The sequence below is a fragment of the Dermacentor albipictus genome, chromosome 9 (genome assembly GCF_038994185.2).
Source record: "Dermacentor albipictus isolate Rhodes 1998 colony chromosome 9, USDA_Dalb.pri_finalv2, whole genome shotgun sequence".
Classification (NCBI taxonomy): Eukaryota; Metazoa; Arthropoda; class Arachnida; order Ixodida; family Ixodidae; genus Dermacentor; species Dermacentor albipictus.
Genome location: NC_091829.1, coordinates 61,880,414 through 62,158,753, shown reverse-complemented (window position 1 = coordinate 62,158,753; position 278,340 = coordinate 61,880,414). Strand labels below are relative to the sequence as shown.

The 278,340-nt window shown below is 44.8% G+C and overlaps 3 protein-coding genes and 3 long non-coding RNA genes across 26 annotated transcripts; all 6 read left to right on the top strand.

The window, feature by feature from the left end:
- Positions 1-5,093: 5,093 nt before the first annotated feature.
- Positions 5,094-35,645, top strand: LOC139046754 (uncharacterized). 6 transcript variants are annotated; one of them, XR_011508727.1, is made up of 8 exons: positions 5,094-5,185; positions 6,864-7,132; positions 8,522-8,652; positions 12,608-12,802; positions 23,127-23,392; positions 24,722-24,852; positions 32,647-32,785; positions 35,305-35,645. XR_011508727.1 is itself a non-coding variant. In XM_070526178.1 (8 exons), exons 5-8 carry the CDS (start codon positions 23,274-23,276, stop codon positions 35,402-35,404), a joined length of 489 nt encoding a protein of 162 aa, XP_070382279.1. In that variant the 5' UTR covers positions 5,108-5,185; positions 6,864-7,132; positions 8,522-8,652; positions 12,694-12,787; positions 23,127-23,273; the 3' UTR covers positions 35,405-35,645. The 6 variants fall into 6 exon arrangements, 3 of the variants coding, with proteins under 3 accessions (XP_070382281.1, XP_070382279.1, XP_070382280.1); XR_011508725.1 differs by having other exon boundaries at positions 5,096-5,185; positions 12,608-12,787; XR_011508726.1 differs by having other exon boundaries at positions 5,097-5,185; positions 12,694-12,802.
- A 5,049-nt stretch (positions 35,646-40,694) lies between these two features.
- Positions 40,695-48,315, top strand: LOC139050031 (transcription factor che-1-like). The gene is made up of 4 exons (XM_070526165.1): positions 40,695-41,029; positions 41,443-41,519; positions 43,896-44,022; positions 46,892-48,315. The coding sequence occupies exons 1-4, from the start codon at positions 40,761-40,763 to the stop codon at positions 47,388-47,390; spliced, it is 972 nt and encodes a 323-aa protein (XP_070382266.1). The 5' UTR covers positions 40,695-40,760; the 3' UTR covers positions 47,391-48,315.
- Positions 48,316-64,318: 16,003 nt separating this feature from the next.
- LOC135921394 (sericin 1-like) lies at positions 64,319-254,312 on the top strand. 16 transcript variants are annotated; one of them, XM_070526095.1, is made up of 18 exons: positions 156,436-156,608; positions 158,461-158,519; positions 160,850-160,985; positions 196,930-197,196; positions 202,678-202,748; positions 205,804-205,930; positions 208,874-208,950; positions 213,968-214,094; positions 216,994-217,067; positions 218,555-218,696; positions 219,835-219,908; positions 227,862-227,997; positions 230,431-230,504; positions 233,546-233,672; positions 234,482-234,565; positions 238,081-238,163; positions 239,241-239,382; positions 241,834-243,912. In XM_070526095.1, the coding sequence occupies exons 4-18, from the start codon at positions 197,075-197,077 to the stop codon at positions 242,630-242,632; spliced, it is 2,259 nt and encodes a 752-aa protein (XP_070382196.1). In that variant the 5' UTR covers positions 156,436-156,608; positions 158,461-158,519; positions 160,850-160,985; positions 196,930-197,074; the 3' UTR covers positions 242,633-243,912. The 16 variants fall into 16 exon arrangements, with proteins under 16 accessions (XP_070382203.1, XP_070382193.1, XP_070382195.1 ...); XM_070526102.1 differs by lacking the exons at positions 156,436-156,608; positions 158,461-158,519; positions 160,850-160,985; ... (9 more) ...; positions 230,431-230,504; positions 241,834-243,912 and adding exons at positions 64,319-64,354; positions 68,588-68,714; positions 85,468-85,734; ... (8 more) ...; positions 120,537-120,610; positions 252,297-254,312; XM_070526092.1 differs by lacking the exons at positions 156,436-156,608; positions 158,461-158,519; positions 160,850-160,985; ... (8 more) ...; positions 227,862-227,997; positions 230,431-230,504 and adding exons at positions 64,319-64,354; positions 68,588-68,714; positions 85,468-85,734; ... (7 more) ...; positions 117,476-117,611; positions 120,537-120,610 and having other exon boundaries at positions 241,834-243,913.
- LOC139050040 (uncharacterized) lies at positions 139,187-149,073 on the top strand. The gene is made up of 4 exons (XR_011508739.1): positions 139,187-139,342; positions 141,252-141,328; positions 142,612-142,696; positions 149,038-149,073. It is a non-coding gene; the product is annotated as an uncharacterized lncRNA (long non-coding RNA).
- LOC139050046 (uncharacterized) lies at positions 170,288-179,642 on the top strand. The gene is made up of 3 exons (XR_011508746.1): positions 170,288-170,304; positions 177,112-177,170; positions 179,522-179,642. It is a non-coding gene; the product is annotated as an uncharacterized lncRNA (long non-coding RNA).
- Positions 254,313-260,325: 6,013 nt separating the features above from the next.
- Positions 260,326-267,931, top strand: LOC139050037 (uncharacterized). Its single transcript, XR_011508735.1, has 4 exons — positions 260,326-260,463; positions 260,886-260,962; positions 263,313-263,439; positions 266,311-267,931. It is a non-coding gene; the product is annotated as an uncharacterized lncRNA (long non-coding RNA).
- Positions 267,932-278,340: the final 10,409 nt, after the last annotated feature.

The window sequence follows — 278,340 nt, the reverse complement described above, 5'->3', positions numbered from 1 at the left end:
GCAAGATGTGAACTGAGATGGCGACCACGCAGCATAATCAGGATCATGTGCAAAATCTAGAAAGAAAGGAAAAAAAGCGTATCACCCTAAATGTCAAAGAGAATATCTCGCTTGAATAGGCACGTAAATGGTGCTCAGTTTTTCACTACACAGCCTTTGCTAATAAGAAGGGTCAAGGGGCAAGTCGCACAGGCCAGCGTTACTTGCCCGGTCTCTGCACAGCGAGCCATTGGCGGCAATGGTTAAATCATCTTCGCCCACTACCCGCCGCGGTTGCTCAGTGGCTATGGTGTTAGGCTGCTGAGCGCGAGGTCACGGGATCGAATCCCGGCCACGGCGGCCGCATTTCGATGGGGGCGAAATGCGAAAACACCCGTGTACTTAGATTTAGGTGCACGTTAAAGAACCCCAGGTGGTCGAAATTTCCGGAGTCCTCCACTACGGCGTGCCTCATAATCAGAAAGTGGTTTTGGCACGTAAAACCCCATTATTTTTTTTTAATCTTCACCCACTCTACGAGAGAGCTGGGTGACTCCAGAACCGTCGGGGTACGGCGCCTCCCATCACAAGGCGACGCCCGAAACACACAGAAACAGCCCGTAAGCGCAGGCATACAGCGCCTCCCAGACAGAAAGGGACACCACTTTCGAGCCACTGGTTCCTAAGAAATGGCATAGTTCACTTGATCGCGGCAAAAAAAAAATTGATCAAGACAAAGAGAAGGGAAAACAAACTTCATATCTACCCTGGCGCTTGGAACACTTTCCTTTTATTAGTACTATTACGGCGTTTCGGATAACATATTGCAATGCGAGACGACTAATTCGCAACCTTGATGACCTTACCAAACTATTATTTGAACATAAAAACACCTTGAAACACCTCGATGACGGCATTGCCTTGACAAACACATTGACGACGGCATTGCCTCATTGGGTGGTGTGGCAGTATTTGTGCAGACAAGTCTGTCACTTATCATCTACAATTCAAAACGCGCCTCGTGACAGCGTCCATACAAGTAATTCTAAATAATGGATCGGCTACAATTCCTTCTCTTTAGCTTCAATTTCAATGTGTAACAATCAAAATAGGATGCTATGGCTGGGGAGTTGACAGCTAAACAATTTGTAGGGAGACATTCGGTGCGAGGCGCTAGGTAAGCGCACAGAGCAAGGTCTCCTAACCTCTAGTGAGTGGTTAATAAATAAAGAGAAGACGACCCATTGCAAAGTATCACACAATTCAGATTCTCCTATTGATTCAGCGCTTAGTTCGAATGCACTTCTTCCCTACTGGCAAAGGAATGTTATGAATTCTTGTTCGGCAATAACCAATTCACAGTAGCGTCTACTCTAATGCAGCAACACCCCTCTTGTCCACATGTTATGATATTGAAGGTACCTAGGGTCAATTGGTCGTATTTCAAACAGTCAACACGCCTAATTTGTTATTACATAAGCGAACTTGGCATATATAATGCATTGGCATACCTCAGCGTTTTATTACTGACGTAGTAGAACAGTTCACTGTGCGAGCCAATGACAATGCATGCAGAAGTGAGGAAATGAGGAGTGCGAAGAGGCGCAAAAAACTAATCAAAGCATGGAGCACTTTTCGCGGATACCCAAACACGTAAAGCTTTATCGAATTGGAGGAGGTGTGTCAAAGGTAGGCCGACGCAAGGCCAAGCTGGAGAACAAGCTGACGCTGTTTCTCTCTGGCAAAAGGTCCTGCACACACGAGATACTAGTCTGCCATGGGTTAATAAGCTCACAATAGCAGGAAACTCATCCGTAGACCCTGCAGAACGTCTGAGGAGTGAGCCTAGGAGACCATGCATGTACTCTTGGTGAACACTTCGAGATTGTGTGTAGCTCCATGCCGACAATTCAACCATCTTCATCTTTTCCTTGAGATCTATTACAGCTTCTCTAATCTTCGAAGAACACTTGTGTTGTGTTTCGACGCGTTTTCAACTGGCTTACTTGTGCACTATCAACTAAGGCTTCTAATCAATCATTCGGGCACTCTGCAATGTAATCATGGTGATAGAGATAAATAAACCTTTATTCAAGGTCCTGGCTTCAGTCAAGAAGAGGTTGGGCCGGGAGGCTAGCCCAACAGGAACCTCCCTTCCTCAGCTTGGGTTTTGGAGGCGTCGTCGACCAGTTGGACTACCCAGATTTGATCCTTCGTGCATTAGCCGATCAACATGTCAGAGCTTGTTTGCTTATTTCATCATTTTATGTATCAGCTCGCTTCACTAGTGCTGAGTGTGAAACATAAGTTACGATTATGGCGTCATCACTCCCAAGGATAGCAACCTGGCTTCAGTGTCCGCGGTCTGGCATGCGTTCTTCATTGGTAGCGTAGGACATGGCTAAGCACAGAAACGCGTCTCACATGTCTAGGAGCAGTAGCATAACTCCAATCACAGGCCAAGTGGGTATTCACGAAGCCTAAACCACATCGAAAGACAGTTCAGGGTGAGCCAATGCAATTATGGTCTTTTTGTTTTTAAACTGAAGCTTTTTGGCGCACCATCCCGGGCTTTATTGCTAATTGAGGCTGCTGCTGTGTTACCGAATAGGCGCGTGCTTCACGTCACTTCTCATGAATGCGTAGGCCCGTTTCCATTACGCCACAAGCTCACGGATGAACCGAAAAAATAACAGTCAGCATTACACCAGTCAGTAGAGTTTTACACTTCGCCCTGTACACACCTGTTTTTACACAATGGTCAAATCTGTGCTGATTGGACATAATTTTCTTTTCCTTTAGTTGTCATTAACCGCGAGTAGGCACAACATTGTAGATTGCTTCCGAGAAATTTTCCTAACACAAAAAAAATTTAGCGAAGATCACTTTTATGGCCCTCGACGCGTACGCGTGTGCGCGGCGCCAACTACATCTTTGCAATTACAGCTGTTAGGAGGCCTTATGCTTAGATTTTCAACACCGTAAATGTATCGGCAAAACATGAATGTAAATAAGGCGCCCATATCTCAGACACACAGAATTGTAAAGAAAAGGAAAACTTAATTTGCCTTTATATTCATCAGAGAACGTATGCTTTGTCTAAAAGGCAAGCACTTCCTGGAAAGGCCCCTCATTTGACAAGGAGGTGTAAGGCGTCATTCAGGCAATAACAACGAAGCTTACTGGAGGACAACGTTTGCCACCGGTGTATTTTGCTGTTTTAGCTTTCTTACGATGAATCAATGTCAAATTTGAGCACCTTGCGATATGACCCGAGCAGACTCCTCCGCTGAGCGAACTTCAAAGCCATATCCCCGAAAAGGGCATTTACTAAGGCAATCGTTTGATTCTTCCACGAATGACCGCATTGAAGAATGCTCGCTCAATGTACCCATTGCTTCACTTCTTGTGGCTAATCTGCAGAATTGCCGCGTGTAGTGAACTTCAATGCACTATCAGCTCTAGTTGCTGAATGAACTTCCTTGTCTTGTCAGCGATAGCCCATGCACTTATTTTCAAATGTTACTTTCTGCGGCAGCGGCATTTGTGAAGCATTAAACTTGAAACACGTACAATATACCGTTCAGAAATGTGGTCCTCTCTGCATGGTTCTGACGTCAAGATTATGCAATCCCGTTCATGATTGTCCCTCTGATGACATGGAGATAAAATGATTGTCTCATAGAAAAATGCGGTGATGCAGACACGTGGGAAAGGACCACTCCTTGTGCAGGATTTTCGCAATTCTTGCAGCAGTGCATTGTGGATCACAATGCAAGTTGACGGCAGGTTTAAAACACGCTGGCGGGCTAGCTAGTTGATGGCAGGGCCTTTCTTACTAGAAAAAGGAACTTCTGGCAGCCACAACTCATATTACTTTTTGGAGCGAACACGGTGCCCGCTCCAACGTAGTGCCAGCTGGTCACGTGTGCAGCGGGAACTGTACGGTGATTGTTGCAGAGAAAATATTCTATTATAATGAAGTAACGTCGCTTGCACGCTTGGGCCATCTATTAATTAATTATTATTAATTTTCATTCCAGAAGTGCGACACGGGTTTGTTGTGTCTGAGCCACATGACGACTGCAGGCGGCCTCGGGGTGCTTACGCTTATGTTCCTCGAACACGGTTGGGTCGAAAAAATTTTTCGGGTGAGGCATTTTGGGCAAGAAACTGTTCTTTAGCATTGCGTGAAGGCTGTATACACAAACCAAAACACACTTAAGTGAGCAGGAGCGAGCCTGTGCTAACAGAAAGCACTGACGTCACTCATACGTCACTTAGTCAATCGTTACTTGGATAGCTACACACCCAGAGCTAACGGAAATGTCAACAATATGCCAACGTGCAGGAAAATCTTCAGTCGAGAGCGGATGTCTAGAGGAGGTCTTTCACGCATTAGGTGAATCCGCGATGTTTCACCTGCACCTCAGGCACTATCTGTGCACTTGACAACCCCAGCTCCTTGGCGGAAATGGTCCTTGAACTGGCAGAAAAACTCTGCTACACTGGGTAAAAAGGCACAGAAACCAACATTGCCTAGTTTCAGCTGCTTTATTCTGGCAACCCTATTGCTGCTTTATACCGCACAGGCATAAGAGTGATTATCCCGGCCACGGCGGCCGCATTTCGATGGAGGCGAAATGCGAAAACGCCCGGGTGCTTAGATTTTGGTGCACGTTAAAGAACCCCAGGTGGTCAAAATTTCCGGAGTCCTCCAATACGGTGTGCCTCATAATCAGAAAGTGGTTTTCAATTCAATTCATAAGAGAGATCAGAGCACAACAACGCGCAGTGCATTAAAAACAGGTGGAAGTCATCAAGCTATGACACTTACGCAACTCGTGCAACGCAAACGAGTTTCTCGCTTCGCCTTTACTGTCTACCAGGCTCGTGAGATGTATATGCGCACTCTGAACCACCTCCCGACACGGTGTAGACGACAGCAACAGCAGCACTAAGAAACAACATAAACTTCAATTTCAAATACACGAACCGCACATCACGGGCCTCCTAATTGCGATAAACGGTCGTGAAATGCCAACTCACTCGTTAAAGGATGGCTTTTACCCTTACAGAATATACAGTGGGACAATATACGCCTGGAAACTATGGCCACGGATTTCTATAACGCCCTACTTCCGGACAAACACACGCAATCAGCCCGGAATGAGGTCAGGGGATATCTTTACCCTTAGCTAAATGGGTGAGTTTTCTGGCCGCATAGGGATTTCTACCCCCTAACTCTGGCTTACGAGTTTCGTGCAGTGCTCCTCAATCATTTGGCATAGCTAAAGAGCTGTAAAGGAGAGAAAGTAGCAGCGCTTCCTATTTGTGATTGCCGTCTAATGCACTTTTGCGATAACTATCTCGGACGTTGAGAAATTAACACGAAACTGCGGCAGGCTTTATTGCGGGAGCTTTGGGGGCCATCTCAACCATCTGTATATTAGTGACATACTTGTACGTCTTCACAAGGAAGTCTTGCACAAACTACATGTCACACGTTTAACATGTGTTGCTGAGCAGTTTATCTGGGCGTGGAAGGCCTGTAGAGTAATGCCGTAGTCCCGATTTAGTTCACAGAATCCTAAAATGGCTATGCACATATGCTTTCAGGGCGCAGACACCCCTCAACACGCCGGGTCGTAGCTCGTTATTCATTGCCTCTAACCGATCATTCGAGAAACTGCCGATAGGATAACAGGACAGAAAAAGTGGTGCTTCTCTGGGTTGGTCTTTGAGCAGAAGGCAGGAACCTTGCGCGAAGAAAGCCGGCATCCTTCCACAAGAAAGATGGTTTGGTCCATAGACAAGCAGTGTGTGACAATCTTGATGCACTGAACCCTCAATGGTGGTCTCTTGTTCACCGAATCAACAAAAAATAAACTGGATGAAAAACATGCACATTTGCTGAAACACGAGGGAAAGGACGCGACAATATCGCCACCACGCGACCATGCTACCCTCACTGCAACGCCCCTTCGACAGACCTGTGACAAGTCGCTCCTAGTTTCAGACGACGAGGTGCGGTAACGAATATGTGTGTACGAGGGCTAATCAGAAACTTCTTGCCCCTATTTTTTATTAGCCAATATAAGGACATAAGGTAACTACAAGTATACGTAGCATGGTACGTACCTTACACTATTTTTTTACCTTACACTATTCCGACATTTGTCTCATCGCGGCACGACATTTCAGACGCCTCGGTAATCGGAAAGGGACGCACGTGGCCTCCCTGAACGCTCATTTGGAAGCAAGCCTTCACGGCCCTTTGGTGAACTCACAACACTGCCGCCTCACACTTCTCAAAGCGAGATACCTTCCCACATACGTGAGCTGCATTTCCGCGTGGATTTCTATGGGCGTTCCTCCTTTGCCTCATAGACAACGAATCACACTTTGTTCGTCGTACTCCGTGGACGTTTGAAGAACAACCGCCATCTTCACCAACCGACAGAAGCGCCGTGCCGCGGAGCTACCGGCAGATTTAGATTGGGCAGGTCCAAAAAAGGTTTACCATTGGGAATGGATATGTTGACTTTATATATATAACCGCAATTTGGCAAAAATATAGAGGGAAAGACTTCCTGATTCACCCTCGTATAAACATTAGTCGGGTTCTGTTCATTCTATGTGTTCACTAACTGCGCCATCATTGCCAACATCTCGCGGGGAACCCTTGCATCTTCTGAATGAAAGAACCAATATTAAACACATGTTTGTGTCTACGGTTCATGTATGGACGAGTGCTTTACTTTAATTTGTTTTTATGCTTCGGTGTCCGTACAGCACAGGTCACTGCGACGCCTCTTCAAGTGCTCGAATATTAGCACTTTAGCGTGGACATAGTGGCGCACTCTGTCATCTGTGTTTTTCAGATGGACTTTACGGTTTCATTCGAGTTGCCCAGATGCCCAACGTCTTATTGGTTCCCTTTCATCCTTGGCACAAAGTGCGCACGCGCGATCATAAAGCAACGTTCAGTCTCAGAAAGATGCTAGTACTCCGGAGCGTCAGCATCAGCCATGACTGAAGAACGAAACGGTGGACATGCGCCTCCCGCGTTTAACAGCATCGACGAAGCAATCCCGGGTACAAGCCGGGAAGGCGGCGAGGGTGCTTCAGCAACTTCCGACGATTGCACTACGTGAGTATTCCCACTTGTGAAATTTTCGTTAAGTATTGTCAGCCGCAGAAACAATCCGGAATACAGACTTCAAAAGCTATACATATGTTCCCACACCGAAGGGGGTGTTTTCGAGGACAACTTAAAAGCAGCGTAGCTGTGGCTGTTTATGGTCATGGTAAAAAGAAGTGCCGCCATAGGAGGAAAATGTTAATAACATGGTGAATACGTATATATTGAGATTGCGTTGGATCACCGCATCGCACACTTGTATCAGTAGCCCATTGTCTGGGATGTTACGCTGCTTAGCTCGACAACACCGGTAATGTTCCAGGCGCAATGGTCGTTCACCTGTGATTGTGAAATGCAAGAGTGCACTTATACTTTCATTTACGTGACCATTAGAGAAACCCAGGCGGTTAACATTAATTTCTAGATACTTCTAAGACGCTGTCATAGCAAGATCAGGCTTCAGAAATGTGAGACACAAGGATATAAAGAAACATAACAGTACGTCACACTTCCTTTGGCGGTCGAGTGAGCATACTTCAGAAGGCTGACGAAATAGCACAGAAATCGTACAATTTGCTCTAAAGGGAAAACAAAATAGGTGACCAAGTGAGTACATTTGGATTGAAATTTTTACTGTTGCGTGTTCTTCAAGAAATACAAAGGTGAGATTGAAGAAAAACGCCACACGGCTTTGAAATGAACGCTGTCTTTATTTTTACGGCATGTTCACACGAATCGGAAAGTATCACTTTTGCGCCGCGATGCCCACGTCATTATAGCGCAACTACGAACAGCCGCGTTCACAAAGTGTGCGAACGTAATCTTGAAATGGCGAGAACAGTTGCAGACCGCAAATATAAAGAAGCGCGATCGCAATCTAGCAGAGCTCTTGCGGACGTGTTGGGTGACTGATTCGGCCGACTGTCGCGGCCTCTGTACGAGAGTTAGGCTGACGTGGCCCAACTAACCCCAACTTAACCTTGCCTTACCTAAAGCGTAATTTCAAGCTCTCCTGCGCTGTTCAAGCACGCTGCTTATGGCGCGGCCGTCCTATCATAATGTGTATCACTAGCGCTTTCCATTTTATTCGCTTGACGTCGTAGAGCTACACGCCCGTAGTCTAAAATGAGCGCCTCGGAATGGATGGCAGTGCATAATTATCTCCTAATCTTGCAACTTGGCATTTTCTTACCCTGGGTATAGCATCACTTGTTGCTTTCACATATTTCTTGCTTGATGTCGGGATTTAAGAAATCGCGCAGTTTATTAGTGTGTCCTTCACCATATGCCAGCCAGCAATTGATTATTTTGGTGAAACGATTCCTTACAGGTGTTACCTTCGTTAACGAAAGAGCAGTTTCCTTGTTCCAAATTCTGTTTCCCAACTATATTCTTCAGATGTCTTCTGCTCCACCTGGAAGCACAGAGTCACATGCCGATACCTATGCCTGATCCTAGGATTGCTGACGAATGCATAAATGATGTGTGGAAGGCGTTGCACTGCCGGACCGATGCTAGTGACGACAATGGTACGTACGGCATGGTCTTTAATCATCGATACCACCCCCAAGACGCCTAACAACCCACAGAAGAGGCAGCATTTCAATCGATCATGACGGCGGTACATTTATTGGTCATACCGAAACCTTACTAGCATTTCCATGTCGGTTGCAGTTTATGCAGTCAGCGTGAAATTCATGCAGATGAATTGAGTGGTTATAGAGACAATACTACGCATATTCTACATCAGTGAAGCTTCAAATGAATTTATTGTGAGGGCAATAAATTCATTCGTATAGGCAATTGACGCTTCAGGATTTGTCTTGGATTTCGTGTTGGCATTGGGTCAGAGTAACAAGCTATGCAATGCGTAACAAGCCAACCGCATGTTTTATTCTTTACGTTAAATGCTTGCTAGAGGATCCTGCCGTCGAAGGGCCTCTTGGCAGGCGCCATTGCAAATTTCATCTATACACTGGGAATTGCCAAGGCGCCGTCAAAGGAGCGTTTTTGTAATACAATTTTTCAAGTGCATTCGTTATGGGAGAGGATAGATGACATCGAGCAGTCTTGCAACGGTGCCATATGCAGACGAGGGTCAGTTTCTACAGACACTCTCCCCCTCTGCCTCCAATGGCGTCCTCAAGCGCTCAAGCAGCGTTCCTTGCTTGCCTTCTCCCCTACAGGAGCAAAGGCCCTACGTCATGTGAACGTGACGAGCTCCGCCCCCCTTTTTTTATTTTCATATATTTTTGTCGTACGGCACATTTGTTTGTGCGCATTACGTCATAGGATGATGAACCAAATTCCCGTGCAGTGGTCGGTGCCATTGCAAGCAGTTGGCATTGCACAGATGTATTTGTTCGTGTCCTTGACCGGTTCTCTCAAAGCTCGGCTCCTTCCAGAGAAAGGGCACGTGGCCTACTGTTGCAAAGTGCCACTAAGTCCTGTCACGCAGCCGCTTATACTTTGGAGACGCGGTGGCCACTACTTCATCTACGAGCCGCGCTTGTATGTTTACGACAGCCAAACCTGGTGAGGGGACCTTGAAGACAGCTTTCTGTCTACATTACGGAAAAGCCTCCTCACCTTATTAGTATTCTAGAAGACACGTAGACATTATATTTAACGCAGCAGAGCTAGATTGCTGCTGTTGCATTTTCTAATGACACTGCCTTGTGCACTTGTTGTTATGCCCGTCTTGCCCATTTTCTGAGATGCCGGTAACACCACCCACACATTTGCGAATTGACCCACCGTGGTTGCTCAGTGGCTATGGTGTTGAGCTGCTGAGCAGGAGGTCGCGGGATCGAATCCCGGTCACGGCGGCCGCATTCCGATGGGGCCGAAGTGCGAAAACACCAGTGTACTTAGATTTAGGCACACGTTAAAAGTTGCAGAAGTCCTTCAGTGCGGTGTTCCTCACAATCAGGAAGTGGTTTTGGCGCGTAAAACCCCATAATTCAATTTAATCTTTTTCAACGTCTACGCATTGTGCGACCTATTTTAATCAGTATGACAGTTAACGAAGGCTTCCAGAGCATCGTAGCCATTTTTATGACGAGTTGTTAAACACGCACTGCTAACAGTAAATGCGTTCTTAGAACCTTCAGCTACAGATGTATGTAAATATGTGCATCCGATAGCCAGTCTCTAAGAGAACAGTGCACTATCCATTGTAGCTTGAATCCATCATATGAAGACAAGAACTATCGCGGTGTTCTTCAAGCTTGAATGCAGTTTTTCCCCATGTCCTGTCGCCTTTTCCTTTGTACACGACTCGATCAGTCTGTCTACATGAATGGAATCAGCGGTAACGCTCCTAAAGCCTTGCATTAGTATCAATGCTTGTTTTTGGAGCTCTTTATTAAAGTGCATAATTGCAAGATGAGTTGAATTCGGCTGCGCATTTAGTTGTGGATGGAAAAAAATCATGCAAAATAGCTGTAATAATTTGATGGAATGTGGAAACGGCAAAAGCGGACGACGACAGCTGTTCATAATTGCAGAACGCTATTATTTAACGAAGATTCCGTCAGAGTATGGGTTCCACTCGATAACGCCCATCGAGTGCCTCAGCAGAACCCAATATCTCCCTCGTAGAAATTAGTGTCAATTTGTTGCAGTATTCATGCGGTTGCTACCATACGATCGGCTTTTATGTGGTAGTCATTCCGCTCTCGTCACACACTCAACTACTCGATTTACGCCAACACACAAGGTTTTGCGCAACCCCAAACACTGCTAGGTGGCCAGGGTACGTGAGTTCCTGCAGTGCGTGGTATTGAGGCAATTTCTTCTGCACATAAAAAAGGATGTAAAAACTGGAGGCAATCCTGGATTCATCCTCGACATGACCAGGTGTCCGAAGCGAAGCAGAATTTCTTCAAGGAAGAATTGTCCTGCACCCACCAATACCACAGATCTACGGGAAAAATGCTATGCGAGTTTCTGAGAACGAAAGCCTTGCAGTTAACAAAAAATTGTTTTTAACGCGATAGCGTTAAGGAGCTCGTGTCGCAGAAAAGCCGGTGTCGTCGGCGTCGGGTGTCGGCGTCGGCGGCGTTGACCGTGAGCGATAAATCACGGCAGGCGCTTCATAAATAAAAAGCAACTTCCAAGATTGGCCCGGTGGGAATCGAACCCGGGTCTCCGGAGTGTGAGACGGAGACGCTACCACTCAGCCACGAGTTCGATGCTTCCAAGCGGTGCAAACGCGCCTCTAGTGAATGCGGTGTTGCCTTCGAAACGAGCCGTGGAAAGTTATACTGCGGTGTATATCGGTAATTATGAACATGTAACGTACAGAAGTCACAATTACACGAGTTGCGAAGTGCGTTTCCGCTGCATTTCTTCTGCGCTTTCCGCACACGCAGAGCCATCTTGCGGCAAAGACAGAAGACCCCCTCCTCTCAATGTACGGCGCTGCCCCGACAGGAGGCGCGCCGCGCGCGCATTGGGACCGCTGCCAGGCGCGTCGCGGGACTCCCTCTCCCCTGACGACGCTTCGCCGTGCTCCCGGTTTAGATTACTATCTATCTCTCTGCCCGTGCCGATCACGACGTTTGGCTGGCGTAGATCGTTTCCCCTCCGAGACACCGAGTTCTTTGGTTCGTTTCGTTCGCTCAGGCGCACGTTTCGTTGCCGCGCCGAACGCTGCGTTGCTCGACGCTCACCGCGTGATAGGTGGGCGCTAAGTCCGATGCGGGGCGCATCGTAAGTGATTGCTGTGCCGTAGCGCATTGTCTTATACCCCTTGGCGGGTCGACGGGAACGCTGTCGCGTCCCACTCTTGAAGGCGAAGCTTAAGCGTCCTCCAATTTTTTGAAAGCATTTTGGATGAGGACAAGTTTTTCTTGGCCTAGCGGATGACAATTTTCTGTTTCATGAACCTTTCCCTGCATTTCAAGGTACAAAAAATGTTATAGGGCAGATCTTGTGCGAGTTCTTTGGAAGGCAAAAATGGAACGTTTACTTTAAGTTCGCGTCTGCCTATGCCGCAGCCTATGATCTTCCGAAAAGCTTTCCCATTTAGTGAGAGAAACTGAAAATATGCAGCCTATGCGAGTCCAATAAATTACTATAGAACCATGCGGTTTTGCCGTCGTTAAACTTCAGTAACAGCCGACAGTAGTATGTACCCATTGGTGCATACATGCATGTTCAATCTTGTGTGGCAAGCCAAAGCAATGGTCGTCGTGTAGTAGTCTATCTAGGAGATAATACTTTACCCAAACACCAGAAACAAGCACACCAAGGTCAGGCTTCGTAAGATCAGCCATGCTCTAGTCTAGGCCTCAGAGACTAAGGAATAAAACCTTTCACTCCCAATACGCGTAGTTGTCTTTTTTGCAGCGTCACGTTGTGCCTTCCGGGTTTTCTTGCTTGCATTTAAAGAAGCACTCCAGACGGAAGCAGTGCTGTTAGGATTTATTAGCAACAAGACTCTACGAAAGTTTATTGCTCCTCTCGTGTGCCTGACAGGCAATGTGACAGTGTGGACCCAGTACTTCTGATTTCAAGGTATACACGCAAGACGGAAACCCGAAGCACCGGTTTTACACTTCCAGTCTGCAGGAGTAGCGGCGGCGGCATCGATGCAATGGCCAGTACAAGCCACGCGGGCACGGAGGAAGCATCGGGCCTTCCTGAAAACGACCCTAGGTGAGCCAAACTTCTGTAAGAATTCAGTTCAATAGAGCAACTAATTGAGACGGCACGGAATGCCGTCTATGGCTCAGCTATGCTTGAACTGACCAACTTGTGTGAGGGACTGAAGCTTCAAGTATGAGCTATTGTTCTCACAATGCGGCGCTGGCTTTAACAGAAAGTTTTATCTGGGGATCTGCTACCTAGTTCATAAATGCGAGAGAAGAAACCATCTTGCTCAGCAACCACCGCAACAACATTCGTAAACCTTGTGGCGTTTTTTTTCATCGCATAATATTGAAACTAAAGGAATTCCACTTTCGATTTCTTAAGAAAAACTGACATTCAAGTAAGAAAATTACAACTTAATTGAGCTTTAAAAAAATGTCATGATTTTCTAAACTGCGCCTAATGTCACATTTAATGTGCCCAATATTGATACATTAAACAGCATACTAAAATAAACTATTTTATGAGTAGATACTTTGGAAATCCTCATATAAATGATTATTTTATGCGTATATTTTAGGATTGGTGGTTTAACAATTTTTGCAAGCTGAAAACCAAAACAAAATTTGGATTCATACAATTATTAGAATTTACCTGTGTCAATCACATGCAATAAATTTCAACTGAATTCATGCGGAAGACAATAAGGAGGTTAGTTCCTTAGCCTTGACGGGTTCCCTTAAAACGCCACTACGGTTGTTGTGGCCAGTTCTTCACTTTCCCAACATACTACTCATTACATTTATTTATTCATTTATATTATATTTTCATAATATTCCCATAAAGTTCTTGTTAAGGACATAATCGAGTCTAGATGCCGACCAAGATGGAATGACGGCACAAGACCTACAATATAAACCACATGAGCCGCACCATAATATTGCATTAGCCATGTGAACAACAATAAACATAGGTGTACAAATAATAGCACATTACCCACACAACAGCGACATAAGTTCACCTGGTGATTAGCACAGATATTTGAAAAGAGCAACAGGCAGTAAGTAATACATACACTGGGCACGCGTGTATCTGCCCAGAGCAAGCAGAATGCGTTGTTGGGCAAGTTGGTTCATTGTATTTAAGAAGATTGGTTGCGCTTTGTAGACGATCGTCTACAAAGTGATCGTCTTGTGATCGTCTTGTGATCGTCAACAAAGCGCAACCAATCTTTCTAAATGCTCTGAGCAACATGTCTATGCGCCTGAAAGATTCTCCATGCAAACGTATTTCTTTGAAAGGGGACTAATCCTCATGAGTTCCACCCACTTGTCGAAACGTTGGCCTCAGCTACAATGTTCAGCCACCTTTGTTTACCACTGCCGGCCGCCGTGTTCATGCGCATATCTTTCTTGCCATTTAGAATTCCAACCCGTTCGAATTCGGGTTGAATTTTAAATGACCGTTCAAACACTGCAGGAAATTTTGAGCCTGTAAGTTTTTCTTCGTGTTCGAGATGCAGGGCTCGAATTAAGACGTATGACGTACGGCAGGGGGTCAGTCCACATATAATTGTTAGACATCACGCGAATAGTTCGCCTTTGTACCATTTCCAATTAATAATTAATGTGGACGCCTTAAGTGGCTCGTTGCAATGGCTCATACCCGCGTAAAGTGGCAGTGAGAGAGAGAACTTTAATGAAAAGAATGGCTAAGTGCCCTATGCACCGGTGCGGGTCAATGGCAGAGATCACAAAACAAAGAAAAACAAGAAGCTAAGTAAGAACTCAGGGGAAAACAACAAAAAACAAACAAAGCAATATAATCAAGAATGACTCATACCCGTGTAAGCAAGCAAAGATGTAATCGCCGAATATGTACAAAGGAAAGAAAGAAACAAAGAACGAAATGACCTTTAGGTATTGCATTAGGTTCTCGCATATGATTCTGGCAAGGTCGATCTACAGGGCCAATCGTTTACTTCCTACTGCGGCTCATTAGGTCTTGCAAGAAGTCTGGCCTGTCTGATCGTGCAACTTTAGACATTGGCATGTGTGCAACAGGCTTTCGTTTTCCGGTGCTAGAAGACTGCAGCATGCTGCGGAACTTTTTTACTCTTCTAAGTATACAAAGCGTCCTAAAAAAATTTACCCACCAATACCATAGCCCATATCAATATTTACACGTGTACTCAGTTCGCGATATACTGAAGCAAGAATTTTGAGACATGTAGCTGAGGTCAAGCGCGATGGCTTTTAAAAATGACTGATTGAATGATCCAGTGCAATCGCTGTTCTTGCTTCTGTGTTCCGTGCAGCTTGAACGAAGATCCTTCCTGTTAAGCTTCGCAGACCACCAAAAGCACCAGTGTTCAACTCCTGCTAATCTAGAGCCCAAATCGAGCGCTAAATATCAATGAAGTAACTTAGCGCTCGAATTGAGCGAGTCGCCTTACCATTAACTCTCGATTTAGTTTCTCAACCTCCAAAATGACAAAACGTGTTTTTGTTGTCCTAAAACAAAAGTCGACTATTGTGAGCTGCTCTGGTCACATACTTGCAGGGATGCTACTGCCACCGGAGGAACGGAACAGCAAGAGGACTGTGGTGTCAGAGCATGTGATGAATTGTCTGTAAAGAAGTCGAACCACCAATGTGAAACATGTGGTAAATTTGTAAGCAGTGCTCGTAATCTACTTGAACATTATCGCACGCACACCGGCGAGAAACCATACAAATGTGAAATGTGTGATAAATCATTCGCGCACCACTCGGCTTTCCGTAATCATGAACAGATTCACACAGGCGTGAAACCCCATTTCTGCCACATATGTACAAAAGCATTCAAAAACAAACCGGAACTTAACAGACATCTCAAGTCACACAGTGACGACAGACCTTATGTTTGCGACATATGTAGTCTCCCCTATAAGCACATTGGAGATCTCCGAAGACACCGCAAAAGAATTCACGACTGTAAAATGCCGTATAAGTGCTAGCAGTGTGGATTTCGGCTTGCAAAGAAAGAATACCTCGATGCACATCTCTGCCAGGGTAATACGTGCCAATTGTGTGGAGATTGGTTTAGGTGTGAACTTGAACTGATTGCACATTTCGCGACGCATTCGGGTGGGCAGTCATAACAGCGTGACTAGTGCCCAATGAAGTAAATCGCCCATGGGTTTTGCATAGGAACATTACCATGAAGCCGTGCAGGAAAAAATAGCCGCTGACATTCTTCCGCAGGGGTGACAAACTGAGTGAACGCATCGTGTGGAGAGACAGGCTTCTCTTGGCGCTTAAAACTGCTGAGTGAAATGCAAGACGTAAAAGATGCCGCTTGAGGTTTACAAATTAGGAGACAAAACCTCGTCTGAAACAGAATTTGAGATGCTTGAATGTCGCAATATACTGCAGGTCCTGACTAGAGCTCATTGTTTGCAGAACCATGTTGTTCGCCACTGTAGCAATAGCAAACTCATTTCTAGACAAACCCTAATGCCCTCTAGGTTCATGTTTTGGGTCACTAGAAAGTTGGAATGTACGCACAAGATCATTGCCACCTCGTATATTTGTGCAAGCGGTCTGACAGTGTACCAGTAAACAAGCTTTACCTAACCATCCTTTTAATTATTCTGCAGTGTGAATAGAAGGGAACACCCCTCATTAGGGACCATTTAAAAAGAAGGCACTGTTTTTTTGTCAAATAAACAAAATATCTGTCCATAATTGAGGTCCTTAGGCCTTGCAGCCTTCCAGAGACAGGTTTTAAAATATATAGACATAAACATGGGGAAATTTATTTCCCTTACAAATTTTTCAATGCCACGTAATCTTTTAGGTCTCCGGGGCTCTTCCTTTCTTTATCATTTTTGTTCTTTATCATGCTGTTGACAACAATGAGACTCTATTAGCCTACCGAATATTTTAGTAATACAAATGTTTTAGTTGTTTTATTGAGGAGGAAGCTATCAGTTCTAAAGTGCAGTTTTTATTCACTCGGAAGTCGTCTCCATTGACTTGCACACCACTGTAGAATTTTTAGCCTGATGTGACAAATGTATTTCTGCGTGTGAGATACAGTTTTTACTTATGGTATTGACACGCGTAGTTCCATGTCTTCTTGCTGTGAGCGCGTTTCACCGGCTAACAAATCTTAAGTTACTGCTCACCGCAAGACGCGGCTGCATGCATCAGAACATTCTCCAAAATTCTCGACGATTCTCTCTATTTTTTTATTATTGTTGTCCAACTCATTGTTATCAATTTGCACGCGCAACGCGAATACATCTTTGCATTCTGAAAGACGCGCGAGCACCAACAATTCCGCAGGAATCTTCTGCGAAGCATGTGTTAATAACCGACGCTACTTAAAGGCAAATCATTTGTTCGACGATCGACTCATGTGCCCAGCACTGTCTTTCTGCCCGAATGTAACGTGTTTTGTGGGTGCCAGTTCTTCGATTAAAGAATATTTCTTGACTCACAGCTCTTGTCACTGCGTCGTTCACCGTTGCTACAACATGACATTTCGTAGAGGTCCTTCGTGGTGACCGAATAAACCCTACCAGCCATGAAAATAACGTGAACGCCCTAACGCACGAGCGATCTCGCCGCAGGCTACGACTACCACAAGAGTACGGACCTCTGTCCGAGAAGACTAGGACAATCATGGCCGAGACAACTGTCACAGTGAAAGTACCCGTGTCACCCGCAGCGATGTGCGCTGCAAAGGCCAAGGAAGCCGCCGATCCTTAGCGGATCGCAGTTTGGAAGTCTGGAAAGCTGGCCGGAAACTTGCCCCAGAATCGCTATGTTCAACAGTTCAGTCTGTGTGAAACTGCAATATCGCTGTTTAACAGTGGATTTCTGGAAACGATCACGAGTGTCATGCCCAAGGAGCGGGCCGAAGTTGAATCAGAACACCCAATGAGAACATCGCGATCTTCAAGGCAGAAATTCAGCCACGTCGACACGCACATGTCTGAGAGTAAAGCGTTCTTCCTCATCCACGGTTTGAAGCATGTGGTTTAAACCGGATTGATACGTAGACCAGCCAAGACCATTTCCAAATTCGTAACGGAAGCCATGGGCATTCAAAAGACATTTCAAAATCGCCCTCAGCAACATTGTTGCCTGGTGTTTTCGGGGAAGAGAAAAATTCAAGCACTCTAGGCTCCGACGAACTCCAAAGGAGCACCAATACAGTTTCACGTGAAGAATTACTTAAGATGTTCCCTTCGATGCAGCCTCGAGTAGCCTTAATTGCAGACGTCGTCTGAGAGAAGATGCAGCAGGCATTCGCACTCCCTGAATTGCAACATCCGAAGCCTGGAGTGGTGGCCTACGTCACGGTATTCAGCCGTTGGCGTCCCCATTCGCGCCCGCACCTGACGACTGCTCGTTCTGCTGCCACTAAAGAGAAGCCGGACACGTCTATTGCTTATACCCTTACCGTGAGATGATATGACGTTCTGCCGTCAACTGTTTACGTTCACAGATAGGTGACCGACCCCGTGAAATCGCTTCGATTATTCTATGAAATCGTTTCATCTATTACAGCTTCTCTAATCTTCGAACAACCCTTGTTTTGTGTCCGGCACGTTCGCTTCATCGCGTTTTCAACTGGCTTATTGCGCACTATAAACTAAGGATTTTAATCAATCTCTCAGGCGCCCTGCAATGTAATCATGGTGATAGAGAGAAATAAAATTTTATTCAAGGTTCCGGCTTGAGCCAAGAAGAGGGGGGACCGCGAGGCTAGCCCAAGGGGAACCTCCCTTCCTCAGCTTGGGTCTTGAAGGTGTCGTCGGCCAGCCGAACTAGCCACATTTGATCCTTCGTGCATTCGCCGGGCAACATGTCAGGGCTTGTTTGCTTATTTCATCATTTTATGTATCAGCTCAATTCACTAGTGCTGAATGTGAAACATAATTTACGATTATGCCATCATCACTCCCAAGGATAGCAACCTGGCTTCAGTGTCCGGTGTCTGGCATGTGTTCTTCATTCGTAGCGTAGGACGTGGCTAAACACAGAAACGGGACAAACGCGTTTCACATGTGTAGGAGCAGCAGCATAATTCCAATCACAGGCCAAGTGGGAATTCACAAAGCCTAAACCTCATCGAAAGACAGTTCAGGGTGAGCCAATGCAATTATGGGCTTTTTTGTTTTTAAACTGAAGCTTTTTGGGGCACCATCCCGGACTTGGTTGTAATTGAGGTTGCTGCTGTGTAACCGAATAGGTGCGTGCTTCACGTCGCTTCTGACGCAGGCGTAGGACCGTTTTCATTACGGGACAAGCTCACGGATGAAACGAAAAAAGAAACAGTCAGCCTTACACGAAAGAAAAGTCAAAGAAAAGTCAGCCTTACACAAAGAAAACCTAATTTGCCTTTATATACATCAGAGAACGCATGCTTTGTCTGAAAGGTAAGCACTTCCTGGAAAGGCCCCTCATTTGACACGGAGGTGAAAGGCGTCCTTCAGGCAGTAACCACGAAGTTTACTGGAGGACAACGTTTGCCACCGGTGTATTTTGTTGTTTTAGCTTTCTTACGATGAATCAATGTCAATATAGAGCACCTTGCGATATGACCCGAGAGGCTCCTCCTCTGAGCGAACTTCAAAAGTCCGGAAGAGGGCATTTACTAAGGCAATCGTTCGATCCTTCCATGAACGGCCGCATTAAAAAAATGCTCGCTAAATGTACCCGTTGATTCACTTCTTGAGGGTAATCTGGAGAACTCCCGCATGTAGTGAACTTCAATGCTCTATCAGCTCTAGTTGATGAAAGAAATTCCTTGTCTTGTCGACGATAGAGCATGCACTTATTTTCAACTTTTCTTTCTACGGCAGCTGCGTCTGTCATGCATTAAATTGTGCCACAACATACCATTCAGAAATGTGATCCTGTCTGCATGGTTCTGACGTTAAGATTATGCAATTCCGTTCATGATTGTCCCTCTGATGATATGGAGAGATAATGATTGTCTCATAGAATAATGCGGTGATGCAGACACGTGGGAAACGACAATTCCTTGAGCAGGATTTTTGCAGTTCTTGCAGAAGTGCCTACCGGATCACGACGCAATTTGACGGCAGGGCCATTCTTACTAGAATAAGGAAATTCTCGTAGCCACAACCCATATTATTTTCAGGAACGATAACGGTGACCGCTGCAACGTCATGCCAGCTGGTCACGTGTGCAGCGGGAACTGTACAGTGGTTGTTGTAGATGAAATATTTTACTATATTCAAGTACCATCGCTTGCACGTTCGGGCTAACTATTATTATTTATTATTAATTTTCATTCCAGAAGTGCAACACACCCGCCGTGGTTGCTCAGTGGCTATGGTGTTGGGCTGCTGAGCACGAGGTCGCGGGATCGAATCCCGTACACGGCGGCCGCATTTCGATGGGGGCGAAATGCGAAAACACCCCTGTGCTTAGATTTAGGTGCACGTTAAAGAAACCCAGGTGGTCAAAATTTCCGGAGTCCTCCACTACGGCGTGACTCATAATCAGAAAGTGGTTTTGGCACGTAAAACCCTAAATATTATTATTATATTAGAAGTGCAACACAGGTCTCTGGTGTCTCAGCCACATGACGAGTGCAGGTGGCCTCGGGGTGCTTACGCTCATGTTCCTCGAACTCGATTGGCTCGGAAAAATGTTTGGGGTGAGGTATTTTGGCAAGAAACACCTCTTTAGCACTGCGTGAAGGCTCTATACACAAACCAATCCACACTGAAGCGAGAAGGAGCGATCCTGTGCTAACAGAAACACTAACGTCACTCATACGTCACTTAGTCGATCGTCACTTGGATAGCTACACATCCATAGCTAACGGAAATGTCAACAATATGCTCACGTGCAAGAAAATGTTCCGTCGAGAGCGCATGTCTAGAGGAGGTCTTTCAAGCATTAAGTGAATCCGCGATGTTTCACCGGCACTTCGGGCACTGTCTGTGCGCTTGACAACCCCAAATCTTTGGCCGAAATGGTCCTTGAGCTGGCAGGAAAACTGTGCTAAACTGGGCAAGAAGGCACAGAAGCCAACAATGCCTAGTTTCAGCTGTTTATTTCGGCAACGCTATTGCTGCTTTATACTGCATACATAAGAGTGATTATCCCGGCCACGGCGGCTGGATTTCGATGCGGGCGAAATGCAAAAACACCTGTGTGCTTAAATTTAGGTGCCCGTTAAGGAACCCCACTTGGTCGAAATTTCCGGAGTCTTTGACTACGGTGTGCTTCATAATGAGAAAGTGGTTTTGGCACGCAAAACCCCATAATTCAGTTTATAAGGGTGATCAGAGCACAACATCCTGCAGTGCAATAAAACCAGGCGGAAGTGATCAAGCTATGACACTTGCGGAACTCGCGCAACGCAAACGAGTTTCTCGCTTCGCCTTTACTGTCTACCACGCTCCTGCCATGTATACGAGCACTCTGAACCACCTCCAGACGCGGTGTACAAGACAGCAACAGCAGCGCCACTAAGAAACAAAATAAACTTCAATTTTATATACACGGACCGCACATAACGGGCCTCCTAATTAAGAAAAACGTTCGTCAAATGCCAACTAACTCGTTAAAGAATGGCTTCTACCCTTACGGAATATACAGTGGGACAATATACGCCTGGAAAGTACGGCCACAGATTTCTATTACGCCCCACTTTCAGACACACACACACAATCAGCCCAGAATCATGTGAGGGGATTTCCTAGCCCCTTAGCTAAATGGGCGGGTTTTTGGCCTCATAGGCATTTCTACCGCCTAACTCTGGCTTACCAGTTGCGTTTAGTGCTTCCCAATCATTTGTTATAGCTAAAGAGCTGTAAAGGGGAGAAATTAGCAGCCCTTCCTATTCCGGATTGCTGTCTAATGCACGTTTGCGATAACTAGCTCGGACATTAAGAAATTAACACGAAACGGCGGTAGGCTTTTTTGCGGAGCCTTTAGGGGTCGTCTCAACCATCGGAACATCAGTGACATGCGTATACGTCTTCACAAGGAATTCTTGCACAATCTACACGTCACACATATTTACATGTGTTGCTGAGCAGTTTATCTGGGGGTGGAATGCCTGGAGAGTAATGCCGTATTCCCGGATGGCTATGCACATATTGTTTCAGGGCGCAGACACCCCGCACACGCCGGGTCGTAGCTCACAATTCATTGCTCGAGCCGATCATTCGAGACGATGCCGATAGGATAATAGCGCAGAAAAAGTGGTGCTGCTCAGGTTTGGTTTTTGAGCAGAAGGCAAGAACCTTGCGCGAAGGAAGCCGGCATCCTTCCGCAAGAAAGATGGTTTGGTCCATAGACAATTAGTGTGCGATGATCTTGATGCACTGAACGATCAATGGTGGTCGCTTGTTCACCAAATCAACAAAAAATAAACAGGATGAAAAACATGCACATTTGCTAAGACACGAGGGAATGGACGCAACAACATCGCCACCACGTGACCATGCTACCCTCACTGCAACGCCCCTCCGGGAGACCTGTAACAAGTCGCTCCTGGTTTCAGATGACAAGGTCCGGAAACCAATATGTGTGTACGAGGGTTAATCAGATAGTGCTTGCCCCCTATTTCTTTATTAGCCAAATAAGGTAGATAAGGTAACTACAAGTGTACGTAGTATTGCACGTACCTTGCACTATTTTTCCATGTAGTGCCGGCATTTGTCTCATCGAAGCACTAAATTTAAGAGGCCTCGGTGGTCAGAAAGGGACGCACGTGGCCCCACCGAACGCTTACTTTTAGGCAAGCCTTCAAGGCCCTTTGCGAGCTCACAGCACTGCCACCTCACACACCTCAAAGCCAGATACCTTCCCACATGCGTGAACTACATTTCCTTGTGGATTTCCATGGGCGTTCCTCCTTTACCTCATAGAAAACGAATCACACTTTGTTCGTCGTACTCCGTGGACGTTTGAAGAACAACCGCCATCTTCACCAACTGACAGAAGCGCCGTGCCGCGGAGCTACCGGCAGATCAAGATTGGGCCGGTCCAAAAAAGGTTTACCGTTGGGAATTGATATGTTGACTTCATATATACAGCCGCAATTTGGCTAAAAAATAGAGGAAAAGACTTCCTGATTCGCCCTCGTATAAACATTGAGTCGGCTTCTGTTCATTCTATGTGTTTACTAACTGCGCCACCATTGCTAACATCTCCCGGGGAAGCCTTAGAACTTCTGAACGAAAGAACCAATATTAAACACATGTTTGTGTCTACGGTTCATGGATGGGCGAGTGCTTTACATTAATTTGTTTTTATGCTTCTGTGTCCGTGCAGCATAGGTCACTGCGACGCCTCTTTAAGTGCTCGAATATTAGCACTTTAGCGTTGACATAGTGGCGCACTCTGTCGTCTGTTTTTTCCAGATGGACTTTACAATTTCATTCGAGTTGCCCAGATGCCCAACGTCTTATTGGTTCCGTTTCATCCTTGGCACAAAGTGCGCGCGCGCGATCATAAAGCAACGTTCTGTCTCAGAAAGACGCTAGTACTCCGGAGCGTCAGCATCAGCCATGACTCAAGAACGAAACGGTGGACATGCGCCTCCCGCGTTTAACAGCATCGACGAAGCAACCCCGGGTACAAGCCGGGGGGGCGAGGGTGCTTCAGGAACTTCCGACGATTACACTACGTGAGTATTCCCGCTTGTCAAATTTTCGTTAAGTATTGTCAGCCGCAGAAAGGACCCGGAATACAGACTTTAAAAGCTATACATTTGTTCCCACACAAAAGGGGGTGTTTTCGAGGACAACTTAAAAGCAGCGTAGCTGCGGCTGTTTATGGTCATGGTAAAAAGAAGTGCCGCCATAGGAGGAAAATGTTAATAACATGGTGAATACGTATATATTGAGATTGCGTTGGATCACCGCATCGCACGCTTGTATCAGTAGCCCATTGTCTGGGATGTTACGCTGCTTAGCTCGACAACACCGGTAATGTTCCAGGCGCGGTGGTCTTTCACCTGTGATTGTGAAATGCGAGAGCGCATTTACACTTTCATTTACGTGACCATTAGAGAAACCCAGGTGGCTAACTTTAATTCCCAGATCCTTCTAAGGCGCTGTCGTAGCAAGATCAGGCTTCAGAAATGTGAAGCACAAGGATATAAATAAATAGAACTATACGTCACACTTCGTTTGGCGGTCGAGTGAGCATACTTCAGGAGGCTGACGAAATAGCACAGAAGTCGTACAATTTGCTCAAAAGGGAAAAAATGTGTGACGATATAAATACATTTCCTTCGAAATTTTTAGTGTTGCGTGTTCTTCAGGAAGTACAAAATGTGCGGTTGAAGGAAAACGCCATACAGCTTTGAAATGAACGCTGTGTTTATTTTTACGGCATGTTCGCACCAATCGGAAAGTATCACCTGGCGCCGCGATACCCACGTCATTTTACCGCAACTACGAACAGCCGCTTTGACAGAGTGTGCGAACGTAATCTTGAAAAGGCGAGAACAGTTGCCAACCACAAACATTAAGAAGCATGGTCGCAGTCTAGCAGAGCTTATGCAGACTTGGTTGGGCGACCGATTCGGCCGACTGTCGCGGCCTCTGTACGAGAGTGAAGCTGACGTGGCCCAGCTAACCCTAACTTAACCTTGCCTTACCTAAAGCGTCATAATGTGTATCACTAGCACTTTCCATTTTATTCGCATGACGTCGTAGAGCTACACGCCCGTGGTCTAAAATGAGCGCCTCGATGGGAATGGCAGTACATAATTATCTCGTAATCTTGCAACTTGGCATTTTCTTACCCTGGTTCTAGCATCACTTGTTGCTGTCACATATTTCTTGCTTGATGTCAGGATTTGAGAAATTTCGCAATTTTAGTGTGCCCTTTACCATATGTCAGCCAGCAAGTGGTTATTTTGATAAAACGACTCCTTACAGGTATTACCTTCATTAACGAAAGAGCAGTTCCTTTGTTCCAAATTCTATTTTCCAAAAATGTTCTTCAGATGTCTTCTGCTCCACCTGGAAGCACAGAGTCAAAGGCCAATACCTATGCCTGATCCTAGGATTCCTGACCAATGCATAAATGATGTGTGGAAGGTGTTGCACAGCCGGACCGATGCTAATGACGACAATGGTATGTACGGCATGGTCTTTAACCATCGATACCACTCGCGAAGATGGTTCACAACCCACAGAGGAGGCAGCATTTCAATCGATCATGACGGCGGTGCATTTATTGGTCATACGGAGACCTTACTAGCGTCTCCATGTCGGTTGCAGTTTATGCAGTCGGCGTGAAATTCATGCGGATGAATTGAGTGCTTATAGAGACAATACTACGCATAGTCTACATGACTCAAGTTTCAAATGAATTTATTTTGAAGGCAACAAATTCATTCGTAATGTAAATCGACGCTTCTCGATTTGTCTTGCATTTCGTGTTGAAATTGCGTCAGTGTAACAAGCTTTGCAATGCGTGACAAGCCAACTGCATGTTTTATTCTTTAGGTTAAATGCTTGCTAGAGGATGCTGCCGTTGTAAGGCCTCTTGGCGGGCGCCATTGAAAATTTCATTTATACACTGGGAATTGCCAAGGCGCCGTCAAAGGAGCGTTTTTCTAATACAATTTTCAAGTGCATTCGTTATGGGAGAGGTTAGATGACATCGAGCAGTCTTGCAACGGCGCCATATGCAGGCGCGTGTCTGTTTCTACAGACACTCTCCCCCTCTGCCTCGAATGGCGTCCTCAAGCAGCGTTCGTTGCTTGCCTTCTCCCCTACAGGAGCAAAGGCCCTACGTCATGTGAACGTGTCGAGCCCCACCCCCCTTTATATTTTGATACGTTTTTGTCGCACGGCACATCTGTTTGTGCGCATTCCGTCATAGGATGATGAACCAAATTCCCGTACAGTGGTCGGTGCCGTTGCAAGCAGTTAGCATTGCACAGATGTATTTATTCGTGTCCTTGACCGGCTCTCCCAAAGCGCGACACCTTCCAGAAGGACACGTGGCCTACTGTTGCAAAGTGCAACTGCGTCCTGTCACGCAGCCGTTTATGCGTTGGGGACGTGGTAGTCACCACTTGATTTACGAACCGCGCTTGTGTGTTTACGACAGACAAACCTGGTGAGGGGACGTTGAAGACAGCTCTCTGACTACATTACGGAAAACCTCCTGAACTTATTAGTATTCTGGAAAACATGTAGTCATAATATTTAAAGTAGCGGTGCGAGATTGCTGCTGTTGCATTGTCTAATGACACTGCCTTGTGCACTTGTAATTCTGCCCGTCTTGCCCATTTTCTCAGATGCCGGTAACACCAGCCTCACATCTGCGCATTGACCCGCCGTGGTTGCTCACTGGCTGTGGTGTTGGGCTGCTGAGCCCGAGGTCGCGGTATCGAATCCCGCCCACAGCTGTAATAATTGGATGAAATGTAGAAACGGCAAACGCGGACGATGACACCTGTGCATATTTGCAGAACGCTATTATTTACCGGAGATTCCGTCAATGTCAATTCCGTCAATTCTGGCAGCAGCGGCGACGGCGTACGGACTGGACCTAACTAGCTTCCTGCAATTTTTCAGGTCTGAGGCTTGTGCTTCTGAAGTGAGCGGCAAGTACCAAGACCGTGTTGCTGCCTGCTCGAGGATCGGGCGTTTATCATCAACGCATCGCAGACTTGCCTTCTGCAAGATGACATCAACGTGACTGAATCGACGCGCCTGCATTCTACGCAAGTTTAAAGCAATCAGCGAACTGTTATCGCTTCCTCTGGGGGCGGTGTATTCGCCGGAGCATTTTGGTCATTCTGGCAGCAGCGGCGACGGCGTACGGACTGGACCTAACTAGCTTCCTGCAATTTTTCAGGTCTGAGGCTTGTGCTTCTGAAGTGAGCGGCAAGTACCAAGACCGTGTTGCTGCCTGCTCGAGGATCGGGCGTTTATCATCAACGCATCGCAGACTTGCCTTCTGCAAGATGACATCAACGTGACTGAATCGACGCGCCTGCATTCTACGCAAGTTTAAAGCAATCAGCGAACTGTTATCGCTTCCTCTGGGGGCGGTGTATTCGCCGGAGCATTTTGGTCATTCTGGCAGCAGCGGCGACGGCGTACGGACTGGACCTAACTAGCTTCCTGCAATTTTTCAGGTTGGTTGAAATCTTTCTTATAAAGCTTCCTAGATACAACACTGACAGTCTCGTCGCTGCTGCTGCCACAGCTGTCCACTTTGATGTCGTAGAATTTTCTTCAGTGTGCTCTTTTAGGTGTTGGTTTTCGCCATTTGGCAATGTCGGAAACTGAGCAGGGTGCCCTGGGGGATGTTGCAAAGGCTCTGGAAAAGCAACCTAGCACTATCAAAGAAGTTGTCAAGGTACTCACCGAGCTCGTAGTCAGGCTAGATGCATTCGCCACAGAAATAAAAAAAGATGTAGCGAAGGTTGATGCTTCAAGTACTGAAATCTACAATGAACTTGGTGGCATTCGTAGCTCTATTGGGTTTATGAATAATGGTTTTGAAGAATTTAAGAGGGATATTGAACGTTACAGGGAGGAACTTGCTGAAATGAAGGCTGAAGCTGCGGAATGCCGCGCGGCGAACGAAGAGCTGAGGGAGGAGCTTAAACAGGCAAGGAAGGAGATAATAGGGTTGAAACAATATAGTAGAAGCATGAACCTTGAAATTCAAGGACTTCCGGTTGCAGATAATGAGGACCTAGGCAAGGCTGTTGCGGACATTGCAAAATGTCTAGGGACAAGTGTTACTGACGGTGACATTGATGTAGTTCATCGTGTGCCTTCGAAAGATAAGAATAAACCTAATGTTGTGTTAAAGTTCGTCTCAAGAACTGCTCGTGAAAAGTTGCTGTCAGCTGCTCGGAAGAAAACTCTCAAAGCAGATAGACTGGGATTTGACACAAGTGACCTCGTGTACATAAATGAGCATTTGTGTGTCGAGAACAAGATGCTGCTGGGTAAAGCTCGAAAGCTCAAAAAGGAGAAAAATTGGAAATACGTGTGGGTATCGCAAGGAAAGATTTTAATGCGCAAAAGTGAGAATTCTTCAATCCTGCATGTTACCTGTGAGGATGACCTGGCGAAGGTCGCTTAAACGTTTTTCTTATCAGCCCATGGACCACCAATATAGAATGTTACTTGACAAGTATAACAACTGGAAACATATGAATATGACTTCTCTTGTTTGTGTACTTCGGTATCAATACTTTGACACTTTGCAATTTAAAACAGCTATTTACTGCTTCGTCATCTTAACCATTGTTTCTGCCAGCGATGCTAGACTAACCAATAATGAGGTTTGTAAATACCTGTGTGATGACTGTACTAAAATAGTCTGTAGTGCCTTCTTCCTCGATGTAGATTTCAAATTTACTAACTCTTATGCCGTGCCCTGTAAAGTGTACAACTTGTGCACAGACGCGGTGAAAAAGATTGTCTCTGTTACATGCTATAAGTATGCCCATTGCAGTTTACATTGGCATTTCTTTTTCAAAGCTTCGTTCTTTAAACTCTTTTGGCTTCTTTGTGTGGCCATCGTTAATAGACTGCAACATACCGCTTCTCCGAGATCATGGCTTCAGTGAACGCTTCAAGTTATGATCTCTTGACACCTTACGAGTTGAGCACACGTTATCAGACAAAAAGCGGTACCATTTCGTTTCTGCATCTGAATGCTCGATCAGCGCGAAACAAAAGCGATGATATATGTGCCCTTCTTTCCAGCTTTAGCTTTACGTTTGACGTTGTCATGATCTCTGAGACATGGTACGAAAGCCACTCTGCTGTCCTTAATCTGCCTGAATACTCCACATTTTTCCTTAACCGGAGCTCTAAGAGAGGTGGGGGGGTTGCGATACTGTCGAAAAAGTTTTTAAAATGCGAATTGCTTGACAATTTCTGTGTTGTTACCGACGACTACGAGGTACTTACCCTAAAATCTAATTCCTTGCTTTTTACTGTCACCTACCGCCCACCCAGGGGAAGCAGTAACACATTTCTTCATTTTTTGGACGAGTACTTCAGCTGGGTAAATGATAATAAATACACACTCATATTAGGTGGCGACTTGAACATAAACTTGCTTGAAAAGTCAACACTTCAACAAGAGTTCTATACTATACTAGAGACCAACGCATTTTTCAATATCATAAATCAACCAACACGCATTACGCCCGAAATATCAACGTTACTAGACACCTTCATTACTAATGCATGTGATGAATTGTCAATATCCGGTGCACTGGCAGCTGATCTTAGTGATCACTTACCAATTTATTTAATTACAAATCACACAGTTCCCCCTAACAAGGTTTGCTATGCGTGTTCAAGACATAAACCAGACTACTTTACAAACGTTCTATGATAAACTATCTCAAGTAAACTGGAGCAACGTCTATGAGGAAACCAATGTTGATGAAGCTTATGGTACTTTTATTTCCACCTACAAGCAGCTGTATTGTGAGACTTTTCCATACAAAACAAGAGTGCGAGCTTTGAAGGCGCGTAAGCCGTGGATAACCAAGGAATGCCTAAAGGCAGTACGAAATAAAAACATACTTTTTAAGCGCTTTCTAAAAACAAAAGATATTGACGATTTGAAGAAGTTTAAGGCTGCGAGAAATAAAGCTAACAGTATTAATCGGCAAGCCAAAAGGAACTATATGAGTAACCAATTTAACGACGAAGTAATAAAGCACTCCGATATTGTTTGGGGGAGGCTCAATAATTTGCTCAACTTAAAAAAGAAGACTGTAGTAGATGAAATAGTCACACATGGCACTCACTTATCCGGTTCTCAACTAGCAGATGCTTTCAATGATTTCTTCGTGTCCATCGCAGACGGCACGCAGCCCAACCTAAGCAGCAACCTAAGCAGCATGAGTCAAAAGGTTAGCGAAACCGCGTTTTTAACCCCTGTTACAACTAACGAAGTTCTGTCGGTCCTACAATCGCTGAAAAACAGTAAAAGTAAAGATATTGACGACCTCCAAATATTGCCAGCGAAGTACACATCGCACATACTTGCACCGATATTAGAATACATAATAAACTTGGCATTTTCCTCAGGAACATTCCCGAAAAAGCTTCAGGTAGCCAAGGTTACCATAATTTTTAAAGGAGGAGACGAAAATAATTTCTCCAACTACCGACCTATATCGATCTTACCAGTTTTTTCGAAATGTTTTGAAAAGCTTTTATTAGTGCGCATTACAAGCTTTATTAACAAGCACAAAGTCATATCAGCTTCCCAGTTTGGTTTTGTCGCAGGAAAATCAACAGAAACAGCATTATTAACCATGAAGGAAATTATATTAGAGTCATTTGAAAGAAAAGAACTAACTCTCGGGGTTTTCGTGGATTTTTCCAAAGCATTCGACTCCATAAATCACAACCTATTATTTCTTAAACTTGAACACTATGGATTTCGCGGCATATTCCTCCAGCTTTTAATAACATATTTAGAGCACCGCCAGCAACGGGTTGTAATTAACAATTCTTCATCGCACTTTAGATCCATTCATTCTGGGGTGCCGCAAGGCAGTATTCTCGGACCTACACTCTTTAACATCTATATCAACGACGTTGTGAATATTGACAACAGCGCTAAATGTATAATGTATGCAGATGATGTCAGCATATTTTTTAGGGCTAAAACACTGAATAACTTGACATTAAACGCTAATGAAACTCTGCGCAAATTGGTCGAATGGAGTACTAAATCTTTATTGAAAATTAACGCTACCAAAACCAAAGCTGTACTTTTTAGACCTAAGAACAAACCACCAGAACACTTACCTACACTAACGCTTGGTTTTCAAAGCATTGAAATAGCGGAGTCAGTAAAGTGTCTGGGTGTGACACTGCAGTGCAATCTTTCATGGGACATACACATCGACAATCTGGTTAAAAAACTTGCAAAATGCACAGGCATGTTATACAGAGTCCGCTCTCTACTACCTCTGAGTGTTAGACTTTTAGTTTATAATGGACTATTTTTATCTAACCTTTCATATTGTCATCTGGTGTGGGGTACAACAACATGGTCAAATATATATAGGTTACAGAAAATACAAAAAAAGGTCATTCGTATCATTGCGAATGCCCCGTTTACTGCTCACACTCAACCTCTTTTCGCATCATTAAAAGTAACACCAATTAATGACCTATATAATTTATTGCTAAGTAAACGATATGAAAGAAAACGGAAAAATCATGACACATTCTTTGATAACACAGCTAACTTACGGCCCAAAGCTAATTACTACACAACACGTAACAACGACGTCTGGCATGTGGCATCCTTTCGTACTAATTACGGTCGTCAAATGCTCCGACATATAATACCAACTCTTCTTAATCGGCGCAATGAGCACTGAAAACCTTACGATACGGGTGTTTCTTACTACGCACCTCCTTCCTCTTTTTTTCTTCTCTTATTGTTATTCTTCATTTTGCATTCTTAGTGTTCCTGAGCGTATCGTGTTAATTCTGCCGCCTTCATTTATTAATTTGTTATTTCAAGAAGATGTTCACTAATATTTATTGAATATGATGTTTACCTATGCACTGTAGTCTTTTTTTTATTACTATTGTTCTGTCCATGTTCTGTTGCTGCCGGTTTTTATGTACGGGGGTGCGCCCCTCTGTCAAGCCAGTCAGGCTTTTTGGGTGCACCCCTAACATCCCTGATGTTGAAATAAAGGTATTTGTATTTGTATTTGTATTTGTATTTGTATGGGTTCCACTCGTTAACGCTCATTGAGTGCCTCAGCAGAACCCAATAACTCCCTCGTAGAAATTCGTATCAATTCGTTGGAGTATTCATGCGGTTGCTACCATACGATCAGCTTTTATGTGGTAGTCTTGCCGCTTTCGTCACACACTCAAGTACTCGATTTACGCCAACACATACGGTTTCGCGCAACTCCAAACACTGCTAGGTGGCCAGGTTACGTGAGTTCGTGCAGTGCGTGCTATTGAGACAATTTCTGCTGCAGATAAAAAATATGTAAAAAAGATGTAAAAAAGAATGCGACAGTGTGGATCCAGCACCTCTGATTTCAGGGTATACACGCAACACAGAAGCCCGCAACAGTTCCTGTCACAGAATTGTCGTTTCTACTCGCCGGATCAAGTTCCACAACAATGATAAATGACACCAGGCTGCGTGTGTGTGAGCAAGTGTTCCAATGCTTACGCATACTTGGGTAACTCCCAGAGGAGTTCCTGCCCGACACTTTCCTTGTCCAGGCGCATAAGAGCTTCGTCTTTGGTCAACGTTTCACTGCTTCTCGGAGTTAGCAGATTTTTCTTAAACTGATCATTATCCGAGCGATTTGAAAAATAAACCATGCTCTCATTTCACCTCTGCCTTATACCGAGAAAATGATCTACCGAAAAGCTTCCGCATTAGGTGTGAAAATCTTTGAGAATGACTAGCCAAAACGAGTAAAATTTATTAGGTCAGAACCTTGCGGGCTCGCCATCATAAACTTCTTTAATAGGAGCATACTACTAGTATGTAGTGAATAATCCGTGCATGCATGTCATATTTGATTACGTCATGTAGCATCAACGTCTCACGCAGTGTGGCTTATTACAAAGCCATTCCATTATCAGTGCGCGAAAAGAAGCGAGTAAATGAAAATGAAGCATTGCAAGATCAACCAAGCGCCCGTTAATACAGAAAGCACCGAGAAATAAACAATTAAGTTTCGAAACACTAGTTCGTCTTCTTCGTTCACACTAGGTTGTGTTTTCTGGCTTTTGTTGCCTAAACGTTCAGGATCACTTATCAGGACAACAGTCCTTCACTGTTTATTCCTGCTTCCTGCGCGTTCATGCCAAGGAATGGTCCATCCTCGTGACTTGTGGCACAGTGAGGAATCTGCTTCTCTGCTTACAGGGCATGCAAACAGTACTGGAAGCGGAAGCACCGGTTTCACAGCGGTCTACAGCAGCGGCGGTGGCTGCGATGATTCAGTGGCAAGCACAAGCCACGCGGGCATGCAGGAAGCATCGGGCATGTCGGGAAACGAAACTAGGTGAGCCAAAGATTTGCAAGAACTCCTTTCGATAGAGCAACTCACTGAGACAACAGGGAATTCTGTCTATGGTTCAGTTATGCTTACACTGACAAACTTTTGCGTTAAAGTTCTGACTATTCAAATGCCAAATATCAGCTGTTGTTCACGCAGTTTGGCGCTGGAGTAAACTGTAGTCTTTAGGTCAGGATGTACTACCTAGGTACATGGGCTAGAATAAATCAGTCTTCTTGCCCACGAACATTGGGTAAGTTTGCGGCGTTTAAAAAAATCGTTCTATTACTATAGTTGGAAAAATTGCATTGTTGATTCACGTCATATACTATGGAATAAAATGAGACATTGAAGCATAAGAATTACAACTTCTTAAGGCGAAAATAAAAGCAATGTAACGGTTCTATCAAATATAAGAAATACCACATCTAAACTGCACAAAATATGCGCATAACACACCACTCTCAAATGGGGTCTTTTATAAGGAGACACCTTTGAAATCATTGCACATGGTTGAACCATTTCACGCATCTGCAAAAGGTTGAAAAAAAAAGTTGTCTCCTCAGGTTTCTCTAAGATATGCAGCAAATATAACAATGGTGAAGTTAACTTTTAGGGAAGGGAAAATTGTAAATTTCATGCTTGTGTACTTTTTCACTTTGTGATTTCAGAATTTTCACAAGAAAAAAAACAAATGAAGATTATGATTTATTATTGCCGTAATTAAAATATTTCAATCAGATGAAACAATTTCCTTAAATGTGCGCGGAAGACAATCACAAAATATGTTCTTAGACCTACACGTGTTCTATGAAAACAATACTGCCTCTGTCGTGGCCTGTTAATCACCTGCTCTATATTGTATTTATTTATTCATTGCTTGAATAATTATTTCTTTATTTATATAATCAATAACTAATTCTTTATTTGCTTATGTACATAGCTCTAATTTGTTTATTACATCCTCCAGCCCCGATACTAGCCAAGCTGGCATGATTTGAAAAGATTTACAAGTTAGCACGATAGGATAAACAGTACATTAGCAGAACAATAGCTAACAATGTTCATGTAGTGCTTAGCACAGAGATTTCAAAAAAGCATCTCTGCTCTACTCTCTTCCCTAAACGGTGCGAAAAATGTCGTCCCAACAGTGACTTGACTCAACGCTTGCAAATTTCATTAACTTAATGAGAAAAATAACTCTCCAATAAGGACAGAAGAGAGAAATACAGGTTATTTATATTACATCAACGTAGGTTGCACTAAACGCTGTAATGCATATTATCACAACGAGAAGAAGTAGGAAACAAACTTTCTCGGCAGCATATTTCATCCACTGTGCGTGAAAACGATGAACGATATGAAGCATTTGTGCTCGCTGCGTATGGCGGAATAGGTTGTCTGCACGTCGGCTGATCGATGCCTTCGGTTCGAATGCGAGTCGAATGTTAAATTACCAGTTAGAAAGACGGCAGAAAAATTTCAGTCTGCAATTTTGCTCTTTGTGTTCTACACGTAGACTGTGTTACGACATTAAATGTCCTTCAGGGAGGCAGCCCACCTGTATTTTTGTCAGAAACAACGCGAATAGCATGCCTTTGCGCGACTTTCAATTATGAAGGCGAAAGCCTTGGGTGGTTCTTTGCAACGGCTCCTACCAGGAAAACACGGCTCAAGCCCACAGACAAAAGATATCATCGTAAGGAATCGCTCATACCCCGTAAACAAGCATTGATGGAATGGCTGATAACGAATGAAGAAGCGAAAGAAAGGATGAAGGAAAGAAAGAACGAAAGTACCTTTAGATATTGCATTAGGTTCAAGCATGTGTGGTTGAGGGGGTGGACCTACTGCGTCATACGTTTACTTCACAGTGCGGCTCGTTACGTTTTGTAAGAATTCAGGCCTATCCCATCGTATAACTTAATGGAAGACCACGTGACCAGCAAGCTCTCGCCTTCACCTCTTACTGAAGTGTAACATGCTGCCGAACTTTTTTACTCTCCTTAATATACAGGGCGCCCTAAATACGTAGACGAATTTTAGTTGATGCGGAATGGGCTTTTTCAATGTCGAATGTCTCACTTCCGAGAAATATTTCAAGACTTTCCGCCTGAAAACTACATGTGAGCGTCGTAAATGCGCGCATGTATTGTAGTTTTATAAACATGCTATTTTTCCGTTAAAACTCGCTGCCAGACATTTCTGCTCACCTGCACTTGCTTTAGATAAGCTACACATGATGTATTAGGGCAAGCATTTTTCGTATTGCTTCAAACTCTAACGAAGATGGTTCCTTTCAAGTTTAGCAACAAAGACCATAAAAAACAGCAGCGTTTAATTACACAAAAAAAGAGCCAAATCGAGCGCCAAGATAATATGCAGCAAGTGAGCACTAAGGTTCAGCTAGTCGCCTTAGCAATCACGGCCGATTTATTTTGTCAACCTCTCAACTGACATATGTGTTTTTGTTTCCCCCAAGCAAGAGTCGGAAATTTTCAGCTCTTTGGTCCGTCTACTTACAGGAACGCTACTGGAGCCGGGGGAGGCGGACATCAAGAGCTGTCCGGTGTCTCTGGCAATGTTTGGAGCTGCCGGGATGCCTTACACGGCCACGACAACTAGTACACGGGCGACCCAGCCCACATTTGTAAAGCACGCGATCAATCATCTGTGAAGCAGCCGGAGTTTGTAGAGCGCTGCCGCAACCTTAATGCCAAAAAGCACAAGTGCGAAAGCTGTGGTAAACTGTTCCACCGGGCTAGTCACCTAGATATCCATAAGCGCACGCATACAGACAAGAGACCGTACAATTGCCAAATATGTCAGAAATCGTTCCGGTCCAATTGTAATCTAAATGGCCATATGCGCACACATACAGATGAGAAACTGTACACTTGCGAAACATGTGGTAAATCGTTTCGGCGTTCTCGTTACCTAGGTGTCCATAAACGCTTGCATACTGGCGAGAAACCCCACTCTTGCGAAACATGTGGTAAATCATTCGTCTGGATGACGGATCTGCATAGACACCAGCTCACTCAAACGGATGAGAGACCCCATGTCTGCCATAAATGTAGTAAATCATTCAAAGTGAAACGCTATCTCAAGCATCATCTCAAATCGTGTGGCAGAAAAGGAGCTTTCATTTGCGAAATATGTGATGAATCCTTCATAGACAACTCGCAGCTCAGTCATCACCGCCAAAGGGTGCACGGGGATAAAACCCTGTCTGAGTGATTTCGTTTCGCAGAGAAAGGAACACTTGACGGACACCTGTGCCAAAATTTCAGGTGTAACTTATCTTTAGATTGATTTGACGACGCAATTCAACTGAATGCATGCCTCGTGATGCCTAAGAGTGTGCATTCGTAATATTCTAACTAGTGCGCAAGACAAGTAAATTTCGCGCGGATTTACGTGAGAGTAAACCGTGCAGGGGAAACACACTGACATTCTTTGACAGGAGCTAGCAACTAACTGAAGGCATCGTATACAGAAACCGGCTTCTTTTAATATTTAAAACAGCTGATTTAAATGCTCGTTTCTTAAATTTAGTAGACGAGACATTGTCGCCACAAGTATCTATCGCGCTTCAGTGTCGAAGGCCCTGAACTACGCTATCTGCAGAACTATGTTCGCGAGCGTCGCTTTAACAAGCTGTTTACAAGACAAAACCTGATGGGCTGCAAGTATTTATTTTTTGTAAGTACAAGCTTGAAATATCCGCACAAGACCACTGACAACTTGCTTAGTGAGAGAAGCGCATTAAGCAACCGTTTTGGATTAACTATCCTTTTAGTGATTCTGTTGTGTGAATAGAAGAAAAAAACCTCTCATTAGGAAGCATTTAAAAATAAGGACTGTTTTCTTTGTCAACTGAAAAGTAATCTCTGATATTATTTTATGTTTTGGAGCCGAGTTGTTTGGGTTGTTTTGCAACCGACAATACTTGCAGGAGCCTTTACGAAAGTGTATGGCCACATTGTATAGATAGAAAAAAAGTATTTTCCTAACGTTCTTCTCAATGAAGTCAATGTTTTAATTTCCTCTTTGCCTCTTATAGTTTTACCGACGATCTTTGTAGTATCCCGTAAACTAAGCTGATGACAGCAGTGAGACTATAAAATTCAAATAGTTTGAAGCTTCACTATGTGATTTGTTCTCCTTCTATATAATTTTTAGTTATTCTTTTTTTCATTGTGGTAGAATCTCCGTCAGTTCTAAATTGAAGATTTTATCCCCAATAACGTTAAATTTTTTTACTAGGCGTGCTGTCTACTTAGAGCCATAAAATCTTAGTCTGATATGACAAACGCATCCGTGCGAGCAATGACATGACAAGTAAGATTCAGGTTTTGTGCAAAATGGCACGCGTACTTGTATATCTCTCTATCTCTTTACTTTGAACACGTTTGCACCTCTAGCAAATGTTGAGCTACTGCTCAGAACAGTCTCGAACTTTCTCGGCATTTCCCATATGTCTACGCTGTAGTCGAATCTTTTGTAATCAAGTTGTACGCACGACACGAATGACGATGTGCATTCTAAATGGTGTGCAAGCTCCAGCGATGACGGTGGAATCTTCAACGAATCACGTGAGAATAGCCGACGCTCATTAAACACTAACCACGTCTTGGATGATCGACGGATGAGTCCCACACCATCTTTCTGCCCGAGTATAACTTTTGTCGGCTCAGTCTCACCCAATAAAGAGTCTTTCGTCACCTAATGTTCTTGCTATAGTGTTGCCCGAGCAAAAATGATTTTAGAGTGCCTAGAGAAATTCCATAGAGTTCTTATAGACGACCTTGCCTTTCTAAAGATTTGGTCTCCTGGTTATTCGAAGTGTTCACACTGTCTATAGAAGAAAGTCGACAAGGTTTCTATTTCTTTTTGTCTACTCGCACTCTATCCCAATATATGTCATTGCATACTCGCATTCTACCCCATCCATTGCCCCTACACTCTTGGTCGCCACCTTAACATCTGCAAATTTACCCGATGCACTGCTGCTACCCCACTCAAGTCATTCGTTCAACTCGTTTCTTTTTTTTTGTTACTCGAGCACTGACCACTTGACCAGCTTTTTTAACACCAAAAACACATGCAGGCTACCACAGCCATGGCTTTTGTTCTTCTTCCCAGAAGGTTCTCCAACCTCCCCGTCCCCGAACACCCTCCGACGTGCTTTTCCTTTCCTTTTTTTTCTGCTGCCTTCCCAGTCTTCTACTCTCATTCCATCGTCACAGAAATCAAGCAACAGCGCTCATTTATTTTTCAGTCTCTCCCTTTGGAGCCAGCTACCACCGACCACGACCACCAGTGACATCACCCAACTAACCTGATGCGTGATGTAAGAATTGAAAAAGAATTGTCAGGTCAGGTGAAATGTCAGGGGAATAAGAATTGCAAACAAGAAGAAAACCACCTTTGTCGAAGATAGGCGCTCCTTTCGAAACGTTGGCCAGCCTTTCTGAGACATCTTATCCTTGTGTACCTTTATACCACACTCAGTATTTGTCAAATACCTTTAAGAAGTACAGTCTTCGCAGTAGCCATGCCTGTTAACACTGCTTCTTGAATAAAAAACTTTGCTTTCATGTTGAAAAACGGAAATACAGAATACCCTGAACCACTTCTTCCACACTTGAATATTCGGTTGCAGCACGTAAGCTTTAAAGCAACTTTTTATCGAGTATTCACATTACTTTGAGTGGTCCTTGGTTGTCCATATTGTGCTAGGAATTAGGTTTTAAGGACCCGCAACGCCTATACATCCCCACAAAATGCCTGGCGAGTTCTACGTAACAAGTAATGAATAAATAAGTATAGCGTCAACGGAAGCTGCAATGGGGGCACTTCAGCTAGCATGGGACTTATGGGAAGTGCATCGATTTGCCTTGACTTCGTCTTTCTAGCTTCAAATGGCTTCGTCACGGACGCACGCATCAACATGAATTTATTGCGGGCAACCTAGTGCCTTAAGACCCTTGTCGCGTTTCCATTTGGCCACATCGACAAGCTGAACCACTGCAATGAGTAGCAATTGTTCGCGTTCGCAGCGTTATCTCCACTTAGAAAAACAGATTTCTCTGAAATTTACGATAATAAATGCATACAAAGCGGAATCAAAAAATCCACAAGAATGTCTGCATCAAAAAGCACGAAGATCAGACAAGCCCGTGTGCTTCGCATCATTCCTATGATAGCTCAACGACTGCAGCGTCAGATTTCCCTGTAGTATATTGTAGGAAATACTATGGAATAAACCTAGCTTGATTCACTGTGTGTTCGAACGTACGTATGGCAATTTTGAAAACTTCTTGCATCTTTTTCCGAAGTCGAAGCTCATGAATCAACACGCATCTCACGGCAAAGCAATGCATCTTCTTTTGCAAAAAGCGAGATCTGCACCTGTATTTCTCTGGAGGTATACGAACCGACTTCTGTAGACAAAGAAATTTTAGTGACAAATAAACCGTAATTCTTTTTCAACCCGTTCGCGAGACTTTTCCCCTTTGCTTAAGCAACAAAAACGCATGTAATTTACTACAATAAATTGATGTTCTCTGAGCCACCAGCGGGTTAACATCGCCTGGTGATGCTCAGCATAATGTATTTTCAACTGGCACAGCCACAACAAATACAGATAGCAATTGAGGCCTGCGCGATGTAGTACAAACTCAAAAACCATCGGCGCCACATCATTCTGCGATTTGTTCTCAGTATTCAGTCGTGTTTGCAGCGGCGGAACCTTTCGTACCGCAACCATTTTCACGAAGAAATGAAAGCAGAAGGTAAACTGGCCCTCTTGTTATTCAAACAATGGCGAAAACAGGAGCGTGAATCCGCTCACAACGAGAGCACAGGGAAAACTGACTCCACTTACCTGTTGTGGCTAGATACTCCCAAATGTTATAAAGGTTTAGAAGTTGGTTCTTTTTCATCCATATTTGACTCAGGCTTGTAAAACACAAATCTACGAGGTGCGGAGTGGGAAACAACGCATTTTCTTTAATGACAGCAACCACTCGGCATGCTGGCCGTGAAACGTAATTTACGAATGTAGAGAAATCACAAGAAACTGTATCCAGTGACTCAGATACGAGTACTGAGTACGAGTACTGACTACTGAGATAAGACTATGCACGGCGCATGAGTGTTCGTTACCGAATATTCGCGTTAATTTCGAAGCAGTTGCAATTCTACATTGCTAGTGGTTAGTGAAGACACCACTGGAATTTGTGTGCAACAGAACAAAGCATGCGCCACTCGTCAGGTGAGAAGAACTACCTGCTTCATTTAAACCGAGCCAGAGAATGCCACATCAGTTTGCAGAATCGTTGCCTCTCGTTATAAAAAAATTGAAGGGTTTTACCTGCCAAGACTACTTTCTAATTTAGACAACCTGGACTTCCCTAACGTGCTCCTAAATCTATGTACGCGTGTGTTTCCGCATCTCGGACACATGTAAATGCAGCCGCCATGACACGGATTCGATGCCGCGACCCCGTATTCAGCAGCCCAACATCATAGATCTGGTAATCGTACGCTAGTTAGGGCTACCTTAGTTTCTATACCTCTTGCGCTTCCACGAGCGCTTCCACGAGCACTTTCTTCCCAGCAAAATTTCCACGTCACTTTGTGAGGAGCATTAAAGAAAAGTGGCGATATTATACGATAACCCTACTTTTTTTCGTAGTAAGTGAGCTTTATTAAATGATTTGGTGGGTAGATAGCATGGGTAATCAGGGCGCCTCTGCTGCCGTTTGAAAATTTGTGCATTAAGCTCAAGCTAGTGGCGGATTCAAACGTCTCGTTTTTTTCCAGATATGCAGTATCATTTTTCTCGAAACACCGAAGTGACAAAAGTTTTATTAGTTTCCGTTCTTTTTTTGGCATTGAGCGCGCATGTGGTGTGATTCAACAACGTGCAGTCGTCAATACACGCCAGTTACAGGACATCGAGACATCAGCCATGGCTGAAGAAAGCAGCAACGAATGCATGCCTCTTGACTTAAGCATGAAGGCCGAAGCAACACTAGCCGTACTAGCCGCATGCGCTGTGATTCAACAACGTGCAGTGGACAATACACGCCAGTTACAGGACATCGAGACATCAGCCATGGCTGAAGAAAGCAGCAACGAATGCATGCCTCTGGACTTAAGCATGAAGGCCGAAGCAACACAGCGTACTAGCCGTGACGGTACCCAGGGCGCTTCATCTACATTGGGCGCCTACAGAACGTGAGCTTTACCACTTCTCATTTTTTTCGTTGAATACTGTTACGCTTAGGCCCGACCCATATAATAGGCCTTAACATCTGTATATTGGTTCCCACCTAAAATGGCTCTTTTTTACAGCCAGCTTGAGCTTTGAAATCGAAAGCATTCTTAGATAAAGACGCGTCGACGTGAGGGCGGTGCGAAAATATTGCCACGTTTAGCGCAAAGTAAGCTACTTAGCGCTCAGGAAAAGATTTTTCAAAACATGAAGCGAACGTATACTTACAGAAGAAAATACTTCTCACTGACGTATAAGCATTGTACTCCACACACGCGATGGGGTGCTATAGCTTGAAGTCCCGGGTAGAAATTAAATACAATTTCACCTCTTTTTTTCTAGTCACAGCTAGTAACTGTCCAGTAATTATTCGTAGGATTTCTGACGATGCCTTGCGCTATCCGGGGAACACGCAGCACACGCCCACGACCAACGAGATTTGCAACGTCGACGGTACGTAGGCAATTGTCACTCGCCTTTTCCTCAAATATGGAAAATAGCCCCAATGGTTACAATGGCAGCGGTACATTTATTGCCTATAAAGATGCATTTGACTAGCATTGCCAAGACGGTTTCCGCATGAGCCGGCTTATGACTGTCCTAAGAAATTTGTGCTTATCAGATAATATCCGCATTCATACATAACCTATTCAGCAGAAGTTTTCAATGAATGTGTTCTTGTATCGGGGCGCCGATAAAGCATGCTCCTAGATGATGAGGGGAGAAGCCGAGACTGTACATTCCATGCAATGATAAATTCACTCGTAAATGAAATCATCGTATGACTCGTCGGTCTACAATTTTATTCGCCAAGCATACTCTTGGAGGGTTTGACTTACTAACATCGGGACAATGTTTTCCTTAAACCGATCACGCTGGATTACAAAGCAAGTGCCTTGATCCGAATTACGTGGGTAATGTGCAATTATTTGGACGTTTCAAATGTTTTAACAGTGCTGGTACCTTTTAGGCAGAGTGTGAAAATACCTCATCAATAGTATGTTACGAGCAGCAGACATATCTCGCTGCGGCCGAATGTAGACGTTACAGCGTACAATTTGGGGCATGCACCCAAAACAGCTTATATTGAAACTCTTCGTTATTTCTTACGAAGCAATCCACAGCCGCAGCATAAACAATACTAAATATATAATGAAAATGCAATGCAAGGAGATAGAAAATTGTTGGGTAGTTGTTTGCGCTCTGTTGCAACAAATCTTTACCAAATAGCTAAGCTATTGGCACCTCAAGCGTAAACACTATTCGTAGTGACACAGTAACAATCACTTTACCGAACGATTGACAATCAGTGGGCCACTACTTCAAGATCATAAAGCTTTGTTAAGAAGAAAATCTACGCCATACTAAAACACCGGTCTTCCAAATTAAATATACTTTTTTTTGTAAGGTGATTAGCTTTCCTTGGATACGTCATCCATTATTCGTACTGCCAGTGTCCGCACAACCTATTTCGCGGGCGACACGAATGGTGTGACCTTAATCGTGCGACTAATAAAGTTGAGAATTCCAGACAATAAAATTAAGTTCTTTAATTTACGCCTTTGCTACCACACTGTAGTTCATTCGATGTCAAAGATGCAACTAGAATCTTTAGTTCCGGTGGTTGGGAATCCGCGTTTAATGTTTTCTTAGGCGTACGAAGGCATAGGCACTAAGACATGTGGATGCAATGATGCCATACACTCTCTTAGCCAATTCAACCCTCCCCCCCTTAATATTGTAAAGAAAAGTGCATCCGAAAATTCGACCTGTCCATGGAGTTTCAATGCTAATTGCAGTAGCGTAGATGGTCATCATGACAGTTTTATGCCGTAATTTCCGCCTCTTAGGTCTCTCCCGTGTTCCTTTTATTACGCAATTGCTGCACCGTTATATAAGATACGTGCACCTAGCTACGATACTTGCAGCACTATCCACACAGTCAACACTTTTAATGTCCTTCGAGGCTTTCCATTGCACAGTTTAGTTACATATTGCCCCGTGAATAACCACATCCGCATTTCCTTCCAAGCTAATGCACTTTCTGCAATACGACTCTTATATATGCGCCGTGAGTTATCTTTTTGAAAACTGTTCTATAGTCTATTGATGAGCTACACAGGAACATTGTTAAGTACAGCCGTTTTAGCGCTCGTAATGAGCTGGGAAACGTGCAGTACTTACAACCGGTACTTACAACCGGTACTTATGTGTTTCTCTATACAAGACTCACCAAAAGGGGTTCAGATAACCACTTTCTGAAAGGCGAGAACGTATTTCGAGTACGTATTTCGAGTACGCACCTACGTCATAGAAAGCCAATAAATTAAGGGCATACGTCAAAGAACAATGTTAAATCCATCGGTAGAAATGAGTCCTCTAAATCTGCATTGTATTCGTCGGCGTCGGGCTATGCCTGTTGCTCCCAAAAAATGTATAATAAGTAATAACTTCGTGAGGCATCTAATGTGCTTAATACTGGATAGCCCAGCAAATATATTGGGTCAAGGGTTTCATGCACAAGGGACTGAGATGTTGTTTTCATATTTACCACACTCGTGTTCTGCCCGTGGTTTGAGATAAAGCGTGATAAGCGTCAGAAGAATCCAACACTACACATTCTTGATCGTGCACGGCTCACCCATCGCCACGAAGTTCTTGCATGCATTCAAGACACAGATAAAGCACTGCGTATGGAAGCACCGCAGTAAAGATTGTCGACCGCTAAAAGCTTCTTGCCTTCCACCATAAGTATGGAATATCCATTCCGAAGAATTGCCCTTGAACAACGGCGAATGAACACCTTTACTTTACTTTTGTGCCATAAAGGTGTCGCTGAAAATGGGAGCACAAGTCACCAGCGCCTGGGGTTCATCGGCAACATCGATCACGCAAGGCCCAGCACAAGCCGCGCTGGCATGGAGGAAGCATCAGCCAGTTTTGAAGACGGCGCTATGTAAGTTAACATTCAGAAAAGCTCCGTTGCAAAACAACTCGGAGACGACAGCGATGGCTACCCGTGTAACAATCATGCCTATACTCGGTAATTTCTCCTTGGGAGGGCTAGCTCTGATGGCTGAAACAGGTACTGCATCAGCAGTTTTGAGTATTCGGCAGAAGCGGCTGGCCTTGACTAACTTTACGGTTCCGACAGCGCGACCGTACATCACACGGAAATGTGCACACCCGATGCCTCAACCACAACGCTATACAGGCTCGCCCGATTTTCCATCCTGTTAACATGCCGCAATGTGCGGTAGAGTTGCAGGTTTGCTCCCCATTATGGAATATGTAAAGATTGTGAAGGCAATATGCTCATCCGAGTCGAGGCTCATAAAATGAAACAGGGTTTACCTGTTATCCTGTAAAATACTACAAGAGTTAAGCTTCCACTGACGCATTTGCACGAGGGCTAAAAGTCCAGATGACTTAAAGGCCAAATATTAACTGGTGTTTAGACAATATGCTGTCGGGGTAAACAAAAACCTTCACCTCAGGGTCTACTACCTAGGTACATTTGGAGAGAAATGCATGTGCTCGGCAACACCCTGTACGAGTATTCAAGCTTGTGGAATTTAAAGGAATGTCATAATATCGGAACCGAAGCTGTTACATATTAGATTAGTCATATACTGAAGAAGGCGATGAGAAATTCAAGGAACAAAGTTACATCTTTGTGAACGTATAATGGTTTCCAGCAAGTATGGAAGCGAGCGCAAGTAGAAACAGAGAGGACAACGCTGGACTTGCAACTGAAGTTTTTTGTGATAGCAATCCACAAATCACCGCCACGCATGTGTATACACCCAAGAACGATGACAAGGTTTGTAGTGAATTATCAAAAAAAGTTGTACACGTACACAAAAGCGAAATCACACCCCTTCCCGACAAAGGCAACAACACGTGGATTGACATGATAAATTTCGAAATTGCAGTTGTTTATCATTGATTTGAACCGAAGGATCACTCACACAAGTATGCGCGCCCAACCTTTTCATGTGGAACGCTTCGCTAATTTCTCTTTCCAGTTTGCAGTGCTCTCTACCCACTATCAATAAACTATGAATAAAAGGTCGGCATTCGTGCTTCTTGCAATGCAATGGCAAGTTCCCTCCTGTACCTGTACGTAGCAAATAGCGATGGTCACGCATGCGGTCAACTCAACAATAGATCATATTCACACTATCAATCAGGTGATAGAGAAATGTGCGGAATATAACCAACCCTTATATATAGCTTTCATTGATTACGAGAAAGCGTTTGATTCTGTCGAAACCTCAGCAGTCATGGAGGCATTACGGAATCAGGGTGCAGACGAGCCGTATGTAAAAATACTGAAAGATATCTATAGCGGCTCCACAGCCACCATAGTCCTCCATAAAGCAAGCAACAAAATCCCAATGAAGAAAGGCGTCAGGCAGGGAGAAACGATATCTCCAATGCTATTCACAGCGTGTTTACAGGAGATATTCAGAGAGCTGGATTGGGAAGAATTGGGGATAAAAGTTAATGGAGAATACCTTAGTAACTTGCGATTCGCTGATCATATTGCCTTGCTTAGTAACTCAGGGGACCAATTGCAATGCATGCTCACTGACCTGGAGAGGCAAAGCAGAAGAGTGGGTCTAAAAATTAATCGGCAGAAAACTAAAGTAATGCTTAACAGTCTCGGAAGAGAACAGCAATTTACAATAGGCAGCGAGGCACTGGAAGTCGTAAGGGAATACATCTACTTAGGGCAGGTAGTGACGGCGGATCCGGATCATGAGACGGAAATAATCAGAAGAATAAGAATGGGCTGGGGTGCATTTGGCAGGCATTCACAGATCATGAACAGCAGGTTGCCATTATCCCTTAAGAGAAATGTACATAATAGCTGTGTCTTACCAGTACTCACCTACGAGGCAGAAACCTGGAGGCTTACGAAAGGGGTTCTACTCAAATTGAGGACGACGCAACGAGCTATGGAAAGAAGAATGATAGGTGTAACGTTAAGGGATATGAAAAGAGCAGATTGGGTGAGGGAACAAACGCGAGTTATTGACATCTTAGTTGAAATCAAGAAAGAGAAATGGGCATGGGCAGGACATGTAATGAGGAGGGAAGATAACCGATGGTCATTAAGGGTTACGGATTGAATCCCAAGGGAAGGGAAGCGTAGCAGGGGGCGGCAGAAAGTTAGGTGGGCGGATGAGATTAACAATTTTGCAGGCAGGGCATGGCCACAATTAGTACATGACCGGGGTTGTTGGAGAAGTATGGGAGAGGCCTTTGCCCTGCAGTGGGCGTAACCAGGCTGATGATGATGATGATGACGCATGCGGTCATTATTGCAATGACCTGTCTGGCCGATATTTCACTGTCCGCATGAGAGAGGTATGCGATACAAAACCGAAGATGCAAAGTTTTTCTGAAAATAAGTGTTGTGCTTTTTTTCACAGCCACTAGTCTCATCTTTCTTCCTTACTGTCTTACTTAGCATCACTCACAGACATTTGTACTCTCCTTCGCCTGTTTCATGTAGAATATACATGATGCATGAGATAATGAAATGCTTCCGTTATGCTTGCATCTCGAAAGAGAAAAGTTTTTAATTTACTGTTCAGCATCACAGGCCACTGATAGCACCAGTGTTCAATTTCTGACAATAAACAGCCCAAATCGAGCGCTAAATACCAATGCAGGAACTTAGCGCTCATGTTGAGCGAGTCACCTTACCATTATGGTACGCTTTACTTTGCCAAACTATCATTGGGTCAAAACCTATTTTTGCCATCCCACAAGAAAGTCGGCCATCTTGAGTTAAATTGCCCATATCCTTGCAGGAATGCTACTGAAGCCGGAGGAAGAGAGCAGCAAGTGTCCTGCGACGCCAGTAGGAAGGTTTCCAGCAGACGGGATGCCTCACACGGAACACCCCACGAACGTACGGGAGGCACAGCGCCCATGTTCAGAGCACGCGATCGATCGCCTGTCGACAAGTCGAACCACAAATGCGAAACATGTGGTAAATTGCTAAGTAGCGCTGCTACTCTAACCGTGCATCACCGGACGCATACAGGAGAAAGACCCTACAAATGCGAAATATGTCATAAATTGTTCGCGCGCAGTGACAGTTTCCATAGCCATCAACTAATTCACACGGGATTGAAACCCCATATCTGCCAATATTTTACTAGACCATTCAAAAGGAAAGCGGACCTTAAAGCTCATCTTATGTCGCACAGTGACGACAGACCTTTTATTTGCGACATATGTAATCAGTCATTTAAGTATAACTCATCTTTGAGCAGACACCGCAAAAGAATTCAAGAGGGTAAATAGCCGTACGATTCCTAGCAGCGTGGATTTCGGTTTGCAATGAAAGAAAACCTCGACGCACATCTCTGCAAGAATATTTGGTGCGAATTGTGTGGAGTTTCGTTTAGACATGCAGCTCAACTGGTTGCAGATCACGTGACGCATACGGGTGGGCAGTGACTAGTGCAGTGTGACTAGGGAGGTGTGACTAGTGCACAAGGGAAGTAGATCACCTACGTGTTTTGCATAGGAACGGGACCATGAAGCAGAAAAATAACGCTGACATTCTCCCACACTGACCAGAAACTAACTGAACGTATCGTGTCTTTGCATGCTTAAAGGGCTGAGTGAAATGCGAGACGTAAAGGATGCCACTAGATTTTTCTAAATTACGTGACAAAACGTCGTCTCCGCCAGAATTTGGTATGCTTCAATGTCGAGGTATACTGCAGATCCTGTGTAGAGCTCACTGCTTGCAAAACTATGTTGTTCGCCAACGTAGCTTTAGCCAACTCATTTCTAGAAAAACCATATTGCGCTGCAGCTTTGTGTTGGCGTAACTAGAAGGTTCAATGTTCGCACAGGATCCTTGAAACCTCGTGTAGTTTTGTGCAAGCGTTTTTACAGTGTACTAGTAATCAAGGTTTAGCTAACCGTGCTTTGAGGATTCTGCAGTGCGAATGGAAGGGTGTACTTCACATGAGGAACCCATTAAAATAGGAGGCACTGCATTCTTGTCAACTAAAACTAATCTCTAAATATTGAGGTCCTTCGGCCTTGCTGCCTTTCTGGGACATATTTTACAATACATGGACACAGCCATGGGAAAATTTGCTTCACTTACAAATTATTCAATGTGCGTGATGTTTTGGTTCTCTCTGGCTCTTGTATTCTTAACGAAAATTTTTATTCTTTATCATACTGCTGACAAATGGGAGACTTTATTCGACTCAAATCATTTGGAACCTATCAATACATCTTCTTCCAGAGTGAATATTCAAAGTATTGTGGTGATGAGGTGTAACCTCCATCAGTTTCAATGTACAGTTTCTTATTCACTCGGAAGTCATCTCTTTTGACTTTCCCTGCGCTCTAACGACAGCAGTGGAATTTTTTAGCAAGATCTGACAAACGTGTCCCTGCGAGCAATGATAGGACAACTCAGATAGTTTTTAGTTAATTATTGACCCGCGTACTTCTTTCTTCAATATACGCGTCTCACCGAATAACAAATGTTAAGTTACAGCTCAGGGCATGAGACACCAGCATGTATCAGAACATTCTGCAATAGTGGAGCGTTTTGTAATCAAATTGCACGCGTAAGTCGAATACAGTTGTGCATTCTGGAAGACACGCGAGCGCCAATGATAAGGCTGGAATCTATTACGAAAAAAAAGTGAGAATAGCCGATACTTGTTAATGGCAAATAATTTGTTCAACGATCAAATCACGTGCCCGGGACTCAGTTAAGTTATTAGCAAACACTACGCTTGTTCGTTCAAAGGTAGAGTATGCATCCATTATTTGGAATCCGCATCCGACCTATCTGATTGTTCAACTCGAAGCATTACAAAATAAAGCAGCAAGGTATATCACAAAAAATACTCGCGAAACTACACTGTTACGGACATCAAGGAATCACTTTCATTGCCCTCTCTTCAAAACCGCCGACTAATAACTTTGTTATCACATTTTCACGCGCTTTTTCATAGTAGATGCGCGTTCCGCGAATCTTGCATCAATGCAGCTCATACTATTTTTCAGCGTTTTGATCACCCATTTAAAGTGCAACCCCTTTTTGCTCGCACTAATCTGTACCGTAATTCACCATTACTTTTGGCAATATATCATTGGAATAGACTACCGAGGGAGATTGTATCTGCCATTAACCATGATGTTTTTGTTAAAAAGTTGAAGGTTTTCCTAAATGTGTGATTATTTATGTATTGAGTGGCTACTTGCGTATGTTATTCTTTCTATATATAATTATGTCACTGTCACTCTATCTTACCAATGTGCTTTTTCTACACGTTTTGTAATTGTAACTGGCTCCCCCCCCCCCTTGTAATGCCCGAATGGGCCTTTAGGGTATATGAATGAATATCGTTCTGCCCCACTGTAACTTGTTTTCTTGGTTCAGAGGTACGCCCAATAAAGATTCTTTCATGACTCACGGTTCTTCTGACTGTGTTGTTCACCGTCACTACAGCGTGACATCTGGTAGAGGTGCTTCATGGAAACAGAATCAACCCTACCATAGAAATAACGTGAACGTCGTTAGGGGCGAGGGAGATAGCCGCAGGCTACGACTACCGCCCGAGTACTTGACCTCTGCTCGAGAAGACTAGGAACCTGGTGGCCCAGATAACTGGCATATTGAGAGTGCCCGTGTCACCTGCAGCAACGTGAGCTGCAGGTGACACGGGCACTCATTCACGGATCACTTTTCGGAAATCTGAGAAGCTGGCCAGAAACCTATTCAAGAACCGCTATGTTTAACAATTGAAAGCGTGAAAAGCAGCCCTTTCACAGCTTAAGTTTTTACACCATTTCACCAATTACATTTCTACAAACATTCGCGAGCGTCATGCTTAAGGAGTGGGCCTAAGTTTAATGAGAGCACCGTGATTTCGGAGCAGAAATCAACCCTTAATTCAGCCACGTCGACCCGCACATGGCAGAGATTAGAGTTTTTCCTCATCTGCGGTTTTGAAGCAAGTGATTTACGTCGGATATGTAAACCGCCCAAGACCATTGTGAAATTCCTAGCGGAAGCAACGGGCATTGAAAAGACGTTGGAAAAGCGCATTCGCAACATTGTTGACTAGTGCCCTCACCGAGGTGAAAAATTCAAGCATTAGGCTCCGACGAACTCCGAAAGACCACCAAAACATTTGCACGCGAAGGACTACTTTAAATGTTCTCTTCGACGCAGCCTGAAGTCGCCTTAATTGTTGACGTCGTCTGCGAGGAGTTCCAGCAGCCATGCGCGGTTACTGAATTGCCGCAGCTGAAGACTGGAGTGATGGCCTACGTCACCGTCTTCAGGCATCTCGGTACCCCTTCGCGCCCGCACCTTGGAACTGCTCGCTCTGCGGTAAAAGCCGGACACGTCAATTGCCTATACCCATACCATGAGATGCTACTGAAAGGTTGTGCAGTCAACTGTTTGCGTCCACAGGAAGACGAACAGCCACGTAAAATTTCTCACTGTTTTGCTTCAACTGAATGGAAACACCAACGACTTTCTCGATCGCTGTCGCCAAGGCACTGCCTCTCACTGGAGCACCGAGGATAAACTGCGGCTATACTTGGCCGATATGTGGATCCGTATCCGTTAAACCAAACACAGCAGCTTGCGGTGGTGCGGTTTCTGTTTACTGAAGTGTCGAAGGTCCTCCGCCGCCAACACAAAATCAGTCTTCACGACGAAGGAACGACGCGCTGCAATTTCTACGAAGCTTCGAAGAAAAAAACCACGCTCCTTAAAGGATGCCTGACGACGCCCCAAAGCAGTGGGAAAGTGTCACGGAGCCACAGTGAGACACCTCGAGATAACTAAGGTAAGACTATGAACCATCAACATCGACGGTGTCGCCAGGCAGTGGCGGCATTAGTGGACAGAGGACCTGACTACTCCGTCATTTATGAATCCTTAACCGCACAGTCAATGACAGTTATGTCTACATGGCAAGGAACCGCAGTCCTAGTATCTGGAGGCCACCTGACAAGGACGACTGCAATGAGCACGTACGTCGAACGCAAGAGGTGCTAGCCACCCTTGCGTCGCAGAATCACCCTTGTGTCGCAGGATCAGGACAACTCGCCCGCATGCGCATCAAGCACCAGCCAAGGATGGTCAGACAACGCTACAATCTTCGACCACGCTTCGTCGAATACCAGGCCGCGACTATGATTGGGTTTGCAGCCTTACAAGCCGACGTGGACTAAGTGAGAAGCAATGTTATTTCGGACTCTACACGAAAATAAAGGGAATGTGCCCATGGCCCGTAAGCCCGCAACATGCTAGTAAGCAGTCCAACTTTTACGACAGTAAGCGGTGTTACCGTAGATAACAAACCATGATTGCATTGCTTTGATTTTGCTTACTACGTGTTCTTTTGGTCTTCGCTATCGTTTGGTGCTCGTTGCCCGGGTACGATACTTTTTTAGGTAGGCGCATTGACACGTGTGCTTTTTATCTTTTTGCGGCGAACGCGTTTCGGCGCCTAAAGTGTTATCACTCCGCGCATGACGTCTTTGCATGTATCACAACCTTCTGAGTCATCCTCACTGATTTTTTCTGCTGTTTAATTTATAGTGGAACCTTCTGCAATCCGATTGCAAACGTGACAAAAATAGTGTTCCACATAGTGTAAGGCGCTTGAGCCCATGCAATTAGTCTGGAATCTTCGACCGTGGCCACACCCGTCACTGGCACGAAAAGCTAATCGTGCATTACTGAAATACTGGTGGTACACCGGTTTCAGCATCATCATCATCATCATCAGCCTGTTTACGCCCACTGCAGGGCAAAGGCCTCTCCCATACTTCTCCAACAACACCGGTTTAAGAGACCGTTTATAGTGTCCCTGTGCATAGTGTCCCTCCCACAAGTACTCTGTGCTTACTTTCTCCCTTTCTTCTTCTATCTATTCCCCTTTCCCCCACCTCCAGTGTAGGGTAGCAAACCGGGTACTCTTCTGGTTGACCTCCCTGCCTTTCCTGTCCTTGCTTTCTCTCTCTCTCTTCGACTACGCAGTTGTAAATACCAGACTCGCTTGAGCCGCAGATGAGTTTTCCGACGGTTTAGGCATGTGCTCGCTGCTATCATTCAGCCCGAGTGTAACTTGTTTTGTGGGCATAGTTTCGCTGAATAAACTGGTGGTTTAGTCGTGGTTCATGCTACTGCGTTTTTCGTGGTCGTTTCAACATGGAAATGTCGAAGGCTAGACCGCGCCCTAGTGAAACTTTCGTCGACAGTAAAAGAAAATTGTGCGTTGCTCTGTTATCGCAAACATCACGGACCAGCGAAGCTGAGCGAAGCTAAGGATACAGAAAAATTGATGCCGTGTTCTTCAGTGGGACGTTTCGGTTGGGACGGTGCGCCATTGCAGGCGCCTGGCGCTGCAGAAGCGATTTGTTGAGGCGCCATATGTATGGGTGTCGTCTGCCAGACGCTGCACCACCGACCCTTAACTCTGATGCATGCTAGCTCTGACGCCGTGTACCTGGTAGCTTTTTGAAGTACGCCGAAGCGAGGACAATAGTGATCTAAAGAAAGGGAGCACGCTTGATTCTGCAACCCGTGAGGGAGAACTGCGAAGCGTCGAACCAAACGAGCACGTGGTTTTTCGTTTTTGTTTTCTTTAAATCTGAGAGCAAAGACGTCACGCCACCTGTGTCCCCATCGCACCGCTCTTTCTCCCTCGCTAGACTCCGCCGGCCCTCGCCGCGTCGCTATGCTGCCCAAAGCTATTTCTTATACTCTGCTTTCCTTCTCTCTGAGCAAGCTCTCCCACAGCTTGGCGAAGCTGCGAACGTCAACAGAAAACCAGCGAGCCGGTAACAGCTGCACTGTAAAAACCTCTTATTCAGGTGGACTGTATCTGTCTTGATTCGCATTAATTTCCTTGCCGATGTACAATCTGTACCAAACGAAACACGAGCAGCGGATCACGTGACCGAAGCATAACAGAAGGTAATGTGCACGCCGTGGGATCAGTTATCACCATTGACAGGCTCGCGCATCGGGTTTTCCTGGATTATGCGACGGTGCTCACCCTATACCGCAGTATTTTTGCATCTGTTGTCTGCGATTTTCGTTTTCTCCTTTTGAAATAAGGAGAAAGAAAGCAGAAGACAAAATATCGCAGTATAAGGCAAGCATCATCGCCTGGTGAGATCAAACCAGATGTATCTGTCAATGCTAATAATTGGCAAGTTGTGCACACTAAACTTTGAGTTACGCTTTAGAAACGCACTCCGCTGTTCACGTCTCATTTGGCACGAATAGCAGAATACTTTAGCGCATTGTGACGAGAGACAATATGGGAGGAGGCAGACAAGAAAGGAAAGGAGGCGGTTACGTAGGCTTGTTACAATTTTTTGCACAATTCACGGAGATGTGGCAAGCATGTTTAATCTCAAGATAACGCACGAAACGGGGTTTTCCTTGGGTGTGTGAATCACGTCGCCACTTAGAGGCGTTGATATCAAGATTTTTTTTCTAATCAACGCATTACAAGTAACGAGAAATGAGCATTGCTTGCCAATTGGCCCTCACTGGGTAGTAGGCGTTCCTAGACATGTGCTTTCCAGTTGTGCGATACAAGATAAAGGGGCGAGTAGCAGGCCGTCAGTTCACAAAAACTAAAACTATGGCAATTGCACATGCTCACAAAATACCTCTAAGTGTAAATAAGAAGCGCCAGAAAATATGCATATTCCCTCGTCGCCAAATCATGTAAGGCAACCGCGAGGTGGCGCATACCCTCAGGACATCTTGAAAAGCTAGAATTATGAATAGTCAAAAGCCACCCAGTCGTCACATCTCGATAGTATTCAAGAAATAGAAAAAGTATTTTAATACATTATATATCAATATACATTCCACTCTGTTTACGTGACGCTGACATTCCAATGCAGTTGGGGGTCTTAGATTGAGGTCGGATCATTCGTTACCTTGCCGTGCGCGGCTTAGCCGTGTCCGAACGAAAGACGATTAGGACATTTAGGACGTTAAGGACAGTGCCAAGGCCTTTTATTGTTCTTCGGAGGATGCCCTCTACGTTATTGGCTTGGATTTTTCATACACCCCGAGTGACCAATCCGACAAAATTCGGCATTCGCCTTTTCCTCTCCGTTTCTTCGATAGCGTTTTTTTTTTTGTCACGTACTTCTTTTTAGTCGTAACAACTCCAAATTTTCAATTTGTTTGTACGGCTCACGTATGCATTGTTATATGTAAAGTCCTGCAACGTCTCATAGTCATTGCAATCCAAACCCCATCTTCTCCTTCTATTCAGTAAATCTCCAAATAACTTCACGCACCGATGGAGGCTTACCAATTCTTCCACTCGGTAGAAAAACTTTCCACCGTTTCTATGTAGCAAACTGCGATACAACTCAAAAACCAAGCAAGAATACTTTCTCCTTTTGTTGCTGGCAATTCTTTGACTTACACCTTAGGCGGGAGCTATAAGGTGCTAAATATGCTCAGCGAATACCTCCTGCTCTGGTTTCGTGACAAACAAGAGTACGAGATGCTGACCAGTCTTGTGAAACTTGGAGTTATTCCGATCACCAGCTTACAACACTGATGCATAAAAAGCGCGCGCGTATAAATATTGCTTCAGTCGCCAGCTGACTTGAGCAAAACGTGGTGTGCAAAACCACCCCTCGTACCAGTGTGCTGACACACCCCATTGCAAGAACTGATCTGCGACCGTGACTACGCACCATAACCAGGATCACGTGCAAACTGAGAAAAGAAGGAAAAGGCCGTCTCCGTCAATGTCAACGAGAGTACGTCACTTGAGTAAGCCCATAAAAGGCGCCCAGTTTTTCAATACGCGGCCTTTGCTGAAAGGAATCGTAAGCGAGGGGGTGGGGGGCGGATGCCGCACAGGCCAACTTCGCCTGCCTGGCCTCTGCGCAGCTAGCCATCTGTTCCGATAGTTAAATCTTCACTCACAACGATTGACCTGGGTGACTCCCGGACCGTCAGGCTACATGTCCTCCCATCACCAGGCGACGCCAGAGAAAAGCGCGAACAGCCTGCAAGTGCGGGCACTCAGCGCCTCCCAGAAGACAAGGGACACAAATTTGGAGCCGTTGGTGCCGAATAACCGGCATAATTCCCGTGACCGGCCAAATACAAAAAACAACAAAGGATTATCGGTGAAGGCAAAGGGTAGGGAACACAAATTTGAATTGTGCCTTGGCACGTTGACCACTTTCCTTTGATTAGTACTAATATGGTGTTGTGGATAATGCATTTCAATGGGAAGGATCTAATTAAAACTTTAATTACCTTGCAAAACTATTATTTGAACATAATCTTAAGGTATTTTTGAGTTCAGGAGAGGCTTTTAAAATCTGACCAATAAACCTTCCGTGATCGACCCTCTTCTGAAGACACCGTGACGACGCCATGGCCTCATTGGCTGATGTGGCAATAATTGTGCAGACAATTTTGTCACCTATATTCCACAACTTAACACTCCCTTCGAGCCAGTGCCTGTACAAGTAATCCTAAATGACGGATTCGTTACAATTCCTTCTATTCACATTCAATCTAACTGCGTATTAATAAAGATAAGATTTTATGGCCGGTGAGTGAATGCTGGTGGTGAATGTTCAACAATTTATAGCTAGACCTTCGGTGGAATGCGAAAGGTAAGTACATGGAAGAAGTTCTTTTAACCTTCAGTAAGTGGTTAATAAAGAGGAGGCTATCTATTGTACAGTATAATACATTTAGTATTGTTCTATTGATTCAGCGCTTGGCGCGTCTGGGCTTCTTCCCTACTTGGAAAGGAATGTTATGTAATATTTTAGGCAATATCCACTCCACGCTGACGTCAAATTTGATGCAGCAGCGCGCCTGTGCTCATCAAATTCCTATGTTGAAGCTGGCTTCAGCCAATTGGTCGTACTTTAAGAAATCAACATATCTAATTCGTTATTAGATAAGCAAAGTTAGCATAGACGACGCAATAGCATACTTTAGCACTTTTATTACTGACACCACAAAATACATCCGAAAGTGAGGAAACGAGGGCTGCGAAGAGACGTAAGAAAAGCAAATAAAACATTCTGCACACTTCGTCGTTACCAGAACACGTTACCAAAATTTTATCCAGTTGAAGGAGGTAAGTCAAAGGATAGACCGACGCAAGGGTGAGGTGCAGCACAAGCTGGGGCAGTTTCTTTCTGGCATAAGGTCCTGCACACAAGAGATGCAAGTCTGGTATGGTATAACAAGCTTACAATGGCAGGAAACTCATCCGTAGACCCTGGTGAATGACCGAGGCAGGAGCCTAGAAGACCACACATATACTCTTGGTGAAAACTTCGAGCATGTGTGTAGCTCAAAGCCGAAAATTCAACAATTGTTAGGTTTTCCTTAAGCTCTAATACAGCTTCTTTCATCTTCGAAGAACACTTCTGTTGTCTCCGGCACGTTTTTTTCGCCGCCTTTTAAATGGCTTACATGCGCATTAATCAATTAAAGCGTTTAATTAATCGTTCGTGCACCCTGCAATTGAATCAGGGTGCTATACAGAGGGAAAACATTATTCACGGTCCAGTTCGCTTGGGTCAAGGCAGACGGGTGACTGGAAGGCGAGCCCCACCGGAGCCTCCCAGGCGGCCGGAACTTGAGTCTTGGCGGCGTCGTCGGCCAGGTGAACTAGCCAGATTTGATCCTTCGGGCATTTTCTGAACAGCATGTCGGAGCTTGTTAACTTATTTCATCCCGTTATGTATCAACTCACTTCACTGGTGCTGAGTGTGAAACAATTTACGAATATGGCGTAATCACTCCCTAGGATAGCATCCTGGCTTCATCGTCCACGGCTTGGCACGTGTTCTTCATTCGTAACGTAGAACATGGATAAACACAGAAACAAGAAAAACGCGTCTCACATTTCCAGGAGCAGTAGTATAAGTCCAAGCACTGGCCAAGTAGGCATTCACGAAGACTAAACCACAACGAACGACAGTTCAGGGTGAGTCCATGCAATTGTGGTCTTCTTGTTTTTAAAGTGAAGCTTTTTAGGCGAACTATCCCGGACATTGTTGTTGATTGCAGCTGCTGCTGTGTTACCGCATGGGCGCGTGTTTCACGTCGCTTCGCACGCATGCGCAGTGCAGTTTCCATTACGCCATCAGCCCAAGCATGAACCGAGAAAAATACAGTCAACCTTACACCTGTAATTGGAGTCTTATACTTCTCCATGTACAAACCTGTGCTTACACAATGCCAGCTTGTGTACTGTATGAGCATAATTTTCTTTCCCTTAATTTTACTTATCTTTAACAGCGTGTAGGCACAACAACGTAGACTGCTTCCGATAAAGATTTGCTACCACCGTAAAAACAAATCTTTAGCGAAGATCGCTTTTGTCGCCCTCTACCCGTATGTGCGTTTGAGGCGCCAAATACTTTCAGGATTTAACTTACAACGGTGCGGAGGGCTTCAGCTTAAATTTTAAACATAGTAATTTTTGTGGCAGAACATGAATCTAAAGAAAGCGCCCCTATTTGAGGCACACACAGGTGAAAAAAGGAAAACTTAGTTTGCGTTTATATACTTCAAAGAACGCATGCTATGCCTAAAAGGTAACCTCTTCCTGGAAAGGTGCATCATTTGACAAGGAGGCGAAAGGCGTCATTGAGCCAGTAAGGACGAAGTTTACTAGAAGGACAACGTTTTCAAGAGGTGTATTTTGTTGTTTTAGCTATCCCAAAATGGATCAACATGAATATGCAGCACCTTGCTATACAACCCGAGCAAGCTCGTCCCGTGAGCGAACTCTGAAAACTGTCTCACCAAAGAGGTCATTTATTGAGGCAATGGTTTGGTCCTTACCGCAAAACGGCCTCATTGAGCAATGCTCGCTAAATGTGCCTGTAGATTCACTTCGCGAGTCTGATGTACAGATTTCCCGCACGTACTCAACTTCAATGCACTATCGGCTCTAATTGCCGCAAGAAATTCCTGCTCTTGTCCGTGATACGCGTGCACGTATTTTAAGTATTTTCTTCCTACGGCAGCTGTGTCTGTCAAGCATAAAACTTGTACCGCAACATACCGTTGAGAAATTAGGTCCTGTCTGCATGGTTCAGGTATCAAGATTTTGCCATTCCGTTCAGGATGTCCCTCTGATAATATGGAGAGATTATGATTGTCTAGTAGAATAATGTGGCTACGCAAACGCATGGGAAACTACCATTCTTTGCACAAGATTTTTGCAATTCACGCAGCAGTGCCGCGTGGATGACGATGCAAATTGACGGCAGGGCTTTTCGTACTAGAAGAAGGAAATTCTGGCAGCCACAACCCATATTACTTTCTGGAGCGATAACGGTGACCGCTCTAAGACGGTGCCAGCTGGTCACATCTGCAGCAGAAACTGCACAGTGCTTCTTTTAGATGAATTATTTTATTATGGTGAAGTAACGTCGCTTGCTCGTTCGGGGCATCTATCGTTTACGTTCGGTAAATAATTTTCGTTCCAGGGCGGCAAGACAGCTGAAGAAGTGGCCATCAACCTGACCACTCTAGATCCCACCTGTCACACCATCATGTGTGACCCTCGCTCAGCCCTCACTAACTTCTGAAAAGGCCGTATTTCCCCCCAAGCTCTTCGCATCCTTTGCCAGGCACCAAACTCTACATACTGCATGATCCCCCTTACATGCATCCCGGCCCATGCAGGCCTTGTCCACCAACACCTCCCCAATCTCCACCAGGTCACCCACTCCATTGCACGAGGCCTAGTCAACTACGCTGGAGTCACTTGAGACGATTTGGACACCAGAAACAATCTGACCACCTATAACTATCTTGTTAAGGTAATTTACTTTAGTCGCCAAACCTTCTCCCACGTTACCCCAAATTCAGCCGGACGAAAGACCTTGCCTCTGCTACAAATAAACACGTACCCTTCATCCGCCTGCCTTGGCCTTATATTCCCAGACGTTTACACTACCCTGAAATGCTGGTACTGTGGTATTCAGCCGCCTACACTTCCACATATGCTGTGGGAGTGCCTAGTACAGTACACACACATTAACACCATGACCCTCTCGTCGAGGTTGCGTGAGGCACTGCGGAGCTTCACCCTCAACGACCAAACTTAGGCGACCCAGCACGCCCATGAGACGGCGGCGAGGCAAGCTCTCGACGTCCCCTTATGGCAGGCTTAGGCCTGGCCATCGTAAAGTGCTGGTCCTACAGTCAAATTTCACCCTCATCCCTCCCCCCCCCCCCCCCGCAAGGAGGCATGAGGGGTCTGTGGTGTTGGAGCCGCAATCCTGCAAGCGGCCTAGGGATGCTTACGGTTATGTTCCTCGAACTCGGTTGGGTGGAAAAGATTTTTGCGATGAGGCATTTTGGCAAAAAACCATCCTGTTGCATTACGTGAAGGATCTCTGTACAGCAAAAAACACCCTGAAGCGAGCAGAAGTGAGCCTGTGCTAAAAGAGAGCACTGCCGTCACTTATACGTGCCTTAGATGTCTAAGGCCAATCGGCGCTCGAATAGCTACACACCCGGGGCTAACCCCAATGTTGACTTCACAGATGTTGTTTTCACATTTGGCGGTGTAATTTGGCATGAAATAAAGGGGAAAAGTCTTTCTGAGTCACCCTCCGACAAACATCGCGTTGTCTTTGGTGCATTCTATGTATCCACTACGTGCGCCACGACTGCCAAGATCTCCCGGGGAAGCCTTAGCACTACTCCTGAAAGAAAGAAACAGTAATAATCCCATGTTCCTGACTAAAGCTTTTGGCAGGACGATAGCTTTACTTAAATTTCCTTTGATGATTGAGTGTCAGTGCAGAACGGGTCACTGAAGCCCCTTTTCTAGTGTTAGAATATTAGCACTTTAGTGTCGACATAGTGGCGCACTCTATCGTCGCTATTTTACAGATGGGTTTTGCGATTTACTTCGAGTTGCCCAAATGCCCAACGTTTTATCGGTTCTCTTTCATCCCTGGTGCAGAATGCGCTTGCGCGATCATTCAACAACTTTCGGCCTATGAAAGACGCTAGTACTCCGGAGCATGAGCATCAGGCATGGCTGAACAATTAGTTATTTCACGGTATAGAACGCAATAGATCGAAACGCGATAGCATTCGAAGGTTCCTGACTTATTCTCACGCTTCGCAGCAACTGCAACTTATGCAACTGTAATATTTACCGGAAACCGCTGGCGGTGAATGCTATGCACGAAAAGGTGCCTTCTGGTAGAAACGCCGCCTCTTGCGTGAGCCGATTCCGGAAGTTGCGCACAGCCACGCTAAAAAAAAATATGGGGTTCTTGTTATATTTTGGCACGTTTACTATTTCAGTCTCAGAATATTCAACATGGCAGACATGCGCTGTCGTTTTTCACGACATTTGTTTGTGGGCTAACATTCTAAAAACTCCGAAGAATGACCTTGTTAAGAATGTAAGACAAGGTATGAGCAACTTTAGTGACAGAACGGTGTGGCACTATGAGCCACATATACAGTAAGTCATACAGCAAGGTGTGGTATGTACATGTACTTCAATATGTAAAGAACGAAAGGTGGTTAACCGAGGGGCGTGCTTTATATTAACCACAAGTAGGCAACAAACGACGATACCAAGGAGCACATAGGGGAAATTAGTTTTGCTTACTAACTGAATTTTAAAAAATAATTATTTCTTGGAATTGAAATTGGATAAAAAAGCAACTTGCCGCAGGTGGGGAACGACACTACGTCTTCGCATTACGCGTACGATGCTCTATACAGTACGAAAACGTTTGCTCATGGGGACGCCGGCGCAGGACGCCGACGCCAACAGCGCATTTTCTGCCATGCGGGAGGCCCTAAACGCTGTCGTGATAAAATTTCTCTTTCCACAAATGAAATACAATACACGCAAAAGACGGGTCACCTGGGCGAGTGAACATGGCGAAAAGACCGAAAAGAAACGAAACAATGCACGCTGCATACTTCGTCGGTACCCAAGCAAGTAAAATATTATCGAATGAGAAAGAAATGTCATACAGTAGCCGACACAAGGGCATGCTGAAAGGCAAGCTGGCGAAAGTTTCAAATAGGAAGGTTTATGGCAATAGATATTTCTGTTGATTCGCGGGCCGGTCATCGTAATGGGAACTTTGGGTGCGGTACGTTTTTCCTTGACAACCACTAATTTTCCCACCTAGGATTGTATAAACAATGTTGAACACGCTTACCAAGCATCAACATTGCGGCCGCCAAGAAGAAGTACCGTTATCATTCATTTTCCAAGTAAGATATTGCATAAATAAAAGTATTTGCTGGACAGTGTCACTCAGCGGCAAAAGTGTTGCGAAAGTTGACTTAAAAATTTACATACAAGCTTTACGTAATTAAGTGAACAATGTCCCGATATGCTTGCACTGAACCTCAATGTTTATTGACAGATTTACTTAAAAAGCATTGAATGTACTAAACACGGAAATAAATGCCCGTCCGTTTAGCATTTGGAGCATGAGATAAATTAGTTGGGGCAAAGCGAAAAGGGCACGTAGGACAATAGAAGTGAGCAAATGCATAACGCTTCACTCTTGTTATCCTACATGCCTTTTTGCTCTTCGCCAGAAGTTATGCAGCACCAACTAGCTCACCTGTCTGTTTTCTTGCGGAAATCAATTACCGGACTACACTTGTATCGCCTAATGAGCTTTTGTGGACTTCCTGTGTGACATGCATTGCAGATGTAGACTGCTAGCCTTCTGAGAGACTGTTTTTCTTCTTACGCTGCAATCACCCTGTTGACGAGACTTTTCACTCTTGCTTACGCAATAAAAAAAGATATAATTTACTTCATCAAGTTAACGTTGTCTGAGTCTCTAGCGTGTTAAAATCGCCTCGTGATGCTGTGTATAATGTATGTTCAACTGGCACAGCTACAGAAAATACAGATAGCAGACTGAGGCGCGAAGAATAACACGCTCAAAAGCCATAGGCGTCTTAACTTTCCTCGATTTGTTCTCAATATTGACTCGTGTTTGCAGCGGCGGGAACATTTGTACCGCAGCAATTTTCATGAAGCAATGGAAGCACCAGTAAATGGCAACTGTCCCCCTTGTTATTCAAACGCTGGAGAAAACAGGAGCGCGAGTCCACTCACGGCTAGAGCACAGGGAAAATTGACTCGACTGCTGACCCGACTTGTTTCTGCTCGTGAACCTTATTTGTTGTGGCTCCATATTTGCAATTGTTATAAAGGTTTGGAACATCGTTTGTTTTCATCCATATACAACTACGGCTTGTAAAACACAATTCTTTTAGGTGCGGAGTGGGCAGCAGCGTATATTTTTAACGACAGCACTAGTTTTAGTGCGGGGCGTGAAACGCAATTGATGACTGCGGAGAAATCACACAAAACTGTCGCAAATGTGTCGGGTCTGATTGAGATACGACTATGCATGGCGCATGAGCGTTTTTCTACCGAAAAACCGCGACATGTGCAAAGCAGTTGCAGTTGTGTATTGCTAAGGGTTAGCGAAGACAATACTGGAATTTGTGGGCAACACAACAAAGCAAGCACCACTCGTCAGGTGACAAAGAACTACATGCTTTATGTCAAATGAGCTAGAGAATGCCGCAGCAGTCAGCAGAATTGTAGCCTCTGGCAATAAAAAAATTACGGGGTTTTACGTGCCAGGATCACTTTCTCATTATGAGGCACGCCGCAGTGGAGGACTCCGGAAATCTAGACCACCTGGGCTTCCTTAACGTGTACTGAAATCTAAGTACACGGGTGTTTTCGCATTTCGCACCAATTCGGCCACCATGGCTCGGATTCGATTCCGCGACCTTGTGCTCAGCAGGCCAACACTATAGGTGTTGGAATCATACGCTAGTTAAGGCTAACTTAGTTTTAACGCGATAGCGTTAAGGAGCTCGTGTCGCAGAAAAGCCGGTGTCGTCGGCGGCGTTGACCGTGAGTGATAAATCACGGCAGGCGCTTCATAAGCAAAAAGCAACTTCCAAGATTGGCCCGGTGGGAATCGAACCCGGGTCTCCGGAGTGTGAGACGGAGACGCTACCACTCAGCCACGAGTTCTATGCTTCCAAGCGGTGCAAACGCGCCTCTAGTGAGTGCGGTGTTGCCTTCGAAACCAGCCGTGGAAAGTTATACTGCGGTGTATATCGGTAATTATGAACATGTAACGTACAGAAGTCACAATTACACGAGTTGCGAAGTGCGCTTCCGCTGCATTTCTTTTGCGCTTTCCGCACACGCAGAGCCATCTTGCGGCAAACACAGAAGACCCCCTCCTCTCAATGTACGGCGCTGCCCCGACAGGAGGCGCGCCGCGCGCGCATTGGGACCGCTGCCAGGCGCGTCGCGGGACTCCCTCTCTCCTGACGACGCTTCGCCGTGCTCCCGGTTTAGATTACTATCTATCTCTCTGCCCGTGCCGATCACGACGTTTGGCTGGCGTAGATCGTTTCCCCTCCGAGACACCGAGTTCTTTGGTTCGTTTCGTTCGCTCAGGCGCACGTTTCGTTGTCGCGCCGAACGCTGCGTTGCTCGACGTTCACCGGGTGATAGGTGGGCGCTAAGTCCGATGCGGGGCGCATTGTAAGTGATTGCTGTGCCGTAGCGCATTGTCTTATACCCCTTGGCGGGTCGACGGGAACGCTGTCGCGTCCCACTCTTGAAGGCGAAGCTTAAGCGTCCTCCAATTTTTTCGTACCTGCTGCGCTACGAGTAGCGCTTCCACGAGCAAAAATTTCTTCCCAGCAAGATGTGCTCTTCACTTTGAGGGAAGCACCAACGAAAATTAGCGATATCATCCAATAAATGCATTGTTTTCGTATTAGGTGAGGTTTATTTTGGGTAAATCATTTGGCGTAAATTGAGAATGGGTAATCGGAGCGCCTCTGCTGGAGTTTAAAAATTTGCACATTAGTGTCAAGCTAGTGGCGGACTCAAACATCTAGTTTTTGTCCAGATATGCGGTATCATTTTAATCGAAACACCAAAGTGACAAAGGTTTGATTAGTTTCCGTTCTTCTTTGGCATTGAGTACGCATGCGCGGTGATTCAACAACGTGCAGCCGACAATACACGCCAGTTACAGGACATCGAAAGAGCAGCCATGGCTGAACACAGCAGCAACGAATGCACGCCTCTTGACTTAAGCATGAAGGACAAAACAACACCAAGTACAAGCCATGACGGTACCCAGGAGGCTTCATCTACTTTGGGCGCATACACAACGTGAGCTTTACCACTTGTAAATCTTTTTCGTTGAATACTGTTACCCTTAGACACGGCCAACTCATTAGCCTTTAACATCTGTACATTTGTTCCCACTTAAAACGGGTCTTTTTTGCAGCCGGCTTGAGCTTTAAAATTGGTTGCTTTCTTAGATCAAGACGCGTCGACGCAAGGGCGATGAGAAAATATTGCCATGTTCAGCGCAAAGTGAGCGGTTTAGTGCTCAGGATAAGATTTTTCAGAACATGAAGCGAACGTATACGTGCAGACAAAAATATTTCCCTTGATGTATACTTGTTGCAATGCACACATGCGATGGACTGCTATAGGTTGAAGTCCCGGGAACAATTCCGGATGGCACCACCGTATTTAGATGAAAGCGCACTGTAAAAATGCTCTTGTTCACTTGCACTTAGGGGCTCCCCACAGAACCCCGATAGTGAAAACTTGTGCGCAGTCCGCCTAAATTTGGTATGCGTTTTATCAGGTCATGGCTCTTGCACGAAAACCTCGGAATTAGTTCTAACCGCGGTGAACAATTGGTATGCCGAACCAAAAGTCTTTTCTGGACAACTCGTCCAAGTGCGCAGTAATACTGTCATTTGCCAATTAACAAAAGAATGGGACAAAGTTGGTACTGACCGCTTAAAGAATTACTAAAAAGTAAGCCCCGTGCATGAAAAGCTGCTACTTGTTTTAAAACGATTGTTCTTCCCGTTGCATGTGTTCCTTAAAGGCAATAAATGCGAATTAGAGGAAAGCATACTTTTGCCGCTTGGAGTTGTGTGGCCAAAGAAGGTATGTGTTTCTGTTTTTATTGTTTTTTGACAACCTAAATTTAGATTACCTAGTTCAGATTTTTTTTCTATATAGCAAACTGGGGTGAGTTAGTGCCACAGCAATAAAGAAGTGGGAAGTCATGGTATTCTACGGTACCCTTTACCATTTGTGAACGAAAGCAGTTGCACGTCGCATTTCAGCTATATTCTTGGTATCAATTGCATCAGTCTTAGGATATTTTTCAAGCGTTCTCAGAAGAATCTTTGTCCTTCGAAGAATTCTTATATAGGCTCAACCGAGTGACACAGAAGCAAACTTTGCATCGCTTGAAAACAAGCATTGAAAAACTGCATTCTAGTTCATCATTATTCATTCGAACTCGTCATTTTGTTCGTAAGCATTCAAATTAATACTTGGCTAAGAGGCAGAAAGCTGCTTGTATTCCTCAGACCTAGTCAATTAAGCCTATAATTTCAAATATTACCTGAAATTTGATATATTCCTCATAGCTGCCTGATCCATGAGTTATGATTGTAATTGGCATGACAACGCCACATCCACCACGGCGTTGCCGAAACGCATCGGGGAGCCACAAATACTAATTATTCTAACATTAGCGCTTGTTTGCATCGTAATATGACACCATCTGCACAGTGTCATTGTAATACTTCAACCTGTTTCATTGACGCAGAAACCCTTTCAGAGATGTTATTCAGAAATTATTCTTAGGATTCTGACACTGCAGCAAATGCCACAAAAATTTTGCATTGCAAACTACATATGACACGCTGTAAGTACTTCAACAGGTAAACTGACAGTATTTGTGCAAGCCAAGGCGCCGTTTCGTCTAAGTTGAATGAGTGCTCTCCACCATGTATTCCTCCGAGTGTGCCGTTCATATTAGGCCAGCAAGCATAGTAGGTATTTATTGAGAACGAACCGTTGCGAGTAGTGCATTTACAAAACAGGACTTTGCTTTTTCTGAACCTTGGTTGTATAAAAGATAATTTCACCTTTATTTGTCACAGCTTGTAACTGTCTGTCCACTACTTCATTATTTGTAGGATTTCTGATGACACCTTGCAGCGCATGCCGATGACCGACGAGACTTGCAACGTCGTTGGTACGTAGGCGATTGTCACTCGCCTTTACCACAAATATGGCAGATGGCTCCTACGGTTACCGTGGATGCGGTACACTTATAGTGAACAAAGATGCACTTTACCAGCGCCACCAAAGTGGTTTCCGCATCAGCCAGTTGATAACTGTCCTTACTAAGAAATTTTTGTTTTATCTTATATACGCAAATCCATGCGTCGCCTATGCAGTAGAAGTTTTTAAAAGAATTTGTTCTTTAATAGGTGGGCTGGTAAAGCACGCTCCTAGATAAGGGCAGAAGCCGAGAATGTTCATTCCATAGTGATTAATTCACTCGTAAATTGAATCATCGCTTGACCATTGGTCCAAAATTTTATTTACCAAACAGAATCTCAGTGTGTTTGACCTGCTGGCAACTCGTTAATGTCTCCCTTATACCTATCAAGCTGGATGACAAAGCAAGTGCTTTGAGGCGAATGCCGAGTGCGATGTACAATTAGTCCGGCATTTCAGATGTCTATGCTGTGGGACGTTACGGTGCTCTACCGTTTTAGGCAGAGTTTCAGAAATGTTTACCAATAGCATGTTACGAGCAAAAGACATATCCCGCTGCTGCCGAATGCAGAAGTTACACCACAGAATTCGGGGCACCCGAAAACAGCCTATATTCGAGCTCTTCATTATTTATGCTAAGAAAGCCAACCTACAGCCGCAGCATAAACAACCTCAAAAAATTATTGAAAATATACCGCAAGGACAAAAAAAATTATTGGTGAGGTTGTGCTCTGTTGCCATAAATTTTTACCAAATGTGCCAACTAGGCGCTTCTGAAACTTAAACATTATTCGTATTGAATTAGCAACAATCACAGTAGCCAACGATTTCCAATGAGGGTGCCATTACTTCAAAATTGAAACGCTTTGTTAACTAGAAAACTTACGTCATGCTGAAACACCGGCTTTCTTCTGAATTCAATCTTTTGTAAGGTGATTAGCCTTCCTTGGATGCGTCAAGCATTATTCGTTCTGCCCGTATCTACGCAACCTCTTTCGCAGGCCCGGCGAACGTCGCGACTTTATCGGCAGTACTAAGTTGAGAATGCCACACAATAAAAGATGCGTTCCTTAAATTAGGTTTATGATATCGCAGTGTATTTCATTCGAAGTTTCGGTGGTTGGGAATCCGCGTGTAATGTTTTCTGTGGCATACCAAGGCATAAACACCAAGGCATGTGGGTGTAGCAGTGCAGTCCACGTTCTTAGCCTACTTCTCCCCGGCCTTCAGATTTTAAATAAAGGTGTAATTGACAAAGCGGCGTGTCCCTACAGTTCTTATGCTATTTGTAATGGCGGCGGTGGTCATCCTGGGGAGGTTTCTACCGTAAGCACTGCCTTTCAGCACGTCTCGCGTTTTCCTTTTCCTTTAATGTCACGCAATTTCTGCGTACTTAAGGAAAATGTGCCCCTGCGTACAATCCTTGCAGCGCTATTCACACAGTCAACACTTTTAACGTACTTTACGCTTTCCGTCGCACCTTTGAGTGGCATTTCCACGTGAAATTGTACTTCCGCATTTCTTTTTAGGCTAATGTACTCTCTGCAACACGAATCTTACATATGCGCATTGAGCAAATCTTTCTGAAAGTTGTCCTATAGTGTACTGATAGCCTACGCGGGAACACTGGCGAGGACAACCGTTTTCGCGCTCCTAAATAGATTCTAAACATGCATTGCTTACAGCCGTTGCATAAGTAATTCAGCTACAGGAGTAAATAAATGGGTATCGGAAAATCAGTATCTGAAAGGCGAGTAAGTCTTTGGATGGCGCACCTATCTTTAATAAAAGGACAATCAACTAAGGGCATACGTTGAAAAGCTAAAATACCTCGGTATAAATGCGTCCTCTCAGTATGTCGTTCCCTTCGTCGGGCTATGGTGCTGCTCGTAATAGTTTAACAATAAGCAAGAACTTCTTGAGGCATCTAATGTGCTTATTACTTGATAATACAGAATATAATACCGCAAGGGTATTACGCCCAAGAGAACGACGTCTTTTTTCAATTTGAGCACTGTCGTATTTTGCCCATTGTTTGAGATAAAACGTGATAAGCTTCAGAAGGATTCAACACGGCACAATCTTGATCGTGTTTGGCTTCCCCATCACCACGAAGCTCTGGCATGCCTTCAAGACATATTTGCAGAAAGAAAAACCACTGCGTATGGAAGCACAGCAGTAAAGTTGTCCTACCACTAAAAGCTTCTTGCCAAGTGCCTTAAGCACGAAATATTCATTTCCCATGAATGGCCCCTGCACTACGGCAAATGAACATGTTTAATATATTTTTATGCCATACAGATGCCACTGACAATGGCAGCACAAGTTGCCTGCCCCTGGGGCCCACCAGGAACATCGATAACGTAAGGCCCAGCAGAAGCCGCGCTGGCATGGAGGAAGCATCAGCCAGTTTTGAAGACGGTGCCACGTAAGTTCCCATTTAGAAACGTTCCATGACAAGGGAAGTCAGAGACGACAGGGATGGATACCAGTGTAACAGTCATGCCCCTACTCGGTAATTTCTCCTTGGGGTGGGGCTCGCTCTGATGGCTGAAACAGGCACTGCGTTGGCACTTTTGAACGTGCGGCCGGCGCGGTAGGCTTTGACAAACTTCGTGGTTCAACAGTGCGACCAGAGATCACACGGCTCTCTGCACGCCCCATGCCACCACCACGAAGCTATACAAGGTCACCCGATATTCCATGCTGTTAACACGCCGCACTTGGCGGTGGACTTCCTGGTTGGTAGCCTGCTGACTCACTCCCTGTTACGGAATATGTAAAGATTGTGAAGGAAAGATGGTCATCGCAGCCGAGGCTCACGAACTGAAACAGGGTTTTTGTTTTCCTGTAAAATTCCTGCAAGAATTACGCTGGAACTGACGCAGTTGCGCGAGGGATAAATCTTGCGATAACTTAAATGACAAATAACAGCTGCTGTTCAGACAATATTGTGTCGGCGTAAGAAAGAACCTTTGGCTCAGGATCTACGACCTTAGTACATTGGAAAAGAGGCATGAATGTGCTTGGCAACATACCATACGGGTATTGAAGCTGGTGGCATTTAAAGGAATGTGATATCATAACTGAAACAGTTGCATTTTAGATTCGTCAAATACTTGAGAAAACGTTGAGAAACTCAAATAAAAAAATTGCATCTTTAAAGCTCAGCAATGATAACACCGCCACGGTTCAATCAACTACATCAAATAGCACATTGAAAGCGCTCAACAATCACGTATTACACACCGCTATGAAATCGTCTGTGTTATGGCTAGATCATTCGCCAGTATTCGGACACATTATATCGATTTCAAGAAAGTTGCAAAAAAATATAAAGGAAGTTGCCCGCTTGGGATGCTCCACCATATGTAACTAGTTTAACTGCGATATATATTTTTTCCGCGCAGTTAACTTTGTAAACTCTACCCCGCAGGGGCGTATGCGCCAGCAGGCATTTGGTGTGTTGCGACACCACGTACTCGAGCACATGGGGGTCAGACCCTCCCGCGTCTAACCTTGAGCGGCTTTGCCGGGTCCGCAAAAAGGGGATCCTGGGGCTTGAGCCGATGGGTGTTTGGACCTTTACGGCCTCTTGGCGGAGGCACCATATCTCTTCAGCCTCGGCTTCACCTAGACGGCACCCCCGGATTTACCCACCCGGGGGAAATCGGTAGTTTTGGTTTCCTGTCCCCCTCTCCATTCTGCATCTTTCTCTCTTCCTTGTAATCTTTCCTATCTTCTGCTCTCTTCTATTTACTTCCGACTTTCCTGGCAGAGCGGGTTAACCTTGTGTGGGTGGCCAATCTTGGGTACTCCATATTGGGTTATAGTAGCACCGTACAGCTGGCGAGGGCTTGTCTTACTCGTAAGACTTGCTCCTGCCCCATGTTGGGCTCGGTGATGGGCGGGTGGCACTATTGCTGAACACAACCACTTTCCTGCTGCCGAACTCAACCACTTTCCTTTGATTGCGCTCTAAAAAGAGCGCGCAACGATGCAACGTTTCAATTTCTTTTGAAGAACAATAAAGTACAGTTCCCTTAGTAACAAGCAATCCACAGTGCAGGCAACAAGTGCGTGTCTAAATTCTCCCCCTTCTTGTTGGCGAAATGCCTCGCAAACACTATAGGACCTGGCTACAAAGCCACAAAGATGTCCAATGGAGACATCCTCCTTGAATTGAAGAATAAAATGTAACATTATAAAATTAATAATTTGGAATGCATTGGCGATGTAGCCGTCACTGTGTCGGTACAGCGAACCATGAACACGAGCCGTGAGGACGACTTCTTGGACCGTAGTAATGAAGAACTGCTTGAAGGTTTCCAGGAGCAAAATGTGATCAAGGTAGAAAGAATCCCAATCCACAGCAACAATGAACAACTTCCAACAAAGGACAGTGTACTAACCTTTGGTACTAGTGTGCTGCCTAGTACATTGGATGCAGGCTATATCAAAGTACGTGTTAGGCCGTACATCCCAAATCCTCCACGGTGCTTTAAGTGCCAGAGGTATGAGCACGGATCTCAGATATGCCAAGGAAGGCAGACTTGCGCGAAATGCAGCTCGAACGATCATCCATCAGGCACTCGCGACTTTTCTCCACATTGCGAGAACTGTGATGGAAGCCATCCAGGCTACTCCAGGACATGCCCTAAATAGAAGAAAAAAAATAAATAATTCCGCTAAAAGTCAAAGAAAATATAACATTTCACGAAGCAAGGAAATGTCTTTCATACTTAGATCAAACGAGCTATTCCGAGGAGGCGCGACGGGGGGAGCGTCACGAACGCCTCGGGAGTCTACCGCGGTCACTGACAGTGGTCCGGTGATCACTCCGCCTGCCCTCCTTGGTGGCAGCAGCAAGTGCTGCTCCATCATCATCGAAGGTGGGCCTGCAGACTTCAATTCCGCAGGTTCCAAAGCTTAACCAAACTCCACGGCCTGGGACGCAAGTCTCAGTGCCTAGTTCATGATCCTCCAGTGCCTCCGAGAAGGTTGTGGAGCTCGATCAAAAATCCCTGGCGTCATCGATGGCGAAAGATCAGCGCTTTCACAAGCACGCTAGAAGATATAAAATGCCTGTAACTGCTCAAAGAAATGGACCGCTAACTTAAACGGTTACCGTCTTAGTATACATACTATCCATGTTTAACACGAGCTCTTGAACACACACAACAAAAATCTTCCCCGACATGACTACACGAATAATTGGAATGCCAGGTGCCTATTTAAGTATCTAGATGATGTCAAAGGTCTAGTAGAGTAATATCAGCCATGAATGTTCTTTGTTCAAGAAAGAAATTTAAAGTCTACACACAAGAACTTTTTAAGACAGCGCATAAGTTTCCGCAAAGATAGAAATAATGGCAATTCTTCTTCAGGCGGTGTGGCAGTCATAGCCCAAAAGTCAGAAGCATGCCAGCATGTATAACGCCAGAGCTCAATTGAAGCAGTGGCTGTTCGGGCTATGTTGTTCAACCGATTTATAACTATTTGCTCCATATATATATATATATATATATATATATATATATATATATATATATATATATATATGTATATATATATATATCGCCTGATGAACGGTTGCACAAAGCCGAATTTGAAAAGCTGATTGACCAGCTTCCCGAACCCTATATAGTAATCGGAGACTTCAATGCTCACAGCACATTCTGCGGTGAGTCAAGATCTGATGTGAGAGGACGGGCAATTGAAGAGTTCCTTCTTTCATCTGGTGCCTGTCTATTTACCAAGACAGAGCCAACATTTCACAGTCCTGCACACAGCACGTATTCGTGCATAGACTTAGCCATAGGGTCAGCATCACTTCTTCCATACCTGGGATGGAGAATTAGTAATTTATAAGGCGATCGATCACGTCTCAACACTCCTAGAAACAACAAAGTGGCACGATGGACCAGCTTACCCCAAAAAGTGTGAACTTCATAGTGCCGACCGGTTGAAATTTAGAAACCTATGTAAATTGTCCCTTGAAGATGTGGACCACCTAGGTGTAGAGGAACTCACTTCGTAAATCACTGAAGATACCCTCTGTTCTGCTAAAAACTGCATACCTCAGTCCTGCACAGAATAAGTCAATCTAAAACAGTGGTGGAAGAAAGACTGAAACACCAAAGAAACGCCAGAAAAAAGCATGGAGTAGATTTTCAACTACCCAACAACAGAAAATCTAATAGAAATTACGCGGTGCAAAGCGAATGGCCCCCGTATCCTCCGAATATCCAAAAGCGAAAGCTGGACACGCTACGTATGTTCCATAAACTCATACACGGATGTTAGCAAAGTGTATAATAGGGATAACTAAACGGACAACGCGCAAATGCTTTTCCTGTCATTGTTGGCTCTGGCGATACAATAGAAGATAAAGCAAACACTCTTGGTGAGCACTTTCAGAGGGTATTAAACTCCGAAAATTATAGCGAAATTTCCAGCAGCATACAAAAATATATGAAAATATTCCTTTGCGTCCAAACAAGTTGTAATCAGAAGGATACAACAAACAACTAACATTCCATGAACTCAAGCTTGCCCTAGGCTCTTGTGGCAGCTCGGCTCCACGTTCTGACGTAATAACATGAAATAATCAACAATCTGCCTGGTGAAACCGTAAACTGCCTCTTATGTCTTTACAATAAGATTTTTGCAGCTGGTCATGTACCGTCATCTTCGAAGGAGGCAATGGTCCTGCCAATTGTGAAACACGACAAAGACCCTTCCTTAGTTAACAATTACAAACCAACTGCATTTCCTAGCTGTTCGCTTAAAGTATTTGGAAAAATTATTCCCCGTCACCTTGTGTTCTTTTTGGAATATAATAGTATCTTGGTCCCTCACCAATCTGGCTTCCGAGGAGCAAGGTCTACAACCGATAATCTTGGTCTCCATGAGTCATATATAGTGACGCATTTGTACACAGCCAAAACTGTCTATCTGTATTCTTTGAACTTGAGAAGGCCTATCGTACTGCCTGGCGATACGGTATTCTGCAACATCTATCGTCCTATGGAATTTGTGTTTATATGCTGAACATCTTGCAAAATTACCCATCTGAAATCTGCATTGGCAATGTACTATCGCGCACTTTTGTTCAAGAAAACTGCGTACCACAGGGAGGAGTGCTAAGTTGCACACTTTTCTTAATTAAAATGAGCTCTCTCCCCTCTGCTACACCATTCATGGTGTCTTATTCTGTCTATGTGGACGACATCCAAGTCAGCTTTAAATCCTGCAATCTGTCCATGTGTGAACGCCAGATACAGGTACAGGTAAGGTAAGAATGGGCAGAGGAGAACGGGTTTAGGTTCAGTGCAGAGAAGAGTACCTGCGTGCTGTTTTCCAGACGAAGAGGGGTATGTCCTGACCCATGCATTACGATGAATTGAAGAAGCCTGCTAATTAGAAAGGAACAAATATTTATAGGCGTAAATTTTGATAGTAAGCCAACCTTCATGCAACATATAAAATAAATGCTTAAGCTTAAAAGCTTAAATGTCTTAAAACTATGAATCTTTAAACATTTTGTTTCACCAGTCATGGGGAACAGATAGGTATTGTCTCCTATCTCTTTTTAAAAGCCTTGTGCTGTCGTGCATAGACTTTGGATATATTGTTTACCAGTCAGCTTCAAAGGCCGCACTTAAGCTACTCGATCCTATCTATTACTTAGCTATCCGCCTAGCACTTAGTACCTCCGTACAAGCCCTGTCCAAAGCGTCTATGCAGAGTCGGATCAGTGGCCACTGGATTATCTGCGCACATATCTCGGAGTCACCTATGCAATAAGAACGATGTCATTAAAACAACATCCATGCAAAGCACTCATATATGATCAGTCCTCAAACCAGCTGTACTTCAACCGGCCCACCACGCCCCGCCGTTCCCATTAGTAGTAATGTCTGTTGCTGAATAACTTGCAATACTTTTCACAGATCTGCAGGAAAGTACTATGGTGAATTCCTCCCACCATGGGAGCAATGTCCAGTCACCTATAACTTGTCCTTTACAGAGCTTAACAAAAAGAGTTGTCCAAGAATCCTTATTCAGCAACATTTCATGTCCCTCTAAGACAAGTACAGATCTAATGCATTTTTCACTGATGCTTCAAAGTGTGCAAATTCGGTATCATGTACCACCCATGGCCCAAACTTCTCAAACTTTAGAACTTTGCGCAACCATAGCATCATCTCTACAGTGGAAGCATACGGTATTCTGATCATTGTTGAGTATATAGTACACCACAAGATACAAAAGTCTATAATATACACACATTCTTTAAGCGTTGTCACCACCCCGCTGTCCTGTGGCAAAGCAAGCCGAAACCCCTTATTAAACAAGCTCCTTCTACTAATTCAAGTTGAATCCCAGAGTCGCTGGGTGCCAGGCCACTGTGATCGCAGGCAGTGAAACGTCGGACAAAAATGCTGGACAAGCGTGTCATCGGGATACAATTGATGTAAGCTGTATACCTGGTGCAGGCATGAAACCTGCGGTACGAAAGGCCCTCCGTAATCATTGGCAAGCTGATTGGGACAGGGTAGTCGAAAATGGGCTGCACCTTTCAAAACCGCAGTTTACCAAATGCTTCCCGCTGAAGCTTGATCGACTCACCCAAGTCAGGCTGGCACGACACAGAATAGGACAAATTTATGGCACATACAAGTACCTCTAGACTGCAATTGACCCAACGATGTGCACACGCTGCGGTGAGAACTTAACCGTCTTGCATGTCCTGAGTTAATGTACTCAACTTCACCGAGAGCCATTGGCTCATTTTATGGAACTTTACTTACACAATATACCCCCCCCCCCCCATCCCGGCATGGTCTGATCAGAGGATGCACTTTTTAACTTTAATAGAACGCTTATAATTATCTTGCACAAGTTAACTTTCTAGACATCATCTCGTATCATCCTATACATGAGATTGTGCCTCACAGGTGAGATATGGTCTGACGCACAAAATTAAGCCTGAGCTCTCGCTCCTCTTGCGTACGCAAGAATTGTAAAGCTAGGGACACGGACAATCCACAATAATTGATCATCTGTGCCTATAACCAATGAACGTAAGGCCTTATGCTCATTTTAGTAAATATTTTAAAATTGATGCACAGGTATATGTAGACATAGTTTATCTGAAAGCGTCTATACAGCTTTTATTTTAGGTCCTATTCCTAAACTCAAAATTTTACTAAACCAAGCCACATGTCCTGCCGCGTTTTGGCCTTAGATGCCCTAGCGCCAATAAACTTCAACCATGATCATCATTATCAACTTTGTAAATTCTAAGCTTCTGTTGTTTTTAAGCTTAGCTAGTTGATAATTTTTCCCAGTTGCAAGCCTGAATAAAAGTTATGATGGATAATTTGCCGCAGTTTAAGTGGTTCTATCGAACGAAATTTCGTTATTTGAAAGTTCTCATTCTAAACTAAATAATCTGGTCTGGATGCCGGCCAAACTGTAATGACTAGAAACGACGTACAAGGTAACACCACACGACTCGAACCAAACTATAACATTGCTTGAGCCATGTGAACAACCGTAACAAGAATAAATACATGTATACAAGTAAAAAGCATATTACCGCAAGAATGGCGACCAATGTTCATGTACTGCTTGGCGCAGACATTCCAAGCGAGCAGCAGGATGTACAAACGACACACTGTATGCCCCGTCACTATTCGACTGCCCGTTTCATTTTTCTTCACTAAACGGTAGAAACGCTGTAGCACCTGCATTGCCTTAACTCAACGCTTGCAGCGTTCATTACCTTATTGAGAAAGAAAGAAAATGCTTACTTCTTCGGTAGCATATTTCATCCATTATACATGAAATTACTGAAGTATTTGATGTTTCTGTGCTTGCTACGTACGGGGGGAAATGATTATGTGTGTGTCGTTCTCGTGATGCCTAAGGCACGAACGGCGTGCAGTTCGAATGCGACTCAAATATCAAATACCTTCGTAAAAACACTGCAGGAAAACTTGAACCCGGCAGTTTTTCTTCGTATACGATGTGTAGGGCTTTAGTTAAGGCATATGACGTACAACGGGGAGTCTTTCCACCTACACATGTCAGAAATGACGCAAGTAGTTTGCCTCTGCGCCATTTCCGTTTCTTAAATCGAGAGCCTCAATAGGCTAGTTTCAATGGCTTATACCCGCAAAAAATCGCCTCTAGTGAGAGCGAAATATCATCAGGAATGGCTCACACCCCATAAGCAAGCAAGCAAGTAATGGCTGAATATGAACCAAGGAAAGAAACGAGCGAACGAACGAGCGACGGAAAAAAAAGAGAGCCAATGACAACAAGAACGAAATCACCTTTAGGAATGCATTATGTTCCTGCATGTGACGTTGAGGAGGTCAACCTACAGTGCCAAAAGTTTACTTCGTACGGCAGCTCACTGTGTCTGACCCGTCAGATCGTACAATTTTAGGCATTACCACGTATGCAGGAGGCTTTCCTCTTCAGGTGTTAGTAGAGTGTAACATGCTGCTGAACCTTTCTACTCTTCCTAGCGACAATCTTTCCTGAAAAATTCACCGACCATTAGGATAGCCCATAAAGTGAAATTTTAGAGCAGCTGTGTACGTGTTTTCATTACGGGATATATTCAGGCAAATATTTTGAGATACAAATAGCAGAGGTCAAGCGCGATGGCTTTTGTAAATGACTGATCGAAGGATCTAGTGTAATAGCTGGTGCTGTGTGGCTTCCATAAAATACGCGCATAAACTGAGATTGGCAAACAATTGCAGACCAATACAATCGAAGCATGCAATTCATCATGCGAAAGTGAGAGCCCACACGAGCTCATCATAGCACGAAATGAGCGCTCTGGCTGAGATCCGATGGTACTACGAAACGAGCGGTAGCGCGAGTCTGCATGAAACCAATCTTCCGCGCTCATGTCACTGAAGGGGCAGCTATCATTGGTCTCGGCCTCTCGACCATTCAAGGCTCGCATCTTTTGCCACTCCGCATTCGCTCTTTCAACTTTCCCTCTTATCCTTCGCTCTGTTGCGCCACCGACGCTCGCCGCAAGAATGGGTCATTAAGAGCTGCGCAATAAAACGGAGACCTGTTTTACCCGACGCAAAACAGTCTTTCTCAATGCCGAATGTCTCACTACCGAAAGCACGCTTCTGGACTTTTGCCTGAATACTCCTTGTGAGCGTGTTGAAGACGGAGTCGTATTTTCGATACTCAGACTGGCTAGTTTTTTAACTTGCCGTCACTAAGAGATACTTCTAATCTCCTGCACCTGTTTCGTGTAGGAAATATGATGTATTAGATGATGCAAGGCTTCTGTGCTGCTTGCCACTCGAACGAGCAAAATTCATTTCCAGGTTAGCATCACAGGGTACCGAAAGAACCACCGTTCAAATTCTGCCAACCTGGAGCCCAAATCGAGCGCTAAATATCAATGCAGCTTCTTAGCGCTAAGATCGAGTCGCCTTACCATTCACGCGCGATTTTTTCCGTCAAACACTCTATTGGTCAAAATGTGTTTTGTCGTCACATAACAATAGTGAGCCATTTTGAGCTGATTTGCCCGTCTCCTTGCAGGAATGCTACTGGAACCGGAGGAATGGAGGAGCAAGGCTCCTGTGGTGTCGGAGCAAGTGTTCAATCGTCTGCCAAGAAGTTGAAACACAAATGTCAAACATGTGGTAAATTTTTCACAAGGGCTGTCCATCTATCTGCACATTACCGCACGCATACCGGTGAAAGACCACACAAATGTGAAATATGTGCGAAATCATTCGCGCGCAGGTCGAATTTGCGTGATCATGAACGGATTCACACAGGTTTGAAACCCCATATCTGTCAAATATGCACTAAACCGTTCAAAAGCAAAACGCAACTTAACCATCATCTCAAATCACACAGTAACGACAGACCTTTCGTTTGCGACATATGTAATCACTCTTTTAAGCACAAATATAGTCTCCAAAGGCACCGCGAAGCATGTCGCGGGGACGGAACACCGTAGGAGTGCAAGCAGTGTGGATATCGGTCCACAAAGAGAGAATACATCGACGCACATCTCTGCCAGAATACTGGGCGCTAATTGTGTGGAGATTCGTCTAGACATGCATTTTAACGAATTGCACATCCCTTGACGAATACGGTGGGCAGTCTTAACAGTGTGACTAGTGCGCAAGTGCAGTGAATTGCCCATGGGTATTGTATATGAACGTGACCATGCACCCGTGCAGGAAAAAATAAGCGCTGACATTCTCCCGCCGGGGTGATAAACTAACCGGACGCATCGTGTGGAGAGGCGGGCATCTTTTGACGTTTAAGACTGCTCAGTGAAATGCAAGACGTAAATGATGCCGCTTGATTTTCCGAAATTGCGAAAGGAAACGTCGTCTCCAGCAGAATTCGGGATGTTTGAATATCGAAGTATATTGCAGGTCCTGGCTAGAGCGTGCTGTTTGCACAACTATGTTGTTCGCCAAAGTAGTTTTACCGAACTCATTCCTAGACAAACCCTAATGAGCAGCAAGTTCGTGTTTTGTGTCACTAGAAGGTTGAAACGTTCGCACAGAATCCTTGACACCTGGATTTAGTTCTGTGCAAATGGTCTGACAGTGTACTAGTAAACAAGCTTTACCTTATCATCGTTTTAAATATTCTGCAGTGTAAATAGAAGAGAACACCTCGCATTAGGAAACATTTTCAAAAAAGGCAGTTTTCTTGTCAACTAAAAAAAAATGTCTACCAAAAATTGACATCCCTAGGCCTTGTTGCCTTCCAAAGACCACTTTTATGACAATATGTAGACATTAACATGCGGACATTTATGTCCCTTACAAATTGTTCAATGCACGTAATGCTTTGGTTCACTCTTTGGCTCTTGTAATCAGAGCGAATGTTTTTCTTCTTTATCATGCCGATGAGAAAACTGAAACTGAATTCGACTGAAATCATATGTAGCTTCACAATATTTGTTCTACCAAAACGAATATTTTAGCTGTTGTTGTATTAACGTGGAACCTCTGTCACATTTAATGTGCAGTTTCTCATTCATTCTGAAGCCGTCTCTTCTCCCTTGCACTGCACTCTATTGCAGCTGTAGAATTTTTAGCCTCATGTGACAATCGTGTCCCTGCGAGCAAGATAGTTTTTAGTTATAAAATTGACACGCGTAGTTCGTATGTCTTCTTGCTGTGGGCGCGTTTCACCGGATGCCCTTCTCATTGCATGACGCGCCTGCATGCATCAAAAGGTGCTACGAAGTTCGGTCTTATTTTTGGTATTGTTCAATTTTTATCACCGAATTTCACGCGCAACGCAAATACATTTGTGCATTCTGGAAGGCACGCGAGCACCAGTGATGCCGCTGGAATCTTCTACGAATAATGCGTGAACAGCCGACGCTTGTTAATCGTAAATCTCTTGTTCGACGATCGATTCATGTGCCCGGCACTATTTTTCTACCGAATGTAACTTGTTTTGTGGGTTCCGGTTCACCCAATAAAGCATGGTTCGTGAGTGATGGTTCTTGTTATTGTGTTATTTGTCGTATCTACAACGCGACATCTCATAGAGGACCTTCGTGGTGACTGATCAAACCCTACCAGTCATGAAAAATATTGGAGGACGCTTAAGCTTCACCTTCGACAGTGGAACGCGATAGCGATATCGCACCCCGTTCAATCTGCCCATTAATAAACGCAAGGGTATTGGGGCATCCTCGCACCTGTCCCCGCACGGCCCAAATGCGCTCAAACAAGACGAAGGGGAGAAGCGGGCGAGTGGTGCGCAGCTGTCGGGGCAGCGACGTACATTGCCAGGAGGGGGTCTTCTGAGTTTGCCGCAAGATGGCTTTGCGTGTGCGCCAAGCGCAGAAGAATTGTAGCGGTAACGTACTTCGCTAGTCGTTTAACTTCGACTTCTGTAATTTACATGCTCATAATAACCGATATGAACCGCCGTATGACTTTCTACGGAACGTTTATAAGGCAACGCAGCATTCACTAGAGGCGCTTTTGTCCCGCTTTGAGCCATCGAACTCGTCCCTGAGTGTTAGCGTCTCCTTCTCACTTTATGGAGACCCTGGTTCGATTGCCACCCAACCCATTTCGGAAGTTGTTATTTATGAATTGCCTTCCGGGATTTTTCGCTCATGGCCAACGCCGCCGACACAGACACCAACGACACCAGCTTTTCTGCGACACGAGCTCCTTAACGCTGTCGCGTTAACATTGTCAACATCGCCATGGAGGATCGAGCTAGCCGCAGACTACGCCTGCCGCTTTAGTACGGACCTCTGCCCGAGAAGACCAGGACGATCATGACCCCGACAAATGCCACAGTGAGTGTGCCCATGTCACCCGCAGTGACGTGTGCTGCAACGCCAAGGAAGCCACCGATAATTAGCGGATCACCATTTGGAGATCTGCAAAGCTGGCCGGAAACCTTTGGAAAACCACTATGTTTAACAATTGAATCTTTGATGAGCTGCAGTTTCACAGTGCATTTCTGCATACATTCACGAGCGTCATGTCCAAGGAGCCAGCCGAAGTTGAATAGGGATGCCGAAGGAGAACACCGTGACCCTCGGGGCAGAAATTCAGGCACTTCGACCCCAAATGTCCGAGAGGAAAGCGTTCTTCCTCGCTGCGGTTTTAAACAAATGGTTTACACAGGATGGATACGTGAACCAGCCAAAACCATTCCAATATTCCTAACGGATGTCACGGGTATTGAAAAGACGTTGGAATAGCGCACTCAGCAACATCGTCGCCTGGTGCTCCCGCCGAGGTGAAAATTTCAAACACAATAAGCTCCGACGAACTCCGAAACGCCCCTATAACAGTCTCACGTGAACTACTTAAGATGTTCTCTTCGATGCAGCTGAAGTAGCCTTAATTGCTGGCGTCATCTGGGGGGAGGTCCATAAAGGGGGGGGGGGGGGGTCCCAAAGGCCAATGTCACTTGCCCGGCCTCTGCATGGCAGTGTGATCTGTGGCACTGGTTAAATCATCTTCGCCCATTCTATAAGAGAGCTGGGCGACTCCGGGACCGTCGGGCTACATCACCTCCCATCTCCAGGTGAATCCAGAGACACGCGCGAAGAGCGTGCAAGCGCGGGCACTCAGCGGGCACTCAGCGTGCACAAAACTTTCGAGCCGTTGGTGCCGAATAGCCGGCATCGTTCACTTGATCGCCCCCCCCCCAAAAAAAAAGAATTGGTGAAGAGAAAAGGTAGGGAACACAAACTTGAATTCTACTGTGACGCGTGGAACTCTTTCCTTTTTTTTTCAGTACTACTATGACGTTGCGGATAATGTATTCCAATGCGTGAGGGCTAATTAACCCTTTGATGATCATACTAAACTGTTATTTGAATACAAGCTTAAGGTATATATGAGTCCAGGAGAGGCATTTAAACTCTGAACAATCAAACTTCCGGTGATAGGCATCTGAAGATACCGCGACTATGGCTTTGCCTCATTGGCTGTTACGGCAATAATTGTGCAGACAAGCCTGTCACTTATATTCCACAACTTAAAAGCCCCTCGAATCAGTGTCACTACAAGTAATTCTTAATGATAGATTGGTTATAATTCCTCATATTTACCTTCAAAACAAATGCGTATAATTGGCAATAATTTTTTATGCCCGGTGAGTGAATGCTGGTGGTGAATGTTCAACTATTTGTAGCGAGACTCTCGCTGCGATGCCAAAGGTAAGCACACGGATCAATTTCTCGTAACGTACGGTGAATGATTATTAAAGAGGAGGGCATGTATTCAATGTATCACTTAATTTATATTGTTCTGCTGATTAGGCACTTGGCCCGTCTGGGCTTCTTCCCTACTTGGAAAGGAATTTTATATCTTTTTAGGCCATGAACACATCAGACTAGCGTCAACTTTAATGCTGCAACACGCCTGTCCTCGGCATATTCCTATGTTGAAGCTAGCTCCGGATAACTGGTCGTACTTAAAAAAAAAATCATGTCTGATTCGTTATTAGATAAGCAAACAGCATAGACGACGCAATAGCATACTTTAGCACTTTTAATACTGATGCCATAAAACACATACAAGAATGAGGAAATGAGGTCTGAGAAGATACGCGACTAAAGCAAATCAAAGCATTGGGCACACTTGGTCGGTACCCAAACACGTAAAATTTTATCGAATTGAAGAAGGTAAGTCAAAGGATAGAACGACGCAAGGACAACCTAGAGAACAAGCTGAGGCAGCTTCTCTCTACCATAAGGTCCTGCACAGAATAGATGAAAGTCTGGTATGTGCTAACAAGTTCCCAATGGCAGGAAACTCATCCGTAGACCCTGATGAATGACTTAGGCAGGAGCCTAGAAGATCATGCATATAATGTTGGTAAACACTTCGAGCATGAGTGTAACTCTACGCCTTAAATTCCACAATTTTCAACTTTTCCTTAAGATCTATTACAGCTTCTCTACTCTTCAAAGAACACTTCTTTTGCCTCCAGCACACTAATTATGCAGCGTTTTCAACTGGCCTACTTGTGCAATAATCAACTAAGGCTTTTAAGCAATCATTCGTGCACCCTGGAATCGAATCATGGTGATAGAGAGAGAGAAATCTTTATTCGAAGTCCTGATTTGGTCAATGGAGACAGGTGGCCGGGATGCTAACCCCACCGGTGCCTCGCTTCCTCAGCTGGTGGCCTGGCCTCGAGTCTTGGCGGCGTCGCCGGTCGGCCTAACTAGCCAGATGTGACCCTTCGGGCACTCGCCGAGCAGCATGTCAGAGCTTGATTACTTATTTCATCATTTCTTGTATCACCTCACTTCACTAGTGCTGAGTGTGAAACATAATTTACGACTATGGCGTCATCACTCCCATTTGGCACATGTTCTTGATTCGTGGCGTGTGACACGGATAAACACAGAAACATGACAAACACGTCTCACATGTCCAGGAGCAGTAATATAGGTCGAAGCACAGGCCAAGTAGGCATTCACGAAGCCTAAACCACATCGAAAGACAGTTCAGGGTGAGCCCATGCAATTGTGGTCTTTTTGTTTTTGAACTGAAGATATTTAGGTGAACCATTCCGGAATTTGTTGTTAATTGTGGCTCCTGCAATGTGACCCAATAGGGACGTGCTTCAAGTTACCTCGCACGCATATGTTGTGCAGTTTCCATTACGCCACAAGCGCAAGGATGAACTGAGAAAAAAAGAAGTCAACTTTACACTGTCATTGCAGTCTTACACTTCATCCTTCACACACCTGTCCTTACACAATGCCAACATGTGCACTGGATGGGCGTAATTTCTTTTTCCTTAGCCTGTTTTTAACCATAAGCTGGCACATTACTGTAGACTGCTTCCGATGAAGATTTGCTACCACCGAAAAAACAAATGTTTAGCGAAGATAACTTTTATGGGCATCACCGGGTGCGCACGTGCGCGGCGCAAGATACTTTCAAGCTTTAAGTTACAGCTGCGCGGATGAATTATGCTTCGATTTTAACACCGTAAATGCATCGGCAAAACATGAATCTAAATAAAGCGCCCCTATTTGAGGCGCACAAAGTTGAAAAAAAGGGAAACTTAGCTTGCTTTTACATACTTCAGAGAAGGCATGCTTTGTCTGAAAGGGAAGCTCTTCCTGGGAAGGCCCATCATTTGACAAGCAGGTGAAAGGCGTCATTGAGCCAGTAACAACGAAGTTTTCTGGAAGGATAACGTTTACTGCAGGTGCATTTCGTTGTTTTAGCTTTTTTACGATCAATCAACGTGATTCACGCGAATCAATGACCCGAGCAAGCTCTTCCTCTGAGGGAACTCCGAAGGCTGTAACACCGAAGAAGGCAATTACTGATGCAATCGTTTGGTTCTTACCGCAAAACAACCTCATAGAACAACGCGCGTAGATTCACTTCATGAGGGTGACGTACAGAATTACCGCGTGTAGTCAACTTCAATGTCCTATCAACTCTGCTTGCCGCAAGAAATTCTTTCTCTTGTACGCGATAGGCACGCACGTATTTTGAAATTTTCCTTCCTACGGCAGCTGAGGATGTCGAGCATTAAACTTGTACCGCAAGATATCGTTGAGAAATGTGGTCCTGTCTGCACGGTTCAAACATCAAGATTTTGCAATTCCGTTCAGGAATGTTCCTCTGGTGATATGGAGGGATTAGGTTTGTCTAGTAAAATAATGAGGTGGCGAAAACACATGAGAAACGTCCATTCCTTGCGCAGGACCTTTGCAATTCACGCAGCAGTGCCTCGTGGATAACGAGGCAAATTGACAACAGGGCCTGTCATACTAGAAGGAGGAAATTCTGGCACACACAACCCATATTACTTTTTGGAGCGAAAACGGTGACCGCTGTAACGTGGTGCCAGCTGGTCACATGTGCAGCAGGAACTACACGTTGGTTGTTGTAGATGAAATATGTTATTATATTCGAGTACCGTCGCTTGTCGGTTCGGAGCACCTATCGTTTACGTCCGGTAAATATTTTTCCTTCCAGGGCAGCAAGAAGGGTCTGAGGTATCTGAGCCGTGTGAGTGGAAGCGGCCTCGGGGCGCTTACGCATATGTTCCTCGAACATGGTTGGGTGGAAAAGACTTTTGGGATGAGGCATTGTCGCAAGAAACTGTCCTGTAGCATTACGTGGAGGCTCTATGTAACCCCCAAAACACACTGAAGCGAGCAGGAGTGATACTGTGCTAATAGAGAGCACTGGCATCACTTATACGTGCCTTGGATGTCTAACGTCAATCGTCGCTCGAATAGCTACACAGCCAGGGATAAAGCCAATGTTGACTTCACATATGTTGTCTTCGCATTTACAGGTGTAATTTGGCCTAATTATATAGAGAAAAAGACTTTCTGATTCGCCATCGTATAAACGTTGGGTCACCTATTGTTCATTCTGTCTGTTCACTAATTTGGTCACGACTGCCAATATCTCCCGAGAAGAATTAGGACTACTCCTGAAAGAAACAAATATTAATAAACACATGTTCGTGTCTACGGTTTTTGGCTGGGCGTGGGCTTTGCTTAAATTTGTTTTGACGATTTGGTGTAAATTCAGCACCGGGTGCCGGGGCGCCTTGTTTAGTGTTCAAATATTATTACTTTAGCGTCAACATAGTGGCGCACTCTATCGTCTTTTTTTTTCCAGATGGGTTTTACGATTTCATTCGAGTTGCCCAAGTGCCCGCCGTTTTACTGGCTCTCTCATCCTTGGCACAGACTGCGCATGCGCGATCATTCAGCAAAGTTCTGTCTCAGAAAGACGCTAGTGCTCCGGAGCGTCGTCACCAGCCATGACTGATCAAAGAAGCGGTGGGCAAACGCCTCCCGCGTTTGCCTTCATCGAAGAAGTAACCCCGGGTACAAGCCGTGAAGGCGGCGAGGGAGCCTCAGGCACTTTCGACGATATCCCTGCGTGAGTATACCCGCTTGTGAAAGTTTCGTTGGATATTGTCAGCCGCAGGAACAACCTGGAGTACAGACTTTAACAGTTATTCATTTGTTTGCACAACGAATTGGGCGTTTTCGAGGACGACTTCGATTCAGTGTGGCTGCGGCTGTTTATGACCATGATAAAGAGAAGTGCCTCCCGTTTTTTGATCAAAGTATCTATCCATATGAATATATAGACGCAGGAAAGGGACGACGACCTTTTAGGAAGGCTTATTACTGAACATTTGGCTGGTGGACCAGCTTTCGTCAGAGTACTTTACTGTACTCTCTGTACTCTTTACTATACAGAGTACTTTACGTCAGAGTACCTTACTGTACTCTGAGGAAGGCTGGTCCACCAGCCGAAAACGTTTATTAAATAAGTCTTCCTAAAAGTTCGTCGTCTACTTCCTGCGTATGTTATGTCGGGTCCTGCGTGCTGAACTTTGAGGAAACCCCCATATATTTTGTTACGCCCACTTGGCGTTTGTTCTCTTTCAGTTACAATAGGGGACCAGACATTTAGAAGTGACTTTACTGTGCTTGCACGTACAACGCATGACATTATTTTAGGAATTAATATCTTGCGTGAGTGGGGGGAAACTTTGGATTGTGGAAGCGGGGCGATTTCTCTTCGCCGCGATGTGCAAACTTCAATGACAGATAACACCAGTGATGCCGCCGACGTTCTCGGCGTCTCGCAAGATGTGTGTTTGCCCCAGCAGGCGGGAATGTTTGAACCTGTCCATATTTCTGGCTGTCGGACAGGTTGTTTTTGTGGTTTAGCCGAGCCCGATTATGACAATGCGCTCAAGAAAAATGTTATAGTCCCTCGCACCCTCGTTGTCACCACTGATGGTTGTATTCGTTTGTGGACAGTGAGTGTTTCAACCCCATCCATAACATTGCCGCTAGGACTTAAACTGGGAAGTATTGACGAGCAAGCCATTGTCAGCGTCGGAACATTCGACGCTGACAGTGGTGAGGAAGACAATGCTGTCTTCTAGTGAGCAGTGTCTGCTTGAAGGAGTGCTCCCTCGCTACGCCACATTGTTTGATTTTGCTCAAGGTCAACGAGCGTCCCATACACCTCCAGCGTCTCGTATGCAACACCACTTCCATACAGGGCAAGCGACGCCAATTCGTCACAAGCCCTACCGCGTTTCACCTTCAGAGAGAAAAATCGTCGCCGAGCAGGTCAAAGAAATGTTACAGAAAGGATCCAGGAATTATATAGACCTTGGGCTGCTCCTGGGACCCTAGTAAAAAAAAACTCGTTGCGATTCTGTGTGGACTATCACCGCCTAAACGCCGTAACAAAGAATGACGTGTGCCCCCTGCCACGAATAGACGACGCCATTGACTGCCTCCAGTCCGCGTCGTATTTCTCTTCTTGATTTACGGTCAGGATATTGGCAAATTCCCATGCACCCCTCAGACAAGAAGACCGCCTTCGTCACAACTGACGGCCCCTTTGAGTTCAACGTTATTCCCTTTGGCATATGCAACGCTCCAGCGACATTCGAGCGATTTATGGATAACGTACTCCACGGACTGAAATGGGAAATTTGCATGTGCTATTTAGGCGACGTCATTACCTACGGCCGGACATTTCACGAGCACAGTCAGCGCCTGTCGCTGTTCTTGACTGTATCCAGCAAGCTGGCCTTATTTTAAACTCGAAGAAATGTCATCTCGGTGAGCGTGAAGCCCTCGTATTAGGCTTTCTGGTCGACAAAGACGGCATACCACCAGACCACGAAAAGATAGCAGTGGTTCGCGAATTCCAACAGCCACACATGGCGACAGATCTGCGAAGCTTTTGGGCTTTTGCTCATATTTCCGGCGCTTGATCAAGAATTTCGCACAGCTACCCTCTCCGCTCACGTCACTCCTTCTCACTCACTCCTTCACAAATACTTGCAATGAGGACTGCTAAGTGCGCGTCGGCGTTTCAACAGCTGGAATTTTTGTTGACTTCTGGACCGGTTCTACGGCATTTTGATCCGGAGGCGTCAACTGAGCTGCACACTGACGCCAGCGATGTGGGTGTTGGCACTGTAATTTTTCAGCTCTGCGGTGGCCTTGAGGATTTCATTGTCTACGCTAGTCGAGCACTTACAATAGCGGAGACAAACTACACCGTTACTAAACTCGAGTGTCTAGCAGTCGTCTTCGCCATTCAGAAGCTCCGCCCGTATCTACGTGGCCGCGCATTCATGATAGTGACTGACCATCATTCACTCATTCACCCGGCTGCGTGACCCGTCAGGCTGGTTGGCCCGCTGGGCTTTGCACCTTCAAAAGTAAAGCTTTTCCGTTAACAAAGAGAGCGGTTGCTGTCACACGGACGCTGACGCCCTATCCCGTCTCCCTTTGCCACACGCTAAAGCTGAGCATAATGACTTCGATGACTACCTAGTTTCCATCTCTTCGACTTTACAGACCAGGGTACCTTCGAGAGCGAGAAAGTTTGCGACCTTACCTTGAAACCCCTACGGGCAGCCGCATGTCAGTCAGCAGGAACAATGCTGTTTACTTTTCGTAATGGTTTGCTGTGCAAAAAGCATAACTTGGCTGACTCGCAGAGGTCGCAAACCAGGCAACTACAGGGACGATCTCACCCATAGAGAGGAGATACAGTTAAAAACGGCCGAAGGGAAACCCATACCCAAGGTCAATAGGATCGAGGTGTTGGGGCTCATCATTGAAGCCAAGGGCAACAACGGAGAAACCCTCAGAAGACTGGAGGGAACTGTAGCGCAAATCGTGAGGCTAATCTGAAGGATAACAAACATAGCAGGATGAAAGAGGAAAACACGATAAGGTTAATACAGGCCTTCGTAATAGGTAGAATAGTATACGTGGCACCGTACTTAAAATGGCAGGCCGTGGAAAAGATCAAACTAGAATGCCTCATTCGGAAAACATACAAACTAGCCATAGGACTACCGATCAGCACCAGCACGGACAAGTTGCTGCAATTAGGCCTACACAACACGATAGACAAGCTCATTGAAGCGCAATGTAGGGCACAATATGAACGCCGCTCTAAGACTAGAGCAGGCAGACACATCCTAGAGAGATTAGATATAGGTTACCACTTTCAGCACGATGTCAAGATGGACATCCCGAGAGAGACGAAGGAAAGATTGGTAATACCTCCCATACCAAAGAACATGCACCCGAAACACAATAAGTAAAAAAAAAATAAAATAAAAAAAAAATATATATATATATATATATATATATATATATATATATATATATATATATATATATATATATTGTGTGTGTGTGTAATTTAGCTTGCGTTTGATCAACGCACACTTGTAGCAGTAGCCCACTGGCATGGATGTTAAGCTGCTTAGCTCGACATCACGGGTAATATTCCAGGCGCAGTGGCATTTCACCAGACATTGTGAAACGTAAGAAAGCTCCGTAACTTGTATTTACGTGCGCATTACCGAAACCCAGGGGGTGAAATTAAATTCCGTGATCCATCCAAGAGTTCATTGCAAAATCAAGCTTTTGAAACGTGAAACACAATGATATAAATTAATGAAACAGTACGTCACACTTCCGTTGGTGGTCGAGTGAGCATACTCCAGGAACCCAACGAAACATCCCACAAATAGTGCCATTTGCTAAACACGCAAGAGATGTGTGAGTAAGTGAGAACACTACTGAACTTTTCGTTGTTACTTGTTTTTCAGGAAATATAAAAGATGTGCCTAAAGAAAAACGCCATATATCTTTGAAGTGAACGCCGTGTTCATTCGTAGGAAAGGTTAAGGCAAATTGGAAAGCACTACCGGGACGCCGCGACGGCCATGTCATTTTGGCACGACTGCGAACGGCCGCGTTGGCAGAGCGTGCGAAAGTTATCGTGAAATGGCGAGAACAGTTGCCAACTGCAAATCTTAAGATGCGTGATCGCACGCTGGCACAGCTGTTGCGGACGCGGCTGGGTGACTGATTCGGCCGACTGGCACGGCCCTTGTACGAGAGCTAATATATTGCAGCCAAACCTAACATAACCTTGCGTTACCCAAAGCATAACTTTAAGCTCTCACCCACCATTTCCGCATGCTACTCATGGTGTGGCCATCCTGTCACAATAGGTATGACTAGCGCTTTCCAGTTGACTCGCATGACGTCGTAGAGCTATACGCAGGTAGTCTAAAATGGTCACCTTGGAGGAGATGGCACTACATAATTATATCGTAATCTTGACACTTAGCATCTTCCTGTCTTGGTTCTAGCATCATTCGTTGTTTTCCTATATTTCACGCTTCATGTCATGATTTAAGAAATTACGCAATTTAAGAGTGCGCCGTTCAGCTATGCCATCCAGGAAGTTATGCTTTTCATAAAAAGATACATTACAGGTTTTACCTTCATTAACAAAGAAGCACTTCCCTTGTTCCAAATTCTGCTTGGCAAAAACAATGTCCGGGTATATTCTGCCGTAACTAGGAGCACCGGCCAAAGCCAATATGTATGTCTCATTTCAGGTATATTGAAGAGTACATCGATGACGCGTTGAAGGCATTGAAGCGCCAGGCCAATGCCACGGACGTCAATGGTACGTATGGCATGGCCTTTAACCATCGACACCACTCGCGAAGATGCTTAACATCTAACAGAGGAGGCATCGTTTCAATCGATACTGATGGCGGTGCATTTATAGGTCATACGGACGCCTTACTAGCGTCCCCAAGTCAGTTGCTGATGTGCAGTAGTAGTGTGAAATTCATACGGATGAGTTGAGTGCTAACAGTCAACACTACGCGTATTCTACGTGCCTCAAATTTCGAATCAATTCATTTTCAATGCGATGAATTCATTCGTAAAGGCAATGAACGCTTCTCGATATGTCTTGGATGTTGTGTTGGAATGGGGCCAGAGTAACGAACTTACCAATGCGTAGCAAGCCAACCGCATGTTTTATTCTTCACGTTAAATGCTTGCTTGAGGATCCTGTCGTTGAAGGGCCTCTTACCGGGCGCCATTGCAAATTTAAATTAAATGCAGTAAATTGCCAATGTGCCGTCAAGGGAGTGTTTTGGTAATACAATTATTTAAGTGCATTCGTTATGGGAGAGGATAGATGACATCGAGCTGTCGTGCTACTGTGCCGTGAGCAGGCTAGTGTTACTGCTTCCAGACAATCTCCCTCTCTGCCTCGAATGTTGTCCTCAAGTGGTGTTGCTTCTTTGCCTTCTCCGCAAAGGGCCTACGTCATGTTAACGTGACGAGCCCCTGCTCTATTATATATTCCGATAGATTTTTTTTTCGTACGACACATCTATTTGTTGGTATTCCGTCGTTAGACGATCAACCTAATTCTCGTGCAGTAGTCGGTGTTGTTGTAGGCAGTTAGCATTACACATATACATTTGTTAGCGGGATTTTGACCAGCTCTCTCAAACCGGCGCTCCTTCCAGATGAAACAAAAATTATGGCGTTTTACGTGGCAAGGCCACTTTGTGATTATGAGGCACTCCTTAGTGGAGGACTCCGGAAATTTTGACCACCTGGGGTTCTTTAACGTGAATCTAAATCTAAGTACACAGGTGTTTTCGCATTTCGCCCCCATCGGAATGGGACTGCCGTCGCCGGGACTCGAACCCGCGACCTCTTGCTCAGCAACCTCTTCCGCGACCTCTTCCGCGACCTCTTCCAGATGAAGGGCACGTGGCCAACTGTTTGCAACTGTTTCCTTCCAAGCAGCCGCTTATACGTTTCACACGTGGTAGACACCTTTTAATTTACGAGCCGTGCTTGTGTATCTACAACAGCCAAACCTTGTGAGAGGAACTTTAAGACAGCTCTCTGTCTACCTTACGAAAAACCAGCCACACCTCATTAGTATTCTGGAAAACACGCGGTCGTTATGTTTACCGGAGTGTGGCGAGATTGCAGCGGTTACTTTATCCAACGATACTGCCCTGTCAACTTGTAATTCTGCAAGTCATTCTCATCTTATCGTATGCCCGCAACACGACCCTCACATATGCGCATTGTGTGGCCTATTTTAATCATTGTGATAGATCTCGAAGGCGTGCAGTGGATAAGAGCCATATTTGTTTGTAATTAGTTGCTAAACATGCATGGCTAACTGTAGATGCATTCCTAGGAACTTCCGCTACAGACGTAGTTAAATATATGCAGAGGATGCCCAGGCTCTTGAAGAATTGTTCACTATTAGTTGAAGCTGGCGTTTATCTTATCACGACATAGTTTTCCTGGCTATGGAGTTTTTACACTTCTTCTGTCTTCTTTTCTTCGTCCACGCCCCGATCAGGTTGTCTACTGCTAACAATGAATTGGCGGTATGCAGAACCTGCAGCTGCACTTTTGCACACAACCCGTTCACCTATATGAGGTAGTGGATATCGGGGTACAATAGTAATCAAAGTGCCAACACCCGAGTTCATGACACCATTCGGCAGCCATCCTTTCACTGCAGCACCCATGCTTTCGAAAGCATTTTCTTTTTAATAGGAAGCTTCGGCTAGGAGAACATTTGAAATTTTCATGCTCAACATGTAAAATGCCAAATGCTTTTAGTAACAGCTCTTAGACTGACATGAACGATGTTCGTTCCATTAGAATGTTCTAGTGACTGCACCAAGGGAATTGCACATTTAGGGCCTGGATGGTATGGCAGAATTCCCGGAAATTGGCAAGTTCCGCGAAATTTGAAACACAACCTACGCAATTTAGTAACTCGCATCCTAAAACAAACATAGCAGTCCTGTGAACCGCTAGATATAGAATAGGTAAAGCGGCCGAGTTTGATCTATGAATTTACAATTTACAGAAATTACAAAGGTTTCCGGGCATTTTCCAAAAGTCATAGCTCATTGTGGGAAAGTTCAGACCACTGTGCATCATTTTTCTCAATTTACGGGTATTAGTCCATTTACATTCCAGAATTATCATATCGTTTTTATTGCTCACACAGTTGCAAGCTTCATATTCTTTTTTTTTACAAATTTTAGCGCGTTCAATACTTTTTATATAAACACTCACCGTCTCAATAATAGGTTAGTTTATGGCAGTTACAAGATTTCATCATTTGTTTTTCACATTCCATGGCCTGCATCAAATCTGGTACAAGCGTGACCGAGAAAAACAATATCCCTGCTCCCACGCACTTAGACACAAGCCTCCGAGCTGAAGTTTCCTTTTGTGCGTTGCTAACTAAGCAGCTTTGCAATAACGAGAGGTGTCCTTCTTGGTAAAAAGAAGTTTTGGCGTGTGCCAAAGCCTGCTTATTGAATTTAACGTAAGTTTCTTTGCAACCTTAATGATGCATCGAACACTACCTCTTGCTTGAAATTGGAAAAAGTAGGTTTCGCCTTTGTAGCGCACTGAAAGAATATGACCTGTCGTCTTTCGCATTGAAAATGATCGTGTTCTAATCTGCTGTATTGTTTGCAGCGTATTTATTTTTAGAAAAATTAACCTTCCATTAATTTCAGTGGTATTGTCTTTTACGTCAATGTGAATTTTTTTTGTGCACTGAGCTCCGAATTCCAGAATTCCAGATAGAAAAAGCGCACTGCACACGCGAACACAGCAGCCAGCCTTCCCTATCCCTAAAGCCCAACTAAAACGTTTTGCATGCCACCATTTATTTTTCATGCTCTTTGGATGACCTCTGCAAAGCGACGGGTAACCACCTCTGCTGTTTTCTCGGACGGTGCAGATGCCGCTGACAGTGGAAGCACCAACTACGCACCTGTTGTGTCCACCGCTAGTGCCGTTCACGCCTGGCCCAGAACGAGCCACGCTGGCATCGAGAAAATATCGTCTACTACGAAAGACACCGCGAGGTGAGCCACCATTTCAAAATATTTCTTGACATAAAGCAACCCAGCCAGTGGGCGAACTGCGACGGTGACCGGGACTCTCACTCCCGAATTTATGCCACATAGAAAATAGAAAAATAAATCACAACTGTAAAACCAAAAGAAAACGTCTACTTCTAAGACGTGTGAAAAGGTTTCAAAGACGCGTGAAGAGGTTTCAAAGACGCGTGAAGACATCTCAAAGACGCGTGAATACGCGTCAAGGACGCAAGAAGACGGCTCATTTCTCCATACCATATGGTATGCTGATGCAGTGCATAAAGGGACAGTGCCGCAGCAGCCTTGCCCACGAAGAATGTGCCTAATGTTGGGCAACAAGCCCCTTCGGCGGGTGCAGCCAGCGTTGCACCACCATCCAACAAAACCTCATCAAATTCTAGGTTTGTGGCATTTAAAGATACTGTCACTCCAGGTGAGGCGTTGCCAAACCACCGCTTTCAAGAAGGGCGCTGAACACGATTCCTAGACGAACGGCACCACCGTTTCACTTCGAACCGTATAACCCACAGTAACCCTGCGTCATATAGAACCAAAAGGACTCTGTAAGCTAAGTTAGCAGTCTTATATTAGACAGGCAGCACAAATGTATTCTGCAATACGAACACACTAACATTGCAAAGGAATGTAAAGACTTCTACACAATTTAGATGATGTCAAACAACATATTTAGAAACTTAGTGCATAAGTGCTGCGAACCGCTGTGTTTGCTTAGTGGCTATGGTGTTCGGCTGCTAAGCACGAGATCGCGGGATCAAGTTCTTAACACGGCGGCTGCATTTTCATAGGGGCGAAATGAGAAAACACCCCTGTGCTCAGATTTAGGTTCACGTTAAGGAGCCCCTGGTAGACCAAATTATTCCCGAGTTCCCTACTACAGCACGCCTCATAATCAAATCGTGTCTATGGCACGTAAGACCCCATAATTTATCAATACTTAAAAGCTCTGTCTGTTCAGGAAATACACGTAATATCTACACACACACTTTCCTAGGCAATGTCATTTTTCAGAGAGGCCGCGACGATGGTCTCACTTCGTCGGGTTGTGTGGCTATATTAGCAAATAAATTCCCAGCCATCAGTTACAACTCCGAACGACCTTTGAAACTGTTGCTGTCCAAAAACTGCTGCTCGACAGGCTGGTCAAAGTCACTTCCATTTGCATACCTCCTAACCACCAAATTCGCGAAACAGTTTCCGAGCCTTACAGATGAACTTCCCGAATTCCACATAGTATATTGAGACGAAAATGCACATAGCCCCCTTTGGCGTGATTCTCGCTGCAATTTTTTCTCCTGTGGCTGCCTCTTTATTGAGAACGAGCGGAAACTTTTCTGCTTGAGGTAAAGCATTCTCCACGAAAGACATCAACATAACGTTATATACACTCATGCCCTACCTAGAGTGGAACGTCCTAAATACCTCGTGAGATGTCTGCTCCGGGAAATGGTCAGACTATGTACGCAATAATTAAACACATTCAGGCTGATACGCAAGTTGTTCTGTCACCAGTTTTGAACACCATGTGGGCAACAATATAAATTGACATAGCACTGAATAAGGTTATTTATGTCTCCACCTTGAAACACGGCTAGGATACATCTTCTATGGCAAGTTAGTGGCTTATGGCGTCATGAAACTGCTCGTTTAATCTATTACAAAAGAGGATTAATCGTGGGCTATTACTTTCTTGAACGAAACGTACTACTTGACGTTTATGAACGATGCTTTAAAGACAGCCGACCTACAACTGACCACCTCATGCGGATTATGTCTTACATCAGTAAAGCTTTTGCTTAAAGACGGTTCTTTCAGTCATTGTTTCTTGATGTCACAAACGCTTGACGCCCCACCTGGCCCTACGGAAGTTTGCGACAGATCTCGGAAACGGGCATTTCGAGGCAACATGCTTAATGTGGTAGAAAGTTATTTATCAAACCTAACGTAGAATATTAGTGCTGGCAATATTCCGTACAGGTCTTTCATCGAGAATACTGGGTTACCAGGGTGTGGGCGACTTATTTGTATCATTGTTGTTGCGAAAAATGAATTTAGCACATTCATTTATTCCACAACGTATGCTTTATTCCATTTTTGTTGATGACTTGCCGATTCTATTTAACTCGTGTGGCCTTGCATTCTACGAAAGACAAGTTGAAATTGGCTTGGCCAAAGCGCCTACTTCAGCACAGAATCGATTTAGGCCACATTTATTGAGAAGCCCCTCCTTCCTTCTTGCAAGAAATAGAGGCGTCGTTCCAGTCTCGCATATTGAGGTGCATGAGCAACACTTACCTGTGAATAGTGCACTAAATTTTAAGGCAGCACTTTAGGCACGAAGTACACCTTTATTCTGCGCCTGAGAAAAAGATATGGTAAACGATAGGCATTGAGGTTACCCTACAATGAGCCCGTTTGGCTACCCTGAACTTGCGAAAGGTAAAAGGGGAGGGGGGGGGCAACATTAAGAGAAGAGAAAATCTACTGTGAATACCGCCGACGCATCAAGAATTCTCTGCTCTCTATCACAGTAAGTGACTCAGTCCTTAAGCACCTTGAACAGAAATGCCCCCCCCCCCCCAAAAAACAATGAATATTCCTAAAATTCTGTCGCAATCAACCTGGGGTATAGTGACAAGAGCTTCCTCAAACTTTTACAAATGCCCAATTGGAACACGCCTAGATCATGGGGCAAATAATTATCAATTGGCTACTTATAGTGCCTCGATGATGCGGATCCTGTGCATCACCTAGGCTCTGAGTGAGACCAAAACATTGGAACCAGCTCGATCACCAAACAGAGCTTTGGTTTCTCGGTACTTGCTTGTAATAAAAGATAATTTCAACTTTTTGTCACAGATGCAAGTATCTCATACCAATACTTTTTTTTAATTTGCAGCTCTTCTGACGACGCCTGGCGTTGCCAGCTGAACGCGCAGCACAGGCCGATAACCAACCAGACGTACAGCCTCGACGGTACGTAGGCGATGGTCATTCACCTTTGCAACAAATATAGGAGAGATGCCCTACGTCCACCGTGGCAGTGGTGCATTTATTGCGCATGAAGACGCGCTTCTCTGAAGCCGCCAAGTCGGTTTCCGCAGGAGGCGCCTTATCACTCTCCTTAGTAAGAAATTTGTGCCGATGCATGCAAATTCATACAGAACCTATGCTTGAATGCATTTATTCTCACATCAGTGAAGTGCAAAGGCACGCTCGCAGGAGATCGAGGCAGAAGCCGAGACTGTACATTCTATGCAGTCATCGATTCAGTAGCAATTGAAATCGGCGCTTCACCACTAATCTCAATTTTTATTTGTCAAGCAGACTCTGTGTGTCCGTCGCGCTGGCACCATAATTTTTCACTTAAACCTGTTGAATTTTGTTGACAAAGATATTGCTTAGATACCCACTGTGGTTGCTTAGTGGCTTTGCCATTGCGCGCCTAAGCACAGCGCCAATGGGTAAAGTGGTGGTTGCGGCGGCTGCATTTCGATCGCGGCAAAATACAAAAAAATCTGTAGAGTACATTGGGCGCACACTGATGAGCCCCAGGTGACCAGATTATTGCTAAGATTTCGGCCCATAATATCCCAGAATTGCAGTTTAATGATGTTTTGGCACAAAGGCAGAGTAAGGCGTGCACTTAGGGCAGTTTTTCAGATGGCTATACCACAGGAGCAGATCGGTACTACACGGAAGAATCGCTCAAGTTTAGCATGCTACAAACAACCGACACATCCCGCTACGGCTGACTGTGAAAATTACGGCATATGAATTGGGGCTACCCAAGAAAATTTATATTGAAGCTCTAGGTTCTAACAAGCCGAGGAACAACGAAATATGCAACTTTGAAAGTTTAATGGAAATGTCGCGAAATGGTATTCGAAATTGTGGGCAAGCTAATTAAGCTCAGAGACCATGAAAATACCTAAACTAACCCAACTATAGGCTTCTGAAACTTTAACAATCTCTAAGACTATGCCCATATTAACAAGAAGAGTACTCAGCGGCCTCTTATACCTGTACCACTACCTTGAAATTGCAGCGCTTTGGTATCAAGAAAGTCCACGACATGAAGACACCACTACTTCCCAAACTAAATACGTTCTCTTTTTTGTAAGATGATTAGCATTGTTTGCTTACTTCAAGCATTTTTCGTTCTCCCATTAGCTGTGCAACCTCCTTCACTGATCTGATACTAGTGGTGTTTTAATGGTGCTACTCATACAAGTACAAATATTCGAAAATGAATTTCCCTTAAATATTCCCGTATGCAACAACACTACAGTTCACTAAAATTCAGAGATGCTAAAACTGGAATTTTTAGTACCGGAGGTGGGTGAGCTGCATTTATTTAAATTTCCTTTATGGTAGGCAAAGACGCGATTAGCGTTCTTACTAGACTCTCCCTTCCCTTTCACATTGTAAATGAACGTGTATTCAGTTTTGCGGTCTGTCCCTATATTGGCTTAATGCTAACTGCCCTATCATCGTTGGTCGTTTTGAGGAAGCTTCCATCGCAGTTATTGCTACTAAATCTAGCGCTTTCCTTTCTTTTTAATTTCACTGTGATATTACAAAATGCTATCGAAACTCAAGGTGGTTTTATCCATCCCCTAACCCCAAACTCGACAGAGCCCAAGCGGTAGACTGGAGGCAGCTACAAACAAAGACGTTCCCCAACACCGTCCATCTCAGGAGGATATATCCGGACATCTAATCAGATGATAACTGCGAACTATCCAGCAGGGCTCACGCATCTCTTAGACACATTCTCTGGGAATGTGAGGTTATATGCAAAGAAAAAGCAGTTTCCCAGATACTGGGGAAACTGCGGAGTGAAAGCTGCGGCGTGATGGACAGCCGCTTGCGCAGCTCAAACCTCCAAAATCAACTATCGGCCATCCAGCAAGCCCGTGAAGCGGCGAGGAGACAGGATCTCCGGACCTCTTCGGGGGCGGCCTAGACCCAGGCCACGAATTTGCTAGATTGTAAGAAAGTTGTTAACACCACCACGCAATTTCTGGGAAGTTAAGAAATATGTATCCCAAGCTAGAACAGTTGCATACCTAACTATAGTGTCCCCACTTTAACGTATATTTATGCACTCTGTTGCACAGTTAGGTGTGTTTGCCTCGCAAATTATCTCTTCTTCGTTGCTTTCCAAGCTAATATAAGCACTGCAACACGACTCTTACATGTACGCATTCACTAATCTTTTAAATGCAAAGCATTTTTGGTAAAGCTTTGCGACTCTGACAGTGTCTATGTATCTATCTGTCTGTCTCTGTCTCTGTCTGTCTAAACGCCTTGAAGGTCTAATGATCATTTCGTCAACTAAAAATACGCATAGTATGAAAGCGTATATGCCGAACATAAATAATCGGTCGTGACATGAATATCATGGCATGCGTCTAACGTAAGTCATCACACAGCCGCCTACGTCTTAGTGCTCACATGGTCGTTTCGTTAACTTGGTAGGCACAAAAATTGGCATATGACTAGAACGTATCAGCAACATCGATGATAGGGCATAATTTGGATATCATGACACGAGTGTCATGTAGGTCATGAAGCAGCCTCATACATATTGGTGCTCTCATGGTCGTTTGGTTCATTTGGTATCTCCAATAATTGGTATAGTATGTCAATACTGTATCACGAACAGAAATGACAGGTCATAACAGGAGATTCGTGATTTGCGTAACATGTACGTTATTAACGTTATGGTACGTACCTAAATTGGTATAGTATAAGAGTGCATGACGAACATAAAAACTCGCTGCCTTTCCAATCTGTGAAGGATGACCAAGGCGGCTGTGTATGTGGGTCTCTTAATGGCGAACTGCACCGCTGCAGCGGGTTGACCCGGCATTGTACTATCTTCGAGATCGGCCCACGTGTGGAGAGTCCTTAACGCCTGCTTAAACTCCGCTGTGGGTCTCCGAGATTTTGTTTCCATGCAGACACGATCCTAGGGTAACTAGCGCTTAACAGCTCTCCTGTAGTTGATTGGTCATGTCATGAGTGAAATTCGCGACAGGTGTGTCATTTAGGTCATCAAGCATCTGCCTACATCTCAGTGCTCTCACAGTCGCTTCATCAACTTTATAGGCTACGCGCACACTGCTTCGCATACCATCGACTCCCACAAGGCGTGGGATCTGCCAGATTTTAATGTTGTCGTATAGTCTATCGATGGCCTACACACGGATGTATGGAATAAGAGCCGCTTGAAGCATGAGAGACACGTAGCCCCGCAGGGGCGTTTGCATCAACAGACGTTTGGTGTGTTGCGACACCGCGTACCCCAGCAACTAGGCTTGGCCCCTCCCGCCTTCTCCTATCCTCTGTTCATCTTTTTCTACACGCACACATGCGAAAACACACCCACACGCGCGCACATGCGCGCACACGCACACGCACACGCACACGCACACGCACACGCGCACACACACACACACACACACACACACACACACACACACACACACACACACACACACACACACACACACACACACACACACACACACACACACACACATGCATCTCCAGTTCTTGGAAACCTTCTGGAGACGTTGAGCAAAACTCCGGAGCCGTTATCCAGGAAATCAAGACGGGAATGGGAGGTGAATGGGGCGAGAACAAAACGAGAACAAATGGGCATTGTTGGGAGATCAAAACGAGATCATCGGAGGTACCAGTCAAAATTAAGAAAATGCAGTCTCCTGCCTTCAACTCCCTGACACAAGGCCCACAACACATAGGCCAGTTACTGGGCGAAGAAGTTAAGGATATTTTTCGTCCGATTCCAACCGTAGCGAGCAGAAAGGGTCCCAGGTGAAAGGAGTACAAATGTCAGTCTCGAGCCACTGGGGGCTATGGGAGGTCGCGCTTCTCAGCCACGACCACGCCGATCAACTTTTGGGCGTTCGGCAGGCCGTGGATGCCACCCGTGTCAAAGCTCCACTCCGCAAAATTCGCCAAACATCTTGAATGAAGTTTGCAATCACTCACTCCTATTTCTTATTCTTGCCTGCTTACAACATCACTCAAGCTGCAATTTCTTGTACGCTGAAGTTTACTTGGTCAGTTCGAATAGCGACGTTGAAAATAGAAACACAGCACCCCATACAATTAACTCACTTTTGGCGCTGAGATATGGTTACCAGACCTTGTACGGTCCAAACTCACTTGCTTAATAAAGTTTTCCATCCATCCAGTGTTTTCCAAGGCAGAGGCACGTGAGTTATGCGGCGCGGATTTGGCGCCGCCTCCAAAAGATGGCGCGCCGCTACGTGGCCAGGCCGGCAGCGTCAGGCGAGCCGCGCATGGTTATGGGGGCTAAAATGGTTGTGAGTAAACGTCATAATTACTTCAAGCAGCCTTCCTTTCGGTAAGCCATTTCATACTTGCATATACTCGAGATTCCAGTATCATGGGCATTTTTTTTCGTAATGAGCTCATAAAAATGCATCGCTTGTAGGCTGTATTTCCTTAAGGACTTCATCTAGAGGAGTCCTCAAATGTGATTCGGATACCGGCTTCTGATATGCAAGTACGTCGCTGACAGACGCATGTATGAATCATAGCAGGTCAACAAATTCAGCAGAGGTTGCACAGGTGTCGAAGAAACATTTGTAGTACCTCGTCTGAAATACAGCCTCTCATTTTTATGCGAAGCATATTACGAGAGCTCAACCCAGCTCCTCAGGCGCGGCGGTGTCGCCTTGAATACCACGTGACACCGTGACGTCACGACAGAGGAGAAGTGGCTTTGGCTCAACTCTTGCAAGATGGCCTGGGTGGGAATCAAACCAGGGTCTCCGGAGTGTCAGACGGAGACGCTACCACTGAGCCACGAGTACTATGCTTCAAAGCGGTACAAAAGCGCCTCTAGTGAATGCGGTGTTGCCTTAGAAACGAGCTGTTTCTAAGGCTCAGGCATGCGTCGTTTGCTCAGGCGCACATTTCGTTGCCGCGCCGAACGCTGCGTTGCTCGACGCTCACCGCGTCCAATGCGGGGCGTCCAAGGCGAAGCAGAGTAACGCATGAGTTGTTTCTTCGTCTAGCCGAACCAAATATAGCCAAGCAACAGCAGTTCACCAGGCTAAACAGTGGTTAAACAACTAAAATAAGGGCTAGTATGCTTCGCATCCTGGGCTTAACCTTACCTAAGCCACAGCCATTTTTTTTTTGTCTTCGTCAACAACGGGCTATGTCTGCTGCTCGTAATAGATGAAAAAGAGCAAGAACATTGTGAAGCATCTGATTCGCATATTATTTGATGATGCAGCAAATATATGGGGTCAAGGTTTGCGCGCTGAAGAAATGGAAATGTTCATTTTCACATCGAACAATATCTTGTTCTGCCCGAGGTATGTAATGGAGCGTAATAATCTTCCGAAGAGGCTAACATTGCAGAATCTTGCGTGGTCGGCTCTCTTATGGCCATGAAGTCTTGCATGCATTCAATACCGAGTTTCATAAAGAAAATTGCACCGCATATGCAAGCACTGCAATCGGATTCTTCTGTCACTAAATGATTTTGGCTCGACGATAAAAAAAGTCATTTCTTATGAATTGGCCTTGCAGAGATGGGAATTAAGACTTTTTATGTTCTGTGATAACATACAGGTGCCTATTTCAGCGGTAGCCCCAGTCACCTGCACCTGGGGCCCACAAGCAGCATCGATCACAAAAAACCCAGCACAAGCCGCGCTGGAATGGTGGAGACATCAGCAAGTTTACAATGCGGAGCCAGGTAAGGCAACATTAAGAAACGTTTCATTGCTAAACAACTTGGAGATTACAGGGAATGCTTACCGGAGGTCAGCTGTGCCTGCCCCCTCTAAATGTTCAAGGGGAGCGCAAGCTCTGATGTCTGCAACAAGAACTGCATCAGCAATTTTGAGCATTCGGCAGGCGGAGCTAGCGTTAACATACTTCCTTGTTGCAAGAGAACGACTCGACATGGACGCAGCAGAAAGCATAGGGTTTCCTACAGAATACTTGAGAGTACTTGGACACATAAATCGTTGAGCCATCATCGGAATGATGGGAAGTACATAGATTTGTCTGATTACTCACACGTTGTTGCAGAGCCGTTTATTAAGCTTTGTCTGCCTTCATTATCGTAAATCTCAGAGCAATCTATGCACTTCGAAGTGAGGAAGACGGTGCAAATACGTACAATCGGTACTAATGGAAACGACTGAGCTTGTCGAGGTGGCCAAGTCGAAATGCGCCAAGCGTCTCAAGGCACTGGCTTGCCCGCGATAACTATATATATAGGCGTTTCACATTTCTTGTCGATACATGCGTCCGTGGCGTAAAAGCTTCAATATTGGACCCATGTGCTTAGAGGTCCTGTGTTCGAATCCTGCCGTCGGACAACTTTAATATTTATTTATTACGCAGGACAATGTTGAAAGTAACTAGTTTACAAAGTCACTATGCCGTTTGAAGCCTGAAGGGGGAAGCTAAGGCAAATCCATGTACCTCTTATAATTCCCATGCCCCCATAGAAACAGCGCCAGAGTTACTGGTTATTGTATGAAACTATGTCATTAAGGAGGGGAACAGCAAGGGGCGCAATCATGAAGCGATAACAACTCGGCCGATGTTCCATGCTGATAACACGCTGCAATATGGGGCACAGTTGAAGGCTCATTGCCTGTTTACTTGCTTCAGCTTATGAAATTCATATTGATAGTGAGGAGCAAGATGTTATTTTAAATAAATTCTCATAAAATGAAACAGTGAATCTAAGTTTATCCCGCGAATGTAGCGTGTGCTCAAAAAAAAAGAAACTTGCGCTAGGGCGACAAAACCGGCGGTGGCAGGTTGGCCTGGACGCTTGAGAAATGGCTCTTCTTCGTTTCCCTGATAGTTAGATTTGTGTACGTGTGTCCACCATGAACAATCGCTAAATGACAGGCGTCACTGTTTTGTCGGGCGAGCTTTGAGTTCATAGGCCGAACATATACCACAATGTCTCGACAGTTTCAGGGCACCAATCATTGGTTTATGTTAGGTTCTGTGGTACTTGCTGCTTGCGTGGAGTATTACCTGGCTTCCCTTTTTGAAACGTCATTGTGTGCACATTGCGTCAGTTCTCTTATCGTATACAAAGTGTGTTGTTGTGAACTCTCAAAAAGGCACCTTAAGACGACTCCGGATATATACATAACTCAGTCTATACCCTCGGGCCTGCAGCCAAGTGTATTCGGTGTATTCATATGAGCGCCTGCTTAGGCCACCATTGGGACACCCATGAATTCGGTATATTCATTTTTTACCCGAAGACAAATCACAGTATGCGCTTAAGAAAGAGCGCGATCTTGCAAAACAGAAGCTATGTGGGTTCCGACTATATTACCTAGAAGATACATTGGCGCTGCACTTCTTGTTGCATGCATTGTAATGTGCGATGGGGTCACTTTGGGCGTCGTTCTCGCAGAGCCACTACAGTTTCAATGCACGCCTGGCAAGCGAAGGAAAATGACGGTTAAAATCTTTTCCTAAATCAGTACGTTATTAGCTGCTTTTTGTTTATTGCTACATACGCATAATTATTGCTCAGTTAGGAGGGCATGTGATTTTACGTCCAAATATATGAAAGCACAGAGTGTCAGCAGGTCGCTCACGTTTGAGAACAGATTTCCGTAAGCATTGCAACAGTTTGTCAGCGTATGCTATGTACTCTAGGTGAGAAAACTTTATCGAGACGTATACTGCCGGTGTATCAAAACATTTTACGAAAGTTTCATTTGAAGAAATCTATATCAAGGCAGCCATAAACATCTTTCAGGCTATGCAACGTTCTAGATAACGCCGTGGACCTCTATAATATCCCGACATTCCATAGGCATCACGACGTCCGACAGAAAACTCGCATACACGGTGTCGCCAGATGTCCTTCTAGGTAATGTTGCGAGAAAATGTGATATGGACTATCGAGGCCTGCTCGTAATAATCACCAAGACCCTTATGTCCTAAGTATGACGACACATGTGTAGCCCAGGCAGACTTCTGGAAGTCCCGTGAACATCTGCAAGTAGGAGGGTGACCAAGAGGCGGCGAACAGAGAAATGCTTGTTAGACACTGGTTCCCCGCTCATGCATTGTTGTAGGTGGCCTGATCAGTGCATCGGAAACCACTTGTAATATGGAGCGCCGTCAAGGAACGTTCACTTTGGGACAACCACCTGTAGCGTTCTTTCCAAGTTCTGCTCATAGAGGCATCGCTGTGATCGCCAGTATTTGTGGTCGTTAGGTAAGGCATTAGGCGTGTTTTCGCACAAATGTAACATTAAGTGTTCCATTAATGAGCAAGTCGTTATTCAAATATACAATGTCTGTAATACCATGATACTGACTTGGTTTATTGATCTTATACCTTGGTATATATGTAATAGCTTGGTCCTTTGTCTTGCCAAATAACTTTTTTGTTCAATTCGATCTCGTAGCTGGCAGTATATTGTATCAGATCAATGTATGTGTGTAGCTTATGGTCGCAGGGCGCAAACGTTTCAAGGAGGGGACTTGTGCTCATGAGTTGCATCAACTTGCCGAAATGTTGGCCTCGGAAACAACCTTTCTCACGCCACTGTTAATCACCTCAGGGCTTACTGTTCATTTGTTTTCTGTTTTAGAAATCCTCAGACCATGCGGGTTCACCAAAACAACGCGCAGTACTACACGACTGCATGCACATCCACCATCCAGGGTACGTGTGGCAAAGCTTTTACACGTTGGTCTACCACGCCCCGTCTTGCTGGCGATTGAGGAATCTGATGTCTGGTCTCGCACACGATGCATTCAAACAACATCCCCACTTTCTCTCAGGAGCACAGTTCTGCGCATGTAGATCTGAGCAGAATATTCTAAATTCAACTGCCATTGCATTAAATTAGGTTCCCCTGGGACAAGATCAAACAGACTATTCGCTGCGTTGATCAAGCTGCACGCACGTCTGCGATTCTGTTCTAATCGCTAGAATAGTTTGTAGATTACACTTGAGCAATTCCTGATGCCCATTTACCAGACTCATGGCAGCTATATGTGCATTTATAATGTTTAGCGTTGACAATTAAAGAGGCGGAATGCAACATGCACTATAAGACGCTACCTGGCCATGTAAGATATATTTCTCGCAACTACGAGACAGGTTGTCTCGGTTTGCTGTTCAACATATCATGTCTACGTCGCAACGTATGAAATCAGTGGTAACGCTCCTCAAGCCTTGCATTAGTAGCAGTGCTTGTTTTTGGAGCTCTTTATTAAAGTGCATAATCGCATGATGAGTTCAGCTCGGCTGCGCATCTAGTTGTTACCTTAGACTTGACAAAAAAAGTTCTACAAAATAGTGGTAATAATTGGATGGAATGTAGGAATGCCAGACGCAGACGAAGACAACTGTGCATTATTGTATCACAATTTTGACAATTTCTTACACAGATAAAAAAAGCTTTAAAAACCTAAGGCTACGCTGGATCCGTCCTCGACATGACCACGTGTCCGACGCTAAGCTCAATTTCTTGAAGGAACGAATTGTTGTGCGCACGCGTACACCATAGATGTACGGGAAAACTATGCGGATTTCCGAGAATGAAAGCTTTGCAGTTTACAAAAGAAATTTGTTTTTTTTAACAACATGTCGGATCAGGACAAATCTTTCTTGGCCTGGCGGATGACAATTTTCTCTTTCATGAACCTTTTCTTGCATTTCGAGATAAACACATAGGCAAAAGATAGAAAGCTTATGTTAGGGCTCGCCTAAGCCAAAGCCGTTGATCTGACAAAAAGCTTTCCCATTAAGTGAGATAAACTAAAGATAAGCAGCCGATACGAGTGCAATAAATTACTATAGAACCATGCGGTTTTCTTGTGGTTAAATTTTTGAATAACAGCAGAACACTAGTATGTAGCCATTGGTCTATACATGCACGTTCAATCTTATTGTGTGATAAGTCAAAGCGATGGTTAACGCCTAGTAGACTATCACGGAGATAATGCATTATACAAACACCAGAAGCTAGCAAACCAAAATCAGGCTTTGTAAGGTCAACCATGCTCTAGTCTAGGCATCAAAGGCCAAGGAATAAAACAATGAATAACTCCCAATGCGCATACTTGTCTTTTTCGTGGCGCCACTTTGTGCCTCCAGGCTTTTCTTGCTTGCATGTAGAGAAGCATTCTAGACGGAAGCACTGCTGTTGGGATTTATTAGCATCAATACTCTTACGAAAACTTATTGGTCCCCTCGCGTTCATAGCAGGGAATGTGATACAGTGTGGATCCAACACCTCTCATTTCAGGGTATGCACACAACAGAGACACTGGAAGCAGCAGTTTCACACTTCCAGTCTACAGCAGCAGCGGCGATGGCAAATACACAGTGGCCAGTACAAGCCACGCGGGCACGGAGGAAGCATCGGGCATTCTGGGAAATGATGCTAGGTGAGCCAAACTTCTGTAGGAATTCCTTTCAATAGAGCAACAAATTTAGACGTCATGGAACGCCGTGTATGGCCCAGTTATGCTTGAATTGACGAACTTGTGCGATGGATTGAAGTTATGATACCTGAAGCTACGAGTATCAGCTCTTCTTTTCACAATATGGTGCTGGCTTTAACAGGAGGCTTTATCTGGGGATCTGCTACCTAGGGCGTAAATGGGAGAGAATGAATCGTCTTGCTCCGCAAACACCGCAACAACATTGGTAAACCTTGTGTCGTATTAAAAAAAATATTGAAATTAAAGGAATTTCATTTTCGATTTGTTAAGAAAATTCAAACGCAAGTATGAAATTTAGAACTTAATTAAGTTTTAAAGAATGTTATGATGATTTAAACTTTCCTAATATCACATCTAAAGTGCCCAAAATTCATGTATTACACAGCACTCAGAAATAATCTATTTTATGAGTAGACGCTTTGGAAATGCTTGCAGAACTGCCAACGATCTTACGCGTCGATTTTAGGATTGGTGATTTCATTATTTTTTCAAGTTGGAAACCAAAACCAAAATTTTTATTCAGACAATTCTCGGAATTTAAGTGCGTCAATCAAATGCAATATATTTCAACGGAATTCACGCGGAAGATAATAAAGAACATTGTTCCTTTGCTTGACGGGTTTTCATTATTCATTTGCCCACAAAGTTCTAACCTAATCAGGACATAAACTAGTCTAGAGGCCAGCAAAGCTGACATAATTTACAACGTAAACAAGAAGAGTTGAGCAGCACCATAAAATCCCACTAGCCATGTGAACAACAATAGCAATAAATATAGGTATAGAAATAACCCATTACCCACACAATAGCAAATAATGTTCACCTAAAGCTTAGCGCAGATATTTCAAAAGAGCAAGAGACCGTAAACCATACATGCACAGGGCACGCGTGAATCTGCCCCCGAGCAACACGACTGTGCGCCTTAAGGATTCTGCAAGCAAACGTCTCCCGTTGAAAGGGTGCTGATCCTCACGATTTCCGCCCCCTTGTTGAAACATTGGCTTCCGCTAAAATCTTCAGCTACCTTTGTTTACCAACGCAGGCCACACTGTTCATGTCCGTATTTTTCATTCATTTTAGAATTCCTGACGCCACCGGGGCTGAGCCATGGACTACGCAGTACTACCAGGCTAGTGGCGCAACTACACTCTACGGTACATGTGGTAAGATTTTTCAGCCGCCGCTGTACCACGTCTCACCTTGCAGGTGACTTAGCAATCCGTCTGCAGTCGCATACGACACATTTCTAGAGCAGCGCCGCTGGCTCAAGGGTGCATGGTTCTGCACCTGTCAATCTGGGCTCTACATTCTGCATAGTTTCTAATACAAGAAATGTAACTGTTGCCTCGTGAACTTGGGCTCACGGTTGAGATGATCTGATGGGTGAATCGCTGCGGCGATAGCGCTACTCGCGTCTGTACGGTACTGTACTCCTGCTGAGGACAGTACTAGTAAGCCAGTAATTAGGAGAGTAAGCAGGGATTCCCAGTTTGCTATTGTATCGACGTCACTAAAAAACAGCAGCAAGGCTCCTTCAGCTTTGCCATTAGAAGAAACGTGTTTTTTCAAGGCGCCGCTTATGGTTGATTGAACTGTTTAACTGCATGGTGAATTTAACTGTGCTGCTCTTCTTGTCCTTACCTAGTACTTCCCAGCAGTGCTACAATATAGTCTCAAATATTACCGGAAGTGGACGTGTGGGAGCCCGAACAATCTTCTTTCCTGGTCGTCCTATGTTCCTTTATATGCTTTATGTTACTTTATTCGAACAAATGAATCAATGAACGAACTTGCATGCTCCCAAGCACTCTGAAATTTGTCTTCCGGGTCCTTAACAACAGCGGAGTGCTGCAACTCTAGCAATCCATGAAGAGTGCTTTGTACAATTGAAGACGGAACACATCGACGGTCTCCATGTTTTCCATCCATTGTTTTTAAATGGTGACATAGGTTTCATGGTGGTGTCCACAAGAGTTCGCGGTCAACGATGATTTCCAAACATTCATGCGTTCTCTTGTGCATGATAGGATGGGCATTAATAGCCACCGGTTATCCGCCCATTCATTTTCGCATTAGGGTGACTAATGCGCATTTTGCTGTTAAGATGCCGAGGAGCTGTCTCTTAACATATGCATACGTCAGCGTTGCAGCCTTTTGTAATCTTGTGTGAACCTGCGGAGCAGCTACTCCTGAAGCCCAGATGGAAATGTCATCTGCATAAATTGATAGTCTGACCGAGTATGGCAGGGATTCCGCGAGCCGAATCAGAGCTATTTTGTACAATACGTGGTGTAGTGACCGGTAATTTCACCATCCTCGGTGAATCCAAATAAAAAGCTCATTCGGGTCAGGTTGCTCCCAATTAAGCGAATAGCGTGACCTCCGATTTGAACAAACACGAGCGCGTCAACGATGGCTTCACGTGAAACGTTACAATAAGCGCCAGTCACGTCTTACGACAGCGCTAAGCAGAGGCGTTTGGGTGTATCCTGTTCTTGAATACGCAAAATTATTGACGTTGTCGACCGACGAAAGCCGGTCATCACGTCTGCATAAACATTGCAGTGCTCAAAAAACAACTCGAGGCGCGTTGGGATCATCCTCTCAATTACCTTGCCAACAAAGCTGGCGAGAGCAAGAGGCAGATATGAGTTGAGTTCAAGGGGACTCTTTCCGTCACTCCAAGAAACGTTGGGATGACACAGCAGGACCTCTCGCTCTTCATGTCCAAGAAGGCGTACAGCAGCGTGCGCTATATTATCTAATCAGGGACGAAGAGGAATGCCTGCAAATGGCTAGAGCAGCCTCCTATTCTTCCATGTAGAAAGGTTCGTCCGTTGCCGAAGCTTGCGTGAAGGGAACTTCGTGCAATTAAAGATCCTTTCGTAACAATCTGTCACCTGCAATTCTCTCACAAAGTTCTTCTCCAACATTGACTTCTCGACAGCCTTAGTGGAGAGCCTGTGCGTTAAAGTGGTTGCGTTGCCGAGCAGAAACGCGTACGCTCTGGAGATTAAGCCTTACGCGAGATAGTGCTTTGTAGGGGTCCAACTAGTTACAGAATTAGTTTCATTGTTCGTTGTATGCTTGGTCCATGTGGCAATGTATTTTCTTCTGCTTCCGCCTGGCCTCCCTCAGGTATAAAATTGACTTGGTGGGTCTATATCTGTTCTCAGCGTGTCGACGTACTGCACGAAACCTACGCTCGAAATAAGATCTAACGAATATATAACGGTGCCGAAAGGAAAATAAAGACTTAGGACGGAGAATAAGAAGCGACAGGTTGAGCACTGAGTTGTGATAGCGGTCGAGAGTAGTTTCTTACTCTCCCTCCAAAGTTTTTATGTTCCTTTTGGCGCAGCAATGTATTCGTTAGATCTCAACCAACTCCCCCAGCAACAAGTTCTGCTGGAAATAAGGCAAAGCGGGACCAAAGTCCAAATGGGCTGCAGGGTCCCGGACCTGTCATCTGTCCACCATTCGCATTTCATGACATGCCTGAACAAAGAATGGGTGCATCCACGTGTGAGGCAGCCAGCAGAAGCGATAGAACACCAAGGAAAGCCATGTAGGCTTCACGGCTATAGTCGTGCGCGAAGCATATTCCAATAGAAGGGTTAACTGCTGGGCTAGTTGGTGATCTTGCATACTGAAAAGATTTTGCGCCAAAAAACACAACACACACAAGAAAGACGACAACACCACGGGCGCTACTTCAACTGTTTAATGAGGGTGAAAGCACTCGACATATATAGCCTTCCAAGACACCGCGCATGCGTACAAGGCAACATGGAGTACATAGTTTTATCAAAGTAGGCGTGATAGAAACTTCAGCTCAGCCTCGTAAAGAAAAACCGAAGTATCGCTAACACAGTTAGGACCCGCTTTCTTGATGTAGAAGGCTTCCAATGTTTCACGCGATGTCTGATGTTTGCCTCTACCCAGAATCCTCGCTTCGCGGAACCGTGGAACGCAATCGGTGCAAGCCCTGCAGTGATCAACAAGTCGCTCACCTTCATTATTTTTTATACCTTTTGCATGTTCCCTAAGCCGGTCGTTGACACAACGCCGTCTGCCCAATGTAAGATTTTCCGCAGGACAGAGGAATTTCATACACGACGTTTGTGGCACACTTTACGAAACGCTGGCCATGCTTCTTCTGACAGCCAGGCCTTTGGCTTTCGCAAGTTATGCGACGGCTTAGCTGGGCAAGCTTTTGGGGAGCGGAGAACACCACCGGTACATTATACCGGTTCGCCACTTTTTTCAGGCTGTGCGTGGCTTTATAGATGTAGGGTACCACTACAGGCCACTCTTTCTTCTTCGGCTCTACCCTGCTTACCCCAGCCTTCACCTTCTTCAAAAGCGTTTCTGCCACAGGGAAATAAAATAATGAAGGTGAGCGACTTGTTGATCACTGCAGGGCTTGCACCGATTGCGTTCCACGGTTCCGCGAAGCGAGGATTCTGGGTAGAGGCAAACATCAGACATCGCGTGAAACATTGGAAGCCTTCTACATCAAGAAAGCGGGTCCTAACTGTGTTAGCGATACTTCGGTTTTTCTTTACGAGGCTGAGCTGAAGTTTCTATCACGCCTACTTTGATAAAACTATGTACTCCATGTTGCCTTGTACGCATGCGCGGTGTCTTGGAAGGCTATATATGTCGAGTGCTTTCACCCTCATTAAACAGTTGAAGTAGCGCCCGTGGTGTTGTCGTCTTTCTTTTGTGTGTTGTGTTTTTTGGCGCAAAATCTTTTCAGTATGCATATTCCAATATTTCCACACACAGACAAAAAAAATGCACTCAAGCTGTCGATGGTCACCACGTGTTCACAGAATCAAGAAACAAAAAAAAAACACGCCCGCTGCCCACGCAAGAAGGGTGGAAGAAGAGCTCGTCAATGCCAACATCGAAAAAAGCATGACCTCTCTAACCTCGACCGCAGAAGCGGCCCTTCATGGACCGGTGACAAACTGCGTACGCTTTACTAGATAGAGTTCTGGAAATGAAACTGTTTCCCATATATATATATATATATATATAAATATATATATATATATATATATATATATATATATATATATATATATATAATTTCAGAATTATGTAAAATGGACCAATTTTCCCCTGGAAGCCGTAGCATTTCACTTAGAGAAGTAAAAGTAAAAGATTAAAGTCCCTTTAGCCTACGTTAAAGAGGATGGAGGCGATAGTCTGCGCGCTCGCAAGAAATTCCTTAAATTACTTTGACATCGTCATCATAATGCGTTGTCACTTTCTATTATTACTATTTTCGCTTAACTCGTTTTTCTCTTGTGCTCTTGTTCGGTCGCCTATGCATCGCCACTGTTTCTGCGTAGTTAAAGGCCCGCTAGAACGGCCGTGGCAAGTCTATGAAGACCATTGGGAGGCACACGCTGGTTCCCTGAATGATTTTTAGCCCTTAATTCGACGAACGTAGCTGCATGGGTTTTTATATATTCTCTAGGACAGAATGAGAGGGACACGGAAATGCAAATTAGGCAAACAGACAGCGCCAACTTACAACACCAGATGCATTTTCAGTTCACGAAGGCGTACTGATACTCTTAAAAACGTCATAAGACACGTACGTGTAGACTGCTCGCCAGGCAGGAACAAAACCGGAGAAACCGCACGCACAGACTTTTTGGCGACACTGCTTATTTAGAAGGGCATCCACTCAACGCGAACAAAGGTGATCGAACTCTTTCCTTTTTTATTGGTGAAGAAATACTGGCGCTTGCACTTGAATTTTGATTCGATAATGCCAGACGGTCAAATTTAGTTTCGACCCATGACCCATGAAGCGCTTTCCCCTTAAAAAAACATTTCAAAACTTTTGAAGTGGGAGTGGAGTTTACACGGTTTTGATCATTTGGTAGCAAGACAGCGCGACTTATTAGAACGCCTCTTTTGCCATTAAAAGATTAGCATTTTAGCGTCGAGATAGTGGCGCCACTCTATCGAATTTCTTTTTTTTTTCACTTGAGCTCTCTCTATGGCTGCCTTATAGTTTCCAAAGCGCCAATCGTTTCGTTTGTTCTCTTTACTCATCGTCATTGTCTGCGCATGCACTATGATTCCACCTGCTTCTTTCCCGAAACAGACGCTAATGCTCCAGAGGCGCCAAAACAGCTATGGCTGAAGAAAGTAACAGTGGAAACACGCCTTCTGCGTTTACCTTCCGCGAGGAAGTAACTCCGAACACAATCCAAGAATTCTTCGAGGGCTCTTCGGGCACTCCCGACTGTAGCCCTACGGGAGTCTTGCCGCTTGTAAAAATTCTCGATGAATATTGTTCCCGTATAGGTATTTCCCAGAGCGGAGGCGTTGATAGTTATAGATTTGTTCTTACTTCAAAGCGGGCTTTTGACAGACAACTTCAGCCGACGTCCATTGGCGACATTCTTAGCTTTTTTAGCGCGTCGATGCACGGGTGATGCCAAAATATCTTCACGGGAAGCATAGTTGCGGCTGTTTATCTAAGGCCCAAAGTTATGTCACTGCGGGCAGCAAATGCTTTTATGGAACATGTTCGTCGCCCGTGTTTGGTCACCGCGTCGCACACCTCTTCCGGTGGCACAGTGGCAACGGCATTGGCCTGCCGAGTTCGAGGTCACCCCTGATGTTCCTGGAACAACGGCCTATCATCTCTGATGGTGAAATGCAAAAGCACTCACTGGTCTACGTGCCCGTTATAGAAACCCAGGCGGTGAAGCACCATTTCGTTCGTGTCGGGCTTTTCGAATGCTGCTCGCCGCAACTTTACAAAAGCATATTTTGCTAATGGTCCTCTTTGAGCTAAATAAACGTCTTTAAGAAAATAATGTGCGAATATCGGTAGGCGGGAGCCGCGGAGCCAGCGAAACCGAATCAAACCAGGCGCATCCGACGTGTCTTGAGATTCTTGGATTCGCGTACGTGCGATGTACCTTTAGAAACAGCGATCACCACATGGCCCGTCAGTGCCCACTGCTTCACCTGATTTACCACGCCGGCAGCTAGTGTCGGAGCATAAACAAGCTAGTGCATGGGCAGTTCCAGCCCGCGACCTCATTCCGCAATGCCAACACTACCGGGACAAACGCATACAAAACAGGCAAAGAAATTACTCCTTCGCACTACCTTGGCAAAGTCAGAAAGCCCCCATATCTTCCCTCTCGCATCCGCTTTTGCTCGCGCTTGCGCATAAACGTCGGGCGATTCCTGAATTGCCATCTCATGATGCGTGACTGTCACGGCCAACCGATGCGCCCGCTATACGAGAGTTTGTCTAACACCTAACCTAAAAGCACTCCCTAACCGTTCACACGTGCCACTCATCATCGTGCGGCTGTCACCTTGGAGATGTCTTGCTTCGTTAGCTGAAGCAAAAGTTACAAGTATATTTAAGCTCTAAAGCAGGTTTTAAGAAGTAAACCTTCGACAACTTTTTTTTTTTTTTTGCTGCCACGGTAAAGAAGTCTCATGTTAGAATGATTTGCGGTTTACAACTGTAGATGCGCGTATCTTCATTCACGTTTTCTTTCAGAGGCTTATGTCTGCAATTGCGCCTTGTTCATACCCTGTAACTCAACTTAATTTATCGGAAAGGCAGCTGCACAGGTCACACGTGAAGCAAACTGGAAAGAACACATTTTGTCACATATGCTTCACTTCAACTGACTGCGTCCTTTTCTTCTCACGTGTTCAAACTGAGTCTTCCATAAGAGGCAACGGTCGGTTCTGTATTACTCTGGGGAAGCCATGTTGCTCGCAATTTTTATTATTTATAAGATAGATTCCTCGAGGCACGGATCCACGTTTGGTCATTCATTTAAAGTGCCGTGAAAATCGTAATGCCAGCATGGCGATTTCGAATCCAATCTGACGCGGAAGGAGCATCTCCTTTTATTACAGCGCTGCTTTGAATAAAGCACACAAGGAGTTCACGCAGCTTCTTCTTTTGAGCCTCACCCTATGTTAAAGACGATTAGATAAATAATTTTCGGTGTGCCTATTCGGAAATTATCACTGCGATTCTCCTCCACGAGTCAACGCCACGACAATTTGAAAACCGAACACCTGTACCCAACTACAAAGCACTAATCAGAAACGCAGTAAGTGAACAAAATCTCAAGTTCTCCACTAAAGCAAACTAAACTTGACTTGCACGTTCGTGCATGTCAAAGAGGCGTTTCCCACTACACGAATTAAACAGGGTTTCCCTTGGGCCAGCCTGCAAGTCAGCATTTGAGTAAAATGAAACATTACATGTATCCCGTTCATTAACAACATAGCAGTTAGCTTGTACCAAATTTTGCTTTTACAAAAGCTTCATCACATATTTCCCGCCTTACCTGGAAGCAAAGAGTCCGATACAAATACATATGGTAATTCTAGGACTTGTGACGACTCCTTCGAAGACTTGTGGAACGCGTTGAACAGCCACAACGATGGCAGTGACGTCACGGGTATGAACGGCATGGCCTTAGACCATAGATGCCACTCGCGAAAACCCTTAACAAGCCTCAACGGAAATTCAAGTAGTAACTTAGTGCGATAAAAATGCGGAAACCAGAAAGGTCAACAAAGACAAACGGAAAGAACAGTTACATAGGCCACGATAGCGTTGCAGTTACTGCACAAGAGGACCTCATCATGTCGTCATCATGTCGTCATCATGTCGGTTTCCGTATGAGTAGCCCCAATCGGAATTAACAGGATAGCTGATTGGGAAAGCTTGTGCGTGAGTCATACAGCTCGATAGCGATACTTGGGCGACACAACTCACAAGGACATAGTTTACAACTTTGTTGCGTTCCCCCCCCCCTCCCCGCTACGAAGAAACAGATATCACAGCTCTGTAAAACTACATGTGCCAGAGCACCTGAGGCGGCCAATATTGGTTGATGAATTACTACCTTCCAAACATTTTGACTGTTTACGAGCGTGTTGCAAAAAAACTACCCACAACATAGTATCATACTTCAGAGCGCCACACATTATATCATTTTGACCACTTTAGAGGTAATATTAGATGTATCCAAAAGTATGTAATCCTTTTTATTGCCCAATTATATTTGAAAGCTTCATAGTGTTCATATTTTAGAAATTGTTCCATATTGAAAAATATTTATAAAAGCATTCGCAGCCCACACAAATCTTGGTTTGCTCCAGTCACCACATTTTAACGGAATCTTTCAAGTGCAACAGAACTCGGCAAATTTAGTCCAATGATTACCGCGAACTTCTCATATATTTAGACAGAATCACGCGAGCTAAACTTTAGTTTTCTGCGCTACTAAGGAGCTTTTCTATAACGAGAGCGCGGCCTTTACGGTTCAGGCAATTAAGGTTTGTGCAAAAGCTGGCTTACGAAATTTTGCATATTTTCCATCGCCACCTTAGTAAAGCCTGGAATATGCTTATTGCGGCAAATGTAGAGCCAAGATTTGACTCCGATTACAGACATAACAAAATTTCAAGGACGCTTTAGCTTCACCTTAAGGAGTGAAACTCGATACCATTCAAATATCCCTGGCTGCTTCTAACGCTTCTCGGTAACTGCAGTTTATGTAACCGTAATGTTTACTGGAAAACGCTGGCTGCAAAAGCTATGTACGAATGCGAGCTTTCTGGAAGAGACCCCGCCTATTACGTGGGCCATGGATTCTCGGTGGTGGGTACGCCACTGCCCGTGGTACAAGAGTGGTAGAAACGCAGGAAACTTGCTTTGTGCTTGAGTTTCCGCGTAAATGAATGTTTTCTCGTACATTCGAATTACAATCTGGTCCTATCATATCTGTTGGGTGCGTGTAAGTCGTACTTTACTATATTTCTGACGCATTTTACTTAATTTCATTTAGTTCAGTAACGCCTTCGCGCTACACGGAAGGCCTGCGTGCGGTATGTCTGATTTGGAATGATTTTTTGCACACAACACGGTCAACACCGGCGCCAGCCGCAGACACCGAATTATCTGCTTCATGAGGCCCGAAGTGCTATCGCCTTAAAAATGCATACTCTCATCTTCGGCATGGAACACTGTTGTGTTCTATTCTCCCGTACTGAATACAGCACATATTTTGGGGGAAATTCAACAGTGCATAAATTCCGTCACGCACGTCTCTTTCGTCATAGGTATTGAAGGCATATTTCCAGAAAGATCACCACATACGGAAGCAATGAAGTCAGGTTACCCTATCACTAAACCTCAACTAAATCTCCGTGTTTTTATTTCAGCACGACATGTTCACGCTCGTTGAATGACCCTTGAACAGAGACGAGCTAACACCTCTGTTATTCTCTCAGGCCATACACATGTCACTGAAAGCGGAATCACCAGTTCCCTACATATGGTGTCCAGCAGCAGCGTCAATCACGCACAGCCCAGTACAAGCCACGCTGGAATGGAGGAGGCATCGGCCATTCCGGAAAACTTCGCTAGGTGAGCCAACGTTTGGAAAAATTTGTTTGCACAAAGCAAATCACAGACGGTGCGTAATGCTCCCCGTGGTACAACTATGCCGTCACTATGACACTATAACTATGGAGGAGAGCTCTGATATATGAAACGCGCACTAACTCAGCCGTTATTCAAAACACACGGCATGGTGGATGTGGTGCTAACATGCTTGTCGTGCTCAGCGCTCTTGCAAGTTTGTCAAATGCGTACGTACTACGCCATATTCGTTTCTAAAGATAGAAAACAGAAAGGCGTCCATCTAAATACATAATTTAATTAAATTATGGGGTTCTTCGTGCCGAAACTTCTTTCTGATTATAAGGCAGGACGTAATGAAGGACTCCTGAAATCTCGATCATCAGGGGTTTTTCAACGTGCACCTAAATCTAACGACGCGGGTGTTTTCGCATATCGCCCCCATCTAAATGCGGCCGCCGTCACCGGGATTCGACCCGCGACCTTGTGGTCTGCTGCCTGACACCATAGCCACTGAGCAACCACGGCGGGTGTCTAACGCTATCGAGCAGTGCAGTGACAGGCCATATTGCAGCAGTGACGTTCATTTCAGAGTGCAGCGATAATTCTTAGGCTTTCGATAATTTCCACTACATCCCACAGGCTCAAATATTGTACCGCTTTATGACTTTCGCTTACCAAGGGAACCTATGAGTCTGGAGGCATGACGACTGCATGACGCTAACGCGATGAAGATGGAATAAGAAGGAATGATAGTACGAGGTTGTCGGATCGAATCCCGGCCACGGCGGCCCCATTTCGATGGGCGCGAAATGCAAAAAATCCCTTGTAGTCAGATTCAAGTGCACGTTAAAGAGCCCCAGGTGGTCAAAATTTCAGGAGTCCCCCACTACGGCGTACCTTAGAATCACATCGTGGTTTTGGCAAGTAAAACCTGATAACCTAATTTTGATTTTAAGGAATGATATTGATGTAATGGTAAAGTCGTACAATGGGGGTGGGAGGGGGCGACGACATGACGAGAATGACATCCGCATTCTTAAGTCATGATCATGGTATAACAAGGACGCATGACCATGACGGTAAAACAACCTCATGTTTAAACGACAATGACGATGACCGCACGGCCAAGGTGGCATGATGACTATACCGCATGACATCGAATGCATGATAGCGTCTGTGTGACGACGACACAATGACAGCGATGGCATGACAACGACGGCATAATCCCGGCACGATGGCGACAGCATACCTGCAGCCTAGTAACGAACAAAAATGACGTCGATACATTAGCGAGGGTGGTGCGACTGCATGATGACAATGGGATTTCGACACTGAAGTGAAGACTGCGGCGGCTGCTGTGAATCACGCTGCCTGGCGTGATATACCGATTAGCGAGCCTTTAACAGGAAGCTTTATCCGGGGATCTGCTACCTAGGTCATAACTGCGAGAGAAGCCATCTTACTCTGCAATCACCGCAACACCCGCCGTGGTTGCTCAGTGGCTATGGTGTACATACATACATACATACATACATACATACATACATACATACATACATACATACATACATACATACATACATACATACATACGTACGTACATACATACATACATACATACATACATACATACATACATACATACATACATACATACATACGTACGTACGTACGTACATACATACATACATACATACATACATACGTACATACACCCGCCGCGGTTGCTCAGTGGCTATGGTGTTAGGCTGCTGAGCACGAGGTCGCGGCATCGAATCCCGGCCACGGCGGCCGCATTTCGATGGGGGCGAAATGCGAAAACACCCGTGTACTTAGATTTAGGTGCACGTTAAAGAACCCCAGGTGGTCGAAATTCCGGAGTCCCCCACTACGGCGTGCCTCATAATCAGAAAGTGGTTTTGGCACGTAAAACCCCATAATTTAATTTTTTTCAATCACCGCACCACGATTCGTAAACCTTGTGGTGTGTTTTTAATCGCATGATATTGAAATTATGGCATTCCCTTTACAATTTTTTAAGAAAACCTCAAGCACTAGCATGAAAATTACAATTTATTGAGCTTTAAAAAATGTCATGATTTTCTAAACTGCACCTAATGTCACATCTAATGAGCCCAATATTGATACATAATACAGCATACTAAAATAAACTTTTTTATGAGTAGATACTTTGGAAATCCTCATATAAATGACTATTTTACGCGTATATTTTAGGTTTGGTTTTTTCACAATTTTTTCAAGCGGAAAACCAAAAGAAAATTTTGATTCATACAATTATTAGAACTTACCTGTGTCAATCAAATGCAATAAATTTCAACTGAATTCATGCGAAACATATGGAGCTTAGTTCCTTAGCCTTGGCGGGTTCTCTTAAAACGTCACTACTGTTGTTGTGACCAGTTCTTCACTTTCCCAACATACTATTCATTGCATTTATTTATTCATTTTATTATATTTTAATAATATTCCCATAAAGTTCTTATTAAGGACATAATCCAGTCTAGATACCGACCAAGATGGAATGACGGCACAAGACCTACAATATAAACCACATGCGCCGCACCATAATATTGCATTAGCAATGTGAACAACAATATACATACGTGTACAAATAATAGCACATTACCCACACGGCAGCGAAATAAGTTCACCTGGTGAATAGCGCAGATATTTGAAAAGAGCAACAGGCAGTAAGTTATACATAGACTGGGTGCGCGTGTGTCTACTCTGAGAAATATGTCAAAGCACCTGAAAGATTCTGCAAGCAAACGTCTTTCTTTAAAAGTGGACTAATCCTCATGAGTTTCACCCACTTGACGAAACGTTGGCTTCAGCTAAAATGTTCAGCCACCTTTGTTTACCACCGCAGGCCGCTGTGTTCATGCGCATATCTTTCTTGCCTTTTAGAATTCCTGACGCCACCGGCACTGAGCCATGGGGTACGCACTACTACGCGGCTAGTGGCACAACTACAGTCTACGGTACGTGTGCTAAGATTTTTCAGCCGCTGGTACACCACATCTCACCTCGCAGGTGACTCAGCAATCCGTCTGCAGTCGCATACGAGACATTTATAGAGAATTGCCGCTGGCTCAAGGGTGCACGGTTCTGCCCCTGTCAATTTGGGCTCTACATTTTGTAGTTTCGTATACAAGAAATGTAGCTGCTGTCTCATCAATTTCGGCTCACGGCTGAGATGATCTGATGGTAAATCGCGGTGGTGATAACGCTACTCGCGAGCAGAACAGTCCTGTGCTCCTGCTGAGGACAGTTCGCGGATTATCCGTGAGCAATCCCTGACGTAGAATTAGGAGGAGTACGAAACCAATACTCGCCAGAAGACGACACACAGGGACACACAGAGCGCTGTGTGTGTCCCTGTGTGTCTTCTTTTGTCCCTTATTCTAATCGCGCTACCGTACACCCCTTGAAGATGCAGCACCAACAAGCCCACATTGCCACCCTGAATAGGTGCGGTCAGGTAGGGCATGGTGCAAAGAGAGGCACAATGCTACACGCGCCAAGAGACATTTTCTGGCTATGCGAGGGGTGTTAGTCACAGGTGCGTAGAAGGCATTCCCAGTTTGCTATCGTGCGACGTCCCTAAAAAAACAGCACCAAGACTGCACCAGCTTTGCCCTTAGAAGCAACGTTTTTTTTCGTTTTTTTTTTTTTTGGGGGGGGGGGGGGGCTGGTTATTGTTGATTGAAGTGTTTCACTGCACAATGACTTCAACTGCGCTTCGCTTGTTTTTACCTAGTACTTCATAGCAGTACTAGATTATAGTCTCAAATATTAACGCGACAACCTTAAGGGCCAAGCGTCGCAGAAAATCCGCTGTCGGCGTCGGCGGAGCTGGCCGTGAGTGTAAATTTTCGTATACGTATTAGTAACTTTGTGTTCCAACACAACTGTTTGTTGGCCTCGTTGGCGCTTGCTAAACGACGCGTTTTTTGCCACAAGTTGAAACACACAAAAGTAAGACACAGATAGACATAGACGCATAGTTTCAAGCACATGACATCCGTCCTGTTTTCCATGTGTCTTATTTATGTGTTTAAATTGGGGCAAAGACATGTATTTTACCATAAAGTTACCTGTTTATTTAACACGTTGCTATATTGCATGCGGTAAATGCAGGTTATATTACCACCCCATTCTATCACTAAAGGTGCGCATACCTTGTCTTAAATTCTTTACAAAGTTGTTCGCCGGAAATTTGAGAATGGCCGGCCCGTAAACAAATGGCACGCAAAAACACCTATAACTCATGCTTTCATTGTTAAATCTTCGAAGACTCAACTATTAAAAGTGCGAAACTATAACGCAAACCTGATAATTAGGTTTCGATCTTTTAGGCGCGGATGGTTGTGAGTAAGCGTCATAATTAATTCGACGATGCTTCTTTTCTGGTACCCAATCCATATTTGAATCTACTCTAGATTCAAGGAGAATCAGCATTTTTCGCTTTCCGTGGTTGGCTCCCAAGCATGCATTGCTTCACGCCTGTGTTTCCTTAACAACTTCACCTACAGCAGTGCTCAAGTGGGATTCGGATAACCCCTTTATGAAATGCGACTACGTCGTTGGCTGACGAATGTACAGGGTTCATTACGAAAGTAATGCGCATTTCTTGGGAAAAATGGATTTATTAACCGGACCTATACAAATGGTTAAAGTTATTCAAAAGATTTCCCCTGCATCAATACACTTTCAGAGACGTGTCCGCCACTCCTTGAAGGCACCCTGAAAGTCCTCGATGGCAATGTTTCTCACGAACGCTGCAACATGCTTTTGTATGTTTTCCATGGTCTCCCAATGCTTTCCCTTCAGCGCTCACTTCAGTTGGGGAAACAAACAAAAAAAAACAAATGGTGCACATACCAAAGTTGGGAGTGTAAGGGGACGGGAACCGCGGTGGTGCTGCTCCGCGTCAGGAAGTAGGTAACGATGAAGGACGTATGGCTGGGGACATTGTCATGGTGGAGCTTGCTCGTGTATTTGGTGTCAGCCCTCCCGCGCGCGACAGGGTGCTTCAATCTCTTCAGTACCTCCAGGTGAAAGGCTGAGTTTAGTTTTTACCTGCGGTACAAACTCGAAATGGACGATTCCTCGCGCGTCAAAGAAGACAATGAGCATCGTTTCGATGTGAGACTTGCTCATACGCGCTTTCTTGGGGTGGGGGGATGATTTTTTGTGCCACGCGCTGCTCTGGCTTTTTATTCTGGGTCGTACTGGAACATGCATTATTTGTCTCCAGCTACGACAGAGTTAAGAAAGTCCGGCTAATTTTGAATCCAGTCAAACAATTCTTGACAGCTCAAAACTCGAAGTTCTGTCTGATCTTCCAACTACACCTTCGGCACAAGCTTTGTGCAGACGTCGCACGTTTGCAGATCCTCGGTCTATATCCCATATACCGAAAATGTTCGTTGGCAGGGCGGTATCCTCGTCCCATTTCCCTATCGCTTTTGCAGCACTGCCATGGATAGACGCGTCATGATATTATTACGCGCATTACTTTCATAATGGTTCCTGCATGTATCATAGCAGGTCAACAATTTCTGGGCAAGCATTGAAGAATATATAGTATCTTGTCTGAAACGTATCACATCACTTTTTCTTTCTCCTCATCCACACGGACTACGTCTCATGCTCGTGATAGATAAACAAAAAGTGGGAACTTCTTGAAGCATCTAATGCGCCTACTACTGCATGATGCAGGAAATATATTGTCAAGTGTTGCGCGCTCAAGAAAGCAACATGTTCATTTTAGCTTGGAACACAACGTTCTGTCCGCGGTTTGAAGTGGAGCGTAATAGCCTTCCAAAGAAGCCAACATCACACAATCTTTAGAGTGCTCAGGTCTCTCTCTCATCGTCTCAAAGTTCTTGCATGCATTCCAGAAAGTTTCATACAAAAAAAAAGCACCGCGTACGCTAGCACTGAAATAGGGTTACACGACCACTAAAAGCTTCTTGCCACGACCATCAAAAATGAAACGTTCCATTCTTATGAGCTGGCCTCTAACAGCTGGGAATAAGCACCTGTTATGTACTTTCATGCCACACAGATGTCTCGTGCAGTCGTAGCACTACTTCCCTGCCCCTGGGGTGCACCAGTAGCATCGATCACACACTGCCCAGCACAAGCTGCGCTGCCATGATAGAAGCATCAGCAAGTTTACAATACGACGCCAGGTAAGCTCACATTAAGAACGGTTTCATTGCAAAACAACTCGTACACTGCACGGAATGCTCACCGTGGTGCAACTATGCCTGAACCCTCCAAATGTTCAAGAGGAGGGGCAGCTCTGATGTCTTTGAGCGTTTGGCAGGCGGAATGGCGTTTACTCATGGTTGCAACACAGTGACTCGATACAGACAGAGGAAAAAGCATAAGATTTACTGCAATATACTTGAGAGTACTCGCACGCTGCAATTATTGATCAGTTATGGGAATGATTGAAGCACTTGTCTGATGATTCAGACGTTGTTGTTGATTCGTTGATTACGCTTTGTTTGCCTCCATTGTCTGCCTCTATTGTCAGAGGAATATAAGCACTTGGAAGTGCAGAAAGCGCAGCGAGCACGTACAATCGCTGCTACTGGCAACGACTGAGCTTGTCGAGGTGGCCAAAGCGCTTTCCAATTAAGTCATGTACCTTTAAGGAAACATTCAGAAACTGTACTGTCAAATCTGCAACCTTAATTAAGCAATAAAGACAATGCAATGATCCTCTACGATGCACCCAACTGTAAACAATTTGTGTTACAAAACGCTCTCAAATGTATTATATTATGGCCAATTGAACACGGTGTGCCACCCGGCTGAAGGCCAGCGGGTACTACGTCAGCTTAATCAATAGACAGCCTAATTGATGCGTCAATACAGCTACTCATGAAAGCACGCTTCTGCACAAGTCGCGATGATGGAAGATTATCCGTTAGAAAGTTCTGACGCTCATTTACCCGTGTAGATACATATTTTTGTCTAAGTAGGTGGCTGAGGTAAGAGCGGCAGAATGACGAGAGGCGTTAGTCAGAACTGTCAATCAAGTAGTCCCGCTGTGCTGTTCACGGTGTCGTGTCGGCGTAGGAAAGAATATATTCAGCACTAGGGCTCTTAATAATTTGTGCCATTAGTAGTGATACTTTTTGGGGGGCTGTTGGAGTGTATTATTTCATGAATTCAGGGAGACTGCGCTTCTCCATACTTTAGACTGCACGTAAGATATGCTCGAGAATAGCCGCAATTATTGAATGGAACAAAGAAGATACACGCATGAAGACTACGCGTGACAGGAGATGCACTTTTCATGTCAGGCATGCCATTTCTCCTCATCTGTTTGGTGCCGCTGTTACTGAGTCAGACATCTCCAACTAAACCAAAAACTCTTCGCATCCTCATTTGGCCTGATTCAAGTGAATAAATCCTATTATATTTTGCCGGCACTTTGGTAACTCAGTTTCTTTCTGTAAGCTACGAGCATTAAATGTTGTCCAAGAAGAGGCGCAGGAAGGCAGACGCCTCCAGCATGCTATTTCACCGGAAGAGAAAGAAAATGTGCCTGTAGAAATAAATAATAAGTTGAAAATTATCAAATGATATTTTAGCACGTCTGACCATGTGGAACAATATACCCGAACAACTTGATTCGGACGAGTTGGTTGATCTTGAGAACCTTGAAGCAGAGCCAAGATGACGAGGGCAACAATCGAAAACACACACAATATGGCGAGCGCTGTCCTGTTGTATGCGTTTCTTATTGTTGTCATCATCCTCGCACTGCTTTAATTTTTACTGAAAATGTATGTAGTCTCGGCATAAAGCCATCGCTAATATTTTGAGCACATGTCTGAATTATCAACAGTCTGAAATTATCTCGCTAATCTTCGTCACTTACAGTGGCGCAGTTAATGTTAGGCTGGAATGTACGTTTTCTATGTGCTTCAGTTCCTGACCTCTATTACACAATGTGTGGCAAGGCGTCATAAATTCTAACGCTGGCATGCACTTTCCAGTACATCAGCTTCACATTATCGTACGGCGATGAAAAAAGAACCTTTTATTTTTTTCTAGAATAATCACTGGGATTCGCCATAATTCTTCGCTTTAAATCTGCAGTTGCGTTCCACTTCACTATTGTGTACCTTCGTGGCTTGAAAATTTCTGTGTGAAATCAAGGCAGAGTCGGAGAAGGTTCGTCCGTGTAGCACTGAAATATCGCGTCTCTCAAAGCAACCGATCTTTGTTGAGAAAAGTGTCCCGTTCCGAGGGCAGAATTAAGGTGTCGTTGAGGAATTCACTTTCGTGCATGTCTTCGTTATTCGTTTGATTTAAGTATTTCTTTCCTCTAGTCATCATATATTTCCAAGCATTCTTGGCGTACTTCCACAGTTCGTTACAACTCAAGAATACCGTGCAAACTCGACCAACGAAAACATAGTGTCTCTGCCGATGACCTTTCAAATAGAACCAAACATGGATAGCGCTGACAGCTTAATTTAGCTGCTCTGCTAACAAAGATGTAAATCTTATCGAAGAACAAAAGCTCGCTGCTAAAAGGCAAACTATTACCTTTGGCTGAGCGCTGATATCAGGATCACTGATCAAATTTAACAGAACAACCAGGAACTGATGTACCAACAATGGCACAGATATCAATGTACCAAGAGTTGTTTTGAACTTGCAGAGCTTATTCACGTCACGGAAAGAAGCGATGCTAATTGGAGAGCGAGTGCGTGGACTTTTTGTTTGAGTTGGACAACGTAAATATAACCTTGTATTCTTTTCTTGTGCCCGACTATAAGCACATTTTCATAGGTAGGTATGTGGGTAGGTAAGTAGGATTTGTGAATGCGGTGAATTTTTGCAATCGCACCTCTGCCTGGAGCACAGCAGCCTGGGGCTCTCACCATTAGACCATTTTTTTTTCTCGAGTATGAAACGTCATCGCAAGCATACTTTTATAGCTGAAAGCCCATCCAGATCTTTGAAATGTACGGTGCGTGCGCCACGTGTCGGTTTCTGTACTTTTTGGTTCTTGAAAGCTGAGGTGTTCAGGCCCTTTGAGACTGCCCACATTCCTGAGTAATTTCGTCATTGCATTTCATAATCGGCACAGGTTGAACAAATTTTAACGTTTTATTGCCCGAGTACAAATGTCTTCGTCGTTTTACATAGACCTCCTAATAGAAACATAAATACACACAACATAAGATTGTATAACCCTAGCACTTAGCGCAGATTACGCTTTCATACGCATTTCTCTCTAATTCCCGTTGAGTACCTCTGCAGTACCCATTAATCTTGTGGATAAATTTGGGTGAAGCGGCTCCGGAACTTTAGACCTCTTGAGGTTCTTTAACGTGCACCTAATTCTAAGTACACAGGTGTTTTTACATATCGCCCCCATCGAAATGCGCCCGCCATGGCCTATATTCGATCCGGGGAACTCAAATTGAAAGGTGTGTCGTAAAAAAAATTCTTCTGTTCAGAGCAATTCGCACAAACACTTTTTTATCCACAAGCATTTCCATGCTTACCCATCGAGAAAAACCGTCAGTCCGTTCCTCCATCAGTCCGTCCCAAATTGCCTTTCGTGCTGTCTCTCGTTTCAGTGCTAACGAAACCATCACGCCACAGAAGTCGTGGAGCTCTCAGCGCCCGCCGCACTCAGTATTCTTCGCTGATCACCTTCAAGGTATGGGTCCGTGAGTCTCCTAAACGATCAGTAAGCGGCGTGAACACAGCGCGCGAAGCTATCAGCAGTCGGCACTCTTTGTCGGCATCGCAGATCGCTTTCAAGGCAGGGTCTGCATGGTGGTGCCTCCAGCCATGTACGCTTGGTCACCATTGATAACGCTTCGACGTGGATACATAAGGCGATAAAGAGCGATAAAGATTATAATAATCGGAAGGTCATCAGTACATCTGGTGTCGACACCTGCAGTACTTTGCGTAAGGAATATATGCTCCTTGTGCCACCATCCGCAGCAGTTCCCGTCACAGAATTGTCGTTTCTACTCGCCGGATCCAGTTCCACAACAATGATAAATGACAGCGGGCTGCGTGTATGTGAGCAAGTGTTGCAATGCTTACGCATACTTGGGTAACTCCCAGAGGAGTTCCTGCCCGACTCTTTTTCTTGTCCAGGCGCATATGAGCTTCCTCTTTGGCGAAAGTTTCACTGCTTCTCGGATTTAACTTATTTTTCTTAAACCGATCATTATTCGAGCGATTTGAAAAAAAAAACCATGCTCTCATTTCACCTCTGCCTTATACCGAGAAAATTATCTACAGAAAAGCTTTCGCATTAGGTTAGAAACTCTTTGAGAATGACTAGCCAACACGAGTAAAATTTAATAGGACAGAACCTTGCGAGCTCGCCACCATGAACTTCTGTAATAGCAGCATACTAGGATGTAGTGATTGGCCCGCGCATGCATGTCATACTTGGTTGTATGTGATGTAGCATACACGTGTCACGCAGTGTGGCTTATTACAAAGCCATTCCATTATCAGTGCGTGTAAAGAAGCACGGAAATGAAAATCAAGCATTGCAACATCAACCAAGCGCCCGTTAATGCAGAAAGCACTAAGAAATCAACAATGAATAAGTTTCGAAACACTAGTTCGTCTTTTTCGTTCACACTAGGCTGTGTTTTCTGGCTTTTGTTGCTTAAACTTTCAGGATCACTTATCCGGACAACAGTACGTCACTGTTTATTCTTGCTTCCTGTGCGTTCATATCACGGAATGGTCCATTCTCGTGACTTGTGGCACCGTGAGGAATTTACGCCTCTGATTTCAGGGCATGCAAACAGTACTGGAAGCGGAAGCGCCGGTTTCACAGTACCGGTCTACAGCAGCAGCAGCGGTGGTGGGAGCGATGATTCAGTGGCAAGCACAACCCACGCGGGCATGCAGGAAGCATCGGGCATGTCGGGAAATGAAACTAGGTGAGCCAAAGATTTGCAAGAACTCCTTTCGATAGAGCAACTCACTGAGACAACAGGGCATTCTGCCTATGGTTCAGTTATGCTTACACTGACAAACTTTTGCGATGAAGTTCTGACTATTCAAATGACAAATATCAGCTGTTGTTCACGCAGTATGGCGCTGGAGTAAACAGGAGTCTTTAGGTCAGGATGTACTACCTAGGTACATGGGCAAGAATAAATCAGTCTTCTTGCCCACGAACATTGGGTAAGTTTGCGACATTTAAAAAAAACGTTCTATTACTATAGTTGGAAAAATTGCATTGTTGATTCACGTCATATACTATGGAATTAAGTGAGACACTGAAGCATAAGAATTACAACTTCTTAACGCGAAAATAAAAGCAATGTAACGGTTCTATCAAATGGAAGAAATACCACATCTAAACGGCTCAAAATATGCGTATAACACGCCACTCTCAAATGGGGTCTTTCATGAGGAGACACCTTTGAAATCATTGCACACGGTGGAACAATTTCGCGCATCTACAAAAGGTTGCAAAAAAAAAAAGTTGTCGCCTCAGGTTTCTCTAAGATATGCAGCAAATATAACATCGGTGAACTTAACTTTTAGGGAAGGGAAAATTGTAAATTTCATGTTTGTGTTCTGTTTTTCACTTTGCGATTTCAGAATTTTCACTTGAAAAACAAAAGCAAATGAAGATTATGATTTATTATTGCCGTAAATAAAATATTTCAATCAGATGAAACAATTTCCTTAAATGTGCGCGGAAGACAATCGCGAAATATGTTCTAAGACCTACACGTGTTCTATGAAAATAGTACTGCCTCTGTCGTGGCTTGTTAATCACCTACTCTATATTTTGTTTATTTATCTATATATTTATTTATTATTTGCTTGAAGAAATCATTATTGAATTATAATTATTAAATAAATAATTATTTATTTCTTTATTTACGTAGCTCTAATTTGTTTATTACATCCTCCGGTCTCGACACCAGCCAAGCTGGCATGATTTGAAAAGATTTACAAGTTAGCACGATAGGATAAACAGTACATTAGCAGAACAATAGCTAACAATGTTCATGTAGTGCTTAGCACAGAGATTTCAAAAGAGCAACAGACAAGATGGAAAGCAAACACTGGGCGCGGGCATCTCTGCTCTACGCTCTTTTCCACACTGTACAAAGGATGTCGTACCAACAATGACTTGACTCAACGTTTGCAAACTTCATTAACTTAACGAGAAAAATACTCTCCATTATGGACAGAAGAGAGAAATACAGGTTATTTGTATTACATCAACGTAGATTGCACTGAACGCTGTAATGCATATCATCACAACGAGAAGAAGTAGGAAACAAACTTTTTCGGCAGCATATTTCATCAGCTGTGCGTGAAAACAATGAATGATATGAAGCATTTGTGCTCGCTGCGTATGGGGGAATAGGTTGTGTGCACGTCGGCTGATCGATGCCTTCGGTTCGAATCCGAGTCGAATGTTAAATTACCAGTTAGAAAGACGGCAGAAAAATTTCAATCAGCAATTTTGCTCTTTGTGTTCTACCCGTAGAGATTGTGTTAGGACATTAAATGCCCTTCAGGGAGGCTGTCCACCTGTATTTGTGTCAGGAACAACGCGAACGTGCCTTTGCGCGATTTTCAATTCTGACGGCGAAAGCCTTGACTGGTTTTTTGCAACAGCTCCTACCTGGAAAACGCGGCTCCAGCCCACAGACAAGACATAATAAGAAATCGCTCAGACACCGTAAACAAGCAATGATCTATAGGCTGATAATGAATGAAGCAAGAACGAGAGAAGGAAGGAAAGAGAGAGAGAGACTCCAGGTATTGCATTAGGTTCAAGCATGTGTGGTTTAGGGGGTCGACCAACTGCGTCATACGTTTACTTCATAGTGCGGCTGGTTACGTTTTGTAATAAGTCTGACCTCTACCATCGCATTACTTAATGCACGACCACGTGACCAGCAAGCTTTCGCCTTCACCTGTTACAGAAGTGTAACATGCTACCGAACTTTTTTACTTCTCTTAATATACAGGGCATCCTAAAAATGTAGAGGAATTTGCGCTGATGCAGAATGGGCTTTTTCAATGTCGAATTCTCACTTCCAAGAAACATTTCAGGACTTTCTTCCTGGAAACTACTTGTGAGCGTGGTAAATGCACACATGTACTTTAAATATATAAACATGCTATGTTTCTCCATTATAACTCCCTGCCAGACATTTCTGCTCACCTGCACTTGTTTTGGATAGGCTATACATGATGTATTACACCAAGCATTTTTCTTATTGCTTGCCACTTTGACGAAGATGGTTCTTTGGAAGTTTTGCAAGAAAGATCATCAAACGCAGCAGCGTTTGATTTACGCGAAATCAGAGCCCAAATAGAGCGCCAAGATAATATGCAGCAAGTGAGCACTCAGGTTCAGCTAGTCGCCCTAACAATAACGCAAGATTTATTTTGTCAACCTCTCAGTTGGCATATGTGTTTTTGCTCTCCCCTAGCATGAGCCGGCTATTTTTAGCTCCTTTGACCGTCTACTTACAGGTACGCTACTAGAAGCGGAGGAAGCGGACATCAAGAGCTGTCCGGTGTCTCTGGGAATGTTTCGAGATGGCGGGATGCCTTACGCGGGCATGACAACCAGCACACAGGAGATACAGCCCCCATTTGTAAAGCACGCGATCAATGATCTGTGAAGCTGTCGGAGTTTGTAGAGTGCTGCCGCATCCGTGATGCCAAAAAGCACGAATGCGAAATCTGTGGTAAACTGTTCCGCCGGGCTGGTAACCTAGATGTCCATAAGCGCACGCATACTGGTGAGAAACCCTACAATTGCGAAATATGTGGTGCATCATTCGCGCAGAATGGGGCTCTCTATAGCCACCAGCTCACTCACACGGACGAGAGGCCCCATGTCTGCCATAAATGTAGTAAATCATTCAAAGCGAAAGGCTCTCTCCAGCATCATCTCAAATCGTGTTGTAGAGTAGGAGCTTTCGTTTGCGAAATATGTGATGAATCCTTTATAGACAACTCTCATCTCCGCCATCACTACGCAAGGGTGCACGGGCATATAATACCGCCCGAGTGATTTCGCTTCGCAGAGAAAGAAACACTTGACGGACAGCTGTGCCGGAATAATACGTGCTACTTAGGTTTAGATTAATCTGAAGATGCGGTTCAACTGAATAGACACCTCGTGAGGCCTAGGCGTGTGCATTCGTAATATCTTGACTGGCGCGCAAGTTAAATAAATCGCCCGCGCCATTTGTATAACAACGTGAGAGAGAAATCATGCAGGAAAACAACACTGACATTCTTTGACAGGAGCCAGCAACAACTAAATACATCGTATGGAGAGACCGGCTTCTCTTCATAATTAAAACCGCTGAGGTAAATGTTCCTTTCTTAACGCTAGTAGACGAGACATTGTCGATACAAGTATTTATCGAGCATCCATGTCGAAGTGCAGTTCAGGTCGTGGACCACGCTCTCTGTCTGCAGACCTATGTTGTTCGCGAATGTAGCTTTAGTAAACTCATTTCAAGACAAAACCTGATGGGCTGCAAGTATTTGTTTTGTGTAAGTACAAAGTGGAAATGTTCGCATAAGATCATTGACAACTTATTTAGAGAAGTACATTCGGCAATCGTTTCGCATTAACCATCCTTTTAGTGATTCTGTTGTGTGAATAGAAGAAAACACCTCTCATTAGTGAGCCTTTACAAATCAAGGACTCTTGTAGTCAACTAAAAAGTAATCTCTGATATTATGTGATGTTCTTGAGCACTGTAGCCTTCGACCGACAATACTTGCAGGAGCTTTTACGAAAATGTATAGCCACATTGTATAGATACGAAAATTTATTTCCCTAGACGTTCCTCTCAATGCATTTAATATTTTAGCTATCTCTTTGTCTCTTATATTCCTACCGAAGATCTTTGTTTTATGCCATAAACTAAGCTGATGACAGTAGCGAGACAATAAAATTCAAATAGTTCAAAGCTTCAAGGGACACTAAAGGTTACTATTAAGTCAACGTGGACTGTTGAAATATCATCACAGAAACCTCGAAACGCTTGTTTCGTGCCAAGGAGAGACTTATTTTAAGAGAAAATGCGTTCTGAAGCGTCCGCGTACCTCTAGCGCAGTTCAAATCGCCCGCCCTCCGATCGAGGAGAACTGACATCATGGTCTCATAGTGATGTTGCGCCATCGGTGAGTGGAACGGCGTCCGCAGACGGCGCTACGGCTTTTCTGCGCAAAACGCAAACGCGCGGCCAGAAACAGAGCCAAGACAGAGCCGACAGCAGTGCAAAAGCGGGAGTATGGTGGCTAGCGGAAGGAGGAACGCATTACGTCCCACGGCACACGGAGAGTCCGTTTTCGTTAAACTATAGGCTGCGGTGAGCTCGCAGCGTGGTCGGCTTGGTCTGTGAGCCTTTTCGCACTCGCAACAGGGCATAAAAAAGTGCGAATCGACGCAAAACTCGGCCTAGAAACGTGCTTCGCCACAGCCAAGCTGGCATGACCCAGATGTCGTTTCCCGCACCGCCACCAGGCGCCGCTACTATACCGCAATACGCCCATAAGCTGGTACTTCATTCTATGACGCTAACTTCGACGCTCGTCGCAATGGACCCTGACACCGACAGATTGGCTCGCGATGGTGGGCTCAACTTCAGCGATTTGAGCACCGACGAGCGCAACCTGCTGCTGAGGGCTCGCACTGCCGGCGTCGTTGCGTACTACGACGGCGGCCTCGACACCGGCTCTCCGGAGCGGGAAAGCAACAAGGGCTTCCCACGACATCACATGGACGTGGCATTCTCGCTGCTTGTTCCAAATGAAAGTTTCGCGAGCCGGCAGAACCCTCACAGCACGACACGATAACGAAAGTACTGAAACTCCAAAGCGTGCGCAGCGCAGGGTCGAGCGCGCAGAGTCGAGCGAAAACGAAACCTTTCGAACGCCCATATTACTGAAGGGCAACGTCAAAATGTTATTTTTTCTTAGAATCGAATAGACGTAGACAAGTAGCATTTTTTTCCGTCTTATAATCGAATGAAATGATATTTTTAATACGAGTAGTTGAGTATTAGTAACATAAATTACGGGGAGACCTTACGTCATCGGTTTAGTACCGGAATGTCGCTGGGGGGTCTCAAGTCGTGTCATGCATTTACCTCAATTTCTCGGTTACTAAAGCTCTGTTCGCGATTATATTGACGCCTTAGACGTTCTAGAACATTGCTCTACCACTTTAACTTGACTTTCTGCTAACCTTTAGTGTCCCTTTCACTATGTGATATGTTCTCCTTCTATAAATTGTTTGTTATTCTTGTGTTATTGCGGAAGAATCTCCGTCAGTTCTAAATTGCAGATTTTATCCCCAAGAACGGTAAATGTTTTGACTAGGAGTGCTCTCTGCTTACAACCATGAAATCTTAGTCTGATATGACAAACGCATCCGTGCGAGCAATGACATGGCAAGTAAGATTCAGGTTTTATGAATATTGGCGCCCCTACTTGTATATATCTGAATTTGAACACGTCTGAACTGCTAGTAAATGTTGAGTTACTGCTCAGCGCGTGACACGCCTGCATGTATCAGAACATTCCAGAACTTTCTCGGCGGTTGTCTGTTTTGTCTACATTGTAGTCGAATCTTTTGTGTTCAAGTTGTACGCGCGACGAGAAGGGAGATGTGCATTCTGAAAGGCGTGCAAGCTCCAGCAATGACGGTGGAATCTTCGACGAATCACGTGGGAATAGCTGACGCTCATTAAACACTAACCACGTCTTGGATGATCGACGGATGTGTCCCGCACCATCTTTCCGCCCGAGTATAACTTCTTTTGTCGGTTCAGTCTCGCCCAATAAAGAGTACTTCCTCACCTAATGTTCTTGCTACAGTGTTGCCCTTGCAAAAATGATTTTAGAGTGCCTAGAAAAATTCTATAGGCTTCTTATCGACGACCTTGCCTTTCTATAGGTTTGGTCTTTTGGTTATTCAAATTGTTCAGACTGTCTGTAGACGAAAGTCGACAAGGTTTCTATTTCTTTTTGTCTACTCGCACTCTATCCCTTTATATCTCATTTCATACTCGCTTTCTACCCCATCTATTATCCCCAGACTAAGTGTCGCCACCTTAACATCTGCAAATTTTCCCGACACACTGCTGCTACCCCACTCAAGTCATTCGTTAAACTCGTTTCTTTTTGTTACCAGCGCACTCACCTCTTGACCAGCTTTTCTAACACCAAAAACGCATGCATCCTAGGACAGCCATGGCTTCTGTTCTGCTTCTCTGAAGGTTCCCGAATTCTCCCTCTCCGTCACACAACACCCTCCAACGTCATTTTTCTTCGTTCTTCCTTGTTTTTCTGCTGCCTTCCCAGTTTTCTACTCTCATCCCGTCGTCATAGAAATCAAGCCACAGCGCTCATGTTTCTTATCAGTCTCCCCCTATACAACCAGCTACCACCGACCACTAACCGCTACCTGTTGGATGTCATAATTGAATAAGAATTGTCAGGTCAGGAGAAATGTCAGGGGAATAAGAATTGCAGACAATGAGCAAACCGCCTTTCACGAAGATAGGCGCTCCTTTTGAAACGCTGGCCAGACTTTCTGAGACATCTTATTCTTGTGTACCTTTGTACTACACTATGTTTTTGTCAAATGACTTTGAGAGGTACACTTCGCAGTAGCCATGCCTGTGAACACTGCCTCTGGAATAAAAAAAAAACGTTGCATTCATGTTAAAAAGTGGCAAGGCGGAATGCTCTGAACCACTTGTTCCATACTCGAATATTCGCTTGCAGCACGTAAGCTGTAAAGCATTTTTTTTTTCAAGTATTCTCATTATTTTCGTGTGGTTATTGGTTGTCCGTATCGTGCTAGGAATTAGGTTTTAAAGACACACAACGGCACCAATGCAATCCCACAAAGTGCCTGGTAAGCTCAACATAAGTAACGAATAAACAATAGGTGTATACAATAACTACTATAGGGAACTTTCGCGCTAGAGTCCATGGCAGATGCAATGGGGTGGTCCAGCCAGCATGGAAATTATGCAAAGTGCATGGATTTGCCTCGACTTCGTCCTTCTGGCTTCAAACGACTTCGTCACGGACGCACGCATCAGCATAAATTTATCGCGAGCAACATAGTGCCTTAAGACCCTTGTCGACTTTCCAGTTGGCAACATTGACAAGCTAGCAATGACTAGCAATTGGGCGTGTTCGCAGCGTCATCTCCACTTATAAAAGCAGATTGCTCTGAAATTAACGATTATAAATGCATACAAAGCGCAATCAACGAATCCACAAGAACGTCTGAAATCCAAAAGCATGAAGATCAGACATATCCATGTGTTTCGCATAACTCCCATGATGGCTCAACGACTGCAGTGCCAGAGCTCCCTGTAGTATATTGCAGGAAACACGGTGGAATAAACCCGGCTTGTTTGACTGTGAGCGAACGTACGTATGGCAATTTTGAAAACTTCTTGCGCAATCATCCGAAGCCTAAGCTCCTGAATCGACACGCATCTCCCGGCACGACAATGCATGTTCTTTTGCAAAAAGCGGGACCCGCTCCTGTATTTCTCTGGAAGTATACGAACCGACTTCTGCATACCAAGAAATTTTAGTGAAAAGAAAACCCGTACATATTTTTTCTCAGGTTAGCCCAAATGGTTAACATCGGTTTAGGATGACAGCAGCCGTGAATTGCTTTCCCGTAAATGTGGTAATGCGTGCACCGAATTTTCCCAGGGCGCAGAAAAAATGGCTCCTTTGTTGGTGTAACCAGCTGTCTGTCTGTGTCTTTATGTATTCATGTCTGTGTATTGGGATCCTTCTTCAATTTACTTCAAGGAGTGTTGCAGTAACCAAGGAAAGCCAAGAAGCCCAATAATGGGTCTGTAACCTGTGCAGTGGCGTTTGCATCCGTTCATGTGATTTGCAAGTGCATCGTGTCAAGTGCTTCGACAAGAGGACTTACATATGCGAGCAATGCGATGCATCGTTCGACTCGCGCGTGACGACAATCATCGCACATGCCATAACAGCGTCTGACACTTGCAAAGAATGTTCCAAATGTTAAGCCTGCATATTGATAAGAAACCATATCGGTGCCGGGAATGTGGCTCTTATCTGGACGGGAAAGATATCCTGTAGACGGCCATTCCAGTGTGAAGCGGCCTAACTATATGCACTGCGCTGCTGCCTTTCTTGTTTACCATGCGACGAGTGCAGATCTTTTCGAGCAGAAAATAGCAAGACGGTTAGGTTATGATCGATGGGTTCAGGAATTCTCTCGTCCATAGTTACCGCAGAACTTACGACAATGCGGAAAAAGCAATCTCGAATTCCATGGCACGCCTGAATTTGAATGCGAAGCATTCCTGTTAAGTGTAGCTCAGTTTTTCATACCATCTACCTAACCATTTTCGTGGGCAATGCCTCCCAGATATAACGTGGCCTACGAGATATAACGAAAAGACTGCTTGCCTTTCGCACGTGATATCACAAGCGTCACTTTTCGCAGTGCGCAGTAAGTATAGGAGACGGGCCACCGGTTTGGGAACACAAATTTTTGGGATAACGACATGTCCTACCTCCAGTGTATGTACATTTAAAGGGAAGCTATCTATGTCTCACTGATGCGTCCGTGAGCGCCGAAAACGCACTGCAGGAAAATCAACTTTCACATCTACGTGGAACACTACAGTTTACATTCGCAGTACCGCACCAGCGTCCACTCACCGGCCCGTCAGTGCCTGATAACGCCGCGAAGCGACGAGCGCTCAGCAAGAGTAGCGCATGCGCACAAAGTTCCCTGGATGCACAAGCTGCTTCTGCTAGGCACGATGCCACCCCTGTCGCAATTAGGTGAACCCTACTGCTTATCGGAGGTAGCAAGTGTGCGTGAACAAGGGCCCACCTTAGGATGTGGAAAAACAAACCAAAGCCCTTAAAGAAAAATGGTTCAAAGCCACGCTACCCAGACGAACTGTATATATCTTCACCGAAGGAGCGCGGCAAGTGCGAAGCATTTGCACTTTTTTTATTTCTGGGGAGTGGGAAAGCAGCATGGCAACTTATGGACAACAGAACAAAGTGAGCGCCCCCCGTCAGGTGATAAGAATTATGTGCTTCATTGGAACAGAGCGTGAGAGTCGGAAGAATTATCACATTTGGTAATCATACGCTAGTTAGGGCTAACTTATTTTGTACATCTCCTACACTTTCACGAGTCTTCACAGCAGCAACTATTCGTCCCCTGCAAGCTGTGCGCTTCCCTTTGACAAGAGCGTGAAATAACAGTAATGATAACGTCACAAGAACGATTTTTCTTTTTGGAAATGAGGGTTAGTTCGTCTAAATGATTTGGTAGAAAGATGGAAAGGCTAATCGGGGTGTCTCAACGTTTTCTATGTCGACAGCGCGGTCAGTCCACTCAACGGAACGGTCACGGCGGCTGCCATGACAGAGGACGCACGCGTTAACATTTCTGCCTCGATCAAAACAGCGCGCACCGATGGGGCTGAGGGGGTCGCATTAGCCCTAGCAGTGGCGCATGCCGCTGCGGATCCTACCATTACAGAAATCTGCACTGATTCCCAAAGTGAATACCGTTACTTCCTTCCAGGCGTAGCACCTAAGACGGTCACACGCATTTTATAAAACATTCGTTCGCTTCCCCATCAGGTGACTGTCACGAGGGTATACTTGGGCATGAATGCGTCCCCGGGAACGAGCGCGTTAATGCGCATGTCCGAGGTCTTTCCCTCCGGACCCTGGACGACCACTCACCCAACCCAATGGAAAAACCAAGAGAGGGGATCTGCACCTACCACCAGATTACCACATATTACAGGGATCGTAGACGATATTTACCTCCCCCTCACCATTCCCTTACCGCCCATCAGAGTTCAAACTGGCGCCAGATCCAGACCAAAGCATTCATTTCTCTATATCTGGCGCATTTATTTTACCCTGCTCTCCATCATCCACAATGTACCACCTGCCGAGCATCACGGGCAGATCTTTTCCACTGCTTGTGGAGCTGCCCCAAGCCACTGGCGGTAGAGCCTATACCCTTCCCTTTCCTCGTGGGAGGCTGCTCTTCACGCCACTTTCTCGAATGACCAGCTCAGGCTGGTGGACTGTGCTTGCCTAAAGATGTCGGCCACGGGGCCCCCGGACGTCTAGGGGCCCAACCACATTTAAATAGATCAAATAAAGTTTTATCCATCGATTCATACATCCATCAATCCTAACGTCACGGGAACGCTTTTTTTTTCTTTTTGGAAGTGAGGGTTAGTTCGTTTAAATGATTCCGCGTAAATATAGAAAGGGTTAGCGGGGTGCCTCTGCTAGCATTCAAAGATTTGCAGATCAGCGTTAAACTAGAGCCGCACCTATCGTCTCGTTTTTACAAGATATGCTATGTCATTTTATTCTAAATCCCGAAGTGCCAAAAGCTTTGTTTGCTTTCGTTCTGGGTGCTCGGGGCGCATGCGCAGTGATTCAACATCACTCAGTGGCGAATACGTACCAGACCGTTAAAGCGTCGTAACATAAGGCATGGCTGAAGAAAGAAGCAACGATTACACACCTCCTGTGTTCTGCTTCACGGACGAAGCAACCCCGAGTGCAAGACGTGATGATACCCAGAACGTGTCATCTACTCTGCGTGCCTACACAACGTGAGTTCAACCACTTGTAAAATTTTCATTGAATACTGTCAATTGCAGACGCGACGCAGAATGAAGGCTTTAACCGCTAGGCATTTTTTTCGCATAAAACGCGTCTTTCTTGTCAGCTGACTTGAGCTTTATTATCGGCGACGTTATCAGAAAAAAAAAAAAACGCGTCGTTGAACGGGTGGTGAGAAAATATTGTCAAGTTCAGCGCAAAGTCACCTGTTTAGCGCTTTGGGTAAGACTTGTTAGAACGTGAAGCGAGTTTATTTAACAAGAATAATGTGTTTCGTTTGTCTGATTATTCCACTACACACACCCCACTGGGGGCAGCAAATCAACGTCCCTGTTGCAATACTGGATGTGACGGCCGTATTTCGATGAAAGCGCACTGCAAAAAGGCTCGCGTTTACCTGCATTTAGGTGCTCATCAAAGAAGCCGCAGGCGGTGGTGAAAACTTAAGCGCAGTACTCCTTGTGTGACATGCGTTTTATGAAGCCATGGCTCTTGAACAAGAAACCTTGGAATTAATCATTTTAAGCGAAATCCACAACTGCTTTGCCGAGCCGGTAAGTGATTTCCGTAATTTTCCAATAAAAAAAGAAACTGTGACCGAGGATATGTAGTTCCTGCATAAAGCTATGTTTTCACAAAACATAAGCCCAGTGGAGGAAAAGCCGCAGGTTGGCTTAAAATGATTGCTGGTTGATTTGCCTGTGTTTCCTAAGGACGACAAATACGTATAAAAGAGAAAACGTACTGTTTCGCAAGCTGAACCATTTCCTGCTCGGAGTAGTTTGGTCGATGAAATCACTTCAGTATTTTTTGAAGGGTTGTTTTACCACTACAATTTTTACCTGAGTGCCGTAAACAGTTTTTAAATGACGAAACTTGGGCGGCTTTATACAACAGCGATAAGGAAGTGGAAAGTCACGGTATTCTACGGTAGCCTTTACCATTTGCGGACAATAGCAGTAGGACATCGCTTTTCAGCTACGCTCCTGCTGAGCATTGTATCAGTCATCAGACATTTTTCATGCTGTTATGACAACAAATTTGATCCTTCAAGAAATTGTCGGATAGGCTGATGCGAGTAGCACAGTAGGAGGAAACATACCACCGCTTGCTGAGAAATGTTTTTGAAATCCATCCTCGTTGATTCTCAATTCATTCGAATTTGTCTTTTCGTTCTGAATTCTTCCAATTAATACATGGCTACGAAACAGAAATGTTTTGTATATAGGGTAAATCACTTAAGCCCACACTTTCAAATATTACACACAATACACTGTCCCTCAATCCCTCAATACTCACTCTGCCACTGTCCTCAATAGCCCCTCAATCCATGAGTGATGAATCTAATTAGCATGAAAACTCCATATCTACAACGGTGATGCAGAAACACAACACGCAAGAGAGATGTACAAATGGCCATTTTTCTAATATGACCGCTGGCTTGCATGATAATTGCTGAAACCATCCAACCACTCATTTTTACGCTTCAACCTGTTTTATTATTGCAAAATAAATGTCCCATGGAGCTAAATATTTTATTCTGAAATTGTTAGTCTTCTGCCACTGTGATAAGCGGAGCACAAATCATATATAGCAAACTACATACGGAGGCAATATGGCCGTTGTAAGTGCTCCAAGGGTTAAGCTCACAATGTTCGTTAAGCCAAGGTAGGTGGCGTTTCAACTGTGTCGAATGAGTGTCTTGCACCAGACATCCCCCTTGTGCCGTTTGTCCTATGCCAGCCAGCATAGTTTGCGTTTAGTGAGAACGAAACATTGCAATTACCGTGTTAACAAAACAGTAGTTTCCTTTTTCTGAACATTCTGTTAACAAAACATAATTTCAACTTTGTTAGTCCCAGCTGTCAATATCTAACACGCATACCTTTATTATTGCAGCACTTCTGACGACGCCTGGCCTCACCAGTGGATCACGCAACACAGCCCAATAACGGATGGGACTTAAAACGTCGACAGTATGTAGGCGATGACCATTGGCCTATAGCGCAAACAGGGTAGAGGAGAGGATGCATAGAAAGGCGGGGAGGTTAACCGGAGGTAGTTACGATTGGCTACCCTGCACACGGGTGAAGAGTAGGGGGATAAGAAGAGGGAAAGAGCGGAAGGGGAAGATAGCGAGAGAGTCAAAAAAGACAGTGGTGAGGGGTGGTGTGCCTAAAGTATATCGTGAAGGCCTGTAAACCGCAGGAACCGTATTAACGCGAGTAAGGCCTTCTGCGTGGGTGTTATTTCAGAATATTGACCTAAAACCTTTAGTTCTCACTGTGGACGATTGTCCAACTGGTCCAGTACTGTGTCACCGGCCGCTATATCGCGGACAGACATAGATAACGTGTGCGAGCGTCTCATTGCTGCTGCTGCTGCATGTGTCGTACGTGGGTGTGTTGGCCATTCAAATAAGGAAGACACATAAGTTCAGAAACGCAACGCCTACCCTCTGGTGGTACAGCATGGTCTTTTCACGTCGTGGTAATCTAGGCGATAAATGGATCCATACATCCGGAGACAACCAACGCAGACGACACATGGGGAAGTTATTGGAATCGCACAGGAGTACAGAAGATGCCCGAGACATCAATCGCAGCCCAGCCACAACGTTTGTTAGCAAAAGCGGAATCAAACAAACATGGCAGACAGCCCCTACGTCTACCGTGGCAGCGGTGTACTTATTGCGTACAAGCAGGCAGTTCCCCAGCCTCGCCAAGACTGTTTCCAAAAAGCCCAGCTTAAGACTGTCCTTAGGAAAAAAATTTGTGACCATGTGAATACATGCAAAGGATACAAAAATATGCACTTCAAGTTTCTGAACGAATTCTCATATCAGCGAATTCCGAATGCACGCTCCTAGGTGGTCGCGTGATAAGCCGAGACTGTCCGTTCCATGCCGTGAGCACTCAAAATTGAAATCGGCGCGTGTGGGTTGGTCTACCGATTCATTTGCCAAGCAGAATCGCAGTGGGTCCGTCGCGCTCCAACCATGATACTTTTTCCCTTGAAACGATCACACTTAGTAGACAAAGAAAATATTTTGATACGAATGCAGGGTGTGGTGTGAAATTGGGGCGGCCTTTCAGACGTCTATACTTGAGGGTCGTAATGGTGCTCTTATGTTTTAGGCATACAGAAATGACAAAGCTTCTTGTCTCGCACCATCTATCAAAACGATATATTCTTTTCATATGAATTACCCTTACACCACGGTCAATTAACACCTTCGGTGTGCTTTTGTATAGTACAGGTGTCACTGACAATGGTGGCACAAGGCCCAGCACAAGTCGCCCAGGCATGGTCCAAGCGTCACCCAATATAGAAGGTGGCACCACGTGAGTGCACATTTAGATAACGTTATTGCAAACGAATACAGAGAAGGATGGCTAGGCGTTGAACAATCACATCTGTACTCACACTTTTTTCCCGGGGAGGGCTAGCCCAGGTGCGAACAGTCACTGCATCAGCAATTTCGTGCGTTCGGTAAGTGGAGCTGAAGTTACGTACGTACGAGTTGCAAAAACGCGAGTAGACAAGAAAAAAGTAAAAAAAAAAAGGTTACGCAGCATACTGCGCTCCTGTTATGCGTGAATGCACACTTTCAGGTTGGCTACCTTGCTTACTCAGTCCCCCTTGTGGAATATATGAACATAGTGAGGAGCAAGACGTTAATCTAAAAGAAAGCACGTAAAATAAAACACACGATGTCTAAGTTAACCGAGGCGGTGTAGCGTGGTTGCCCACGCCGCAAGAACAGTGGACGAAAATAATTCGAACTTCCATACTACGGCTTGCCTCATAGTCGGATCGTGATTTTGGTACCTAAAACGACAGCATTTAGTTCTTTATGAATTAAGTAGTTCCACCTCCATCAAATGTTTCAGAAGGCATTAAGTTATGCAGTTGCTGAGCCTCATATAAGGCAGAAAAATAACAGGGAATGTGTCAAAATGCCAAGTAATGTGTAGCGTAATCATACTATTTTTCTTCTGGTAAAAAGGCCTTCCGAATCAATAATAATCTCAAAGTGCATATGCTTTTAAATTTAGCCTCCCATGCAGAGAATGCTGGTGCTTTGGTATGCAATGGCTTCCGGCTCCCAATCTGCTGACTCCCCAGCTGCTGACACCATGATTTACTTGATCCATACCACATAGAAAATTGTACTTTTGCCGAGAGATTAAGCAAAGACAGCGATCCGCATGTGTCGAAATTGGGGGCAGTTATGTCCACAGCAGCCGCGTAAGCGCTGATATAGGGTCGGCGTATCATTGGAGTGTTTCAATGAGACTTGACTGTCGGCCGACTGTCAGATTCTGCGGATGCAGGCATTGTTCACTGTCCTCTTTCGCAACTTGAGATGCGTCGTAATGGTCTTAGGCAATTATTTATGAATAATTAGTTAACCTATTTTTAAAGTATTGCCTAAACCCAAACCTTTTACTGGAGATGTCGTAAAGTACCACTGAGAAACATTCGAATAATTTATTTCCATCGGTAATAGCGGCTGTGGTTTTATTTATTTCTTTTACCGGACTGTCGCAAAAGCTTGCGAGATTTGATAAAACGTACCATGTGATTAAGCGTTTTCGCGCAATGACATTATTGCCCTCAAACATTCCGTGAAAGATCGATGGACGCTGGACGCAGACCATCTGACCGAATAGGTAGCATGCAAAAAATTACTGGGTCTCCTAAGATCTCTCGTAAGAGGTGCACATCGAAAGCCTACCCTTCCTCCTGTTATCAATCGCCTCTTTCTCCTTGCCCCTTCTCTTTTTCTTCTTTCTTTTAGTCATTACTGCTCGCATATAAGAATTTTAGTCATTTGTAATCAATTGCAGTCATTAAAAGCCGTCGTAAGACATGTTGGTCATATCATTGTCATTAGTAGTCATTACAAGTAGTTTCAATAATTATTACTCATTATTAGCCATTACGAAGCATTCCTAATCATTTCTAATTAATTGTAGTCGTTACAATTGTTGTTAGACATATTGGTAATTTCGTAGTCATTACTAGTCATTAAAAGTCATTTGAGTCCTTATCAGTCATTACTGCTCACTACTAAGCATTTTTAGTCATCTGTAATCAATTGTGATCATTACAAGCCGTTGTTAGACATGTTGGTCATATCCTACTCATCAGTAGTCATTACAATTCATTTTGGTCATTAGTAGTCATTGCTGGACATTACTAAGCATTTTTAGTCATTTCTAATTAACCGTAGTCGTTACAATTCGTCGTTAGACATATTGACCATTTCATAGTCAGTGGTAGTCATTACAAGTCATTAGTAGTAATTATTAATCATTATTAACCCTACCAATTTCTATTGTAACTTTATCGCTAACTGTCACTACCAATAATTTATCATTCTTTAATATGTGTTTAATCTGTCTTCCTATGGCGTGATGACGCTTCTGCATGCGTACACTCCAGCGGACAGGCATGCAGACACAAACTTACCAATGAGCCTAGAAAGGTTTTCGCCTTTAAAAAAAAAACGCTGACTGAGCTCCGAGAAAAGACATCCCGTCACGTGATCTTTCAATACACGCCGAAGCGTCTGCGGGCAGAAAGCTCACCGCGCGCGTTTCGCCATACACTGACATTTGCAGTTTTTTAAATTATGGGGTTTTACGTGCCAAAACCACTATCTGATTATGAGGCACGCCGTAGTGGAGGACTCCGGCAATTTCGGCCACCTGGGATTCCTTAACGTGCGCTAAATCTAAGTGCACGGGCATTTGCAGTTTTCCCAATGAGCATGTAAGAAGCAAAATTCGACATGACTGAGCTTACTCAATGCGTGATTATTGTGTCGGCCGCAAAGGCAAACTTAACGCGAAGGAGCTGCCTTTGCGACATGAATGTTCACAGGTTACGTAATAATACCACAGCGGTCTATTCAGGCCCGCAACACGATCGTTTGGCAATTTATTAAGGCGTAAGCCTCATTCTATGCGTAAGTATACATGCGTACCATGCGATGCTTGCCTGCACCAGGTAGTTGCTCCTATATAAATTTCATCGACTGACTGATTCAATGCTTTAACGTTAGTCTCAATGCAACGCCCAAGGTACGACAGAGAAATAAATGTCCTTTATAAACAGCTCTTTGATACGTGATACAAAATAGTGGAGGACTGCGCATTCATTTCGAAATTTCTTCAGGTGCCATTATTCCTAATGAACAAATATTTCTGCATTCCGACCCCTAACGTAGTTCCCAGCTGCTAGCTTTCTCGCAGTGTTCTTCTGGCGGAAACAATTTTAGTGGCGGGTTCACCCTGACGCAATCCCGAGAACTGTTTACGCTGAAAAAGCAATTAAGCTTCACTTACAACTTCGTCGGAGGCATTATGTTCCTCGGCGAGACCGGAATGCGCCATAGTGACATTCTTTCTTCCTTGGCACCCCCGAAGTAAGTCAAACCAACTCCGGCATCGGCTTCTTCCGTGTGCTTGCAACGCACCACTGCGTCACGCGACTTTCGCTGACCTTTTACCGGCGCCGCTACGCTCGTTCCCAGTTTAATTGTTCGCGTAGATAAGGGAGCGACGTGGAAACCAGCCACCTCGTTGGGCATGATGCAGCATCCCAATATCGTTACTTTTCTATTTCCTTTTTGATACGCCGTATCTGGCGCTGAGCTTTGAAAGTTCTGGTCGGGAATTCAATGATGTAGCTTTCAGTCCAAACTGTCAGTCACTTGGTGCGAGTGGAAACATGCGAGACCTAAATAGAACCGGAGGCGGACGAGGTTGGCTCAGACGCCGAGTGATGCCATTTATCACGAGGTGGTTCACGTCAAGCAAATGGTGAATAGATTTACTGTTGTTGGCACCAAACATAATCCAACCACGTCCACGCAAATAGTATGCGTAAATGACATGGCGCTCTAGGCGATATCATTCGATAAGCGCAGTGTGCCGCTGGAGGACCTTCTTACGAAACTGAGTAACTTGTGAACACTCGTGCGTAGTGTGGACTTCCCGCTGCTCTGAGCAGGATGGCATAGCCTGCCCACATTCGACTGGTCCCTGCCGTGTTCCAACTCGGTTGGCAGCGATGCAGAGGCCTCTGGAGGTTGCCGAGCTCTCTCGAGTCTGCTCCAGCCAAACGTTCGGCTGCTCGAAGAGGAATCGGAAGAGACACGCGGTCAGAATTCTGTCGTATCTCGGCCACACTCCGAGCTTGAAGGTGGGAGCGCCTCGCAGCACTCGGAGCTGGAGCGCAGCGCTGTCAGTAAACACGGCGATTGTAGTCGAAGCGCGTAACCTCACGGCGAGAAATCTCTTGAAGGTTCGACAGTGAACAGTTCAATGTGTCACAAGTACATCAACGCCTTTTTTGCGAAGCATTGAAAAGGCGGTTAGTGCAAATATCATGTTGCGTGGTCAGAGCTACAAGTGAGGCTGAGGTGGAGACCTATTTCGGATGTTGTTTTACTGTGTTTATCAATTTGACTTTCAATCAATTCGATTTATTATAATACAAACTAATCAATTTTAGAATTTCGTTAGACACCTATATCATCTAGCAGTCTGATTTCAGATGGTATTAAGTGAAAGAGAACAAACGGCATGCCACATTTTCATTACCCTAATCGGTTTTGGTAAATAGAACACCAAACGTTTTTACTTTAACTAGGTCAGCCTAGGTAAAGCAACGAAAAAAAATGAAAGTGTCAAAATAAAGAGATAGGATAGAATTCTCGGAGCTGTCAAAACTGATCAACACAGCGGAAATAAGGGATATTCAAAACTACAACGTGGGAAATACTGAAGAAGGCATAAAATATGGACGCCGCCTAAAATCGGTGACAAAGAAACTTGGAATAACACAAACCAAGATGTATGCACTGAAAGATTAGCAGCGTAATATCATTAGCAATCTGAAAGGTATAGTAAAAGCAGCAGAAGTCTATGCTCACGTGTACAGTACCTAGAGGAGGCATATTCGATATGTAGGGCTTGAGATAAGACGTATGATGTCGGACGGGGTTGTCAGTCCACGTAAACATGTCAGCAATAAAGCGAACAGTTCGCCTTTGCGCTATTTCTATTTCCTAAAGCGAGAATATCAAGTGACTAGTTGCAATGGTTTATACCCGAAATAAAAGCCGTCCTAGTGAGAGCAAAACATCGTCATCAAAAATGGCTCAAAACCCCATAAGCATGCAAGGATGTAATGGCTCAATATGAATCAAGGAAAGAAAGAAACATCCATTGAACCGACGACCGAACAAACGAGCAACGGGAAAAAAGAGAGCCAATGAAAACAAGAACGAAATGACTTTTGGGTATTGCATTATGTTCCCTCATGCGACGTTAGGAGGTCGCATGAGGGAACACTTAGGAACACTTGTGCAGCAGGACTTCGTCTTCAGGTGTTATTAGAGCGTAACATTCTGCCGAACTTGTTTACTCTTCTTAATATACAATCCGTCCTGAAACATTCACCGACCATTACAATAGCCCTTACTGCAAAATTTGAGAGCAACCGTGTATGTTTTTCATGTCTCGATATATTGAGGAACATAAATTGGAAGAGACAAGTAGCACAGGTAAATGGGGACGGCTCTTTCAAATGACTGATCGAAGGATCCAGTGTAATAGCTGGTGCTGCTTGGGCTCCATAAAATCCAAAACAATTCGCGTCGTGCATAAAATCCGATTGGAAAACAGTCGCAAACCAAGACAACCGAAGCAAGCAATTCAAACTAGCCAAAGCGAGAGCCGATACGATCTGATCTCGGCACGAAATGAGCGCTCTGGCTCAGACCAGATGCTAGTACGAGACGAGTGGTCGGGCATGTCCACATGAAACCAATTTTCCGCGCACTAGTCACTGAAGGGGCAGCTGTCATTGGTGTCCGCTCTCGACCGTTCAAGGCTTGTGTCTTCAGCCGCTCCGCGTTTGCTCTTTCATCTTTCGCTGTTCTGCTCGTTCGCTCGGTTACGCTGCCGACGGTCACCGCAGGAGCGGGTCATTAAGAGCTGCGGCATAAAACGGAGCCGTATTTTAGCCGACGCAAAACGGTCTTTTTCAACGCCAGACGTCTCGCTTCCGAGGGCACGTTTCTGGACTTTTGGCTGAATACTCGATGTGAGCGTGTAGTAGATGGAGCTGCATTTTTAATACTTACACCAGCTAGCTTTTGCACTTAGCATCACTGACAGATATTTCTACTCTCCTGCGCCAGTTTCATGCAGGATGTGAACGATGTATTAGATAATGCACGGCTTCAGTTATGCTTGCATCACGAGCGAAGAAAGTTCCTAATTTCCAGTTCAGCATCACAGGCCACCAAAAGCACCCGTGTTTAATTTCGGGCAATCCAAAGCCCAAATCGAGCGCTAAATATCAATGCAGCCACTTAACGCTAAAATTTAGCTAATTGCCTTATCCTTAATAGGCGATTTAGACTGTCAACCTCTCAATTGGATAAAAATGTGTTTTTGTGGTCCAATAAAAAGGGTCAGCCATTTTGAGCCATTCTGCAGGGACGGCATGGCCACAGTTAGTACATGACCGGGGTTGTTGGAGAACTCTGGGAGAGGCCTTTGCCCTGCAGTGGGCGTAACCAGGCTGATGATGATAATGATGATGATGATGATGCTGCTGCTACTGATGATGATTTTGAGCTGCTTTGTCCGCATACTTGCAGGAATGCTACTGGAACCAGAGGAAGGGAACCGCGAGAGAACTGCGTTGTCCGAGCACGTGATCAATAGTCGGTCAAGAAATCGAACCACAAATGAGAAAAATGTGGTAAATTGTTTAGCAGGGCTAATAGTCTAACTGCACATTACCGCATGCATACCGGCGAGAAACCCTACAAATGCGAAATATGCGAGAAATCATTCGCGTACAATTCTGATTTCCGTTCTTATCAACGGATTCACACAGGCGTAAAGCCCCCATATCTGCCAAATATGTGCTAAACCATTCAAAGCAAAGCGGAACCTAAAATTCATCTCATAACACACAGTAATGACAGACCTTTGGTTTGCAACGTATGTAATGTCTCCTTTAAGCGTAACTCACATATCAGAAGTCACCGCCAAAGAATTAACGAGGTTAAAATGCCGTAGGAGTGCAAGCAGTGTGGATTTCGGTTCGCAAAAAAAGAATACCTCGACGCACATCTCTGCCAGGATAGTAGGTGCCAATTGTGTGGAGATACGTTTAGAGATGCATCTGAACTTATTGCCCATCTCGTGATGAATACAGCATTGAAGTCGTAAAATTGTGACGCAAGTGGCGAAAGTGGCACAGTGGCGCAAGTGAGGTTAATGGCCCAGCGTTTTCGCATATGAACGTGACCATGAATCCACGTCCGAAAATAACGCTGACTATAAACCACAGGGGTGAGAACTAACCGAACGCATCGTGTGGAGAGACGGCCTTCTTCAAGCGCTTAAAACTGCTAAATGAAATGGGAGAGTTAAAGTATTGCACCTATTTTTTTGAAATTGCGAGACAAAACGTCTCCAGCAGAGTATGGGATGCTTGAATGTGAAGTATGCTGCAGGCCCTGGCTAGCAATCACTGTTTGCAGAACTACGTTATTTGCGAAAGTGCCTTTCGCAAAGTCATTTCTAAACAAAGCATAATGGGCTGCAATTTTATGTTTCATGCTACCAGAAGGTTGAAACATTCGCACAAGATCCTTGACACCTCGTTTTGTTTCGTGCAAGTGTTAGACAGTGTACTGTTAAACAAGCTTTACCTCACTGTGCTTTTATTCATTCTGCCGTTCAAATAAAAGGCAGCTCCTCTCATTAGGAACCGTTTAAAAAGGAAACACTGTTCTTTTCGACTAAAACACTAATCTCTGATAATGATTGAGGTCCTTAGGCCTTTCTGCTTTTCAGAGACTGTTGTTACGACAATATAAAGACATAGAAATGGGGAAATTTATTTCCCTTACAAACTGTTAAATACACGTAATTTTTGGGTTCTCTCTCTGGGTTTTCTCTCTGGGTTCTCTCTATTCAGGTGGAACTTCTGGCAGTTTCAAAGTGCAGTTTCGTAACTTGGAAGTCATCTCTTTTGACGTGCGCTGCACTCTAGTTACAGCTGTGGAATTTTTTAGCCTGATTTGACAAACCTTTCCCTGCGAACAATGACAGGACGTTTCAGATGTAGTTTTAAGTTATAATATTGATCCGCGTACTGCTACATATTTTTTCTGTGAAAGCATTTCACCGAATGACAAATGTTAAGTTACAGCTCAGGGCATGATGCACCAGCGTGTATCAGAAGTTCTGCAATATTCTCGTCGATTCTATTTTGTTCATATCTTGTAGTCGAGCCTTTTGTAACCGAATTGCATGTGCAACGAGATATCACTTATGCATTATGGAAGACACGAGAGTAACAAGGATCACGCTGTAATCCTCTACGAATATTGGGAAAATAGCAGACGCTGCTTAACCGCAAATTACTTTTTCGATGATCGACTCATGCGCCCGGCACTATCTTCCTGCCCAAACGTAACTTATTTTGTTGGTTCCGGTTCGTCCAATAAAGTGTATTTCATGACACGTGGTTCTTCTGACTGCGCTGTTCAATGTCACTACAACGCGACATCTCGTAGATTTGCTTCATGGAGACCGAGTAAAGCCTACCAGCAATGAAAATAACGTGAACGTTGTAATGACGAGCGAGCTAGCCGCAGGCTACGACTACCACGAGAGCACGCACCTCTGCACGAGACGACTAGAAAGATCTTGGCCCAGACAACTGCCACAATGAGAGTGCCCATGTCACCCGCAGCGACGTATGCTGCAAAAGCAAAGGAAGCCACCGATCAATCGCGGATCACTGTTTGCAGATCTGAAAAGTTGGCCGCAATCCTACTATGAACCGCTACGTTTACCAATTGAAACTGTGACAAGCTGTGGTTTCGCAGCTTACAGATTTTTTACACTATTTCCCCGATTACAATATTCCCACAAACACACACGAGCGTCATGCTTAAGGAGTGGGCTGAAATTTAGCGAGAACACCGTGGTATCCTGGGCAGAAGTCAGCTATTAACTATGCCACATCCATCCGCACATGTCAAGGATGAAAGCGTTTTTCCTCATTTGCGGTTTCGAAGCAAGTTCCTTGCGCCGGATCAATACGCAAACCGGCCAAGACCAATAAGAAACTCCTAATGGGAGCCACGGGCATCGAAAAGACGTTGCAACTGATGTGTTGTCGGAGCAAACGCGAATTGCTCCGACACCACATAACGTGCGTGCCTCGACGAACACTACAGATCTACCTGCCCATGGTGCGGTGGTCACCCCACCGCCTTCCATGTTATGTGGGGGTGCACGGGGGACGAACCCATACACTTACGAACACTTCAAACGAAGGAGCAGTGGGAGGCCTCTCTGTCCAGCTCGGGCCTGACAACCCAGCGCAGCCTGGTACAGCAGGCAAGGGCAGCAGCACAGGCCACAGGGGCTCTGAAATGAGTTCTCCATCCGCCGCCCAAGTCTTCGACAACTACTTCTTTCCCTTCGAAATAAATGTTTCTACCACTACTACTCCACGGAGCATTTGAAGGGAACCCCTACCGCCGAGCTGACAGGCGAGGTGTTTCGTGAAGGGAAAGGGGCCGCCGCGACACCACATCAACATCCTTCTCGGTTGCCTAGCTGCGTTCTTGACACGTTCCTCGTCCGCCAGCGTCCTCACTGCGCCTGTTTATTTGCTATGAAGAAATTATTACACAAAAAGCAGAAAATAAAATTTCCAAGACAAACGTTCGAAGTAGTGTTTCAAACCTGCAATTCCATGCTTAGAAATGGACTGTCTTGCCTACTGAACTAAACCAGTAGCTCCAAGATAGCAGGCCTGTGCACTATGCATTATGATGCTAGGCTTCTTGGACAGAAATTTTCATTGCCAAGCCCAGCGTGAAAAAAGCTGTGACGTCAACCTCAATGCAGTTTACTCGGGGGTGTCCCCATTAGATTATATGGTAGTAAGGCAAGGTAGTATGATGTCATGCATCAAAGTTCACCATGTTTTGGCTATCTAGCAGGCGTTGCCCATGGGTGTCAGCGCACTCCCTTTCCCGGGACGAGTTCATAACTCGAAGGTTCACTGAGCGACGTTCAAATGAACATTAATGCTTTCGCATTCACAAATCGCAAGCAGCGCTTAGGTATTATCGGATATTTAAAAATCGCCATATGTAACTTGACGTAATGTAAGCGAGCTTAGCACAGACGACGCAGTGGCATAATTCAGGGCTTTTATTATTCATGCAGCAAAAACTTTGTGCGTGTCTAAGCTTCGTCTTTAGATCGAAACGCGATAGCATTCGAAGGTTCCTGACTTATTCTCACGCTTCGCGGCAACTGCAACTTCTGGAACTGTAATTTTTACCGGAAAACGCTGGCGGTGAATGCTATGCACGAAGAGGTACCTTCTGGTAGAAACGCTGCCTCTTGCGTGAGCCGATTCCGGAAGTTGCGCAGAGCCACGCAAAAAAATATGGGGTTCTTGTTATATTTTGGCACGTTTACTTTTTCAGTCTCAGAATATTCAACACGGCAGACATGCGCTGTCGTTTTTCACGACATTTGTTTGTGGGCTAACATTCTAAAAACTCCGAAGAATAACCTTGTTAAGAATGTAAGACAAGGTATGAGCAACTTCAGTGACAGAACGGTGTGGCACTATGAGCCACATATACAGTAAGTCGTACAGCAAGGTGGGGTATGTGCACGTACTTCAATATGTAAAGAACGAAAGGTGGTTAACCGAGCGGCCCGCTTTTTAGTAATCACAAGTAGGCAACAAACGACGATACCAAGGACCACATAGGGGAAGTTACTTTTGCCCACTAACGGAATTTTAAAAAACAATTATTTCTTGGAAATAAAAGTGGATAAAAAAGCATTTGCCGCAGGTGGGGAACGACAGCACGTCTTCGCATTAAGGCCAGAATACATGGAGCGAACTTTCACGACGAAGTTCGGGCGGCAGAAAATCTGCCGCGGCGTGACGCCGTATGTTCGTCGGGCTGCGCTACATGGAGCGAAGACACGGCGGCTGCCGCCGGCGATTCGCGGTGTTGTTATCAGTGTGGCTAGACGAGGCAAATGCGCTGTAGTGAAATACATGACACAAAAAAAAACTTTAGCGACAACTATTATCGCTCTTGAATTGCAGAACACTCTACAACGCGTAAAATTTTGTTTAGAAATGATTTCTAGTATTCTTTATTTGTTTGAGGCATTCATGTGCCGATGTAGTGTAAAGAAAGCGGCGATGCTATGCATTGTGGCAACACTGCGCGGGAAGCCTAGTCGGAAGTCGGGGTGGATAGTGAGGCCTGATCGGCTCGCTTTGGGGCGCCGCTCGTTTGCCGCTTCCGGTATCGTAGACGCCCGACGAACTTTTCTGCGCCAGCTAGATCGGCGGCGAACGGCGATTTCTCCGCCGCCGCGCGTCGCGCGTACGCCGCCGGGCGTCGAACGCCGACTATTCGTCGCATATTCGCTCCATGTATTCTGGCCTTTACGCGTGCGATGCTCTATACAGTACGAAAATTTTCGCTCACGGGGACGCCGGCGCAGGACGCCGGCCATGCCACGCGGGAGGCCGCTGTCGTGCTAAAATTTCTCTTTCCACAAATGAAATACAATACACGCAAAAGACGGGTCACCTGGGCGAGTGAACATGGCGAAAAGACGCAAAAGAAACGAAACAATGCACGCTGCATACTTCGTCGGTACCCAAGCAAGTAAAATATTATCGAATGAGAAAGAAATGTCATACAGTAGCCGACACAATGGCATGCTGAAGGGCAAGCTGGCGAAAGTTTCAAATAGGAAGGTTTATGGCAATAGATATTTCTGTTGATTCGGGGGCAGGTCATCGTAATGGGAACTTTGGGTGCGGTACGTTTTTCCTTGACAACCACTAATTTTCCCACCTAGGATTGTATAAACAATGTTGAACACGCTTACCAAGCATCAACATTGCGGCAGCCAAGAAGAAGTACCGTTATCATTCATTTTCCATGTAAGATATTGCATAAATAAAAGTATTTGCTAGACAGTGTCACTCAGCGGCAAAAGTGTTGCGAAAGTTGACTTAAAAATTTACATACAAGCTTTACGTAATTAAGTGAACAATGTCCCGATATGCTTGCACTGAACCTCAATGTTTATTGACAGATTTACTTAAAAAGCATTGAAAGTACTAAACACGGAAATAAATGCCCTTCCGTTTAGCATTTAGAGCACATATTCCTCTACGAATGCTACATACTGTCACGTATATCCTTTCCTAAAGGTGGTAGCAAGAAATAAGTTAGTTGGGGCAAAGCGAGAAAAGGCACGTAGGACAATAGAAGTGAGCAAATGCACAACGCTTCACTCTTGTTATCCTACGTGCCTTTTTGCTCTTCGCCAGAAGTTATGCAGCACCAACTAGCTCACCTGTCTGTTTTCTTGAGGAAATCAATTACTGGACTACACTTGTATCACCTAATGAGCTTTTGTGGACTTCCTGTGTGACATGCATTGCGGATGTAGACTGCTAGCCTTCTGAGAGACTGTTTTTCTTCTTACGCTGCAATAATCCTGTTGACGAGACTTTTCACTCTTGCTTACGCAATAAAAACAGATATAATTTACTTCATGAAGTTAACGTTGTCTGAGTCTCTAGAGTGTTAAAATCGCCTCATGATGCTGTGTATAATGTATGTTCAACGGGCACAGCTACAGAAAATACAGATAGCAGAGTGAGGCGCGATGTATAACAAGCTCAAAAACCATTGGCGTCTTAACTTTCCTCGATTTGTTCTCAATATTCACTCGTGTTTGCAGCGGCGGGAACATTTGTACCGCAGCAATTTTCATGAAGCGATGGAAGCACCAGTAAATGGCAACTGTCCAACTTGTTATTCAAACGCTGGCGAAAACAGGAGCGCGAATCCACTCACGGCTAGTGCACAGGGAAAATTGACTCGACTGCTGAGCCGACTTGTTTCTGCTCGTGAACCTTATTTGTTGTGGCTCCATATTTGCAATTGTTATAAAGGTTTGGAACATAGTTTGTTTTCATCCATACACAACTACAGCTTGTAAAAGACATTTTTTTAGGTGAGGAGTGGGCAGCAGCGTATATTTTTTAACGAAATAGTGCGGGGCGTGAAACGCAATTGATGACTGCGGAGCAATCACACAAAACTGTCGCAAATGTGTCGGGTCTGATTGAGATACGACTATGCACGGCGCATGAGCGTTCGCGACCGAAGAACCGCGACATGTGCAAAGCAGTTGCAGTTCTGTATTGCTAAGGGTTAGCGAAGACAGTACTGGAATTTGTGGGCAACACAACAAAGCAAGCACCACTCGTCAGGTGATAAAGAACTACCTGCTTTATGTCAAATGAGCTAGATAATGCCGCAGCAGTCAGCAGAATCGTAGCCTCTGGCAATAAAAAAATTACGGGGTTTTACGTGCCAGGATCACTTTCTCATTATGAGGCACGCCGCAGTGGAGGACTCCGGAAATCTAGACCACCTGGGCTTCCTTAACGTGTACTGAAATCTAAGTACACGGGTGTTTTCGCATTTCGCACCAATTCGGCCGCCATGGCTCGGATTCGATTCCGCGACCTTGTGCTCAGCAGCCCAACACGATAGGTGTTGGAATCATACGCTAGTTAAGGCTAACTTAGTTTTCGTACCTGCTGCGCTACGAGTAGCGCTTCCACGAGCAAAAATTTCTTCCCAGCAGGATGTGCTCTTCACTTTGAGGGAAGCACCAAAGAAAAGTAGCGATATCATCCAATAAATGCATTGTTTTCGTATTAGGTGAGGTTTATTTTGGGTAAATCATTTGGCGGAAAGCGAGAATGGGTAATCGGGTCGCCTCTGCTGGAGTTCAAAAATTTGCACATTAGTGTCAAGCTAGTGGCGGTCTCAAACGTCTACTTTTTGTCCAGATATGCGGTATCATTTTAATCGAAACACTGAAGTGACAAATGTTTGATTAGTTTCCGTTCTTCTTTTGGCTTTGAGTGCGCATGCGCGGTGATTCAACAACGTGCAGCCGACAATACACGCCAGTTACAGGACATCGAAAGAACAGCCATGGCTGAAGACAGCAGCAACGAATGCACGCCTCTTGACTTAAGCATGAAGGACAAAACAACACCAAGTACAAGCCGTGACGGTGCCCAGGAGGCTTCATCTACTTTGGGCGCATACACAACGTGAGCTTCGCCACTTGTAAATCTTTTTCGTTGAATACTGTTACCCTTAGACACGACCAATGTATTAGCCTTTAACATCTGTACATTTGTTCCCACCTGAAACGGGTCTTTCTTGTACCCGGCTTGAGCTTTGAAATTGGTTGCTTTCTTAGATCAAGACACGTCGACGCAAGGGCGATGAGAAAATATTGCCATGTTCAGTGCAAAGTCAGCGGTTTAGTGCTCAGGATAAGATTTTTCAGAACATGAAGCGAACGTATACGTACAGACAAAAATATTTTCCATTGATGTATACTTCTTGCAATGCACACATGCGATGGAGTGCTATAGGTTGAAGTCCCGGGAACAATTCCGGATGGCACCACCGTATTTAGATGAAAGCGCACTGTAAAAATGCTCTTGTTTACTTGCACTTAGGGGCTCCCCACAGAACCCCGATGGTGATAACTTTTGCGCAGTCCGCCTAAATTTAGTAAGCGCTTTATCAGGCCATGGTTCTTGCACAAAAACCTCGGAATTAGTTCTAACCGCGGTGAACAATTGGTATGCCGAACCATAAGTGTTTTCTGGACAACTCGTCAAAGTGTGCAGTAATACTGTCATATGCCAATTAACAAAAGAATGGGAGAAAGTTGGTACTGACCGCCTAAAGCATTACTTTACTAAAAAGTAAACCCCGTGCATGAAAAGCTTCTACTTGTTTTAAAACGATTGTTCTTCCCGTTGCATGTGTTCCTTAAAGGCAATAAATGCGCATTAGAGGAAAGCATACTTTTGCCGCTTGGAGTTGTGTGGCGAAAGAAGGTATATGTTTCTGTTTTTATTGTTTTTGACAACCTAAATTTATATTACTTAGTTCAGATTTTTTTTATATATAGCAAACTGGGGTGAGTTAGTACCACAGCGATAAAGAAGTGGGAAGTCATGGTATTCTACGGTACCCTTTACCATTTGTGAACGAAAGCAGTTGCACGTCGCATTTCAGCTATATTCTTGCTAACATTTGCATCAGTCTTAGGATATTTTTCAAGCGTTCTCAGAAGAATCTTTGTCCTTCGAAGAATTCTTATATAGGCTCCAGCGAGTGACATAGAAGCAAACTTTGCATCGCTCGAAAACAAACATTGAAAAACTGCATTCTAATTCATCATTATTTCATTCGAACTCGTCATTTTGTTCGTAAGTATTCAAATTAATACTTGGCTGATAGGCAGAAACCTGCTTGTATTCCTCAGAGCTAGTCAATTAAGCCTATAATTTCAAATATCCCCTGAAATTTGATATATTCCTCATCGCTGCCTGATCCATGAGTCATGATTGTAATTGGCATGACAACGCCACATTCACCACGGCGTTGCCGAAACGCATCGGGGGGCCACAAATACTAATTATTCTGACATTAGCGCTGGTTTGCATCGTAATATCAGACACCATCTGCACAGTGTCATTGTAATACTTCAACCTGTTTCATTGACGCACAAACCCTTTCAGAGATGTTATTCAGAAATTATTCTTAGGATTCTGACACTGCAGCAAATCCCGCAAAAATTTTGCATAGCAAACTACATATGACACACTGTAAGTACTTCAACAGGTAAACTGACAGTATTTGTGCCAGTCAAGGCGCCGTTTCATCAAAGTTGAATAAGTGCTCTCCATCATGTATTGCCCCGAGTGTGCCGTTCATATTAGGCCAGCCAGCATAGTAGGTATTTATTGAGAACGAACCGTTGCGAGTAGTGCATTTACAAAACAGGACTTTGCTTTTTCTGAACCTTGGTTGTATAAAAGATAATTTCACCTTTATTTGTCACAGCTTGTAACTGTCTGTCCACTACTTCATTATTTGTAGGATTTCTGATGACACCTTGCAGCACATGCCGATGACCGACGAGACTTGCAACGTCGACGGTATGTAGGCGATTGTCACTCGCCTTTACCACAAATATGGCAGATGGCTCCTACGGTTACCGTGGATGCGGTACACTTATAGTGAAAAAAGATGCACTTTACCAGCGCCACCAAGGTGGTTTCCGCATCAGCCAGCTGATAAATGTCCTTACTAAGAAATTTGTGTTTTATCTTATATACGCAAATTCATGCGTCGCCTATGCAGTAGAAGTTTTTGAAAGAATTTGTTCTTTAATAGGTGGGCTGGTAAAGCACGCTCCTAGATAAGGGCAGAAGCCGAGAATGTTCATTCCATAGAGTGATTAATTCACTCGTAAATTGAATCATCACTTGACCATTGGTCCACAATTTCATTTACCAAACAGAATCTCAGTGCGTTTGACCTGCTGGCAACTTGTTAATGTCTCCCTTATACCAATCAAGCTGGATGACAAAGCAAGTGCTTTGAGGCGAATGCCGAGTGTGATGTGCAATTAGTCCGGCATTTCAGATGTCTATGCTGTGGGACGTTACGGTGCTCTACCGTTTTAGGCAGAGTTTCAGAAATGTTCACCAATAGCATGTTACGAGCAGAAGACATATCCCGCTGCTGCCGAATGCAGAAGTTACACCACAGAATTCGCGGCACCCGAAAACAGCCTATATTCGAGCTATTCATTCTCTATGCCAAGAAAGCCAACCCACAACCGCAGCGTAAACAACCTAAAAAATTATTGAAAATATACCGCAAGGACAAAAAAAATTATTGGTGAGTTTGTGCTCTGTTGCCATAAATTTTTACCAAATGTGCCAACTAGGCGCTTCTGAAACTTAAACATTATTCGTATTGATTTAGCAACAATCACAGTAGCCAACGATTTCCAATGAGGGTGCCATTACTTCAAAATTGAAACGCTTTGTTAACTAGAAAACTTACGTCATGCTGAAACACCGGCTTTCTGCTGAATTCAATTTTTTGTAAGGTGATTAGCCTTCCTTGGATGCGTCAAGCATTATTCGTTCTGCCCGTATCTACGCAACCTCTTTCGCAGGCCCGGCGAACGTCGCGACTTTAGCGGCAGGACTAAGTTGAGAATGCCACACAATAAAAGATGCGTTCCTTAAATTACGTCTATAATATCGCCGTGTATTTCATTCGAAGTTTCGGTGGTTGGGAATCTGCGTATAATGTTTGCTGTGGCATACCAAGGCATAAACACCAAGGCATGTGGGTGTAGCAGTGCAGTCCACGTTCTTAGCCTACTTCTCCCCGGCCTTCTTATTTTAAATAAAGGTGTAATTGACAATGCGGCGTGTCCCTACAGTTCTTATGCTATTTGTACTGGCGTCGGTGGTCATCCTGGGGAGGTTTCTACCGTAACCACTGCCTTTCAGGACGTCTCGCATTTTCCTTTTCCTTTAATGTCACGCAATTTCTGCGCACATAAGGAAAACGTGCCCCTGCGTACAATCCTTGCAGCGCTATTCACAGAGTCAACACTTTTAACGTACTTTACGCTTTCAGTTGCACCTTTGAGGGGCATTTCCACGTGAAATTGTACTTCCACATTTCTTTCTAGTCTAATGTACTGTCTGCAACACGACTCTTGCATATGCGCATTGAGCAAATCTTTCTGAAAGTTGCCCTATAGTGTATTGATAGCATACGCGGGAACACTGGCGAGGATAGCCGTTTTCGTGCTCCTAAATAGATTCTAAACATGCATTGCTTACAGCCGTTGCATAAGAAATTCAGCGACAGGAGTAAATAAATGGGTATCGGAAAATCAGTATCTGAAAGGCGAGTAAGTCTTGGATGGCGCACATATCTTTAATAAAAGGACAATCAACTAAGGGCATACGTTGAAAAGCTAAAATACCTCGGTAGAAATGCGTCCTCCCAGTATGTAGTTCCCTTCGTCGGGCTACGCTGCTGCTCTTAATAGTTTCACAATAAGCAAGAACTTCTTGAGGCATCTAATGTGCTTATTACTTGATATAACAGAATATAATACGGCAAGGGTATTACGCCCAAGAGAACGACGTCTTTTTTCAATTTGAGCACTGTCGTATTTTGCCCATTGTTTGAGATAAAATGTGATAAGCTTCAGAAGAATTCAACACTGCACAATCTTGATCGGGTTTCGCTTCCCCATCGCCACGAAGCTCTGGCATGCCTTCAAGACATATTTGCAGAAAGAAAAACCACAGCGTATGCAAGCACAGCAGTAAAGTTGTCCTACCACTAAAAGCTTCTTGCCAAGCGCCTTAAGCACGAAATATTCATTTCCCATGAATGGCGCCTGCACTACGGCAAATGAACACCTTTAATATACTTTTATGCCATACAGATGCCGACACAGATACTGACAATGGCACCACAAGTTGCCTGCCCCTGGGGCCCACCAGGAACATCGATAACGTAAAGCCCAGCAGAAGCCGCGCTGGCATGGAGGAAGCATCAGCCAGTTTTGAAGACGGAGCCACGTAAGTTCACATTTAGAAACGTTCCATTACATGGAAGTCAGAGACGACAGGTATGGATACCAGTGTAACAATCATGCCCATACTCGGTAATTTCTCCTTGGGGGGAGGGGGGGCTCGCTCTGATGGCTGAAACAGGCACTGCGTTGGCACTTTTGAGCGTTCGGCGGGCGCGGCAGGCTTTGACAAACTTCGCGGTTCAACAGCGCGACCAGAGATCACACGGCTCTCTGTACGCCCCATGCCACAACCACGAAGCTATACAAGGTCGCCCGATATTCCATGCTGTTAACACGCCGCACTTGGCGGTAAACTTGCTGGTTTGTAGCCTGATTACTCACTCCCTGTTACGGAATATGTAAAGATTGTGAAGGAAAGATGCTCATCGCAGCCGAGGCTCACGAAATGAAACAGGGTTTTTGTTTTCCTGTAAAATTCCTGCAAGAATTACGCTGGAACTGACGCAGTTGCGTGAGGGATAAATGTTGCGATAACTTAAATGACAAATAACAGCTGCTGTTCAGACAATATTGTGTCGACGTAAGGAAGAACCTTTCGCTCAGGATCTACGACTTTAGTACATTGGAAAAGAGGCATGAATGTGCTTGGCAACATACCATACGTGTATGGAAGCTGGTGGCATTTAAAGGAATGTGATATCATAACTGAAGCAGTGTCATTTCAGATTCGTCAAATACTTGAGAACACGTTGAGAAACTCAAATAAAAAAATTACATCTTTAAAACTCAGTAACGATAACACCGCCACGGTTCAATCAACTACATCAAATAGCACATTGAAAGCGCTCAAAATTCACGTATTACACACCGCTATGAAATTGTCTGTGTTATGGGTAGATCATTCGCCAGTATTCGGACACATTATATCGATTTCAGGAAAGTTGTAAAAAGAATATAAAGGAAGTTGCCCGCTTGGGATGCTCTACGATATGTAACTAGTTCAACTTTGATATATATTTTTTCGCGTAGTTAACTTTGTAAACTCTACCCCGCAGGGGCGTATACGCCAGCAGGCGTTTGGTGTGTTGCGACACCACGTACTCGAGCACATGGCGGTTGGACCCTCCCGCGTCTAACCTTGAGCGGCATTGCCGGGTCCGGAAAAAGGGGATCCTGGGGCTTGAGCCGATGTCGGGTGTTTGGACCTTTACGGCCCCTTGGCGGAGGCAACATATCTCTTCAGCCTCGGCTTCACATAGACGGCATCCCCGGACTTACCCACCCGGGGGAAATCGGTAGTTTTGGTTTCCTGTCCCCCTCTCCATTCTGCATCTTTCTCTCTTCCTTGAAATCTTTCCTGTCTTCTCCTCTCTTCTATTTACTTCCGACTTTCCTGGCAGAGAGGGTTAACCTTGTGTGGGTGGCCAATCTTGGGTACTCCATATTGGGTTATACTAGCACCGTACAGCTGGCGAGGGCTTGTCTTACTCGTAAGACTTGCTCCGGCCCCATGTTGGGCTCGGTGATGGGCGGGTGGCACTGTTGCTGAACACAACCACTTTCCTGCTGCCGAACTCAACCACTTTCCTTTGATTGCGCTCTAAAAAGAGCGCGCAACGATGCAACGTTTCAATTATTTTTGAAGAACAATAAAGAACAGTTCCCTTAGTAACAAGCAATCCACAGTGCAGACAACAAGTGCGTGTGTAAATTCTCCCCCTTCTTGGAGGCGAAATGCCTCGCAAACACTATAGGACCTGGCTACAAAGCCACAAAGATGTCCAATTGAGACATCTTCCTTGAATTGAAGGATGAAATGTAACATTTTAAAATTAATAATTTGGAATGCATTGGCGATGTAGCCGTCACTGTGTCGGCACAGCCAACCATGAACACGAGCCGTGGAGTAATCTCTGAGGACGACTTCTTGGACCGTAGTAACGAAGAACTGCTTGGAGGTTTCCAGGAGCAAAATGTGATCAAGGTAGAAAGAATCCTAATGCACAGGAAGAATGAACAACTTCCAACAAAGGACAGTGTACTAACCTTTGGTACTTGCCTATTACATTGGATGCAGGCTATATCAAAGTACGTGTTAGGCCGTACATCCCAAATCCTCCACTGTGCTTTAAGTGCCAGAGGTATGGGCACGGATCTCAGACATGCCAAGGAAGGCCGACTTGCGCGAAATGCAGCTCGAACGATCATCCGTCAGGCACTCGCGACTTATCTCCACATTGCGAGAACTGTCATGGAAGCCATCCAGGCTACTCCAGGACATGCCCTAAATAGAAGAAAAAAATAAATAATTCCGCTAAAAGTCAAAGCAAATATAACATTTCACGAAGCAAGGAAATGTCTTTCATACTTAGATCAAACGAGCTATTCCGAGGTGGCGCGACGGGGGGAGCGTCACGAACGCCTCGTGAGTCTACCGCGGTCACTGACAGTGGTCCGGTGATCACTCCGCCTGCCTCCTTGGTGGCAGCAGCAAGTGCTGCTCCATCATCATCGAACGTGGGTCTGCAGACTTCAATTCCGCAGGTTCCAAAGCTTAACCAAACTCCACGGCCTGGGACGCAAGTCTCAGTGCCTAGTTCACGATCCTCCAGTGCCTCCGAGAAGGTTGTGGAGCTCGATCAAAAATCCCTGGCGTCATCGATGGCGAAAGATCAGCGCTTTCCCAAGCGCGCTAGAAGATATAAAATGACTGTAGCTGCTCAAAGAAATGGACCGCTAACTTAAACGGTTACCGTCTTAGTATACATACTATCCATGTTTAACACGAGCTCTTGAACACACACAACAAAAATCTTCCTCGACATGACTACACGAATAATTGGAATGCCAGGTGCCTATTTATGACATCTAGATGATGTCAAAGGTCTAGTAGAGTAATATCAGCCATGAATGTTCTTTGTTCAAGAAACTAACTTCTTCGGTAGCATATTACATCCATTGGAAATGAAAACACTGAAGTATTTGATGTATCTGTGCTTGCTACGTATGGGGGAAATGATTACGTGTGTCGTTCTCACGATACCTTCGGTAGGAACATTGTGCAATTCGAACGCGAGTCAAATATTAAAGGACTTCATAGAAACATTGCAGGCAATCTCGAACCCGGAAGTTGTTCATTGCATTCGATGTGGAGGACTTCATTTATTTCCACATACACTTGTCAGAATTGAAGCGAATTGTTCGCCTTTGCACCATTCCCTATGGTGGAGCCTCGAATCGCTAATTGCAATGGTTTATACCGACAAAGGGGCTCTAGTGCAGTGAGAGAAAAATATCATCGTGTTTAGATCTGCAAATTCCTTATTTAACCACCCTTACCAGGCATTTCTTCTCCGTTCGAGTCGGAAGAAATACCAAAACCACGCTTTACATACTACATACGTGACATACTACATCACGTATAGCCTATGTGCGATAGGTACGGGTCTTCTTATTTTCAAGTTTAGCCACACAGACCGTCAAAGGCAGCAGTGTTCAATTTACGCAAACTAGAGCCACAATCGAGCGCCAAGATTAAATGCTTCAAGTTAGCGCTAAGGTTCAGAATGACGCCTTATCATTAACGCAAGATTTTGTTTGTCAACCTCTCAATTAAGATTTGTTTTTCTCCTTTCGTAACAAAAGTAGGCAATTTTGAGCTCCTTTGTCCGTGTCCTTGCAGGAATACTCCTGGGACCGGAGGAACGGAACAGCGAGAGTTGTGTGGTGCCTGTGGCAACGTTTCGAGCAGAGCGGACGCCTTACACGGGCATGCCAAGGAACCCACGAATGACACAGCCCAGATTTGCAAAGCCTGTGATCAATCGTCTGTGAAGATGTCTAAGTCTGTCGAACATTGCCACAACCTCACTGGCAAAAAACACAAATGCGAAGCCTGTGGCAAACAGTTCCGATGGGCCAGTTACCTAGCTAAACATCAGCTTACGCACACAGACGAGAGACGCTACAAATGCGAAATATGTGAAAAAATGTTCCGGCAGGCTGGTCATCTAAGAAACCACAGGCGCACGCATACAGATGAGAAACCCTACCTTTGCATAACATGCGGAAGAACGTACAAGTGGTCGTCCGATCTCCGTAAACATGAGCGCACTCACGCAGAGGCGAACCGCCATACATGCCAAAAATGTGCTAAATCATTTGAAAACAAATATAACCTCCTGAGACATGTAGGCACGCAATGTGGAAACAGCGCTTTTGTTTGCGAAATCTGTGATCGATTCTTTATGAGAAATTCGGCTCTTCTTCGTCACCGCCGAACAAAGCACGCGGATGAAACACCGTATGAGTGTACGCAGTGCGGATGTCGATTTGCAGACCAAGAAACACGCGATAGGCATGTGTGCCAGAAGGAACGCAGGATGTGAACGATGCCGTCAGGTTTTTCGAAATTGCGCGACAAGACCTCGTCCCCAGAAGTATTTGGGGTGCTTCGATGTCGAAAGATACTGGAGGTCCTGGCCAGCGCTCAGTCTCATGGATTATCTTCTTGGTGAAGGTTGCTTTATCAAACTCACTTCCAGACAAACGCTAATTGGCTGCAAGATAGTCCTTTGTGTAATTAGATGCTGAAATGTCCACAAAAGATCACTCACCCCCGTTTGGTTTGAGAAACGTCTTGTGCAGATCTTTTGACAGTGTACCAGTTAAGATTTGATGAACCATATTCGTATTAATATTGCAGCGTAAACAGAATTGAATATCTCTCATTAGGAAGCATTTGAGGAAGGAGGTACTGTATTCTTGTGAACTAAAAAGTCATTTCTGCCATTAATCGAGGGCCAGAGGCAAAATTGCCTTCGAGAGAAAGCAGATGCAGATGCAATTGCGAGAATGCTTAACTACATCGTACGCGTATGAAAAGCATCTGCTTGGGAAAGTTTGTTCAATGCATTGACCGTTCTTTGGCGCCTGTATTCATACCGAAAATGTTTTTTCTATGCCATAAAATAGGCCGATGACGATAGTGCGACAGTACTAGACTCAGATCATTTGGAAATTCATTATATGACATGATCTCTCCCAAGGAAAATTTTGTTGTTTTATTGTGGCAGGACTTCTGATGTTTAATGGACAGCTTTTTATCCACTCGTTAGTCATATGTTTTGACTCGGACTGCTCTCTAGTAGCAGCTCTATAATCTTTTTAGCCTGATGGGACAGAAGTTTCTGTACGAAAATGACAATAAATGCTTGACATGACAAGTAAGATTTCATATATGTTTACACGCTTACTTGTTATATTTTTCCTGTGAACGCATCTTTCCGGCTAACAAATGTTAGGTTACCGTTCAGTGCATTACGCGCCTGCGTGTATCAGAACCTTCTAGATCTGTCTCGCCAATCATTTCTTTCTTTGCTGTGGTCGAACCTTTCATAACCCAACTGCATGCTCAATACCAATACAAATGTGCATTCGTGAAGGCTTGCAAGCACCAATGATTACGCTACAATCTTCAACGAATGATGCATGAATATCCGACAAACGTTCAACGCCAATCACTGATTCGGCGATTGAGGTCTACGCTCGTCACTATCTTCCTGCCCGAAAGTAACTCGTTTTGTGACTTCCCGTTCCCCGATAAGGGTTAGTTGCGTGACTGAAGTTTCTTGCTAGTGCATTGTTCCGTGTCACTAAAACGTGGCATGTTGTAGAGATGCTTGTTGTGACCGGATACACCGAGCAAGCCATGAAAACAACGTACACATTGTCATCGGCTACTGAGCTTGCCACAACATACAACTTCCGCATGCGTACGCTCATGTGGCCGAGAATACCAGGAACGTCATGGCCCAATCAGCAGTCCCAATGACAATCCTTGAGTCGCCACCAACGATCACGCTGCAACAGCCAATGGAGCCACCGTTCATCCACAGATCATCGTTTAAGATCCGGAAAGCTGACTGCAAACCGAAGCATAAATCGCCACATATAACATATTAAAGTGCGACGAGCTGCGTCAGGACTATTTCTCATTAAAAGACACTGCTAGGACGTGGTTTCAAAAAACGAGCCTCCGGCATAACAGCATTTTACTTGCACAGCGGCGAATGAACACCTTTGCTGTACTTTAGTACTGTAATTGTGCCACTGGCAATGTAAGCACTAGTTACTTGCACCTGTGGTACAGCAGCAGCATAGACCATGAAAGGCCCAGCACAAGCCGCACTCGCAAGCCGGAATCAACAGCCATTTTAGAATATGGCGCCCCCTAAGCCCACGTTAAGAAAAGATTCATTGCAAAGCAACTTGAAGACTACAGGGAATACTACCCGTGGAACAATTAAGCTTGTACGCAGTATTTTTCTGTTGAGTGCTTGCACTGACGCCTGAAACTGCCACTGCAACAGCAATTAGGAGGATTCGGTTGGCGGAATTGGCATTAGCATAAGTAATAGTTGCAAGAATGAGTTTGGACACCATCAGTGTAAAAAAAAAAATTTAGGCAGCATATTGCACTCCTGTCAGACGTGAAGGCAGACTTTCAGATTGGTTACCTGGTTACTCACTCCCCCTTATAGAATATACCAAGATAGTTACCACCAAGACGTTCACCTAAAGGAATACGCACTAAATGAAACAGAGGATGTGTAAGTTTACCGAGGCAATGTAGCGTGGGTACGCAGGCAGTAAGCAAAGCGGTCGAAATTAGTCCGTGCTTCCACACTACAGCGTACTTAATAATCAGATCGTGGCTTTGTTACATAAAACACCAGAAATAAGTTTTTTAGTTTTTAATACTTTTACCGCCACCAAGCATTTCAAAGGCCATAAGAGGAAAACTACTAGGTAGCCGTAATGTAACCACTTACTGAGCCGCAGGTATCTCAATAAGGAAACATGAAATATGTCCAAATGTCAAGGAAAGTACTGCGTAATCCAATGATTCGGTTTTTTCTTATAAATGAACCATTCCCGTCGATGATGACCTTAAAGTACATATTCTTTTAAATTTAACCTGCTGTGCTTCCGCATGGGATTGAGGGGGAGTTCCCACTTTGATTATTGCGTAGCTATGATATCTTAAATGCTAGGCGTACTGCACCAGCGAGTCTCCCACCGATAATACGGCAACTTGCACTGCTTGTGCATAATGGCAGCATCCAGACCAGACCGGGCGACCCACTTTGGCCTTAAACTGCCCTTGCTTCTTTCTTTCTACTGAGAGGGCAATAAATAAATGATAAAAGTAACGTCAATACGCTTGCTCCGACTTCGCCTCTGTTCAAGAACTTCACAACAAGACGTGGCTTTAAGCAATTATCAGTGCAAGACTTCACAACAAGAGCGAAAGGACAGGAAAACAAAGCAGTAAAAGGTGATATGTGAAGCATATTTCTAGCAGTAAAGCCTTGCCGAGGACACATGCTCTGGGCTATGCTTTACGCATGCGCGCGCGCATTCTCGATTGTTTCATTGATACACTTCGTCATACGGCCCTGATTGCCAGTCCGGTTGACGTTCACGCGATATTATAAAATTGCACAAGTGTGCCCTATACATGAAGTCGTCGTGAGTAAGTGCTGCTCGTAATAAATGAACAATAAGCAAGAACTTCGTTAGGCATCTAATGTGCTTGTTACTGGATATAATTGCAAATATATTGGGCCAGCTGTTCCGCACAGGAAACCCGACATGTCATTTTTCACTTCGAGCACTTTCGTGGTAATGCTTGTGGGTTGAGAGAAAACTTGATAATCTTCAGTAGAATCCAATGGTTCACAATCTTGATCGGGCTCGGCTTCCTCATCGCCACGAAGCTCTTGTATGAATTCCACAACGTTGCAGAAACAAAAGGCACCGCTTACGGACGCAGAACAGTAAAGTTTCCTTACCACTAAAAGCTTCTTGCCGTGCGCAATGAGCATGCAAGAATGAAGTGCGAGGTCATTCTACATACAAGGATAGCGCCCACGCTTCACTGCTGGGAGTAAAGCCAGCTGCAATCCGCTCCCAGCGTTGACTTTGCTCTGCAAGTGCAAATGTAAAGTTAATCTATGAACAAACTCTGTTTCAAGCTGGAGTATTACCAATATCTGCCAATTTCAGGCTCGCCCATTAAATTTTTCAAGATCTTCAGGTTTCGCCTTAACATCAGCCGCGCATAAACCTCTGTACTCACGAGATACATCTTTTAAGCACGAAACGCCGTTTGACGTCTCGGAAACAAATGAACCCAATTCAATAACGCATCAATAATAAAGTTGAAATGTACAGCGTATGTATAGTCTTTATTTATTTTATTATATTTCAAAGAACAACCACTTTGCGGAAGGCAGATAAGTGTGGAGGAAAGCAGGGTAGGTAGGTAATTGTCCGGGGCTCTTTCAATAAAAGGACAATCATTGCGCCACCGATGACCAACTCACACATCTTTCATCAAGCGCAAAGCTGGGTTCTACATTTGACCTTGATGCAAAAGAAATTTGACCGGGGTCACAGGCGTGCTTCTATCGTTCTAGAGGCACCCATGTCTGCGAAACGTAGGATGTGTGCATTACATGCAAGTTTTTACGCTTCGTAAAACCTATGCGACGTTGTACGGACTTCATGATGGGGGAACGGCGAACAGATGTGAAAATTTTATTTTTCTGGTACCAGTATTATAATAGCTTTAACAATAACGGTGTGCTGAATACATAAAAAACACTATATTGTTGTAAAAGGCTGATGCTTCGCATCACGTTGATTCCCAGGGTGCGTTGTATTTCCACGACGTTTTTTGGTGTTAAAAAATTTTTATAAATTTGCAGGCGACGCTGGATGCGTCCTTGACATCACCATAGGCACCCGGAACTCTGCCAATAGCACAAATGTACTACAAAGAGAACCTTTCCGGGTTTCTCGCAATGAGAGATTTGCAGTAGATGAAGCATTGTTTTTTTTTTCATCATGGCCGATAATAGGAATTTTACATGTACAGGTGGCTGACAATTTTCTCATTCATGAACTTTTCACCGCTTTACGGGTTGCACTAATTTTTCTTAAGCCGGACTTTGCCCTAGCAATTTCGAAAGTAAAACATGCACTTTAACTCAGCACTACCTTAGCGAGAGGAAATGATGTTCCACAAAGCTTTCGCTTTTATTGAGCAAAATAGTCAGAATAAGCAGCCAATACCAGCGCCGGGGTAGCATCAAGGCTGTAAGAAAACTTATTGCTTCCCATTCTTGTTTCTCGATCAGCATCTCTGTTTCAGGGCATAAAGACAAGACAGAAACCGGAAGCACCAGTTTCATACTTCCGGTCTGGAGCAGCAGTGGAGGCTTCGATTACGTAGTGGCTATTACGAGTCAAACTGGCACTGAGGAAGCATCGGGCACTTCGGGAAACGACGCTAGGTGAGCAATTTTTTGTAAGAATTTTTTTATTCCTGAATTCCTCCAAGAATTACTCTTGCACTGATGCACTTCAGCGAGGGATGGAAGTTCCGGTGACCTAAATGCCAAATATAAGCAGCTGTTCAGATAATTTAGTGTCGGCGCAAACAAAAAGCTTTAGCTCAGGATCTAGTGCCCAAGTACATTGGAAGGGAGGGATGAATGTGCTTGACAACAGCATGTAAGGATACTGAAGCTTGCGGTATTGACATAAATGTGATATTACCGAAACTGAAGGAATTGTCAGTTTGTCATGTACTTAAAAAAGCTTTGAGAAACTAAATAAACAAAATTATTTCAGGACAACATTCATTTGGGCTAGATGGTGCATACTTGAATTTGGAAAGAACAGCGCCAACTAAGATGATCACGAGAGGGAGAACAACACTGGACAAGGTCCAATCCTGTGCCCTGGCGCTTGTCCTGTGTCGTTCTCCCTCTCGTGGTCGTCTTAGTAGGCGCTGTCCCTTCCTAATTTAAACAAAACTCCATCTTTGTTATTCAACAATGAAAGCTATACCACGATTTAATAAACTGCACCAAATAACGAGAGCAAAGTACAGAAAATTCATGTATTATACAGCATTGTGACATCTGCTCTTTTATGAGTAGATTATCGCCAATGCTGGCACACATTGTTACGATTTCAAGCTGGCTGCCAATAGATATAAAGAAAGTTGCCCACTTGGGATTCTCCAAGACATGCAGCTAAGACAACTGCGATATATATTTTTCCGGTATGTAACTGTTAATTCTGTGCTTCAACTGTTTTTAAAATTAGCGATTTCATCATTTTTCGCACTCGTAAACCTAAACTCAAGTTATGATGGATATATTTGCTGATAATTACCTGGTTCAAGCAAACTAAGTTTGATTGGTTGATAGCTGTAATTTCTTTAATAAATGATCCTGTCTCGATACCGTATAAGGTGGAATGATTAGAAACGATGTACGAGGTAACGCCACGACTCGAACCAAACCATAGCATTGCATGAGTCTTGTGAAAAACCGCAACAAGAATAACAAGTACACAAGTAAATAGCACATTACTTGGATTCTATTTAAAGAGAGCAACACGCTGGAGACAGGACATACACTCGGTGCACACCTCTGCTCCACATCCCGTTGTTTGTTTGTTTTTTTCTTCTATAAACGGAAGAAAGTGTGTCGTATCAGCAATGTCCTAACTCAACGCTTGCAGCGTTTGTTAACTCATCGAGAAAAATGCTGTTGGCCACGGAAACAAAAGTGAGAGAAATACAGGTTAATTATATTGCATCAACGAAGATTGCAATGTGCGTTGTAATGCATATTTGCACAATGAAACGATAGGAATCAAAAAAGAGAAACTTCTTCGGCAGCATATTTCATCAATTGTGCGTGAAAATACCGAAGTATTTGGCGTATTTCTGCTGGCTGCGATTGGAGGATATATGTGCGCGTTGGCACCTCGATGCCTTCGGCAGGACCAGTGCGCATTTAGAATTCGAGTCGAATTTTAAGACATCCTACAAATACTGCAGGAAAATATGAGCCTGGAAGTTATTCTTCGTAATCGACATGTAGGGCTTAAATTCAGACGTATGATGTCCGGTAGGGAGTCAGTCCACCTATACTTGTTAGAATCACGCAAATAGTTCACCTTTGTACCATTTCGAATTAATAATTTATCCGAACGCCTTAAGTGGCTCGTTGCAATGGCTCGTGCCCGCAGAAGTGGCAGTGAGAGAGAGATAACTTTATTGAAAAGGATGACCCAGTGGCCTGTGCATGGCTGCGGTTCAATGGTAGGGATCATGAAACAAAGAAATAGTAAAAGTTAAGTAATAACGAATGGGTAAGCGACAAAAACAAAGAAAAAATATCATCAGGAATGGCTCATACCCGCTTAAGCAAGCAAAGATGTAATCGCCGAATATGAACACCACAAACGAGGAAAAAAAATAGAACGAACAAACGAGGGAGCAAATGACGGAAAGAAAGAGCCAATGAAAAAAAAAAGAACAAAAGGACCTTCGGCTATTGCATTAGGTTCTCGGATATGACTTTGAGAAGGTCGATCTACAGTGCCAAACGTTTACTTCATACTGCGGGTCATCGTGTCTTGCAAGAAGTCTGACTCGTCCGATCGTGAAGCATTAGACATTAGCATGCGTGCAACAGGTTCTCATTTTGAGGTGCTGGAAGAGTGGAGCATGCTGCCGAACTTGTTTACTCTTAGCATACAAAGCGTCCTAAAAAATTCACCGACGAATACGATAGCCCATAATTCAATATTCAAACGCAGCTTTATAGGTGTTCTCATTTCGCGATACACTGATGTTGAGAGACATGTAGCAGAGGTCAAGTGCGATGGCTTCGTTGAATGACTGGTTGAAGGATCCAGCAAAATCGCTGGTCCTGCTTGCCTTCCATATAAGATACTATACAATTCGCGTCACGCAAGCAGAGTGCAAAACAATCGCAAGCCAAGATATACGCACAAAGCAAACAAAAAAAAGCGCCAGCGAGAGCAGACGCTAATTGACGATGATAAGAAACAAGTGTTCCGGCTGAGACCAGAGGCAAGTACGGAAGGAGCGGTGGGGCAGGTCCGCACGAAACCTGTTTCCCGCGCGTACGCCACTGAAGGGGTAGATCTCGTCCGTCTCCACTTCCCCATCGTTCAAGGCTCGCGTCTTTCACCTTTCGCTGTTGTGTTCGTTCACTCGGTTACGCCGCCCGCGCTCGCCGCAGGAGCGGGTCATCAAGAGCTGCCCTGTAAAACGCACACCTACTTTAGCTGATCCAAAAAGTCTTTTCAATGCCGAATCTCTCACTTCCGAGGGTACGTTTCTGGACTTTTGCCTGAACACTCCTTGTGAGCGCGTTGAAGACGCGGATGTATTTTTAATACATGGGACGGTTAGCTTTTTAACTAACCATCATTGACAGACATTTCTACTCACCGGTACCTCTTTCATGTAGGATATACGTGATGTCATAAATAAAGGAAGGCTTCTGTGTTGCTTGACACTCGAACGAAGATAGTTCTTAGTTTCAAGTTCAGGCATCACTGACAACCAAAAGCACCAGTGTTCAATTTCTGCCAAGCGAGATCCCAAATAGAGCGCTAAATATCAATGAAGAAACTTAGCGTTCGAATTGAGCGAGTCGCCTAACCATTAACCCGCGATTTAGTTTGTCAACCTCTACATAGGCAAAAGGTGTTTCTGTCCTACCATAACAAGAGGCGGCCATTTCGAGCTAATTTGCCGGTATCCTTGCAGGAATGCTACTGGAACCGGACGAATGGAACAGCAAGACACCTGCAGTGTCAGAGTATGCGATCAATCGTCTGCCAAGAAGTCGAAACAAAAATGTGAAAGATGTGGTAAATTTTTAACAAGGGATGTCAATCTATCTGCACATTACCGCACGCATACTGGCGAGAAACCATACAAATGTAACATATGTGCGAGGTCATTCGCGGACAGGTCGAATTTCCATAATCATCAACGGATTCACCCAGGTTTGAAGCCCCATATCTGCCAAATCTGTGCTAAACCATTCAAAAACACAACACATCTTAAAACTCATCTCAAGTCACACAGTAACGACAGGCCTTTCGTTTACGACATATGTAGTCTCTCATTTAAGCAGAGTGCACATCTCCGAAGACACCGTAAAACAGTTCACCACTGTAAAATGCCGTAAGAGTACAAGCAGTGTGGATTTAGGTTCGCAAAGAAAGAAAACCTCGATGCACATATGTGCCAGAATAATAGGTGCCTATTGTGTGGATGTTCGTCTAGAGATGCATTTCAACTGATTGCACATCTGGAGACGCATATGGGTGGGCACTCACAACAGTGTGACTAGTACGCAAGTGCAGGAAATCGCCCACATGTTTTGCATAAGAACGTGACCATCAACCCGTGCAGGAAGAAATAACCGCTGATATTCTCTCGAGCTTCTTTTGACGTTTAAACTGCTGAGTGAAACGCAAGAAGTAAAGGATGCCGCTTGATTTTTCAAAATTACGAGACAGAACGTCGTCTCGAACAAGATTTGGATACTTGAATGTCGAACTGTACTGCAGGTCCTGGCTACAGCTCACTGTTTGCAGAACTATGTTGTTCGCCAATGTAGCATTAGCACTCATTTCTCGACAAACCCTAATGGGCTGCGAGTTCGTGTTTTGTGTGTGTATAAGGTTCAAATGTTCGCCCAAGATCCTATACACCTCATTTAGTTCTGCAAGCGGTCTGACAGTGCACTAGTAAACTAGCTTTACGTAACCATCCTTTTAATTATTCTGCAGTGTGAATAGAAGGGAACACCTCTCATTAGGAACCGTTTAAAAAATAGGTACTGTTTTCTTGTAAAAAAAATGCCTGCCAATATTTGAGGTCTATAGGTCTTGCTGCCTCCCAGAGACAGCTTTTATGACAACATATAAACATAAACAGAGGGCAGCTTATTTTCCTTACAAATTGTTAATGCACGTCATGTTCTGGTTCTCTCTTTGGGTCTTTTATTCATACGGAATATTTTCGCTGTTTATCATGCTGTTCACAGCAGTGAGATTGTATTAAACTGTAGAATGTTTTACGAATGGGAATGTTTTAGTGGTTGTTTTAAAGCACTTTCTTATACACTCGGAAGTCGTCTCTTTTCGCTTTTACTCCACTCTAGGTACAGCTGTAGAGTCTTTTAGTCTGATTTCACAAACGTATCCCTGTGACGGAGGTGCAGTATTTAGTTACATTATTGACACGCGTAGTTGTATGTCTTCTTGCTATGAGCGCGTTTGACCGGCTAACACATCTTAAGTTACTTCTCATTGCATGACGCGCCTGCATGTATCAGAACAGTTTCGAAAATTGTCGTCGATTCTATCTTTTTTTCTCTTCATTGTTGTCCAACATTTTGTTATCAAATTGCACGTGCAACGCGAATACATGTGTGCATTCTGGAAGGCACACGAGCACCAACGATTCCACTGGAATCTGATACGAACAATGTGTCGATAGGCGACGGTACTTAATTGTAGCCGGCTTGAGCTTTGAAATTGGTTGCTTTCTTAGATCAAGACACGTCGACGCAAGGGCGATGAGAAAATATTGCCATGTTCAGTGCAAAGTCAGCGGTTTAGTGCTCAGGATAAGATTTTTCAGAACATGAAGCGAACGTATACGTACAGACAAAAATATTTTCCATTGATGTATACTTCTTGCAATGCACACATGCGATGGAGTGCTATAGGTTGAAGTCCCGGGAAGAATTCCGGATGGCACCACCGTATTTAGATGAAAGCGCACTGTAAAAATGCTCTTGTTTACTTGCACTTAGGGGCTCCCCACAGAACCTCGATGGTGAAAACTTTTGCGCAGTCCGCCTGAATTTGGTAAACGTTTTATCAGGCCATGGTTCTTGCACAAAAACCTCGGAATTAGTTCTAACCGCGGCGAACAATTGGTATGCCGAACCATAAGTGTTTTCTGGACAACTCGTCAAAGTGCGCAGTAATACTGTCATTTGCCAATTAACAAAAGAATGGGAGAAAGTTGGTACTGACCGCCTAAAGCATTACTTTACTAAAAAGTAAACCCCGTGCATGAAAAGCTTCTACTTGTTTTAAAACGATTGTTCTTCCCGTTGCATGTGTTCCTTAAAGGCAATAAATGCGCATTAGAGGAAAGCATACTTTTGCCGCTTGGAGTTGTGTGGCCAAAGAAGGTATATGTTTCTGTTTTATTGTTTTTGACAACCTAAATTTATATTACTTAGTTCAGATTTTTTTTACATATAGCAAACTGGGGTGAATTAGTACCACAGCGATAAAGAAGTGGGAAGTTATGGTATTCTACGGTACCCGTTATCATTTGTGAACGAAAGCAGTTGCACGTCGCATTTCAGCTATATTCTTGCTAACATTTGCATCAGTCTTAGGATATTTTTCAAGCGTTCTCAGAAGAATCTTTGTCCTTCTAAGAATTCTTATATAGGCTCCAGCGAGTGACATAGAAGCAAACTTTGCATCGCTTGAAAACAAACATTGAAAAACTGCATTCTAATTCATCTATATTTCATTCGAACTCGTCATTTTGTTCGTAAGTATTCAAAATAATACTTGGCTGAGAGGCAGAAACCTGCTTGTATTCCTCAGAGCTAGTCAATTAAGCCTATAACTTCAAATATCACCTGAAATTTGATATATTCCTCATAGCTGCCTGATCCATGAGTCATGCTTGTATTTGGCATGACGACGCCACATTCACCACGGCGTTGCCGAAACACATCAGGGAGCCACAAATACTAATTATTCTAACATTAGCGCTGGTTTGCATCGTAATATCAGACATCATCTGCACAGTGTCATTGTAATACTTCAACCTGTTTCACTGACGCAGAAACCCTTTGAGAGATCTTATTCAGAAGTTATTCTTAGGATTCTGACACTGCAGCAAATGCCGCAAACATTTTGCATAGCAAACTACATATGACACGTTGTAAGTACTTCAACAGGTAAACTGACAGTATTTGTGCAAGCCAAGGCGCCGTTTCGTCTAAGTTGAATGAGTGCTCTCCACCATGTATTGCCCCGAGTGTGCCGTTCATATTAGGCCAGCCAGCATAGTAGGTATTTATTGAGAACGAACCGTTGCGAGTAGTGCATTTACAAAACAGGACTTTGCTTTTTCTGAACCTTGGTTGTATAAAAGATAATTTCATCTTTATTTGTCACAGCTTGTAACTGTCTGTCCACTACTTCATTATTTGTAGGATTTCTGATGACACCTTGCAGCGCATGCCGATGACCGACGAGACTTGCAACGTCGACGGTATGTAGGCGATTGTCACTCGCCTTTACCACAAATATGGCAGATGGCTCCTACGGTTACCGTGAATGCGGTACACTTATAGTGAACAAAGATGCACTTTACCAGCGCCACCAAAGTGGTTTCCGCATCAGCCAGCTGATAACTGTCCTTACTAAGAAATTTTTGTTTTATCTTATATACGCAAATTCATGCGTCGCCTATGCAGTAGAAGTTTTTGAAAGAATTTGTTCTTTAATAGGTGGGCTGGTAAAGCATGCCCCTAGATAAGGGCAGAAGCCGAGAATGTTCATTCCATATAATGATTAATTCACTCGTAAATTGAATCATCGCCTGACCATTGGTCCACAATTTAATTTACCAAACAGAATCTCAGTGCGTTTGACCTGCTGGCAACTCGTTAATGTCTCCCTTATACCTATCAAGCTGGATGACAAAGCAAGTGCTTTGAGACGAATGCCGAGTGTGATGTGCAATTAGTCCGGCATTTCAGATGTCTATGCTGTGGGACGTTACGGTGCTCTACCGTTTTAGGCAGAGTTTCAGAAATGTTCACCAATAGCATGTTACGAGCAGAAGACATATCCCGCTGCTGCCGAATGCAGAAGTTACACCACAGAATTCGGGGCACCAGAAAACAGCCTATATTCGAGCTCTTCATTCTTTATGCCAAGAAAGCCAACCTACAGGCGCAGCATAAACAACATAAAAAAATTATTGCAAATATACCGCAAGGACAAAAAAAGTATTGGTGAGTTTGTGCTCTGTTGCCATAAATTTTTACCAAATGTGCCAACGAGCCGCTTCTGAAACTTAAACATTATTCGTATTGAATTAGCAACAATCAAAGTAGCCAACGATTTCCAATGAGGGTGCCATTACTTCCAAATTGAAATGCTTTGTTAACTAGAAAACTTACGTCATGCTGAAACACCGGCTTTCTGCTGAATTCAATTTTTTGTAAGGTGATTAGCCTTCCTTGGATGCGTCAAGCATTATTCGTTCTGCCCGTATCTACGCAACCTCTTTCGCAGGCCCGGCGAACGTCGCGACTTTAGCGGCAGGACTAAGTTGAGAATGCCACACAATAAAAAATGCGTTCCTTAAATTACGTCTATGATATCGCAGTGTATTTCATTCGAAGTCAAAGATAAAACTCTTATCTTTAGTTCCGGTGGTTGGGAATCCGCGTATAATGTTTGCTGTGGCATACCAAGGCATAAACACCAAGGCATGTGGGTGTAGCAGTGCAGTCCACGTTCTTAGCCTACTTCTCCCCTTCATATTTTAAGTAAAGGTGTAATTGACAATGCGGCGTGTCCCTACAGTTCTTATGCTATTTGTACTGGCGTCGATGATCACCCTGGGGAGGTTTCTACCGTAACCACTGCCTTTGAGCACGTCTCGCGTTTTCCTTTTCCTTTAATGTCACGCAATTTCTGCGTACTAAAGGAAAATGTGCCCCTGCGTACAATCCTTGCAGCGCTATTCACACAGTCAACACTTTTAACGTACTTTACGCTTTCCGTTGCACCTTTGAGTGGCATTTCCACGTGAAATTGTACTTCCGCATTTCTTTCTAGGCTAATGTACTGTCTGCAACACGAATCTTACATATGCGCATTGAGCAAATCTTTCTGAAAGTTGTCCTATAGTGTATTGATAGCCTACGCGGGAACACTGGCGAGGACAGCCGTTTTCGCGCTCTTAAATAGATTCTAAACATGCATTGCTTACAGCCGTTGCATAAGAAATTCAGCTACAGGAGTAAATAAATGGGTATCGGAAAATCGGTATCTGAAAGGCGAGTAAGTCTTGGATGGCGCACCTATCTTTAATAAAAGGACAATCAACTAAGGGCATACGTTGAAAAGCTAAAATACCTCGGTAGAAATGCGTCCTCTCAGTGTGTCGTTTCCTTCGTCGGGCTATGCTGCTGCTCGTAATAGTTTAACAATAAGCAAGAACTTCTTGAGGCATGTAATGTGCTTATTACTTGATAATACAGAATATAATACGGCAAGGGTATTACGCCCAAGAGAACGACGTCTTTTTTCAATTTGAGCACTGTCGTATTTTGCCCATTGTTTGAGATAAAACGTGATGAGCTTCAGAAGAATTCAACACTGCACAATCTTGATCGTGTTTGGCTTCCCCATCAGCACGAAGCTCTGGCATGCCTTCAAGACATATTTGCAGAAAGAAAAACCACTGCGTATGGAAGCACAGCAGTAAAGTTGTCCTACCACTAAAAGCTTCTTGCCAAGTGCCTTAAGCACGAAATATTCATTTCCCATGAATTGCCCCTGCACTATGGCAAATGAACATCTTTAATATATTTTTATGCCATACAGATGCCGCTGACAATGACAGAACAAGTTGCCCGCCCCTGGGGCCCACCAGGAACATCGATAACGTAAGGCCCAGCAGAAGCCGCGCTGTCATGGAGGACGCATCAGCCAGTTTTGACGACGGTGCCACGTAAGTTCTCATTTAGAAACGTTCCATTACAAGGGAAGTCAGAGACGACAGGGATGGATACCAGTGTAACAATCATGCCCATACTCGGTAATTTCTCCTTGGGGTGGGGCTCGCTCTGATGGCTGAAACAGGCACTGCGTTGACACTTTTGAACATTCGGCCGGCGCGGTAGTCTTTGACAAATTTCGTGGTTCAACAGCGCGACCAGAGATCACACGGCTCTCTGCACGCCCCATGCCACAACCACGAAGCTATACAAGGTCGCCCGATATTCCATGCTGTTAACACGCCGCCCTTGGCGGTGGACTTGCTGGTTGGTAGCCTGCTTACTTACTCCCTGTTACGGAATATGTAAAGATTGTGAAGGAAAGATGCTCATCGCAGCCGAGGCTCACGAAATGAAACAGGGTTTTTGTTTTCCTGTAAAATTCCTGCAAGAATTACGCTGGAACTGACGCAGTTGCGCGAGGGATAAATCTTGGGATAACTTAAATGACAAATAACAGCTGCTGTTCAGACAATATTGTGTCGGCGTAAGAAAGAACCTTTGGCTCAGGATCTACGACCTTAGTACATTGGAAAAGAGGCATGAATGTGCTTGGCAACATACCATACGGGTATTGAAGCTGGTGGCATTTAAAGGAATGTGATATCATAACTGAAGCAGTTGCATTTTAGATTCGTCAAATACTTGAGAAAAGGTTGAGAAACTCAAATAAAAAAATTGCATCTTTAAAGCTCAGCAATGATAACACCGCCATGGTTCAATCAACTACATCAAATAGCACATTGAAAGCGCTCAAAATTCACGTATTACACATCGCTATGAAATCGTCTGTGTTATGGGTAGATCATTCGCCAGTATTCGGACACATTATATCGATTTCAAGATAAAGGAAGTTGCCCGCTTGGGATGCTCCTCGATATGTAACTAGTTTAACTGCGATATATATTTTTTCCGCGTAGTTAACTTTGTAAACTCTACCCCGCAGGGCCGTATGCGCAGCAGGCATTTGGTGTGTTGTGACACCACGTACTCGAGCACATGGGGGTCGGACCCTCCCGCGTCTAACCATGAGTGGCTTTGCCGGGTCCGGAAAAAGGGGATCCTGGGGCTTGAGCCGATGGGTGTTTGGACCTTTACGGCCCCTTGGCGGAGGCAACATATCTCTTCAGCCTCGGCTTCACATAGACGGCACCCCCGGACTGACCCACCCGGGGGAAATCGGTAGTTTTGGTTTCCTGTCCCCCTCTCCATTCTGCATCTTTTTCTCTTCCGTGTAATCTTTCCTGTCTTCTGCTCTCTTCTATTTACTTCCGACTTTTCTGGCAGAGAGGGTTAACCTTGTGTGGGTGGCCAATCTTGGGTACTCCATATTGGGTTATAGTAGCACCGTACAGCTGGCGAGGGCTTGTCTTACTCGTAAGACTTGCTCCGGCCCCATGTTGGGCTCGGTGATGGGCGGGTGGCACTGTTGCTGAACACAACCACTTTCCTGCTGCCGAACTCAACCACTTTCCTTTGATTGCGCTCTAAAAAGAGCGCGCAACGATGCAACGTTTCAATTCCTTTTGAAGAACAATAAAGAACAGTTCCCTTAGTAACAAGCAATCCACAGTGCAGGCAACAAGTGCGTGTGTAAATTCTCCCCCTTCTTGGTGGCGAAATGCCTCGCAAACGCTATAGGACCTGGCTACAAAGCCACAAAGATGTCCAATGGAGACATCCTCCTTGAATTGAAGGATAAAATGTAACATTATAAAATAGTAATTTGGAATGCATTGGCGATGTAGCCGTCACTGTGTCGGCACAGCGAACCATGAACACGAGCCGTGGAGTAATCTCTGAGGACGACTTCTTGGACCGTAGTAACGAAGAACTGCTTGGAGGTTTCCAGGATCAAGTTGTGATCAAGGTAGAAAGAATCCTAATGCTCAGGAAGGATGAACAACTTCAAACAAAGGACAGTGTACTAACCTTTGGTACTGGTGTGCTGCCTAGTACATTGGATGCAGGCTATATCAAAGTACGTGTTAGGCCGTACATCCCAAATCCTCCACTGTGCTTTAAGTGCCAGAGGTATGGGCACGGATCTCAGACATGCCAAGGAAGGCAGACTTGCGCGAAATGCAGCTCGAACGATCATCCGTCAGGCACTCGCGACTTATCTCCACATTGCGAGAACTGTGATGGAAGCCATCCAGGCTACTCCAGGACATGCCCTAAATAGAAGAAAAAAAGAAATCATTCCGCTATGAGTCAAAGAAAATATAACATTTCACGAAGCAAGGAAATGTCTTTCATACTTAGATCAAACGAGCTATTCCGAGGTGGCGCGACGGGGGGAGCGTCACGAACGCCTCGGAAGTCTACCGCGGTCCCTGATAGTGGTCCGGTAATCACTCCGCCTGCCCTGCTTGGCGGCAGCAGCAAGTGCTGCTCCATCATCATCGAAGGTGGGCCTGCAGACTTCAATTCCGCAGGTTCCAAAGCTTAACCAAACTCCACGGCCTGGGACGCAAGTCTCAGTGCCTAGTTCACGATCCACCAGTGCCTCCGACCAGGTTGTAGAGCTCGATCAAAAATCACTGGCGTCATCGATGGCGAAAGATCAGCGCTTTCACCAGCGCGCTAGAAGATATAAAATACTTTTATCTGCTCAAAGAAAGGGACCGCTAACTTAAACGGTTACCGTCTTAGTATACATACTATCCACCCGCCGTGGTTGTTCAGTGGCTATGGTGTTAGGCTGCTGAGCACGAGGTCGCGGGATCGAATCCCGGCCACGGCGGCCGCATTTCGATGGGGGCGAAATGCGAAAACACCCGTGTACTTAGATTTACGTGCACGTTAAAGAACCCCGGGTGGTCAAAATTTCCGGAGTCCTCCACTACGGCGTGCCTCATAATCAGAAAGTGGTTTTGGCACGTAAAACCCCAAATATTATTAGTATACATACTATCCTTCTTTAACACGTGCTCTTGAACACACACAACAAAAATCTTCCCCGACATGACTACACGAATAATTAATTGGAATGCCAGGTGCCTATTTAAGCATCTAGATGATGTCAAAGGTCTAGTAGAGTAATATCAGCCATGACTGTTCTTTGTTCAAGAAATAAATTTAAAGTCTACACACAAGAACTTTTCAAGACAGTGCATAATTTTCCACAAAGATAGAAATAATGGCAATTCTTCAGGTGGTGTAGCAATCAAAGCCCAAAAGTCAGAAGCATGCCGGCATGTATAACGCCAGAGCTCAATTGAAGCAGTGGCTGTTCCGGCTGTATTGTTCAACCAACTCATAACTATTTGCTCCATATATATATATATATATATATATATATATATATATATATATATATATATATATATATATATATATATATATATATATATATATCGCCTGTTGAACGGTTTCACAAAGTAGAATTTGAAAAGCTGATTGACCAGCTTCCCGAACCCTATATAGTAATCGGAGACTTCAATGCTCACAGCACATTCTGCGGTGAGTCAACATCTGTTGTGAGAGGACGGGCAATTGAAATTGAAGAGTTCCTTCTTTCATCTGGAGCCTGTCTATTTACTAAGACAGAGCCAACATTTCACAGTCCTGCTCACAGCACGTATTCGTGTATAGACTTAGCCATAGGGTCAGCATCACTTCTTCCATACCAGGGATGGAGAATTAGTAATTCATATGGGAGCGATCACGTCCCAACACTCCTAGAAACAACAAAGTGGCACGATGGACCAGCTTACCCCAAAAAGTGTGAACTTCGTAGTGCCGACCGGTTGAAATTTAGAAACCTATGTAAATTGTCCCTTGAAGATGTGGAGCACCTAGGTGTGGAGGAACTCACCACGTAAATCACTGAAGATATCCTCTGTTCTGCTAAAAACTGCATACCTCAGTCCTGCACAGTATAAGTCAATCTAAAACAGTGGTGGAAGAAAGACTGAAACACCAAAGAAACGCCAGGAAAAAGCATGGAGTAGATTTTCAACTACCCAACAACAGAAAATCTAATAGAAATTAGGCGGTGCAAAGCGAATTGCCCCCGTATCCTCCGAATATCCAAAAGCGAAAGCTGGACACGCTACGTATGTTCCATAAACTCATACACGGATGTTAGCAAAGTGTATAATAGGGATAACTAAACGGACAACGTGCAAATCCTTTTCCTCTCATTGCTGGCTCTGGCGATACAATAGAAGATAAAGCAAACACTCTTGGTGAGCACTTTCAGAGGGTATCAAACTCCTAAAATTATAGCGAAAAGTTCTAGCACCATACAAAAATATATGAAAATATTCCTTTGCGTCGAAACAAGCTGTCATCAGAAGGATACAACAAACAACTAACATTCCATGAACTCAAGCTTGCCCTAGGCTCTTGTGGCAGCTAGGCTCCATGCTCTGACGTAATAACATGAAATAATCAACAATCTACCTGGTGAGACCGTAAACTGCATCTTATGTCTTTACAATAAAATTTTTGCAGCTGGTCATGTACCGTCATCTTCGAAGGAGGCAATAGTCGTGCCAATACTGAAACACGACAAAAACCCTTCCTTAGTTAACAATTACAAACCAACTGCACTCCCTAGCTGTTCGCTTAAAGTATTTGAAAAAAGTATTACCCGTCGTCTTGTGTTCTTTTTGGAATAGAATAGTATCTTGGTCCCTCACCACACTGGCTTCCGAGGAGCAAGGTCTACAACCGATAATTTTGGTCTCCATGAGTCATATATACGTGACGCATTTGTACACAGCCAAAAGTGTCTATCTGTATTCTTTGAACTTGAGAAGGCATATCGTACTGCCTGGCGATACGGTATTCTGCAACACCTGTCGTCCTATGGAATTTGCGTTTATATGCTGAACATCTTGCAAAATTACCCATGTGAAATCTGAATTGGCAATGTACTATCGCGCACTTTTGTTCAAGAAAACTGCGTACCACAGGGAGGAGTGCTAAGTTGCACACTTTTCCTGATTAAAATGAACTCTCTCCCCTCTGCTATACCATTCATGGTGTCTTATTTTGTCTATGTGGACGACATCCAAGACAGCTCTAAATCCTGCAATCTGTCCATGTGTGAACGCCAGATACAGGTAAGTGTTAATCGGCTCGCGGAATGGGCGGAGGAAAACCGGTTTAGGTTCAGTGCAGAGAAGAGTACCTGCGTGCTGTTTTCCAGACGAAGATGGGTATGTCCTTACCCATGCATTACGATGAATTGAAGAAGCCTATTAATTAGAAAGGAACAAATATATATAGGCGTAAATTTTGATAGTAAGCTAACCTTCATGCAACATATAAAATAGTTGAAGCCTAAATGTCTTAAAACTATGAACCTTTTAAACATTTTATTTCACCAGTCGTGGGGAACAGATAGGCATTGTCTCCTATCTTTCTATGAAAGCCTTGTGCTGTTGTGCATAGACTTTGGATATATTGTTTACCAGTCAGCTTCAAAGACAGCACTTAGGCTACTCGATCCTATCTATTTATAGGTATCCGCCTAGCACTTGGTACCTTCGTACGAGCCCTGTCCAAAGTGTCTATGCAGAGTCGGATCAGTGGCCACTGGATTATCAGCGCACATATCTCGGAGTCACCTATGCAATAAGAACGATGTGATTAAAACAACAACCACGCAAAGCACTCATATATGATCAGTCCTCAATCCAGCTGTACTTCAACCAGCCCGCCACGCCCCGCCCCGCCCCGCCACGCCCCGCCGTTCCCATTAGTAGTAATGTCTGTTGCTGAAAAACGTGCAATAGTTTTCACAGATCTGCAGGAAAGTACTATGGTGAATTCCTCCCACCTTGGGAGCAATGTCCAGTCACCTGTGACTTGTCCTTTACAGAGCTTAACAAAAAGAGTTGTCCAAGTATCCTTATTCAGCAACATTTCATGGCCCTTGAAGACAAGTACAGATCTATTGCATTTTTTCACTGATGCTTCAAAGTGTGCAAATTCGGTATCATGTGCCACCCATGGCCCAAACTTCTCAAACTTTAGAACTTTGCGCAACCATAGCAGCATCTTTACAGTGGAAGCATACGGTATTCTGATCATTGTTGAGTATATAGTACACCACAAGATACAAAAGTCTATAATATACACACATTCTTTAAGCGTTGTCACCACCCCCCCCCCGTCCTGTGGCAAAGCAAGCCGAAACCCCTTATTAAACAAGCTCCTTCAACTAATTCAAGTTGAATCCCAGAGTGGCTTGGTGCCAGGCCACTGTGATCGCAGGCAATGAAACGTCGGACAAAAATGCTGGACAAGCGTGTCATCGGGATACAATTGATGTAAGCTGTATACCTGGTGCAGGCATGAAACCAGCGTTACGAAAGGCCCTCCGTAATCATTGGCATGCTGATTGGGATAGGGTAGTCGAAAATGGGCTGCACCTTTTAAAACCGCAGTTAACCAAATGCTTCCCGCTGAAGCTTGATCGACTCACCCAAGTCAGGCTGGCACGACACAGAATAGGACACATTTATGGCACATACAAATACCTCTCGACTGCAATTGACCCAACGATGTGCACACGATGCGGTGAGAACTTAACCGTCTTGCATGTCCTGAGTTAATGTACTCAACTTCACCGAGAGCCATTGGCTCATTTTCTGGAACTTTACTTACACAATATACCCGCCCATCCCGGCATGGCCTGATCAGAGGATGCACTTTTTAACTTTAAAAGAACGCTTATAATTATCTTGCACTAGTTAACTTTCTAGACGTCATCTCGTATCATCCTAAACATGAGATTGTGCCTCACAGGTGAGATATGGTCTGACGCACAAAAGTAAGCCTGAGCTCTCGCTCCTCTTGCGTACGGAAGAATTGTAAAGCTAGGGACACGGACAATCCCCAATAATTGATCATCTGTGCCTATAACCAATGAATGTAAGGCCTTATACTCATCTTAGTAAATATTTTAAAATTGATGCGCAGCTATATGTAGACATAGTTTATGTGAAAGCGTCTATACAGCTTTTATTTTAGGTCCTGTTCAAAAACTCACAATTTTACTAAACCAAGCCACATGTCCTGTCACGTTTTGGCCTTAGATGCCCTAGCGCCAATAAAATTCAACCATGATCATCATTATCAACTTTGTAAATTCTAAGCTTCAATTATTTTTAAGCTTAGCTAGTTGATCATTTTTCCCACTTGCAAGCCTGAATAAAAGTTTTGATGGATAATTTGGCGCAGTCTAAGTGGCTCTATCGAACGAAATTTCGTTATTTGAAAGTTGTCATTCTAAACTAAATAATCTGGTCTGGATGCCGGCCAAACTGTAGTGATTAGAAACGACGTACAAGGTAACACCACACGACTCGAACCAAACTATAGCATTGCCTGAGCCATGTGAACAACCGTAACAAGAATAAATACATGTATACAAGTAAAAAGCATATTACCGCAAGAATGGCGACCAATGTTCATGTACTGCTTGGCGCAGACATTTCAAGCGGGCAGCAGGATGTACAAAAGACACACTGTATGCGCCGTCTCTGTTCGACTGCCCGTTGCATTTTTCTTCACTAAACGGTAGAAACGCTGTAGCACCAGCATTGCCTTAACTCAACGCTTGCAGCGTTCATTACCCTATTGAGAAAAAAAGAAAATACTTACTTCTTCGGTAGCACATTTCATCCATTATACATGAAATCACTGAAGTATTTGATGTTTCTGTGCCTGCTACGTATGGGGGAAAATGATTATGTGTGTGTCGTTCTCATGATGCCTACGGCACGAACGGCGTGCAGTTCGAATGCGACTCAAATAACAAATGACTTCGTACAAACCCTGCAGGAAAACTTGAACCCGGCAGTTTTTCTTCGTATTCAATGTGTAGGACTTTAGTTAAGGCGTATGACGTACAACGGGGAGTCATTCCACCTACACATGTCAGAAATGACGCGAGTAGTTTGCCTCTGCGCCATTTCCGTTTCTTAAATCGAGAGCCTCAATAGGCTAGTTTCAATGGCTTATACCCGCAAAAAAGCGCCTCTAGTGAGAGCGAAATATCATCAGGAATGGCTCACACCCCATAAGCAAGCACGCAAGTAATGGCTGAATATGAACCAAGGAAAGAAACGAGCGAACGAACGAGCGACGAAAAAAAAGAGAGCCAATGACAACAAGAACGAAATCACCTTTAGGAATGCATTATGTTCCTGCATGTGACGTTGAGGAGGTCAACCTACAGTGCCAAAAGTTTACTTCGTACGGCAGCTCACTATGTCTGACCCGTCAGATCGTACAATATTAGGCATTACCACGCATGCAGGAGGCTTTCCTCTTCAGGTGTTCGTAGAGAGTAACATGCTGCTGAACCTTTCTACTCTTCCTAGCGAGAATCTTTCCTGAAAAATTCAGCGACCATTAGGATAGCCCATAAAGTGAAATTTTAGAGCAGCTGTGTACGTGTTTTTATTACGGGATATATTCAGGCAAATATCTTGAGATACAAATAGCAGAGGTCAAGCGCGATGGCTTTTGTAAATGACTGATCGAAGGATCTAGTGTAATAGCTGGTGCTGTGTGGCTTCCATAAAATACGCGCATAAACTGAGATTGGCAAACAATTGCAGACCAATACAATCGAAGCATGCAATTCATCATGCGAAAGTGAGAGCCCACACGAGCTCATCATAGCACGAAATGAGCGCTCTGGCTGAGATCCGATGGTACTACGAAACGAGCGGTAGCGCGAGTTTGCATGAAACCAATCTTCCGCGCTCATGTCACTGAAGGGGCAGCTATCATTGGTCTCGGCCTCTCGACCATTCAAGGCTCGCATCTTTTGCCACTCCGCATTCGCTCTTTCATCTTTCGCTCTTGTCCTTCGCTCTGTTGCGCCACCAACGCTCGCCGCAAGCATGGGTCATTAAGAGCTGCGCAATAAAACGGAGACCTATTTTACCCGACGCAAAACAGGCTTTCTCAATGCCGAATGTCTCACTACCGAAAGCACGCTTCTGGACTTTTGCCTGAATACTCCTTGTGAGCGTGTTGAAGACGGAGTTGTATTTTCGATACTCAGACTGGCTAGTTTTTTAACTTGCCGTCACTAAGAGATACTTCTAATCTCCTGCACGTGTTTCGTGTAGGAAATATGATGTATTAGATGATTAAAGGCTTCTGCGCCGCTTGCCACTCGAACGAGGAAAATTCATTTCCAGGTTAGCATCACAGGGTACCGAAAGAACCACCGTTCAAATTCTGCCAACCTGAAGCCCAAATCGAGCGCTAAATATCAATGCAGCATCTTAGCGCTAAGATCTAGTCGCCTTACCATTAACGCGCGATTTTTTTCGTCAAACACTCTATTGGTCAAAATGTGTTTTGTCGTCCCATAACAATAGTGAGCCATTTTGAGCTAATTTGCCCGTATCCTTGCAGGAATGCTACTGGAACCGGAGGAATGGAGGAGCAAGGCTCCTGTGGTGTCAGAGCAAGTGTTCAATCGTCTGCCAAGAAGTTGAAACACAAATGTCAAACATGTGGTAAATTTTTCACAAGGGCTGTCCATCTATCTGCACATTACCGCACGCATACCGGCGAAAGACCATACAAGTGTGAAATATGTGCGAAATCATTCGCGCACAGGCCGAATTTGCGTGATCATGAACGGATTAACACAGGTTTGAAACCCCATATCTGTCAAATATGCACTAAACCGTTCAAAAGCAAAACGGAACTTAACCATCATCTCAAATCACACAGTAACGACAGACCTTTCGTTTGCGACATATGTAATCACTCCTTTAAGCACAAATATAGTCTGCAAAGACACCGCGAAGCATGTCACGGGGACGGAACACCGTAGGAGTGCAAGCTGTGTGGATATCGGTCCACAAAGAGAGAATACATCGACGCACATCTCTGCCAGAATAATGGGAACCAATTGTGTGGAGATTCGTCTAGACATGCATTTTAACGTATTGCGCATCCCTTGACGCATACGGTGGGCAGTCTTAACAGTGTGACTAGTGCGCAAGTGCAGTGAATTGCCCATGGGTATTGTATATGAACGTGACCATGAACCCGTGCAGGAAAAAATAAGCGCTGACATTCTCCCGCCGGGGTGATAAACTAACCCGACGCATCGTGTGGAGAGGCGGGCTTCTTTTGACGTTTAAGACTGCTGAGTGAAATGCAAGACCTAAATGATGCCGCTTGATTTTCCGAAATTACGAAAGGAAATGTCGTCTCCAGCAGAATTCGGGATGTTTGAATATCGAAGTATATTGCACGTCCTGGCTAGAGCGTGCTGTTTGCACAACTATGTTGTTCGCCAAAGTAGCTTTAGCGAACTCATTCCTAGACAAACCCTAATGAGCAGCAAGTTCGTGTTTTGTGTCACTAGAAGGTTGAAACGTTCGCACAGAATCCTTGACACCTGGTTTAGTTCTGTGCAAATGGTCTGACAGTGTACTAGTAAACAAGCTTTACCTTATCATCGTTTCAAATATTCTGCAGTGTAAATAGAAGAGAACACCTCGCATCAGGAAACTTTTTCAAAAAAGGCAGTTTTCTTGTCAAAAAAAAAATGTCTAGCAAAAATTGACATCCCTAGGCCTTGTTGCCTTCCAAAGACCACTTTTATGACAATATGTAGACATAAACATGCGGACATTTATGTCCCTTACAAATTGTTCAATGCACGTAATGCTTTGGTTCACTCTTTGGCTCTTGTAATCACAGCGAAGGTTTTTCTTCTTTATCATGCCGATGAGAAAACTGAAACTGAATTCGACGGAAATCATATGTACCTTCACAATATTTGTTCTGCCAAAACGAATATTTTAGCTGTTGTTGTATTAATGTGGAACCTCTGTCACATTTAATGTGCAGTTTCTCATTCATTCTGAAGCCGTCTCTTCTCCCTTGCACTGCACACTATTACAGCTGTAGAATTTTTAGCCTCATGTGACAATCGTGTCCCTGCGAGCAAGATAGTTTTTAGTTATAATATTGACACGCGTAGTTCGTATGTCTTCTTGCTGTGGGCGCGTTTCACCGGATGCCCTTCTCATTGCATGACGCGCCTGCATGCATCAGAAGGTGCTCCGAAGTTGGGTCTTATTTTTGGTATTGCTCAATTTTTATCACCGAATTTCACGCGCAACGCGAATACATTTGTGCATTCTGGAAGGCACGCGAGCACCAGAGATGCCGCTGGAATCTTCTACGAATAAGGCGTGAGCAGCCGACGCTTGTTAATCGTAAATCTCTTGTTCGACGATCGACTCATGTGCCCGGCACTATTTTTCTACCCGAATGTAACTTGTTTTGTGGGTTCCGGTTCTCCCAATAAAGAATGGTTCGTGAGTGATGGTTCTTGTTACTGTGTTATTTGTCGTATCTACAACGCGACATCTCGTAGAGGACCTTCGTGGTGACTGATCAAACCCCACCAGTCATGAAAAATATTGGAGGACGCTTAAGCTTCACCTTCGACAGTGGAACGCGATAGCGATATCGCAGCCCGTTAACGCTGCCCATTAATAAACGCAAGGGTATTGGGGCATCCTCGCACCTGTCCCCGCACGGCCCAAATGCGCTCAAACAAGACGAAGGGGAGAAGCGGGCGAGTGGTGCGCAGCGTACATTGCCAGGAGGGGGTCTCCTGAGTTTGCCGCAAGATGGCTTTGCGTGTTCGCCAAGCGCAGAAGAATTGTAGCGGTAACGTACTTCGCTAGTCGTTTAACTCCGACTTCTGTAATTTACATGCTCATAATAACCGATATGAACCGCCGTATGACTTTCTACGGAACGTTTATAAGGCAACGCAGCACTCACTAGAGGCGTTTTTGTCCCGCTTTGAGCCATCGAACTCGTCGCTGAGTATTAGCGTCTCCTTCTCACATTATGGAGACCCTGGTTCGATTCCCACCCAACCCATTTCGGAAGTTGTTATTTATGAATTACCTTCCGGGATTTTTCGCTCATGGCCAACGCCGCCGACAGAGACACCAACGACACCAGCTTTTCTGCGACACGAGCTCCTTAACGCTGTCGCGTTAACATTGTCAACATCGCCATGGAGGATCGAGCTAGCCGCAGACTACGCCTGCCGCTTTAGTACGGACCTCTGCCCGAGAAGACCAGGACGATCATGACCCCGACAAATGCCACAGTGAGTGTGCCCGTGTCACCCGCAGTGACGTGTGCTGCAAAGCCAAGGAAGCCACCGATAATTAGCGGATCACCATTTGGAGATCTGGAAAGCTGGCCGGAAACCTTTGGAAAACCACTATGTTTAACAATTGAATCTTTGATGAGCTGCAGTTTCACAGTGCATTTCTGCATACATTCACGAACGTCATGCCCAAGGAGCCAGCCGAAGTTGAATAGGGATGGCGAACGAAAACACCGTGACCCTCGGGGCAGAAATTCAGGCACTTCGACCCCAAATGTCCGAGAGGAAAGCGTTCTTCCGCGCTGCGGTTTGAAACAAATGGTTTACACAGGATGGATACGTGAACCAGCCAAAACCATTCCAATATTCCTAACGGAAGTCACGGGTATTGAAAAGACGTTGGAATAGCGCACTCAGCAACATCGTCGCCTGGTGCTCCCGCCGAGGTGAAAAATTCAAACACAATAAGCTCCGACGAACTCCGAAACGCCCCTATAACAGTCTCACGTGAACTACTTAAGATGTTCTCTTCGATGCAGCTGAAGTAGCCTTAATTGTTGGCGTCATCTGGGGGGAGGTCCATAAAGGGGGGGGGGGGGTCCCAAAGGCCAACGTCACTTGCCCGGCCTCTACATGGCAGTGTGATCTGTGGCACTGGTTAAATCATCTTCGCCCATTCTATAAGAGAGCTGGGCGACTCCGGGACCGTCGGGCTACATCACCTCCCATCTCCAGGTGAATCCAGAGACGCGCGCGAAGAGCGTGCAAGCGCGGGCACTCAGCGGGCACTAAGCGGGCACACAACTTTCGAGCCGTTGGTGCCGAATGGCCGGCATCGTTCACTTGATCGCCCCCCCCAAAAAAAGAATTGGTGAAGAGAAAAGGTAGGGGACACAAACTTGAATTCTACTGTGACGCGTGGAACTCTTTCCTTTTTTTTCAGTACTACTATGACGTTGCGGATAATGTATTCCAATGCGTGAGGGCTAATTAACCCTTTGATGATCATACTAAACAATTATTTGAATACAAGCTTAAGGTATATATGACTCCAGGAGAGGCATTTAAACTCTGAACAATCAAACTTCCGGTGATAGGCATCTGAAGATACCGCGACTATGGCTTTGCCTCATTGGCTGTTACGGCAATAATTGTGCAGACAAGTCTGTCACTTATATTCCACAACTTAAAAACCCCTCGAATCAGTGTCACTACAAGTAATGCTTAATGATAGATTGGTTATAATTCCTCATATTTACCTTCAAGACAAATGCGTATTATTGGCAATAATTTTTATGGCCGGTGAGTGAGTGCTGGTGGTGAATGCTCAACTATTTGTAGCGAGACTCTCGCTGCGATGCCAAAGGTAAGCTCACGGAACAAGTTCTCGTAACCTACGGTGAGTGATTAATAAAGAGGAGGGCATCTATTTAATGTATCACTTCATTAGTATTGTTCTGCTGATAAGGCACTTGGCCCGTCTGGGCTTCTTCCATACTTGGAAAGGAATTTTATATCTTTTTAGGCCATAAACACATCAGACTAGCGTCAAATTTAATGCTGCAACACACCTGTCCTCGGCATATTCCTATGTTGAAGCTAGCTTCGGATAACTGGTCGTACTTAAAAAAAAATCATGTCTGATTCGTTATTAGACGAGCAAACAGCATAGACGATGCAATAGCATACTTTAGCACTTCTATTACTGATGCCATAAAACACATGCAAGAATGAGGAAATGAGGTCTGAGAAGATACGCGAGAAAAGCAAATCAAAGCATTGGGCACACTTGATCGGTACCAAAACACGTAAAATTTTATCGAATTGAAGAAGGTAAGGCAAAGGATAGAACGACGCAAGGACAACCTAGAGAACAAGCTGAGGCAGCTTCTCTCTAGCATAAGGTCCTGCACAGAATAGATGCAAACCTGGTATGGGCTAACAAGTTCCCAATGGCAGGAAACTCATCCGTAGACCCTGATGAATGACTGAGGCAGGAGCCTAGAAGATCATGCATATAATCTTGGTAAACACTTCGAACATGAGTGTAACTCTACGCCTTAAATTCCACAATTTTAAACTTTTACTTAAGATCTATTACAGCTTCTCTAATCTTCGAAGAACACTTCTCTTGCCTCCAGTACACTAATTATGCAGCGTTTTCAACTGGCCTACTTGTGCAATAATCAACTAAGGCTTTTAAGCAATCATTTGTGCACCCTGGAATTGAATCATGGTGATAGAGAGAGAGAAATCTTTATTCGAAGTCCTGATTTGGTCAATGGAGACAGGTGGCCGGGGTGCTAGCCCCACCGGTGCCTCGCTTCCTCAGCTGGTGGCCTGGCCTTGAGTCTTGGCGGCATCGTCGGTCGGCCTAACTAGCCAGATGTAACCCTTCGGGCATTCGCCGAGCAGCATGTCAGAGCTTCATTAATTATTTCATCATTTCATGTATAACCTCACTTCACTAGTGCTGAGTGTGAGACATAATTTACGACTATGGCGTCATCCCTCCCAAGGATATCAACCTGGCTTCGGTGTCCACGGTTTGGCGCATGTTCTTGATTCGTAGCGTGTTGCACGGATAAACACAAAAACATGGCAAACACGTCTCACATGTCCAGGAGCAGTAATATAGGTCGAAGCACAGGCCAAGTAGGCATTCACGAAGCCTAAACCACAGCGAAAGACAGTTCAGGGTGAGCCCATGCAATTGTGGTCTTTTTGTTTTTCAACTGAAGATATTTAGGTGAACCATTCCGGAATTTGTGGTTAATTATGGCTCCTGCAATGTGACCCAATAGGGACGTGCTTCAAGTTACCTCGCACGCATACGTTGTGCAGTTTCCATTACGCCACAAGCGCAAGGATGAACCGAGAAAAACAGAAGTCAACTTTACACTGTCATTGCAGTCTTACATTTCATCCTGCACACACCTGTCCTTACACAATGCCAACATGTGCACTGGATGGGCGTAATTTCTTTTTCCTTAGCCTGTTTTTAACCATAAGCTGGCACATCACTGTAGACTGCTTCCGATGAAGATTTGCTAACCCGTCGCCGTTGCTCAGTGGCTATGGTGTTGGGCTGCTGAGCACGAGGTTGCGGGATCGAATCCCGGCCACGGCGGCCGCATTTCGATGGGGGCGAAATGCGAAAACACCCATGTAATTAGATTTAGGTGCACGTTAAAGAACCCCAGGTGGTCAAAATTTCCGGAGTCCTCCACTACGGCGTGCCTCATAATCAGAAAGTGGTTTTGGCACGCAAAACCCCAAATATTATTATTATTAAGATTTGCTACCACCGAAAAAACAAATGTTTAGCGAAGATAACTTTTATGGGCATCACCGGGTGCGCACGTGCGCGGCGCAAGATACTTTCAAGCTTTAAGTTACAGCTGTGCGGATGAATTGCTTCGATTTTCAACACCGTAAATGCATCGGCAAAACATGAATCTAAATAAAGCGCCCCTATTTGAGGCGCACAAAGTTGAAAAAAAGGGAAACTTAGCTTGCTTTTACATACTTCAGAAAACGCATGTTTTTTCTGAAAGGTAAGCTCTTCCTGGGAAGGCCCATCATTTGACAAGCAGATGCAAGGCGTCATTGAGCCAGTAACAACGAAGTTTTCTGAAGGATAACGTTTACTGCAGGTGCATTTCGTTGTTTTAGCTTTTTTACGATCAATCAACGTGAATCACGTGAATCAATGACCCGAGCAAGCTCGTCGTCTGAGGCAACTCCGAAGGCTGTAACACCGAAGAAGGCATTTACTGATGCAATCGTTTGGTTCTTACCGCAAAACAACCTCATAGAACAACGCGCGTAGATTCACTTCATGAGGGTGACGTACAGAATTCCCGCGTGTAGTCAACTTCAATGTCCTATCAACTCTGCTTGCCGCAAGAAATCCCTTCTCTTGTACGCGATAGGCACGCTCGTATTTTGAAATTTTCCTTCCCACGGCAGCTGAGGATGTCGAGCATTAAACTTGTACCGCAAGATATCGTTGAGAAATGTGGTCCTGTCTGCACGGTTCAAACATCAAGATTTTGCAATTCCGTTCAGGAATGTTCCTCTGGTCATATGGAGGGATTAGGATTGTCTACTAAAATAATGAGGTGGCGAAAACACATGAGAAACATCCATTCCTTGCGCAGGACCTTTGCAATTCACGCAGCAGTGCCTCGTGGATAACGAGGCAAATTGACGACAGCGCCTGTCATACTAGAAGAAGGAAATTCTGGCACACACACCCCATATTACTTTTTGGAGCGAAAACGGTGACCGCTGCAACGTGGTGCCAGCTGGTCACATGTGCAGCAGGAACTACACGTTGGTTGTTGTAGATGAAATATGTTATTATATTCGAGTAACGTCGCTTGTCGGTTCGGAGCACCTATCGTTTACGTTCGGTAAATAATTTTCCTTCCAGGGCAGCAAGAAGGGTCTGAGGTATTTGAGCCGTATGAGTGGAAGCGGCCTCGGGGCGCTTACGCATATGTTCCTCGAACATGGTTGGGTGGAAAAGACTTTTGGGATGAGGCATTGTCGCAAGAAACTGTCCTGTAGCATTACGTGGAGGCTCTATGTAACCCCCAAAACACACTGAAGCGTGCAGGAGTGATACTGTGCTAATAGAGAGCACTGGCATCACTTATACGTGCCTTGGATGTCTAACGTCAATCGTCGCTCGAATAGCTACACAGCCAGGGATAAAGCCAATGTTGACTTCACATTAGTTGTCTTCACATTTACAGGTGTAATTTGGCCTAATTATATAGAGAAAAAGACTTTCTGATTCGCCATCGTGTAAACGTTGGGTCACCTATTGTTCATTCTGTCTGTTCACTAATTTGGTCACGACTGCCAATATCTCCCGAGAAGAATTAGGACTACTCCTGAAAGAATCAAAACATAATAAACACATGTTCGTGTCTACGGTTTTTGGCTGGGCGTGGGCTTTGCTTAAGTTTGTTTTGATGATTTGGTGTCAATTCAGCACAGGGCGCCGGGGCGCCTTGTTTAGTGTTCAAATATTAATAGTTTAGCGTCAACATAGTGGTGCACTGTATCGTCTTTTTTTTTTCCAGATGGGTTTTACGATTACATTCGAGTTGCCCAAGTGCCCGCTGTTTTACTGGCTCTCTCATCCTTAGCACAGACTGCGCATGCGCGATCATTCAGCAAAGTTCTGTCTCAGAAAGACGCTAGTGCTCCGGAGCGTCGTCACCAGCTATGACTGAACAAAGAAGCGGTGGTCAAACGCCTCCCGCGTTTGCCTTCATCGAAGAAGCAACCCCGGGTACAAGCCGTGAAGGCGGCGAGGGAGCCTCAGGCACTTGCAACGATATCCCTGCGTGAGTATTCCCGCTTGTGAAAGTTTCGTTGGATATTGTCAGCCGCAGGAACAACCGGGAATACAGACTTTAACAGTTATACATTTTTTTGCACATCGAATTGGGCGTTTTCGAGGACGACTTCGATTCACTGTGGCTGCGGCTGTTTATGACCATGATAAAGAGAAGTGCCTCCTGTTTTTCGATCAAAGTATCTATTCATATGAATATATAGACGCAGGAAAGGGACGACGACCTTTTAGGAAGGCTTACTACTGAAGATTTGGCTGGTGGACCAGCTTTCGTCAGAGTACTTTACGTCAGAGTACCTTACTGTACTCTGAGGAAGGCTGGTCCGCCAGCCGAAAACGTTTATTAAATAAGTCTTCCTAAAAGTTTGTCGTCTATTTCCTGCGTATGTTATGTCGGGTCCTGCGTGCTGAACTTTGAAGAAACCCCCATATATTTTGTTACGCCCACTTGAGGTTTGTTCTGTTTCAGTTACATTAGGGGACCAGACATTTAGAAGTGACTTTACTGTGCTTGCACGTACAACGCATGACATTATTTTAGGAATTAATATCTTGCGTGAGTGGGGGGAAACTTTGGATAGTGGAAGGGGGCGATTTCTCTTCGCCGCGACGTGCAAACTTCTATGACAGATAACACCAGTGATGCCGCCGACGTTCTCGACGTGTCGCAAGATGTGTGTTTGACCCCGCAGGCGGGAATGTTTAAACCTGTCCATATTTCTGGCTCTCGGACAAGTTGTTTTTGTGGTTTAGCCGAGCCCGATTATGACAATGCGCTCAAGAAAAATGTGATAGTCCCTCGCGCCCTCGTTGTCACCACTGATGGTTGTATTCGTTTGTGGACAGTGAATGTTTCAACCCAATCGATAAGATTGCCGCTAGGACTTAAACTGGGAAGTATTGACGAGCAAGCCATTGTCAGCGTCGGAACATTCGACGCTGACAATGGTGAGGAAGACAATGCTGTCTTCTAGTGAGCAGTGTCTGCTTGAAGGAGTGCTCGCTCGCTACGCCACATTGTTTGATTTTGCTCAAGGCCATCGAGCGTCCCATACACCTCCAGCGTCTCGTATGGAACACCACTTTCATACAGGGCAAGCGACGCCAATTCGTCACAAGCCCTACCGCGTTTCACCTTCAGGGAGAAAAATCGTCGGCGAGCAGGTCAAAGAAATGTTACAGAAAGGAGTGATCCAGGAATTCTTTAGACCTTGGGCTGCTCCTGGGACCCTAGTAAAAAAAAAACTTGTTGAGATTCTGTGTGGACTATCACCGCCTAAACACCGTAACAAAGAATGTGTGCCCCCTGCCACGAATAGACGACGCCTTTGACTGCCTCCAGTCCGCGTCGTATTTCTCTTGTTGATTTACGGTCAGGATATTGCCAAATTCCCATGCACCCCTCAGACAAGAAGACCGCCTTCGTCACAACTGACGGCCCCTTTGAGTTCAACGTTGTTCCCTTTGGCCTATGCAACGCTCCAGCGACATTCGAGCGATTTATGGATAACGTACTACACGGACTCAAATGGGAAATTTGCATGTGCTATTTTGGCGACGTCATTACCTACGGCCGGACATTTCACGAGCACAATCAGCGCCTGTCGGTGTTCTTGACTGTATCCAGCAAGCTGGCCTTGTTTTAAACTCGAAGAAATGTCATCTCGGTGAGCGTGAAGCCCTCGTATTAGGCTTTCTGGTCGACAAAGACGGCATACCACCAGACCACGAAAAGATAGCAGTGGTTCGCGACTTCGAACAGCCACACATGGCGGCAGATCTGCGAAGCTTTTGGGCTTTTGCTAATATTTCCGGCGCTTGATCAAGAATTTCGCACAGCTACCCTCTCCGCTCACGTCACTCCTTCTCACTCACTCCTTCACAAATACTTGCAATGAGGACTGCTAAGTGCGAGTCGGCGTTTCAACAGCTGGAATTTTTGTTGACTTCTGGACCGGTTCTATAGCATTTTGATCCGGAGGCGTCAACTGAGCTGCATACTGACGCCAGCGGTGTGGGTGTTGGCACTGTGCTTTTTCAACTCTGCGGTGACCTTGAGGATTTGATTGTCTACGCTAGTCGAGCACATACAATAGCGGAGACAAACTATACCGTTACTAAACTAGAGTGTCTAGCAGTCGTCTTCGCCATTCAGAAGTTCCGCCCGTATCTACGTGGCCGCGCATTCATGATAGTGACTGACCATCATTCACTCATTCACCCGGCTGCGTGACCCGTCAGGCTGGTTGGCCCGCTGGGCTTTGCACCTTCAAGAGTAAAGCTTTTTCGTTAACAAAGAGAGCGGATGCTGTCACACGGACGCTGACGGCCTATCGCGTCTCCCTTTGCCACACGCTAAAGCTGCGCATAATAACTTCGATGACTACCTAGTTTCCATCTCCGACTTTCCAGACCTGGGTACCTTCGAGAGCGAGCAACTTTGCGACCTTACCTTGAAACCCCTACGGGCAGCCGCATGTCAGCCAGCAGGAACAACACTGTTTACTTTTCGCAATGGTTTGCTGTGCAAAAAAAACATAACTTGGCTGACTCGCAGAGGTCGCAAACCAGGCAACTACAGGTACGATCTCACCCATAGAGAGGAGATACAATTAAAAACGGCCGAAGGGAAACCCATACCCAAGGTCGATAGGATCGAGGTCTTGGGGCTCCTCATTGAAGCCAAGGGCAACAACGGAGAAACCCTCAGAAGACTGGAGGGAACTGTAGCGCAAATCATGAGGCTAATCAGAAGGATAACAAATAAACATAGCAGGATGAAAGAGGAAAACACGATAAGGTTAATACAGGCCTTCGAAGTATAATAGTATACGTGGCACCGTACGTAAAATGGCAGGCTAGAATCAACTAGACTTGAATGCCTCATTCGGAAAACATACAAACTAGCCATAGGACAACCGATCAGCACCAGCACGGACAAGTTGCTGCAATTAGGCCTACACAACACAATAGACGAGCTCATTGAAGCGCAATGTAGGGCACAATATGAATGCCGCTCTAAGACTAGAGCAGGCAGACACATCCTAGACAGATTAGACATAGGTTACTACTTTCAGGACGATGTCAAGATGGACATCCCGAGAGAGACGAAGGAAAGATTGGTAATACCTCCCATACCAAAGAACATGCACCCGGAACACAATGACAGGATATATATATATATATATATATATATATATATATATATATATATATATATATATATTGTGTGTGTGTGTGTGTGTGTGTAATTTAGCCTGCGTTTGATCAACGCACACTTGTAGCAGTAGCCCACTAGCTTGGATGTTAAGCTGCTTAGCTCGACATCACGGGTAATATTCCAGGCGCAGTGGCATTTCACCAGACATTGTGAAACGTAAGAAAGCTCCGTAACTTGGATTTACGTGCGCATTACCGAAACCCAGGGGGCGAAATTAAATTCCGTGACCCATCCAAGAGTTCGTCATTGCAAAATCAGGCTTTTGAAACGTGAAACACAAGGATATAAATAAATGAAACAGTACGTCACACTTCCGTTGGCGGTCGAGTGAGCACACTCCAGGAGCCCAACGAGAGAGAGAGAGAAAACAAGGACAAGAAAGGCAGGGAGGTCATCCAGAACAGCATCCAGTTTGCTACCCTACACTGGGGGTGGGGGAAAGGGGAATAGAAAGCGGAAGAAAGGGAGAGAGTAAACACTGAGTACGTGTGGGAAGGACACCAAACACAAGGACACTATAAACGGTCTGTTAAGCCCGTGCACTTCAATTACTGGACTAGTGCACGAATCGCTTTTCGAGCCAGTGACGGGTGTGGCCACGGTCCGAGTATCTTTGACTCGGTGAAAGGTCTCGAGTCCAGCCTGCGTAAAGTTGCCCGCAGAGAGAGGCGTTGGACATCGTAGCGAGGGCAGGTACACAATAGGTGCTCGATGGTCTCCTCACACCCACAGGATTCGCACATCGGGCTCTCGGCCATTCCCATACGGTAGGAATATGCGTTCGTAAACGCCACTCCCAGCCACAAGCGACACAACAAGGTTGCTTCGCCGCGGGAAAGGCTACATGGTAGTTGTAGCCGTAGCGTGGGGTCCAGTTGACGTAATCTGCAATTGAAGCCACTTGAAATCCAGAGATCTTGAGACTTCTTGCGCGCAAGTTGGCGGAGTTCTCTGGCAGCGTCCGAACTCGCCAAAGGTGTTGGACGCGTCTTGGTATCCTCGTGGGCACACTGGGTAGCCTTGTCAGCTAGGTTGTTGCCGACGATGCCACAGTGAGCAGGGATCCACTGAAATATAATGTGGTGTCCTCTTTCCAGAGCATGATGGTGCAATTCCCTGATTTCAGATGTCATTTGCTCGTAAGTTCTGGGACGTAATGCGGACTTGATGCTGTGAAGGGCTGCCTTAGAGTCACAAAATACGACCCATTTCTCTGTTGGCTCTTCGGTGATGTACATCATAGCGGCATGGAGAGCTGCAAGTTCTGTCGATGTAGATGTAGTCGTGTGCGACAATTTGAATTTAGCTGTGACGTTCTTGGCTGCAACGACGAATGCGGCAGTTGAGCCCAACGAAACATCCCACAAATAGTACCATTTGCTAAACACGCAAGAGATATGTGACTAAGTGAGAACACTACTGAACTTTTCGCTGTTGCTTGTTTTTCAGGAAATATAAAAGATGTGCCTAAAGAAAAACGCTATATGTCTTTAAAGTGAACGCCATGTTCATTTGTAGGAAAGGTTAAGGCAAATCAGAAAGCATTACCGGGACGCCGCGACGGCCATGTCATTTTGGCACGACTGCGAACGGCCGCGTTGGCAGAGCGTGCGAAAGTTAACGTGAAATGGCGAGAACAGTTGCCGACTGCAAATCTTAAGATGCGTGGTCGCACGCTGGCACAGCTGTTTCGGACGCGGCTGGGTGACTGATTCGGCCGACTGGCACGGCCCTTGTACGAGAGCTAATATAATGCAGCCAAACCTAACATAACCTTGCGTTACCCAAAGCATAATTTTAAGCTCTCAGCCACCATTTCCGCATGCTACTCATGGTGCGGCCATCCTGTCACAATAGGTATGACTAGCGCTTTCCAGTTGACTCGCATGACGTCGTAGAGCTATACGCACGTAGTCTAAAATGGTCACCTTAGAGGGGATGGCACTACATAATTATATCGTAATCTTGCAACTTAGCATCTTCCTTTCATGGTTCAAGCATCATTCGTTGTTTACCTATATTTCACGCTTCATGTCATGATTTAAGAAATTACGCAATTTAAGAGTGCGCCGTTCACCTATGCCATCCAGGAAGTTATGCTTTTCATAAAATGATACATTACAGGTTTTACCTTCATTAACAAAGAAGCAGTTCCCTTGTTCCAAATTCTGCTTGGCAAAAACAATGTCCAGGTATATTCTGCCGTAACTAGGAGCACCGGCCAAAGCCAATATGTATGTCTCATTTCAGGTATATTGACGAGTACATCAATGACGCGTTGAAGGCATTGAAGCGCCAGACCAATGCCACTGACGTCAATGGTACGTATGGCATGGCCTTTAACCATCGACACTCTTCGCGAAGATGCTTAACATCTAACAGAGGAGGCATCGTTTCAATCGATCCTGATGGCGGTGCATTTATAGGTCATACGGACGCCTTACTAGCGTCCCCAAGTCAGTTGCTGATGTGCAGTCGTAGTGTGAAATTCATGCAGATGAGTTGAGTGCTAATAGTCAACACTACGCGTATTCTACGTGCCTCAAGTTTCGAATCAATTCATTTTCAACACGATGAATTCATTCGTAAAGGCAATGAACGCTTCTCGATATGTCTTGGATGTCGTGTTGGAATGGGGCCAGAGTAACGAACTTACCAATGCGTAGCAAGCCAACCGCATGTTTTATTCTTCACGTTAAATGCTTGCTTGAGGATCCTGTCGTTGAAGGGCCTCTTACCGGGCGCCATTGCAAATTTAAATTAAAGGCAGTAAATTGCCAATGCGCCGTGAAGGGAGTGTTTCGGTAATACAATTATTTAAGTGCATTCGTTATGGGAGAGGATAGATGACATCGACCTGTCGTGCTACTGTGCCGTTAGCAGGCTAGTGTTACTGCTTCTAGACAATCTCCCTCTCTGCCTCGAATGTTGTCCTCAAGCGGTGTTGCTTCTTTGCCTTCTCCGCAAAGGGCCTACGTCATGTTAACGTGACGAGCCCCTGCTCTATTATATATTCCGATAGGTTTTTTTTTTTCGTACGACACATCTATTTGTTGGTACACATGTACATTTGTTAGTGGGATTTTGACCAGCTCTCTCAAACCGGCGCTCCTTCCAGATGAAACTAAAATTATGGCGTTTTACGTGGCAAGACCACTTTGCGATTATGAGGCACGCCGTAGTGGAGGACTCCGGAAATTTGGACCACCTGGGGTTCTTTAACGTGAACCTAAATCTAAGTACACAGGTGTTTTCGCATTTCGCCCCCATCGGAATGGGACCGCTGTCGCCGGGATTCGATCCGGCGACCTCTTGCTCAGCGACCTCTTCCGCGACCTCTTCCAGATGAAGGGCACGTGGCCAACTGTTTGCAACTGTTTCCTTCCAAGCAGTCGCTTATACGTTTCACACGTGGTAGACACCTTTTAATTTACGAGCCGTGCTTGTGTATTTACAACAGCCAAACCTTGTGAGAGGAACTTTAAGACAGCTCTCTGTCTATCTTACGAAAAACCAGCCACACCTTATTAGTATTCTGGAAAACACGCGGTCGTTATGTTTACCGGAGTGTGGCGAGATTGCAGCGGCTACTTTATACAACGATACTGCCCTGTCAACTTGTATTTCTGCAAGTCATTCTCATCTTATCGTATGCCCGCAACACGACCCTCACATATGCGCATTGTGTGGCCTATTTTATTCATTGTGATAGGTCTCGAAGGCGTGCAGTGGATAAGAGCCATATTTGTTTGTAATTAGTTGCTAAACATGCATGACTAACTGTAGATGCATTCCTAGGAACTTCCGCTACAGACGTAGGTAAATATATGCAGAGGATGCCCAGGCTCTTGAAGAATTGTTCACTATTGGTTGAAGCTGGCGTTTATCTTATCACGACAGTTTTCCTGGCTATGGAGTTTTTTACACTTGTTCTGTCTCCTTTTCTTCGTCCACGACCCGATCAGGCTGTCTACTGCTAAGAATGAATAGGCGGTATGCAGAACCTGCAGCTGCACTTTTGCACACAACCCGTTCACCTATATGAGGTAGTGGATATCGGGGTACAATAGTAATCAAAGTGCCAACACCGGAGTTCATGACACCATTCGGCAGCCATCCTTTCACTGCAGCACCCATGCTTTCGAAACCATGTTCTTTTTAATAGGAAGCTTCGGCTCGGGGAACATTTAAAATTTTCATGCTCAACATGTAAAATGCCGAAATGCTTTCAGTAACAGCTCTTAGACTGACATGAACGATGTTCGTTCCATTAGATTGTTCTAGTTACTGCAGCAAGGGAATTGCACATTTAGGGCCTGGATGGTATGGCAGAATTCCCGGAAAATGGCAAGTTCCGCGAAATTCGAAACACAACCTACGCAATTTAGTAACTCGCATCCTGAAACAAACATAGCAATCCTGTGAACCGCTAGATATAGAATAGGTAAAGCGGCCGAGTTTGATCTATGAATTTACAATTTGCAGAAATTACAAAGGTTTCCGGGCATTTTCCAAAAGTCCTAGCTCATTGTGGGAAAGTTCAGACCACTGCGCATCATTTTTCTCAATTTACGGGTATTAGTCAATTGACATTCCAGAATTATCATATCGTTTTTATTGCTCAATTACACAGTTGCAAGCTTCATATTCTTTTTTTACAAATTTTAGCGCATTCAATACTTTTTATAGACACTCACCGTCTCAATAATAGGTTAGTTTATGGCAGTTACAAGATTTCATCATTTGTTTTTCACATTCGATGGCCTGCATCAAATCTGGTGCAAGCGTGACCGAGAAAAACGATATCCCTGCTCCCACGCACTTAGACAGAAGCCTCCGAGCTGAAGTTTCCTTTTGCGCGTTGCTAACTAAGCAGCTTTGCAATAACGAGAGGTGTCCTTCTTGGTAGAAAGAAGTTTTGGCGTGTGCCAAAGCCTGCTTATTGAATTTAACATAAGTTTCTTTGCAACCTTAATGAAGCATCGAACACTACCTCTTGCTTGAAATTGGAAAAAGTAGGTTGGACCTTTGTAGCGCACTGAAAGAATATGACCTGTCGTCTTTCGCATTGAAAATGATCGTGTTCTAATCTGCTGTATTGTTTGCAGCGTATTTATTTTTAGAAAAATTAACATTCCATTAATTTCAATGTGAATGTCTTTTACGTCAATGTGAATTTTTTTTGTGCACTGAGCTCCGAATTCCAGAATTCCGGAAAGAAAAAGTGCACTGCCCACGCCAACACAACAGCCAGCCTTCCCTATCCCTAAAGCCCAACTAAAATGTTTTGCATGCCACCGTTTATTTTTCATGCTCTTTGAATGACCTCTGCAAAGCGATGGGTAACCACCTCTGCTGTTTTCTCGGACGGTGCAGATGCCACTGACAGCGGAAGCACCAACTACGCACCTGTTGTGTACACCGCTAGTGCCGTTCACGCCTGGCCCAGAACGAGCCAGGCTGGCATCGAGAAACTATCGTCTACTACGAAAGACACCGCGAGGTGAGCCACCATTTCAAAATATTTCTTGACACAAAGCAACCCAGCCAGTGGGCGAACTGCGACGGTGACCGGGACTCTCACTCCCGAATTTATGCCACATAGAAAATAGAAAAATAGATCACAACTGTAAAAGCAAAAAAAAACGTCTACTTCTAAGACGTGTGAAGAGGTTTCAAAGACGCGTGAAGAGGTTTCAAAGACGCGTTGAGACATTTCAAAGACGCGTGAAGACATTTCAAAGACGCGTGAACACGTGTCAAGGACGCAAGAAGACGGCTCATTTCTCCATACCATAGGGTATGCTGATGCGGTGCATAAAGGGACAGTGCCGCAGCAGCCTTGCCCACGAAGAATGTGCCTAATGTTGGGCAACAAGCCCCTTCGGCGGGTGCAGCCAGCGTTGCACCACCATCCAACAAAACCTCATCAAATTCTAGGTTTTTGGCATTTAAAGATACTGTCACTCCAGGCGAGGCGTTGCCAAACCACCGCTTTCAAGAAGGGCGCTGAACATGATTCCTAGTCGAACGGCACCACCGTTTCACTTCGAACCGTATAACCCACAGTAACCCTGAGTCATATAGAACCAAAAGGACTCTGTAAGCTAAGTTAGCAGTCTTATATTAGACAGGCAGCACAAATGTATTCTGCAATATGAACACACTTACATTGCAAAGGAATGTAAAGAGACTTCTACACAATTTAGATGATATCAAACAACTTATTTAGAAACTTAGTGCATAGGTGCTGCGAACCGCTGTGTTTGCTCAGTGGCTATGGTGTTCGGCTGCTAAGCACGAGATCGCGGGATCAAGTTCTTAACACGGCGGCTGCATTTTGATAGGCGCGAAATGAGAAAACACCCGTGTGCTCAGATTTAGGTGCACGTTCAGGAGCCCCTGGTAGGCCAAATTATTCCCGAGTTCCCTACTACGGCACGCCTCATAATCAAATCGTGTCTATGGCACGCAAGACCCCATAATTTATCAATCCTTAAAAGCTCTGTCTGCTCAGGAAATACACGTAATATCTGCGCACACACTTTCCTAGGCAATGTCATTTTTAAGAGAGGCCGCGACGATGGTCTCACTTCGTCGGGTTTTGTGGCTATATTAGCAAATAAATTCCCAGCCATCAAAACAACTCCGAACGACCTTTGAAACTGTTGCTGTCCGAAAACTGCTGCTCGACAGGCTGCTCAAAGTCACTTCCATTTGCATGCCTCCTAACCATCAAATTCGCGAAACAGTTTCCGAGCCTTACAGATGAACTTCCCGAATCCCACATAGTATATTGAGACGAAAATGCACATAGCCCCCTTTGGCGTGATTCTCGCTGTAATTTTTTCTCCTGTGGCTGCCTCTTTATTGAGAACGAGCAGAAATTTTTCTGCTTGAGGTAAAGCATTCTCCACGAAAGACATCAACATAACATTATATACACTCATGCCCTACCTAGAGTGGAACGTCCTAAATACCTCGTGCGATGTCTGCTCCGGGAAATGGTCAGACTATGTACGCAATAATAAAGCACATTCACGCTGATACGCAAGTTGCTCTATCACCAGTTTTGAACACCATGTGGGCAACAATATAAATTTACATAGCACTGAATAAGGTTATTTATGTCTCCATCTTGAAACAGGGCTAGGATACATCTTCTATGGCAAGTTAGTGGCTTATGGCGTCATGAAACTGCTCGTTTAATCTATTACAAAAGAGGATTAATCGTGGGCTATTACTTTCTTGAACGAAACGTACTACTTGACGTTTATGAACGATGCTTTAAAGACAGCCGACCTACAACTGACCACCTCATGCGGATTATGTCTTACATCAGTAAAGCTTTTGCTTAAAGACGGTTCTTTCTGTCATTGTTTCTTGATGTCACAAACGCTTGACGCCCCACCTGGCCCTACGGAAGTTTACGACAGATCTCGGAAACGGGCATTTCGAGGCAACATGCTTAATGTAGTAGAAAGTTATTTATCAAACCTAACGTAGAATATTAGTGCTGGCAATATTCCGTACAGGTCTTTCATCGAGAATACTGGGTTACCAGGTTGTGGGCGACTTATTTGTATCATTGCTGTTGCGAAAATTGAATTTAGCACATTCATTTATTCCACAACGTATGCTTTAATCCATTTATGTTGATGACTTGCCGATTCTATTTAACTCGTGTGGCCTTGCATTCTACGAAAGACTAGTTGAAATTGACTTGACCAAAGCGTCAACTTCAGCACAGAATTCATTTAGGCCACATTTATTGAGAAGCCCCTCCTTCCTTCTTGCAAGAAATAGAGGCGTCGTTCCAGTCTCGCATATTGAGGTGCATGAGCATACCTTACCTGTGAATAGTGCACTAAATTTTAAGGCAGCATTTTAGGCACGAAGTACACATTTATTCTGCGCCTGAGAAAAAGATATGGTAAATGATAGGCATTGAGGTTACCCTAGAATGAGCACGTTTGGCTACCCTGAACTTGCGAAAGGGAAAAGGGGGAGGGGCAAGATTAAGGGAAAAGAAAATCTACTGTGGATACCGCCGACGCAGAGAGAGTTCTCTGCAGTGTATCACAGTTAGTCACTCAGTCCTTAAGTACCTTGAACAGAAATGCCAAAAAAAAACAATGAACATTCCTAAAATTCTGTCGCATTCAACCTGGGGTATAGTGACAAGAACTTCCTCAAACTTTTACAAATGCCTAATTGGAACACGCCTAGATCATGGGGCCAATAATTATCAATTGGCTACTTATAGTGCCTCGATGATGCGGATCCTGTGCATCACCTAGGCTCTGAGTGAGACCAAAACATTGGAACCAGCTCGATTACCAAACAGAGCTTTGGTTTCTCGGTACTTGCTTGTAATAAAAGATAATTTCAACTTGTTGTCACAGCTGCAAGTATCTCATACCAATACTTTTTTTTTAATTTGCAGCTGTCCTGACGACGGCTGGCGTTTCCAGCGGAACGCGCAGCACAGGCCGATAGCCGACCAGACGTACAGCCTCAACGGTACGTAGGCAATGGTCATTCGCCTTTGCAACAAATATAGGAGAGATGCCCTACGTCCACCGTGGCAGTGGTGCATTTATTGCGCATGAAGACGCGATTCACTACAGCCGCCAAGTCGGTTTCCGCAGGAGGAGCCTTATCACTCTCCTTAGTAATAAATTTGTCCATATGCGCGCAAATTCATACAGAACCTATGTTTGAATCCGTTTATTCTCACAGCAGTGAAGTGCAAAGGCATGCTCCCAGGAGATCGGGGCAGAAGCCGAGACTGTACATTCTACGCAGTCATCGATTCAGTAGCAATTGCAATCGGCGCTTCACCATTAATCTCAATTTTTATTCGTCAAGCAGGCTATGTGTGTTGGTCGTGCTGGCACCATAATTTTTCTCTTAAACCCATTGAACTTTGTTGACAAGGGTATTGCTTAGATACCCACCGTGGTTGCTTAGTGGCTTTGCTATTGCGCGCCTAAGCACAGCGTCAGTGGGTAAAGTGGTGGTTGCGGCGGCTGCATTTCGATCGCGGCAAAATACAAAAAGACCTGTGTATAGTACCTTGGACGCACATTGACGAGCCCCAGGTGACCAGATTATTCCTAAGATTTCGTCCCATAATATCCCATAATTGCAGTTTAATGATGTTTTGGCACGAATGCAGAGTAAGGTGTGCACTTAGGACAGTGTTTCAGATGGCTATACCGGAGGAGCAGAACGGTACTAAACGAAAGAATCGCTCAAGTTTAGCATGCTACAAACAACCGACGTATCCCGCTACGGCTGACTGTGAAAATTACGGCATATGATTTGGGGCTACCCAAGAAAATTTATATTGAAGCTCTAGGTTCTAACAAGCCGAGTAACAACAAAATATACAACTTTGAAAGGTTCATGAAAATGTCGCGAAATGGGGGGATTCAAAATTGTGGGCAAGCTAATTAAGCTCTGAAACCATGAATATACCTAAGCTAACCAAACTATAGGCTTCTGAAAGTTTAACAACTTCTAACCCTATACCCATATAACAAGAACAGTACTCAGCGGCTTCTTATAAGTGTACCACTACCTCGAAATTGGAGCGCTTTGGTATCAAGAAAGTCCACGACATGAAGACACCACTCCTTCCCAAACTAAATACGTTCTCTTTTTTGCAAGACGACTAGCACTGTTTGCTTACTTAAAGTATTTTTGTTCTCCCAGTACCTGTGCAACCTACATACAAGTACAAATGTTGGGAAATGAATTCGCCCTAAATATTCCCGTATGCAACAACACTATAATTCAATAAAATTCAGAGATGCTCAAACTGAAATCTTTAGTACCGGAGGATGGCAAGCCGCGTTTATTTAAATTTTCGTTATGGTATGCGAAGACGCGATAAGCATTCTTACTAGACTCTCCCTTCCCTTTCACATTGTAAATGAACGTGTATTCAGTTTTGCAGTCTGTCCCTACATTGGCTTAATGCTAACTGCCCTATCATAGTTGGTCCTCATGAGGAAGCTTCCACCGTAATTATTGCTGCTAAATCTAGCGCTTTTTTTTTCAATTTCACTGTGATAATTCAAAATTTTATCAAAACTCACGGTGGTTTTATCCGCCCCCTAACCCCATACGCGACAGGACCCAAGCGGTAGACTGGAGGCAGCTACAAACAAAGACCTTCACCAACCCCGTCCATCTCAGGAGGATATATCCGGACATCTACTCAGATGATAACTTCAAACTATCCAGCAGGGCTCGCGCATCTCTTAGACACATTCTCTGGGAATGTGAGGTTATATGCAAAGAAAAAGCAGTTTCCCCAGATGAAGCTGTGGCGCGATGGACGGCCGCGTTGCACAGCTCAAACCTCGAATATAAACTAATGGCCATCCAGCAAGCCCGTGAAGCGGCGAGGAGACAGGATCTCCGGACCTCTTTGGGGGTGGCCTACGCCCAGGCCACGAATTCGCCAGATTGTAAATAAAGTTGTTACCACCACCACGCAATTTCTGGGAAGTTAAAAAATATGTGTCCCTAGCTAGAACACTTGCATACCTAGCTATAGTGCCCCAACTTTAACGTGCATTTATGCTCGCTGTTGCACAGTTAGCTGTCATTTCCTCGCAAATTATCTCTTCTTCGTTGCTTTCCAAGCTAATATAAGCACTGCAACACGACTCTTACATGTACGCATTCACTAATCTTTTAAATGCAAAGCATTTTTGGTAAAGCTTTGCGACTCTGACAGTGTCTATGTATCTATCTGTCTGTCTCTGTCTCTGTCTGTCTAAACGCCTTGAAGGTCTCATGATCATTTCGTCAACTAAAAATACGCATAGTATGAAAGCGTATATGCCGAACTAAAATAATCGGTCGTGACATGAATATCATGGCATGCGTCTAACGTAGGTCATCACACAGCCGCCTACGTCTTAGTGCTCTCATGGTCGTTTCGTTAACATGGTAGGCACGAAAATTGGTATGACTAGAACGTATCAGCAACATCGATGATAGGGCATAATTTGGATATCATGACACGAGTGTCAGATGGGTCATGAAGCAGCCTCCTACATATTGGTGCTCTCATGATCGTTTCGTTCATTTGGTACCTCCAATAATTGGTACAGTATGTCAAGACTGTATCACGAACAGAAATAAGAGGTCATAACAGGAGATTCATGATTTGCCTGTCATGCACGTCATGAAACAGCCGCCTACGTCTTGGTATGTACCAAAATTGGTATAGTATAAGAGTGCATGACGAGCATAAAACTCGCTGCCCTTCCAATCTGTGAAGGATGACCAAGGAGGCTGTGTATGTGGGTCTCTTAATGGCGAACTGCACCGCTGCAGGGGGTTGACCCGGCATTGCACTATCTTCGGAATCGGCCCACGTATGGAGTCCTTAACGTCTGCTTAAACTCCGCTGTGAGTCTCCGGGATTTTGTGTTTCCATGCGGACACGATCCTAGGGAAACTAGCGCTAAACAGCTCTCCTGTAATTGATTGGTGATGTTATGAGTGAAATTCGTGACATGTGTGTCATATAGGTCATCAAACATCTGCCTACATCTCAGTGCTCTCACAGTCGCTTCATCAACTTTCTAGGCTACGTGCACACGGCTTCGCATAACATCGACTCCCGCAGGGCGTGGGGTCTGCCAGATTTTAATGTTGTATAGTCTATCGATGGCCTACACAGATATGTAGGGAATGAGAGCCGTTTGAAGCATGAAATACACGTAGCCCCACAGGGGCGTTTGCATCAGCTGGCGTTTGGTGTGTTGCGACACCGCGTACCTGAGCAACTAGCCTTGGCCCCTCCCGCCTTCTCCTTTCCTCTCCATCTTTTTCTACACGCACAAGCGCGCAAAAGCGCTCACACGAGCAAACACGCCCACACGCGCAAACACGCACACGCGCGCCCATGCGCGCACATGCACAAATGCACGCACACACACACGCACACAATACATGCATCTTCAGTTCTTGGCAACCTTCTGCAGACGTTGAGCAAAACTCCGGAGCCGTTATCCAGGAAATCAAGACGAGAAATGGGAGGTGAACGGGGTGAGAACAAAAAGAGAACAAATGGGCATCGTTGGGAGATCAAAACGTGATCATCCGAGGAATCAGTCAAAATTAGGAAAATGCAGTCTCCTGCCTTCAACTCCCTGTACAGGACCGCAACACATAGGCTAGTTACTGCGCGAAGAAGTTAAACATGTTTTTCTTCCAATTCCAACGGTAGCGAGCAGAAAGGGTCCCAGGTGAAAGGGGCACACATGTCAGTCTCGAACCACTGGACGCTATGGGAGGTCGCGCTTCTCAGCCACGACCTCGCCGATCAACTTTGGGGCGTCCGGCACGCCGAGGATACCACCCGCGTCAAACGCCCCGGGCCGTCACCTAGATTGGGGTGGTTTTAGCCCCACTCCGCAAAATTCGCCAACTGTCTTGAATAAAGTTTTCAATCCCTCACTCCTATTTCATACTCTTGCCTGCTTACAACATCACTCAAGCTGCAATTACTTGTACGCTGAAGTTTACTTGGTCAGTTCGAATAGCGACGTTGAAAACAGAAATACAGCACCCCATACAAGTGACTCACTTTTGGCGCTGAGATATGGTTACCAGTGTTTTCAAAGGCAGAGGCACGTGAATTACGCAGCGCGGATTTGGCGCCGCCTCCAAAAGATGGCGCGCCGCTACGTGGCCAGCCAGGCCGGCAGCGTCGGGCGAGCTGCGCATGGTTATGGGGCTAAAATGGTTGTGAGTAAACGTCGTAATTACTTCCACCAGTCTTTCTTTCTGTAAGCCATTTCATACTTGCATATACTCGAGATTCCAGTAGCATGGACAATTTTTTTTGTAATGAGCTCATAAAAATGCATCGCTTGTAGGCTGTATTTCCTTAAGAACTTCATCTTGAGGAGTCCTCAAATGTGATTCGGATACCGGCTTCTGATATGCGAGTACGTCGTTGACAGACGCATGTATGAATCATAGCAGGTCAACAAATTCTACAGAGGTTGCACAGGTTTCGAAGAAAAATTTGTAGTACCGCGTCCGAAATTCATCCTCTCATTTTTTCTTTCTCCTCGTCTACAACGGGCTATGTCTGCTGCTCGTAATAGATAAAAAGAACAAGAACATTGTGAAGCATCTGATGCGCATATTATTTGATGATGCAGCAAATATATTAGGCCAAGGTTTGTGCGCTGAAGAAACGGAAATGTTCATTTTCGCTTCGAACAATATCTTGTTCTGCCCGAGGTATGTAATGGAGCGTAATAATCTTCCGAAGAGGCCAACATTGGAGAATATAGCCTGGGCGGCTCTCTTATGGCGAGGAAGTCTTGCATGCATTCAATACCGAGTTTCATAAAGAAAATTTCACCGTATATGCAAACACTGCAATAGGATTCTTCTGCCACTAAATGATTTTGGCTCGACGATAAAAAAAGTCATTTCTTATGAATTGGCCTGGCAGAGCTGGGAATTAACACTTTTTATGTTCTTCGATAACACACAGATGCCTATTCCAGCGGTAGCCCTAGTCACCTGCACGTGGGGCCCACAAGCAGTATCGGTCACAAAAAGCCCAGCACAAGCCATGCTGGAATAGTGGAGGCATCAGCAAGTTTACAATATGGAGCCAGGTAAGGCGGCTATAAGAAACGTTTCATTGCTAAACCACTCGGAGACTACAGGGAATGCTTACCGGACTTCAACTGTGCCTGCCCCCTCTAAATGTTCAAGGGCAGCGCTAGCTCTGATGTTTGAAACAGGAACCGCAAACGCAGTTTTGAGCATTCGGCAGGCGGAGCTGGCGCTAACATACTTCCTCCTTGCGAGAGAACGACTGGACACGGACAGAGCAGAAAGCATAGGGTTTCCTACAGAATACTTTAGAGTACTCGGACACATCAATCGTTGAACCATCATCGGAATGATGGGAAGTATATAGATCTGTCTGATTATTCGCATGTTGTTGCGGAGTCGTTTATTAAGCTTTGTCTGCCTTCATTATCGTAAATTTCAGAGCAATATATGCACTTCGAAGTGAGGAAGACGGTGCAAATACGTACAATCGGTACTAATGGAAACGACTGAGCTTGTCGAGGTGGCCAGATCGAAATGCGCCAAGCGTCTCAAGGCACTGGCTTGCCCGCAATAATCATATAAAGGCGTTTCACATTGCTTGTCGATACATGCGTCCATGGCGTAATAGTTTCAATATTGGACCCATGTGCTTAGACGTCCTGTGTTCGAATCCTGCCGTCGGACAATTTTAATGTTATTTATTCATTACGCTAGACAATGTTGAAAATAACTAGTTTACAAAGTCACTATGCCATTTGAAGCCTGAAGGGGGAAGTTAAGGCCCATCCATGTACCTCCCATAATTCCCATGCTCCCGTAGAAACTAGCGCCAGAGTTATTGGTTACTGGTTATTGTGTGAAACTGTCATCAAGGAGGGGAACAGCAAAGGGCGCAATCGTGAAGCCATAACTACTCGGCCAATGTTTCATGCTGTTAACACATTGCAATATGCGGCACAGTTGAAGGCTCGTTGCCTCTTTACTTATTCCAGAATATGGAATTCATATTGATAGTGAGGAGCAAGACGTTAATTTAAATCAAGGCTCATAAAATGAAACAGTGAATCCAAGTTTACCCAGGGAATATAGCGTGTGCTCAAAAAAAAAAAGAAAATTGCGCTACAGCGACAAAACCAGCGGTGGTAGGTTGGCCGGGATGCTTGAGAAATGGCTCTTCTTCGTTTCCTTGATAGCTAGATTTGTGTGCGTGTGTTCGCCATGAACAATCGCTAAATGACAGGCGTCACTGTTTTCTTGGGCGAGCTTTGAGTTCATAGACCGAACATATTTCACAATGTCTCGACAGTTTCAGGGGACCAATCAATGATTTGTTAGGTTCTGGGCTACTTGCTGCTTGCGTGGAGTATTACCTGGCTTCCCTTTCTTTAACGTCATTGTGTGCACATTGCATCAGTTCTGTTACCGTATACAAAGTGTGTTGTTGTAAACTCTCAAAAAAGGCACCTGAATTAAGACTACTCTCGGATACACATAACTCAGTCTATACCTTCGGGCCCGCATCCAAGTGTATTCCGTGTATTCATAAGAGCACCTACTTAGGCGACTGTTGGCACACCCATAAGTTTGGTATATTGACCTTTTATCCCGAAGACAAATCGCATTATGCGCTTAAGAGCGCGATCTTGCCAAACAGAAGCTATGCAGGTTCCGACTATATTACATAGATGATACATTGGCGCTGCACTGTTTTGTTGAATGCATTGTAATGCGCGATGGGCTCACTTTTGGCATCGTTCTCGCAGAGCCAGTACAGTTTCAATGCGCGCCTTGCAAGCGAAGCAAAATTACGGTTAAAATCTTTTCCTAAATCAGTAGGCTATGAGCTGCTTTTTCTTTATTGATACATACGCAAAAATATTGCTCAATCAGGAGGGAATGTGCTTTTGTGTCCAAATATGTGAAACCACAGAGTGTCAGCAGGTCGCTCACGTTCGAGAACAGATTTCCGTAAGCATTGCAAGAGCTTTTCAGCGTATGCTATGTCGTGCAGGTGAGAAAACTTTATCGATAGATATACTGCCGGTGAATCAAAACATTTTACGAATGCTTCATTTGAAGAAATTTATATCAAGGCAGCCATAAACATCCTTCAGGTTATGCAACGTTTTAGATAAGGCCATGGACCTCTATGATATCCCAACATTTCATAGGCATCACGATGTCCGACAGAAAACTCGCAGACACGGTGTCGCCAGATGTCCTTCTAGGTAATATTGCGAGAAAATTTGATATGCACTATCGAGGCCTGCTCGTAATAATCAAGACCCTTATGTCCTAAGTATGACGACACATGTGTAGCCCAGGCAGACTTCTCGAAGTCCCGTGAACATCTGCAAGTATGAGGGCGACCAAGAGGCGGTGAACAGAGAAATGCTTGTTAGACACTGGCTTCCTGCTCATGCATTGTTTTAGGTGGCCTGATCAGTGCTTCGGAAATCACTTGTAACAGGGGGTGGCGTCAAGGAACGTTCACTTTGGGACAAGCACCTGTAGCCTTCTTTGCAAGTTCTTCTCATAAAGGCATCGCTTTGATTGCCAGTATTTGTGGTCGTTAGCTAAGGTATTAAGCATGTTTTCGCACAAATGTAACAATAAGTGTTCCATTATAGAGCAAGTCATTATGCAAATATACAATGTCTCTATTGCGATGATACTGACTTTGTTTATTGATCTTATACCTTGGTATAGATGTAATAGCTTGGCCCTTTGTCTTGCCAAATAACTTTTTTGTTCAAATCGATCTCGTAGCTGGCAGTAAATTGTATCAGATCAATGTATGTGTGTAGCTTATGGTCGCATGGCGCAAACGTTTCAAGGAGGGGACTTGTGCTCATGAGTTGCATCAACTTGCCGAAATGTTGGCCTCGGAAACAACCTTTGTTACGCCACTGTTAATCACCTCAGGCCTTACTGTTCGTTTGTTTTCTGTTCTAGAAATCCTCAGACCACGCGGGTTCAGCAAAGCAACACGCAGTACTACACGACTGCACGCACATCCACCATCGAGGGTACGTGTGGGAAGGTTTTTAGACGTTGGTCTACCACACCTCGTCTTGCTGTTGATTGAGGAAGCTGATGTCTGGCATCGCACACGATACACTTAAACAGCATCCCCACTTGCTCTCAGGTGCACGGTTCTGCGCATGTAAATCTGAGCAGAATATCCAAAATTGAACTGTCGTTCTATTAAATTAGCTTCCCCTGGCGACAAGATCGAACAGACTATTCGCTGCGTTGATCAAGCTGCACGCACGCGTGCGATTTTGTTCTAATCACTAGGATAGTTTGTAGATTATACTTGAGCAATTCCTGATGCCCATTTACCAGAATTATGGTAGCTATATGTGCATTTGTAATGTTAAGCGTTCCCAGTTAAATAGGCGGAATGCAACATGCGCTACAAGACGCCACCTGGCCACGTGAGATAGATTTCTCGCAACGACGAGACAGGTTGTCTCGGTTTGCTATTCAACATATCATGTCCACGTCACGACGAATGAAATCAGTGGTAACGCTCCTCAAGCCTTGCATTAGTCGCAGTGTTTGTTTTTGGAGCTCTTTAATAAAGTGCATAATCGCATGATGAGTTCAGCTCGGCTGCGCGTCTAGTCGTTACCTTAGACATGATGAAAAAAGAATCCTACAAAATAGTCGTAATAATTGGATGGAATGTAGAAACGCCAGACGCAGACGAAGACAACTGTGCATTATTGTATCACAATTTCGACAATTTCTTAAAAGCTTTAAAAATCTAAGGTTATGCTGGGTTGGTCCTCGACGTGACCACGTATCCGAATCTAAGCTCAATTTCTTGAAGGAACGAATTGTTGTGCCCACACGTAAACCATAGATGTACGGGAAAACTATGCGGGTTTCTGAGAATGAAAGCTTTGCAGTTTAAAAAAGAAATTTGTTTTTTTAACAACATGTCGGATGAGGACAAATCTTTCTTGGCCTGGCGGATGACAATTTTCTCTTTCTTGAACCTTTCCTTGCATTTCGAGATAAACACATAGGCAAAAGATGGAGAGCTTATGTTCGGGTTCGCCTAAGCCAAAGCCGGTGATGTTACAAAAAGCTTTCCCATATAGTGAGATAAACTGAAGATAAGCTGCCAAGACGAGTGCAATAAATCACTATAGAACCATGCGGTTTTCTTGTGGTTATATTTTTCAATAACAGCAGAACACTAGTATGTAGCCATTGGTCTATACATGCACGTTCAATCTTATTGTGTGATAAGTCAAAGCGATGGTCAACGCCTAGTAGCCTTGTCAAAGCGATGGTTAACGCTTAGTAGACAAGTAGCCTTGTCTTTTTCGTAGCGCCACACTGGGCCTTCCAGCTTTTGTTGCTGGCATTTAGAGAAACATTCCAGGTGGAAGCACTGTTGTTAGGATTTATTAGCACCAAGACTCTTACGAAAACTTGTTGGTCCCCTCACGTTTCTAGCAGGGAATGTGACACACTGTGGATCCAACACCTCTCATTTCAGGGTATGCACACAACAGAGACACCAGAAGCACAAGTTTCACGCTTCCAGTCTACAGAAGTAGCGGCGGTGGCAAATACGCAGTGGCCAGTACAAGCCACGCGGGCACGGAGGAAGCATCGGGCATTCTGGGAAATGATGCTAGGTGAGCGAAACTTCTGTAGGAATTCCTTACAATACAGCAACTAATTTAGACGCCATGGGACGCCGTATGTAGCACAGTTATGCTTGAATTGATGAACTTGTGCGATGGATCGAAGTTCTGATGCCTGAAGCTGCAAGTCTCAGCTGTTCTTTTCACAATATGGTGCTGTCTTTAACAGGAAGCTTTATCTGGGGATCCGCTACCTAGGGCGTAAATGCGAGAGAATGAATAGTCTTGCTCCACAACCCCCGCAACAACATTGGTAAACCTTGTGTCGTAATAAAAATATCATAATACTGAAATTAAAGGAATTTCATTTTCGATTTGTTCAGAAAATTGAAACGCAAGTATGGAAATTAGAACTTCATTAAGCTTTAAAATTGTAATGATGATTTAAACTGCCCGAATATTACATCTAATGTGCCCAAAATTGATGTATTACAGAGCACTAAAAAATAAACTATTGATGATTAGATACTTTGGAAATGCTCGCATAAATGCCAACTATTTTACGCGTCTATTTTAGGATTGGTGATTTCATTATTTTTCCAAGTTGGCAGCCAAAACCAAAATTTTGATTCAGGCAATTGTTGGAATTTAACTGCGTCAATCAAATGCAATATATTTCAACGGAATCCACCGGAATATAATAAAGAGCATTGTTTCTTTGCTTGACGGGTTTTCATTATACTTTTGCCCACGAAGTTCTAACCTAATCAGGACATAAGCCAGTCTATAAGCCGGCAAAGCTGACATGATTTACAATGTAAACCAGAAGAGTTCAGCAGCACCATAAAATTTCACTAGCCATGTGAACAACAATAGCATTAAATATAGGTATAGAAATGGCCATTACCAACACAATAGCAAACAATGTTCAGCTAAAGCTTAGCGCAGATATTTCAAAAGTGTAAGAGACCATAAAGCATACATGCACAGGGCGCGCGTGAATCTGCCCCCGAGCAACACGCCTGTGCGCCTTAAAGATTCTGCAAGCAAACGTCTCCCTTTGAAAGGGCACTGATCCTCACGAGTTCCGCCCCCATGTCAAAACGTGGGCTTCAGCTACAATCTTCACCTACATTTGTTTACAATCGCAGGCCGCACTGTTCATGTGCGTATCTTTCTTGCATTTTAGAATTCCTGACGCCACCGGCGCTGAGCCATGGAGTACGCAGTACTACGCAGCTCGTGGCACAACTACAGTCGCCGGTAGGTGTGGGAAGACTTTCAGCCGCTGGTATACAACGCCTCACCTTGCACCTGACTCAGCAATCTGTCTGCAGTCGTATACGACACACTTCTAGAGCGCCGCCGCTAGTTCATGGGTGCGCGGTTCTGCACCTGTCAATCTGTGCTCTACATTCTGCATAGTTTCTAATACAAGAAATGTAACTGTTGCCTCGTGGACTTAGGCTCATGGTAGAGGTGACCTGATGGGTGAATCACTGTGGCGATAACGCTACTCGTGTCTGTACGGTACTGTACTGCTGCTGCGGAGAGTACTAGTAAACCTGTAATTAAGACAGTAAGCAGGGATTCCCAGTATGCTATCGTGTCGACGTCGCTAAAAAACAGCAGCAAGGTTCCTTCAGCTTTGCCATTAGAAGAAACGTTTTTTTTTCTAGGGGCTGCTTATTGTTGATTGAACTGTTTAACTGCATGTGGCGCTTCTTTTCTTTACATAGTACTTGCCAGCAGTGCTACAATATAGTCTCAAATATTACCGAAAGTGGACGCGAAAGTGGACGCGGAGGCAATCTTCTTTCCTCCTCGTCCTATGTTCCTTTGTATGCTTTATGTTAAACAAATGAATCAATGAACGAACTTGCATGCTCCCAAGCACGCTGAAATTTGTCTTCCGGGTCCTTAACAACAGCAGAGTGCTGCAAAGCTAGAAATCCACGAAGAGTGCTTTGTACAGTTGAAGCATGGAACACATCAACCGTCTCCATGTGTTCCATCCATTGCTTTTAAAGGGTGACTTAGGTTTCGTGGTGGTGTCCACAGCAGGTCGCGGTCAACGATGATTTCCAAGCAATGATGGGTTCTCTTGTGCATGATAGGCTGGCCATTAGTAGCCACCGGGTATCCGGCCATTCATTTTCGCATTAGGGTGACTAATGTGCATTTTGCTGTTAAGATGCCGAGGAGCTGTCTCTTAACATAAGCATACGTCAGCATTGCAGCCTTTTGTAATCTTGCATGGACCTGCGGAGCAGCTACTCCTGAAGCCCAGATGCAAATGTCATCTGCATAAATTGATAGTCTGACCGAGTATGGCAGGGATTCCGCTAGCCAAATCAGCGCTTTGTTGAACAATACGTGTAGTGGCCGGTAATTTCACCATCCTCAGGGAATACAAAAAAAAAGCTCATTCGGGTCAGGTTGCTCCCAATTCAGCAAATAGCGTGACCTCCGATTTGAACGGACACGAGTGCGTCAACGATGGCTTCACGTGAAACGATACCATAAGCACCAGTCTCGTCTTACGATAGCGCTAAGGAGAGGCATTGGGGTGTATGCTGTTGTTGAATACGCAAAAGCAATGACGTTGTCGACCGACGAAAGGCCACGTGAAAAGCCGGTCGTCGCGTCTGCATAAACATTGCAATGCTCAAAAAACTACTCGAGGCGCGTGGGGATCATCCTCTCAATTACCTTGCCAACAAAGCTGGCGAGAGCAAGAGGCAGATATGAGTTGAGTTCAAGGCGACTCTTTCCGTCACTCCAAGAAACGTTGGGATGACACAGCAGGACCTCTCGCTCTTCATGTTCAAGAAGGCGTACAGCAGCGTGCGCTATATTATGTAGTCAGGGGCGAAGAGGAACGCCTGCAAATGGCTAGAGCAGCCTCCTATTCTTCCATGTTGAAAGGTTCGTCCGTTGCGGAAGCTTGCGTGAAGGGAACTTCGTGCAATTAAAGATCCTTTCGTAACAATTTGTCACCTGCAATTCTCTCACAAAGTTATTCTCCAACATTGACTTCTCGACAGCCTTGGTGCAGAGCCTGTGCGTTAAAGTGGTTGCGTTGCCGAGCAGAAACGCGTACGCTCTGGAGATTAAGCCTTACGCGAGACAGTGCTGTGTGGGGGTCCAACTAGTTACAGAATTAGTTTCATTGTTCGTTGTATGTTTGGTCCATGTGGCAATGTATTTTCTTCTGCTTCCACCTGGCCTCCCTCAGGTATAAAATTGACTTGGTGCGTCTATATCTGTTCTCAGCGTGTCGACGTACTGCACGAAACCTACGCTCGAAATAAGATTTAACGAATATATAACGGTGCCGAAAGGAAAATAAAGACTTAGGAGGGAGAGTAAGAAGCGACAGGTTGAGCGCTGAGTCGTGATAGCGGTCGAGAGTAGTTTCTTACTCTCCCTACAAAGTTTTTATGTTCTTTTTGGCGCAGCAATGTATTCGTTAGATCTCAACCAACTCCCCCAGCACCAAGTTCTGCTGGAAATAAGACAAAGCGGGACCAAAATCCAAATGGGCTGCAGGGTCCCGGACCTGGCATCTGTTCTCCATTCGCATTTTATGACATGCCTGAACAAAGAATCGGTGCATCCACGTGTGAGGCATCCAGTAGAAGCGATAGAACACCAAGGAAAGCCACGTAAGCTTCACGGCTATAGTCGAGCGCGAAGCATATTCCAATATTTCCACACACAGACAAAAAAAAAATGCACTCAAGCTGGTCACCACGTCTTCACAGAATCAACAGACAAAAAAAAAAAACACGCCCGCTGTCCACGCAAGAAGGGTGGAAGAAGAGCTCATCAATACGAACATCGAGGAAGCATGACCTCTCTACCCTCGACCGCAGAAGCGGCCCTTCATAGACCGGTGGCAAACTGCGTCCGCTTTACGAGATAGAGTTCTGGAAATGAAACTATTTCCAATATATATATATATATATATATATATATATATATATATATATATATATATATATATATATATATTAGAATTGCGTAACGTGGACCAATTTTCCCCTGGAAGCCGTAGCAATTCACTTAGACAAGTAAAAGTAAAAGATTAGAGTCTACGTTAAAGAGGATGAAGGAGATAGTCTGCGCGCTCGCAAGAAATTCCTTAAATTACTTTGACATTGTCATTATAATGTGTTGTCACTTTCTATAATTACTCGCTTTCGCTTAATTCGTTTTTCTCTTGTGCTCTTTTTCGGTCGCCTATGCATCGCCACTGTTTCTGCGCAGTTAAAGGCGCGCTAGAACGGCCGTGGCAAGTATATGAAGACCATTGGGAGACACACGCTGGTTCCCTGAAAGATTTTTAGCCCTTAATTCGACGAACGTAGCTGCATGGGTTTTTATATATTCTCTAGCACAGAATGAGAGGGACACGGAAATGCAAATTAGGCAAACAGACAGTGCCAACGTTCAACACCAGATGCATTTTCAGTTCACGAAGACGTACTGATACTCCTAAAAACGTCATAAGACACGTACGTGTAGACTGCTCGCCAGGCAGGAACAAAACCGGAGAAACCGCACGCACACACTTTTTGCCGGCACTGCTTATTTAGAAGGGCGTCCACTCAACGCGAACAAAGGTGATCGAACTCTTTCTTTTTTCATTTGTAAAGAAATACTGGCGCATGCACTTGAATTTTGATGCCGTAACGTCAGACGGTCAAATTTTCGACACATGACCCATGAAGCGCTTTCCCCTTAAAAAACATTTCAAACCTTTTTAACTGGGAGTGGGGGTTACACGGTTTTGATCATTCGGTGGCAAGAAAGCGCGAGTTATTAGAACGCCTCTTTTACCGTAAAAATATTAGCATTTTAGCGTCGAGATAGTGGCAACACTCTATCGTCTTTCTTTTTTTTTCACTTGAGCTCTATGACTGCTTTTTAGTTTCCAAAGCGCCAATCGTTTCGTTTATTCCCTTTACTTATCGGCACTGACTGCGCATGCGCTATGATTCCGCCTGCTTCTTTCACGAAAGAGACGCTAGTGCTCCAGAGGCACCCAAACAGCCATGGCTGACACAAGCAACAACGGAAACACGCCTCCTGCGTTTACCTTCCGCGAAGAAGTAACTCCGAAAAAAATCCAGGAATTCTTCGAGGGCTCTTGGGGCACTCCCGACTGTAGCACTACGTGAGTCTTGCCGCTTGTAAATATTCTCGATGAATATTGTTCCCGTAGGTGTTTCCCAGAACGCAGGCGTTCATAGCTATAGATTTGTTCTTACTTCAAAGTGGGCTTCTGACAGACAACTTCAGCCTGCGTCCACTGGCGACATTCGTAGCTTTTTTAGCGCGTCGATGCACGGGTGATGCCAAAATATCTTCAGGGGAAGCATAGTTGCGGCTGTTTATCGTTAAGGCCCCAAGTTATGTCACTGCGGGCAGCAAATGCTTCTATGGAACATGTTCGTCGCTCGTGTTTGGTCACCGCGTCGCACACCTCTTCCGGTGGCACAGTGGCAACGGCATTGGCCTGCCGAGTTCGAGGTCACCCCTGATGTTCCTGGAACAACGGCCTATCATCTCTGATGGTGAAATGCAAAAGCACTCACTGGTCTACGTGCCCGTTATAGAAACCCAGGCGGTGAAGCACCATTTCGTTCGTGTCGGGCTTTTCGAATGCTGCTCGCCGCAACTTTACAAAAGCATATTTTTCTAATGGTCCTCTTTGAGCTAAATAAACGTCTTTAAGAAACATATGTGCAAATATCGGTAGGCGGGAGCCGCGGAGCCAGCGAAACCGAATCAAACCAGGCGAATCCGACGTGTCTTGAGATTCTGGGATTCGCGTACGTGCGATATACCTTTAGAAACAGCGATCACCACATGACCCGTCAGTGCCCACTGCTTCACCTGATTTACCACGCCGGCAGCTAGTGTCGGAGCATAAACAAGCTAGTGCCTGGGCAGTTCCAGCCCGCGACCTCATTCCGCAATGCCGGCAAAACCGAGGCAAACGCATAGAAAACGAGCAAAGAAATTACTCCTTCGCACTACCTTGACAAAGTCAGATATTCAAGGAGCAAAAGCCCCCATATTTTCCCTTTCGCACCCGCTTTTGCTCGCGCTTGCGCATAAACGTCGGGCGATTCCTGAATTGCCATCTCATGATGCGTGACTGTCACGGCCAACCGATGCGCCCGCTATACGGGAGTTTGTCTAACACCTAACCTAAAAGCACTCCCTAACCGTTCACACGTGCCACTCATCATCGTGCGGCTGTCACCTTGGAGATGTCTTGCTTCGTTAGCTGAAGCAAAAGTTACAAGTATATTTAAGTTCTAAAGCAGGTTTTAAGAAGTAAACCTTCGACAACTTTTTTTTTTGCTGCCACGGTAAAGAAGTCTCATGTTAGAATGATTTGCAGTTTACAACTGTAGATGCGCGTATCTTCATTCACGTTTTCTTTCAGAGGCTTATGTCTGCAATTGCGCCTTGTTCATACCCTGTAACTACTTAATTTTTCGGAAATGCAGCTGCACGGATAAGGCGTGAACTGGCAAGAACACGTTTTGTCACATATGCTTAACTTCAACTGACTGCGTCCTTTTCTCCTCAAGTCTTCATACTGAGTCTTCCCTAAGAGGCAGCTGTCGGTTCTCTATTACTCTGTGGAAGCCATGTAACTCGTAATTTTAATTATTTATAAGATAGATTCCTCATGGCACGGATCCAGAATTTGTCATTCATTTAAATTGCTGTGAAAATCCTAATTCAAGCACAGCTATTTCGGATCCAATCTGATGCGGATGGAACATCTCTTTTTATTACAGCGCTGCTTTGAATCATAGCACGCAAGGAGTTCACGCAGCTTCTTTTGAGCCTCGCCCTATTTTATAGAAAAATTAGATTAAAAAATTCCGGTGTGCCTATTCGGAAATTATCATTGCGATTGTCCTCCATGAGTCGACGCCACGACAATTTGAAAACCGAACACCTATACCCAAATACAAAGCACTAATCAGAAACGCCGTAAATGAACAAAAGTTTAAGTTCTACACTAAAGTAAACTAAACTTGACTTGCATGTTCGTGCGAGTCAAAGAGACCTTTCCCACTACACATATTACACAGGGTTGCCCTTGTGCCAGCCAGCAAGTGAGCATTTCGGTAAAATGAAGCATTGCACGTATCCCGTTTATTTACAAAATAGCAGTTAGCTTGTTCCAAATTTTGCTTTTACAAAAGCTTCATCACATATTTCCCGACTTACCTGGAAGCGAAGAGTCCGATGCGAATACATATGCTAATTCTAGGACTTCTGACGACTCCTTCGAAGACCTGCGGAACGCGTTGAACAGCCAGAACGATGCCAGTGGCGTCACGGGTATGTACGGCATGTCCTTCGACCATAGATACCACTCGCGAAGACCCTTAACAAGCCTCAACGGAAATTAAAGTAGTAACTTAGCGTGATAAAAACACGGAAACAAGGAAGGTTGACAAGGACAAACGGAAAGAATACTTACATAGGCCACGCTATCGTTGCAGTTACTGCACAAGAGGACAGACCTTATAAGTGTCACCATGTCGGTTTCCGTGTGAGCAGCCCCAATTCGAATTACCAGGATAGCTGGTTGGGACAGTTGGTGCGCAAAAGTCATACAGCGCGATAGCCACGCTTGGACGACACAAGTCACAAGGACATAGTTGACAACTTTGTTGCTCTTCAATCCTCCCCCCCCCCCTCGCAATCGAGAAACAGATATCACAGCTCTGTAAAAGTGCATGTGCTAGAGCACCTGAGGCGGCCAATATTGGTGCATGAATTAGTATCTTCCAAACATTTTAACGGTTTACGAGCGTTTTGCAAAAGTCCTACACAAAATATGGTATCATATTTCAGAGCGCAGCATACTATATCATTTTGACCACATTAGAGGTAATATTAGATGTATCCAAAGCTATGTTATCCTTTATATTGCCCAATTATATTTGAAAGTTTCATAGTGTTCCTATTTTAGAACTTGTTCCATATCGAAAAATTTGTATAAAGGAATTCACAGCCCAAACAAAACTTCGTTTGGTCGAGTCACTACATTTGAACTGACTCATTTAAGTGCAACAGATCTCGGTAAATTTAGTGGAATGGTTACCGCGAAGTTCTCATATGTATAGACAGAATCCCCAGAGCTAACCTTTAGTTTTCTCCGCTACTAAGGAGCTTTGCTATAAGGAGAACGCGGCCTATACGGTTAAGGCAAGTCAGGTTTGTGCAAAAGCTAGCTGGTGAAATTTTGCATATTTTCCATCGCCACCTTAGTAAAGCCTGGAATATGCTTATTGCGGCAAATGTAGAGCCAAGATTTGACTCCGATTACAGACATAACAAAATTTCAAGGATCCTTTAGCTTCGCCTTAAAGAGTGAAACTCGATACCATTCAAATACCCCTGGCTGCTTCTCGCGCTTCTCGGTAACTGCAGTTTATGTAACCGTAAGGTTTACTGGAAAACGCTGGCTGAAAAAAGCTATGCACGAAAGCGAGCTTTCTGGAAGAGACCCCGCTTATCACGTGGGCCGTGGATTCTCGGTGGTGGGTACGCCACCGCCCGTGGTACAAGAGTGGTAGAAACGCAGGGAAATTGCTTTGTGCTTGGGTTTCCGCGTAAAAGAATGTTTTCTCGTGCATTCAAATTACAATCTGGTGCTATCATATCTGTTGGTTGCGTGTAAGTCGTACTTTACTATGTTTCTGACGCATTTTACTTCAATTCATTAAGTTCAGCAACGCCTTCGCGCTATACGGAAGGCCTGCGTGCGGTATGTCTGATTTGGAATGATTTTTGCAAACAACACGGTCAACGCCGGCGCCGGCCGCAGACACCGAATTATCTGCTACACGAGGCCTGCAGTGCTATCGCGTTAAAAATGCATACTCTCATCTTCGGCATGGAACACTGTTGTATTCTATTCTGCCGTACTGAATACAGCACATATTTTGGGGCAAATTCAACAGTGCATAAATTCCGTCACGCAAGTCTCTTTCTCCATATGAATTGAAGGCATATTTCCAGAAAGAGCACCGCATACGGAAGCACTGAAATCAGGTTACCCTATCACTAAACCTCAACTAAAGCTGCGTGTTTTTATTTCAGCACGACATGTTCACGCTCGATGAATGATCCTTGAACAGAGGCGAGCTAACCCCTCTGTTATTCTCTCAGGCCATACACACGTCACTGAAAGCAGAATCACCAGTTCCCTACATATGGTGTCCAGCAGCAGCGTCAATCACGCACAGTCCAGTACAAGCCGCGCTGGAATGGAGGAGGCATCGGCCGTTCCGGAAAACTTCGCTAGGTGAGCCGACGTTTGGAAAAATTTGTTTGCACAAAGCAAATTACAGACGGTGCGTAATGCTTCCCGTGGTACAACTATGCCGTCACTATGGCACTATCGCTATGGAGGAGAGCTCTGATATATGAAACGCGCACGAACTCAGCCGTTATTCAAAACACACGGCATGGTGGATGTGGTGCTAACATGCTTGTCGTGCTCAGCGCTCTTGCAAGTTTGTCAAATGCGTACGTACTACGCCATATTCGTTTCCAAAGATAGAAAACAGAAAGGCGTCCGTCTAAATACATAATTAAATTAAATTATGGGGTTTTTCGTGCCGAAACTTCTTTCTGATTATGAGGCAGGACGTAATGGAGGACTTCTGAAATCTCGATCATCAGGGGTTCTTCAACGTGCACCTAAATCTAACGACGCGGGTGTTTTCGCATTTCGCCCCCATCTAAATGCGGCCGCCGTCGCCGGGATTCGACCCGCGACCATGTGGTCTGCAGCCTGACACCATAGCCACTGAGCAACCTCGGCGGGTGTCTAACGCTATCGAGCAATGCAGTGACAGGCCATATTGCTGCAGTGACGTTCATTTCAGAGTGCAGCGATAATTCTTAGGGTTTCGATGATTTCCACTAAATCTCACCGGCTCAAATATTGTCCCGCTTTATGTCTTTCGCTTACCAAGGTAACCTATGAGTCTGGAGGCATGACGACTGCATGACGCTAACGCGATGATGGAATAAGAAGGAATGATAGTACGAGGTTGTCGGATCGAATCCCGGCCACGGCGGTCCCATTTCGATGGGGGCGAAATGCAAAAAATCCCGTGTAGTCAGTTTCAAGTGCACGGTAAAGAGCCCCAGGTGGTCAAAATTTGAGGAGTCCCCCACTACGGCGTACCTTAGAATCAGATCGTGGTTTTGGCAAGTAAAACCTCATAACTTAATTTTGAGGAATGATATTGATGTAATGGTAAAGTCGTACAATGGGGGGGAGGGGGCGACGACATGACGAGAATGACATCCGCATTCTTAAGTCATGATCATGGTATAACAAGGACGACATGACCATGACGGTAAAACATCCTCATGAAAAGGCGACAATGACGATGACCGCACGGCCAAGGTGGCATGATGACTACACCGTATGACAACGAATGCATGATAGCGTCTGTGTGACGACGACACAATGACAGCGATGGCATGACAACGACGGCATAATCCCGACACGATGGCAACAGCATAACTGCGGCCTAATAACGAACAAAAAATGACGTCGATACATTAACGAGTGTGGTGCGACTGCATGACGACAATGGGATTTCGACACTGAAGTGACGACTGCGGCGGCTGCTGTGAATCACGCTGCCTGGCGTGATATACCGATCAGCGAGGCTTTAACAGGAAGCTTTATCCGGGGATTTGCTACCTAGGTCATAAATGCGAGAGAAGCCATCTTACTCTGCAATCACCGCAACAACATTCGTAAACCTTGTGGCGTTTTTTTATACGCATGATATCGAAATTAAAGGAATTCCCTTTACGATTTTTTAAGAAAAACCTAAGCACTAGCATGAAAATTACAATTAATTGAGCTTTAAAAAATGTCATAATTTTCTAAACTGCGCCTAAAGTCACATCTAATGTGCCCAATATTGATACATTATACAGCATACTAAAATAGACTATTTTATGAGTAGATACTCAGGAAATTCTCATATAAATGATTATTTTACGCGTATATCTTAGGATTGGTGTTTTCACAATTTTTTCAGGCTGAAAACCAAAACAAAATTTTGACTCATACAATTATTAGAATTTACCTGTGTCAATCAAATGCAATAAATTTCAACTGAATTCATGCGGAACATAAGGAGCTTACTTCCTTAGCCTTGGCGGGTTCTCTTAAAACGCCACTACTGTTGTTGTGGCCAGTTCTTCACTTTCCCAGCATACTATTCATTGCATTTATTTATTCATTTTATTTATATTTTAATAATATTCCCATAAAGTTCTTATTAAGGACATAATCCAGTCTAGATACCGACCAAGATGGAATGACGGTACAAGACCTACAATATAAACCACATGCGCCGCACCATAATATTGCATTAGCAATGTGAACAACAATAAACATACGTGTGCAAATAATAGCACATTACCCACAAAACAGCGAAATAAGTTCACCTGGTGAATAGCGCAGATATTTGAAAAGAGCAACAGGCAGTAAGTTATACATAGACTGGGTGCGCGTGTGTCTACTCTGAGCAATATGTCAAAGCACCTGAAAGATTCTGCAAGCAAACGTCTTTCTTTAAAAGCGGACTAATCCTCATGAGTTTCACCCACTTGACGAAACGTTGGCTTCAGCTACAATGTTCAGCCACCTTTGTTTACCACCGCAGGCCGCCGTGTTCATATGCATATCTTTCTTGCCTTTTAGAATTCCTGACCCCACCGGCGCTGAGCCATGGGGTACGCACTACTACACGGCTAGTGGCAGAACTACAGTCTACGGTACGTGTGCTAAGATTTTTCAGCCTCTGGTACACCACATCTCACCTTGCAGGCGACTCAGCAATCCGTCTGCAGTCGCTTACGAGACATTTATAGAGCATTGCCGCTGGCTCAAGGGTGCACGGTTCTGCACCTGTCAATTTGGGCTCTACATTTTCCACAGTTTCGTATACAAGAAATGTAGCTGCTGTCTCATCAATTTCGGCTCACGGATGAGATGATCTGACGGTTAATCACGGTGGTGATAACGCAACTCGTGAGCAGAACAGTCATGTGCTCCTGCTGAGGACAGTTCGCGGATTATCCGTGAGCAATCCCTGACGTAGAATTAGGAGGGGTACGAAACCAATACGCGCCAGAAGACGACACACAGGGGCACACAGAGCGCTGTGTGTGTCCCTGTGTGTCTTCTTTTGTCCCTTGTTCTAATCGCGCTACCGTACACCCCTTGAAGATGCAGCACCAACAAGCCCACATTGCCACCCTGAATATGTGCGGTCAGGTAGAAGATGGTGCAAAGAGAGGCACAATGCCACACGCGCCAGGAGACATTTTCTGGCTATGCGAGGGGTGTTAGTCACAGGTGCGTAGAAGGCATTCCCAGTTTGCTATCGTGTCGACGTCCCTAAAACAGCACCAAAGCTCCAACAGCTTTGCCCTTAGAAGCAACGTTTTTTTTTTTTTTATTGGGGGGGGGGGCTGGTTATTGTTGATTGAAGTGTTTCACTGCACGATGAATTCAACTGCGCTTCGCTTGGTTTCACCTAGTACTTCATAGCAGTGCTAGATTATAGTCTCAAATATTAACGCGACAACCTTAAGGGCCAAGCGTCGCAGAAAATCCGCTGTCGGCGTCGGCGGAGCTGGCCGTGAGCGTAAATTTTCGTATACATGTGAGTACCTTTGTGTTCCAACAAAACTGTTTGTTGGCCGCGTTGGCGCTTGCTAAACGACGCGTTTTTTGCCATAAGGTAAAACACACAAAAGTAAGACACACAGATAGACATAGACTCATAGTTTCAAGCACATGCCATCTGTCCTGTTTTCCATGTGTCTTATTTTGTGTTTAAATTGGGGCAAAGACATGTATTGTACCATAAAGTTACCTGTTTATTTAACGCGTTGCTATATTGCATGCGGTAAATGCAGGTTATATTACCGCACCATTCTATCACTAAAGATGCGCATACTTTGTCTAAAATTCTTTAAAAAGTTGTTCGCCGGAAATTTGAGAATGGCAGCCCGCAAACAAATGGCACGCAAAAAGCACCTATAACTCATGCATTCATTGTTCAATCTCCGAAGACTGAACTATTAAAAGTGCGAAACAATAACACAAACCTGATAATTAGGTTTTGATCTTCTAGGTGCGGATGGTTGTGAGTAAGCGTCATAATGAATTCGACGATGCTTCTTTTCTGGTACCCAATCCATATTTGCATCTACTCTAGATTCAAGGAGAATCAGCATTTTTCGCTTTCCGTGGTTGGCTCCCAAGCATGCATTGCTTCACGCCTGTGTTTCCTTAACAACTTCACCTACCGCAGTGCTCAAGTGCGATTCGGACAACCCCTTTATGAAATGCGACTACGTCGTTGGCTGACGAATGTACAGGGTCCATTGCGAAAGTAATGCGCATTTCTTGGGAAAAATTGATTTATTAACCGGACCTATACAAATGGTTAAAGTTATTCAAACGATTTCCCCCTGCATCAATACACTTGCAGAGATGTGTCCGCCACTCCTTGAAGGCACCCTGAAAGTCCTCGACGGCAATGTTTCTCAGGAACGCTGCAACATGCTTTTGTATGTTTTCCATGGTCTCCCAATGCTTTCCCTTCAGCACTCACTTCATTTGGGGAAACAAAAAAACAAATGGTGGACATTCCGAAGTCAGGAGTGTAATGGGACGGGAACCGCGAAGGGGCTACTCCGGGCCAGAAAGTTGGTAACGATGAAGGACGTGTGGCTGGGGACATTGTCATGGTGGAAGCTTGCTCGAGTATTTGATGTCAGCCTCCCGCGCGCGACGGGGTGCTTCAATATCTTCGGCACCTCCAGGTGAAAGGCTGAGTTTAGTTTTTCCCTGCGGCACAAACTCGAAATGGACGATTCCTCGGGCGTCAAAGAAGACAATGAGCATCGTTTCGATGTGAGACTTGCTCACACGCGCTTTCTTAGGGTGGGGGGATGATTTTTTGTGCCACGCGCTGCTCTGGCTTTTTGATTCTGGGTCGTACTGGAATATTCATTATTTGTCTCCGGCTACGACAGAGCTAAGAAATTCCGGCTAATTTTGAATCCAATCAAACAATTCTTGACAGCTCAAAAGTCGAAGTTCTGTCTGATCTTCCAACTACACCTTGTTCAGTATATCCCATATACTGAACAAGTCCGTTGGCAGGGCGGTATCCTCGTCCCATTTCCCGGTCGCTTTTGCAGCACTACCATGGATAGACGCGTCATGATATTATTACGCGCATTACTTTCATAATGGATCCTGCATGTATCATAGCAGGTCAACAATTTCTGGGCAAGCTTTGAAGAAGAATTTATAGTATCTCGTCTGAAACGTATCACATCACTTTTTCTTTGTCCTCATCCACAAGGACTATGTCTCATGCTCGTGGTAGATAAACAAAAAGTGGGGACTTCTTGAAGCATCTAATGCGCCTACTACTGGATGATGCAGGAAATATATAGTCAAGTGCTGCGCGCTCAAGAAAGGAACATGTTCATTTTAGCTTGGAACACAACGTTCTGTCCGCGGTTTGAAGTGGAGCGTAATAGCCTTCCAAAGAAGCCAACATCACACAATCTTTCGAGTGCTCAGCTCTCTCTCTCATCGTCTCAAAGTTCTTGCATGCATTCAAGAAAGTTTCATACAAAAAAAAAGCACCGCGTACGCTAGCACTGAAATAGGGTTCCACGACCACTAAAAGCTTCTTGTCACGACCACAAAAAATGAAACGTTCCATTCTTATGAACTGGCCTTTAACAGCTGGGAATAAGCACCTGTTATGTACTTTCATGCCACACAGATGTCTCGCGCAGTCGCACCACTACTTGCCTGCCCCTGGGGCGCACCAGCAGCATCGATCACACACTGCCCAGCACAAGCTGCGCTGGCATGATGGAAGCATCAGCAAGTTTACAATACGACGCCAGGTAAGCTCACGTTAAGAACGGTTTCATTGCAAAACAAATCGTACACTGCAGGGAATGCTTACCGTGGTGCAACTATGCCTGGACCCTCCAAATGTTCAAAAGGAGGGGCAGCTCTGATGTCTTTGAGCATTTGGCAGGCGGAACTAGCGTTTACTCATGGTTGCAACACAGTGACTCGATACAGACAGAGGAAAAAGCGTAAGGTTTACTGCAATATACTTGAGAGTACTCGCACGCTGCAATTATTGATCAGTTATGGGAATGATTGAAGCACTTGTCTGATGATTCAGACGTTGTTGTTGATTCGTTGATTACGCTTTGTTTGCCTCCATTGTCTGCCTCTATTCTCAGAGGAATATAAGCACTTGGAAGTGCGGAAAGCGCACCGAGCACGTACAATTGCTGCTACTGGCAACGACTGAGCTTGTCGAGGTGGCCAAAGCGCTTTCCAATTAAGTCATGTACCTTTAAGGAAACATTCAGAAACTGTACTGTAAAATCTGCAACCTTAATTAAGCGATAAAGACAATGCAACGATCATCTACGATGCACCCAACTGTAAACAATTTGTGTTACAAAACTCTTTGAAATGTATTATATTGGAATAGATCTCTTAGAAATCCTTCCAGGGGTATACTTCAAGCGTGTAGTTAATAAGCGAGTCATTATTGGAATATACATTGTCTATATTTCTAGGAGCCTTACATTCATTAATTGTTCTAATATCATAGCTGAGATGTAATAGCCTCAATTTTCGCAGCAAACTACGTCTATTTTTGCACAAGACGTTTCTCCTTTTGATTTCATAGCTTGCAGTATATTGCCTACGAGCAACATGCCTGTGTGCCTGAAGCACTCCGGATGGAAACTTTTCCGCAAAGGGACTTGCCCACGTGAGTTGCGTCCTCATGATGAAACGTGTGCTTCAGCGACAATATTTCTTCTACCAATGTTAACCACCTCGGGCCTTAGTGTTCACGTGAATGTTTGTCCCCTGTTCTAGAATTCCTTAAAGCACCACAATGGTTGCTACACGCAACGAAGTTTGTCGAGGTGGCCAAAGCGTTTTCCAAATAAGTCATGTACCTTTAAGGAAACATTCAGAAACTCTACTGTCAAAACCACAACCTTAATTCAGCAATTAAGGCAATGAAACGATCCTCTACGATGCACCCAACTGCAAACAATTTGTGCTACAAAACGCTGTAAAATGTATTATATTATGGCCAATTGAACACGGTGTGCCACCCGGCTGAAGGCCAGCGGGTACTACGTCAGCTTCATCAATAGACAGCCTAATTTATGCGTCAATACAGCTACTCACGAAAGCACGCTTCTGCACAAGTCGCGATGATGGTTGGAAGATTATCCGTTAGAAAGTTCTGACGCTCATTTACCCGTGTAGAACAATATTTTTGTCTAAATAGGTGGGTGAGGTAAGAGCGGCAGAATGACGAGAGGCGTTAGTCAGAACTGTCAATCAAGTAGTCCCACTGTGCTGTTCAAGGTGTCGTGTCGGCGTGGGAAAGAATATATTCAGCACTAGGGCTCTTAATAATTAGTGCCATTAGTAGTGATGCTTTTTGGGGGGCTGTTGGAGTGTATTATTTCATGAATTCAGGGAGACTGCGCTTCTCCATACTTTAGACTGCACGTAAGATATGCTCGAGAATAGCCGCAATTATTGAATGGAACAAAGAAGATACACGCATGAAGACTACGCGTGACAGGAGATGCACTTTTCATGTCAGGCATGTCATTTCTCCTTATCTGTTTGGTGCCGCTGTTACTGAGTCAGAGATCTCCAACTAAACCAAAAACTCTTCGCATCCTCATTTGGCCTGATTCGAGTGAATAAATCCTATTATATTTTGCCGGCACTTTGGTATCTCAGTTTCTTTCTGTATGTTAGGAGTAATAAATTTTGTCCAAGAAGAGGCGCAGGAAGGCATACGCCTCCAGCATTATGTTTCACCGAAAGAGAGAGGAAATGTCCCTGTAGAAATAAATAAAAAGTTGAAAATTTTTAATGGACCTTTTAGCAAGTCTGACAATGTGGAACAATGTACCCGAACAACTTGATTCGGACGACTTGTTTCATCGTGAGAACCTTGAAGCAGCGCGAAGATGGGGGCAACAATCGAAAACACACACAACATGGCGAGTGCTGTCTTGTTGTGTGTGTTTCTTATTGCTGTCGTCGTCTTCCTCGCGGTGCTTGAATTTTTACTCAAGATGTATGAATTCCTCGGCATGAAACCATCGCTAGTATTTTGAGCACATGTCTGAATTATCAACAAAGTGTGAAATTATCTCGCTAATCTTTGTCACTTAAGTTGCACAGGTAATATTCGGCTCGAATATACGTTTTCTATGTGCTTCAGTTCGTCACCTCTATTACGCAATGTGTGGCAAGGCGTAAATAATTTTAAAGCTGGCATGTACTTTCCAATGCATAAGCTTCACATCATCGTACTGCGATGGAAAAGGAACATTTTTTGACAAGTATCGTCACTGCGATTGGCCATAATTCTCCGGTGTTAATCTACAGTTGCGTTTCACTTCACTATTGTGTACCTTCGTGGCTTGTAAATTTCTGTGTGAATTCAAGGCAGAGTCGGAGAAGGTTCGTCCGTGTGGCACCGAAGTATTGCATCTCTCAAAGCAACCGATCTTTGTTGAAAAAGGTGCCCAGTTCCGAGTTTAGAAATAAGGCTTCGTTGAGAAATGGACTTTCGTGCATGTTTTCATTACTCCTTTGATTTACTTATTTCTTTCCTCTAGTAATCATATATTGCCAAGTGTTCTTCGCCTACTTCCATAGTTCATTACAACCCGAGAATACAGTGGAAACGGTACCAACGAAAACGCAGTGCACCCGCCGTTGTTGCTCAGTGGCTACGGTGTTGGGCTGCTGAGCACGAGGTCGCGGGATCGAATCCCGGCCACGGTGGCCGCATTTCGATGGGGGCGAAATGCGAAAACACCCGTGTGCTTAGATTTAGGTGCACGTTAAAGAACCCCAGGTGGTCAAAATTTCCGGAGTCCCCCACTACGGCGTGCCTCATAATCAGAAAGTGGTTTTGGCGCGTAAAACCCCAAATATTATTATTAAAACGCAGTGCGTCTCCAGATGACCTCTCAAATGGAACCAAACAACCTGGATACTGCTCAAAGCCTAAATAGCCTGCTCTGCTAACAAAAATGTAAAGCTAATTGAAGAGCAAAAGCTCGCTGCTGCATTATTACCTTTGGTGGAGCACTGATATCAGGACACTGATCAAATTAACAGGACGACCAGGAATCATTGTACCAGCATTGGCCCAGATATTTATGTTAGAAGAGTTGTTTTGAACTTGCATTGCCGTTTCAGGTTTCGGAAAGAAGCGAAGCTAATTGAATGGCGAGTACGTGGAGTTTTTGTTTGGTTTGGACAGCGTACATATAACCTTTTATTCTTTGGTTGGGGCCGACCATAAACACATTGTCGTATTTAGGTATGTCGGTAGGTAGGCAGGATACGTACGTTCTTGTGCGGCGTCATTTTTGCAATCGCACCTCTGCTTGGAGCACAGCAGCCTGGGCTCTCGCCGTTAGACCTTTCTTTATTTCTAGAAAATCAAACGTCATCGCAAGGCTACTTCTATAGCTGAAAACCCATCAAGATATTTTAAACCTACGGTGCGTGTGCCACGGGACAGTTTCTGGACTTCTTCGCTCTTGAACCCTGAAGTGTTCGGGTCCTTTGAGACTGCCCACATTCCTCATTAATTTCGTCATTGCTTTTCATAATTGGCACAGGTTCAACAAATTTTAAGGTTTTATTGCCTGAGTACAAATAACTTTATAGTCTTACATAAACCTCGTAATAGAAGCATAAATACACACTACATGTTGATTTATTCATTTATATATTTATTTACACATACTGCAGCCCCTGCTGGGGCTATAGCAGTAGTGGATAATACAATACAAGAAAGAAATAAAACAGCCAACAAAGAAAGTTGGTTGTATAACCCTAGCACTTAGCGCAGTTTGCGTTTTCATAGCGTTTCTCTCCAATTCTCGTTGAGTACCTCTGCAGTACCCAATAATCTTGCGGATAAATTCGGTTGAAGCGGCTCAGGAAATTTAGGCCTCTTGAGGGTTCTTAACGTGCCCTTAATTTTAGGTTCACAGGTGTTTTTTTTTTCATTTCGCCCCTATCGAATGCGCCTGCTATGGCCTATATTCGACACGTTGAACTCAAAATTAAAGGTGTGTCGTAAAAAAAATTCTTCTGTTTAGAACAATTCGCATAAACACTTTTTAATCCACAAGCATTTCCAAGGTTGCCAATCAAGAAAAACCGTCAGTCCGTCCTTCCGTCAGTCCATTCCAAATTGCATTTCGTGCTGTCTCGTTTCAGCGCTAACGAAGCCATCACGTCAAAGAAGTCGTGGAGCTCTCAGCGCGCGGCGCACTCAGCAATGTTCGCTGATCACTTTAAAGGTATGGGTCCGTGTGTCTCCTAAACGATCAGTAAGCGGTGAGAACACAGCGCCCGAAGCTATCAGCAGTCGCCACTCTTTGTCGGCATCGCAGATCGCTTTCAATGCAGGATCTGCACGGTGGTTCCTCCGGCTATGTACGTTTCGTCACCATTCATAACGCTTCGACGTGGATAGATCAGGCGATAAAGAGTGATAAAGACGATAATGATCGGAAGGTCGTCAGTACATCTGGTGTCGCCACCTGCAGTACTTTGCGTAAGGAATATATGCTCCTTGCGCCACCGTACGCAACAGTTCCTGTCACATAAAGGTCGTTTCTACTCGCCGGATCCAGTTCCATAACAATGATAAATGACACCGGGCTGAGTGTATAGGAGCAACTGGCGCAATGCCCCCGCATACTTCGGTAACTCCCCGAGGAGTTCCTGCCTGACTCTTTTCTTGTCCAGGCGCATAAGAGCTTCCTCTTTGGTGGACGTTTCACTGCTTCTCGGAATTGACTGATTTTTCTAATGATCTGAATGATCTACTTCTAATGATCTAAATGATCTAATTTCTAAACGATCTACCGAAAAGCTTCCGCATTATGAGAGAAAATCTTTGAGAATGACCAGCCAATACGAGTAAAATTTAATATGACAGAACCTTGCGCACTCGCCACCCTGGACTTCTTTATTAGGAGCATACTTGTATGTAGTGATTAGTCCGTGCATGCATGTCATATTTGATTGTGTCATGTAGCATCAACGTCTCACGGAGTGTGGCTTATTACAAAGCCATTCCATTATGAGTGCGCGAAAAGATGCACGTAAATGAAAAGCAAGCAATGCAAGATCAACCAAGCCCCCGTTAATGCAGAAAGCACCGAGAAATCAACAATAACTTTAAAACACTAGTTTTGCTTCTTCGTTCACACTAGGTTGTGTTTTCTGGTTTTTGTTGCTTAAACTTTCAGGATCACTTATCAGAACAAAAGTGCTTCGCTGTTTATTCTTGCTTCCTGCGCGTTCATATCACGGAATGGTGCGTCCTCATGACTTGTGGCACAGTGACGAATTTATGCCTCTGCTTTCAGGGCATACAAACAGTACTGGAAGCGGAAGCACCGGTTTCACACTGCCGGTCTACAGCAGCGGCGGTGGCAGCGATGATTCAGTGGCAAGCACAAGCCACGTGGGCATGCAGGAAGCATCGGGCATGTCGGGAAAAGAAACTAGGTGAGCCAAAGATTTGCAAGAACTCCTTTCGATTGAGCAACTCACTGAGACAACAGGGAATTTTGCCCATTGTTCTGTTATGCTTACACTGACAAACTTGCGAAGAAGTTCTGACTATTCAAATGCCAAATTTAGCTGCTGTTCACGCAGTATGGCGCTGGAGTAAAGAGGAATCTTTAGCTCAGGATGTACTACCTAGGTACATGGGCAAGAAGAAATCAGTCTTCTCGACAATGCATTGCACGAACATTGGGGAACTTTGCGGCATTTAAAAAAAAATGTTCTATTACTATAGTTGGAAAAATAGCATTTTTGATTCACGTCATATACTATGGAATAAAGTGAGACACTGAAGCATAAGAATTACAACTTCTTAACGCGAAAATAAAAGCAATGTGATGGCTCTATCAAATGGAAGAAATACCACATCTAAACTGCACAAAATATGCGTATAGCACACCACTTTCAAACGGGCTCTTGCATGAGTGGACACTCTTGAAATCATTGCACACGGTTGAACAATTCCACAAATCTACCAATGGTTGTAAATAAAGTTGTCTCCTCAGGTTTTTCTTATATATGCAGCTAATAAGACATCCGTGAAGTTAAATAAAACATTTAGGGAAGTGAAAATTGTCAATTTTATGCTTCTGTTCTTTTTCGCTTTGCAATTTCAGTATTTTTGCATCAAAAATCATATAAAGATTATGATTTATACAGCTGACGGAATTTAAATATTTCAATCAAATGAAACAATTTTATTAAATTTGCGCTGAAGACAATCACGAAATATGTTCTTAGACCTACACGTATCCTCTGAAAGCAATACTGCCTCTGTCGTGGCCTGTTAATCTTCCTCCCTAATATTTATTTACTTACTTACTTACTTACGTAGCTCTAATTTGTTTATTACATCATCCGGTCATGATACCAGCCAAGGTGGCATGATTTGACAAGATTTACCAGTTAACACGATAGGATAAACAGTACATTAGCAGAACAATACCTAACAATGTTCATGTAGTGCTTACCGCAGGCATTTCAAAAAAGCAACCGACAAAATGGAAAGCAAACACTGGGCGCGGGCATCTCTGCTATACTCTTTCCGCTAAACTGCACAAAAGATGTCGTATGAACGATGACTTGACTCAACGCTTGCAAACGTCATGAACTTATCGGATAGAAGAGAGAAAAACACGTTATTTATATTACATCACCGTAGATTGCCCTGAACACTGTAATGCATATTTTCACAACGAGAAGAAGCAGGAAACAAGCTTTCTCGGCAGCATATTTCATCCACTGTGCGTGAAAACAATGAACGATATGAGGCATTTGTGTTCGCTGCGTGAATGGTTTGATGTTCGAATGCGAGTCGAATATTAAATTATCTGATAGAAAGACAGCAGAAAAATTTCAATCTGAAATTTTGTTCTTCGTGTTCTACACGTAGATTGTGTTAGGACATTAAATGTCCTTCAGGGAGGCAGGCCACCTGTATTTGTGTCAGGAACAACGCGAACGTGCCTTTCCGCGATTTTCAATTCTGAGGGCGAAAGCCTTGACTGGTTTTTTGCAACAGCTCCTACCTGGAAAACGCGGCTCCAGCCCACAGACAAGACATAAGGAATCGTTCATACACCCTAAACAAGCAATGATCTATACGCTGATAATGAATGAAGCAAGAACGAGAGAAGGAAGGAAGGAAAGGAAGAAACTCCAGGTATTGCATTAGGTTCAAGCATGTGTGGTTGAGGGAGTCGACCAACTGCGTCATACGTTTACTTCACAGTGCGGTTCGTTACGCTTTGTAAGAATTCTGGCCTTCCCATTGCATAACCTAATGCAAGACCACGTGACCAGCAAGCTCCCGCCTTCCCTTTTAACAGAAGTGTAACATGCTGCCGAACTTTTTTACTCTTCTTAATATACAGGGCGTCCTAAAAACGTACAGGAACTTTCGCCGATGCAGAAGGGGCTTTTTCAATGTCGAATGAAACATTTTGAAGAAAAGAAATGAAGAAACATTTCAGGACTTTCCACTTGAAAACTCCTTGTGAGAGTGGTATTGGCGCGCATGTATTGTAAATATATAAATATGCTATGTTTCTCCATTAAAACTCGCTGCCAGACATTTCCACTCACCTGCACTTGCTTTAGATAGGCCATGCCTGAAGTATTAGGGCAAGCATTTTTCGTATTGCTTGCAATCCTGACGTAGACGATTCTTTTCAAGTTCCGCAACAAAGACCACCAACAGCAGCGGCGTACAATTTATGGCGAACTAGAGCACAATTCGAGCGCCAGCACTATATTCAGCTAGTTAGCGCTCAGGTTCAGCTGGTTGCCTTAACGCGCGATTATTGGTCAACCTGTCCATTCGTAAAATGTGTTTTCGCTCTCCCGTACAGGAGTCGGCTATTTTGAGCTCCTTTGACCGTCTGCTTACAGGAACGCTACTGGAACCGGAGGAAGGGGACATCAAGAGCTGTCCGGTGTCTTAGGCGATGTTTCGAGCAGGCAGCATGCCTTACAAGAGCGCGACAACCAACACACGGACGACACAGCCCACATTTGTAAAGCACGCGATCAATCATCTGTGGAACAGGCGGAGTTTGTAGAGCGCTGCCGCATCCGTGATGCGAAAAAACACAAATGCGAAATCTGTTGTAAACTTTTCCGCTGTGCTAGTCACCTAGATGAGCATAAGCGCACGCATACAAACGAGAGACCCTTCAGATGCGAAATATGCGATAAAATGTTTCGGTGTTCTCATCACCTAAATGACCATAAGCGCACACACACAGACACGAGACCATACAAATGCCAAATATGTCCGAAATCGTTCCGGTATCATGGTAATCTAAAAGTCCATATGGGCACACATACAGACGAGAAACCGTACACTTGCGAAACGTGTGGTAAATCGTTTCGGCGTGCTGTTTACCTAGGTTTCCATAAACGCTATCATACTGGCGAGAAACCCCACTCTTGCGAAACATGTGGTAAATCATTCGTGCGGACGACGGATCTGCATAGACACCAGCTCACTCACACGGACGAGAGACCCCATGTCTGCCATAAGTGTAGTAAATCATTCAAAGCGAAACGCGTTCTCAAGCGTCATCTCAAATCGTGTTGTAAAAAAGGAGCTTTTGTTTGCGAAATATGTGATGAATCCTTTACAGACAACTCGCATCTCAGTCATCACCGCCAAAGGGTGCACAGGGATAAAACACTGTCTGAGTGATTTCGCTTCGCAGAGAAACACTTGACCGACACCTGTGTCAACATTTCAGGTGTCTCTTATCTGTAGATTGATTTGAAGACGCAATTCAACTGAATACATGCCTCGTGACGCCTAAGGGTGTGCATTCGTAATATTCTAACTAGTGCGGACGACAAGTAAATCTCCCGCGGATTTACGTGAGAGTAAACCGTGCAGGGGAAACACATTGACATTCGTTTACAGGAGCTAGTAACCAACTGAACGCATCGCATGCAGAGACAGGCTTCTTTTAATATTTAAAACAGCTGATTTAAATGCTCGTTTCTTAAACTTAGAAGACGAGGCATTGTCGCCACAATTATCTATCGCGCTTCTTTGTCGAAGGTCCTGGACCACGCTATCTGTCTGCAGAACTATGTTCGCGAGCGCCGCTTTAACAAGCTTTTTACAAGACAAAACCTGATGGGCTGCAAGTATTTATTTTTTGTAAGTACAAGCTTGAAATATTGGCACAAGACCATTGACAACTTGCTTAGTTAGAGAAGTGGATTCAGCAACTGTTTTAGCTTAACTATCCGTTTAGTTATTCTGTTGTGTGAATAGAAGAAAAAACCTCTCATTAGGAAGCATATAAAAATTAAGGACTCTTTTTTCTGTCGACTGAAAAGTAATCTCTGATAATATTAGATGTTTTTGAGCCAAGTTGTTTGAGATGTTTGGCGACCGACGATACTTGCAGGAGCTTTTACGAAAGTGTATGGCCACATTGTACAGATAGAAAAATGTATTTTCCTTGACGTTCTTCTCAATGCAGTCAATATTTTAGTTAACTCTTTGCCTCTTATAGTTTTACCGACGATCTTTGTTGTATCCCGTAAACTAAGCTGATGACAGTAGTGAGACTATAAAATTCAAATAGTTTGAAGCTTCACTATGTGATTTGTACTCCTTCAATAGAATTTTTAGTTATTCTTTCTTCATTGTGGTAGAATCTCCGTCAGTTCTAAATTGCAGATTTTATCCCCAATAACGTTAAATTTTTTTACTAGGCGTGCTCTCTGCTTACAGCCGTGAAATCTTAGTCTGATATGACAAACGCATCCGTGCGAGCAATGACATGAAAAGTAAGATTCAGGTTTTATGCACAATGGCACGCGTGCTTGTATACCTCTCTATCTCTTTACGTTGAACACGTTCGCACCTCTAGCAAATGTTGAGCTACTGCTCAGAACAGTCTCGAACTTTCTCGGCTTTTCTCTTATGTCTACGCTATGTCATATTGAAGCGAAATAGGTTTGCACGTGTTGACACCGGACCCTTTAGGCGAGAACGACAAAGTTCGTGATTGCGCGCGGGCTCTCCGAGGACCAGCCATCGCAAAAGGCAGACGTTTTGTCCCAGTCTGTCAGTGCTAAACTGTTTTAGTTGCCATAGCTGGGTGACATTTCTGGTGGAAGTGCTGGGTACGGTCGATGTTAAGATCTCCGGAGCATATCCCAGACCTAAGCCCGGCGAGTAGTTCAACCGAGCTTACCCCTGTGCACGTACGTGCCAGCCGACGCCTCCAGGGACTCCAGCCACAGCACGGTCTGCTACCTGAACGAACTAAAATGACGACCCAACCACCTCCCGCCACTCCTGCAGCATCGCACGTTGTCGTCAATCACATCCGGACGCCGAATCTGTTCCACGGAAGTGCTTCCGAGGACGCCGATGACTGGCTTGACCATTTTGACCGGGTTGCCAACCTCAACGACTGGAACCACGAGCGTAAGCTACGTTACGTGTACTTCGCTCTTGAAGATTCCGCGAAAATATGGTTTGAGAACCACGAGGCGACACTGACGTCATGGGAAGAATTTCGTAGGCAGTTCCTAAATGCCTTCGCCAGGGCGGACAGGAAGGAGAGAGCGGAGTTAGCGTTGGAGGCAAGAATTCAAGGCCCCAATGAGCGAGTGACTGCGTACGTAGAAGACATGAATCGGCTGTTCAGACGTGCGGACCCTTTGATGACTGAAACAAAGAAGGTGCGCCATCTCATGCGCGGCGTCAAAGAGGAAATCTTTGCTGGCCTAATTCGAAATCCGCCGACGACACTTGCAGAGTTCCATGACGAAGCCACTACTATGGAAAAGGCCCTTCAACAGCGGGCCAGGCAAAACAACCGCGACGCCGTGATTTCAAGGGAGCTCTCTGCCGTTACCCTCGGTAACGACGTTGGCGCCTTGCGAGAACTCATCAGGGCTGTCGTCAAGGAGGAACTGCAGAAGATGCAGACGACCACGGCCCCTGTGGGACAACTTTCCATTGCGGAAATGGTGCGCGCCGAGGTCCGACAGGCCGTCCATGTTCCTGGACAGTACGAGGCACCACAGCAGGTACCGCACGCCGAAATGAGTTACGCTGAAGCAGTACGCCGTCCGCCACCGTCAAGTGCATGCAGCATGGTACACCCCACTCAACAAATGGACGTAAGCTTCAGGCCGCCTCGCAACCCACCACACATCGCCGAAGCAAGGACTAGGAAGAGCGACGTCTGGCGCACCCCAGACTACAAACCTCTTTGTTTTCATTGTGGCGAAGCCGCGCACATCTACAGAATGTGTCCTTATCGTCATGTGGGGCTTCGTGGATTCTCGCCGAATGCACCTCGTCCACGACCTGGTGAGCGGCCGCCGGATATAGAGAGTTTCGTCGCAAATCGTCGCAATGTTGATCAGCGATGGCCGGAGCCCCGTTCGTCGTCTCCTGCTCGTTACAGGTCTCCATCACCAAGCCAATCCTTTATTCGCGGCGCTCTGAGACGCCGCTCGCCTAGCCCGGCGGGTCGGGAAAACTGAGTTCAGCGACCTCCGGAGGTGAGGCCGCTGACGACGACCGTACGCAATATCCTCCACTACGACGACAACGACGAAAACAGAACGACGCAGACGTGCAGACGGAGTCGAACACCTTACGAGAGGTAGTAACGTCGAACATTCCAGTCACCATAGACGACGAAGAAATAACGGCGTTAATCGACACTGGAGCGGACAGCTCAGTTATGAGCATGGACCTTGCCTGCAAGCTGAAGAAGGTTTCTACCGAGTGGACAGGGTCGCAGATTCGAACTGCAGGAGGCCATCTGCTCACCCCGGTAGGAAGATGCACAGCTCGAGTGAGCATTCGTGGGTTTACGTACCTCGGAGATTTCGTTATCCTCCCAAGCTGCTCGAGGGACCTAATTCTGGGAATGGACTTTCTGCAGGCTAATGGAGCTGTGATCAACTTACAAAAGTCGCGGGTAACGTTTTCGATGGCGCAGGCCTTAGCAGGGAGCAACACTGACGACATGTATGTCAACGCCTTGAGGATTGTTGACGAGAACATCACGGTGCCGCCAAGGAGCAGCGTATTGACCCTCGTCACCTGCGACGCATTCGACGGCTATGAGGGTATTGCCGAGGCAAATATCCAGCTGCTGCTTGAAAAACACATCTGCATCGCCCGCGGCCTTGTTCGAATACAGCATAAGTGCTCGCAAGTGTTGTTGACAAACTTCAGCCATGAGTATCAGCACGTCCCTCAAGGTACAGCTGTGGCATTCCTGAACGAAATTGCTGACTTCTCCGATATCGGCACGTTACAAGTGACTTCACTGGACGCAACAGCTCACGCCAGCCTGAATACCCGCGTCCACATTAATGCTGACTTAGCAGATGTCCAGAAGGATCAGCTGCTGGGCCTACTGACAGAATTCTCCGGCTGTTTTTCCACGGAATCCAAAGTCCAGCGCACTTCCGTTACGCAACACCGGATAGTTACAGAGGAGTCGGCGCGGCCTGTTCGTCAGCATCCGTATCGCGTGTCACCTATGGAGCGGGAGGCGATTAAGCGTCAAGTTCAAGAAATGCTAAATGATGACGTCATCCAGCCGTCGACAAGTCCGTGGGCATCGCCTGTCGTACTAGTAAAAAAGAAAGACAACACACTCCGCTTCTGCGTTGACTACAGACGGCTTAACCGAGTCACCAAACGCAACGTTTATCCCCTGCCACGGATCGATGACGCTTTGGACCGTCTGCGTCATGCTCAGTTCTTCACTTCGTTAGACCTAAAGTCAGGCTACTGGCAAATCGAAGTGGACGAGCGTGACCGTGAAAAAACCGCCTTCGTGACTCCCGATGGGCTGTACGAATTTAAAGTGCTGCCTTTCGGTCTCTGTTCCGCCCCTGCTACGTTCCAACGAATGATGGACACTGTACTCGTTGGACTAAAGTGGCAGACGTGTCTAGTGTACCTAGACGACGTTGTTGTGTTTTCCAGCACGTTCGATGAACATCTCGCCCGGCTACGAAGTGTTCTTACCGCAATACGCAAGGCCAACCTCACCATCAAGCCTGAAAAATGTTACTTTGGCTTCCAGGAACTCAAGTTTCTAGGCCACGTGGTCAGCGCCCAAGGAGTACAACCAGACCCAGAAAAACTCGCTGCCGTTGCCGAGTTTCCTCGTCCTAAAGACAAAAATTCTGTTCAGCGGTTCCTGGGCCTCTGCGCTTACTACCGTCGTTTCGTTGAAGGCTTCTCAAGGATTGCTGAACCGCTCACGAGACTGACGCGACAAGATGTGCCCTTTGCGTGGACGGAAGAACAAGAGCAGGCCTTCACCGAATTGCGTAAACGCCTTCAATCCGCTCCAGTGCTGGCGCATTTTGATGCCACCGCGGCAACTGAAATACACACCGACGCCAGCACCGTAGGACTCGGGGCCATTCTGGTGCAATGGCAAGATGGCGCAGAACGTGTAATTGCGTACGCCAGTCGTAGTCTGACAAAAGCAGAAGCTAATTATTCAACGACCGAAAAAGAATGCTTAGCAGTCGTGTGGGCCATCAGCAAGTTCCGACCCTACTTATACGGCCGGCCATTTCGAGCGATCAGTGATCACCACTCGCTCTGCTGGCTTGCCAATCTACGAGACCCGTCAGGTCGCCTCGCTCGTTGGAGCCTCCGCCTCCAGGAATACGACATAACTGTTGTCTACAGATCCGGCCATAAGCATAGCGACGCTGACTGCTTGTCACGTTCTCCTATTCCCCTGACATCCTCCGACTTGGAGCTAGATTTGCCGTTTCTTGGTGTCGTCGACGTGGTGCGCATGGCTGACTATCAACGTGCAGACTCTGAGCTGCTTCCAGTCATCCGATATCTCGAGGGAGCTGACGTTGTTGTCCCACGCCCACTTTCACGAGGATTGACGTCGTACTGCCTGCGAAACGATGTCCTGTACAAGAAAAATTTCGAGAACAGCCAGGACACGTTCCTTCTCGTCGTTCCGACGACACTGCGCGAGGAAGTTTTACAGGCGTGTCACGACGATCCCTGTGCCGGCCACTTAGGCTTCGCGAGGACATTAGCGCGCATACGGCAAAAATACTATTGGCCACACCTATTTTCATCGGTTCAGCGCTATGTGCGAACATGCCGTGACTGTCAGAGGCGTAAAGTTCCACCCGTCAAGCCTGCCGGCCTCCTCCAGCCTTTGGATCCGCCTCCGGCGCTGTTCCAGCAAGTGGGAATGGACCTTCTTGGGCCGTTCCCCACGTCCTCCTCGCAAAATAAGTGGATAATCGTGGCAACTGACTATTTAACTCGCTATGCGGAGACAAAAGCTGTGCCGCGGGGAACTGCTGCTGAAGTCGCCAGCTTCTTCGTCCACAACATCGTGCTTCGCCACGGTGCACCCGCTGTACTCATTACTGACCGCGGTGCAGCGTTTACAGCGGAGTTATTGCAACAAGTCGTCACACTGACGCACACCGACCACCGAAAGACCACAGCCTATCATCCCCAAACTAACGGCTTAACAGAGCGCCTAAACAGAACATTAGCCGACATGCTCTCCATGTACATTGATGTGGAACACAAAACATGGGATGAAATTTTGCCATACGTCACGTTTGCTTACAACACCGCTGTGCAGGAGACCACCGAGTTTACACCATTCGAGCTTGTTTACGGACGTCGCGTTACAACCCCCTTAGACGCCATGCTGCCGGTAGGCCAAGGAACCACAAGGAATGACAACACTGAAGCTTTCGTCGAGAAAGCCGAGGAAGCTCGCCAGCTTGCTCGGAATCGCATCCGCACCCAGCAGAATGCCGACGCCTGCCGTTACAACCGGACCCGACGGAATGTCCAGTACTTACCAGGCGACCGCGTGTGGGTGTGGACGCCTATCCGGCACCGCGGGCTCTCAGAGAAATTGTTGCGCCGCTACTTCGGCCCCTACGAAGTCGTACGCCGCCTCAGTGATGTGAACTACGAGGTGGTGCCTCGAACCTCTGATCCTGGTTCGAACCGACGCCGTCCACGTGCTGAAGTCGTCCACGTAGTACGGATGAAGCCGTACTACGCACGCCAGGGCTAAGGAACCCTCACAAACCGCTTCAGCATTGTGTCCATTCCTTTATGTGTTTTTTTTTGTCTTTTCATGTCGACACTCTTGCCCATAGTGCGCGCCCGCTGCCCTTGAAGCGACCGGGCCGGTCGTTTTTGAGAGGGGAGCAATGAAGCGAAATAGGTTTGCACGTGTTGACACCGGACCCTTTAGGCGAGAACGACGAAGTTCGTGATTGCGCGCGGGCACTCCGAGGACCAGCCATCGCAAAAGGCAGACGTTTTGTCCCAGTCTGTCAGTGCTAAACTGTTTTAGTTGCCATAGCTGGGTGACAATATGTCTACGTTTCATGTAGTATGTGCATGATGTATTAGGTAATGCAAGGCTTCTGTTATGCTTGAATCTCGAACGAGAAAAGATCTTAATTTACAGTTCAGCATCACAGGCCACTGAAATCACCAGTGTTCAATTTCTGACAAACTTATGATGTCAATCCACGTGTTGTTGCCTTTGTCGGGAAGGCATGCGATTTCGCTTTTGTGTACAAACAAACCTCGTTATTGTTGTTGGGTGTATACGCATGCGTGGCGGTGATTTGTGGAATGTTTTCACAATAAACTTCAGTTGTAAGTCCAGCGTTGTCCTGTCTGTTTCTACTTCTTCTGCTCGCGTCCGTGCTTCCTGGAAACCATTATGCGTTCACCTTGCACCAACTGGCCCAGCAAACTACACTACTAAACTCATTTCTTTATAACTCAGAAACATAAAGACCTCCACGATTCAGTCAACTGCCGCAAATAACATATTTAGAGCACTCAAAATGGATGTATTACACAGCTCACTGAAATTTATTGTTTTATGGTTAGATCATTCGCCATTCCTCGGACACATTGTACCGATTTCAAGCAAATTGCAAATGAATATAAAGAAAGTTGTCCGCTTGGGTTGCTCCAAGCTATGCAGCTAATAAAACTGCGACATATATTTTTTCGCGTAGTTAACTTTCTAAATTCTAAGATTTTATTCTTTTTAACCTTAGCGCTTACATAATTTCTCGTAGTTGCAAACCTATATAAAATTTATGCTGTATACATTTGCAGGAATTTACCTGGCCCTATCACACGAAATTTGAATGTTTGATAGTTCTAATTTCTTCCTGAAATAATCCGGTCTTAATGCCGGCGAAGCTGGCATGATTAGAAACGACGTACAACGTAACATAACATGACTGTAACCAAACCATAACATCGCATGAGTCATGTCAACATGGGCCACAAGAATAAATCAAAGTACATAACCGCAAGAATAGCGACCAATGTTAATCTAGTGCTTAGCGTAGACATTTCAAACGAGCTTCTGAATTTACAAAAGACATTCACCAAGCGCGCTGTCTCTGCCCTACTGCAAGTAATATTTTGCTTCATCAAACGGTTGGAAAGATGTCGTACCAGCAGTTTCTTAAATCAACGCTTGCAGCGTTCATCATGTTATCGAGAAAATAAAGAGAATACTAACTTCTTCGGCAGCATATTCTATCCAATGTACTTGAAACACTGAATTATTTGACGTATATGCGCTTGCTACGTGTTGCGGGAAATCACTATGTGTGTGTTGTTCTCGTGATGCCTTCGGCCGCAACGGTGTGCAGTTCGAATGCAAGACAAATACCAAATGACTCCATAAAAACACTGCCGGAAAATATGCACACAGCAGTTTTTCTTCGTATTCGTAATGTGGGACTTCAGTTAGGACGTGTGATGTCCGACGGGCAGTCAGTCCAGGTCAGAAATAAAGCAACTAGTTCGCCTTTATTTTAAAGCGAAAGATTCAAGTGACTAATTGCAACGGCGTATACCCGGAAAATGCGGCTCTAGTGCAGTGAGAAAGAAATATCATCATCAGGAATGTCTTATACCTCCGTAAGCGAACAACGATGAATATATGTATTTGAACGAAGGAAAGAAGCATCGAACGAACAAACAAGCGATGAAAAAAATGTGTCAATGAAAACAAACAAAACAACCTTAAGGTATTGCATTAGGTTCTCTCATGCAATGTTGAGGAGGTCAACCTACAGTGCCAAACGTATACTTCGTACTGTGGCTCACTATGTTCGACCCGTGAGATTGTACAACTTCACTTTAAACATTAACACGTGTACAGCAGGCCTGTTAGAAGGTGTTAGAAGAGTGTAGCATGCTGCCGAACTGTTTTACTCTTTGACTCTGAAAAATTCGCTGAAAATTTGGAAAGCCCGTAATGCGAAATTTCAGAGCAGCATTGTACGTGTTTTCCTTTCGCGATATATGGAGTCAAAGATTTTGCGAGAGACACATACCAGAGGTAAATCGCGATGGATTTTGGAAGTGACTGATCGACGGACCCAGTGTAATAGCTGGTGCTGCTTGGCTTACATAAAATACTACACCATTCGCGTTGCGCATAGAATCCAGAATGGAAAACAATCGCAAACCAAGACAACCGAACGAAGCCAACCAATCAAGCTTGAGTGAGAGCCGACGCGAACTGACGAGCTGATCATAGCACGAAATAAGCCCTCTGGCTGAGACCAGATGCTAGTACGTAACGAGCAGTCCGGCGGGTCAGCAAAAAACCCGTTTTGCGCTCTCATATCACAGAAGGGGCAGCTGTCATTGCTCTCCGCCTCTCGGCCGTTCAGGGCACGCATCTTTTGCCTCTCGACGTTCACTCTTTCAACTTTCGTTGTTGTGCTCGTTCACTCGGTTACGCCGCCGACGTTCGCCGCAGGAGCGGGTCATTAAGAGCTGCGCCATGAAACGGAGACGTATTTTAGCCGAGGCAAAACAGTCTTTTTCAATGACAAATGTATCGCTTCCGAGGGCACGTTTCTGGACCGTTTCCTGAATACTGCTTGTGAGCGTGTTGAAGGCGGAGTTGCATTTTCAATACTATGACCGGCTAGTTTTCTAACTTACCATCACTGAGAGATATTTCTACTCTCCTGCACCTGTTTCATGTAGTATGTACATGATGTATTAGTTATTGCAAGGCTTTTGTTATGCTTGAATCTCGAACGAGAAAAGTTCTTAATTTACGGTTCAGCATCACAGGGCACAGAAAGCACCAGTGTTCAATTTCTGACAATCTGGAGGCCAAATCGAGCGCTAAATGCCAATACAGTAACTTAGCGCTCAAATTGAGCGAGTCACCTTTTCAATATGGTACCGTTTACTTTGTCAAGCGCTCATTGGGTCAAAATCTGTTTTTGCCATCCCACAAAAAAATTCGGCCATATCTTGAGTTAAATTGTCCATATCCTTGCAGGAATGCTACTGAAGCCGGAGGAAGAGAGCAGCAAGTGTCCTGCGATGCCAGTAGGAAGGTTTCCAGCAGACGGGTTGCCTCACACGGGCAGCCCAACCAACGTACGGGAGGCACAGCGGCCATGCTCAGAGCACGCGATCAATCGCCTGTCAACAAGCCGTACCACAAATGCGAAACATGCGGTAAATTGCTAAGTAGCGCTGCTGCTCTAACTTCACATCACCGCACGCACACAGGAGAAAGACCTTACAAATGCCGAATATGTCATAAATCGTTCGCGAACAGGGGCAGTTTCTATAATCAACTGATTCACACAGGATTGAAACCCCATATCTGCCAAAATTGTACAAGACCATTCAAAAGGAAAGCGGACCTTAAAACTCATCTTATGTCGCACAGGGACGACAGACCTTTTATTTGCGACATATGTAATCAGTCATTTAAGTATAACTCATCTTTGAGCAGACACCGCAAAAGAATTCACGAGGGTAAATAGCCATACGAGTCCTAGCAATGTGGATTTCGGTTCGCAATGAAAGAAAACCTACACGCCCACCTCTGCAAGAGTATTTGGTTTCGAATTGCGTGGAGATTCGTTTAGATGTGCAGCTCAACTGGTTGCAGATCACGTGACGCATACGGGTGGGCAGTCGTAACAGTGTGACTAGTGCACAAGGGAAGTAGATCGCCCATGTGTTTTGCATAGGAACGTGAGCGGGAAGCCGTGCAGGAAAATCACGCTGGCATTCTCCCACACTGATGAGAAACTAACTGACCGCACCGTGGTGACTGGGGCTTCTTTTGGCGTTTAAAATTGCAGAGTGAAATGCAAGACGTAAATGATGCCACTGTATTTTTCTAAATTACGTGACAGAACGTCATCTCCACCATAATTTGGCATGCTTCCATGTCGATCTATACTGCAGATCCTGTGTAGAGCTCACTGTTTGCAAAACTATGTTGTTATCGCTAACATAACTTTAGCAAACTCATTTCTAGACAAACCATAATGGGCTGCAGCTTTGTGTTTGCGTAAATAGAAGGTTGAATGTTTGTCCAGGATCCTTGAAACCTCGTTCAGTTTTCTGCAAGCGTTTTGACAGTGTACTAGAAATAAGGTTTAGCTAACCATGCTTTAAGGATTCTGCAGTTTGAATAGTAGGAGTACTTCACATGAGGAACCCATTCAAAAAGGAGGCACTTCGTTGTTGTCAACTCAAAACTAATCTCTAATAACTGAAGCCCTTCGACCTTGCTGTCTTTCTGGGACAGCTTTTAAGATATATGGACACAGCCGTGGGAAAATTTTTTAGTTTACAAATTATTCAATGCGGGTAATGTTTCTATTTTCTCTTTCGCTCTTCTATGCTTACCGAAAATTTTATTCCTTATCATTCTGATTACAACAGGGAGACTTTATTCGACTAAAATAATTTGGAACTTAATCATATATTTTCTTCAAGAGCGAATATTTTATGTATTGTGGTAGTCAGGTGTAACCTCCATCCCTTTTAATATGCAGTTGCTTATTCATTCCGAGGTCATCTCTTTTGACTTGCCCTGCGCTCTAACGACAGCAGTGGAATTTTTTAGCCTGATCTGACAAACGTGACCCTGCGAGCAATGATAGGACAACTCAGATAGTTTTTAGTTCTTATTACTGACCCACGTACTTCTATATCTTTTTCCAATGTACGCGACTCACCGAATAACAAAGGTTAAGTTACAGCTCAGGGTATGAGACACCAGCGTGTATCAGAACATTCTGCAATAGTGGAGCGTTTTGTAATCAAATTGCAGGCGTAAGGCGAATACAGTTGTGCATTCTGGAAGAAACGCGAGCGCCAATGAAAAGGCTGGAATCTATTACGAAAAAAAGTGCGAATAGCCGATACTTCTTACTCGCAAATCATTTGTTCTACGATCGACTCATGTGCCCGGGACTATCGTTCTGCCCGAGTGTAACTTGTTTTGTTGGTTCAGAGGTACGCCCAATAAAGATTCTTTCATGACTCACGGTTTTTCTGACTGTGTTGTTCACCGTCTCTACAACGTGACATCTGGTAAAGGTGCTTCGTGGAAACAGAATAAACCTTGCTGTGGAAAAAACGTGAACGTCGTTAGGAGCGAGGGGGATAGCCGCAGGCTACGACTTCCGCCCGAGTACTTGACCTCTGCTCGACAAGACTAGGAACATGGTGGCCCAGATAACTGACCTAATGCGACGTGTGCTGCAAAAGCAAAGGAAGCCACTGATCATTCGTGGTTTACTGTTTAGAAATCTGAGAAGCTGGCCTGAAACCTACGCAACAACCGCTATGTTTAACAATTGAAACTGTGAAAAGCTGCCGTTTCAAAGCTTACAATTTTACACCATTTCACCAATTACATTTCCAGAAACATTCGCGAGCGTCATGCTTCAGGAGCGGGCCTACGTTCAATGAGAGCACCATGATTTCGGAGCAGAAATCAACTCTTAATTCAGCCACGTCAACCCGCACAAGGCAGAGATGACTTTTTCCTCATCTGCGGTTTTGAAGCAAGAGATTTACGTCGGACATGTAACCAACCCAAGACCATTACAAAATGCCTAGCGGAAGCAACGCGCATCGGAAAGATGTTGGAAGAGCGCACTCGCAACATTGTTGACTAGTGCTCTCACCGAGGGGGAAAATTCAAGAACTAGGCTCCGATGAGCTCCGAAAGACCAATTGAACAGTTGCACGTGAAGAAGTACTTAAGATGTTCTCTTCGACGCAGCCTCAAGCAGCCTTAATATTTGTCAGTGACTGAGGCGTTCATGCAGCCACATCGCCGTGACGGAATTGCCGTAGCTGAATGCTGGAGTGATGGCCTACGTCACCGTCTTCAGCCGTCTGCATCCCCTTCGCGCCCGCACCTGCCGACTGCTCGCTCTGCTGCCACTGCTGAGAAACCGGACACGTCTGTTGCCTATACCCATACAGTGAGATGGCACTAAGATGTTTTGGCTTCAACTCTCTGCACGCTCAGCAAGGCGAATGACACCGTGAAAATGCTGACTGCTGAAGTGCTTGGCTGCGATTTGGCGGAGACGCCAATGACTAACTCCATCGCTGTCGCGAAGGCACTGCCTCTCGCTACAGTACCAAGTGTACACCGGGCCAATACATGGCGGATATGCGGTCCGTATCCGGCAAACAAAACACAGCAACCTATGGAGGTGCGGTTGTTTCTCGTTGCAGTGCCGCATGTCCTCCGCTGCCAACGCAAGATCAGGACACATGAAGAAGGAAGCACACACTGCCATTTCGACAAAGCTCCCAAGGTAAAATCACGCTTCCTAAAGCATAGCTGACGATGCCGCGGAACAATGGGACAGTGCATGAAGCGATCATCGGACACCTTGAAATGAGTGTGACAATAAACCACCAAGATCAGCGCTGTAGCCGTGCAATGGCGGCTTTACTGGAAAGACGACTCAACTACTCCGTCTTGAATGAATCCTGAACTTCGCAGTCGATGACAGTTACGACTACGTGGCAAGAATCCCAACTCTGGGAAGCTGGAGGTCAGCGGGCAAGGACGACTGGAATGAGCACGTACGTTGAACACAAGATGTGTTAGGACATGCTTGCATCGCAGAATCACCCTTCTGTCGCAGGATCAGGACCACTCGCCCAACTACGCATGACGATGCAGCCAAGGACGGCCAGATGACGCTAAAATATCAGAACCTTCTGGATCATCCTCACTGATTTTGTCTACTGTCTATGTTGGAGTAGAACCTTGTGTAATCCGATCGCATGCGTGACGAGAATAGTGTTCCACATACTGGAAAGCGCTCGATTGCATTCGATTAGTCTGGAATCTTCGACCAAATAATTATAAATATCCGACTCGCTTGAGCCGCAGATTAGTTTTCAGTCGATCGACGTATATGCTCGGTGCTATCATTCAGCCCAAGTGAAACTTGTTTTGTAGGCACAGTTTCGATCAATAGAGAGTTGGATTCGTGACCCCCGGTTCTTACTATTGTTTTCCTTACCCTCACTGCAAGGTGAAAATACCTACGATTTACCTGCACCTTAGCGGAACCTTAGTCAATAATAAAAGAAAACCTCTCATCCAAGAGGAAGGTTTCTGTGTTGTCTCAGATTGTTTTAGTTGCTGCTGTACTATCTGTGCCAAATGAAACACGAACAGCTGAGCCCGTGTTCCAATCACAACTGAAACAAATGTGGGCGCCGTCGCATAGTCTTGCTGCATTAGGCGATGATGCTCGCCCTAAACTGCTATATTTTTGCATCTGCTTTCTTTCATTTTCTGTTTTCTCACTTTGAAATTAAAAAGAAACAATGTTGTGGAGAAAATTTTGCAGTGAAGTACCAGCATGATAGACCGGTGAGGTCAACCCGGACGTGTCCTCTTCTCAATGCTGATGACTGGCCGATGGCGCGCACTAGACTTTTATGTTCAGCTTCGGAAACGCACTCCGCTGTTGGCGTCTCATACGTTGCCGATAGAAGAATATTTCAGGATATTGTGACAAGGAAGAAAAGGGGGAAAGGAATGAAAGGCAAATGTTGCTGACAAACATACGCACACACGCAGAATCTTTCCCAGAAATTTTGCGCACTATTTGAATTAAAGAAATTATAAATTATTTAAATTGAAAGTGGCGCAAAAAAAAACGACTTCCCGCAGGTGGGGCAGTATCCCACGTCTTCGCAATGCGCCTGCGACGCTCTACGCCATACCATAATTTTAGCTCTCGGGGACGCCGGCGCAGGACGCCGACACCGGATTTTCTGTCATATGTACGGCACCCTTAACGCTTTCGTGTTAAATGTTATCGGTCCATGATCGATATTCAATAGACGCAAAAGACCTTTGACATCGAGGAATGATGATTGCAGCAAGACGGGGAAAAAACACCGCAAAGTACTGGGCAGACTTTGTCGACACGCAAGCACGGAAATTTTTTCTGATCAGAAACGACAGATATACAGTACCTGGCATGGTGGCAGCCTGAAGAGCAAGCTGGGGAAAGTTTATCGCATTATATATTTTATTAGCTTCGGGCAGGTCATCGTAATGGCAACTTTGGGTGCAGTGCGTTTGTCTTTGTTAACGAATAAATTTTGTCAACTAGGTTTGCATAAACTGTGTGTAACACGTTTAGCAAGCATAAACATTGTGGAAAACATGTAGAAACACTGTTATCCTTCATTATTCGAGCAAGATAGTGTATAAATAAATGTATATGCAAGTCAGTGTCACGCAGTGGGAAATGTCTTGCGTAAATTAAGTTTTTATTTTATTTTATTTTTATTTTTATATCGGGATACTGCAGCCCTCACTTGAGGACCATTGCAGGAGAAGAAAAAACGTAAAAAGATAAATTTAACACCGGCAATACAATTACAACACAATTTACTGTACAATACAAAGCAATTTACAGGGAGGATGAACACGTATACGCAGAATTAGAGTAAGCATGATCACTTCTTTATTATCCCGTTGCCTGTAATACAATTCTAATAGAGTATATAATTGGCTAGCATGTTGTGCTGTTACAGTGCAGTGCGGAAGGCCATTCCATATATTAATACACGAAGGAAAGCACGGGTATTTAAAACCATCAAGGCGTGTTTCCTAAGGCTGTACACTAGCACTGTGGCTTAAACGCGCGCTGCGTTTTAATGGGGGGAATGTATGTTTCTTTATTTATACTTGTTTGATTTCTGGTCATGTGGAAAAAAGAATTTCATTCGTTTATTTCATTCGTTGTTGGTTGTCCGAAAGGTTAAAAACTTACTTCTTGGAATTGCGTAATTACCTGAACAATGTCCAGCCATGCTAGCACTTGATATTATTGTTTATTGACAGATTAATTTAGAAAGCATTGAATATTATAGGCGCGGAAATAAATGGCCTTCCGTTTAGCATTTGGAGCACATATTCCTCTACGAAGGCTACACACTCTCATGTGTGTCGGTTCCCAAAGCTATGAAAAACCAGAAGTATAACAGGTATGTGCTAGTAGCAAGGAATAAATTACTTGAGGCAACGCGCAGAAAGGCAAGTAGGACAACAGAAGTGAACAAAGACACAACGCTCCACCTTTGTTGTCCTACATGCCTTTATGCGGTTTGCCTGAAGTTAGGCACCACTAACTAGCCCACCTGTCTGTTTTCTTGAAGAAATCAATTACTGCACTCTGTATGTGTCACCAAATGAGCATCTGTGGGCTTTCTTTGTGAACTGAGTGCATTGCGTATGTAGACTGCTACTCTTCTGAGAGACTGATGTTGCAATTGCGCTGAATCACCCCGTTGGCGAGACGTTTCACCTTTGCTTACGCAACAAAAACCCACATAATTAACTTCAATAAATTAACGTTGTCTGAGCCACCAGCGGGTTAACATCGCCTGGTTATGCTCAGCATACCCTATTTTCAACTAGCACAGCCACAACAAATACAGATAGCACACTCAGGCCTGCGCGATGTAGAACAAGCTCACAAACCATCGACGCCATATCTTTCTGCGACTCGCCGTGGTTGCTCAGTGGCTATAGTGTTAGCCTGCTGAGGTCGCCGGATTGAATCCTGACCACGGCGGCCGCATTTCGAAGTGGGCGAAATGCGAAAACAGCCGTGTATTTAGGTGCATGTTAAAGAACCCCTGGTGGTCTAAATTTCCAGAGTCCTCCACTACGGCGCGCCTCATAATCAGAGAGGGGTTTTGGCACGTAAAACCCCATAATTTAATTTTACTTTTCTGCGAGTTCTTCTCAGTATGCAGTCGTGTTTTCAGCGGCGGAACCTTTCGTACCGCAACCATTTTCACGAACAAATGAAAGCAGGAGGTTATGGCAACTGTCCCCCTTGTACTTCATACGATGGCGAAAACAGCAGAGTGAATCAGCTCATAGCGAGAGCACAGGGAAAGCTGACTCTACTTACCTGTTGGGGCTACATACTCGCAACTGCTATGAAGGTTTCGAAGTTGGTTCTTTTTCATCCACATTTGATTAAGGCTTGTAAAACACAAATGTATGAGGTGCGGAGTGGGAAACAGTGCATTTTGTTTAATGACAGCAACCACTCGGCATGCTGGGCGTGAAACGTAATTTACGACTGTAGAGAAATCACACAAAACTGGATCCAATGACTGAGATACGAGTACTGAGTACGAGTACTGAGTACTGAGATACGACTATGCACGACGCATGATTGTTCGCTAGCAAAGAACCGCGGCAAGTGCGAAGCAGTTTCATTTCTGCATTGCTAGCGGTTAGCGAAGACACCACTGGAATCTGTGCGCAACAGAACAAAGCATGCGCCACTCGTCAGGTGAGAAGAACTACCTGCTTCATTTAAACCGAGCCAGAGAGTGCCACATCAGTTTGCAGAATCGTTGCCTCTGGTTATAAAAAAAATTAAAGGGTTTTACCTGCCAAGACTATTTTCTAATTTAGACAACCTGGACTTCCCTAACGTGCTCCTAAATCTATGTACGCGTGTGTTTCCGCATCTCGGACACATGTAAACGCGGCCGCCATGACACGGATTCGATGCCGCGACCCCGTGTTCAGCAGCCCAACATCATAGATCTGGTAATAATACGCTAGTTAGGGCTACCTTAGTTTCTATACCTCCTGCGTTTCTGCGAGCGCTTACACGAGCAACAATTTCTTCCCAGCAAGATGCGCACTCCACTTTGAGAGCAGTATGAAAGAAAACTGGCGATAATATCCGATAACCGTACTTTTTTTCGTAGTATGCGAGCTTTATTAAATGATTTGGCAGATAGATAGCATGGGTAATCGGGGCGCCTCTGCTGCCATTCCAAAATTTGTGCATTAGGGTACAGCTAGTGGCGGGCTCAAACGTCTCGTTTTTTTCCAGATATGCGGTATCATTTTTCTCGAAACACCGAAGTGACGAAAGTTTTATTAGTTTCCATTCTTTTTTTTTGGGCATTGAGCGCGCATGCGCGGGGATTCAACAACGTGCAGTCGACAATACACGCCAGTTACAGGACATCGAGACATCAGCCATGGCTGAAGAAAGCAGCAACGAATGCATGCCTCTTGACTTAAGCATGAAGGCCAAAGCAACACCAAGTACTGCCCATGACGGTACCCAGGGCGCTTCATCTACATTGGGCGCCTACAGAACGTGAGCTTTACCACTTGTCATTTTTTTCATTGAACACTGTTACCCTTAGACACGACCCATATAATAGCCTTTAACATGTGTACACTTGTTCCCACCTAAAATGGGTCTTTTTTACAGCCAGCTTGAGCTTTGAAATCGAAGGCATTCTTAGGTCAAGATGCGTCTACGCAAGGGCGGTGCGAAAATATTGCCACGTTTAGCGCAAAGTAAGCTACTTAGCGCTCAGGAGAAGATTTTTCAGAACACGAAGCGAACGTATACTTAAAGAAGAAAATACTTTTCATTGATGTATAAGTCTTGTACTCAACATACGCGATGGGGTGCTATAGCTTGAAGTCCCGGGTAGAAATTAAATACAATTTCACCTCTTTTTTTCTAGTCACAGCTAGCAACTGTCTGACGACTTTTTTTATTATTTGTAGGATTTCTGACGACGCCTTGCGCTATCCGAGGAACACGCAGCACACGCCCACGACCAAAGAGATTTGCAACGTCGACGGTACGTAGGCAATTGTCACTCGCCTTTTCCGCAAACACGGCAAATAGCCCCAATGGTTACAATGGCAGCGGTACATTTATTGCGTATAAAGATGCATTTGACTAGCATTGCGAAGACGGTTTCCGCATGATCTGATAATATCCGCATTCATATATAACCTATTCAGCAGAAGTTTTCAATGAATGTGTTCTTGTATCGGGGCGCCGATAAAGCACGCTCCTAGAGGATGAGGGCAGAAGCAGAGACTGTACATTCCATGCAATGATTAATTCACTCGTAAATGGAATCATCGCATGACTCGTCGGTTTACAATTTTATTCGCCAAGCATACTCTCGGTGGGTTTGACTTACTAACATCGGGACAATGTGTTCCTTAAACCGATCACGCTGGTTTACAAAGCAAGTGCCTTGATTCGAATTACGTGGGTAATGTGCAATTATTTGGACGTTTCAAATGTTTTAACAGTGCTGGTACCTTTTAGGCAGAGTGTGAAAATACCTCATCAATAGTATGTTACGAGCAGCAGACATATCTCGCTGCGGCCGAATGTAGACGTTACAGCGTGCAATTTGGGGCATGCACCCAAAACAGCTTATATTGAAACTCTTCGTTATCTCATACGAAGCAATCCACAGCCGCAGCATAAGCAATACTAAATGTATAATGAAAATGCAATGCAAGGAGATAGAAAATTGTTGGGTAGTTGTTTGCGCTCTGTTGCAACAAATCTTTACCAAGTAGCTAAGCTATGGGCATCTCAAGCGTAAACACTATTCGTAGTGACAGAGTAACAATCACTTTACCGAACGATTGCCAATCAGTGGGCCACTACTTCAAAATCATAAAGCTTTGTTAAGAAGAAAATCTACGCAATGCTAAAACACCGGTATTCCAAATTGAATGTACTTTTTTTGTAAGGTGATTAGCTTTCCTTGGATACGTCATCCATTATTCGTACTGCCAGTATCCGCACAACCTATTTCGCAGGCGACACGAATGGTGCGACTTTAATGGTGTGACTAATAAAGTTGAGAATTCCAGACAATAAAATTGAGTTCTTTAATTTACGCCTTTGCTACCACACTGTAGTTTATTCGATGTCAAAGATGCAACTAGAATCTTTAGTTCGGGTGGTTGGGAATCCGCGTTTAATGTTTTCTTAGGCGTACGAAGGCATAGGCACTAAGACATGTGGGTGCAATGATGCCATAAACTCTCTTAGCCAACTCAACCCTCCTCCCCCACTAATATTGTAAACAAAAGTGCATCCAAAAATTCGACCTGTCCATGGAGTTTGAATTCTAATTGCAATAGCGTAGATGGTCATCCTGAGAGTTTTATGCCGTAATTTTCGCCTCTTAGGTCTCTCGCGTGTTCCTTTCAGTTTCACGCAATTGCTGCGCCGTTATACAGGATACGTGCACCTAGCTACGATACTTGCAGCGCTATCCATATAGTCAACACTTTAACGTACTTCGAGCCTTTCCGTTCCATAGTTTAGTTACATATTGCCCCGTGAATTAACACTTCCGCATTTCCTTCCAATCTAATGCACTTTCTGCAATACGACTCTTATATATGCGCCGTGAGTTATCTTTTTGAAAGCTGTTCTATAGTCTATTGATGAGCTACACAAGAACATTGTTAAGTACAGCCGTTTTAGCGCTCGTAATGAGCTGGGAAACGTGCAGTACTTACAACCGGTACTTATGTGCTTCTCCATTCAAGACTCGCCAAAAGGGGTTCAGATAACCATTTTCTGAAAGGCGAGTACGTATTTCGATTACGCACCTACGTCATAGAAAGCCAATAAATTAAGGGCATACTTCAAAGAACAATGTCAAATCCATCGGTAGAAATGCGTCTTCTAAATTTGCATTGTATTCGCCGGCGTCTCGCTATGCCTGCTGCTCGCAAAAAATGAATAATAAGTAATAACTTCGTGAGGCATCTAATGTGCTTATTACTGGACAGCACGGCAAATATATTGGGTCAAAGGTTTCACGCGCAAGGTACTGAGATGTTGTTTTCGTATTTACCACACTCGTGTTCTGCCCGTGGTTTGAGATAAAGCGTGATAAGCGTCAGAAGAATCCAACACTACACAATCTTGATCGTGCACGGCTCACCCATCGCCACGAAGTTCTTGCATGCATTCAAGACACAGATAAAGCACTGCGTATGGAAGCATGGAAGCATGGAAGCATGGTAGTATGGAAGTGTGGAAGTAAAGATTGTCGACCGCTAAAAGCTTCTTGCCTTCCCCCATAAGTATGGAATATCCATTCCGAAGAATTGCCCTTGCACAACGGCGAATGAACACCTTTACTATACTTTTATGCCGTATAGGTGTCACTGACAATGGCGGCACACGTTACCAGCAACTGGACTCCATCAGGAGCATCAATAACGTGAGGCCCAGCACAGGTCACGCTGGCATGGAGGAAGAATCAGCCAAGTCTGAAGACGGCGCCACGTAAGTTCACATTTAGAAAAACTTTCTTTGAATGCAACTCAGAGATGACAGGAATGGCTACCCATGTAATAATATGCCCCTACTCGGTAATTTCTCCTTGAAAGGCCTAGTTCTGATGTCTCAAACAGGTACTGCATCAGCAGTTTTGAGCATTCGGCCGAAGCGGCTGGCCTTGACTAACTTTACGGTTCCAACAGCGCGACCGTACATCACACGGAAATGTGCACACCCGATGCCTCAACCACGAAGCTATACAGGCTCACCCGATTTTCCATCCTGTTAACATGCCGCAATTTGCGGTAGACTTGCAGGTTTGCTGCCAATTATGGAATATGTAAAGATTGTGAAGGTAATATGCTCATCCGAGTCGAGGCTCATAAAATGAAACAGGGTTTACCTGTTTTTCTGTAAAATTACTACGAGAATTAAGCTTGCACTGACACACTTGCACGAGGGCTAAATGTCCCGATGACTTAAATGCCAAATATTAACTGGTGTTTAGACAATGTGCTGTCGGGGTAAACCAAAACCTTTACCTCAGGGTCTACTACCTAGGTACATTTGGAGAGAAATGCATGTGCTCGGCAACACCCTGTACGAGTATTCAAGCTTGTGGAATTTAAAGGCATGTCATAATATTGGAACCGAAGCTGTTACATATTAGATTAGTCATATACTTAAGAAGGCGTTGAGAAATTCAAGGAACAAAGTTACATCTTTGTGAACGTATAATGGTTTCCAGCAAGTATGAAAGCGAGCACAAGTAGAAACAGAAAGGACAACGCTGGACTTGCAACTGAAGTTTTTTGTGAAAGCGTTCCACAAATCACCGCTACGCATGTGTATACACCCAAGAACGATGACAAGGTTTGTAGTGAATTATCAAAAAAAGTTGTACACGTACACAAAAGCGAAATCACACCCCTTCCCGACAAAGGCAACAACACGTGGATTGACATCATAAATTTCGAAATTGCAGTTGTTTATCATTGATTTGAACCGAAGGATCACTCACACAAGTATGCGTGCCCAACTTTTTCATGTGGAACGCTTCGCTAATTTCTCTTTCCAGTTTGCAATGTTCTCTACCCACTATCGATAAACTATGAATAAAAGGTCGGCATTCGTGCTTCTCGCAATGCAATGGCAAGTTCTCTCCTGTACCTGTACGTAGCAAATAGCGATGGTCACGCATGCGGTCAACTCAACAATAGATCATATTCACACAATCAATCAGGTCATAGAGAAATGTGCGGAATATAACCAACCCTTATATATAGCTTTCATTGATTACGAGAAAGCGTTTGATTCTGTCGAAACCTCAGCAGTCATGGAGGCATTACGGAATCAGGGTGTAGACGAGCCGTATGTAAAAATACTGAAAGATATCTATAGCGGCTCCACAGCCACCATAGTCCTCCAGAAAGCAAGCAACAAAATCCCAATAAAGAAAGGTGTCAGGCAGGGAGATACGATATCTCCAATGCTATTCACAGCGTGTTTACAGGAGATATTCAGAGAGCTGGATTGGGAAGAATTGGGGATAAAAGTTAATGGAGAATACCTTATTAACTTGCGATTCGCTGATCATATTGCCTTGCTTAGTAACTCAGGGGACCAATTGCAATGCATGCTCACTGACCTGGAGAGGCAAAGCAGAAAAGTGGGTCTAAAAATTAATCTGCAGAAAACTAAAGTAATGCTTAACAGTCTCGGAAGAGAACAGCAATTTACAATAGGCAGCGAGGCACTGGAAGTCGTAAGGGAGTACATCTACTTAGGGCAGGTAGTGACGGCGGATCCGGATCATGAGACGGAAATAATCAGAAGAATAAGAATGGGCTGGGGTGCATTTGGCAGGCATTCACAGATCATGAACAGCAGGTTGCCATTATCCCTTAAGAGAAAAGTACATAATAGCTGTGTCTTACCAGTACTCACCTACGGGGCAGAAACCTGGAGGCTTACGAAAAGGGTTCTACTCAAATTGAGGACGACGCAACGAGCTATGGAAAGAAGAATGATAGGTGTAACGTTAAGGGATATGAAAAGAGCAGATTGGGTGAGGGAACAAACGCGAGTTAATGACATCTTAGTTGAAATCAAGAAAGAGAAATGGGCATGGGCAGGACATGTAATGAGGAGGGAAGATAACCGATGGTCATTAAGGGTTACGGATTGGATCCCAAGGGAAGGGAAGCGTAGCAGGGGGCGGCAGAAAGTTAGGTGGGCGGATGAGATTAACAAGTTTGCAGGCAGGGCATGGCCAAAATTAGTACATGACCGGGGTTGTTGGAGAAGTATGGGAGAGGCCTTTGCCCTGCAGTGGGCGTAACCAGGCTGATGATGATGATGATGATGACGCATGCGGTCATTATTGCAATGACCTGTCCGGCCGATATTTCACTGTCCGCATGAGAGAGGTATGCGATACAAAACCGAAGATGCAAAGTTTTTCTGAAAATAAGTGATGTGCTTTTTTTCACAGCCACTAGTCTCATCTTTCTTCCTTACTGTCTTACTTAGCATCACTCACAGACATTTGTACTCTCCTTCGCCTGTTTCATGTAGAATATACATGATGCATGAGATAATGAAATGCTTCCGTTATGCTTGCATCTCGAACGAGAAAGTTTTTAATTTACTGTTCAGCATCACAGGCCACTGATAGCACCAGTATTCAATTTCTGACAATAAACAGCCCAAATCGAGCGCTAAATACCAATGCAGGAACTTAGCGCTCATGTTGAGCGAGTCACCTTACCATTATGGTACGCTTTACTTTGCCAAACTATCATTGGGTCAAAACCTGTTTTTGCCATCCCACAAGAAAGTCGGCCATCTTGAGTTAAATTGTCCATATCCTTGCAGGAATGCTACTGAAACCGGAGGAAGAGAACAGCAAGGGTCCTGCGGTGCTAGTAGAAAGGTTTCCAGCAGAAGGCATGCCTCACACAGGCAACCCAACGAACCTACGGGAGGCACAGGGCCCATGTTCAGAGCACGCGATCGATCGCCTGTCGACAAGTCGAACCACAAATGCGAAACATGTGGTAAATTGCTAAGTAGCGCTGCTACTCTAACCGTACATCACCGGACGCATACAGGAGAAAGACCCTACAAATGCGAAATATGTCATAAATCGTTCGCGCGCAGTGACAGTTTCCATAGGCATCAACTAATTCACACGGGATTGAAACCCCATATCTGCCAATATTGTACTAGACCATTCAAAAGGAAAGCGGACCTTAAAGCTCATCTTATGTCGCACAGTGACGACAGACCTTTTATTTGCGACATATGTAATCAGTCATTTAAGTATAACTTCTCTTTGAGCAGACACCGCAAAAAAAGTCACCAGGGTAAATAGCCGTACGATTCCTAGCAGCGTGGATTTCGGTTTGCAATAAAAGAAAACCTCGACGCACATCTCTGCAAGAATATTTGGTGCGAATTGTGTGGAGTTTCGTTTAGACATGCAGCTCAACTGGTTGCAGATCACGTGACGCATACGGGTGGGCAGTGACTAGTGCAGTGTGACTAGGGCAGTGTGACTAGTGCACAAGGGAAGTAGATCACCTACGTGTTTTGCATAGGAATGGGACCATGAAGCAGAAAAATAACGCTGACATTCTCCCACACTGACCAGAAACTAACCGAACGTATCGTGTCTTCGCATGCTTAAAGGGCTGAGTGAAATGCGAGACGTAAAGGATGCCACTAGATTTTTCTAAATTACGTGACAAAACGTCGTCTCCGCCAGAATTTGGTATGCTTCAATGTCGAGGTATACTGCAGATCCTGTGTAGAGCTCACTGCTTGCAAAACTATGTTGTTCGCCAACGTAGCTTTAGCCAACTCATTTCTAGAAAAACCATATTGCGCTGCAGCTTTGTGTTGGCGTAACTGGAAGGTTGAATGTTCGCACAGGATCCTTGAAACCTCGTGTAGTTTTGTGCAAGCGTTTTTACAGTGTACTAGTAATCAAGGTTTAGCTAACCGTGCTTTCAGGATTCTGCAGTGCGAATGGAAGGGTGTACTTCACATGAGGAACCCATTAAAATAGGAGGCACTGCATTCTTGTCAACTAAAACTAATCTCTAAATATTAAGGTCCTTCGGCCTTGCTCCCTTTCTGGGACATATTTTACAATACATGGACACAGCCATGGGAAAATTTGCTTCACTTACAAATTATTCAATGTGCGTGATGTTTTGGTTCTCTCTGGCTCTTGTACTCTTAACGAAAATTTTTATTCTTTATCATACTGCTGACAAATGGGAGACTTTATTCGACTCAAATCATTTGGAACCTATCTATACATCTTCTTCCAGAGTGAATATTTAAAGTATTGTGGTGATGAGGTGTAACCTCCATCAGTTTCAATGTACAGTTTCTTATTCACTCGGAAGTCATCTCTTTTGACTTTCCCTGCGCTCTAACGACAGCAGGGGAATTTTTTAGCATGATCTGACAAACGTGTCCCTGCGAGCAATGATAGGACAACTCAGAGAGCTTTTAGTTAATTATTGACCCGCGTACTTCTTTCTTCAATGTACGCGTCTCACCGAATAACAAATGTTAAGTTACAGCTCATGGCATGAGACACCAGCATGTATCAGAACATTCTGCAATAGTGGAGCGTTTTGTAATCAAATTGCACGCGTAAGTCGAATACAGTTGTGCATTCTGGAAGACATGCGAGCGCCAATGATAAGGCTGGAATCTATTACGAAAAAAAAAGTGAGAATAGCCGATACTCGTTAATGGCAAATCATTTGTTCAACGATCAAATCACGTGCCCGGCACTTAGTTAAGTTATTAGCATACACTACGCTTGTTCGTTCAAAGGTAGAGTACGCATCCATTATTTAAAATCCGCATCAGACCTATCTGATTGATCAACTCGAAGCATTACAAAATAAAGCAGCAAGGTATATCACAAAAAAATACTCGCGAAACTACACTGTTACGGACATCAAGGAATCACTTTCATTGCCCTCTCTTCAAAACCGCCGACTAATAACTTTGTTATCACATTTTCACGCGCTTTATCGTAGTAGATCCGCGTTCCGCGAATCTTGCATCAATGCAGCTCATACTATTTTTCAGCGTTTTGATCACCGATTTAAAGTGCAACCCCTTTTTGCTCGCACTAATCTGTACCGTCATTCACCATTACTTTTGGCAATATATCATTGGAATAGACTACCGAGGGACATTGTATCTGCCATTAACCATGATGTTTTTGTTAACAAGTTGAAGGTTTTCCTAAATGTGTGGTTATTTCTGTAATGAGTGCCTACTTGCGTATGTTATTCTTTCTATAAATAATTATGTCACTGTCCCTGTATCTTACCAATGTACTTTTTCTACACGTTTTGTAATTGTAACTGGCTCCCCCCCCCCCTTATGTAATGCCCGAATGGGCCTTTAGGGTATATGAATGAATATCGTTCTGCCCCACTGTAACTTGTTTTCTTGGTTCAGAAGTACGCCCAATAAAGATTCTTTCATGACTAACGGTTCTTCTGACTGTGTTGTTCACCGTCACTACAACGTGACATCTGGTAGAGGTGCTTCATGGAAACAGAATCAACCCTACCATAGAAATAACGTGAACGTCGTTAGGGGCGAGGGAGATAGCCGCAGGCTATGACTACCGCCCGAGTACTTGACCTCTGCTCGAGAAGACTAGGAACCTGGTGGCCCAGATAACTGGCATATTGAGAGTGCCCGTGTCACCTGCAGCGACGTGAGCTACAGGTGACACGGGCACTCATTCACGGATCACTGTTTGGAAATCTGAGAAGCTGGCCAGAAACCTACTCAAGAACCGCTATGTTTAACAATTGAAAGCGTGAAAAGCAGCCCTTTCACAGCTTAAGTTTTTACACCATTTCACCAATTACATTTCTACAAACATTCGCGAGCGTCATGCTTAAGGAGCGGGCCTAAGTTTAATGAGAGCACCGTGATTTCGGAGCAGAAATCAACCCTTAATTCAGCCACGTCGATCCGCACATGGCAGAGATTAGAGTTTTTCCTCATCTGCGGTTTTGAAGCAAGTGATTTACGTCGGATAAGTAAACCGCCCAAGACCATTGCGAAATTCCTAGCGGAAGCAACGGGCATTGCAAAGACTTTGGAAAAGCGCATTCGCAACATTGTTGACTAGTGCCCTCGCCGAGGTGAAAAATTCAAGCATTAGGCTCCGACGAACTCCGAAAGACCACCAAAACATTTGCACGCGAAGGACTACTTTAAATGTTCTCTTCGACGCAGCCTTAAGTCGCCTTAATTGTTGACGTCGTCTGCGAGGAGTTCCAGCAGCCATGCGCGGTTACTGAATTGCCGCAGCTGAAGACTGGAGTGATGGCCTACGTCACCGTCTTCAGGCGTCTCGGTCCCCCTTCACGCCCGCATCTTAGAACTGCTCGCTCTGCTCAAACTGCGGTAAAAGCCGGACACGTCAATTGCCTATACCCATACCATGAGATGCTACTGAAAGGTTGTGCAGTCAACTGTTTGCGTTCACAGGAAGACGAACAGCCGCGTAAAATTGCTCACTGTTTCGCTTCAACTGAATGGAAACACCAACGACTTTCTCGATCGCTGTCGCGAAGGCACTGCCTCTCACTGGAGCACCGAGGATAAAACTGTGGCTATACGTGGCCGATATGTGGGTCCGTATCCGTTAAACCAAACACAGCAGCTTGCGGTGGTGCGGTTTCTGTTTACTGAAGTGTCGAAGGTCCTCCGCCGCCAACACAAAATCAGTCTTCACGACGAAGGAACGACGCGCTGCAATTGCTACGAAGCTTCGAAGAAAAAAACCACGCTTCTTAAAGGATACCTGACGACGCCCCGAAGCAGTGGGAAAGTGTAACGGAGCCATAGTGAGACACCTCGAAATAACTAAGGTAAGACTATGAACCATCAACATCGACGGTGTCGCCAGGCAGTGGCGGCATTAGTGGACAGAGGACCTGACTACTCCGTCATTTATGAATCCTTAACCGCACAGTCAATGACAGTTATGTCTACATGGCAAGGAACCGCAGTCCTAGCATCTGGAGGCCACCTGACAAGGACGACTGCAATGAGCACGTACGTCGAACGCAAGAGGTGCTAGCCACCCTTGCGTCGCAGAATCACCCTTGTGTCGCAGGATGAGGACAACTCGCCCGCCTGCGCATCAAGCACTAGCCAAGGATGGTCAGACAACGCTACAATCTTCGACCACGCTTCGTCGAATACCAGGCCGCGACTATGATTGGGTTTGCAGCCTTATAAGCTGACGTGGACTAAGTGAGAAGCTATGTTATTTCGGACTCTACATGAAAATAAAGGGAATGTGCGCATGGCCCGTAAGCCCGCAACATGCCCGTAAGCAGTCCAACTTTTCCTACAGTAAGCGGTTTTACCGTAGATAACAAACCATGATTACATTGCTTTAATTTTGCTTACTACGTGTTCTTTTGGTCTTCGCTATCATTTGGTGCTCGTTGCCCGGGTACGATACTTTTTTAGGTAGGCGCATTGACACGTGTGCTTTTTATCTTTTTGCGGCGAACGCGTTTCAGCGCCTAAAGTGTTATCACTCCGCGCATGACGTCTTTGCATGTATCACAACCTTCTGGGTCATCCTCACTGATTTTTTCTGCTGTTTAATTTATAGTGGAACCTTCTGCAATCCGATTGCAAACGTGACAAAAATAGTGTTCCACATAGTGTAAGGCGCTTGAGCCCATGCAATTAGTCTGAAATCTTCGACCGTGGCCACACCCGTCACTGGCACGAAAAGCTAATCGTGCATTACTGCAATACTGGTGGTACACCGGTTTCAGCGTCATCATCATCATCAGCCTGTTTACGCCCACTGCAGGGCAAAGGCCTCTCCCATACTTCTCCAACAACACCGGTTTAAGAGACCGTTTATAGTGTCCCTGTGCATAGTGTCCCTCCCACAAGTACTCTGTGCTTACTTTCTCCCTTTCTTCTTCTATCTATTCCCCTTTCCCCCACCCCCAGTGTAGGGTAGCAAACCGGATACTCTTCTGGTTGACCTCCCTGCCTTTTCTGTCCTTGCTTTCTTTCTCTCTCTTCGACTACGCAGTTGTAAATACCAGACTCGCTTGAGCCGCAGATGAGTTTTCCGACGGTTTAGGCATGTGTTCGCTGCTATCATTCAGCCCGAGTGTAACTTGTTTTGTGGGCATAGTTTCGCTGAATAAACTGGTGGTTTAGTCGTGGTTCATGCTACTGCGTTTTTCGTAGTCGTTTCAACATGGAAATGTCGAAGGCTAGACCACGTCCTAGTGAAACTTTCGTCGACAGTAAAAGAAAATTGTGCGTTGCTCTGTTATCGCAAACATCACGTACCAGCGAAGCTGAGCGAAGCTAAGGATACAGAAAAATTGATGCCGTGTTCTTCAGTGGGACGTTTCGGTTGGGACGGTGCGCCATTGCAGGCGCCTGCCGCTGCAGAAGCGATTTGTTGAGGCGCCATATGTATGGGTGTCGTCTGCCAGACGCTGCAACACCGACCCTTAACTCTGATGCATGCTAGCTCTGACGCCGTGTACCTGGTAGCTCTTTGAAGTACGCCGAAGCGAGGACAATAGTGATCTAAAGAAAGGGAGGACGCTTGATTCTGCAACCCGTGAGGGAGAACTGCGAAGCGTCGAACCAAACGAGCACTTGGTTTTTCGTTTTTGTTTTCTTTAAATCTGAGAGCAAAGACGTCACGCCACCTTTGTCCCCATCGCACCGCTCTTTCTCCCTCGCTAGACCCCACCGGTCCTCGCCGCGTCGCTATGCTGCGCAAAGCTATTTCTTATACTCTGCTTTCATTCTCTCTGAGCAAGTTCTCCCACAGCTTGGCGAAGCTGCGAACGTCAACAGAAAACCAGCGAGCCGGTAACAGCTACACTGTAAAAACCTCTTATTCAGGTGGACTGTATCTGTGTTGATTCGCATTAATTTCCTTGCCGATGTACAATCTGTACCAAACGAAACACGAGCAGCGGATCACGTGACCGAAGCATAACAGAAGGTAATGTGCGCGCCGTGGGATCAGTCATCACCATTGACAGGCTCGCGCATCGGGTTTTCCTGGATTATGCGACGGTGCTCACCCTATACCGCAGTATTTTTGCATCTGTTGTCTGGGATTTTCGTTTTCTCCCTTTGAAATAAGGAGAAAGAAAGCAGAAGACAAAATATCGCAGTATAAGGGGAGCATCATCGCCTGGTGAGATCAAACCGGATATTTCTGTCAATGCTAGTAATTGGCAATTTGTGCACACTAAACTTTGAGTTACGTTTTAGAAACGCACTCCGCCGTTCACGTCTCATTTGGCACGAATAGCAGAATACTTTAGCGCATTGTGACGAGAGACAATATGGAAGGAGGCAGACAAGAAAGGAAAGGAGGCGGTTACGTAGGCTTGTTACAATTTTTTGCACAATTCACGGAGATGTGGCAAGCATGTTTAATCTCAAGATAACGCACGAAACGGGGTTTTCCTTGGGTATGTGAATCACGTCGCCACTTAGAGGCGTTGATATCAAGATTTTTTTTCTAATCAACGCATTACAAGTAACGAGAAATGAGCATTGCTTGCCAATTGGCCCTCACTGGGTAGTAGGCGTTCCCAGACATGTGCTTTCCAGTTGTGCGATACAAGATAAAGGGGTGAGTAGCAGGCCGTCAGTTCACAAAAACTAAAACTATGGCAATTGCACATGCTCGCGAAATACCTCTAAGTGTAAATAAGAAGCGCCAGAAAATATGCATATTCCCTCGTCGCCGAATCATGTAAGGCAACCGCGAGGTGGCGCATACCCTCAGGACATCTTGAAAAGGTAGAATTATGAATAGTCAAAAGCCACCCAGTCGTCACATCTCGATAGTATTCAAGAAATAGAAAAAGTATTTTAATACATTATATATCAATATACATTCCACTCTGCTTACGTTACGCTGACATTCCCATGCAGTTGGGGGTCTTAGATTGAGGTCGGATCATTCGTTACCCTGCCGTGCGCGGCTTAGCCGTGCCCGAACGAAAGACGATTAGGACATTTAGGACGTTAAGGAGAGTGCCAAGGCCTTTTATTGTTCTTCGGAGGATGCCCTCTACGTTATTGGCTTGGATTTTTCATACACTCCGAGTGACCAATCCGACAAAATTCGGCATTCGCCTTTTCCTCTCCGTTTCTTCGATAGCGTTTTTTTTTTGTCACGTACTTCTTTTTAGTCGTAACAACTCCAAATTTTCAATTTGTTTGTACGGCTCACGTATGCATTGTTATATGTAAAGTCCTGCAACCTCTCATAGTCATTGCAATCCAAACACAATAGAAGGCTATGAGAACTCCATCTTCTCCTTCAATTCAGTAAATCTCCAAATAACTTCACGCACCGATGGAGGCTTACCAATTCTTCCACTCGGTAGAAAGACTTTCCACAGTTTCTATGTAGCAAACTGCGATACAACTCAAAAACCAAGCAAGAATACTTTCTCCTTTTGTTGCTGGCAATTCTTTGACTTACACCTTAGGCGGGAGCTATAAGGTGCTAAATATGCTCAGCGAATACCTCCTGCTCTTGTTTCGTGACAAACAAGAGTACGAGATGCTAACCAGTCTTGTGAAACTTGGAGGAATTCCGATCACCAGCTTATAACACTGATCCATAAAAAGCGCGCGCGGATAAATATTGCTTCAGTCGCCAGCTGACTTGAGCAAAACGTGGTGTGCAAAACCACCCCTCGGACTAGTGTGCTGACACACCCCATTGCAAGAACTTATCTGTGATCGTGACAACGCATCATAACCAGGATCACGTGCAAAATGAAAAAGAAGGAAAAGGTCGTCACCCTCAATGTCAACGAGTATACGTCACTTGAGTAAGCCCACAAAAGGCGTCCAGTTTTTCACTATATATAGGCAGCCTTTGCTGATAGGACTCGTAAACGGGAGTGGGGGGGTGGGGGGGTGGGGGGGTGTGCCGCACAGGCCAACTTCGCCTGCCTGGCCTCTGCGCAGCTTGCCGTCTGCGGCGATAGGTAAATCTTCACTCCCTACGATTGACCTGGGCGACTCCGGGACCGTCAGGCTACATGTCCTCCCATCACCAGGCGACGCCAGAGACAAGCGCGAATAGCCTGCAAGCGCGGGCACTCAGCGCCTCCTAGAAGACAAAGGGACACAAACTTGGAGCCATTGGTGCCGAATAACCGGCATAATTCTCGTGATCGGCCAAAAACAAAAAAGAACAAAGGATTATCGGGGAAGACAAGGGGTAGGGAACACAAACTTGAATTGTGCCTTAGCACATGGACCACTTTCCTTTGATAAGTACTAAAAAGGTGTTGCGGATAGTGCATTGCAATGGGAAGGATCTAATCAAAACTTTGATGAAATTGCAAAACTATTTGAACATTACCCTAAGGTATTTTTGAGTCCAGGAGAGGCTTTTAAAATCTGACCAATCAGCCTTCCGTGATCGGCCCTCTTCTGAAGATACCGTGACGACACCATGGCCTCATTGTCTGGTGTGGCAATAATTGTGCAGAGAAGTTTGTCACTTATATTCCACAACTTAACACACCCCTCCAGCCAGTGCCTGTAGAAGTTTTTTTAAATGACAGATTCATTACAATTCTTTCTATTTACCGTCAATCTAATTGCGTATTAATAAAACTAAGATTTTATGGCTGTGAGTGAATGCCCAATATTATGTAGCTAGACTGTCGGTGCGATGCGAAAGGTAAGCACATGGAACAAGTTCTTGTAACCTTTGGTAAATGTATAATAAAGAGGAGGCTATCTATTGTACAGTATCACCCAATTAGTATTGTTCTATTCATTCAGTGCTTGGCGTGTGTGGGCTTCTTTCCTACTTGGAAAGGAGTGTTATAAAATATTTTAGGCTATATGCACTTCACAATGACATCGAATTTGATGCAGCAGCGCGCCTGTCCTCGGCAAATTCATATGCCGAAGCTTGCTTCGGCCAATCGGCCGTACGTTAAAAAATCAACATGTCCAATTCGTTATTAGATAAGCAAAGTTAGCATGCATGACGCAATAGCATACTATAGAGAAAACATTATTGACGGTCCAGTTCACTTGGGTTAACGCAGACGGGTGACCGGAAGGCGAGCCCCACTGGAGCCTCCCTTCCTTAGCAGGCGGCCGGACCTTGAGTCTTGGCAGCGTCGTCGGCCTGGCGAACTAGCCAGATTTGATCCTTCGGGCATTTTCTGAACAGCATGTCAGAGCTTGTTGACTTATTTCATCCCGTTATGTATCAACCCCCTTCACTGGTGCTGAATGTGAAGCAATTTACGAATATGGCGTCATCACTCCCTACGATAGCATCCTGGCTTCATCGTCCTCGGCTTGGCACGTGTTCTTCATTCGTAGAGTAGGACATGAATAAACACAGAAACATAGAAAACGCGTCTCACATGTCCAGGAGGAGTAGCATAAGTCAAAGCACTGGCCAAGTAGGCATTCACGAAGACTAAACCACATCGAAAGACACTTCAGGGTGAGTCCATGCAATTGTGGTCTTTTTGTTTGTAAAGTGAAGCTTTTTAGGCGAACCGTCCCGGACATTGTTGTTGATTGCAGCTGCTGCTGTGTTACCGCATGGGCGCGTGCTTCACGTCGCTTCGCACGCATGCGCAGTGCAGTTTGCACTACGCCACGAGCACAAGCATGAACCGAGAAAACAAAACAGTCAACCTTACACCTGTCATTGGAGTCTTATGCTTCTCCATGTACACACCTGTGCTTACACACCGCCAACTTGTATACTGGATGAGCATAATTTTCTTTCCCTTTACTTATCTTTAACGGCGTGTAGGCACAACAACATAGACTGCTTCCGATAAAGATTTGCTACAAGGGTAAAAACAAATCTTTAGCGAAGATCACTTTTGTAACCCTCGACCCGTATGTGCGTTCGCGGTGCCAAATACTTTCAAGTTTTATCTTACAACGGTGCGGAGGGCTTTAGCTTAAATTTTAAACTTAGTAATTTTAGTGGCAGAACATGAACCTAAATTAAGCGCCCCTATTTGAGGCATACACAGCTGAAAAATAGAAAACTTAATTTTCGTTTATATACTTCAGAGGACGGATGCTTTGCCTAAAAGGTAATCTCTTCCTGGAAAGGCGCATCATTTGACGAGGAGGTGAAAGGCGTCATCTAGCCAGTAAGGACGAAGTTTACTGGAAGGACAACGTTTTCAAGAGGTGTATTTTGTTGTTTCAGCTATCTTACAATGAATCAACATGAATATACAGCACCTTGCTATACAACCCGAGCAAGCTTGTCGCCATAGCGAACTCCTAAAACTGTCTCACCAAAGAGGGCATTTACTGAGGCAATGTTTGGTTCTTACCGCAAAACGGCCTCATTGAGCAATGCTCGCTAAATGTGCCTGTAGATTCACTTCGTGAGTCTCATGTACAGATTTCCCGCACGTAGTAAACTTCGATGCACTATCGGCTCTAATTGCCGCAAGAAATTCCTGCTCTTGTCCGCGATACGCGTGCACGTACTTTAACATTTTTCTTCCTACGGCAGCTGTGTCTGTCAAGCATTAAACTTGTACCGCAACGTACCATTGAGAAATTAGGTCATGTCTGCATGGTTCAGGTATCAAGATTTTGCCATTCCGTTCAGGATTGTCCCTCTGATATTATGGAGAAATTGTGATTGTCTAGTAGAATAACGTGGCTACGCAAACGCATGGGAAACGACCATTCTTTGCGCAAGATTTTTGCAATTCACGCAGCAGTGCCACATGGATGTCGATGCAAATTGAAGGCAGGGACTTTCGTACTAGAAGGAAATTCTGGCAGCCACAACCCATATTACTTTCTGGAGCGAAAACGGTGACCACTCTAACGTGGTGCCAGCTGGTCACATGTGCAGCAGAATTTACACATTGCTTGTTGTAGATGAATTATTTTATTATAGTGAAGTAACGTCACTTGCTCGTTCGTGGCATGTACCGTTTACGTTCGATAAATAATTTTCATTCCAGGGGGGCAAGAAGGCTGAAGAAGTGGCCATCACCCTGGCCACTCTACATCCCACCTGTCACACCATCATGTGGGACCCTCGCTCAGCCGTCACAAACTTCTGCAAAGAACGTACTTCCCCCAAAGGTCTTCGCATCCCGTGGCAGGCACCACACTCTACATACTGCATGATCTCCCTTACATGCATCCCGGCCCATGCAGGCCCTGTCCACCAACACCTCCCCAATCTCCCCCAGGTCACCCACTCCATTGCGCGAGGCCTAGTCAACTGCGCTGGAGTCACTGGACACGAGTTGGACACCAGAAACAATGTGACCACCTATAACGATCTTGTTAAGGTCATTTACTTTAGTCGCCGAACCTTCTCCCACGTCACGCCAAATTCAGCCGTACGAAGGACCTTGCCTCTGCTACAAATAAACACGTACCCTTCACCCGCCTGCCTTCGCCTTATATTCCCAGACGTTTACACTACCCTGAACTGCTGGTGCTGTGGTATTCACCCGGATACACTTCCGCATATGCTTTGGGAGTGCCTAGTACAGTAAACACATATTAACACCATGACTCTCTCGTCGAGGTTGCATGAGGCTCTGCGGAGCTTTACCCTCGACGACCAAATTTGGCGACCCAGCACGCCCGTGAGACGGTGGCGAGGCAAGCTCTCGACGTCCCCTTATGGCAGGCTTAGGCCTGGCCATCGTAAAGTGCTGGTCCTACAGTCAAATTTCACCCCCATACCCCCAGGGAGGCAAGAGGGTTCTGTGATGTTGGGGCCGCATGACTGCAAGCGGCCTAGGGGTGCTTACGGTTACGTTCCTCGAACTCGGT

What these genes read in the sequence shown, in the direction of transcription:
- LOC139046754 (XM_070526179.1), top strand. Translation starts at nt 23,274, where the DNA reads ATGACTCAAGAACGAAACGGTGGACATGCGCCTCCCGCGTTTAACAGC. An exon ending in ACTTCCGACGATTACACTAC is followed by an intron (nt 23,393 to 24,721) that starts GTGAGTATTCCC and finishes AATGTTCTTCAG; the next exon opens with ATGTCTTCTGCTCCACCTGG. An exon ending in CGATGCTAATGACGACAATG is followed by an intron (nt 24,853 to 32,646) that starts GTATGTACGGCA and finishes CTCTGCTTACAG; the next exon opens with GGCATGCAAACAGTACTGGA.
- LOC139050031 (XM_070526165.1), top strand. Translation starts at nt 40,761, where the DNA reads ATGGCTGAAGAAAGCAGCAACGAATGCATGCCTCTTGACTTAAGCATG. An exon ending in ACATTGGGCGCCTACAGAAC is followed by an intron (nt 41,030 to 41,442) that starts GTGAGCTTTACC and finishes AATTATTCGTAG; the next exon opens with GATTTCTGACGATGCCTTGC. An exon ending in AGTTTTGAAGACGGCGCTAT is followed by an intron (nt 44,023 to 46,891) that starts GTAAGTTAACAT and finishes ATATCCTTGCAG; the next exon opens with GAATGCTACTGAAGCCGGAG.
- LOC135921394 (XM_070526092.1), top strand. Translation starts at nt 85,613, where the DNA reads ATGACTGATCAAAGAAGCGGTGGGCAAACGCCTCCCGCGTTTGCCTTC. An exon ending in CCAGACGTACAGCCTCGACG is followed by an intron (nt 96,608 to 102,274) that starts GTACGTAGGCGA and finishes GATAACATACAG; the next exon opens with GTGCCTATTTCAGCGGTAGC. An exon ending in AGTTTACAATGCGGAGCCAG is followed by an intron (nt 102,402 to 105,294) that starts GTAAGGCAACAT and finishes TTTCTGTTTTAG; the next exon opens with AAATCCTCAGACCATGCGGG.